Source organism: Oryctolagus cuniculus, chromosome 5, assembly GCF_964237555.1.
Source record: "Oryctolagus cuniculus chromosome 5, mOryCun1.1, whole genome shotgun sequence".
In the NCBI taxonomy this organism is placed as follows: domain Eukaryota; kingdom Metazoa; phylum Chordata; class Mammalia; order Lagomorpha; family Leporidae; genus Oryctolagus; species Oryctolagus cuniculus.
In genome coordinates, this window is record NC_091436.1 from 53,589,852 (window position 1) to 53,878,209 (window position 288,358).

At 38.7% G+C, this 288,358-nt stretch overlaps 5 protein-coding genes, 2 long non-coding RNA genes, 1 other non-coding gene and 2 pseudogenes across 25 annotated transcripts; 6 read left to right on the top strand and 4 right to left on the bottom strand.

The window, feature by feature from the left end:
• The first annotated feature begins 34,407 nt into the window (after nt 1-34,407).
• Nucleotides 34,408-42,585, top strand: FAM162B (family with sequence similarity 162 member B). 7 transcript variants are annotated; one of them, XM_051855399.2, is made up of 5 exons: nt 34,408-34,579; nt 34,710-34,821; nt 37,610-37,718; nt 38,471-38,594; nt 42,403-42,585. In XM_051855399.2, the coding sequence occupies exons 1-5, from the start codon at nt 34,408-34,410 to the stop codon at nt 42,417-42,419; spliced, it is 534 nt and encodes a 177-aa protein (XP_051711359.1). In that variant the 3' UTR covers nt 42,420-42,585. The 7 variants fall into 7 exon arrangements, with proteins under 7 accessions (XP_051711359.1, XP_069929781.1, XP_051711360.1 ...); XM_070073680.1 differs by having other exon boundaries at nt 34,710-34,816; XM_051855400.2 differs by having other exon boundaries at nt 34,713-34,821.
• KPNA5 (karyopherin subunit alpha 5) lies at nt 39,674-135,394 on the bottom strand. 5 transcript variants are annotated; one of them, XM_051855390.2, is made up of 15 exons: nt 134,331-134,606; nt 124,997-125,130; nt 120,813-120,914; nt 120,605-120,704; nt 115,326-115,420; nt 101,882-102,013; nt 99,923-100,011; nt 86,429-86,528; nt 69,814-69,977; nt 66,142-66,220; nt 63,148-63,273; nt 62,479-62,606; nt 55,483-55,661; nt 44,622-44,702; nt 39,674-39,968 (listed from the first exon to the last, which is right to left on the bottom strand). In XM_051855390.2, the coding sequence occupies exons 1-14, from the start codon at nt 134,332-134,334 to the stop codon at nt 44,626-44,628; spliced, it is 1,509 nt and encodes a 502-aa protein (XP_051711350.1). In that variant the 5' UTR covers nt 134,335-134,606; the 3' UTR covers nt 39,674-39,968; nt 44,622-44,625. The 5 variants fall into 5 exon arrangements, with proteins under 5 accessions (XP_051711350.1, XP_008261639.1, XP_051711349.1 ...); XM_008263417.4 differs by lacking the exon at nt 44,622-44,702; XM_051855389.2 differs by lacking the exons at nt 39,674-39,968; nt 44,622-44,702; nt 134,331-134,606 and adding exons at nt 49,948-53,350; nt 135,256-135,394.
• LOC127493340 (small nucleolar RNA SNORD73) lies at nt 47,663-47,729 on the top strand. Its single transcript, XR_007923394.1, has one exon. It is a non-coding gene; the product is annotated as a small nucleolar RNA SNORD73 (small nucleolar RNA).
• On the bottom strand, nt 58,754-62,426 carry LOC138849602 (uncharacterized). Its single transcript, XR_011388561.1, has 2 exons — nt 61,139-62,426; nt 58,754-60,771 (listed from the first exon to the last, which is right to left on the bottom strand). It is a non-coding gene; the product is annotated as an uncharacterized lncRNA (long non-coding RNA).
• LOC138849754 (non-histone chromosomal protein HMG-14 pseudogene) lies at nt 78,533-78,823 on the top strand (annotated as a pseudogene).
• On the top strand, nt 130,474-131,209 carry LOC100343062 (zinc finger CCHC-type and RNA-binding motif-containing protein 1-like; annotated as a pseudogene).
• ZUP1 (zinc finger containing ubiquitin peptidase 1) lies at nt 134,013-168,848 on the top strand. Of its 5 annotated transcripts, XM_008263412.4 has the most exons (11): nt 134,013-134,150; nt 134,862-140,354; nt 141,896-142,468; nt 149,067-149,177; nt 151,552-151,673; nt 155,162-155,330; nt 160,054-160,242; nt 160,530-160,695; nt 162,955-163,106; nt 164,492-164,712; nt 168,602-168,848. In XM_008263412.4, the coding sequence occupies exons 3-11, from the start codon at nt 141,910-141,912 to the stop codon at nt 168,647-168,649; spliced, it is 1,737 nt and encodes a 578-aa protein (XP_008261634.1). In that variant the 5' UTR covers nt 134,013-134,150; nt 134,862-140,354; nt 141,896-141,909; the 3' UTR covers nt 168,650-168,848. The 5 variants fall into 5 exon arrangements, 4 of the variants coding, with proteins under 4 accessions (XP_008261634.1, XP_008261635.1, XP_008261633.1 ...); XM_008263413.4 differs by lacking the exon at nt 134,013-134,150 and having other exon boundaries at nt 139,885-140,354; nt 141,900-142,468; XM_008263411.4 differs by lacking the exon at nt 134,013-134,150 and having other exon boundaries at nt 140,095-140,704.
• RSPH4A (radial spoke head component 4A) lies at nt 167,480-187,268 on the bottom strand. Of its 2 annotated transcripts, XM_002714760.5 has the most exons (6): nt 186,468-187,268; nt 180,556-180,790; nt 178,916-179,656; nt 177,546-177,693; nt 175,710-175,827; nt 167,480-170,186 (listed from the first exon to the last, which is right to left on the bottom strand). In XM_002714760.5, exons 1-6 carry the CDS (start codon nt 187,139-187,141, stop codon nt 169,949-169,951), a joined length of 2,154 nt encoding a protein of 717 aa, XP_002714806.2. In that variant the 5' UTR covers nt 187,142-187,268; the 3' UTR covers nt 167,480-169,948. The 2 variants fall into 2 exon arrangements, with proteins under 2 accessions (XP_002714806.2, XP_008261632.2); XM_008263410.4 differs by lacking the exon at nt 177,546-177,693 and having other exon boundaries at nt 170,021-170,186.
• Nucleotides 187,269-187,312: 44 nt separating this feature from the next.
• LOC127493159 (uncharacterized) lies at nt 187,313-221,701 on the top strand. Its single transcript, XR_007923203.2, has 4 exons — nt 187,313-187,434; nt 205,567-205,653; nt 218,575-218,678; nt 220,791-221,701. It is a non-coding gene; the product is annotated as an uncharacterized lncRNA (long non-coding RNA).
• Nucleotides 196,029-222,471, bottom strand: LOC100341014 (amine sulfotransferase). 3 transcript variants are annotated; one of them, XM_051855391.2, is made up of 8 exons: nt 222,323-222,471; nt 220,421-220,569; nt 214,877-215,085; nt 210,549-210,675; nt 209,622-209,716; nt 199,593-199,779; nt 198,700-198,825; nt 196,029-196,573 (listed from the first exon to the last, which is right to left on the bottom strand). In XM_051855391.2, the coding sequence occupies exons 2-8, from the start codon at nt 220,557-220,559 to the stop codon at nt 196,464-196,466; spliced, it is 993 nt and encodes a 330-aa protein (XP_051711351.2). In that variant the 5' UTR covers nt 220,560-220,569; nt 222,323-222,471; the 3' UTR covers nt 196,029-196,463. The 3 variants fall into 3 exon arrangements, with proteins under 3 accessions (XP_051711351.2, XP_002714803.1, XP_051711353.2); XM_002714757.5 differs by lacking the exon at nt 198,700-198,825 and having other exon boundaries at nt 222,323-222,470; XM_051855393.2 differs by lacking the exon at nt 220,421-220,569 and having other exon boundaries at nt 222,323-222,458.
• Between the last annotated feature and the right edge of the window lie 65,887 nt (nt 222,472-288,358).

A 288,358-nucleotide genomic window follows, 5' to 3' on the forward strand; every position in this document is an offset into this window, starting at 1 on the left:
TTTTTGAAAAAGGCAACAATCAACAAGGTATTATTAATCCTCATATCCTGCTTAGCCTAAACTTATTCATATGCAATATATTGATAATATCTCATAAAAGTTTTGAGGGGAAATATTTTGATCTATATGAAAATACTAAGAAATGACTATTCTGTTTGTTATTTCACTGACTCCTTGCTCTGTTGACACAAAAACAGTTCCTCCAATTTATATGACAGCAAAGCTGCAAGAGAGTATCCAGATTCCTGAGTGTGGTCACACAAAACAAAAACCCAGCCCTGTTGTGCAAATAGAACACAAAGGAAATACTGTTTCATACAAGTTGTGGGTTTTACTACAGTTACATATCTTTCAATAAATATTTCAGAGCAATACATGCCATTCAAGGTAAGAAATGAAGTTCTGAATTCACTGAAGCCAAACTATCCATGCCATCATGTAAAAAAAGAGCAATGATTTTAATTTTCATTTTTCTTATAACTTCTGTGGCTCCTAAATTCAACAGCTTATGTTAGATTGTTTTTATTTTTTATTCTCAAATTTTATTTATTTACTTAAATACATTTTAGAGAAGTAATAGGTTCACAGAAAAACTGAAAGTACAGATAATTCTCATAATCCCCACCCAAACACAGGCACAACCTCCTGTATTATCAACATTAATTTTTTCAGGACCGATGTTGTGGCATAGCGGGTAAAGCTGCCACCTGCAATGCCAGCTTCCGATATGGACACAAGTTCAAGTCTTGGCTGCTCCACTTCCGATCCAGCTTTCTGCTATGGCTTGAAAAAGCAGTAGAAGATGGCCCAAGTCCTTGGGCCTCTTCACCCACGTGGGAGACCTACAAGAAGCTCTTGGCTCCTGGTTTCAGATCAGCCCAGCTCCTGCCATTGTGGCCATTTGGGGAGTGAACCAGTGGATGAAGTCCTCTCTCTCTCTCTCTCCACCTCTGTCTCTCTGTAACTCTGCCTTTCAAATAATAAATAAATAAATCTTTTAAAAAACAGACACATCACTAGATCTTAAAAATAAACATTAATCATTAAATAATTTTCCCCTTAGATTTTAAAAAATTTTTAGACCACGAATTTTAACATTTTGCCATATTCATTTCCTCTGTAGGTATTATATATGTACACAAATATGCTATTTTTCTTGAAAACATGGATATTATCATATAATGTGGAATTCAGAATAAGGATCACAAAGTGAAGAATGAAGGGTATATTATTATGTAGATAGTATAATGCAGTTAATACATTTATAACTATATACCAAACAATATGAAATCATACATTTTATCTCTCTATATATATATGTCATATTTATATACCTCTTATATATATATATATATATATATATATATATAAATGTTCACATGTAAGAGAAAACATGGAATTTGTCTTTGGCTTATTTCATTTAGGATAATGATCTCGAGTTTCATCCATTATGTTGCAAATGTCAGCATTTCATTCTTTTTTATGGCTAAGTAATATTCCATCATGTATATATACACTTTCTTTATCTAGCCATCAGTTGATGGATATCAAGAATGATTCCATATCTTTGGTATTGTGAATTGCCCTGCTATATATGTGGGAGTACAGGTATCTCTTTCATAAGCTGATTTGAATTCCTTTGAATGTATTCCAAGAAATAGAAGAACTAGGTCCTATGGTAAATTCATTTTTCATTTTCAGAGTGATCTCCATTCCATCTTCCACAATGCCTATACTACTTTGCATTCCCATCAACAGGATATTGGCGTTCTCTTTCCTCCATGATCTCACCAGCATTTGTTATTTTTTGACTTCTGGATAACAGCCATTCTAAGTGAAGTGAGATGATAGCTCACCTCACTTCACTGTGATTTTTACTCACATTTGTAATAAAGGATCTCTTCCTTTTTTATTCTGGTAACACCTAAATATTATTTTAAAGTAAGAAAATAAAAATAAGAAAAAAAGAAAATGCAAAAAAGAACCCATAATTCCAACCAATCAACAATTCTTCATTGTGCAAGGGAACATCAAAATGTTCGTGGAAAAAATGAATTAAAAGATAAGATTATTTTGGTCCTAAAAAAAAAAACTTCAAAATTCATGTTTAGCTTTTTTTTTTTCATTGAATGCATTTTCCATGAACTTTTTGAATACCCCTCTAGGCGTTAATTAAGATAAATTGATCTGGGGCAGGGGAAGTATATAATGTCTTCAGTACCAGACTAATTCATATAGTTATCCTCTTACTCTACCCACAGAGACTCACATAATAGAATATTTCATTGCTGAAATGGAGAGCTGGATGGCTGATACACATGGATCTACAGGTTTTATTGGCAGAATGAGATTAGAAACCTGTCAGTTCAGGTGGTAAGCAGAGTAAGAGCAAGGTTTAAATATAATGATTACCTGAATGCTCTGGTTTATGTACAAAACCATCTCAAAATTGGGGTTCAATAAATGTAGAGTGTGTAAATAACATTTTCACAAATATTATTTCAATCCTGGCCAACATAGTAATTCAATGATTCTCTTTTATTTCAGAGTCTCCATACCTCCTTAACTGTCTTTAAACAGACCCTTCAGATAAGCTGCTACTGTCACTATCAGTGAAACAAGACTCCCAGAAAGATAGAGTAGAAAGCAATTAATAGCAAAATGCTCAGACGTTGGGTGAAAGGAAGATGAAGAATAAACATGAAAGCAATTAATCAAGGAAGTGTAAAATGGAGCTTCCATTGTGACATTAAAAGGAAAGGTGTATTTCCTATTTTTTTTATTCCTTTTCTTCCTCCCTGCATTTTTACCTCCCTACTTTTTAACATCCTTCTTGATGGTTGCTCTGAAGAAACAGAGTGATCATCAGGGATCATGAAATTGAATCTGAAAGTTGAAGATGGCAAATCGGTAAGATTGAAGAAGGCTTGATCCCAGGCATTCTGGAGCTGCTTTTTCAGGCCTGGATTCCTTATACTGCAAGCATATGCAGTAAGAACAAGCAGTTTTGTAAAATGCAACTGTGGAATTCCTAGCTGAATCAACCAATTGACCAAGTACAGAAACAATATGAAGATATTAAGATAGAACATAGTAAACAGGTGCACTCATATACAGGAATTTCTTGTATAAAAATCTCAGGTGAATGAAATTTCCTACATTTCATAATGTCTCTCAGTTTTTCTGGTAGGATAGTGCTACATTTCCAGCCAGAATCAGATTATTAGAAAATGAAATTTTAAGACCTAAAAAACAAGTTAATCAAATACCTTCTCACTTTCACAGGTAGCCATTTTCTTCCACTTCTGTAAATATGTGGACTTGATCTGTTTCTTGCTTGTTAGACGTAGAAAGGCATGTCTAAAAAATGTATAGGTGGGTGCTGGCGCTATGGCATACCAGGCAAAGCCGCTGCCTGCATTGCTGGCATCCAATATGGGTGCCAATTCGAGACCCGGCTGCTCCACTTCCAATCCAGCTCTCTGCTATGGCCTGGGAAAGCAGTAGATGATTTCTTGGGCCCCTGCACCCATGTGGGAGACCTGAAGAAGCTCCTGGCTCCTGGCTCCTGGCTTCAGATTGGTGCAGCTCCAGCCACTGCAGCCAACTGAGAAGTGAACCAGAGGATGGAAGACCTCTCTCTCTCTGACTCTCATTCTCTCTCTGTAACTCTGACTTTCAAATAAATAAATATTTTTTTTAAATGTATAGGTGTTAAACCCAATATAACAATTTGATAATTTAATTTTTAATTGGAAAAATCATAATTACATATATTTATAGGTTGTAATGTATTATTTTGGCATATGTTTAGAATATCAAATGATTAAATCAGACTAGATAATAACTCCAACACCTCCTATACATTTTTGGGGTGAAAACTTTTAGAACCTACTCTCTTGTATTTCAGGCATGGAAAGCCAAGACACTGTGGCAAAAAATGACCTAAATCAAAGAACTCTGTGAGTGATATCCTGGTGGAAAGAAGGGGCCATCAAAGAAGGAGGTACCTTTCTCTGAAGGGTGGAGAGAACTTCCACTTTGATTATGGCCTTGTCTAAATAAGGTCTAAGGAATCTCCAGACTGACTTCCATAGTGGCTTAACCAGTTTGCATTCCCACCAACAGTGGGTTAGTGTCCCTTTTTCCCCACATCCTCTCCAGCATCTATTGTTGGTAGATTTCTGAATGTGAGCCATTCTAACTGGGGTGAGGTGGAACCTCATTGTGGTTTTGATTTGCATTTCCCTGATTGCTAGTGATCTTGAACATTTTTTCATGTGCCTGTTGGCCATTTGGATTTCCTCTTTTGAAAAAGGTCTATTGAGGTCCTTGGCCCATCTCTTAATTGGGTTGTTTGTTTTGATCTTGTGGAGTTTCTTGATTTCTTTGTAGATTCTGGTTATCAACCCTTTATCAGTTGCATAGTTTGCAAATATGTTTTCCCATTCTGTCAGTTGTCTCTTCACTTTCCTGACTGTTTCTTTTGCAGTACAGAAACTTCTCAATTTTATGCAATCCCAAATACCACTTGTTCTCCTTGATAGGTGACAACTAACTGAGCCCTCACCCTGACTGTTGATGAGCAGCTTAATATGTTATCCCTCTTAGTATTTTTTTTGTTTGTTCTACTTAATACTTTTGGTTGAATACTGTAATCAATACACAATTCTTCTTAAGTGCTGAAACTTAACTGAAAAGTGATCGCTGTAAAATATAAGAGTGGGAATAAGAGAGGGAAGAGATGTGCAATTCGGGACATACTCAAGCTGACTTACCTCAAACAGTAGAGTTAGAAACATACCAGGGGATTCCAATTCAATCCCATCGAGGTGGCATGTACCAATGCCATCTCACTAGTCCCAGTGATCAATTTCTGTTCACAATTGATCATAATGATAGGACCAAGAACCAAAGGGATCACATAAAGAAGAATAGTGTCTGCAAATACTAGCTGATAGAATCAAAAAGGGAGAGAATGATCCAACATGGGAAGTGAGATACACAGCAGACCCACAGAATGGCAAATGTCCTAACAGCACTCTGGCCTCATAATCAGCCCTTAAGGCATGCGGATCTGGCTGAAATGCCCATGAGAGTATTTCAGGCATGGAAAGCCAAGACACTCTGGGGGAAAAAAAAAACCTAATTGAAAGATCTCCACGAGTGAGATCCCAGTGGAAAGAATGGGTCATCAAAGAAGGAGGTACCTTTCTCTGAAGGGAGGAAAGAACTTCCACTTTGACCATGGCCTTGTCTAAAAATTATCAGAGTCAGTGAACTCAGGGGGCTTCCATAGCCTTGGCAGCTCATGACAAGAGCCTAGGGTGATTACTGATGCCATAAACAAGAGTGTCAATTTGTTAAGTCAACAACAGGAGTCACTGTGCACTTACTCCTCATGTAGGATCTTTGTCCTTAGTGTGCTGTGCATTGAGATTTAATGCTATAACTAGTACTCAAACAGTATTTTTCACTTTATGTTTCTGTGTGGGAGCAAACTGTTGAAATCTTTACTTAATGTATGCTAAATTGATCTTCTGTATAGAAAGAGAATCGAAAATGAATCTTGATGTGAATGGAAGGGGAGAGGGAGTGTTTAAGGGGAGGGTTGCAGGATGGAGGGACGTTATGGGGGAGAAGCCATTGTAATCCATATTCTGCATTTTGGAAATTTATATTCATTAAATAAAAGTTAAAAAAAAAAGAATAAAAAAAAATAAGGTTTGAGTTTGTGAACTCAAGAAGCTTCCGTAGCCTTGGCAGCTCATGACAAGAGCCTCGGGTGATTTCTGAAGCCATAAACAAGAGTGTCAATTATTAAATCAACAACAGGAGTCACTGGGCACTTGCTCCCCATATAGGACCTCTGTCCTTGGTGTGTTGTACTATGAGAATAAACTAGTAAAGCTAGTAAATGTATAGGTGGGTGCCGGCGCTGTGGCATACCAGTTGCTGTCGCCTGCATTGCTGGCATCCTATATGGGTGCCAGTTCGAGTAAAACTAGTCTTCAAACAGTACTTTATGCTTTGTGTGTCTGTGTGGATGTAAACTGTTGAAATCTTTACTTAGTATAGAGTTGATATTCTGTATATAAAGATATTAAAAATGAATCTTAATGAAGAATGGAATGGGAAAGGGAGTAGGAGATGGGATGGTTTGCAGGTGGGAGGGTTGTACTTTGGAAATTTATATTTATTAAATAAAAGTGTGCTATAAAAAAGAATCTAGACTTAATGATTTTGAAACATACAATGTATTGTTACTTATCATAGTCGCTATTCTGTGCATAGATCACTAACACAATCCTCCTGTTAAACTAAAAATGTGTAAACTTTGATAAATATTCCCCTTTAACTAGTGTCTGATAACTCTGATTCTGTCAACTTCTATGAGTTCAGGTTTTTTTAGATTCCACATACAAATGAGATTATGCAGTAGTTAGTTGTCTTTCTGTGCCTGGCTTATTTCACTTAGCATAATGTCCTTTGGGTTCATCATGTTGCCCACTTGACACAATTGCCTACCTTTTAAAGACTGAAGAGTATTTCTCCACTGCAATTAACCAGTTGGCTTGTGTTGGAACATTTTTCACCAAAAGAGATACCTGTTGTAAATACTCAAGATAAACAGAGGCCATAGGAGCCAAATTCTGGAAGTTGCCAGTGTAAAGCAAGAGAATCCAGCATATTAGAAAAATTGCTATATCCTGGATTCGCCGGCAAGATGGCGGAATAGGAAGGGAGCACACTGATAGTCTGGGGAGAGATAGTTTAATAAAAGTGGAGATACTGCAGGTTCAAGGAAGAGTAGGGGAGGAAACAGCAGAAGAAACTCTTCCGGAACGCGTGACTCACAGCGGACCTGCGTGGAGAGCGTGGGAGCCCACAGTTCGGGACATCAGCGGCAGACTCAACACACCAGCGCTGGAACGCGAGGTGAGCCGAACCTCAATAGCCCGAGACACCGGCAGGCAAGCGGAGAGAGGAGACTAGAGGGAACGACCCCCGGGGGGGGGGGGAAGCTCACAAGGCTAACTGGAAGAGAGAGAGAGAGAGAAAAAAGGGTGACTAGTACGGACACGGGTTTCTCTCTCTCCGCTCACCTCTCAAGGGCGAGCAAGACAAAGAGCAGGCGCCATCTTGGACATACGTCATAAGCAGAGCGACCTCAGGTCTGCACCGGCCCTGAGCCTAGCAGAAAAACCTGACTCTGGGCGGGGCGAATTAACAGGAGATTAGGAGCTAGTAAATTTGTGGTGCTACTGAACTGAGACTGTGAAAAAAGAGACGGTGGGGGAGAGAACTCACGGAATTCACGTGAGCACTCTCCAGAGACACTACAATTCCGTAACTTTGGCAACCCAGTGGGAGGCTGAAGGAGAATTTGAGCCCACTCTGAGGGCCGAACAGATTCCCTGTGGGGATCTTGGGAAAGAGCTTCCGATCTCTGGCTCCTGTGGGTATATCATTTGCCTGCTAACTACCTCCAACTTCGTTCAGCTGTGCGGAATTACTTCCCTTTTGAATCAAAAAAAAAAAAAAAAAAGAGAGAGAGAGAGAGATTTACCACGCCTAACCTGGGAGTGTCACCTTTGGCACACCAAACAGAGCTCTCAGGCCACACCCATCTCAAGCCCTAAGGCTCCATCAAAAACAGATAGTCCACTTAATCTAGAGTCATAGTATAACAAGAAAAAGCACCACAGTGAAGAAACCAAATATCTCCAATATGCCAAATAACAAACGCAAAAACCGAGGTAATAAAAACAAGGAAGTCACCATGACGCCCTCAAATGAAAAAGACACCCCAATTCAAGATTATGAAGATGATGACATAGAAGAAATGCAAGAAGCAGATCTCAAAAAATTGATAAGAACATTAAGAAGTTCTCAAAAACAAATTCTTGAACTACACAAATCCTTAATGGACAAGATAGAAAATCTCTCTCGTGAAAATGAAATATTAAGGAGGAATCAAAATGAAACGAAACAACTAGTACAACAGGAAACTGTGATAGTGACTGAAGTGAAGAATTCAATAGATCAAATGAAAAACACAATAGAGAGCCTTACAAACAGAATGGGTGAAGCAGAAGAGAGAATATCGGACTTAGAAGACAGAGAACAGGAAAGGATACAGTCAGACCAAAGAAAAGAAGAGGAAATTAGAAATCTAAAACATATTGTCAGGAATCTTCAGGATACTATTAAAAAACCCAACATTCGGGTTCTAGGAGTTCCTGAAGGCATGGAGAGGGAGAAAGGATTAGAAGGCCTTTTTAGTGAGATATTAGCAGAAAATTTCCCAGGTTTGGAGAAGGACAGAGACATCCTAGTACAGGAAGCTCACAGAACCCCTAATAAACACGACCAAAAGAGATCCTCACCACGACACGTTGTAATTAAACTCTCCACAGTGAAACATAAAGAAAAGATCCTAAAATGTGCAAGAGAGAAACGTCAGATTACTCTCAGAGGATCTCCAATCAGACTCACAGCTGACTTCTCATCAGAAACTCTAAAAGCTAGGAGGGAATGGCGAGATATAACCCAGGTACTAAGAGAGAACAACTGCCAGCCCAGAATATTATATCCTGCAAAGCTATCATTTGTGAATGAAGGTGAAATAAAGACTTTTCATTGCAAACAGAAATTGAAAGAATTTGTTGCCACTCGTACAGCCCTGCAAAAGATGCTTAAAGATGTGTTACACACAGAAACACAGAAACACGGTCATCAATATGAAAGAAGGTAAAGGAAGGAAACCAAGGAAGGAAACCTCACAGCAAAAGATCACAGGGAATTCAAAGCATATATTAGAACTTATCTTTGGCAAATGGCAGGGCAAAGTTACCACTTATCATTAGTCACTTTGAACGTGAATGGCCTGAACTGTCCAGTTAAAAGACACCGATTGGCTGATTGGGTTAAGGAACAAAACCCATCTATTTGCTGCTTACAAGAAACACATCTTTCCAACAAAGATCCATACAGACTGAAAGTGAAAGGCTGGAAAAAGATATACCATGCCAACAGAAATGAAAAAAGAGCGGGCGTAGCCATCTTAATATCGGACAACATAAACTTTACCACAAAAACTGTTAAGAGAGACAAAGAGGGACACTATATCATGATTAAGGGATCAATTCAACAGGAAGATATAACAATTATCAATGTATATGCACCTAACTACAGGGCACCAGTTTATCTAAAAGATTTATTAACGGACTTAAAGGGAGACTTAGACCCCAATACAGTAGTACTGGGGGACTTCAATACTCCACTCTCAGAAATAGACAGATCAATAGGACAGAAGATCAACAAGGATACAGTAGATTTAAACGACACTATAGCCCAAATGGATCTAACAGATATATACAGAACTTTCAATCCTACAGCTAAAGATTTTACATTCTTCTCAGCAGTACATGGAAGCTTCTCTAGGATTGACCACATACTAGGCCATAAAGCGAGTCTCAGCAAATTCAAAAGAATTAGAATCATACCATGCAGCTTCTCAGACCATAAAGGAATGAAGTTGGAAATTACCAACTCAGGAATCCCTAGAGCATACGCAAACACATGGAGATTGAACAACATGCTCCTGAATGAACAATGGGTCATAGAAGAAATCAAAAGAGAAATCAAAAATTTTCTGGAAGTAAATGAGGATAACAGCACAACATACCAAAACTTATGGGACACAGCAAAAGCAGTGTTAAGAGGAAAGTTTGTATCAATAGGTGCCTACATCAAGAAATTGGAAAGTCACCAAATAGATGAGCTTTCAATTCACCTCAAGGATCTAGAAAACCTACAGCAAATCAGACCCAAATCTAGTAGGAGAAGAGAAATAATTAAAATCAGAGAAGAAATCAACAGGATTGAATCAAGAAAAACATTACAAAAAATCAGCCAAACGAAGAGCTGGTTTTTTGAAAAAATAAACAAAATTGACACCCCATTGGCCCAACTAACTAAAAAAAGAAGAGAAAAGACCCAAATCAATAAAATCAGAGATGAAAAAGGAAATGTAACAACAGACACCACAGAAATAAAAAGAATCATCAGAAATTACTACAAGGACTTGTATGCCAGCAAACAGGGAAACCTATCAGAAATGGATAGATTCCTGGACACATGCAACCTGCCTAAATTGAACCAGGAAGACATCGAAAACCTAAACAGACCCATAACTGAGACAGAAATTGAAACAGTAATAAAGGCCCTCCCAACAAAGAAAAGCCCAGGACCAGATGGATTCACTGCTGAATTCTACCAGACATTTAAAGAAGAACTAACTCCAATTCTTCTCAAACTATTCAGAACAATCGAAGAAGAGGGAGTCCTCCCAAATTCTTTCTATGAAGCCAGCATCACCTTAATTCCTAAGCCGGAAAAAGATGCAGCACTGAAAGAGAATTACAGACCAATATCCCTGATGAACATAGATGCAAAAATCCTCAATAAAATTCTCGCCAATAGAATGCAACAACACATCAGAAAGATCATCCACCCAGACCAAGTGGGATTTATCCCTGGTATGCAGGGATGGTTTAATGTGCGCAAGACAATCAATGTGATACACCACATTAACAGACTGCAGAAGAAAAACCATATGATTATCTCAATAGATGCCGAGAAAGCATTTGATAAAATACAACACCCGTTCATGATGAAAACTCTAAGCAAACTGGGTTTGGAAGGAACATTCCTCAATACAATCAAAGCAATCTATGAAAAACCCACGGCCAACATCCTATTGAATGGGGAAAAGTTGGAAGCATTTCCACTGAGATCTGGAACCAGACAGGGATGCCCACTCTCACCACTGCTATTCAATATAGTTCTGGAGGTTCTAGCCAGAGCTATTAGGCAAGAAAAAGAAATTAAAGGGATACAAATTGGGAAGGAAGAGCTCAAACTATCCCTCTTTGCAGATGACATGATTCTGTATTTAGGGGACCCAAAGAACTCTACTAAGAGACTATTGGAACTCATAGAAGAGTTTGGCAAAGTAGCAGGGTATAAAATCAATGCACAAAAATCAACAGCCTTTGTATACACAGACAATGCCATGGCTGAGGAAGAACTTCTAAGATCAATCCCATTCACAATAGCTACAAAAACAATCAAATACCTTGGAATAAACTTAACCAAAGACGTTAAAGATCTCTACGATGAAAATTACAAAACCTTAAAGAAAGAAATAGAAGAGGATACCAAGAAATGGAAAAATCTTCCATGCGCATGGATTGGAAGAATCAATATCATCAAAATGTCCATTCTCCCAAAAGCAATTTACAGATTCAATGCAATACCAATCAAGATACCGAAGACCTTCTTCTCAGATCTGGAAAAAATGGTGCTGAAATTTATATGGAGGCACAAGAGACCTCGAATAGCTAAAGCAATCTTGTACAACAAAAACAAAGCCGGAGGCATCACAATACCAGATTTCAGGACATACTACAGGGCAGTTGTAATTAAAACAGCATGGTACTGGTACAGAAACAGATGGATAGACCAATGGAACAGAATTGAAACACCAGAAATCAACCCAAACATCTACAGCCAACTTATATTTGATCAAGGATCTAAAACTAATTCCTGGAGCAAGGACAGTCTATTCAATAAATGGTGCTGGGAAAATTGGATTTCCACGTGCAGAATCATGAAGCAAGACCCCTACCTTACACCTTACACAAAAATCCACTCCACATGGATTAAAGACCTAAATCTACGACCTGACACCATCAAGTTACTAGAGAACATTGGAGAAACCCTTCAAGATATTGGCACAGGCAAAGAATTTCTGGAAAAGACCCGGGAGGCACAGGCAGTCAAAGCCAAAATCAACTATTGGGATTGCATCAAATTGAGAAGTTTCTGTACTGCAAAAGAAACAGTCAGGAGAGTGAAGAGACAACCGACAGAATGGGAAAAAATATTTGCAAACTATGCAACAGACAAAGGGTTAATAACCAGAATCTACAAAGAGATCAAGAAACTCCACAAAAACAAAACCAACAACCCACTTAAGAGATGGGCCAAGGACCTCAATAGACATTTTTCAAAAGAGGAAATCCAAATGGCCAACAGGCACATGAAAAAATGTTCAAGGTCATTAGCAATCAGGGAAATGCAAATCAAAACCACAATGAGGTTTCACCTCACCCCGGTTAGTATGGCTCACATGCAGAAATCTACCAACAACAGATGCTGGCGAGGATGTGGGGAAAAAGGGACACTAACCCACTGTTGGTGGGAATGCAAACTGGTTAAGCCACTATGGAAGTCAGTCTGGAGATTCCTCAGAAACCTGAAGATAACCCTACCATTCGACCCAGCCATCCCACTCCTTGGAATTTACCCAAAGGAATTTAAATTGGCAAACAAAAAAGAGGTCTGCACCCTAATGTTTATTGCAGCACAATTCACAATAGCGAAGACCTGGAACCAACCTAAATGCCCATCAACGATAGACTGGATAAAGAAATTATGGGATATGTACTCTTTAGAATACTATACCGCAGTAAGAAACAACGAAATCCAGTCATTTGCAACAAAATGGAGGAATCTGGAACACATCATGCTGAGTGAAATAAGCCAGTCCCAAAGGGACAAATACCATATGTTCTCCCTGATCGGTGACGACTGACTGAACACCAAGAGGGAAACCTGTTGGAGTGAGGTGGACACTATGGGAAACGGTGGCTTGATCAGCATAGCCCTGACTGTTAATGAACAACTAAATACATTATCCCTCTTAGTAGTTTTTTTTATCTGTTCTACTTAATATGACTGGTTTAGATCTGTAATTGATGCACAGTTATTCTTAAGTGTTGAAAATTAACTGAAATGTGATCCCTGTTGAACATGGTGGTGGGAATGGGAGAGGGAAGAGATGTATAATTTGGGACATGCTCAGGCTGACTTGCCCCAAGTGGTGGAGTTGGAAGCATACCAGGGGATTCCAATTCAATCCCATCGAGGTGGCATGTACCAATGCCATCTCACTGTTCCAGGTGATCAGTTTCAGTTCACAGTTGGTCATGGTGAAGGGACTGGGAGTCAAAGGGAGCACATAGACAAGTCTAGTACCTGCTAACGCTAACTGATGGAGTAAATAAAGGGGAGAGTGATCCAACATGGGAAGTGAGATACTCAGCAGACTCATAGAATGGCAGATGTCCTAAATAGAACTCTGGCCTCAGAATCAGCCCTAAAGGCATTCGGAGCTGGCTGAAAAGCTCATGAGAGTATTTCAGGCATGGAAAGCCAAGACACTCTGGCAAAAGATCTCTGCGAGTGAGATCCCAGTGGAAAGAACAGGCCATCAAAGAAGGAGGTACCTTTCTCTGAAGGGAGGAGAGAACCTCCACTTTGACTATGAGCTTGTCTAAACAAGGTAAGAATCGGAGAACTCAGAGGGCTTCCATAGCCTTGGAAACTCATGACTGGAGCATAGGGAGATTACTGATGCCATAGACAGGAGTGTCAATTGGTAAAGTCAACAACAGGAGTCACTGTGCACTTACTCCTCATGTAGGATCTCTATCCTTAATGTGCTGTACATTGAGATTTAATGCTATAACGAGTACTCAAACAATATATTTCACTTTGTGTTTCTATGGGGGTGCAAACTGTTGAAATCTTTACTTAATGCATACTAAACGGATCCTCTGTAAAAAAAAAAAAAAAAAATTATCAATTCCCAACTTGACTCTCACTGGGATTAAACATGACAATAGGTCTGCTCTGATTTCATCATCATTTTAAAAAATCATCTATTATTTTTCACTTTATGTTTCTGTGTGGGAGCAAACTGTTGAAATCCATACTTAATGTATACTAAGCTGATCTTCTGTATATTAAGATAATCGAAAATGAATCTTGATGTGAATGGAAGGGGAGAGGGAGTGGGAAAGGGGAGGGTTGTGGGTGGGAGGGACGGTATGGGGGGAAAGCCATTGTAATCCATAAGTCGTACTTTGGAAATTTATATGCATTAAATAAAAGTTAAAAAAAAAAAAAAAGAAAAATTGCTATATCCTTTATGAGACTAAATTGAAGTGAAACAGCCAGTAAGGAAGAGAGCACATGCTGCTAAACAGGAAAGAAGCTGAAATGGTAACGGGTATAGCTTATTTATTATATTTGCAACTAGCTATTTTCAAAATACATCTGGCATGAATTCTATAAAAATAAAATACACTTAATAAAACTCTCAAAAATATTTTAAAACAAATATAAAATGAAATAAGATGAAATTCTGGGCTGGCACAGCGGCTCAATAGGCTAATCCTCTGCCTGCAGCGCCAGCACCCCAGGTTCTAGTCCCGGTCAGGGTGCTGGATTCTGTCCTGGTTGCCCCTCTTCCAGGCCAGCTCTCTGCTGTGGCCCAGGAGTGCAGTGGAGGATGGCCCAAGTGCTTGGGCCCTGCACCTGCATGGGAGACCAGGATAAGCACCTGGCTCCTGCCATCTTATCAGCGCGGTGCACCGGCCGCAGCGCACCAGCCGTGGTGGCCATTGGAGGGTGAACCAACGGCAAAGGAAGACCTTTCTCTCTGTCTCTCTCTCTCACTATCCACTCTGCCTTTCAAAAAAAAAATAATAAATTTTTGAAATCTAGGCTAGGAATAGTGATTGCTCTACTATCAAATTTATCTGTAGGTGGGCATCAGGACAGACAAAAGAAGTGGACATCATAGCCCTCAACTAGCACTGCCTGCTCTGTTGCTGAGAATTTTATATTCTAGGAGGTTTGTTTACTGGTTTCTACTCCTTGCGTTATTTGCTGTGTAACCTCGCGGGTTCCCACAATTCTGACAAACCTGTCTATTCCCTGTGGCACTGGACAGGTTGCTAAATCAGAGTGATGAAGTAGCCAAGATCAAGTTCTAAGAATCCTCTGGTCCTTCAAACCATTGGAGGGAAGCAGAAAAAAAATCCCCAATTTTGATTTGTGAAAAATAGGACTTCTGACCATTCTCACCATTGTCTTTCCTGTAGGTGGAGGAAAATTGTTTGAGGCAGGAGATAATGAGGTCAAAATGAAACATGAAGAGCTGAGAGAAAGAGAGAGAGACAAAGGGAAGGGGTGGCAGAGAGAAAGAGAGAGAGACAATCCAGTATATGACCCATTCCAAAGTGGGTCTTTCAAGGCTTTAAAACAGTGCTTATAATTAAATTCTAGCATAAGCTTGGAAAACTGTGGTTCAGTTCCAGTGATTATAGAAGGAAAAAAATTTGACTATTCTAGTGTCAGTGGGCCTGGGTGGGATGAATCACTATATAAAAGCAACGATCATTCTATAATTCTCAGTATTTATATAACAGACACACATATAAGTCATATACTCAAACTTCTACTCTTTGATGGTTAAACTTTTCTCCATCACCATATACAAAACATTTCAGTGAGGAAAGCAAAGAGAGAAAGTTGATCAAAGGGTAAATATCCTTAGGAAAGTTGAAATGGTAATGCCACACACAAATAGCATTTTCGGGAGTTCCTTGCAAGAAAAAGTATGTATTTCTTTGTCATTGGTATTACATTTCTGTAGAACTTTAAACTTGTCAAGACAACTTTGCTTGATATTGTTAACAAACCTTAACAGTGTGTCCTAATTTTTTAGAAGCAAAATGGTGATAAAATTCTTGTCTGCCCTATGATATGAGTTTTTGAAAATGTCACAATAGATTATGCACATTAAAATACTTTGAAAGCTGTAAGTCACTATTCAAAATATTATTACCAGGGCCTGCTCTGTGGTGTAGCGGGTAAAGCTGCCACCTGCAATGCCAGCATCCCATGTGGATGCTGGTTTGAGTCCTAGCTGCTCCACTTCTGATCCAGCTCTCTGCTATGGCCTGGGAAAGCAGTAGAAGATGGCCCAAGTCATTGGGCCCCTATACCCACATGGGAGACCCAGAAGAAGCTCCTGGCTCCTGGCTTCAGATCGACTCAGCTCCAGCTGTTTTAGTCATTTGGAGAGTGAACCAACGATGGAAAACCTTTCTCTCTGCCTCTGCCTCTCGGTAGCTCTGCCTTTCAAATTAATAAATAAATATTTTAAAATATATATTATTACCATCCTCATCATTGTTAGCATTGTTTTCACAATAATCTTGTGAGGTGGGTAACTATTAAGGAACATTATAATTTTGTTTTTAAATTTCAAATCCTAGCTCTTACCCATACATGGAACAACAATGAAATTGTACATGTAATTCGCCACTTTGCTACACTAACATTGTTCCAGGGGTACTTATGATGTACTTTTGAATTTTCTATACATGCAATAATGACATTTGCTAGCAGTTTTATGTCTTCCTTCCCAATATGTATGCATTTTGTATCCTTTCTTTGTGTTACTGCACTGTCTAGTAATTCCACCATAATACTGAAAAGTAGTGGTGAGAAAAAGACACTTCCCCCTTTCTCCAACTTAAGGGAAAACTGTCCAATTTCACTATTAAAGCTGGTTTTGGTAGATATTCTTTATCTAGATGAGGAATTTCTCTTCTGTTCCTTGTTTGCTCAGTTTTTTTATGCCAAATATCTTCTACAAAAGTTGATGTAATCATTTAACATTTTTGCAGTTTGTGTAGTATGTCCAATTTATTGATTTTTTTAAATGCTGACAGCCTTGCTTACGTGGGATAAATACCACTTGCTTGTACTACATAAAATTGTTGGATTTTACCTATTATTATTTTGCTTTCTATTTTTATTTGGCATCTTTGTTCATGTGAAATGTTTTTCTATAGTTTTCCTTTCTTAGAAGTTTAACAAGTTTTTTATTAAGGTAATGCTGATTTCACCAATTGAGTTATAGATTATTATCTACACTTCAGATCTCAAGAGGAAATGGCAGAGAGTTGTCCTTTTTTGTACTTGGAATGTATGGTAGAATTCAACTATGAGTTACCCTTGCCCGATATTTTCATTCCTTTTTTTTTGGTGGTGGTGGGAAGAAGTATGCATCTTTGATTCAATTATTTTAAAGGAAATGGGCCTTGACTGATTATATTTCTTTTTGTGTAAGTATTGGCAATTTGTGTTTCAAGCAATTGTTCTGTTCATTTAAGTTATCAAATTTTTGTGCATAGTGATTTTAGTAGCCCCTTATTATCCTTAAGTTTCCATGGAACATTAATGTTCATTTCCAATGATGGCCACTCTTTGATTTCTGATACTGGTAATTTCTGTCTTTCTCTTTTCTTAATGAGCATGGAGAGAGGTTTATGAATTTGTTATTTCACTGAAGTATCTTTTGGTTTTGCTGATTTTCATGTATTATTTTCCTATTTTTCAATATTATTCATTTATACTTCAATTTTCATTCCTTTTCTTTTTCATGCTTCAATTGTTCTTCTTGCTACAGTTTCTTAAAATTTATTATCTGGGAACATTCTTCATGTGTTTTGTGAACATTCACAGTTTCAGGTGTATTTTGTTGTCCAGACTGTGGTCCATCCATGGAAGCTTGATCTTGTTGGACAAAGAATTCTGTAAATATTATTAGACCAAAGTAATTGATAAGGCTATTAAAGCCAAATTTATGCTTCTGGTTTTTTGCATTTTTGAACAGCCAATTAATGGAAGATTGATGTTCCCAAATATAATAGTGGAACTTTCTCTCTCTCCTTGAAATTTTTTCAATTTTTAAAAAATATTTATTTATTTGAAAGTTAGGGTGTCTGGGTAGAGCAGGAGTGGGGAGAGACAGAGAGAGCACACGCGCGCGCGCAAGAGAGAGAGAGAGAAAGAGAGAAGCAGAAAGAGAGAGATCTTCCATTCACTGTTTCACACTTGAAATGGCTGCAATACCTGGAGCTGGGCAGGCTTAAGCCAGGAATTCCATCCTGGTCAACCATGCAGCAGAAAGACAGAGAGATGGATTGAGAGGGGAGCATCTAGAATTCCAAACAGCACTCCAAAATGGAATACAGGTGTCCCTGCTTTGCCAGAATGCCCACCCTCATTCTGTAGGTTTTTGAAGTGTATTTTGCAGTTCTGAATTTAGGTGTATACACAAATTTGCTAGGTTTTAAAGCAATGGCTGCCTAATCATTAAGTAATCTTCCTGTTTGTCTCTGATAATTTTCCTTGTTCTGAATTCCATTTATCTGAAATTAGTGTAGTACCTCCAGCTTTCTTTCAATTAGTTTTAACATATCTTTTGCTATTGCTTTATTTGAACTTGTCTGAATCAGTATATTTAGTGAATGTCCAAAAAAGATGTAGCCGAATATTGTTATTATACTCACTTTGTCAATCTTTAAAAAAAAAAAAAGGAACATTCAATCACATTAAGTATCTTTCTTAAAGTTGTACATTTATTCAGTAGCCCAATAAAAATTAATTCAGATACTACGACTTGCAACTACAGCATCATTTAGTATACAATGAAAATCAGAAAGATTTCCAGTATTGTATATGAGCAATTTTTATAATTTCTTGACCTACATTTTTCAAATATGAGAGGGCAAGACAAAGACAGAAATGGAGAGGGATTAAATAACTTCACAAACATCTAAGACAAAACGTCACGTTAGAATCATAAATTGGTTTCTCCAGTAAATCAGTCACAACCAGATGTGGAACAGGAGGAAGGGATGGGCTCCACAGGGTGTTTACCCAACTAAAAAGAGATAGATAATCTCAGACCTTCAAAATATGCTAAATGTGCTTGTTTGCATGTGGGAATTATTACCAACCTGAGCTGGAAAGATGCTCCAGAACAACTTTTAGAGAACAGTTTGTAAATACCTATCAGAAATAAATGAACATATTGTCTCTGATCTAACAATCCACTGCTAGGAATTTAGATATCGGAAATAAATCTTCATCTGCCCATAGAGATATTTATTTACAAAATGATCTTTGCAATAATCTTTAAAATACTGAAAGAAATTTGAAAGTTCAAAAAATGTAAAGGTCCACAAAGAAACAATTACATAAATTGTGGTACATGTTTTCAATGAATAATGGTCACCCATTTTAAAAAGTGAGGTAATTTATACCAATAGATACCAAAAGACCTGGGCATGCAATGTGAATGAAGGATGCTAGTTGCAGAGTAGCATAATTTTGCACATGTTATATATATGAAGATTGTAGAGACCCATACTGCGGTGATAACAATGATCTCTCCTAAACAGTGAATGCATAAGGAGATGTTCACTTCATGCACTACAATACTGTTTCAGTTTTCCTTAAAATGAGACCTGTTACTTCAGAATAGAACCTTAAATAAAAATATCACTTCTTAACATATTTACCTGTCAAGCTAATCACAATGAAAATCATAAAAATGTCTTATATAATAAAAATTTTATAAATAAACATTAGAGAATATTCTAAAAAAATAATGGAGATGGAAGAAATAAAAGATGGTTCTAGTTCTTCCAAAGTAACAATCATTAAGTGATGCAATACCAATGCAAAAGTAAGCATTAGTAAAATGGAATTTTAAAAACTAAATAAACTTTTTTATATATTATAGTTAGATGTTTGGTGATATAAGAATGACATAATTCCAGGTGACTGAATATTATTTAATGGAGAAAAATAATTATAGTGTAGCATAGAGAAAACTAAATTAGATCTCACATTATACAACAGATTAATAGCATGGCAATTATTTGGATATAGAGATGCTAAAAGTACAAATACAAAGCTTTAGTTACAAAAAATAAAGATATGCTAACATTTCCAGAATTTAAATAAAGTATGACAAAATACTCCATTATTCAGACACTTTTTTTTAACTATGTCCTTAAGTCAATTTCCAGAGTGAAATTGCTGACATACATACTCTTACATATTCTTGGCAGGTTTTAGGAATCAGATTCAGGATGTGCACATTTTTGAAAAATGGAATGAAAAGATAATGCCCATTAATATGAGTATTTACAGTTAGCATTCAAAAGTATATAAATTCAAGCCCATCTAAACATCCTATAATTAATTAAACACAATTTAATTGTCCACAGTCGATTAAATAAATCATGATACATTGGAAAAAACTAAGAAAAGGAATAAATTATTACTTTATAACAATATCAAGATGCTACATAAAAAGGTAAAAATAAAGGTTACATTGCAAAATGGAAATGGCTTATGAACTTGAAAAATTTTAAATGATATTAATGCTTGATTAGAGCTCAGAATAAATTTGGATAAAGATTCTAAAAAAGCATAGAGAGAGAGAGAAACTATTTTGTGTTCAGGATGTAGGAACAGGAGGTAACTATCTTCAATGTTACATATTTTAACAATATGCAATATATTTCAGTAACATAATAGATCATATTCAAATGTGTGAATAACAAGCACAAGATTCTCCCATCAACTTGAAGCTTTCTTGTCACTAATTAGAGAGAAAGTAGATTATAATGTGAATGTGATAAATATGAACCAGATGCCTTAAAAGCACAATTACTTTCTAATAAATAAGCGGAGAAAAATGATGAAGCAACACGTGCCTGAAACTGCATGTTTTATTGGAAAAGTTATCACAAAATATCTATTAGATTGACTGTTTAAGGGTGTGGGGTTCACATGACAGTTATTTCACTTTCTTCTGACACTTCATAATATTCTGTATCTAGATTTTTGTCACTAATGAAAGGAAAAAAGCACAGAAAGAAAATAAATATATTCAACCTACAGAATACAGGCGGAAAATTTGTTGAGATGAGACAGAACTTACCCTGCTTACCATATTTGAGAAATTTAGTAAAGTGGTCCTAGTCAGTGGGTTTGTAGAACAATTTGAAGATATTGCTGCCACCTGGTGGGCAATTCTATTTTTACTTTTTATAGAAAGTGTAACAATTTCATTATAAACCCTAATATTGGTGTATCCATTTAGCTCAATGCTAATGAATACAAGCGCTAATGTAGAACACGTATCTTATTGCTTTACTGAGCGTGAATAACTAAGAAATGGTGACATAAAGATATGTTTTTAGGGAGGGCGTTTAGCCTGGCAGTTGAGATGCCCACATCCCAAACACCAGGGTTTGATGCCTAGCCCTGACTCTTGACTCCAGCTTCCTGATGACGTGGCTTCTGAGAGGCAAGAGCGTTGGCTCAAATGATTGAGCTCCTACCACCTCGTGGGAGACCTGCATTGGAGCACTGGCCCCCAACTTCCGCCCAGCCAGCTCCAGTCTGCTTTGTACATTTGGGAAGTGAACCAGCAGATAGGAGTGTGCTTTGTCTCTCTCTGTCTCTCTCCACTACTCCACAAAAAACAAATTAGAAGAAAATAATATGCTTTCAAATTGATTCTTAGGAAAACCCACAACTTTTAATTTTGACAATCATCCCTAACTTTGAATTTTCACAAAATTTACTCCCTTAGGGAAAAGTAATTGATAGAATTGTCTCTTCTTTCCAATCTTCCAATTAAAATGCTTCTTAACAAAACTTTCATTAACTATTTTAAATATTTCATCAGTTATTCCTTCATTCCAACATTTTTCAGTGTTAAAATATTCACTCCCTGGTCCAAGCAATGAGAAAACCTTGTTTCAAAGTTTTTAACTTTTTAATTTGTGCCATTGCTCAACAATGGGTGCAGTAAACCTTAAACATAATCTGATGTTCTTAACTTAATTTTTGTGCTAATTTAGTAGTAAATCTAGTTTGTTTGTTTGTTTGTTTGTTTGTTTGATGCTGAAGGAATTCTTATGTGGTCAACATCTAAATGAAACAAAAACAAAGTTTTTTAAAGCAAAATCTTTTAAAATGTTCACTGGAAATGCATCCATCATATAAACTGGTATCCCGGGACAAAGCCTCAGTTACCCACTGCTGGTCATGGCTATGGCTCTCATGATTTCTGAGAAATTTTGTGAAGTCCTGGTTTAAGAGACAAATCATACCTGATCTTCACCTAGGAAAAGTCTAACAAGAAACACGAGTTTATGTAACAATTGGGCCAAAACATGCTGCAGAAGCTATGCTGTTGGATCCAGGGTGGTTTTACTCTTAGCTTTGAGCAGGCGACCTGAGGGGTTTGGATTTCCCCAGATGCAAATTCTGCTTCCTTAATTAATAAAGGTGAGAAGGATATGTAGGTAGGGCACAATCAAATGGAAGAAGAACGGTGTCTGAAGTACATATGGAGTGATTTGTAGCTGGGCCTTTGATGCTCAAGTAATTATGCTTTAATGTTTGCCTCAGATGAAAGAATAAAAAGGAGAAAGCTGCTAACTGGGCATCCACTTATCATTAAGCACAAAAATTAACAGCGGTTTATTTAGTGTTTAAAGAGTCTTCTGCTTTGTAGTCTGTATTCCAAATTTCCTTTAAAAAGGTATTTACTGATCTGTAAATTTCCCTCCTCTGGGTTGAACATATATTTTGTCATCCAAACAGGACACTTTGGAGAGCACTAACAGTTTTGCCCGTTTCACTCTTCTCTAATGGTTCTTCCTCTAATCTTTGATCTCTTAATGTTGGAGGTTCCAGGGCTTGGCTTTGGACCTCTTCTCTATCCACACTCCCTTGGTGATCTCAGCCTCTAATTATTTTTTAATATTTATTTATTTATTTGAGAGGTTGAGTTACAGACAGAGAGAGGGAGAGACATAGGAAAAGGTCTTCCATCTGCTGGTTCACTCCCCAAATGGCTGTAATGACTGGAGCTGAGCCAGTCTGAAACCAGCAGCCAAGAGCTTCTTCCAGGACTCTCACATGGGTGCAGGGGCCCAAGTAATTGGGCCATCTTCCACTGCTTTCCCAGGCCATGGCAGAGAGCTAGTTTGGAAGAGGAGCAGCCGGGACTAGAACCAGCACCACAGGCGGAGGCTTTAGCACACTACGCCACAGCACCTCAGCCTCTGACTATTAGTATCATAATATTGTACTCATGTCCTCTAAATTTTAGGCTTCACATTTCCACATGGAGGGCTAATACATAACCTGTGATCATTACTTTTTGTGTCAACTTGGGGCTATGGATAACATTATGGGTACCCAAAATTCACAGATGAATTCCCAGCCAACAATATTTGTACTGACTTCTTTTGTAGATAATTAAGGTCAAGCTAGGTTGTAAAGTTTCCCTCATAAGATGAGGAGATAACAGAGGTCTCTCTGCACTATGTGATGATATAGCAAACAGGTAGCCATTCGCAAGACAGGAAGAGAGAGCTCACCAGCAATCAAATCAGCCAGCACCTTGACCTTGGACTTCCTAGCCTCCAGAGCTATGAGAAATAAATTTACATTGCATTTTATTACAGACACAAAGGCATACTAGGACACTTGGCTAGGCCACGGTGCCCAGATATTTAATCAAACACCAGTCTGGATGCCTCTGTGGAAGAATTTTTGAAAGATGAGATTATCATTTAAACCTGTAGACTCTGAGTTGAAACAGATTGTCCTCCAGAAAATGGGTGGGCCTCATCCATTGGCTGAAGATTTTAAGAGAAGAAGATTGAGTTCTCCTGATAAAGAAGAAATTCATTTTCCAGACTACCTTTGGACTCCAGCGGCAACATGAGTTCTGGTCTCTAGCCCGTTGTTCTGCCCTGCACATTTCCAACTGTAGAGTTTGTCAGTCCCTACGATCACATGAATTGTGAGCAAATTTTTTAAATCTCACTTTCTACTTCTGAACCTTTTTTCTCCTTCTCTCTCTTTCCTTCTCTTTCTTTCTCTCCTTCCCTCTTTCTCCCCTTCTGTCTTCTCTTTCTCTCCCCATCTCTCTCATTCTCGCTCCACCATCGAGTACCTAAAAATATCTCAAAATCAAGATATCCAAAAGTGAACTACAGTTAGATCTTGCTTCCGAATCCTTTTCAAACTACATTCTTCCCTATTTTTTGACAGCAATGACATCCTCCAGATTTCTTGATTCTTGGATCTTCTCTTTATTTCATTCCTTACAGTCATTCTGGCAAGGAATTTTGTTCACTGAACACTCAAAATACACTTGGAATCTGACCATTCCTCTCCACTTCCACTGCTGCCTTTCCTGACCCAAGCTCCTGTAAACATTCATCTGGACTATGTGCCATGACCTCCTGACTCCTTGCCTCAGGAGTCACAATCTGTTCTGAATAGAGTATCTGTATTCTAGCATGTCGCTCATTAAAATTGTCCAGTGACTTCCAATTTCATTTAGTGTAAACTCAAAAATGATCTGTAAGTAACCTGTGTGATCTGCCTCCTCCCGCCCCAACTCTCACTCACTCTGCTCCAGCCACACTATCTTCCTTGCCATAACACCGTAAGTGTATTCCCTTCTTTGCACTAGCTCTTCCTTCTACATAAAGCATTCTTTCTCCAGACAGCCTCTTGGCTAACTCCTTCACTTCATGTCTTTGTTGTTTTTTAATGTTTATTTACTTATTTTCATGTACTTGGAATTCAGAAAGAGCGAGAGCAAGAGCCAGAGAGAGAGAGAGGGAGAGAAACGAAAAATCAGCTGGTTTACTCTCTAAATGTCTGCAATATCCAAGGAGGGGCCAGGCCAAAGAAAGGAGCCTGGAACTTCACTCAGGTCTCTGGTGTGGGTGGCAGGGGCCAAAGCACTAAAGCCATCATCCACTGTCTTCTAGGACACATTAGCATACTAGATTAGGTATGAAGAGTAGCTGGAATTCAACCAGCTTTCCAATATGCCATGTGGGCATCCCAGGTATTGGCTTAAACCACTGTTACACAATGACCAACCTCAAATTTTTACTCTAATGTCATCTCTGCAATGATTTCTATCTCGATCATTCTATGTAAAATTGTACCCTATCTCCTGTCTAACCATTTTCAACTCCCATTATCAGTTAAATGTGAGATTTAACTCCCATTAAAGCTCTATATTTAAATAAAGATTTTAGCACTAATTTTCCTATTTATAGTGTTTCTTTTTAAATTATCTGTCTCATCCAAATTGACTGAACTTCAAGAGAACAGAGATCTTTGTTACATTCACTGATATTATCACAAGTGCCTGGAATTATTGTCCCTAGTGGATACTCAATATATATTTAAATATAAATAGTAGGGTTGGAAATAAAATTAAGTAAATTTCCAAAAACTAAGATAAAAAACACAGACACGGAAGGTATACCAAAGAAAATTAGAAAACCTAAAAGATGTAAATAAACTGTCCAGAAAAGGAGCACAGAGAAGATGGTGGAATGGAATCTATCAGAGAAATATTTCAAGAAATTCCCTATTATTTCATTAATAAATGATGAGTTTGAAAAAACAGCACACAGTCTCAAGTGCTTGGGATGAGCACATAATCATGCTAAAACATCCTATTTTGAAATTTCATATTACTAGAATGCCAAAGAGAAAAGTCTAAAAGATTCTTAGAGGAAAAAAAATCCTTTTTACTTCTAAGGATTAAGAATCAAAATAATACAAAACCTCCCAACAGAAACACTGGATGCTAGAGTTCAACAGAAAAATCTTTGAAATTGTGAGCATGCATTTTTTTTCTCAGAATTTTGTGCTCAAAGAAGTTTTTGTTTTAAAGATAAGGCCCTATTCAGAAATGGATTGGTTGGGGCTGGCGCCATGGCTCACTTGGTTAATCCTCCACCTGTGGCAACGGCATCCCATATGGACCCTGGGTTCTAGTCCAAGTTGCTCCTCTTCCAGTCCAGCTCTCTGCTGTGGCCTGGGAAGGCAGTGGAGGATGGTCCAAGTGCTTGGGCCCTTGAACATACGTGGGAGACCAGGAAGAAGCACCTGGCTCCTGGTTTCCGATCGGCACAGCGCCGGCTGTTGCAGCCATTTGGGGAGTGAACCAACAGAAGGAAGACCTTTCTTTCTGTCTCTCCCTCTCACTGTCTATAACTCTACCTGTCAAATTTAAAAAAAAAAAAAAAAAGAAATGGATTGGTTAAATGAAACTTATCATCACATTAAACATAATATAATGTGACAAGTAGCTTTAATCTAAGCATCTTAGATCATTTAACAGATCTCAAAAAAAGAACTTATAATAAGTTAATATTTATTATCTTAAAAAGTTCATTGAAGCCTAACAATAGAAGAATCATCCTACAAAAATCAACTCTATCTACTCTACCTGTACACTGAATTGCATAGTCCTTCAAAATTCATGTGTACCTGAAAAGTGACCTTATTTGGGAATAAGTTGTTTGCTTATATAATGTAATTAATACACAGTCACAGCAGATTGGGCTGGGCCCTAAATTCAATATGACTGATATATTTATAAAAAAGTGGAAAGGCTGGGGCTGGCACTTGTGGTGTAGTAGGTAAAGCCACCGCCTGCAAAGGCAGTATCCCATACAGATGCCAGTTCAAGTCCAGGCTGCTCTAGTTCTGATCCAGCTCCCTGCTGATGCTCCTGGGAAATCAGCAAATGATGGCCCAAGTCCTTGGGCCCTTGCACCCATGTGCAAATAAATGCTAAAACTAAAAAACAAAAAAATAGTATATAGCAGATTTAATTCTTAGAATTCTAAAATTCTAACTTCAGCACATGAATTTGTTAGTAACAGCTTTGTGGTTTCCAATTTGATCACCGGGCAAACTGCTTTGCAATGAGATGACTCATGATTGCATACACTGTGACATACACAATCATTGACTTAGACTACAAATGTAATTTTTTATCTAAACAATGTAAGTGGTGTGGCCATTACAAAGGGACATACACCTCTTCACTGTCTGGGGGACAGTTTGCATTGATTATTCTTCATAAATATGCATGCATTACAGATTTGCTATTTCCAAAACAAAGAAAAATGTGTATTAAGAAGTGTAAAAGGTTTGGAAGAAATTATTTTCTGCACGAGCAATTAGTGCAATCTGTTTTCCTCTTGTGAATTTCTCAAACTAATACTTAGAATAATGTGATATGAAACAACTCAATCAACTTAGCCAGGCCCTGATGAACACTGGTCACACACACACAGGACTGACCATCACCCTCCAAGTCAGAACTAAACTGTGATGTTAATTGATAGCTTTGGTGGATCACTATCAATGAAGAATAATTAAATGTATGTACTGGGGCTACTGTCACTTTATTTCTAGGAATATGATAAGAACAGAAAATTTGAATCAGACCACGCAAAATATCAAAGCAGGAGAGACTGAAAAAGTCCTCCTATCTCATTATGATTTTTTCATGGCTTTATTTATTTATTTATTTATTTATGGTAGTTGATGGATAGGGATGTGGGGTACAGGGTTAGAGAAAGACTAAGAAAGAGGTTGGCCACATAAAATTTTACAGGTTTATACATCCATGCTTCAGAAAGCCATTTCTGGAGGCTATACAGAGAAAGGATTGGAAAAAGAAATTAATCAAAGACAAGAGAAATACTTTGGAGGTCATTATATGATGGTCATTATATATGGATGGCTGAGGGATAAGGGTGACAAAAACATCCCACAGAATGGGAGAAAATACTTTTAAGCTGCTTAGCCAACAAAGGATTAATATCCAGAATATATCAGGCATTAAATTAAAAAAAAAACAACTTAACAACAATAACGACAAAAAAACCACCCAGTACAGTTAATAAATAGGCAATAAAGCTGAATATATGGCTCAAAAGAAGAAATGCAAAGGACAAATACATGAAAAAAATGCTCAATACTACCAGCCATCAGGATCACCTCTGCCTTGTTACAATGGCTTTTATTAAAGAAGAAGAGGAGGAGGATAAAGTAAAATAATGCTGGCAAAGATACGGAGAAAGGGAAAATCTTAGACACTGTTGGTGGGAATGTAAATCAAAATGGCCACTATAGGAAACAGTATGGAGATTTCTTTTTTAAAAAAATCTAGAAATAGAACTGCCATATAATCCAGCAATCCCACCTCCGTGTATATCCAAAAGCCATGAAATCATTTTATCAGATACTTGCTCTGCCATGTTCATCACAGCACTATTCACAGTTGACAAGATATGGAATCAACCAAGTTGTTCATCATCAGATGAATAGAAAAAGTAAATGTGGTTTGTATATAACAATGAAATACTATTCAGTAATAAAAAAAGAGCAAAATTGTGTCATTTGCAGTAAAATGAATGGAACTGGAAAACATCATGTTAAGTAAAATAAGCCAAACATAGAAAGGCAAATACCATGTTCTCCCTTGTATGTAGGAGCTAAAAAATTAAAAATTAAAAAGCCCTCAATCTGAACACGGAATAGTGATACTAAGGCTAGCGAGGCAGAGAGAGTAGAGGGAGTTTGGACAAAAAACAAAAATAGGGGAAGCGGAATGTGGTTTATTAATTGTGACAAATACAACTTACTAATACAAAATGTTAATAGGAGAAGCTGGGGGTGGAGTATATGGGAACTATTTGTTCTACTTCATAATTTTTGCTCTCTAAATTTAAAATTAGTAATCAACAAGACACTTTTTTTAAAGAAAAAGACTGTACAATAGTGAATGTAGGAATCAAGAAAAGTGGCATAAAGATCTGTCAGTAGGATCTCCTTGCTATGAGCAGACTATAAGGTAAAAGGCATGAATATGAAAACACAAAATGCAGGTAGTTGTGTTTTTTTTCTTATTGAGAATATTCTTGGAATGAGATTAGGCAATATCTATCATTTACTCGTTTATTCACTTATCATTTTATCCAAAATATATTTGAGAACTTGCAAATGTGCTAGGCATTGTGCTACATCCTGACCATACAGTGCTGCTCCCAAATAGGCAGGTTCCACCCGGCCGTGTAAATCACATTCCCGGTCAGGGACATATCATACACACAAACACAGAAAGGAAACTGCCAAGGAAAAAACAGGAAAATGAAACAGAAGATGACAACCATAGCTGCGAATGGAGGGTGGGGTAAGGTGGGGCTGATCTTGCTCACCAAAATCCTACACTGAGAGCAAGAAATGAGAAGGAGATGAATATATGAGACAAGAGTAAAAACAGACCCTGAGAAGAAAGCAAGCAAAGTCCTGTTTAAGAAGCTCAAAAGAGACAAGGTGACTGGCCTATATGGAAAAAGGAGAGAGTCTGCTTGGACAGGAAAGCAGTCCCAAGCCACCAAGCACCCTATAGATCTTGGTAAAGAGTTAATTTTTGGAGGGCTAGTGCTGCGGCATAGCAGGTAAAGCCACCGCCTGCAGTGCGTGCATCCCATATGGGCACCAATTCAAGTCCCAGCTGTTCCACTTCCGATCCAGCTCTCTGCTATGGCCTGGGAAAACAGTAGAAGATGACCCAGGTCCTTAGGCCCCTGCACCTGAGTGAGAAACTCAGAAGAAGCTCCTGGCTCCTAGCTTTGGATCAGCGTGGCTCAGGCCATTGCAGCCAATTGGGGAGTGAACCAGTGCATGGAAGACCTCTCTCTCTCTCTCTCTCTCTCTCTGTGTGTGTGTGTGTGTGTGTGTCTCCTCTGTGTAATTATTTCAAATAAATAAATAAATCTTTTTTAAAAAGTTTTAATTTTTAATTTACAAAATATATTCATAAAAGGTGAACAAATTTCATATATAGATTTAAGAGCGTAGTAAAACTTACCACGCTCCCTCCTCCTTCCTTTCTTACTTTTTCTCTTAATTTTTACAAAATACTTTTTTTATTTTATAATCACAAGCTTATGCCTCCCACTAGATAAAGAATTCAACAAGTAGCAAGTAGAAAAACTACTGATCTCCAAGAGTATAGACAAGGGCTGCAAACAATAATCAAATCTCAAAATGTCAGTTTTGCTCATATGCATTCCATTTTTTGTACTCTGCAAGAGTTTTCATTTTATTCTAAGTGCCGTGTGAAACCATGGGAAGGTTTTACCAGGATAGGGAACTTATCTGACTCTTGTTTTTAAAAGATCACAATTAGATCAAGTTTGGATGTTATTATCAACTTTGGCTATGAGAACCTAGGCCAAATTAAGACTTCTGACTTCCTCAAGTGCTGAATATAGAACAGATTTCCTCAACCCACATACCAATACATATTCAAGAAAGAAATATAAGGACATTCAACACACTTCTGATATGCCTATGACATTTTTTTAAAGTTTCAAGGGCCACAATAATTTTGAAATGCTCCCTCATTTTTTTGGTGCCTCTTCTGCTGGTGTCCTGTCGCTCCCCCTCTTCGTGGAGGAACGACACAGGACCCTGCGCTGTTCTTTTGTCTGCTCGGCCCTTCCCGGGTTTGCTGCTGGTTCTTCCTGGGTTGGCTACCGACCCTTCCACCTCCGTGGAAGGGCGGTTCCCCCTGCCACTTTCCCCACTTCCGTGGGGGAGCGGCACACCGCCGGCCGGCTCTCTCGGGGGCTGCACAGGTGTTCCTTCAGATAGATGTTCCTGGTGCATGTTGTCTCTCTCCTCCTTTATAGTCCTCTTCCACCAATCCCAACTCTGCTACCCACACGCCGAGTACGCTGCTCTCCTCCAATCAGGAGCAGGATCAGCTCCTGCAGGTCATCACTCAAGTTGGCGAGAGGCAGCTGCGTAGAAGTTGTTACTCCCTTCTCAGCGCCATATTGTGGGAGAGCAGATGCATAGAATAAGTCTTAATTCCAGTAACAGTCTAGTCCGAGTTGCTCCCCACAGTGTCCTATGTGCACGCTTAATACGTAGTGAGTGATCAAGCCCTCACCCAGACTAGCTACATGGTAAGGTTGCCCAAAGTACTGAAGACCGTTGTGAGCTGGCTCTGGAGGGAAACTGTCACTTTAGAACTTTTCCTACAGAAAGATTAGAAGATGGCTGGAAAAGCTAGTCAGTTGAGGTCCCTCTCTGTCCCTCCAGGGGGAGCAGGGTGTTTCCTGACTAGGGAAAATCCCGGTCAGACTGGGAGCTCCACAGGGGCAGCTGGGTTCTAGAAATGTCTGTGCATCCCTTGCCTTTGCCCAGCATTCAGCACATAGATTTCTATAAACAAATAAGTAAATAATACACAAGCTCTTTACTCAGTCTTTATGGTTACCTTACTTAAAATCTGTTCTTAATTATAATAGCATGTCTTAAGAAATAACTAGTTTTAGAAAAAGGAAAGGTAATCCATACTAATCAAAAATGGTCTTGAAGAAACCACACTGGAAACAGTAGATTCAATAAAGTACATGAGCCTTTGAATTGACAAGCTGCATGGAATGGAACGAATAAACTGAAACCACCATGGAGTAAAACAAAAGCTCTGTGTCCTCGGGCAGAGATCTCACAGGAACATGAGACGTTCACGGGGTATAACCTCAGAGCTTAGACTGGCGTCCAGCACATGGGAAACACTCAATAAGTCATTTGTGTAATAAATAAGTGTGCAGTTGCAATTCAAAAAAAAGGAATATAATTAGTTTTTTCTTCTATTCAAAGCTGACTCAAGTCTTGTTTTTTAACTTGATCTAAATTTAGAACCAAAGAAAACATTTTTATACAGCTGTAATTTATTTTATAGACTATTGCCAAGTAGTGATATTTTAATCTGATCAGGGATGGAGAATCAGAGAGTAAATTGTCCTTTCTCTCATGACTTGAGCTCTTTTCCTCTTGCCACATAGTTCTGCAATACTAGAGAAGCTCCAGACAGAAACTCATATGCCTTTGCATGACATTCAGTTATCCAAGGAAATTAACTTATTCAGCTAATTTAATATTCTTTAATGAATTATATTTTTTTAAATTTTTATTTTAAATTTACTCACAGGTACAGTTATACACATTGAGAGAGAGAGAGACAGAAAGAGAGAGAGAGAGAGAGAAAGGTCTTCCTTCCTTTGGTTCACTCCCCAAATGGCTGCAACAGCCAGTGCTGCGCTGATAAGAAGCCAGGAGCCAGGTGCTTCTTCCTGGTCTCCCACGTGGGTGCAGGGGCCCAAGCACTTGGGCCATCCTCCACTGCCCTCCCAGGCTACAGCAGAGAGCTTGACTGGAAGAGGAGTAACTGGAACTAGAACCCTACGCCCATATGGGATTCTGGCACCGCAGGTGGAGGATTAACCAAGTGAGCCACAGAGCCGACTCCTAATGGAACTATCTTTTAAATATTTATTTATTTATTTATTGGAGAGGCAGAGTTACAGAGAAAGGGGGAGAGACAGAGAAAGAAGCTTTCCATCTGCTGGTGCACTCCCCACATGGCTGCAAAGGCTTGAGCTGGGCCAGTCTGAAGCTAGGAGCCAGTAACTTCTTCCAAGTCTCCCACATGGATGCAGGGCCCCAAGCATTTATTCCATCTTCCACTGCTTTCCCAGGCTATCAGTGGAGAGCTGGATTGGAAGTGGAGGAACAGGGACTGAAACCAGAGCCCATAAGGGATGCCAACGCTGCAGGTGGAGGCTTAAACTACTACATCATAGTGTTGGCCCCCCTTAGTGAACTATTAATGATTGGTATGTTCTAAGCTGGTTTTTCTCCAGCTCTATAGATTTTCCCTTTCAGTAATGTGAAGAGCACATATCAAAAGGTGGGGGGCATGTTTAAACAATGGGAAAATTTTTAAGTAGCATAATACTGGAACAATCAGATATTTTCTCTGACAATGTACTTTCGCAGGCAGGAATTCACTCAGTTCTGTTCCATAAATATTTATTTGGAGATTGCTATGTGCTAGGCAACATGATAGAGAAGATACAAAGTTGAAAGGGACATAGATTCTCATCAAGTATTTAAGTCTGAAACAAGCCCAGAAGGAGCCTATTCTGCTTAAAAAACAAACAAACAAACAAACAAAAAAAAAACTTGCGTTCAGCTACTCATTTATTCAATAAATACTTATGAAATATCTATTAAGTGACAAGTTTTCAGCTATGTTAGGGAATATAATAGTAAATCTTTCTGATCAAAGAGCTCACATGAAATCCCAAGAGATTTCATGAATGAAAATGCTCTATTTGGGAACTATTTAAAGACTGTGAAGGGAAATAAACCAGGTCTTTCTGAAGGTTATGTTCCAGGCACATTTAAAGGGGCATCCCTGGCCATCCTTTCTAAATGCATTTCACCCCACCCATGACTACTTTTTTCACTTTGCTATATGTTTGTTTATCCACTAATCCCCATCAGATATTGTTGCTGATATATCCCTAGCTCTGAGAACAGCTGACACACAGTAGGTTTTTGATCATCACTGGATGAATGAACCTAAAAGGTATTTGCTCGTGATCGTTCAACACTTTTGTTAACCAAGATGTAAAAGAAAAACCCATGTTCTTTCCACAAGCACGTCTGTAAATGCATACAAGTGTCACCCCCTTAGCCTCAGGAGATCCAGTTCAAACCCCTAGCAGATGCCGGAAACCATGGGCAATATTGAACCCTATACTCAAATATACTGTGTTTCCTCCTATTCATACATACTTATGATAAAGTTTAATTAAAAGTCAGACACAGTAAGAGATTAACAATAATAACTAATAATAAAATAGAATAACTATTGCAGTGCACTATGGTGAGTTATTAAAAACATTATTTTTTCCTGAACCTTTCCATTTAATAATTTCCACCCCAGTTGAGTGCAGTTAGAGAAACTATGGATAAAGGGAGACTATTGTATTGTACTTCTATATGGAGAGCTATTAATCTGCCTTCTTCTTAAACACTGTTCTGTGAAAGGAACCCAGCTGGGAATTACAGAGAAATTCATGCATTCAGGAGTCTAACAGTCTACTCAGGAAGAAAAGTCACTGTAAATCCTACTCTAAGTGGGAAGCACTTAGTATGGAAGAAACCCCAGGACCAGGAGAGGGGTTCACACCCATGAGCATTGTCATAAATGAATTCCTTCCAAGTAGAGGAAGGAATTTGTGCAAACCCTGACTCTCCAACCATTGAATCTGAGTTCTTGTTTTCAGGGCTAGAGAACAGGAGCTTCTTGCCTTTTAGCAGAGGGGTGGTGGAAGGTGACAGAGGAAACACAGTTTGAAGGGAGTTTGCAAGGTCTGTGGAGTTACTACAATAGGAAGAGGTAGAGAAAAACAGTTGTAACTTAAGTGGTTTTGCATAGAAATAGAAACAGTCTGAGTGGGAGTAGGGTGAGGAGCAAATGTCAAACCATCTCCCCATGGGGAAATCAGAATTTTGTGGAACGCACTTCCAAGGGTAAATATTTGAATTGAAGTTCCCTGCACTTGGTGGACTGTTTGTTTCCGCAGAAGTTTAGATTTATTCTCCAGGGCATTCACGGCGGAATCAAAGGCTGAAAGCCTGATGGAAACACTCAACACAAAGAAATGCGTTTAAAATGAGTTATCTCTGGGGACATGAGCCAGTGTTTTCACACAGGCAAAGCTGCTCCCTGGGGAATCAGCCGGACCGGTCCGGGGTCGCTGGCGGGGGTGGGGACTGGGAGCTGACAGTGGGCGGGCCGGCGGCTCCAGATGCGCATTTGGGCTCCCCTGGCCTGCAAGAGAGCTCTCTCTGGGCGGGTGCTGCGCTGGCTCCGGAGAAGAGAGCAGCATGCTCAGGGCAGTGGGCAGCCTCGTGCGCCTCGGCCTGGGCCGCGCTGTCCGCTGCGGCCCGGGAGCGCGTCTAGAAGCAGCGCGTCGGCTCTCACCGGCCCTCCCTGTCCACGGGCTTGCCTACTACTCCAGCGGCGGAGTCCCCAGCGGTTCTGAGCAGCAAGGTCAAGGTGAGCCAGGAACGTCCTGGAGCCAGGGGTGAGGGAACGAGGGCCAAGGATGGAGGCGGGAGCGCGCCCTTAGCCACCGTGCGGTCGGTAGGTCTGTGGGTAGCGCAGTCCATCTCTATCGCTTTCCCAGCAGGGAAGGTTCACAGGGTCCCCGCTCAGCACAAGCCTTCGCAATTCGACAAGAAAATCCTACTGTGGACCGGGCGATTCAAATCCATGGAGGAGATCCCCACGGAGGTGCCGTAAGTGTGGCGGGTGTCACGGCCCGGGTTTACGCGCGAGGGAGTGTCGGCCCCAGACACTAGGGATGAGGTGCCTATCCGCCGTCCGCCGCACTCTAAGGAGTTTATCTACATTCTCCCAGTGAGGTTAAATGTCAAGTTCCTTACAAGGTCACTGCGTGAGAACCCTGAAATTCAGGGAGCACCCCCACCATTGTCCAGATCCCGGCTCCCTGCGATCTCCAACAGCTGCCCCGCACTTGACCAAGAACAAGGCAAGGGCTGCGGGGTGGCTGCTGGCGGCTCTCTACTCCACCGGAGGACAGGGTCCGATAATCAGGGTTCCCGGGGGCAGATGGAAGGTCTCTGGAAAGGTGCATCCACTTTGCTTCCTCTTCTGGGGCAGGAGAGGCTGGCGTGGTCATGCAGATCTCTGCCCGGTTCACTCAGGCTGGGATGTGCCTAGGTTTGATTGGTCTCCAACTTCTGAACACTCCAAGACAGAGGTCCGCTAAGTGATTAAACTCAAGCTAACAGCTTCACATGTAGGGTAATGTAACTTGTAAGAAAATGATAATAGCAATAAAATAAAAAGCAGTCTTTCTACAGTTTCAGTTGATGCCAGGTACAAAAACCTTTGCAGCCCTTCTACAAAAGAAAGGCTAAAAAGGGAAGGGAACAGAGAAAGAAATCAACCCTTTTTTAAACTAACATTATTTTAAAAAAATAAATAGTTAAGAAGGCTAAAAGTGTAACGTTGAGTAAGGAATTCCAATGTTCAAAGTTATGCTTGTACATCGTCTAATGCCTGTTAGAAGGAATAATGAAAACTGGCCATGCAGCTTTTTTTTTTCATCTATTGCCTGACGCTTATTAGTTGACAAAAGCATCTCAAATAAATGGAGGGAAAACATGTGGTTACAAATTATACTCAATGATGAATTTGAGGCATTTTTATTCCTTTCTTGGAGTTATTTGATGAGGCATGGACATGGAATTGGAGATGGCATGAAACTTGAAACCTGTTTTCATCATTTATTTAACTACAGAAACATTTTCTGATAACATAAAGCAAATTCTGTTTTCCATGAGACCTACAGAATCCAAACTACAGACTTAGCCCAAGCTGAAAATGGCCAAAAGAAGTCTTTTTATCATCACGAGCTCAACTTATCAAAGTTTAGTTGATGTCTGAAAATCTAATACTTTAAATGAAAGAAAAAGAGAATGAACAAAATGAAAAATAAACTACCACTCTCAATTTGGATTTTGATTTCTAGTGCCATAGGAGAGTAACCAGGAATATAAGGAACCAGCATTATAATACATTAATATTTGTCAAAAGAAATTACAGCCAGTATTGCACTATTATACTTGTGTATGTGAAGATAACCATTTTTACAGAAATAATTTTTTCCTCAGGGTAAAAGTCAAAAGAAATATAAGCAGAAGCATTTAAGTATGACCAAGATGCCTATAAAAATTATTTGAGTTGGAAACATGACAGTACTTGAATTTTCTTTATTATTTTTCTATTTGGCATTGCTATTTAGCAGGATATTCTTGTTAAGCTGTTAGATTTAAAAAGCAAACAACTTTCACTTTCTATGCTTTTATTGGGGGTATAATTAGCATGTGACCTACAATTTTTGTACCATACAATTATAACTGAATTTTTTTTGTTTTTGTTTTTCAGTGCTAAACTAATTAATTATAACAAATCAGAGCCAGATGCATGGACAAAAAGACCAGATCCTTAGGTCGCATCTGGAACAAAAAGCTAGCAACGCATATAATCTAATAATGTCTCCATAGTCACTACCTGAAACTGTTTGCAACTAACATTTAAAACCTAAGTGTATTCTGCCTAAAATTTAATGAAAGTAGGACAGATATTATTTGTGATCTTTCAATTAGTGGAGAAGTACAAAAGCCTCTCATTTTTAAGAGAAATTGTAACTTGTATTTTTGGGATTATCTTTATGTAACTGTACTCTATTTAAGTTTGACATTATATGGGAAAGAATGCCACTAAATACATTCTCAAGACTCAAGTGCCTTAATTATGCATATTAATAAACTGCCACTTCATATTACTGTATATTATTAAAGATGATTTCAACATGAAAACCCCGAAAGGCATGATTCCTTTGTAACACTGCTTTGTAAGTAGTACTGCTAAAACTGTGTACCACTTGCATATATCATTAAACAAACAAGTACACAGTACTCAAGCATATCAAATTTCAAAATAATAACCTCAAAAAGTGTCTTTTGTCTTTTTCTTTGACAAAGTACTGTGATTTTGAGAACTTCTTCTGAAAAAAAAATAACAGTGTTTCCCAAGAGTCATTTCCACAAATCTATAATACTCTCTCTTAGGGATAATATGGGAGGGGGCAAGCAGAGACTGGAAGGCCAGTAAACTAAGAGATGAAAATGAGTTTTAAAGAATAACCTATCCAAAATGGAAGACAAACTCTAACAGAAACTAAAGGAATACAAACCATGCATATATATGGGTTTTAACTCAGTTTTATCTTTAGAAAATAAAACTGATGGAGTGTCAGGCCATAATCTCTCGTAGTCATATTTTGAACAATTGGAAACTAATAATATTAGTTTAATATCTGAATAAATACCAGTTAAGTTGAAACCGGTAAGATAATGGAATAGTATTTGGAAGTCTTTTACAATTGCAGTTTGCATTTGGGAAAATTTTTGGAATAGCTGCATTACAAATCATGTTTTATCATGACTGTCAAAAAACCATATAACTTTGTTTAACAAAATACAAATCTTGCTTTAGGCCAGAAATGATAGATGCTGCAAGAAACAAAGCTCGAGTGAAAGCTTGTTACATAATGATTGGACTTACAATTATTGCCTGCTTTGCAGTGATAGCATCAGCCAAAAGGGTGCGTACCTCCTTAAATATGGACTTGTGAATTAAGAAATGTTAAGGACTTTGTTCTCAATTCAGAGACTCTTTCTCCTTTTCTTTTTCCTTCTTTTCTCCTTTCCTTTCCTTTCCTTATCTTTCTTTCTTTGTTTCTGCTGTTCTTTCCAGATTTTACTTATTTATTTGAAAAAGTTATAGAGAGAGGAGAGACATCTTCCATCTGCTCATTCACTCCCAAATGGCTGCGATGGCTTTGGCTGAGCCAGGTCAAGGTCAGGAGCCAAGAATTCCATCCAGGTCTCCCATGTAGGTGGCAGAGGCTCTAGCCATCCTCCTCTGCCTTCCCAGGCACATTAGCAGAGAACTGGATCAGAAGTGGGGAACCTGGGACAGCGGTGCCCATATTGGGTGCTGGTGTCGCAGGTGGCTTAATCTACTAAGCCACAACACCAATGCTGGGGAATGTTTCTTTAATGTAAGAATAATGTTGCCATTGAGACCTGGGTCCACATACATAAATCTATCATATTGGAAACAAATTTGTTCATGAAATTTTAAATTAACAAATTAACAGGTCATGAGAGATTAATTATAAATTATGTGGTCGGGAGGGACAAAAGCTTATTTCTATTATAAGATATATAGAACTAAAAGCAGGGCAATTTACAACCTGGTTAAAATCTGCACGTGGAGAAAGTTGTTGTATGAAAATTATCCAGATTAGAATATTTTTTTTTTTTTTTTTTTTTTTTTTTTTTTTTTTGACAGGCAGAGCGGACAGTGAGAGAGACAGAGAGAAAGGTCTTCCTTGTCTGTTGGTTCACCCCCCAGTGGCCGCTGTGGCCAGTGCACTGCGACCTGCGCACCACACTGATCCGAAGCCAGGAGTCAGGTACTTCTCCTGGTCTCCCATGCAGGTGCAGGGCCCAAGCACTTGGGCCATCCTCCACTGCACTCCCGGGCCACAGCAGAAAGCTGGACAGGAAGAGGAGCGACTAGGACAGAATCCGGCGCCCCGACCGGGACTAGAACCCGGTGTGCCGGTGCCGCAGGCAGAGGATTAGCCTATTGAGCCGCAGCGCCGGCCAGAACATTTCTTAATTCATGAACTCAACTAGTTATTGAATAGAATTATGAATGTTATAAAAGTCGGAAATGAACACCAAGACCATCTAGTTTGTGGTATCCTGTATATGAGCCTTTACCTTGCTATCCTAATGTATGGTTTCTATTGATAACTCTAGGGATAAATTTAGAGTTAAAAGCTTTCTAATTAATTTTGAGTTGTTTTTCCAAATCCTTCCACCAACTGGTCACTTTTTACCCTAAAGAACAGCCCCACAAATACTGGGAGACCTCTGTAACACACTCCTGTGGATCATGTCTATTTCAATCTTCACATCTTTTTGTCCCTAAAAATTTCCTTCTATCTTTGAGCTCTCATCTAGATACACTCTAGTTTACTAAGTTTCCTCTTCTGTGGTAACTGAACCATTATAGCCAGATTATAACTTCCTTAGCTATGAACACTGCATTTCAATAGTGCAGCCACATCACTCAACAATAGTTTACACAGCTATCCATCCTCACTGTATGGACATATTTAGCTAATTATCATTCTGCTTAATTCTATGATCCTATTCTTGTTTACACCTCAAATTCTCAAGTACATATGAGCCCACTCACTTCATGCAGGGACTAGGACCAATATATATACTTACTAATGTTATATTGATGTGCATTTATTCTATTAAATTAGAAAAGAGACTTTGCTTTGAAATTATTCTAATGAAAAGGAAAATTTTAAAAATGGTTACTGGGTTGAACACTCAAACATGTAAATAAATTCACTCATCTCATTTTCAATCTACCCTAGACAAATATATGTCTACCAAATTGACAATTCTCTAGTGTATAGGAATAGTTAAATGGTTAATATATTGCCTCTTCTATAACAAAAAAGACAAAATATGTTTTTAAAGATTTATTTGAAAAATTGGGTGATAGAGAAAGGGAGGGAGGGAGAGAAAGAGAGAAGAGAGGTCTTTCATCTACTGGTTTATTCTGCAAATGCCTGCAACAGCTGGAACTGGATCAAGCCAGAATCCCCAAACCCAACCTGGGTCTCCCATGTGGGTAGCAGGAACCCAAGCATATAGACGATCATTGCTGCCTTTCACGTGCAACGGCTCAACTGGAAGCTGAGAAGCCAGAACTTGAACTGGCACTCTTTGAGGGGATACAGACATCCAAGCAGCGACTTAACCTGTTGTACACCAAAGATGAATATTAATTAAATCATTTGCTTGTTTGGGATAGCATTCTAATGGCTTATTTAAGAGTATAAAAACACTTTAACGTTTTCTATTTTGGGAATCACAAATTCTCCAAATGGAGTAAGAATACTAATTACTCTTGATATATCCATTTTATCAGAAAATTCATATATTAGAGATCTACTTATGTCACTTTTTGTACATACAACTCAACTTGCAGAAAAGTTCCCTCATAATTGTATTATGAGTCAATAGCCAGGATTTTTCTCTTTGTAAAGCTAACGCAAATAACTGGTTAAAATGGCAATTAATAGTTAAGCCCTGTTTATAGTTACTATAGTTATTATACTGTTTCTTCCCCAAAAGTGTGATAGCAGATACATTGCTTTTTCAATCATCAGTACAATAAATATTTTTAACCACGTGCCATATGCCTGCCATGCTTGTTGTAGGATACAGTAGGGAAAATAACATAAGTATCTTCTAGTGGTAAAAATGGAGAGTGATCCAGTAAACATATACATGAAAAAAGATAATCAGGAACTACCAGTGCATTGAAAGAATTGCTCAGAGTGATAAAATAATCTGGCAGAAGTATTTAAGCTAGGGTGACCAGAAAGGCCCCCAACAGAGGATGACAGTAAGTTAGCCATGGCTAGACAGGAGAAGAAAGGAACAGCATATAGAAGCCTAGAGATGAGAAAGGTTTTGCTATGTCAAAAACTAAAAGTGGGCTCATGTGGCTGGAGCACAATGACCAAAGTATGAAACTGGGAGGGTCTAGATAATATCAGGCTCTATAGGTAATGAAAATAGTTCCGATTTTATTTAATACCATGGCACTAGTACTTGGGAACCCTGCTGCTAAATGTGGGAGACATAGATGGAGTTCCAAGCTCCAAGCTCCATTTTGGCCATCTGGGGAGTGAAACCAGTGAATGGAAAATCTCTCTCTCTCTCTCTCCCTCTCCCTCTCTCCCTCCCTCCCTCCCTCTCTGTAACTCAACCTTCCAAATATTTTAAGCAACATAGTGATGAGATTTAAAAATGTCACTCTCCTTATTCAATGATCAAGAAAAGTTTAAAAACCCTAATTAAAATAACAAAAAATATAACGTACTTAATAATAAACTTTAATATCTATCTGATGACAACTTTGAAAGACTACCAGTGGCCACAAAAAAAAAAAAAAAAAAAAAAGACTAGACTCAAGAAATTTCATGATCTTGAAAAGAAAGATCTGACATCTCTGATTGCATTAAAAATAGCAATAGAGGGGCCGGCGCTGTGGTGTAGTGGGTAAAGCCTCTGCCTGCAGTGCCGGCATCCCATATGGGTGCCATTTCAAGTCCCGGCTGCTCCACTTCCAATCCAGCCCTCTGCTATGGCCTGGCAAAGATGGCCCACGCGGGAGGCCAGAAGAAGCTCCTGGCTCCTGGCTTCGGATTGGCGCAGCTCCGGCCATTGCGGCCATTTGGGGAGTGAACCATTGGATGGAAGACCTCTCTTTCTCTCTCTCTTTTCCTTTGCCTCTCCTTTCTCTGTGTAACTCTTTTGAATAAATAAATAAATCTTTTTTAAAAAAGCAATAGATTTGTTTTGGAAGTAGACAAACTAATTACAAAATTCATATAAAAATAAACAAGATATACAAGTAAATGCTAAAAATATACAGTACTAAAGGATAACTAGCTCTAAATGTATTAAAACAATAATAATTATTAAAACTGTAGTACTTCCATTTCTGACACATGAAAACTTCCCTTTCTTAATTTTGGGATTTTTTTACTGAAAAATATGTTTGTTATATTTAATCCAACAGCCATATCTGTGTGCACCAAGAGAGGATGAGGGCAGATTTCTGACATCAGCTGTCCTATCCACTGGAAGACTAGCAACTTGTGCAACTTTTTCCCATGCCAAAGAATGGTTTTTCTTGGATAGCATTTATGATAGATTTTTTAAAAAAATTATATATCTTATTTACATGAAAAGCAGGAAGGGATATAGATACAGGAAGATAGACAGTTAAAGGTTTACCATTCACTGGTTCACTCTCCCAATACTTGGGGAGAGTGTAGGTTGGGTCAGGACAAAGCCAGGAGCCAAGAACTGAATCTGGGTCTCCAACAAGGGTGGCAGGGACCCAAGGACTTGAGCCATTATCTGCTGCCTCTCAGGATGCATATTAATAGGAAGCTGGACTTGGGAGAAGAGCTGGACTTGAACCCAGGCTCTCTGATATGGGATGCAGGTGTCCCAAGCAGCACCTTAATGACTATGGTAAACACCTGGCCTTATGATGCTATTGTAAGTTTTTTTTTCTTTTTTATAATGAAGTCTCCCATATGTATGTCTGTGAAATACAAGTTCTTCCAGAGATTCACAGTATTCTACTGGGTTTTGTGTTTGTTTGTTTTGCAGGCTGCAGAACGACATGAATCTTTAACAAGCTGGAACCTGGCAAAGAAAGCTAAGTGGCGTGAAGAAGCTGCATTGGCTGCACAGGCTAAGACTAAATGATATTCTGTAATAAAATATTAAGCTGAATACCATCACTAATAACAGCAACAATAAAAGATATGTAAAATAAAATATTTAACAAAATATTGTCATGCTTTCTTAGTAACAAGAAACACTAGATCTTTTTAAAGTTTTTTTGAATTTTTAAAGATTATTTATTTGAAAGGCAGAGAGAGAGATCGATCCTCAATCTACTGATTCATTCCCCAAATGGCAGCAACGGCCAGAGCAGGACCAGTTCAAAGCCAGGATCCTGTAGCTTCTTCTGGGTCTACCACACGGGTGCAGGGGCTCAAGGACTTGAGTTATCCACTGCTTTCCCAAATGCATTAGCAAGGATTGGGAGTGGAGCAGCCAGGACTTGGAAATGGCACTCATATGCAATGCAGGCATCACAGGCAGTGGCTTAACCCACTGTGCCACAATGCCAGCCCCCTTTGAAAATTTTTTAGTTCTTCATAAACTCTTACTGAAGAAAACCATATGTTCAAAAAGTGCACCAATAGTACATGCAGCTTGATAGATTTTTACATGGTGAACATCCGCTTGTAACCACTGTCTTTATCAAAATGCAGAATATCAATAGCACTTCAAGAAGCTTCTGTTTTGCCGTCATTAACCCCAAAAGGTAACCATTGTCTTGAGTACAAAAGTAAATACACTAGTTTTGCCTGTTTTTGAACTTTATATAAATGGAACCACGCAGCATGCGTATGTACATGTGTGTATGTGTGTGTTTACTTTTTACTTAACACTGTTCTGAGAGATTCATTAACAAGTAGTTTGTAGCATTAGCTCATTCATTTTTGTTGCTGTATAGTATTCTGTTGTATGAATATGCTGTGGTTTATCTGGATATTTTGTCCATTTTCTGGTGACTAGAGATAATGCTAAGATGAGCACCTTTTGAATATCATTAAACTAAATCATTAATCATTAAGAGGACAGCATTATGGTGGAGCCATTCAAGCATTGGGCACTGGTTTGAGTCCCAGCTAATCCACTTCCAATCCAGCTCCCTACTATTTTGCCTGGGAAAGTAGTGGAAGATGACCAAAGTCCCTGGACCCCTGCACTTGGGTGGGAGACTTAGAAGGAGCTCCTACTTCCTGGCTTTGGATCAGCGCATCTGTTGCAGTCATTTGGGCAGTGAATCAACAGACAGACGCCCCAGAAACTCTGCCTTTTTTTTTTTTTTATAAATTTTCATTTATATAAGGTGAACAAATTTCATATATACAGATTTAGGAGCATAGTGATACTTCTCACCCTACCTTCCCTCCTCCTTTCTTATTCTTTAAATTTTACAATGACATACTTTTGGTTTATTTTATAATCATCAGCTTAACCCTCCACTAAGTAGAGAAGTTAACAAGTAGTAAGTAGAAAAACTACTGTTCCTTAACAGTAGAGACAAGAGCTGAAAATAATAAATCTCAAAATGTCAATTTTGCTCATATACATTACATTTTTTTCTACTCTATTAGTTACCACGAATCAGGGAAAACAGATGATTTTTGTCTTTTGTGGACTGGCTTACTTCACCAAGTATATTTGTTTCAAATTGCATCCACTTTGTTGCAAAAGACAGGATTTCATTCTTTCTTTTATGTTTTCTAAAATAAATATATCTTTAAAAAATTAATGCACATCAAAATCAATTTTCAACAAAGCTCTACTGTATTTGGTAACTTTATTGTCCCTCAGGATATTCCTTTCATAATTTATAACTAAGTGAAATGGGTTTGAAAGGTATTACAAACTAAGAACTATTAATGTCAAAATCATTTACTAAAATAAAGTACTATCGTAGTTTTAAAAGCAATTTAAAAATGATAAAAGTATCAAAGAAAAACAGTATGTATTAATGGTCTTAAAACTTGTTTCAGTAAGCCCTACTTACTTTTCAACTTTTACATCTTATCCTCACGCATTTTAAATTAGATTGGATGTAACTTTTTGAATTAGAAATCTAAGAGACATAATTTCTGGTATATTTTGCAACATAACCTTAAAGCTGCACAGTTAAGCCATTCAATTTATGAAGACGGTCTGCCTTTCAATTTTAAGGTTGAAGCCAGTTCTATCAAACTAATGTGCCAAACTGAACTTATACTTACATTGTTAGAAAAAGTCTTCCTCTGATTTGAAAATGAAAATGTTCACACACATTCCTGTGACAATAATTTCAGTTTTGACTTCTAAGAATAGAGAAATTTGAAGCATTTTGAGCAATCTGTTCCCTGGATGAACCAAGGTAATGTCTGCTTTAGAATTTTTCACAGCCTGATGCTTTCATTTGTTCTCATGGAGCTCCAGAAGGGTTTGTTTGAACAATTTCTTAGATTTTTCTTATCCACTTCACATATACACCTCATCTATATGCACATGTGTACTTCTCTTTAAAACAGGGGTAGTTACATTAATATAACATGGGATTCATAATAAAATACTACAATGAAGAAAGAAGAGTATATTATTACATAACAGGTATCATTCAGTGAAGACAACAATTACAACTATCTAGATACCAAATAATATTGTGTCCCATAAGGTTTCTGTACCATTCAGCTACTAACAAGTAACATTCAGGATGAAAAAGAAATATCTTTTAATTTGTGTATTTACTTTTGTAAAGTAACACAAAGTTAACTATGAGGAGAGCTGAGAAAAATGAAAAAAAAAAAAAAAAACAGACCACATTCTTGGGCATAGCAACTTTAGGAAAGAGTACATATATGTATCTAAAGATTGAGAAACCAATTCTCTAAAGAATATACTAGTACTTAAAGTTTTCTTGTGTACCCAGCTTGATGACTCCTGGAATACTCTAAATGTTATTGAAAATCTCAAATAAAATGTTTATAAGGATAAATGTTAATATTTCCATTTTAGGCTACATGAAAGACTAAATATTTGGAGAATGTCTTTAGTATTAAACTAAAATTCTGAGTAAAACGTTTGCTAAAATAAAATCCTTGGCTAAACTATTGCAAAAATAAGGAAAAGCCTTGTTATAGATAATAAGAAAGTAAATACCCAGAAAGTTAAGCAAATCTGGGACTTTTTTTGCCATGAGGGTATCTAGCTATCAAGGTGGTCATATACTGGAGAGTATAGAAAAACTATAAAGCTTCTAAAAGGTGACAGAGTGGACTGGAAAACACCCCCATTAAGCCACAATCACAAAAGGATTAAACTGTCAGATGGTTGAACTGAGTTTGGTGATGATGTGGTGCCTGTATCAGGATTCAGACCAGAGAAATGGAATCAATAAGAGTGTACACACACATACACACATGTGTGTACATGTATATGCATGTATAAACACGTGCACACATAGGCATATGTACATGCATGTATACACAAATATATACATACAATATACACACACATGCATCCCACAGTAGCCATGGGGAATTGTTCCCAGGACTGCTGGTGAATACCATCCAGGTGATCAAGTCCTTTATATAATATGGCATACCATTAGGTATATATCCAAGGAAAATGAAATTAGTCTATCAAAGAGACATTTGCTCTCCCATGTTTACTGCAGCAGTACTGACAATACCAAAGAAATGGAAAAAAATGTGAGTCCAACTACTGATGAAAAATGAATAAATGAAGCATATATGTAATGGAATACTACTCAGTCATAAAAAAGATTCAGTTTTGTTATCCACAGCATGAACAGAAGTGAAGCATAAAATATTAAGTAAAATAAGCCAAGTAGAGAAAGACAAATATTGCATGATCTCACTCATATATGGCATCTAAACAAAAGATGATCTCACAGAAGCTAGAAGTATAATGGTGGTTACAAGTGGCTGGGGATGGAAGGCAGAGATAGGGATAGGGAAAGATTACTAAGTCATTGCTGTACTGGAGTACGAAGTTCCGGAGTTGTCTTGCACAGTAGGGTGATTATAGGTAATGTTAAAAAATTGTATATTTTTCTATTTACAAAATCTTAGAAGATAGGATTTTGGATGTCTTTCACCATAATTACACTGACTGGATACAATTAATGTCTGTCTGTATCAAAACACCACATGGCATCCCTTAAAGGCACAGAACTTTCACATAACCTTTGTATATCTTCCCATGTACTGTAAGTCATCTCCAGATTACTTACACCAAAGTCAATATAAATGCTGCATACATAGTTGTTATACTGTATTAGAGAATAGTGATAAGAAAAACAATTTGTACATGTTCAGTTTAGACACAGTTGTTTTTTGTAAATATGTTTCATCTGTGTTTTATCAAATCCATGGATACAGAAGCAGACAGATATACAGAGACAACTATATTTGTATATGTTAAAGTACATATGTTTATGAGTGTACTTCATGAAGGTTGTGGGAAAAAATAGAATTAAATTATATATATTTTTGGTACAAAAATTTTGAAATCCATAGTTTTTTCATAGTAGGCATTTTCATGAACATTTTCAATAACCTAATATGCATAGATTTTCATTCTTTTTCCCACCAAAATATCTTTCAATTCCATTTTCTGTGAACTTTTTAAAGTAAACTCGTATAAACATATAAAGAGATTTATTTATAGGAATTGGCTTACATGATTGTGGAAGTTAGCAAACAAGAAATCTACACAGTAGGCCAGCAGTCTGACAAATCTATGGAGTGAGCTGAAGAGATGACACAGAACACAGAATTTATAGACAAGGATATCATGATCAAGCTATTATACTCACAACTGAACTTGATGTATTCAAGACAGCAGAATGTTTTAACATGATTAAGAAAGATGAAAGGTTTGGTGTTGTAGCATGATGTAGTAGTGCGGTGTGGAGTGTTGTAGTGTAGTTGTTGGGTTATGTGATCACTTGCCACATGAGCAGCCCCTTTCCAAATACTGGTGCAAGTTCTGGCAGCTCTGCTTTTGATACAGTTACCTGCTAATGTGTACCTGGGAAAGCATGGGAAGATAGGCTGATTGTTTGGGCCCCCACAACCCAAGTGGGATACCTGGATGGAGTTCTAGGCTCCTGGCTCCCGTCTGGCCCAGGCCTGGTTTTTGAAGCCATTTGGAGAGTGAACCACTTGATGGGAGCTGTTTCTCCCTGTCACTCTGCCCTTTAAATAAATAATCTTTTTAAAAAGAAGAAACATGGAACATATAAAAATCCAAATACAATGAGTGATGAAAAATGTTTTGGTCCCAGATGATGTCCAATGATGATGTTACATTTTTTGGATGTTCCCATGGGGGGAGAAATCCAAATATAACTTCTAGAAATGAAATATACAAAGTCTGATATAAAACTACATTAATGGAATTATGATATTAGACAACAAAAAACAAAGACATGAAAACAATCCAAAATGAAACAAAGAAAAAAATGAGCAAAGCATTAATAAGCTGCATGACTATTTCAAGCAGACTAATTTAAGTAGAATTAGTAAAGTATTTGAAGAAATCATGGTTGATATGTTTGCAAAATTGATAGGAACTTTAAACTTACAGATCCAAGGAAGTTCATCTAACTTCAAGAACAGTAATTGTTTGCTTCAGTGTTTAAAATACACTGATAAAAGCCTAACAAAATATTTTTTATTTTTCATTTGACAGGCAGTGAAAAAGAGCTAGCGAGCTCTCATTTACTTCTTCACTCCTCAAATGCCCACAATGACCCAGAGCCAAGAACTCAATGCAGGTCTCCCACACTGGTGTCAGGAACCCAATTACTTGAGCCATCACTGCTGTCTCCCAAGGTCTGCATTGATGGTGTCAGTAGCAAATGCCAGGAATCGAACCCAGACACCCCAATATGGATACAAGTGTCTTAACCAATAGATTAAATGCCTGCTCCTAAAATATACATTTTTAACTTAGTCTACTCACAATTGATTAAAAAAAAAAATAAGAGGCCTGATGTTGGAGTGCAGCAAGTTAAACCACCACGTGCAATGCCAGCATTTCCATTGGAGCACCAGTTGGAGTCATGGCTTTCTCCATTTCAGATCCAGTTTCCCCCTAATACTCCAAGGAAGGCATCAGAAGATGGCTCAAATACTTAGGCCTCTGTCACCTGTGTGGGAGATATGGATTGAGTTCCTGGCTCCTGGCTTCACCCAGGGTCAAGCCCTACCCATCATGGTCATTTAGGGTAATGGACCAGCAGATTCTGTGTCTCCCTCCCTTTCTGTCATTCTTCCATCCAAATAAATAAGTAAATAAATTATACATAGCACTGCACTTTCCTACTGATTTCTGAAATGTAGGTAATGTCATCAAGAACCCAAATTTTGATTGTGATGATAGTTGTACATTTTTGTGATCATACTAAGAAATCACATTTCATTAACTCAAGAAGGAATTGTGTGCCCAGTCACTCCTTTGTTCCTCCAACTCTTCCTCAGTCTAGACATCACTCATCTTTTTCTTTCTGTAGACTTTCCTAAACATTTCATTTAAATGGAATCATACAATATTTTTTATTTTGTGAATGGTTCTTTCACTTAGCATGTTTCCAATATTCATCTGTGTGGTAGCATGTATCAGTGTTTCATTCCATTTTATTACTGAATAATGTTACATTATATGGATATAACACATTTTTTAATCCATTTACCGGCTAATGGACATTTGCATACTTTCCACATTATTACAAATTAATCCCTTTATCATATGATCCTCTTTATCTTTGGTAATATCCTCCACTCAGAAATCTGTCTTGATATATTAATATGGTCACTCTGTCTTCTGATTTGTGATAAAATAGCATATCTTTTCTCCATCCCATACTTCTATCTATTCTGCTTTTTTATTTTTTTGAAGGCTGTATATGGGTGTTTTTTTAATTCTGCATTTCACATTATAGTATTTAAACAATTAATTATAGTGATTACTGGTATCAATGAGTTTATACCTGCAATCTGGCTATTTGTTTGCTCAGTCTTTTTTGTCTTCCCTTTTTCTGCCTAGTCTTACATTAAATATAGTTTTTATGATTCAATTTTGTTTTCTTTGCTGGTTTTTATAAAGTAGACAGGATGTCAGATAGTGATCACATCTGTTTTGCTCTGATAGGAATACACAATCTTTTTTTTTTTTTTTTTTTTTGACAGGCAGAGTTAGAGACAGAGACAAAGAGAAAGGTCTTCCTTCCCTTGGTTCATCCCCTAAATGGCTGCTGTGGCTGGCACGCTGTGGCAATCCGAAGCCAGGAGCCAAGTGCTTCTTCCTGGTCTCCCATACAGGTGCAGGGCCCAAGGACTTGGGCCATCCTCCACTCCTTCCTGGGCCACAGCAGAGAGCTGGACTGGAAGAGGAGCAACCGGGACAGAATCTGGCACCCCAACCAGGATTAGAACCGGGGGTGCCGGGGCCACAGGCGGAGGATTAGCCAAGTGAGCCGCGGTGCCAGTCAGGAATACACAATCTTTAGTGAGAACAAATAAAATAGCAACATTTATATAAGTGCAATTGTAAAATAGTATTTTATTATTTTTAGTATAGTGTTATAACATTTCATAATATTGCATACTGCTTAAATGTTGTTTTTATTTAATTAGGTAAGAATATCCTCCCCTCATTTCCCAGTCAGAGTTTAGGGACACAATATCCACGGACAGCCCTATAATTGAGCCTACTAAAACATCCTATTTCATAAAACAGCAATGCTATAAACATGAATAAACTACCAGCAATTTGATTTCACAGTTTCACAACTAAGCAGCCTGCAGACTGCTGAAGTTAGAACAGCAACAGATATCTAAGACATTTTTATATTTACTTTTTCTGTAATGCTCCTTCTTAAGAGAAAAAAAATATAAAGGCAAAGGTAATAAGTGCTTTGTTTAGTCCTTGATCCAACAAATTTAACTGTAAACAGGTTTTAACAGTCACCACATGATATGTTATTCTGTACCAGCAGATTTCCATTTTTTGTATTTTTGGCTTTCTTGTTCTGGTGCTGCCAGTAAGTGAACAAATGATACTAAAGCCTGATGACACTAAAAATTAAGTTAGAATAACCTTCCAAAAACTACTTACAGAAAAAAAAGGCCAGGCCAGTGAGTCAAATACTTATAAATATAAAACAAGGAAGCAAAATTGCATAGATTAACTTGTAGAAATTACAATTTGAACAAAATAAAATACTAAATTTAAATATTTTCAAGTATCTTCTTAATTTTTGCATTAATGTTGCATGCATTTTCTTTTTATAACACATTTTAATTTTTTGGCACAGTTTCTTTCAGATTTACATATAATAAATCTTAGAACAGCAAGTCAAAAAAAGAAAAAAATTTCACAAAACTCAGTGAAGATCAATGAAGACTCATTTTTGGAGCATTTTAAATGTTACAATTACAAAGAATTGTCACTTTTTTTAATTAATAAAACATGTTAGTCTTGATTCAAAGAATTCAGCCCTAGAAATAGGGCTGATCCCAACTAGCATACTATACTTTGTATTCAAATCTAATCAAATTAACTACCCAAGTAACAGATCCAAGAAATTAAATATAACTTTGCATTAAAATGTTTAACATATGGTCATTAGCACTACTCAGACATATGTCTGTTCTACTGGCGAATGTTTTAAAATCTTCTTTCATAGGTCACAATATGTATATATGCAGGGTACACACACATTATCTTTCCTTTCTATAAGAACTATTTTATTACAAAGATTTGGCTTAGTAACTTATTAAGTTACTAAGTTATTAACTTACGGACTAAGGAGTTCTCAAAATAAAAGCAGGCACAATTGGTTAGTTTATGAATTTTATGCTGTACTATCAAGTTCAATTCACTGGAAAGAGTAGAATACCCTGTCACCTAACACTTAGAAGAACCATCTGCACCACAAACACAGTGTTTATCTGATAAATTCATCATCAGTTTAGTAATCTGTAACATAACTACCCTATTTCTTTACATATATATAATGCAAAAGAAAAAAAACATTTTATACTCAACTATAGAATTACTTTCACAACAATTAAAAGGGTACAGATACAATCTTTTACTTAATATAAAAGAGGTTTGGCAGGTGCAGTCAGCATTATGGACACTATGTAAATCGGTACTTTGTAGCTATAGGTTTTAAGTGTCTTGCCAAAAGATACTTTCATAATATATTATTTCCCAAGTGTCATACTATTTAAAAGTATTCCTATATACATTTTCCTTCTGTAATATGCCTCTGATTTTCAGCAGAAACATTATAAATGCTATCAAAGATGAAATCTTTCTTCACAGAATAGACTAGAAATCATATCAAAACTGTTTTAGTTACCATCTTAAAAAGTTGAAACTAAGTTTTAAATAACTGGAAATGAATACAGCTTGCATATAACTATAAATTAAAAGATTGAGTTCAACAGTACCATATCAACATAGAAAATTCTATCAACCATCGTACTGTGAGATTAATACATACATACACACACATCTACCTATCTATAAATAAATATGTAATTTTTTATTGAAACATTTACACTGTCATAGTTTGAAGAGGTTTCAAAATACACGCATTAAACTGACCAACCTGATAAAATGTAAAGATTCATAACAAGCAGCAACAGGCCCCTCCATGTATTACCAAAAGACAAAATTGCCAATATAAGTTTCAACCATATTAAAGAATCCTTAGAAATTTTCATTAATATTATCAATTAATATCTAAACACCAACTGCATTTAATATGATTTAATAGATAACAAGATCTCTTCAGGAAAATTTTGCCCGTCAAGTACCTAAGTTCATTATGACACAGAGAATGAAACCTTTCAATTATTGCTCTGAGAAACCCAGAGAAATAATTACAGGATTATTTTAGATATGCAGCACTACTTTAGATTCATGATGGCATCCTTATCATGATGCTCTTTAATATGAAGAATGAAAAAATAATAAAATACTATTTGAAAAATGGTAGCATATTTGGTTGAAATACAAAATATACAAATATAACAGCATTTGTATGCTAAAAACACAAGTACTTCAATGCTTTGTAATCCTTTTAATGTGTTCAAAATGAAGAACAGCTTTTCTCTTCACAATTACCACATTTTAATTGATTATCAATACAATATTTCTTCTATATTAATACATTTTATAGGCTTTCTGTTGCAATTTTTATGCAAAGTATAACCAACAGCACAGTGATTTATAATTTAAGGTAATAAATATTTTCACATTCTAATTTAACTTTTACACTTATTTTATGTCTCTGAAGCTTTTGCTTTTATTTTTGCTTCAAAATAGAGGTAGATTTGGTGGAAATTGGGCATGTCAGACTTAATGTCAAAATGTAGTTATCAATAGCTATTCTGCTAATGTACAGTTTCCAAGATGCTTGAAAATTTTCAGAACCATTATGTAATACTTTGTTAAAGTTCTTCTTTTCAAGCTTAGTTATCAAATAATTGCATAACATACTTATTTGTTCATAAATACAAAGTCCAAACAATAACAGACATAAATATAGGCACACCAAAAAAATCTATAAGAGAAGCTTGCATCTGAATGGAAATTTTGTTTCTTATTATGTTTTTAAAGTGCAAACTGTTTCTTTTCTGTTCTATGTGAAAAACATCAAACATCTCTACAGAAACTGGCAATGAAAAGAAGATATCTGAAGCTATCCTTTTAGCCAAAAAATTTTTTCCCTCATCAAGTCAAAGTTGAAACCCTTCCATTGGTGCTTCTTGCTGTTGAAATACAAACTGTTGTTGGTTTTCATCCACCTGAGGTGCAATGCTGGGATCATCTTCTTCTGCACCAAAGTAATGTTCAATAAGATCAAAAGCCTTCTGGTAAATTTCCTGATTTTCATGACTTTGAAGAAATTCAATTTTATCCAGACCTATTATACAAAGCATGTATATTTAATCCAAATAATAATAAATCAAGAGCATCTCTCACTCCACTGGCCATGAGCCTGCTATTTTTTTCTACTTTTATATATATGGATAACCAACACTTATTCCTTTATACTTCAAAAGAATGAGAGAATGGGGAAGTGTGATAAGGACTACAGGCCTGGGAATAAGATTATAGAGACTACCCTTGTAGCTGGGTGGTCTGGGGCAAGAAAGCTTAGTTTCTCAACTGGAAAATGCCAGTTTTTAAAAAGATTTATTTATTTACTTGAAAGGCAGAGTTACAGAGAGGCAGAGGCAGAGAGAAAAAGAGGTATTCCATCCACTGGTTCACTCCCCAAATGGCCGCAATAACCAGAGCTGGGCCAATCCAAAGCCAGGAGCCTGGAGCTTCCTCTGGGTCTGCCATGTGGTTTGCAGGGGCCCAAGGGCTTAGGCCATCTTCTACTGCTTTCCCAGGCCATAGCAGAGAGCTGGATCAGAAGTGGAGCAGCCATGACTTGAACTGGCACCCATATGGGATGCCAGCACTGTAGGCAGTGGCTTTACCCACTACACCACAGCACCAGCCCCAGAAAATGATAATTTTAGATTAAGTAACTTCGTAGTTTCTTTCCAGAGTAATGATGCTAAATAACAAAGGATATAAAGGAAAGCCATAAAATAGTTTAACTGAACAAACTGAAACACGCTGAGGTAGAGAGTATTAGTATGGAATAAATTAAAAGGAAAAAATAATTTAGATCCACGCCTTATCGTAAAGTAAATTCCATATAAGTTAAATGTTTCAAAAATTCAATCAGAAAAATTTAACTAGGGGCCGGTGTTGTGGCACAGTAGGTTAATCCTTTGCCTATAGTACCGGCACTCCATATGGGCACTGGTTCTAGTCCTGGATGCTCCTCTTCTGATCCAGCTCTCTGCTATGGCCTGAGAAAGCAGTGGAAGATGGCCCAAGTGCTTGGGCCCCTGCACCTATGTGGAAGACCTGGAAGAAGATCTTGGCTCCTGGCCTCAGATCAGCCCAGCCCCAGCTATTGCAGCCATTTGGGGAGTGAACCAGCAGCAGATGGAAAACCTCTTTCTCTCTGTCTCTCCCTCTGTCTATCTGTAACTCTACCTGCTAAATAAATAAATAAAATCTTAAAAAAAATTTTGACAAAAACTGATTTCATCATGTGAATCTCTATGAGGGCAATGACTTAGTAAACTTTGAAGAAATAAGATATTAATCATGTTAGTGTCATATTAACTATGTCTACTCAATATAGACAAACATGACTCACTTCATGAAAATTAAAAAATAAGATTTTGGGGAAAATCATATCAAAGTAAATGACTATGAAAATTAATTTAAAGTCGTATAAAAAAGAGACAAATAGGTAACAGTAAATGTGCAATTTGGATGAGGAAATACACTAAGGCATGGAAAACACATACTATCCTCTATATGAAACAAATCTAGAAATACACATAAAAACAACTTTGTGACACCACTTTATATCTGCTAAATCAGCAAAAAACAATGAATCAAAATCAAATATGAGGTATTTGAGTAGATTTACACAATTCCAATGACACATCAAGTAACAGACCTTGGGAACACAAAAACAGGGCTTAAATTTTGTGACTAATTCTCAGCAACTGTATTCTCGAATGTTTATCTGAAGATATTAATTCAAAAGAAGCAAATTACATGTCAAAAGACATCTATTTTGCTACATATAAAGCAGTAAATAAACTAGAAACAAACTAATGGCCAAATATGGGTATGTGGCTAAAACTACACTCAATGTTCACTCAATATAACATCATGTGGCTACTACAATCATTAAAGTTATAGAAAAACATAGAATTCCTTCAAAATGTTAAGATTTAGAACAAAAAACTATATATACACTGCAATTAAATCCATGCAAAGTATTTGTTCATAAGGATAATATAAAAAGAATTCTCAAAAATTAAAGTAAATCATTGAGGTAATTATGAGTAATATTAATTTTTTAAAATATCATAAGGTTTACATTGCACATTTTTTATGAAACTAGAAGTGGGAAAGGTCTATGATAGGTAATTGGAATTGACTGTACTTATAAATTTTTAACTGATTACTTACCATATGCTTCTTCAATGAGAGCACAGTAGGGATTAACACCTATTTCATTCTGTTTGGATTCTTGTTCTCCAAGACGTAAGATATTTTCAAGTCCATTTAAAGCCACTTGTACTATTTTGGAATCCATAACAGTCAAAAGGTCACAAAGTGGTTTAATGCAGCCTAAGGCTACCAAATACCTTCGCAATAATGGAAAAAAAGAGAAGAGAGAAAGAAATGGATTGTAGGGTGATATTTTTAAAGACTTAAATACTATTTATAATAATGATGTAAAGATAGTCTTCAGTGTTATATGAGCAATTCTTGAAAAGTAATACTAGTAGAAATTCATGTATTACAAACATTTTAGTTTTCAATTAGGTAGGAACATGAAATTACTCTCCTATTCTCTAACATAACTAGTATAAACAGTACCGCAAATACTACAGAATATACACACAACCAAACTGGTACTTGGATCTGTTTCTGCATGGCATATGAGCACTAATAGTAATGAGATCCTCAGATATCTTTCTATAGGTACCTATACAGGTCACATAAGGTATAAGTACAAATTGTGAAGGAGGAAGGACATTTCATCTTCAAGAGGTTCCTCACAAAAACAATCACAGCTAATTTTTTTAAACACATGCTATGTTTTAAAACTACACAAGCCCTCTGAGAATAAAATAGGCCATTTTATAAATAATTTTCATAAATGATGTTAAAAAATACTCCATTTCCTAACACTTTGTCATCTTTTTCCAGATGTTACTGGCTGCTTTTCCATTCTCTGTAATACATTGCTTTGTAATTGATTTGTTCACTTGTCAAAAGTTAATATCAAACACAAAGGATAAAAACAAGCTGTGAAGCCAGACTGCCAGGCTTTACGATCCAATCCCATTTTTTTTTTAGGCTTAGCAATTTTTTAACATTTTGCAGTATTTGCTTCATATAAAGACATATATGTTTTTCTTCAAAGCAGGGGTGGGGGCCGGCACTGTGGCATGGTGGATAAAGCTGCTGCCTGCAGTGCTGACATCCCATATGGACACCGGTTCGAGTCCCGGCTGCTCCACTTCCCATCCAGCTTTGTGCAGTAGCCTGGAAAAGCAGTGGAAGATGGCCCAAGTCCTTGGGCCCCTGGCACCCACGTGGGAGACCTAGAGGAAGCTCCTGGCTACTGGCTTCGGATCAGCGCAGCTCCAGCCGTTGAGGCCATTTGGGGAGTGAAGCTTGGATGGAAGACCCCCTTCCCCGCCTGTCCTCTCTCTGTGTAACTCTGACTTTCAAGTAAATAAATAAATCTTTAAAAAAAAAAGCAGGGGTGGATATATTAATATCATATAACGTAGAATTCATGACAAAGATCATTAAGTGAGCAAAGAAACTATTATGTAAGGCATATAATAAATAATATGACATCTAGACACTTTTATACTATATATATATAGTAATTTCTATATATGAGAGAAGACATAATATTTGTCTTTCTGTGGCTGGCTTATTTCACTAATCACAATAATCTCCAATTCCATCTCTTTTGCTGCAGATGTCAGGATTTCATTTTTTTTTTTTTTTTATGACTGAGTAATGTTTCAATACAAACAATTCTTTATTGTGTGACCATGAGCAACAGCTGCATGCCTCAGTTTTCACTTTTTTTTTTTTTTCTGCTTTTATTGTTCTGAAAGGCAGAGTTACAGAGAGAGGAGGAGAGACACAGAGATTTTCCATCTGCTGGTTCATTCCTCAGGTCTGGTTCATTCCTCAGGGTGAGGCCTCTTCCAGCCCTCTCATATAGGTGCAGGGGCCCAAGCACTTAGGCCATCCTCCACCACTTTGCCAGGAGCATCAGCAGGAAGCTAGATCAGAAGTGGTGCAGCCAGAACTCGAGCCAGTGCCCATATGGGATGCTGGCACCACAGATGGCAGCTGAACCCACTGCATCATAGTGCTGGCCCCTAGTTTCCACATTTTCAAATGGGAATAATAGCAGCACCAACCTCAGAGGATTGTTATGGAACTATGATAAGCATTTAACTAAAGTTAGTTTCTATCCCCTTTTAAAAAATGTACATACAGTGGCTGGCATTGTGGCATAGAGGGAAATGCTGCCTCCTGAAATGCCAGCATCCCATCTGGGTGCTGATTCATGTCCTGGCTGCTCTATTTCTGATTCAGATCTCTGCTAATGGCCTGGGAAAAGCAGCAGGAGATGGCCCTACCACCCATGTGGGAGACCTGGAAGAAGCTCCGGGCTCCTAGGTTCAGAATAGCCCAGCCTTGGCCAATGTAGCCATCTGAGGAGTGAACTAGCAGATAGAAGACCTCTTTTGATCTCTCTCTTTCTCTGTCTCTATGACTTTCAAATACATAAATACATCTTTTAAAAAAGTATATACATTCACCATAGCATTGACTGTCATATATGGTACTGAAATTGATCCGAAGTATTTTTGAATGAATAACTTCCTCACAAAATTATGAGGTAAAAGGAAATAAATACATGAAAGGACTTGAGACACTGGTGATGGTGCTCAACAACTGAAATGACTTATTTACCACAAATAGCAATAATAGGCACTCAACAAATCTTAGAGGTGCATGCTGAACCTAACCCAAAATCAAGAAGTTCTCTACCTGTGTATCTTGAGGTCAGAAAAATATTTAGTTTGTTCACTTGACCCAAACTAAGAAATTGAAGGGTTACTGATCCTTCATTCATGAATTGATATATTCATGAAAATAATAGAAAAAAAAAGACTTTGAAGATGAGCAAACTTTATGAAAAGCAGATAAAAATAGCATTTTTAAAAAATACAAGATAAAATAAAGATTTTATTACTGCTTGTATTCATGACACAAGTGAAGTGGGAATATTGAATAAAGCATAACAGAATGAAAAATAAAAGTATAGACATATATTATCACCATAGAAATATGAATCTGGGACAGTAATATAAGAAAAGAAGGCAATAATGACAATGATATCTGGGGTCGATGCTGTGATGTAGTCAGCTGAGGCTACGCCTGTGGTGACAGCATCCCATATGGGTACCAGTTTGTGTCCTGGCTGCTCCTCTTCCAGTCCAACCCTCTACTATGGGCTGGGATAGTGTAGGACAGCCCAAATGCTTGGGCCGCTGCACCTGCATCAGAGATCTGGAGGAAGCACGTAGCTCAGATCCTGGCTTTGGATCAGCTTAGCTCTAGCTGTTGCAGCCATTTGGGGAGTTAACCAGAGGATGAAATAACTTTCTTTGTCTCTCCCTTTCTCTTTCTTTAATTCTAACTCTCAAAGAAATAAAATCTTTTAAAAAGGACAATTATCTCACGATTTCTATATTTTCATATTCTAGTTGCAAAATACTATTATAATTTGGCTTTTGTTTTATGAGTTAAAACACAACTCAAATATTTATTAGAAAATATTTCCTAAATAGTCACGTCAACAAACAAAAATTCTTGAAGTTCACTGAGTGCTCCTTAAAATAAAAGGATGCTGTAGTAAGTCAAGCTTTTACAGAGTTGCAGAAAAGATAAAAGGATTGAAAGCATCCGATAAAAAGAGGCTTAGGAGGGGCTGGCACTGTGGCACAGAGGGTTAATACCCTGGCCTAAAGCGCCGGCATCCCTTATGGGCGCCAGTTCAAGACCTGGTTGCTCCACTTCCAATCCAGCTCTGTTATGGCCTGGGAAAGCAGTGGAAAATGGCCCAAGTCCTTGAGCCCCTGCACCCACATGGGAGACACAGAAGAACCTCCTGGCTCCTGGCTTCAAATCGGCACAGCTCCAGCTGTTGTGGCCAACTAGGAAGTGAACCACTGGATGGAAGACCTCTCTCTCTCTCTCTCTCTCTGCCTCTCCTCTCAGTGTAACTCTGTCAAATAAATAAATAAATAAATCTTTTTTTAAAAAAAGAGATTAGTAATCAATACTGATCAAAATGATGATTACAGTAACAGTGATAATAAGAGCAGCAAAACATAGGAGAGAACTGAATATGTTTAGGCTCTAGTACTGTTATTGAATTCATTTTTAAAAATGAAGAAAGTGGGGGCCAGCGCAGTGGCACAGCAGGTAAAGTTGCCACCTGTAGTGTTGGCATCTCATATGGGTGCTGATTCAAGTGCCGGCTGCTCAATTTCTGACCCAGCTCTCTGCTATAGCCTGGGAAAGCAGTGGAAGATGGCCCAAGTGTTGGGCCCCTGCACCCGCATGGGAGACCCAGAAGAAGCTCCTGGCTCCTGGCTTTGGATCAGCGTAGCTATGGCCGTTGCAGAAACTGGGGAGTGAACCACTGGATGGAAGACCTCTCTCTCTCTCTCTCCCCCTGCCCTCGTGCTTCTGCCTCTCTGTAACTCTGCCTTTCAAATAAGTCAATAAATCTTAAACAAAAAAACCCATGGCCAGCATCCTATTGAATGGGGAAAACTTGGAAGCATTTCCACTGAGATCTGGTACCACACAGGGATGCCCACTCTCACCACTGCTATTCAATATAGTACTGGAAGTTTTAGCCACAGCCATTAGGTTAGAAAAAGAAATTAAAGGGATACAAATTGGGAAGGAAGAAGTCAAACTATCCCTCTTTGCAAATGATATGATTCTTTACTTAGGGGATCCAAAGAATTTCTACTAAGAGACTATTGGAACTCATAGAAGAGTTTGGAAAAGTAGCAGGATATAAAATCAATGCAAAAAATCAACAGCCTTTGTTTACACAGGCAATGCCAGGCTGAGAAAGAACTGCTAAGATCAATCCCATTCACAATAGCCACAAAAACAAGCAAATACCTTGGTATAAACTTAAACAAGGACGTTAAAGATCTCTACGATGAAAATTACAAAAAAGAAATAGAAGAGGATACCAAAAAATGGAAAAATCTTCCATGCTCATGGATTGGAAGAATCAATATCATCAAAATGTCCATTCTCCCAAAAGCAATTTATAGATTCAATGCGATACCAATCAAGATACCAAAGACATTCTTCTCAGATCTGGAAAAAATGAGGCTGAAATTCATATGGAGGCACAGGAGACCTTGAATAGCTAAAGCAATCTTGTACAACAGAAACAAAGCTGGAGGCATCACAATACCAAATTCCAGGAAACACTACAGGGCAGTTATAATTAAAACAGCATGGTACTGGTACAGAAACAGATGGACAGACCAATGGAACAGAATAGAAACACCAGAAATCAACCCAAACATCTACAGCCAACTTATATTCGATCAAAGATCTAAAACCAAGTCCTGGAGCAAGGACAGTCTATTCATTCAACAAATGGTGCTAGGAAAACTGGATTTCGCCAGCGCCGTGGCTCAATAGGCTAATCCTCCACCTTGCGGCGCCGGCACACCGGGTTCTAGTCCCGGTCGGGGCACTGGATTCTGTCCCAGTTGCCCCTCTTCCAGGCCAGCTCTCTGCTATGGCCAGGGAGTGCAGTGGAGGATGGCCCAGGTGCTTGGGCCCTGCACCCCATGGGAGACCAGGAAAAGCACCTGGATCCTGGCTCCTGCCATCAGATCAGCGCGGTGCGCCGGCTGCAGCGGCGGCCATTGGAGGGTGAACCAATGGCAAAGGAAGACCTTTCTCTCTCTGTCTCTCTCTCTCACTGTCCACTCTGCCTATCAAAAAAAAAACAAACAAACAAACAAAAAAAAACCTGGATTTCCATGTGCAGAAGCATGAAGCAAGACCCCTACCTTATACCTTACACAAAAATCCACTCAACATGGATTAAAGATCTAAATCTTGGGCTGGCGCCGTGGCTCAATAGGCTAATCCTCTGCCTTGTGGCGCCGGCACACTGGGTTCTAGTCCTGGTCGGGGTGCCGGATTCTGTCCTGGTTGCCCCTCTTCCAGGCCAGCTCTCTGGTATGGCCCACGAGTGCAGTGGAGGATGGTCCAAGTGCCTGGGCCCTGCAACCGCATGGGAGACTAGGAAAAGCACCTGGCTCCTGGCTTCGGATCAGTGCGGTGCGCCAGCCGCAGCGCGCCAGCCGCAGCAGCCATTGTGGGGTAAACCAACGGAAAAGGAAGACCTTTCTCTCTGTCTCTCTCTCTCACTGTCCACTCTGCCTGTCAAAAAAAATATAAATAAATAAAATAAAAAATAAAAATAAAAAAAGATCTAAATCTATGACCTGACATCATCAAATTATTAGAGAACAGTGGAGAAGCCCTGCAAGATATAGGCACAGGCAAAGACTTCTTGGAAAAGACCCCAGAGGCACAGGCAGTCGAAGCTATGGCCTTGTCTAAATAAGATTGGAATTGGCGAACTCAAGAGGCTTCAATAGCCTTGGCAGCTCATGACAAGAGCCTTGGGTGATTACTGACATCATAAATAAGAGTGATAATTGTTAAATCAACAACAGGAGTCACTGTGCACTTACTCCCCATGTAGGAGCTCTGTCCTTAATGTGTTGTACTATGTGAATTAACGGTATAACTAGTACCCAAACAGTACTTTACACTTTGTGTTTCTGTGTGGGTGCAAACTGTTGAAATCTTTACTTAGTGTATACTAAATTGTTCTTCTATAAATAAAGATAATTGAAAATGAATATTGATGTGAATGTGATGGGAGAGGGAGTGGGAGATGAGATGGTTGTGGGTGGGAGGAAGGTTATGGGGAGAAAAAGCCGCTATAAAGTTGTATTTTGGAAATTTATATTTATTAAATAAAAGTTAAAAAAATAAATAAAAATCATTTAAAATCCATGATAGTGTTTTACAAATTATATAGATTCTGTACAGATTTTTAATCTCTGCCAATAAAAATCTTCTGCCAATAAAAATGATGTTGATTATAGCTTAAATTATTTAATTATAATTTGCATAAAACTATGAATAACTGATATAACAAAAACTGTCACTTCATATTAAAAATGCTTATCGAACCAATGTAGATATTCTCTTTTAGTTGCATCAATAAACATTATTTTATCTAATTTTATCTCCTTTACATTAAAAAAAGGTTTTTAAAGATCTGCATCATACCTTATTTGCTCCGGAGTGCCTCCTGATGTTGCATTAGTTATAGCCCAAGCTGCTTCTTTCCTAGTGCGAAACTCTGCTTTTTGAAGAATCTCAATCAAAACAGGAAAAATATTTGCATCTATAACAGCCTGAGAGGAAGAAAAAAGGCAAATATATTTTTAGAAATATTACCAAGTAGGTGAGTCTTAGAATTCAAGGACTTTAAAACATCAGTGATTTGGAAATAGTTTATTTAGGTCAACAAACTTTCACATGCCTACCTTTTTAAAAAGAAAATTAGTTCCTTAAAGTCTGAAGAGGATAATTACCACACTATTATTCGAAATGGACAAGTAATCACTGGTTAAAAGAGACTAACAAGACCTTAAGAACTCACTCAAGGTTTAAAGGAAAATCATTATCTAAAACTCACAGAAAACAATCTCTTTTTAAAGAATTATCATTAAATGTTGAGCACTATTCTAGGCATTTTTATGTATATAATTGCTATTCCTCACTAAAATACTACAAATAAATATTATTTTAGAAGAGGGAAGGCGTGTTCCTTAATATACTTTTCCAGGAATCCTTTTTTAAAAGAATCTTTTTAGTAACTCACTAAAAAATTACTGATAAATACTTTACTTCTTAGACTTTCCTATATTATTCTTAGATCTGAAAGGTATTTACCTGAATCTGAGCTCTATTTCCAGCAGTGATGTTAGAAACAGTCCAGCAAGCTTCTTTTCTTATTGATTCCTTTGGGCTACTCAGTAAGTGTAAGAGACAGGGCAATGCAGAACAGTTCAAAATTACCTAAAACAAGTTACAAATGGAAGTGAAGTTTTATAGTATACAATTTACACAAAATCTACCAACAAGTCATGTATAAGTAAAAAGAAACCAAACATTCTAAAAAATGAATTTAAGAAAAATCTCTCTTGAAGTAAAACTTAGACACTTGGTTCTTTTCCCTTTCTGCTGTTGCAAAACTTGTTGAATGCCAACGTTGTGATGGGCCCTGTTCTCAGTCCACTAAAAAGCAAATCAGAGTTGTGTCCTTCAGGATTACAAATGCTCTGCAAGTCCAAATTATGTAACTATGTGAAGAAAGGGTAAGTAACTAAGGTCAGGATCCAATCTCTAGTTTTATAAAAGAATTAATGAAAGCACATACACACATACACACAACAATCTCAAAGTAAATCTATAACTGTGAAAGAAATCTCAATGTGTACAGTAAGCCTCTTTCATTAAAATTTTTACTGTTCCACTTTTTTTTTTTTTTGGACAGGCAGAGTTAGACAGTGAGAGAGAGAGAGACAGAGAGAAAGGTCTTCCTTTTTCTGTTGGTTCACCCCCCAAATGGCCGCCACGGCCAGCGCGCTGTGCTGATCTGAAGCCAGGAGCCAGGTGCTTCCTCCCAGTCTCCCATGTGGGTGCAGGGCCCAAGCACTTGGGCATCCTCCACTGCCTTCCCAGGCCACAGCAGAGAGCTGGACTGGAAGAGGAGCAACTGGGACAGAATCCAGCGCCCCAACCAGGACTAGAACCCGGGTGCCAGCGCCGCAGGAGGAGGATTAGCCAAGTGAGCCGTGGCACTGGCACTGTTCCACTTTTCTTCTGAAAGAAGTACACTCTGTGGGCAAGCATTATTGCTAGTGGTTAAGACACAAGTTAAAAAGCCTGTGCTGCACATTGGTGTACCTGGGTTAGATACCAAGCTCTGATTCCTGTCTCCAACTTCCTGCTAATGAAGACCCTGGAAGACAGATGTGACAGCTCAAGTTATAGGGCTCTTGTCATTCAAATGATAGACCTGGATTAAATTCCATGTTCCCAGCTTCAGCTGTTGCCTGGAGCTGACGGCATTTAGGCAGTGAATCCATGAACAGGAGCCCTCTCTCTCTCTCTGCCTCTCAAATAAATAAATAAAAATTTTAAAAAGTAAACTCTACTTAGTCCCTTTACATTATTTAATCCATGGAAAGTTAAGAGTGTTCCTATATTCAAAATATTCCAAAGTCTGTTCACTTTTCTTGGCAAAGAATATATCGAACAGTCCATGGGAAACTCAGCTGAAAATTGGGTTTTCAGAATATTTTCATCTAAAGAATTATTTCAACTGAATAATAATTAGTAAGCATCAAATGCTTAATAACTTTGGTAATTATATATATCTTTAAAAGATTAAAGCTGAAATAAAATATGCAGGTTAGAATAAAAAGTATGTATGTTTATTTTAGCAATATTCACAACAGCCAAATATGGAATCAAAGTGTTCATCAACAGAAGAATGAACATACACAATGGTGCTCATGTACATAATTTATGTGTGTATGTGTGTGTGTGTGTGTGTGTGTGTGTAGTATTATTCAGCCATAAAAAGAGATGAAATCCTGCCATTTGCAACAGGATGGGACTGGAGCACATTAAATTATATAAGCCTGGCACAAAAAACAAATACCACAGGATCTCAAATATATATGGAAACCAAAAGGCTATTCTTATAGAAGTAGAGAAAAGACCAGAGCTTACTAAAGACTAGGGAAGGCAGGGGAAAGAGGGAGAAGAAGAGATATTAGTCAATGGGTACAAAGTTACAATTAGGAAGAGTAAGTTTTGAGGTTTTGTCATGCAGTAAGGTAACTACAGTTAATAGTAGTACCAAAATAGATAGAATAGGGAATTTCAAATATTCTCAATACAAAGCAAAAATGAATATTTGCAGTATATACTAATTACCCTTATTTGATCACTGCATGATATATACATGTATCAAAGTAACACAGTGTACTCTGCAATTGTATATAATTATGTGTCATTAGACATGAACAAAACAAATAAACATATACTTTAAAGTGGTAAAGGAGAGTTTAATGTATTACAGAGGTTTTGATTTTCCAGAACAACTGTACCCCAAATCTGGAGCCAATGTGGGCAGCACACCTTGTTTGACACTTCACCATCCTCCAAAAGACAGATACACACACACACACACTATATATATATATATATATGATATATAACATATATATGTATGTATATAATTAATTGCCAATCTTGGATTCTTCTCTTGCCATATTTCCTTCCATTATCATAATCTGTGTCTTCAATCTAGTATAAAAAGCCCTCTCATTTTCAACCCACTTGTAGCTTAATTATGATCAATTACCCTGTCACTAGTGTTTCTATTCCAGTCAGGTTTAATGTCTCTTAAACATAACTCACACATATGACTGGTCTACTTAAGTAATTTTTTGCTTTTAAGATCTAGCTTTGGTTTTAACTTGTTTATGGAAGCGCCATAGATTTCTCAGGACACTGATCTCTTTTTTTAAACTTCTATAGCATTCACTGACTAACCAGTGTTATAGAAAACACAAAGTATCTTGAATAATTTTCATTGTTTTAATACATAAATTCTCCCTAATTAGATGCTTCAAAAGCAGAACACATATCTTTCATTTCTTTGCATTGATACAGGTATAGGATAGTGCTTTTCTGTAGAGGTATTTGAGGTTGATCAATTGTTTCCAAGAATGTGCTTACTGGCACATTATAGGTTACTGTGTAGTTATGACAATGCTAGGGCCTTGGCTAATATGTAATCAGGTGATATGAAATACAGTAAACTTCCTAAAGTTTATTATATTAGTCTGTCATATTGAAGTGTGAACTCACCTGTGTCTGAATATCATCACCAGTCACAATGTTACCAACTGCTCTTAGTGCAGGTGATATAACTTTATAATCATTGTGCCTAAAAAAATAAAAATATTAACTTGCATACTCTTAAGAATTTAAAATTTACAAAAGAGTTGAAGAAGAGTACAAAGAAAGTTTTTCATACCCTTTTTTCAAAGATCTCCTTCAATTTTCACTAATTATACCGGTAATATCTTTAAACTCAGTTGGCATATCACTCCTGTCTATTTAAATCCAGAAAAGTTCTTCAACCTTCTCTTGATTTTCATGATTTTAACATTTTTTAAATCACAAACCAACATTTAGACTTATTCAGTTTCTTCGTAATTATGACACAGGTTATATATTTTTGGCAGGGACATCACAAAAGCTGTAGTCCTTTCATTATATCCTAATAGGTGGGAATAGTGTCTTATTTTATCACAACAGAGTGGTGTTGAACTCATCAGTAATGAAAATGGGGTCTGGCATGTTTCTGTACTTTACCATCACTGTTTTCTCCTTTATAAGTAGTGTTCTTTTTAAAAGATTTATTTATCTGAAAGAGGGAGAGAGGAAGAGACAGAGAAAAAGAGAGGTCTTCCATCCCCTGGTTCACTCCCTAAATGGCTACAATGGCTGGAGTTGGGCTGATGTGAAGCCAGGAGCCTGGAGCTTCTTTTGAGTCTCCTATGAGGTGCAGGGGCCCAAGGACTTGGGCCATCTTCTACTGCTTTCCCAGGCCATAGCAGATAGCTCGATCAGAAGTGGAGCAGTCGAGACTTGAACTGGTGCCTATATGGGATGTCAGCGCTGCAGGCTGGGTTGTTTAACCTGCTATGCCACAGTACCGGTTCCTATAATTAGTATTTTATGGGGTTGACATTGCGGTGCAGTGAAATAAGCCGCAACCTATGATGCCACCAGCTTCCCATATTAGAGTGCCAATTCAAGACCCAGTTGCTCTATTTCTGATACAGCTTCTTGCTAATGCACCTGGGAAAGCAGCCAAAGATGGCCATGTGGGAGACCTTGATGCAGTTCTGGACTCCTTGCTTTGGACTTGACCACCTTTGGATATCGCAGCCACTTGAGGAGTAAATCAGCAGATGGAAGCTCTCTCTCTCTCTCTGTCTCAATATCTATCAGACTGACTTTCAAATAAATATCTTTTTTAAAATTTATTTTTATTTATTTGAAAAGATGAGTTACAGAGAGGGGGAGGAGAGATCTTCGATCCATTGGTTCATTCCTCAAATAGTGGCAACTGCTGGGGTGGACCAGGCCCAAGCCAGGAGTTTCACCCAGGTTTCCCACATGGTTGGCAGGATTCCAAATACTTGGGCCATCCTCCACCGCTTTCCCAGGCACATAAGCAAGGAGCTGGATCAGAAGCAGAGCAGCCAGGATTTAAACCGGTGCCCATATGGGAGGCCAGCATCACAGGTAGTAGGTTAACCTAGTGTGGCACAGTGATAGCCCCAAATCAATCTTACATAACATGAAATACTTTGAAACTATATAAATTGCATTCCTTCACCTACCTGTATCACTAGTTTCAGCCCCTCCGGATGCTACTATCTTAAGTTATTAATAATTGTTAGTATTATTATCAATGATGATTTTCTAATACTATCATTCCAACAACATACATGCCTTTCCAGTCTACTGAATTATTGATTTCAGTGTGAACTCATGAGTTTCCTATTTTTATTTATTTACTTAAATTTATTTGAAAGAGATGACAAAGAGAGAAGGAGAGACAGAAAGAGATCTTCCAGCTGTTGGTTCATCCCCCAGATGGTCACAACAGCCTAGGCTGGACTGAAGCCTGGAACTCCATCCAGGTCTCATACATGGGTGGCAGAGGCTCAAGCACTTGGGCTGTTTGCTGCTGCTTTCCCAGACATAATAGCAGGGAGCTGGATTGGAAGCAGAGTAGCCAGGACTCAAACTGGCACAATGATACGGGATGACAGCACTGCAGGCAGTGGCTTAACCTGCTGTACCACAATGTTGGCCCCTCCTATTTTGTCTAATATTATATAACTATAACTTATTTCAAAGCTAAAATTATACAAAGGTTTCAACAGTGGAAGTCCTTCAAAGTAGGTTTCCATGTCCTTCTGTCATTTCTCCATTCTCTGAGTACTCATTACTTTCTGTGTTCAATCTTTTTTTTTTTTTTAATCAATCTCATCTTTGGAATTAGTCATTTCTCTGAGAACTCTGGGGAATGGACAGTGGTGTTTAAAAACCCAGATATGTCATTCAGTGTGCTCATCTTACTAATACAAGGTGTCACTACTCCTAGGTTCTCTATGAACATATTTATATTCATTCCTACACCTATCTCTTTATGTGGAGAGTTATGAGTTCACACTGATATATCTACTTCTAATTCAACAGCACAAGGTAATTTAGGCTTTCTCTTCTATATTTATATTTCTATTCTCTGAAGAAATAAATCTATTTCTACTACCTTGATCTTACTAAATATGGCCAACCTTTTGATCCAGTTCTGCTCTACCCTATGATGTGTTGTCTCCAAGAATTACTCCAGCCTGTGTGTCTGCTCACCCTAGTATGTGACATTCTCAGGCTTGAGGACTGATCCCTGAATGGACCTACCTGCACATCCTCCTCTGATATTGTCCTCACACTGAGGCCCCCAAAACTTATCAGGCCTTTGTTACGTCTGCCTTGTCTGACCTTTCCTAATAGATTTTTTAATTTTTTATTTATTTTATTTTATTTTTTGACAGGCAGAGACAGTGAGAGAATGAGACAGAGAGGTCTTCCTTTTTCCGTTGGTTCACCCCCCAAATGGCTGCTACCGCTGGCGCACTGCGCCGATCCAAAGCCAGGAGCCAGGTGTCTCCTCCAGGTCTCTCATGCGGGTGCAGGACCCAAGCACTTGGGCCATCCTCCACTGCCTTCCCAGGCCACAGCAGAGAGCTAGACTGGAAGAGGAGCAACCGGGACAGAATCCGGTGCCCCAACCAGGACTAGAACCCGGGGTGCCAGTGCCGCAGGCGGAGGATTGCCAAGTGAGCCATGGCACTGGCCTCCTAATAGCTTTTTGACAAAAGAAGAAAAAAAATAACAAAAATTTTAAAGAAAATAACAAGATGAAGAAGGTATAAAATCCTGTATAACAAGTATTCTTAAAAGTTTTAAACTTCTTCGGGCAGAAAAACCTGTACTTTCAAAAGAAGGTCACTGTAACAGCCCAGCAAAGAGAAATATTAACTTAATATAATTGAAACACTAAATGGGTTTTCACTACATGGTCTTTATACCGATTAATAATTATAATAATAAATTCGATTACTGGTTCTAAGAGGGCAAGAACTACATATATACCTCATTAACAGTATCTCATACATTAGCCCATAACAGGCATTCCATAAATACTTGTTGAATTATGTCTTTCATACTTGTAAACAGATCACATGAAAGAAAAGAAATTAATTTAAAAAATAACTGTTCCCAACTATATGACATAAGACACAAGTTTAAAGGTCAACTTTTAAGGTTTATAGCTGCTCATTAAAATGTGGAGGCAGTGGTATTTTAAGTATTCCTGAATACAGTGACTCATTAGATGTTTACAAGGCTATTGTTTAATATACAATCATAAAATAATTAAGCAAAAATTATAGTTACATCAAAAGCTCCACCAATCTTCGACAGACTCCTGAATCAATGACAGCTTGAATTTTATCATTGGGTCCATCAGAGAGATAAGAAAGGGCCCAACACACATCTGCTAACACATCTGGGTCACTGCTAAACAATAATCGTGATAGTACACTTAAGCAAGGTGAAACCTGGAAGAGATGAAAGAATAAGTGTTTAATTTTTTTTCTCTATCTGAAATCAAGTCCCCTTAGAAAAATACAGAAACTCATTTTAAGATAAAAATTTAATGCCATAAAAATGTCAGAGAAATTATTTTGTTGCTTTAAAATGATCAAATAAACATTAAATTGACTATGATTCCTATTAAAATCTTATGTTAACATAAGTGGTAATTTAAAATTTTTTTTAAAGAAATGTGTATTTGGGACCACCATACACACCATACACACGCACACCTTGAAAAGTTTACCAAAACTGAAATAAGTTTAAATGCTTAAGTGTTTAATATAATGAACATAAAACATGATTTAACTTAAATCTTACTTTACTCATTACATGAAGTTTATTGGAAATACATCTAATAATCATTCAAGGAGCAAACATATAAAACATTTCTGAAGGATCTTCAAATGGAAATCACTAGTAAACTGTGTATCTTAATGTAACAAAACCCTAAGTCTTCATTTAAAAAACCAAAACACATGCCGATAGAGATTTTTTTAAATCCCTATAGCAATAATATTATAACCAATTAGTTGTGGAGGTGTGTAAACCATTTTACCTCTTTGAGACTTGGTTTTCAAACCTGTAAAACAAGGGTTAGGTTACATAAATTGCATATTTTCTGTCTTCCTGTCAGATGGATCCCTAAGTTCAAACATTGCTTGAGCTCTGTGACAAAGGAAATTATCTAACATTTTTAAGCCTCTATATGCAGTAAGCACTCAAATGTTGGTTCTTTTTATTCCCATAATCAATTGAACAAATTTTTTCTTCTAAGATCTTTATTTTATATTCTTTATAACTGACTTTTTAAAAATCAGCAACCTAGGCGGAGCCAAGATGGCGGAATAGTGAGGGCGCGCACCGATAGTCCGGGAAAATTTAGTTTAATAAAAGGGGAGTTACGGTAGCCGCAGAAAAAAGAACCAGGAAAAAATTGCACGGGAATCGTGTATCAGAGGACCTACTGGGAGAACAAGGTCGCCCACCGCGCGGAAGCCAAGTCGCGGGAGCCGCAGAAGCCCCAGTGCTCCAAGGGGAGTGCATGCCACACAGACAACAGCGGGGAGACTTGGGACGCTCAGGGCTCCGAGTCCACACATCGGCGCTGGAAGGGGAGGTGAGCTCAATAACCCGAGACATTGGTGGGGAAATGGGGGTCAGAATCTAGAGGGGGGCCGGAAAGTGCAGCAAACTCACTACCGGAAAGAAGGAAAAAAAAAAAGCTTCGGGGTTTCTCTTCCCCCTAACCTTGCAAAGGTTACAAGGCTGCAAGGCTAGAATTCCCAAGAGACAAAGAGCAGGCCTGCTCTCTGGATTTACATATCAATGGGGGAGAGCTAAGGAACTGAGTCACTACAATTCAGTAGCCTAGGCAACCCAGTGGGAGTCCAGAGGAGCCAAAGACTGGAAGCTAAATACCATCAATTCTGCACAGCCGTGCCCTGCGGTGTTACTTACCCCCTGAATAAATAAAATAAATAAATAAATAAAAAGAGAGAGATTTACCACGCATAACCTGAGGGTGTCACCTTTGCACACCCTTAACCTGGAAGAACCAGGCAGAGCTCTCAGGCCGCACCCATCTCAAGCCTCCAAGGCTCCTCCAACAGCAGGCAGTCCACTTAACACGGACACAGTATAAAAAAAAAAAAAAAGAAAAAAAAGAAAAAAAAAAAAAAAAACGCACAGTGACGCAAGAAGAATTAACTATGCCGAGTAACAAACACAGAAATAGAGGGAGCAAGATCAACGATGACACTATGATGCCTCCAAATAAGCAAAACACCCCAAGCCAAGAGTATGAAGATGATGAGATAGAAGAAATGCAAGATACGGATTTCAAAAAATTTATGATAAGAACATTTAGAAGTTTTCAAAAGCAAATCCTTGAACTACAGAAATCCTTAATGGACAAGATTGAAAATCTCTCTCGTGAAAACGAAATTTTAAGGAAGAGTCAAAATGAAACTCAGAAACTAGTAGAACAGGAAAGTGTTATAGTGAAGAGAAATCAAAATGAAATGAAGAGCTCAATAGATCAAATGACAAACACATTAGAAAGCCTTAAAAACAGAATGGGTGAAGCAGAAGAGAGAATATCGGACTTAGAAGATAGAGCACAGGAAAACATACAGTCAAACCAAAGAAAAGAAGAGGAAATTAGAAACCTAAAAAATATTGTTGGGAATCTACAGGATACTATTAAAAAAACCAACATTCGAGTTCTAGGAGTTCCTGAAGGCATGGAGAGAGAGAAAGGATTGGAAGGCCTTTTTAGTGAGATACTAGCAGAGAACTTTCCAGGTTTGGAGAAGGACAGAGATATCCTAGTACAGGAAGCTCATAGAACCCCCAATAAACATGACCAAAAGAGATCCTCACCACGACACGTGGTAATTAAACTTACCACAGTGAAACATAAAGAAAAGATCCTAAAATGTGCAAGAGAGAAACGTCAGATTACTCTCAGAGGATCTCCAATCAGACTCACAGCTGACTTCTCATCAGAAACCCTACAAGCTAGGAGGGAATGGCGAGACATAGCACAGGTGCTAAGAGAGAAAAATTGCCAGCCCAGAATATTATATCCTGCCAAGCTCTCATTTGTGAATGAAGGTGAAATAAAGACCTTTCATAGCAAACAGAAATTGAAAGACTTTGTGGCCACTCGTCCGGCCCTGCAAAAGATACTTAAAGATGTGCTACACTCAGAAACACAGAAACACGGCCACCAATATGAAAGAAGGGAAAGGAAGAACACCTACCAGTAAAAGAGCATGGGAAGCTCAAAGCATATACTAGAAAATATTTCCGGGAAAATGGCAGGGCAAAGTCACTACGTATCAATAGTCACATTGAACATTAATGGTCTGAATTCTTCAGTTAAAAGACACCGTTTAGCTGACTGGCTCACAGAACACAACCCAACTATTTGTTGCCTACAAGAAACACATCTCTCTAACAAAGAGGCATGCAGACTGAAAGTGAAAGGTTGGAAAAAGATACTCCATGCCAACAGAAACCAAAAAAAAGCAGGTGTAGCCATATTAATATCAGACAAAATAAACTTTAATACAAAAACTGTTAAGAGAGACAAAGAGGGACACTATATAATGATTAAGGGTTCAATTCAACAGGAAGATGTAACTATTATAAATGTATATGCACCTAATTACAGGGCACCGGTCTATTTAAAAGATATGTTAAGGGACTTAAAGGGAGATTTAGATTCCAATACAATAGTACTGGGGGACTTCAATACTCCACTCTCAGAAATAGACAGATCAACAGGACAGAAGATCAACAAGGAAACAGCAGATTTAATTGACACTATTGCCCAAATGGATCTAACAGATATCTACAGAACTTTCAACCCTACATCTACAGACTTCACATTCTCCTTAGCAGCGCATGGAACCTTCTCTAGGATTGACCACATACTAGGCCATAAAGCAAGTCTCAGTAAATTTAAAAGAATTAGAATCATACCATGCAGCTTCTCAGACCACAGCGGGATGAAGCTGGAAATTAGCAACTCAGGAAACCCCAGAAAGTATGCAAACACATGGAGACTGAACAACATGCTCCTGAATGCACACTGGGTCATTCAAGAAATCAAAAGAGAAATCAAAAACTTTCTGGAAGTAAATGAAGACAACAACACAACATATCAAAACTTATGGGATACAGCAAAAGCAGTATTGAGAGGCAAATTTATAGCAATAGGTGCCTATACCAAGAAATTGGAAAGGTACCAAATAAATGAGCTTTCAGCGCACCTCAAGGACCTAGAAAAACTGCAACAAACCAAACCCAAATCTAGTAGGAGAAGAGAAATAATTAAAACCAGAGAAGAAATTAACAGGATTGAATCCAAAAAAACATTACAAAAAATCAGCCAAGCGAGAAGCTGGTTTTTTGAAAAAATAAACAAAATTGACACCCCATTGGCCCAACTAACTAAAAAAAGAAAAGACCCAAATCAATAAAATCAGAGATGAAAAAGGAAACGTAACAACAGACACCACAGAAATAAAAAGAATCATCAGAAATTACTACAAGGACCTGTATGCCAGCAAACAGGAAAACCTATCAGAAATGGATAGATTCCTGGACACATGCAATCTACCAAAATTGAACCAGGAAGACATCGAAAACCTAAATAGACCCATAACTGAAACAGAAATTGAAACAGTAATAAAGGCCCTCCCAACAAAGAAAAGCCCAGGACCAGATGGATTCACTGCTGAATTCTACCAGACATTTAAAGAAGAACTAATCCCATTTCTTCTCAAACTATTCAGAACAATCGAAAAAGAGGGAATCCTCCCAAATTCTTTCTATGAAGCCAGCATCACCTTAATCCCTAAGCCAGAGAAAGATGCAGCACTGAAAGAAAATTACAGACCAATATCCCTGATGAACATAGACGCAAAAATCCTCAATAAAATTCTGGCCAATAGAATACAACAACACATCAGGAAAATCATCCACCCAGACCAAGTGGGATTCATCCCTGGTATGCAGGGATGGTTCAACATTCGCAAATCAATCAATGTGATTCACCACATTAACAGACTGCAGAAGAAAAACCATATGATTATCTCAATTGATGCAGAGAAAGCATTTGATAAAATTCAACACCCTTTCATGATGAAAACTCTAAGCAAATTGGGTATAGAAGGAACATTCCTCAATATAATCAAAGCAATTTATAAAAAACCCACAGCCAGCATCCTATTGAATGGGGAAAAGTTGGAAGCATTTCCACTGAAATCTGGCACCAGGCAGGGATGCCCACTCTCACCACTGCTATTTAACATAGTTCTGGAAGTTTTAGCCAGAGCCATCAGACAAGAAAAAGAAATCAAAGGAATACAAATCAAGAAGGAAGAAGTCAAACTATCCCTCTTTGCAGACGATATGATTCTGTACTTAGAGGATCCAAAGAACTCTACTAAGAGACTATTGGAACTCATAGAGGAGTTTGGCAAAGTGGCAGGATATAAAATCAATGCACAAAAATCAACAGCCTTTGTATACACAAGCAATGCCATGACTGAGAAAGAGCTGCTAAGATCAATCCCATTCACAATAGCTACAAAAACAATCAAATACCTTGGAATAAACTTAACCAAGGACGTTAAAGATCTCTACGATGAAAATTACAAAACCTTAAAGAAAGAAATAGAAGAGGATACCAAAAAATGGAAAAATCTTCCATGCGCATGGATTGGAAGAATCAACATCATCAAAATGTCCATTCTCCCAAAAGCAATTTATAGATTCAATGCAATCCCAATCAAGATACCAAAGACATTCTTCGCAGATCTAGAAAAAATGATGCTGAAATTCATATGGAGGCACAAGAGACCTCGAATAGCTAAAGCAATCTTGTACAACAAAAACAAAGCCGGAGGCATCACAATACCAGACTTCAGGACATACTACAGGGCAGTTGTAATCAAAACAGCATGGTACTGGTACAGAAACAGATGGACAGACCAATGGAACAGAATTGAAACACCAGAAATCAACCCAAACATCTACAGCCAACTTATATTTGATCAAGGATCTAAAACTAATTCCTGGAGCAAGGACAGTCTATTCAATAAATGGTGCTGGGAAAATTGGATTTCCACGTGCAGAATCATGAAGCAAGACCCCTACCTTACACCTTACACAAAAATCCACTCAACGTGGATTAAAGACCTAAATCTACGTCCTGACACCATTAAGTTATTAGAGAACATTGGAGAAACCCTTCAAGATATTGGCACAGGCAAAGAATTTCTGGAAAAGACCCGGGAGGCACAGACAGTCAAAGCCAAAATCAACTATTGGGATTGCATCAAATTGAGAAGTTTCTGTACTGCAAAAGAAACAGTCAGGAGAGTGAAGAGACAACCGACAGAATGGGAAAAAATATTTGCAAACTATGCAACAGATAAAGGGTTAATAACCAGAATCTACAAAGAGATCAAGAAACTCCACAAAAACAAAACCAACAACCCACTTAAGAGATGGGCCAAGGACCTCAATAGACATTTTTCAAAAGAGGAAATCCAAATGGCCAACAGGCACATGAAAAAATGTTCAAGGTCACTAGCAATCAGGGAAATGCAAATCAAAACCACAATGAGGTTTCACCTCACCCCGGTTAGAATGGCTCACATTCAGAAATCTACCAACAACAGATGCTGGCGAGAATGTGGGGAAAAAGGGACACTAACCCACTGTTGGTGGGAATGCAAACTGGTCAAGCCACTATGGAAATCAGTCTGGAGATTCCTCAGAAACCTGAATATAACCCTACCATTCGACCCAGCCATCCCACTCCTTGGAATTTACCCAAAGGAGTTTAAATTGATAAACAAAAAAGCGGTCTGCACCCTAATGTTTATTGCAGCACAATTCACAATAGCCAAGACCTGGAACCAACCTAAATGCCCATCAACGGTAGACTGGATAAAGAAATTATGGGATATGTATTCTTTAGAGTACTATACCGCAGTAAGAAACAACGAAATCCAGTCATTTGCAACAAAATGGAGGAATCTGGAACACATCATGCTGAGTGAAGTAAGCCAGTCCCAAAGGGACAAATACCATATGTTCTCCCTGATCGGTGACAACTGACTGAACACCAAAAAGGAAACCTCCTGAAGTGAAATGGACACTATGAGAAATGGTGACTTGAGCCGGCGCCGTGGCTCAATAGGCTAATCCTCCACCTTGCGGCGCCGGCAAACCGGGTTCTAGTCCCGGTTGGGGCGCCGGATTCTGTCCCGGTTGCCCCTCTTCCAGGCCAGCTCTCTGCTATGGCCAGGGAGTGCAGTGGAGGATGGCCCAGGTGCTTGGGCCCTGCACCCCATGGGAGACCAGGAAAAGCACCTGGCTCCTGGCTCCTGCCAGGATCAGCGCGGTGCGCCGGCTGCAGCGGCGGCCATTGGAGGGTGAACCAGCGGCAAAGGAAGACCTTTCTCTCTCTGTCTCTCTCTCTCACTGTCCACTCTGCCTGTCAAAAAAAAAAAAAAAAAAAAAAAAAAAAAAAAAAAAAAAAAAGAAAGAAATGGTGACTTGATCAGCATAGCCCTGACTGCTAATGGACAACTTAATACATTATCCCTCATAGTATTTTTTTTGTCTGTTCTACTTAATATGACTGGTTTAATTCTGTAATTATCACACAGTTATTCTTAAGTGTTGAAAATTAACTGAAATGTGATCCCTGTTAAACATAAGAGTGGGAATAAGAGAGGGAAGAGATGTATAATTTGGGGCATGCTCGGGCTGACTTGCCCCAATTGGTAGAGTTGGAAACATACCAGGGGATTCCAATTCAATCCCATCAAGGTGGCATGTGCCAATGCCATCTCACTACTGCAAGTGATCAATTTCAGTTCACAATTGATCATAATGAAAGGACTAAGAGTCAAAGGGAGCACAAAAACAAGTCTAGTATCTGCTAACACCAACCGATAGAATAAATAAAGGGGAGAGTGATTCAACATGGGAAGTGAGATACTCAGCAGACTCATAGAATGGCAGATGTCCTAAATAGCACTCTGGCCTCAGAATCAGCCCTAAAGGCACTCGGATCTGGCTGAAAAGCCCATGAGAGTATTTCAGGCATGGAAAGCCAAGACACTCTGGCAAAAAGATCTCTGTGAGTGAGATCCCAGTGGAAAGAACAGGTCTTCAAAGAGGGAGGTGCCTTTCTCTGAAGGGAGGAGAGAACCTCCACTTTGACTATGACCGTGTCTAAACAAGATAAGAGTCGGAGAACTCAAGGGGCTTCCATAGCCTTGGAAACTCATAACTGGTGCATAGGGAGATTACTGATGCCATAAACAGGAGTGTCAATTGGTAAAGTCAACAACAGGAGTCACTGTGCACTTACTCCTCATGTAGGATCTCTGTCCTTAACGTGCTGTACACTGAGGCTTAATGCTATAACGAGTACTCAAACAGTATATTTCACTTTGTGTTTCTATGGGGGTGCAAACGACTGAAATCTTTACTTAATGTACACTAAACTGATCTTCTGTAAAAAAAAAAAAAAAGAAAAGAAAGAAATTATCAATTCCCAACTTGACTCTCACTGGGATTAAACATGACAATAGGTCAGATCTGATTTCATCATCATTTAAAAAAAATCATCTATTATTTTTCACTTTATGTTTCTGTGTGGGAGCAAACTGTTGAAATACTTACTTAAGGTATACTAAGCTGATCTTCTGTATATTAAGATAATCGAAAATGAATCTTGATGTGAATGGAAGGGGAGAGGGAGTGGGAAAGGGGAGGGTTGTGGGTGGGAGGGACGGTATGGGGGGGGAAGCCATTGTAACACATGAGTCGTACTTTGGAAATTTATATTCATTAAATAAAAGATAAAAAAAAAAATCAGCAACCTAACAACCTCAGATAATACACATGCTGGGCAGGAGGAGCCGCAGCAGCCAGGCATCCCAGCTTTCACAAAGGTCTCCTCACCTCCCACTCCCAGGCCAAGATGCCCACAAAGAAGGTCAGCTGTGCTGTAGGGGCACTGAAGGAAGAGCCCAACAGGAGTTCGGCCAGATTATCAGCTAAGCCTCCTCCTGCCAAAGTGGAAAGGAAGCCCAGGAAGGCAGCCAGGAAGAGAAAAAAGTACAAGCAAAGGGGAAGAGAGGGACAAAGGGAAAACAGGCTAAGGTAAGCTAACCAAAAAACAAAAGATTTGCCTGCAGAAAACAGAGAAACTAAAACTGAGGCAAGTCCAGCCTCTGATGAAGCAGAAGAGAGAGAAGTCAAGTCTGGTTAATATCATACACCATGTATTACAATCCAGAGAGAGAACTTTTATCAACAATTTTGTAAGTGCAAGATTTTTAGTAGCTCTAGAAACACTTTTAAGAAAGAGGGAAGCCCACCTCATCCCATTTTACAAGGGTGGATAATTTTTTTTTTTTTTTTTTTTTTTTTTTTTTTTTTTTGGACAGGCAGTCTTAGACAGTGAGAGAGAGAGAAAGACAGAGAGAAAGGTCTTCCTTCCGTAGGTTCACCTCCCAAATGGCCGCTATGGCCAGCACGCTGCGCCAATCCAAAGCCAGGAGCCAGGTGTCTCCTCCAGGTCTCTCATGCGGGTGCAGGGCCCAAGCACTTGGGCCATCCTCTACCGCCTTCCTGGGCCACAGCAGAGAGCTGGACTGGAAGAGCAGTAACTGGGACAGAATCCGGTGCCCCAACCGGGACTAGAACCCGGAGTACTGGTGCCTCAGGCAGAGGATTAACCTAGTGAGCTGGGGTGCAGCCAATAATTTTTTAAGAGGTGAAATCATTTGCTGGTTGTTTACATTTTGGTACAACCAGCAAATAGTGGGATATTGAATTATGGGAGACTTTGATTGTCTTGAGTGTCTGAGTGTCAGCTTAACATTCCATAGGTGGGAGAAGGATTTGTCTATCAATACAATGCATACTAATTGACAATCTGGGGTCATAATTATGCATTTAATCTATCTTGAACATTTCCAATTGCTTCTCCCATTGTTGTGTAGAAAAATTGTTTCCTACAGAAGATCACTCATTGTTGCTGTCAGAACCATGTGAGCTCTGTAACATCTTTGCCTGTAATAGTCCAGTTTTCCTAATAATTTTGCTAATGTGTTGTGAAAGATTGAAAATTTGAGTATGTTGTATATGAAATGTTAAGTTGTGAATGGGTGGAATTTATGTGACTGCAACCTCTGAAGTTACTGGTCTTGATAGCCTCTTAAGGAAGAGTTGCCTCCAGCTTTGAAGCTGGAGAGGCACTGGAATAACTTTAAAAAACAAAGACAACTCATGGTTTTTTAATTTCCATTATGCATGTTAAGAATTGTGCACAAATTGAAATGTCTGTGTGCTGATTCTCAATACCAATAAAATCTCAAGAATGTATATAAAAAAAGCATCAACCATAAGCTAAATGTTGGATATGTCACAAATAAAAAGAAGTGACAGCTTTTATATATTCTAATATGGTATACTGGTTTTCCTTTTACCTCCATGTTCTGAAATCAGCTATTATTATCTGATAGGCCCTTTCTCCAGGACCCAGATGCAGAAATCAGTTTAAAAAATAAATGTATCCATCTGTACATTACTAAATAGAATCTGCACAACTGTATCCTTCCATGACAATCATGCTTTCACCCTTGCCAACTCCTGTTCTGAGATTAGAGAAATGTCTGAATACATTTTTTTTTGGAGGGGGGGATTTTTTTTATTTGAGAGAGTTCAGAGAGAGGAGACGCACACACACACACACACACACACATACACACACATACACACACAGAGGGAGGGAAGGAGGGAAGGAGGGAAGGAGAGAAGGAGAGAGAATCTTCTGAAATCTGCTGGTTTACTCCCCAGATGGATGCAATGGCCAGGGTTGGACCTGGAGCTTCTTCTGCATATCTACTATGGGTGGCAGGGTGCCAAGTACTTGGGCCATATTCTGCTGCTTTTCCCAGGCCAACAGGAGGGAGTTGGATTGGAAGTGGAGCAGCCGAGATCAAACTGCTGCCCATATGGGATGCCAGCATTACAAGTGGTAGTTTTTGAAGCTATGCCACAACACTGGCCCCCGGGAATAAGTTATATAAAGACAACATAAAGCTTCCAGTTAAAAAAAATCATTATAATTGATACATAACTTTTTCTGAATTTAAAATAAATAAAGTCCTATAGATCTGTAGTTTTAAGACAGCAAAACAGTAAACACTTCTGCTCCACTGTGTTGTCAGAAACAAGAAAAGAAATATAAATTCCATCTCTTTGAATAAACCAGTAGACATTTACTACCCACAAAATACAAAGATGCCAAGTGAATAAAGGAACAACTTGCACTGGTGCTGTGATGCAACAGGTCAAGCTACTGCCTAATGCCAGCATTTCATATGAGAGCCGAAAGTCTGAGCTGCTCCACTTGCAACCCAGCTCCCTGCTAATGCACCTGAGAAGGTAACAGAAGATGGCCCAAGTGCTTGGGCCCAGCCACCCACATGCAAGACCAGCATAAAGCTCCTGGCTCCTGAAGCCAGTGGGTGGGTACAGCCATCCAGTGGGTATGGCTATTTGGGGAGTTAGCTAGTAGAGGAAGCTCACTCGCTCTCTCGCTCTCTCTCTCTCTCTCTCCCCCTCTCTCATTCTATAACTCTGCCTTTTAAATAAACTAATTAATTAATTAAAATAAAATAACATAACATAAAATAAAAGGAACAACTGATTTAGAAGGAGAGGAAAAAGCACAACTTCAGTACCTGGAGAGGCAGCTACCAATAAGAAGAAAGCTAAAAAGAAAGCTAATATATGCCATTGTTTCACACTCTATCATCACCTCCACAAGGCCTTACCAATCAGAGATACCAAGTATCTCAAAAAAATGTGGAATATAGTGCTAAAATAGAGGAAAGGAATAAAAATCTGAGATGAGGCAAATTAACTGTGGGTCCCCACTACAAAAGTAGGTAACTAGTTCATGGTGATTGGAGATTTAAAGAAAAACTGAACAACAAATTGTGAACAACAGAAACTGAACTTTGAGATCAGGCATTGTGGAGGCTGAAATGAAGCACTGGATAGAAATCTAGGGAAAATAAATAAAAGTGTATATATTAATCAGTAAAAATGTCTGGCTGTCTTTCCCAATATCTAGTTTTTAGGTCTTCAGTCTTCAATAGCTATGGTATATTACCTACTGAAGATTCCAAACTAATCTACCCATTTTTTAGCAAGGGAATTAAAAGGGAAAAAAAAAAATCTGTCTCTAGAAAAACAGAATGGTCACAGAAAAAAAAAAAAAAACAAAACAAAAACCCTGAAATCTGAAGTCCCTTCAAGAAAATGTGGTTCTGCTACCTGAGGATCATGAGAGGATAAACCTTACCCATCTTTTGATCACCTTTTTTAGTACCTCCCACCTAAATATGTTCAAAGAGCAAAGACAATAGCAGATGAATAGTAGGAAAGTGACCAAGACAGACAATAAACAGTAATTAAAAGAAAAAAAAAAGATGCCAGAAAAAAGAGAACTTCAAAAAAATCTGTAAATCCTCAGAAAAGATAAAATAATAGAATTCTGTATAAAGATGAGCCACCAGAGAATCAGAAAACTAATTTTGAAAAAACAAAATATGACTGTAGAAACAAAGTTTTTTAAAAGTAAATGATAACAATTTTCATAGAAAAATCACAGAAAGTTTACTTAACAACAAAGTCTTAAGCTCAATAAGGTGATAATATCTATAAATTTGAAATATATAAGTAAACAAAAGAGATAAAACTCTAAGGGGTTTACATTCTAGTGGAAGAGAGATTTACCTTAAATTAATGTATATATATAACATAAAATAAAAATATATATTATGTTAAAAGGTAATTTGGAAAAATAAATATAAAATGAGGAGGTCAGGAATACTGATGGATTGGGGCTGGTGAAAGATGACATTATTCACTACAGCAGTCAGGGCAAAGCTCATGGAAAAGGGGACTTCTAACACTTAAAAGAGGTGAAGGAATCAAACAAGTAGCTGCAATAATGTCATTGGTCAGTGGCTCTCACAGTAGGGTCCAAGGGCCCCTAAGGTATTCCTGAAATGCTTTTAGAGGATTATATAATGTCAAAACTATTTTTGTAATAACACTAAGACACGATTTTAAAAATTTATCGACACTGGACCTAAAGAAAAAAAAAGAATGGTGGACAAAACTGTTGACTCATAGCAAAAATCAAAGCAGTAGTACCAAACTATATCATAGATCTTCATCTTCTTTACATACACTTAAAAGGGAAGAGGGGACAGTTTTATTTAAGAATTACAATGAATAAGCAGCAAAAATGACTAATTTTATTAAATATCAATTCTTGAGTTCATTTTTTTTTATTTATTTATTTGACAGGTAAGAGTTATAGACAGTGAGAGACAGAGAGAATGGCCTTCCTTCCATTGGTTCACTCCCTAAATGGCCGCCACGGCCAGCGCTCGACCCAAAGCCAGGAGCCAGGCGCTTCCTCCTGGTCTCCCATGTGGGTGCAGGGCCCAAGCATGTGGGCCATCCTCCACTGCCTTCCCAGGCCACAACAGAGAGCTGGACTGGAAGAGGAGCAACCGAGACTAGATCCCCGCGCCCATATGGGATGCCAGCGCCACAAGGTGGAGGATTAACCAAGTGAGCCACAGCGCCAGCCGAGTTCATAATTTTGAAAAAATATTTTGTGAGATGAAGTAGGAAATATACACAAAGCAGAAAAGTGGTCTCCATTAAAAACACTCTTGTGATAGCACTGCAAACTGAATTAGCCACTCTATTCTACAGAACACCATTTTTACTTGAAAGTCTGTTTATCTAGTCATGGGTATTTGGAGGACATTTAAAAAAAATAAAGTAAATATCTCATTTCTTTGTTTCTTCTTAAATTTTATTTATTTGAAAGGCAGATAGACAGAGACAGAGACAGATACCTCTACTCTTTACTCCCCAAATGCCTTCAACGGTCAGGAGTGGGCCAGGTTGAAGCTAGGTACTAGTAAACCAATTTGGGTTTCCCATGTGAGTGACAGGGAATCAACTACTTGAACCATCACCTGCTGCCTTCTCTGGATACTGGAACAGGACACTAATTCAGGTTATGGGCATCCCAAGAAGTGGCTTAATTGCTGCACCAAATGCCTGCCTTGGGTCATTTGGGGAAATAATTATCACTATTTGCTGACAACGATAAATTTTGAGATTTCAAGTATTAGAATTATAGAAAATGTGTGTATCTGTCACCATTAAGTTTAACTGTTTCCCAAACTGGTGGAGTTACTGTAATTTTTTTTAAAAATTGCATAATTAAGTATGTCAATATTTGGTAGATCTACATAATTCAATGAACCAAGTATTTCCCAAATGATCAACGTATGATGTTATAAAATCGAGTGAGAAAAAGAACCACTCAGAATGCAAGGCCAATGGATTTTAAAGTAATGGAATACAAAAATTTAAATTTGTGGATTCTTCTATAAAACTAACCTTTAAGAAACTACCACTCAAATTTGGGGGATAACAAAGAATATCTGAAAAGATTTCATATACTTTAACTAAAACAACATATCAAGAAGACAATGTGGATGTATAAATGAGAATCACAGTTGTCTACAAGATACTAAACACATCTGTAAAAATGTAAATCAAAACTACTCATCTTACCAAATTTCTCCTTTTGAAAACTATTTTTCATATTGAATATTTAATGATTTTATTTTTAAATGAATTAACAAATATTTTTTTCTTAGTTTTTTGTTTTTAATATTGTGTCACTAGCTATAAATCACACAAACAAGAGGTTTGAGTCCTTAATAATTTTTTAAGAATGGATCATTTTCCAGATGGAGAGAACAGTTAAGAACAAAGTTAAGATATGCTTTGTGAGTCTGAGAAACAGCAAGTCAGCCACTGTGGCTACAGTAAAATGAAAAGAATAGTAGGAGATGAGGCAGAGAGATAGCAGAAGAGTTAAGTGATGAAAATTCTTAAGACACATTTAACAAAGTTATCTTTTAAACTGAATAAAATATAGGGTTCTGAAAAAGAATATGAAATGCAGAGTTCTGAAAAAGGATATGGAATAAATGACATTTTAAAAGAACTAGTTTGGTTTTCTTGGGTACAGAAAATGATGGGTGGACAACGACAAAGTAAAGTATATTAGGAGGCTACTGCAATAATCCAGGCGACAGTTACCAACTATGTACTCGTTGGTCTCATGGGAGGTGGTATGCTTCCTCCTCAATATATTGTTTTGAAAATTCCAAACCTAAAGATTTGTAAAAATAGTATACACCCATGTGCTACTCACCTAAATTCCTTATTTATTAAAATTTGGCTATATTTACTTTCTCTCCATATATATATATATATATATATAAATTTTTTTACTGGCTCATTTGAGAACCAATTTCAGACATCATCATGAAACTTCATTCACTAAACACTTAGCAAAGAAAACGGGTACTCTATATTCTATTATAAGAATCATATCCAGGGAATATAACAATGACACAAAACTATTACCTAAGGTATGAATCATATTCAAAATTTAAAGCTAAAAATTTAGTCTGATCCATGATCTAATTAGGGATGAAACATTTCATTTATTAATTTTATTTTTAGTGTCTTAAAAAATACTAGGTTCATTGAGGTGTGAGTTACATGAAGTAATATTATATTTTTAGGTATGTATTCTACTTGGAATTTTGATAAACACATACAGTTTTATAACCACCACTTGATAAAAATAGAAAACATATCTATCATCCCAGAAAAGTTTCTTTTTATCATTTTATAGTCAATTCTCTCTCCTCAATTTCCAATCTAATTTTTGTTTCTACAGTTTTGCCTTTTTCCAAAACATTCTATATAAAATCATGCAAAATGTAGCAATTTTGTTTTTTTCCATTTGCTTAAACTTTTGAAATACAATCACATTATTGCATTTATAAGTAGTTTGTTGTTATATTCCATCTTATGAATACACCATAATCTGTTCATATATACTGATTTATATTTGGACTGTTTCCAGATTTTTGGTGCTTGTGAATGAAGCTGCAATAAATATTTGGCACAGATAATTTTTATAGGGAATACTATTTTTTTTAGAATTATTTTATTTGAAAGACAGAGTTACAGAGAGAGGTAAAGCCAGAGAGAGAGAAAGAGTCTTCTATCCCACTGGTTCACTCCCCAAATGACCGCAATAGCCAGAGCTGAGCTGATCTGAAGCCAAGAGCCAGGAGCCTCCCCTTGGTCTCCCAAACAGGTACAGGGGTCCCAGGACTTGTTTCATCTTCCACTGCTTTCCCAGGCCATAGCAGAGAGCTGGATCAGAAGAGGAGCAGCTGGGATTCAAACTGGCGCCCATATGGGATGCCAGGGCTACAGGCTAAGGCTTTAACCTGCTGCACCGCCAGTCCCCTAGATAATACTATTTCATATGTCTTAGATAAGTAACATATACTGAAAATGTTAGATGGTTTATACAAGGTATCTGTACCATTTTCCATTCTAGACTTTCTACCAAGATATGAATGAATTATTTTAATTTGAGGGGGAGGGAGGTCTTCAAGTTTCAAGTTCCATAAACAAAAAGAACTAGATTAGCGTCCCTGCAAGACATATAAAAACATCTAGTGAGCTGCTATTGTGTGGCAGAATTTGAGTGGTAGAGGAAAGAGTAGAAGAGAAACTTCCTTTCCACCTTAAATCTAAATTTCATATATATGCAAAATTATCTAATCGGTAAAGAAAATAATAAAAAGAAATAGAATCCCTTCGACTTGAACAAATCTATTATAAAGAAACTGATTAAGTACATCCCTTAATTTGTATATTTTAATCATACCTTACTAAAGTTTGGAGGAGGGTTTTTGCCTCTACATAAATTTGAGAGGGCCCATACAGCATTTCTGGTTGTTGTAAGTCTGTTTGAATTTGTTAATAACCTGTCAAGAAAAAGAAAAAAGTATCGTCACTTCGCATTCATTTTTCTTCTTCAGCTATTTTTTCTCATAGTATAAAAAAATCTCTTCAATATATTTTATGAGATATTCAAAATGGTAAAATAGGAAGAGAGAATCTTTAAAGGGAATTTTTGAAAATAAATAACCTTTTTAAATATATGTTTTCTAAAATATGAATCTATAATGTGAATTGATTCTCTAAAAACTGTCATCAAACATTCTGAAAATAAAGGGTATATAGGAAATTTTATTATTTCTACATACTTTTAAAAAGAATACTAGATTATTTGGCTTTAATCATGAATACATTATACTAATTCAGAAAGCAAAAAAAAATTAAGTGAAATTGATAGACTGACAGGAAATTTTTGTGCTTTGTTTTTAACAGATTACATGTCAGTATTTTTTAATCTGGTTTGCAGCAAATATTGGCATCAGCTAAGAAACTAAGTATCTATCTGAAACAAGGTTTTTTTCCTCATAACATAATAAGTAATGTTTTGTTCTTTATGTTGAAATAGATCCTCTAAGGTAGTAATACTTGAAATTTTTAGGGGGTTATAGGCCCCATTGAGACTATAATGTAACCTCACTTCAGAAAAAAGGCAAATCATACAATTTCTGGAGTTTGTTAACTCTCTAAGGACCTCCATAAACCAGAAAGAAGTATATATAGACTTCCTGTTTTGGAACAAGATCAGCAAAAATGGTAAAGAAGGTAACTCCAAAGAGCCTGTCCCTCCCAAGAAGCACAAAAAAACTTGAAAACCCATACATTTTTACTGGAACTCTGCAAGACAGTCAGAAGCTTACAGAAACAGAGGAAGTGTTTAACCAGGAAAGGACTGAAACATAGCAGGGGAGCTTTCTGACATTCCAGCTTATCTTTGCCCAAACCCCTCACCACCCTGGCAGCAGCCTTTAAGATGGAGTCCGTATTCCCTCTATGGGTTCCTGGTCCCAGGGGGAGCAGAACAGGTATTGTTTCCAAGAAGCATGTTTCTATGTTTTGACATGTGTGGGGGCACCCTGAAAAACTGATGTTCCTGAGTGCTCCTCTGTTTTACCTAACTTGGAATTCTCTCAGCATGAAACAGTAACTTCGAAAAAATTTCCTAAAAAAAAAATTAAAGGCAAATGAACAAGGTGCTTATATCTGAGGGGAAGAATGTAGGTAAGGCTAATAAGAAACACACTGAGAACCTAGAGAGAAAAGGTGGTAAGGTACCTCGTTTAATAAGGGATTTAAGGCTGGTGCTGCGGCTCAATAGGCTACTCCTCTGCCTTGCGGCGCCGGCACACCGGGTTCTAGTCCCGGTCGGGGCGCCGGATTCTGTCCTGGTTGCCCCTCTTCCAGGCCAGCTCTCTGCTGTGGCCAGGGAGTGCAGTGGAGGATGGCCCAAGTGCTTGGGCCCTGCACCCCATGGGAGACCAGGAGAAGCACCTGGCTCCTGCCTTCGGATCAGCACAGTGTGCCGGCCGCAACGTGCCGGCCGCGGCGGCCATTGGAGGGTGAACCAACGGCAAAAGGAAGCCCTTTCTTTCTGTCTCTCTCACTGTCCACTCTGCCTGTCAAAAATAAAATAAAATAAATTTTTTAAAAAAATAAGGGATTTAAAAAGATCCTGCAACATCAGACAATCTAGAAAGCTTTGCACATGCCTAGGTCATAGTGAATGCAAAGAAAAACCCTGAGAAGACCTCAGGTTTTCCATTCTGGTGGACCTTTAAGGTTTAGCATAAGCAAGAAGTGAATGCTCAGGCGAGGGAAAAAGGCCTGGCTAAGCTTGAAGCTAAGCTTGGCAGCTTGAAGCAGTGAACCAACACAGAGCCAATCTGTGAAAAACTTGAGAATTTTTATTCTTCTTTCTTTGCCCTAGTCATTTAAGGTATTCTCTGCTATCAATGCTCTGGCTAACAACTAAACTGAAGTAACAGAGATTAGAGACTTAACAGACTACACATGACAAAGATTACCAAATTGATTTTTAAAAATATCTAAAGAAACAATTACAGCAAGTGGTAATAGTTGTACCAGCCTGAGTTAATGTGCCCAGGGACTAGCTGAGCAGAGAAGCCTGAGTGTGGCTGGGAGAACTGACAGGGGGCTGGGTCATGAGCATGACTGTGGGAGGTCTGGAGCCAGGGCTGTGAAAATACTGTGGCTGCATGGCAGAGCTCAGGCTATGGCTGGGACTTTGTGCAGTCACTGTGGGAAACTCCACATGCTCGGGGCTCCCTGATTCCCTGGTGAGGGTCATTGCTGTAGAATCCATGGTTACATCAAGGACTGTACAGATCCTTTGTGTGGTTGTTGTGACAGTGTGGATGTGCATTATACCCACTGGGGTTTGTGCCCAGGCATTGGTCTCCTTTGAAAAGAAGAGGTAAGCATGAGACTATGCCAAAAGAGCAGAAAAACCTCCCCTCTGATTAAAAAAAAAAAGAAAAAAAAAAAAGATTTACCACACCCAACCTCAACCTGGGTGTTACCTTGGACACTGCCTTCACCCTGGAGCACTGAACAGAGCTCCCAGGCCACACCCACCTCGTGCCTCTAGGTATTCACTGAAAGAGCAGATACTGCACTAAACCACATAGGCATAGTCTGAAAATAAAAGCCATCAGAGAGAAAAAACAAATCAAAACAAAAAAGAAACTAATGAGTACCTCCATAATGCCAAATAACAAATGTAAAAGCCAAGAAAGAAGAATAAGGAAGACAACATCATGCCCCCAAAAGAACATAACACTTAAATACTAGAATGTGGAGATGAAGAGATTGAAGAAATAGAGAAATGGAATTCAAAAAATTGATTATAGTATTATTTAGAATTAATCACAAGCAAATCTGTACATGACATGAAAGAAAATTTTCTCCATGAAATTGAGATGTTAAACAGAAATCAAAACAAAATCTTAGAAATAAAGAATTCAATAGAATGATTAAAAATGCGGTAGAAAGCATTAACAACAGACTTGGTGAAGCAGAAGAAAGAATATCCAAGTTAAAAGACAAATCTCTGGAAATTTTACAGTCAGATAAAAAAGAGAAGAAATTAGGAAACTAAAAAACACTACTAGAAATCTATGGGATACTATCAAATGACCAAACACATGGGTCTTAGGACTTCCTAAAGGCATGGAAAAAAGAGAATGAGTTAGAAGGCTTTTTGGTGAAATAATTACAGAAAACTTCCCTAATTTGGAGAAAGAAAGGGATGTTTAAGTACAGGAAGCACATAGAACTCCTAAGAGGAAATCCAAGTGGCCAAAAATCACATGAAAAAATGCTCAGGATCACTAGCTGTCAGGGAAATGCCAATGAAAACCACAATGTTTCACCTCATGCCAGTTAAAATGGCTTTCACAGAAATCAACAAATTCTGGTGAGGATATGGGGAAAAGGTACCCTAATTCACTGTTGGTAGAAATGTAAAATCTAAAGACAGTATGGAGATACCTCAGAAATAAGAATACAGATCTACCATATGACCCAGCCATCCCACTCCTGGGAATTTACCCAAGGGAAATGAAATCATCATATGAAAGAGTTATCTGTATCCCCATGTTTACTGCAGCTCAATTCACAATAGCTAAGATGTGGAATCAACCCAAATGCCCTCCAACTGAAGAACAGATAATGAAATAATGGGATATTTACACAATGGAATACTACACAGCCATAAACAAAAACTAATGAAATCCAGTCATTTGCAACAAAATGGATGAAGCTGCAAAAGATTATACTTAGTGAAATAAGCCAGTCTCGAAAGGACAAATACCATATGTTCTCCCTGACCTCTCATACTAAAAGGCAATCTGCAGAAGTGAAATTGACATTTTGAAAAGCAATGACTTTGAACAGCCCTTGTCTTGACTGTTGAGGAACAGTTCCTTTTTTTCATACTACTTGTTGAACTCTTTACTTAACATAGAGTTAATCATATGTGTACAAAGTTAACTGAAAATAGTTTTCAGTAAAAATAAAATAAGTGTGGGAATAGGAAAGGGAGGCAGGAGAGTGGTGGGAGAATGGGTGGAGGGCGGGTAGAGCAGGAAGAATCACCATGTTCCTAGAGTTGTAATTATGAAATGTATGAAGCTTGTATTTCTTAAATAAAAGGTTTCTGGTGGTGGGAAGGAACCAAAGGAGAAAAGATAATCTGATTTTCACAGTTGCCATATTGTAATGACAAAAATGTTCAGTTTTCAACAAGAAAGTATGAAATATGCAAATAAACAAACTGTGACCCATTAATACTAAAATATATAAATTAAAAGAAATTTTCCCCCAGGGAACATTTGGATTTGCTATGCAAATATTTTAAATCTATTGTCTTAAATATTTTCAAAAAAGTTAATGGGAGGATTCCAAGATGGCTGAATAGGGAAAAGACCTACTACTATAGGTGAGGTGGAAATAGCAGAAAAAAGTGGCGAAGTGCATTCCCAAGGGAGACTGGAGAGACCTCTTCAGTGGAAATTCTACAGAAAGAAGAAGGATGCCGCAGATCAGCATGTAAGGTACAGATATGCAGCAAGAAACACATTCCTGGCAGCCAAGACCTAGAGGACATGCTAACTTTGGAAAGCAAGGTGAGAGCAAACTGCAGCAGCCCATTACTGGTGATACTGCCCAGAGGGAAAGCCTTGCAAACCACAGTGTTTTGAATCCAGCCTGGAGCCCTAACATGGGCAGGGTACCCACCTGACGCAGTGAGGAAAAAAAAGCACATTTCTCTCCATCCCCTGACAAGGGGCCCCTGCAACCAGCAGGTAGAAAATGCTATTTTGACACCAGTAGCGGCTATATCAGCTCTTGTGTGCACGTGTGATCTGAGGATTTAACCAGAGGAAAAAATCTTCATTCCCCACTGACTTTGAGTCTGGCTGGGAGAGTTGATAGAGGGCTGGGCACCCACATAGGACTGGGAGGTGCCCACAGCCTCTCATCATGTCAAGGCTCTGGGGTTGAAATCATCAAGGTGGATCACATACAGACAGCTGGCTCTGAGAACATATCTGCTCTCTCTGTGGACAGGACAGGCTGGCGGGGCCGACCAGATCTCTGCACCCTGTGACTGTGGGAACTCTGTGACTGCATGATAGGGTGCAGGGTGTAACTGAGTCTCAGGACAATCACTGTGTCTGGCGCCAGAGGCTCAGAGCTCTCTGATTACCCAGGGTGGATCACTGCAGTGGGATCAGTGCTAACACTGAGGACTGCATAGATCCTTTCTGCAATTCATATGACAGAATGGGTGAGTGTTGCAACCACTGCCAGCTAATCCTGGGCATTGATCATCCTGAAGAGAGGAAGTGAAGGTGTGATTACATCAACAGAGGTAATCACACCCTCCCCATGCTAACAGAGATCTATGACACCCATGGCCATACCCACCACAAAGCTGAGTATTCACTGAAAGAGCAGACACTCTATTAAGCTACAGAGGCATAGTTCAAAGATAAAAGCCATCAGAGGAGAAAACCAATAAGTACTTCACAAATGCCTAAAAATAAATGCAGAAATTTGATAAACAAGAATAAGGAATACAACATGACTCCCTCAAAGGAAAAAAACAATTCAACATTAGAATGTAAAGAGAAAGAAATTGATGAAATTTCCTGAAAAGGAACTCAAAGATTGATCAGAAGATTACTCAGAAGCAATGAGGAGCAAATCCATTAGTTAAAGAAATCCACACATGATATGAAGGAAAAATTTTCCCATGAAAATGGAGGTTTTGGAGAGAAATCAAAATGAAATATTAGAAATGAAGAATTCAGTATGTCAAATAAAATACAGTGGAAACACTTAACAACAGACTTGGTGAGGCAGAAGAAAGAATATTCAAGCAAGAATAAAACCTTTGGAAATATTTCAGTCAGACAAAAAAAGAATGAATTAGAAAAATTAAAAACAGTAATGAAGATTTATGGGATACAATCAAATGACCTAACATATGGGTCTTAGGAATTGGTTTGTAATTTCTTTTTTATTATTTAAAAGACAAATGCATAAAATAATAATTATAAATTTATTGTAACAGCACAATTCTAAAGCTACATTGGTTGTAATTTAAACAAGGTTATTATGTATTTAGGATGTTAATTGTCATAAGAAAGTAACTTTAAAAATATACAGGAAAGGAAATGTGTAAAGAATTAATGGAGTCCCTTACAAAGAAATCAAACAATGTCAATTAGAGAGGAAGGGGGAGACTGCTCTCCCTTCCTCTGAGCCTTTCAAATAAATAAACAAATCTAAAATAGATAGCACAATTTTCCCCACTTAAGAAACTAGAAAAATTACAGTAAATGAAACCTAAAGCTAACAGAAGGAAAGAATGAGTAGAAATATACTAATGAATAAAAAATTACAATCAACTAAGTCAAAGGTGGCTCTTTGAAAAAAAATCAACAAATTAACAAATCCTCATCTAGATCAACAAAGGAAAACAGACTCAAATCATTAAAACTAGCAATGAAAGTGAGACTTTTATCACTGCCCTTTCAGAAATAAAAAATATTATGAACAATAAAAAAACTCATTAGATAACCCATAGAGAATGAAATTAATCTTAAAACACAGAAATAGCCAAAACACCTCAAGAAAAAATAGGACATCTGACCATAACAAGTGAAGATACTGAGTCACCTACCAAAAACTTCTCAGTAAACAAAAGCTCAGCGTTAGATTGCTTCACTGATGAATTTCACCAACAATAAAGAATTAAATCCTTCTCAAAATCTTTCAAAATATTGTGGCACAGCAGGTTACACTGCCACCTGCAGCACTGGTATCCCATATGGGCACCAGTTTTAGTCCCTCCAGTTCCACTTCCAATCCAGCTCCCTGCTAACATGCCTGGAAGGCAGCAGAGGACAGCCCAACTGCTTGGGCCCCTGCATCCACGTGGAAGACCCAAAAGAAGCTTCTGGCTTCAGATCAGCCCAGCTCCAGCTATTGCAACCATTTGGGGAATGAACAAGCATCTCTCCCTCTCTCAGTCTCTGTAACTCTGCCTTTCAAATAATAATAAAAGCTTCTAAAATGTAGAAGAGAACACTACAATTACAGTAAACTGAACCCAGTAGTATATTCAAAGTATTATATACTAAGACAAAATGAGATTTATTCCAGGAATGAAATCACGGTTCAATATACAAATATCAATATAATAAACCACATTAATAGAATGAAGAGAAAAAATATGATCACATCATCTGATGTAGAAAAGGCATTTCAAAGAATTCAGCACCATTTCACAACCACCCCCCCCCCAAAAAAAAAAAAAACTACCTCAACAAATCAGAAGGAAACTATCTGAACACAATAAAGGACATTTACCCAAAACAAACAAACAAACAAACAAAAAAACCCTAGCAACAACAAAAGAAACCCATGGCTACCATATCCAACTGTGAAAGAATGAAAGCTTTAACTCCAAAATAAGAAACAGTAAAAAGTTACTTACTTTCCCCACTTCTTTGCAACACAGTACTAAAACTTCTTGTCAGTACAATGGAAGTTCAAGCAATTACAAACAGAAATAGAAATGAACTGGAAGGCAAGAAGGGGAAGTATATTCACAGAGGAAAAGTTCTTACATAAAGAATTCCAAAAGAACCAACAAAATAACTATTAGTGCTAATAAATAAATTCAACAAAGTACAAGCTAGAAGATCAATACACAAAACTCAGCTGTATTGGCTACAAGATCACTGAACAGGAACCAACATTGAGGCACAATGAATTAAGAACCACCAATGCTGGCATCGCTTATGAACCCTGATCAGAGTCCCAACTGCTCCACTAGCACTCTAGTTTCTACTAATACACCTGCAAAATAGCAAAAGATCCTGGGCCCCTGGCAGCTACACACAGGAAATCCAGATAGAGTTACAGGCTCCTGGCTGAGGTTCTCTGTGGCCATTTGGAAAGTGAATGAGCAGATGAAAAATCTCTGATTCTTTGTCTCTTCTTCTGTCTCAGTTACTCTGTTTTTCAATAATATTTCTTTAAAAATAGATCAATGATCCAAGTTCCTGCTGTGGTCTGGGAAAGCGGTCGAAGATGGCCCAAGGCCTTGGGCCCTTGAACCTATGTGGGAGACCTGGAAGGAGCTCTTGGCTCCTGGCTTCAGAATGGTGCGGCTCCAGCCGTTGTGCCATCTGGGGAGTGAACCAGTCGATAAAGACCTCTCTCTCTCTCTCTCTCTTTCTCCTCCTCTCCGTAGCTCTGCCTTTCAAATAAATAAATAAATCTTTAAAAAAAAAATCAGTGAAAAAGTAAAAAAAAAATGCTAAGTACAATAGCATTAAAAAGAGTAAAACACAAATGTTCCTCAATGAATGATGGTGTTACATCCCAATAAGCTTATTGCAAAATAAAAATATTTTAAGTCAAAAGTGAATTTAGTGGGTCTGGCTAATGGTGCAGCGGGTTAAAGCCCTGTGCTAGCATCCCATATGAAGCCAGTTTGAGTCCCAGCTGCTCCACTTCCAATCAAGCTCTCTGCTATGGCCTAGGAAAGCAGTTAAAGACTGCCCAAGTCCTTGGGCCCCTGCACCCATTTGGGCGACCTGGAAGAAGCTCCTGGCTCTTGGCTTCAGATCAGCTCAGCTATGGCCTTTGTGGTCATTTTGGGAGTGAACCAGTGGATGGAAGACCCCCCTCTCTCTCTCTCTCTCTCTCTCTAACTCTTTCAAATAAAATAAATCTCTTTTTAAAAAAGTTAATACATCTGAACATCATAACTTAACAATAGTATACTACAGAGTATCAGCTGTTTACCTCATATTAACATGACTGCCAGGAACTGTGGCTCCCTGCTGCTGCCCAGCATCATGAGAGAGTAACATACCATATATCATTAGCCCAGGAAAAGGTCAAAATTCAAATTTCCAAGTACAGTTTCTCCTGAATTGTATCACTTTCATACCAATAAAAACTCCAAAAAATTGAAAGCTAAATAAATCATGCTATGTCAGAGACTATCTATACTTTGAAAAAGAAAAAAATAACCAAGAAGGTATAAGTCTTGTACACTGAAAACTACAAAATGTTGTTAAAATGAAATATCTAAACAAAATAAATAATATCTCATGTGCATGGAACGGAAGACAATATTGTTAAGACAGTATTTTCCAAGGAAATCTACACACCTGATAGAATCTCTATCAAAAAGATATGGCCCAGGGCTGGCATTATGGTAAAGTGGGTTAAGCTGCCACCTGTGAAGTCAGCATCACGTGTGGGTACCAGTTCAAGTCCTGGCTGCTCAACTTCCAATCCAGCTCCCTAACGGCCTGAGAAATGTAGCAGATGGCCCAAGTACTTAGTCCTTGTACTTCCACAAAAGACCTGTATGAAGCTCCTGGTTTGGCCAGGCCCAGCCTTGGCCCTGGCGGCTATTTGGGATATGAGCCAGTGTATGGAAGTTCTCTTTCTTTCTCCTTTTCTCTCTGTAACTTTTTTTTTTTTAATTAATTTATTTGAAGACAGTGGCTCTCAAGTGTCTGTAACTGTCAATCTTGAAGAGTAAGTTGGATGCGGGGCGGGGTGGGGGGCTGCAATCGGAAAGGAAACAAAGTTGCTAAGCCTTCACTCAACAAGGTCGCTAAGCCTTTGCTCAAGTTTGCTGCACTTCTACATCCCAGTGACTCAGCGTTTCCAACAATCCAAGATGGCCCCGGGGGAGGTACCTAGCCTGACAGGAGACTTTCGTATTCGTGGACAGTATGTGTCCTCGGCTGTGATAGGCCCTTGAGGGTGTGCCCGGCTCGTGTCCTGCCTTACCTTTCAGCTGGTTGGCTCGGTTCCCTTGTACCCTGGACAGCCCCCTTTCTGTGTCTATAAAAGCTCTTCCCCTCCCAATAAAGTCGAGAACCCTGCTGCACCCTGGGCGTTGACTGATCTCCCAGCTCTGGTGTGGTTCCTCTGCCTCCAACACTCATCCCACTTGGCCCCTGAGCTCCCCAGGCTGGCCCTGAGGAGCTCTATCAGACCTGCTGCCCCGTGACGAGCAGCAATTGGAAAACTCACATCTCTTTTGATAGTTATGGCTATCAAAATAGTTTGGTACTGGTACAAATATAAATCAATAGAATAGAATTAAAAATCTAGAAATAAACTCACACATCTACAATCAAATAATTTTCAACAAGGTACCAAGACCATTCAATTGGGAAAGAAGACTCTCCCCAACAAATCATGCTGGGACAGGTGGATGTCTATGTGCACCTTGATATTTTTTAGTACTTAAGGATTTGATAGACATTTCTCCAAAAGAGATATACAAATGGCCAACACTCACATGAAATGATGTTCACTGTCACTGGAGAAAAGCATTTGAAAGCAGAATGAGACACTACCTTATACCTTCTAGGATGATTTAAATCAAAATAATAGTTGATATGAATTCTTGGTGAGGATGTAAAGATGGGAATTGAAGATGGCAGAGTTGCTTAGGAAAATAGTTTGGTAGTTACAAAAATGTCAAAGATAACAGATAAACATGCAAATTCTTCTTCTAGGTGTACTACATACCCACAAGACTTGAAAACCCGTGTTCAAAAAAAACTGTAGGCTGGCGCCGCGGCTCACTAGGCTAATCCTCCGCCTAGCGGCGCCGGCACACTGGGTTCTAGTCCCGGTTGGGGCGCCGGATTCTGTCCCGGTTGCCCCTCTTCCAGGCCAGCTCTCTGCTGTGGCCCGGGAGTGCAGTGGAGGATAGCCCAGGTGCTTGGGCCCTGCACCCCATGGGAGACCAGGAAAAGCACCTGGCTCCTGGCTCCTGCCATCGGATCAGCGCGGTGCGCCGGCCGCAGCGCGCCGGCCGTGGCGGCCATTGGAGGGTGAACCAACGGCAAAGGAAGACCTTTCTCTCTGTCTCTCTCTCTCACTGTCCACTCTGCCTGTCAAAAAAAAAAAAAAAACTGTACACAAATGCTCAATGGCACAATTATTTATAGTGGTCAATAATCAAATGATCAAAATGCCCATCAACTAACAAATGGGTAAACAAAATACATGCTCATATAATGGAATATTAATCTTCCATAAAAATAAAGTACAAACACATGTAACAATATGGAAACAATACACTAACAGGAACAAGTCAGTACAAAAGGTCATCATATATTATATGATTCCATTTATATGTCAAATCCAGTACAGGAAAATCCACAGAAACAGAAAGCATACTTGTGGTTTCCAAAACTAAGACAATGGGGAAATGGGATATGACTGCTTAATGGGTAATGGGTTTCTATTTGTGGTTGTAAAAAGGTTCTGGAACTAGAGAATACTGATACTTGTACAACACTACAAATGTACTGAATGCCACTGACCTATACAATTGGTTAGTTTTATGTTATTTATATTTCACCACATTGAAAAAAAAGTCTGTCCTAAAAGTATCACTATAAATAGATTTGAGTTCTCCTAAAAATACAATTCATTTAGAAATAAGAGTTAGACTAATTGTGTGTATTGGGGTTGACAATTTTTTTTCAATAAATATTTCATGTCTTGCAGGCACTCTTTTTCTGTTGCAACTGAACTCTGCTGATGTAACAGGAAAGCAACCAAGACATTAAGTGATCGAATCTGGCTCTGTTCAAAAAAACTTAATTTACAAAAGTAGAAAGCAAGCCAGATTTAGCCTGAAGGCTTAAAGCTGGCCAACTATTAATATACATTGTTCTTTTTCTGTATCAATATCGTTATTATGAGAAAGTAAATCTCTTCTTGTGTAGGTATGCTATATTATATGTTAAAGTTGAATTAAATTAAAATAATAAAGTTTCAGCATGAAATCTATAAAACTTAAAGATTCACATTTACTGAGAATAAAATGAATTACTAATAAAATTCATTCAACAGAATTAATCAAATGACAGGTACATAAAAAGGTTTTATATTTACTTACACATTAGCTAAATGTAAATTTCAATGTCAGAGTACATAATTCATAATAATTTTTAAGCTAACAAATCTTCATTTTGTCCAACTAAATAAGGTTATCTGGTAGTTGACTTATTTCCATTTTTATTACTTCTCTCAATTTTTAAACAAATCTTTCTAATATCAAATTTTATAAAAATGAAACTCTGAAACTAGCTTCTCACAGTCTTTTCTGAAATTTAGTGTAACTAGTACTTCTAATTATACTGTTTATTTACTATTAAGACTTACTTTTTTGTTGGGTTTCTTAAGTTATTATTTAAAAGTCCCTTAAATATTCAAAGGGATTATACATAAGAAATGCTTACTATTTCATAAACAGTTATCAACCAGAGATATTAACAAATAATAAAATGACCTAGAGCTAGAGAACCAGGAGTTAAAAGAGAAATAAAGTGCTGAATATGGAAACCATAAAATCAGGTCAGTAAAATCTCAGAAATTTTAAGAGATGTTTTCAATAGTACAGACTTCAAAATGACTTTGATATTGAACTCTAAATTAGTATTTTCTTTTATAATCCAGATAAATTCTCAAAGACAATGGAACATCAACTTTGGGTAAGCCCACAGTAAATGAAATTTGCAGTGAATGGTTCAATGGCATGTGTAAAGTAGGTGCCCAATTAATGTTAGTTTAATGAAGTCATGCCAAGATATCACTTCTGTCCACAGAAAGCTAGTTGCTCTAAAGGAGAAAAATGTCTTTCGTAAACTACTATCTAAAAATTGATTCTATTTAATTCTTCAGCTGGCGAGGATGCAGAATGGAATAGAAATTATAAAGGGTAAAAGCTTTCCTTCTAACCACCTGGTATGTAAATTTCTTTCTTATTACTTGCCATTGGCATTTAGTCTAAACAAAGATCATTTTAGTGAATGACAAATTACACATATAAAGACACTTACCTTTCAAACTATTTTATTATTTCAGTAAAATATTTTTTATGATTGGTAACTGATTTTAAGTAAAATTCTAATCTAAAGAAACGTCTCTTTCATCTTTCTTCTCTAAACCTTTGAAAATAAAAAAGAAAAACCTACTGACACCCTAAATATCTCATCATTCAAGTATTAAATATTTGCTGTGTTATATTATAAACAACAACATATCCTTGTTCTGTAGAACAATTATTTTAACACAGCAAATAAACATGAAGGAACTAAAAACCACTCGTGAGTACGTTTTAAGAGACCATGAAAAATGTAGTTATGACATATTTTGAAATTGTTTCCTGTTTTTGCCTTCTTTTAGGCTACTGCATACAGGGCTAACCAGAAGCAAAATTTTAAAATATTACTGAAGAACTTAATTGTAAATGAAGAACCACAATGAAGTATATAGCTTTCTTTTCCAAAAGGAGTCATAATTTAGTTATAATAAATTTAAATAAAGTACTTACTCTAAAAGAGGTGGAAGTATTTCACAGTTCAAAACAAAATCTCTGCATTCTGCATTATCACCAGCAATATTACCAAGTGCCCAAACAGCCTTAGCAATACAAGAAAAAAGTGTTATTTTAAAATAGTACCTTAAATAAAATGCTTTCTCTAAGAAGGGAATTTTAATACAAAATGAACAAAGCAATAGTTTTCAACAATATATGAAATTAAAAGCCAGGGCAATAAGAAAAGAAAATCTACAAAATTTAATTTAATATTATTTCTAATGAAATTGGAAGTGAGAGTATTTTTAAAGTTTTCTTCCAAAGCAGTGGAATGTCAGTACTATTCAACAAAGTAAATTTGTCAACTCTGAATCCACATAGAGAGACAAAAACCATCTATCTGGTCAATTTTCCAATTACTTATACTAGAAATTTGCCAAGAACTTCTCTTATTAGAAGAGACTGTTTCGGGGCCAGCACTGTGGCACAGAGGATAAAGACACTGCCTGCAGTGCCAGCATCCCATCTGGGTGCCCACTCGAGACTCAGCTGCTCTGCTTCCAATCCAGCTCTCTCCTATGGCCTGGGAAAGCAGAAGATGGCCCAAGTCCTTGGGCCCTGCACTCGCGTGGGAGACCCAGAAGAAGCTCCTGGCTCCTGGCTTCAAAACGGTGCAGCTCTGGCCATTGCAACCAATTGGGGAATGAACCAGCAGATGGAAGATGTCTCTCTCTCTCTTTCTGCCTCACCTTCTCTCTCTGTGTAACTCTGACTTTTAAATAACTAAATCTTAAAAAAAAAAAAAAAGAAAAAAAAAGGGACTGTTTTGTAAAATAACAAAAGTAAATAAAGACAAAGAAAAATGAGGCAATAGCTTAGATTGATCCTGAAAATAAATTTAGGATTAAGATTTCACTATATGTTTTAAAACGAATGACAGCAAAATGTCAAATTATTCACTTAAATAAGAAATTTTGCAAATTATCATTTTAATATATTTTCACTTAAATATTTTATATAAATACAAAAATACATGTTATTTCTTCAACTGAGAAACTTTAATTTTAACATTTAAAACATGAGTTAATATTTTTAACATCTACTCTAGTAGAACTAAGCTTGTCTTTAAAGTAAACATACTATCTACCCCATGAAGTATAATAGATTGCTGATGGAACATTACTTAGAATAATATTGTTGGTCAACTTTGGAGGCTACTAAGAGTCTTAAGAAATTTCTATCTTTTGACAGAGTAGTCATTTTCCCTAATGAACCAATATAAAGGCACATTAAGAAAGATAAATAATGATGGATAAATAATGATGTTCATCACTTTTCCTTAAGAATATGACGTTAAAAATAACTCAAATGTACAACAATTGAGGACTAGATAGAATATGGTACATATCTAAGTGGATTTATTAATTAATCAGTAAAATTTTCTTGGAAGAATAACACCAGAAGAAAGGCTTCCAAAACAAAAGAAAGGCTTAAAACAAAAATGCCAATACTTGATTTTCTTAGAAGAGTACAATTATATAATACTAAATTTTCCCTCGTAACAAATTTATTCATGAATTTTATGAAAATGGTTCTATTAAAAGTAAAATGATATTTTAAAAGTAACAACAAAATAATCCACATACATGCAAAGAATAAGGAGTCAGTTTAGCCCCGGTTTAAAACCTGGTTCAGCCATTCCCTATGATGGATATGTTACTAACTTTTCTGTGGCTCAGTACTGTGCTTTATAAATAGGAATAGTAATTCCTGTGCTAGATGAGATCACTTACAGGGAATCCAGGATTATGCCTCAGACAATTCATTGCTCTTACAATTATGCACTACAAAGAAACTACTATATTTTAATAAATGCACAGTACAGGCAATTAGATACAAAAGTGGAATATAATCATAAATGGTACTTTGAAAATTTAAATATAGCTCATAAAACAGTATAAATTAGAAACTTACTTGTTCCTGAACATCTTCATGTTCTGAATTAAGAAGTTTGATAAAAATTGGAACAGCCCCTGTTTCAATCACTACTTTGGTATGTAGAAAAGTTCCGGATGCTATGTTAGTTAATGCCCATGCAGCTTCAAACTAAAGAGACAAAAAGTGAAATAAATGAAAACACCAAAGAAATATCAGAATGGAAAAGACTAAAGATTTAGTTAGACAAATCTAAAAGAAAGACTGATTTTGATTATTCAGATTCACTGTGAAGTTGGATTTCCTATATAGAAACTCTTAATTAAGAAGTGTTTTTTCCGCCGGCGCCGCGGCTCAATAGGCTAATCCTCCACCTAGCGGCGCCGGCACACCGGGCTCTAGTTCCGGTAGGGGCGCTGGATTCTTTCCTGGTTGCCCCTCTTCCAGGCCAGCTCTCTGCTGTGGCCCGGGAAGGCAGTGGAGGATGGCCCAAGTCCTAGGGCCCTGCACCCCATGGGAGACCAGGAGAAGCACCTGGCTCCTGCCTTCGGATCAGTGCGGTGCGCCGGCTGCAGTGCACCAGCCGTGGTGGCCATTGGAGGGTGAACCAACGGCAAAGGAAGACCTTTCTCTCTGTCTCTCTCTCTCACTATCCACTCTGCCTGTCAAAAAAAAAAAAAAAAAAAAAAGTGTTTTTTCACTCTGGAAAAAAAAGAACTCAGAATATAAGGAAAATATAAACACATTTGAATTTATACTTCAGAAAACTGCTTATTATTGAGAATCAAGTGTTCTCCAGCAAGTAGTTTATATAAATAAGATATATTACTTTTTTATAGAAAGCTTTTATTTAATAAATATAAATTTCAAAAGTACAAATTTTGGATTATAGTGGATCTTCCCCCTATACCCAGCCTCCCACCCCCAAAGCATCTCACCTCCTACTCCCTCTCCTATCTCATTCTTCATTAAGATTCATTTTAATTATGTTTATACACAGAAGATTGACTCTGTATTCAGTAAAGAGTTCAACAGTTTGCACACACAGACACAGAAAATATAAAGTACTGTTTGAAGATTAGTTTTACTGTCAATTCTTATAGTACAACACATTAAGGACAGAGGTCCTAAATGGGGAGTGAGTGCACAGTGACTAATGTTGATTTAACAATTGACAGTCCTATTTATGACGTCAGTGATCACCCAAGGCTCTTGTCATGAGCTGCCAAGGCTATGGAAGCATCTTGAGGCCACAGACCCCGACATTATTTAGAACTTAAACTGATCACTTTAGAAGCCGGCGCCGTGGCTCAATAGGCTAATCCTCCACCTTGCGGCGCCGGCACACCGGGTTCTAGTCCCGGTTGGGGCGCCGGATTCTGTCCCGGTTGCCCCTCTTCCAGGCCAGCTCTCTGCTATGGCCAGGGAGTGCAGTGGAGGATGGCCCAGGTGCTTGGGCCCTGCACCCCATGGGAGACCAGGAAAAGCACCTGGCTCCTGGCTCCTGCCAGGATCAGCGCGGTGCGCCGGCTGCAGCGGCGGCCATTGGAGGGTGAACCAGCGGCAAAAGGAAGACCTTTCTCTCTCTGTCTCTCTCTCTCACTGTCCACTCTGCCTGTCAAAAAAAAAAAAAAAAAAAAAAAAAAAAAAAAAAAAAAAAAAAAAGAACTTAAACTGATCACTTTAGTAAGATGGCATTGGTACCCGCCAACTTAATAGGATTTGGAGTACCATGGCAAGTTTTTAGCTTTACCCTCAGGGTTAAGTCCAAGGGAACATGTGCCAAACTGTACAGCTCCTCCCTTCTTATACTCGCTTTTATTTTGAACAGGGATCAATTTCAACCAGATTTAAACACCTAAGAATACTTCCGTGTTAAGTATTTCTTTCTAAGTGCTCAGTTAGTTGTCATAGATCAGGGAGAACATATGATATTTGTCCTTTTGGGACTGGCTAATTCCACTCAGCGTGCTGCGCTGTTTTTCCAGATTCCTCCATTTTGTTGCAATTGACCAGATTTCATTTTTTTTTTTACTGCTGTGTAGTGTTCCATAGAGTACATATCCCATAATTTCTTTATCTAGTCTTCCATTGATAAGCACTTAGGATGATTCCATGTCTTAGCTATTGCAAATTGAGTTGCAATAAACATTGAGGTGCAGATAGATATTTTATTTGCCAGTTTAATCTCCCTTGGATAAATTCCAGAGTGGGATGGCTGGGTCGTATGGTAGGGCTATATTCAGATTTCTGTGGTGTCTCCAAACTGTCTTCCATAGTGGCTTTGCCAGTTTGCATTCTGACCAACAGTGAATTAGTGTGCCTTTTTCCTAACATTCTCACCAGTATCTGTTGTTTGTTGATTTTTATATAAAAGCCATTCTAAACAGGGTGAGGTGAAACCTCAACATAGTTTTGATTTGCATTTTTCTGATGGCTAGTCTTCCTGAACATTTTTTCATATGTTTATTGGCCATTTGGTTTTCCTCTCAGAAAAATGTCTGTTTAGGTCGTTGGCTCATCTCTTAAGTGAGTTGTTTGTTTTGTTGCTGTGGAGTTTCTTGATCTTTTTGTAGATTTTGGTTATTAATCATTTATCAGTTGGGGTACTTGCTAATATTTTCTCCCATTCTGCTGGTTGCATCTTCACTTTGCTGTTTCTTTTGCAGTACAGAAACCTCTCAATGTGATGTTATCCCAACTGTTAATTTTGCCTTTGGCTGCCTGTTCCTCTGGGGCCTTTTCCAAGAGGTCTTTACCTGTGTCAATATCTTGCAGGGTTTCTCCAGATGTTCTCTAATAATTTGATGGTGTCAGGTGGCAGATTTAGATCTTTAATCCATGTTGAGTAGATTATTATGTAAGGTATAAGGGAGGGGTCTTGGTTCATATTTCTGCATATGGAAATCCAGTTTTCCCAGCACCATTTGTTGATAAGACTGTCCTTGCTCTAGAAATTGATTTTAGCTACTTTGTCAAAGTTAAGCTGATTGTAGATGCTTGTATCGATTTCTGGTGTTTCTATTCTTTTCCATTGGCCTATCCATCTGTTTTTATACCAGTACCAAGCTGTTTTGATTACAACTACCCTGTAGTTTGTCTTGAAATCTGTATTATGATGCCTCCGGCTTTGTTTTTGTTGTATAAGGTTGCTGTAGTTATTCAGTGTCTCCTGTTTTCCATATGAATTTCAGCATCATTTTATCTAGATCTGAGAAGAACGGCTTTGGTTTTTTTGATTGGTATTTCATTGAATCTGTAAATTGCTTTTGGAAGAATGGACATTTTGATGATACTGATTTTTCCAATCGATGAGCATGTTTGATTTTTCCATTTATTGTTCTCTTCCCCTATTTCTTTAAGTTTTGTAATTCTCATCAGAGAGATCACTGACATCCTTGGTTAAGTTTATTCTAAGGTAATCAATTTTTTTTGTATCTATTATGAATGGGATTGATCTTAGAAGTTCTTTCTTGATATGTTATCCCTCTTAGTATTTTTTTTTGTTTGTTCTACTTAATACTTTTGGTTGAATACTGTAATCAATACACAATTCTTCTTAAGTGCTGAAATTTAACTGAAAAGTGATCACTGTTAAATATAAGAGTGGGAATAAGAGAGGGAAGAGATGTACAATTCGGGACATGCTCAAGCTGACTTAGCTCAAACGGTAGAGTTAGAAACATACCAGGGGATTCCAATTCAATCCCATCAAGGTGGCATGTACCAATGCCATCTTACTAGTCCCAGTGATCTATTTCTGTTCACAATTGATCATAATGATAGGACTAAGAACCAAAGGGACCACATAAACAAGAATAGTGTCTGCAAATACTAGCTGATAGAATCAAAAAGGGAGAGAATGATCCAACATGGGAAGTGAGATACACAGAAGACCCATAGAATGGCAGATGTCCTGAACAGCACTCTGGCCTCATAATCAGCCCTTAAGTCACGCGGATCCGGCTGAAAAGCCCATGAGAGTATTTCAGGCATGGAAAGCCAAGACACTCTGGGGGAACAAAAAAACCTAAATGAAAGATCTCCACGAGTGAGATCCCAGTGGAAAGAATGGGTCATCAAAGAAGGAGGTAGCTTTCTCTGAAGGGAGGAAAGAACTTCCACTTTGACCATGGCCTTGTCTAAAAATTATCATAGTCAGTGAATTCAGGGGGCTTCCATAGCCTTGGCAGCTCATGACAAGAGCCTAGGGTGATTACTGATGCCATCAACAAGAGTGTCAATTTGTTAAGTCAACAACAGGAGTCACTGTGCACTTACTCCTCATGTAGGATCTCTGTCCTTAGTGTGCTGTACATTGAGATTTAATGCTATAACCAGTACTCAAACAGTATTTTTCACTTTATGTTTCTGTGTGGGAGCAAACTGTTGAAATCTTTACTTAATGTATGCTAAACTGATCTTCTGTATAGAAAGAGAAACGAAAATGAATCTTGATGTGAATGGAAGGGGAGAGGGAGTGGGAAAGGGGAGGGTTGCGGGTGGGAGGCACGTTATGGGGGGGAAGCCATTGTAATCCATAAGCTGTACTTTGGAAATTTATATTCATTAAATAAAAGTTTAAAAAAAAATAAAATGTTATTAGTAAAAAAAAAAAAAAAGAAGTTCTTTCTCAGTTGTGGGTTGTGGCATTGTCTATGTATATAAAGGCTGTTGAATTTTGTGTATTGATTTTATATCTTGCTACTTTACCAATCTCTCCTATGATTTCCAATAGTCTCTTAGTGGAGCTCTTTGGATCCCCTAAATAAGGAATCATCTAATCTGCACATAAGAATAATTTGATTTCTTCTTTCCCAATTTGTATCCCTTTAATTTCTTTTTCTTGCCTAATGACTCTGGCTAGTATTTCCAGTACTATACTGAATAGCAATGGTGAGAGGGGGCATCCTTGTCTGGTACCAGATCTCATTGGGAATGCTTCCAACTTTTCTCCATTCAATATGATGCTGTCCATGGGTTTGTCATAAATTGCCTTGATTGCATTGAGTAATGTTCCTTCTATTCCCAATTTGCTTAGAGTTTTCATCATGAAAAGGTGTTGTATTTTGTAAAATGCTTTCTCTGCATCTACTGAGACAATCATATGGTTTTTCTCCTGCAGCTTGTTAATGTGTTGTATCACATTGATTAATTGGTGAATGCAGAACTATCCCTGCATACCAGAGATAAATCCCACTTGGTCTGGGTGGATGATCTTTCTGATGTGCTGTTGGATTCTATTGGCTAGAATTTGAGGATTCTTGTGTCTAAGTTCATCAGGGAAACTGGTCTGTAATTCACTTTCTTTGCTGCATCTTTTTCGGTTTTAGGAATTAAAGTGATGCTGGCTTTGTAGAAAGAATTTGGGAGAATTCCCTCCCTATCAATTATTTTGTATAGATTGAGAGAATATAGTTAGTTCTTCTTTCAATGTCTGGTAGAGGGGCTGGCGCTGTGGCACAGTGGGTTAATGCCCTGGCCTGAGGCACTGGCATTCCGTATGGGTGCGGTTTCGAGACCCAGCTGCTCCACTTCCAATCCAGCTCTCTGCTATGGCCTGGGATAGCAGTAAAAGATGGCCCAAGTCCTTGGGTCCCTGCACCCACGTGGGAGACCTGGAACAAGCTCCTGGTTCCTGGCTCCGGATGGGCACAGCTTTGGCCACTGTGGCCATCTGGGGAGTGAACCAGCATATGGAAGACCTCTTTCTCTGTCTCTAACTCTCTAACTCTTTCAAATATATAAAAATAAAACTTAAAAAAAAATGTCTGGTAGAATTCAGCAGTGAATCCATCCATTCCTAGGCTTTTCTTTTTTGGGAGAGCCTTTATTACTGATTCAAGTTTTGTCTTGGTTATGGGTCTATTTAGGTTTTCTATGTCTTCATGGTTCAATATAGGTAGGTTGTATGTGTCCAGGAATCTATCCATTTCTGATAGATTTCCCAGTGTGTTTCTTTGTAATAATTTCTGATGACTCATTTTATTTCTGAGCTGTCTATTGTTATATTCGCTTTTTCATCTCTAATATTATTGATTTGTGTCTTTACTCACCTTTTTTTTTTGGTTAGTTGGGCCAATGATGTGTCAATTTTATTTTTTCAAAAAACCAGCTCTTCATTTTGCTGATCTCTTGTAATATTTATTAGATTCAATTCAATTTTGTTGATTTCTTCTCTAATTTTAATTATTTTTTCCTCCTACTAGTTTTGGGTTTGGTTTGCTATAATTTTTATAGCTCCTTGAGATGCATTGATAGCTCATTTATTGGTGCCTTTCCAATTTCTTGATGTAGGTACCTATTGCTATAAACTTCCTCTTAATACTGCTTTTGCTGTATCCCATAAGTTTTGAGATGTTGTGTTGTTATCCTCATTTACTTCCAGAAAGTTTTTTATTTCTCTTTTGATTTCTTCAAAACCCACTCTTCATTCAGGAGCATATTATTCAGTCTCCACTTGTCTGCATAATCTCTAAAGATTCCTGAGTTGCTGATTTCCACTTCATTCCGTTATGGTCCAATAAGATCCATGGTATGATTTTGATTTTTTTTTTTTTTTAATTTACTGAGACTTTATGGCCTAGTATGCGGTTAATCCTAAAGAAAGTTCCATGCGCTGCTGAAAAGAATGTGTATTCTGCAACTGTAAGATGAAAAGTTCTGTAAATATCTGTTTGTTCCATTTGGTCTACAGTGTCAATTAAATCTGCTGTTTCCTTGTTGATTTTCTGTCAGGCTGATCTGTCCATTGCTGAACGTGGAGTACTGAAGTCCCCCAGTACTACTGTATGGAGTCTAAGTCTCCCTTTAAATCCCTTACCATTTCTTTTAAATAGCCAGGTGCCCTGTAATTAGGTGCATATACAGTCATAATAGTTACATCTTCCTGTTGAATTGATCCTTTAATCTTTATATAGTGCCCTCCTTTGTCTCTTTTAAAAGTTTTTCTGTTAAAATCTATTTTGTCTGATATTAAGATGGCTATACCAGCTCTTTTTTGGTTTCTGCTGGCATGGAATATCTTTTTCCAACCTTTCACTTTCAGTCTGCTTGCACCTTTGTTGGAAAGATGTGTTTCTTTTAAGCAGCAAAGAGATGGGTTCTGTGTTTTAATCCACTTAGCCAGTCTGTGCCTTTTAACTGGAGAGATGAGGCCATTTACATTCAATGTGATTACTGATTAGTAATGACTTTGCCCTGCCATTTTTCCAAAGATACTTAAACTTTGAAATTCCTTTGATCTTTTACTGATTTTCTTCCTTTACCTTCTTTCAGATTGATGACCATGTTTCTGTGTGTAACACATCTTTAAGCATCTTGTGCAAGGCTGAATGAGTGGTGACAAATTCTTCTAATTTCTGTTTGCTATGAAAGATCTTTATTTCTCCTTCATTCACACATGAGAGCTTTGCAGGGTATAATATTCTGGGATGACAGTTTTTTTCTCTTAGTACCTGGGCTATATCTCGCCATTCCCTCCTAGCCTATAGTGTTTCTGATGAGAAATCTATTGTGAGTCTAATTGGAGATCCTCTGAAGATAATCTGGCATTTCTTTTTTGCACATTTTAGAATCTTTTCTTTATGTTTCACTGTGGTTAGTTTGATTACAATGTGTCGTAGAGAGGGTCTTTTTTGGTCTTGTCTATTGGGTGTTCTGGATGTGTACTTGGATATCTCTTTTTCCAAACCTAGCAAGTTTTCTGCTAGTATTTCACTAAAAAGGCCTTTTAATCATTTGTCTCTCTTCATGCCTTCAGGAACTCCTAGAACCCAAATGTTTGATTTATTATAGTATCCTATAGATTCCCAACAATGTTTGTTAGATTTCTAATCTCTTCTTCTTGCCTTTAGTTTGACTGTATGCTTTCCTGTGCTCTATCTTTTTAGCCCGATATTCTCTCTTCTGCCTCACTGATTCTGTTTTTAAGGCTCTCCACTGCATTTTTTATTTGTTCTATTGAATTCTTCATTTCATTTTGACTTCTAATATCTCAATTTCATGTTACCTTGAATTTTTCAATTCATTTTGATTCCTCCTTAAGATTTCAATTTCATAAGAAAGATTTTCTTTCTGCATGGATTTCAGTAGTTTGTGTGTTTGCTTTTGATTACCTCTATGTAATCTTATGGTCAATTTTTTGAGTTCCATTTCTTGCATTTCTCTATCTCATCGTCATCATAATCTTGTATTGAAGTGTCATATTCTTTAGGGAGTGTCATATTGTCTTCCTTATTCTTGTTTCTTGGATTGTTGTGTTTGTTGTTCGGTATTTGTGGAGATATGACTCTGAAGACAAGTGGATTGTCTGCTTTCAGTGAATCTCTAGAGGCTTGTAGTGGATATGGTCAGAGAGCTCTGTTCAGTTCTCCAGGGTTAAGGGTGTGCCTAAGGTGACACACCCAGATTTGGTGTGGTAAATCTCTTTTTTTTTAATCCAAAGGGAAGTAATTCTGCTCAACTGAGTTCTTCTCCTTGATGGAGACCAGTGCCTGAGTGCTAGCCCCAGTGGGTATAATATTTGTCATCCCTGTCCCAAGGAACACATGGAAGGTCTGTGTAGTCCTCCATATAAGTTCAGATTCCCCAGTGATGTCTCTTACCAGGTAACCAGGAACCCCCAAGCTCGTGGTGTCTCCCACTGAGACTGCTTAAAGTTCCAGCCATACGATGAGTTCTCCCACACACCCTGTTTTTGTTTTTGTTTTTGTCTGTTTTTCACAGTCCCAGTTCAAAAGCTTCACACAGTCACAAGCTCCTAGCTCCCTGTTATTTTTCCCCATCAGAGACAGGAGTTTTTGCTCAGCTGACTGCCAGGCACAGACACAAGCTGGTACAGCTGTTACTTATATGCAAAATGGCACCTGCTCCATCAGCTTGTCCATTTTTGTAAGGTGATTAGAAAGAGAGAAACATGTCCATACCATCCTTTTTTTATTTTTTTTTTCTCTTCTCTAGTTTGGCTGGTACATTTTCACCCACAGGGCTTCAAGGCTTCAAGCCTCATTCCCTCTAGGTTCTTCCTGCCAGTTTTTGTCTAGTGGCTTGGGCTATTGCAGTCTCATTTCACCTCACTTTCCAGCACTTGTGCGTAAGCTCTTAGCTCATGGAGTCCCGAGCCATGGGCCACCCACATCCTCCTTGTAGGTCCACTGTATCTCTCCAATTCAGTAGAGTTTCCTCTGCCATTTTTCCCTAACTCTTCCCTGAGACTGCACTGTCTCCACTTTTTTTAAACTATCTTCTCCTGGGCTAGAGCAGTAAGCTCCCTCCCTACTCTGCCATCTTGGCAGATCCAAGATACATTACTTTTTTAAAATTATATTCTATTTAGGGAACTCAGAATTATAAAAGGTACTACTGTTTCCTTACGGATCATGTATCCCTATTTGGCTAATTTCAGAAACAAGGATGTTTGAAATTGAAAGATTTATGTGTTTGCTCAACATTAAGAGGTCATTATTAATTAAGCACAGTCAGGACAGGGACATCTGCTATTCTTTTAAATGTCAAAACTTTTCAGAATTTATTCATATCAACTCAATCAGGATTCAGATATACTTATAAACAATAGATTTTTTTTTTTGACAGGCAGAATTAGACAGTGAGAGAGAAAGAGAGAGAAAGGTCTTCCTTTTTCCATTGGTTCACCCCCCAAATGGCCGCTACAGCCAGTGGGCAGCGCTGAACCGAAACCAGGAGCCAGGAACTTCCTCCTGGTCTCCCATGTGGGTGCAGGGCCCAAGCACTTGGGCCATCCTCCACTGTCTTCCCGGGCCACAGCAGAGAGCTGGAATAGAAGAGGAGCAACGGGGACAGAATCCAGCGCCCCAACCGGGACTAGAACCCAGGATGCCAGCATTGCAGGTGGAGGATTAGCCTAGTGAGCCACGGCGGCGGCCCAAACAATAGATTTTTAATTGAAGCAAATAAGAGAAAAGTCAAGCCTATGCTCCATCATAATGTTAGTGAATAACTGAAAGCAACCTACAAATCCACAGGCAGATTAATCAGTAACTATAACTGACACATCACTGAAACATAGTAAAGTAGTTACTATTATATGTGATACTAAGAAAAAAATCTAAGGGATTTATATAAAAGAATATAGAGGCGGGCACTGTGGCATAGTGGATAGGGCTGCAACCTGCAGTGACGGAATCCCATATGGGTGCCAGTTCAAGTCCCAGCTGCTCCACTTCTGATTCAGCTCTCTGCTGTGGCATGGGAAAGAAGTGGAAGATGGCCCAAGTCTTTGGGCCCCTGTGCCCATATAGGAGACCAGAAAGATGCTCCTAGCTCCTGGCTTTGGATCAGCATAGCTCCCGCCATTGCAGCCATCTGGGGAGTGAATCAGCAGATGGAAGACCTACCTACCTTCCTCTCTCTCTCTCTCTCTCTCTGCCTATCTGTTGCTCTGCCTTTCAAATAAATAAATAAATTTTGAAAAACAAAATGAAGAACATAGTCCTAATCAATTGTAGATTTTTTTTTTTTTATTTGACAGGTAGAGTTACAGACAGTGAGAGAGAGAGACAGGGAGAAAGGTCTTCCTTCAGTTGGTTCACTCCCCAAATGGCCGCTACACCGATCTGAAGCCAGGAGCCAGGTGCTTCTTCCTGGTCTCCCATGTGGGTACAGGGGCCCAAGCACTTGGGCCATCCTCCACTGCCATCCTGGGCCACAGCAGAGAGCTGGACTGGAAGAGGAGCAACCAGGACTAGAACCTGGCACCAATATGGGATGCCAGTGTTGCAGGCGAAGGATTAACCAAGTGAGCCATGGAGCCCACCCCTTAATTGTCAATATTTTACAAAGGACACCTAAAAGCTTACTTCATAAAATTCTCCCAGGAAAAAGCCTTACTGATGATTGACAAACTCATAAATAAAAGGAGACAATTAATATAAAATGAACCATGAGCAAGTGAGAATTGAGAAAAAACTGAAGTACATGGCAATGATTAAAAAAGAGAGAGAGAGAGAGAGAGACCATGGGGCAGGTGTTGTGGCATTGTGCTTTAAGCCACTACTTAGAAAGCTGGCATCACTCTCACTCTCTTTGTCATATTGCCTTTCAAGTTGATGAAAATAAACATGTGAAAAAAAAAGAACATTCTAATAACTAAAAAAAAAAAAAAAAGACATTCAGCTCTATTTCATCATGATTATGTAGCAACAATGTCAAATCTTGTGATCTGTCAAAAGAGGCCATCCATAAGTCTGCATGTTCAAATGAAATGCCCTGAATTTTTAAATTCCTCTAATTAACATTTTAAAACATATACAGACCAACCTGTTTATAGGGCCAACCTGGCCTGTAGACCCCCAATCTGAGGTCTTTCTGTTAGTAAGACTGACTTTTAGTCTGACTTAGCAGATTTCATACACCCTTGCATAACATAGTAGGGACATAGCCACACCAAAACCTTACTCTTGGATTTTATTATGTTTTCATTATATTGACTAAAAATGCTAAAGTTTCCTACATACTTGAATACATGCTCTCTGTATATGCAAACTTTTACTCCTAAAATTAATTTTTCTCTTTTCAGTTAATCAAAGGTTATTTCATAAAGACTCATTCTGTAGAGGCTGGCACTATAATGTAACAGGCCAGCAACACCAGCATCCTATGTAAGTGCTGGTTCAAGTTCTAGCAGCTTCACTTCTGATCCAGCTCTCTGCTGGTGTACCTGAGAAAGCATTCAAGGATGGCCCAAGTATTTGGGCCCCTGCACCCTTAACAGAGAAGGAATCTCCAGGCTCCTGGCTTCCTTGCGACCATTTGGGGGAGTAAACCAGTGGATATAAGATCTCTCTCTGAGCATTTCAAGCATGGAAAGCCAAGACACTGTGGCAAAAAAAGATCTATACGAAGAATCTCTGTGAGTGAAATCCCAGTGGTAAGAAGGGGCCATCAAAGAAGGATGTACTTTTCTTTGAAGAGAGGAGAGAACTTCTACTTTGATCGTGGCCCTGTCTAAATACTGACAGAGTTGTGGACTCAAAAGGCTTCCATAGCCTTGCCAGCTCATAACAAGAGCCTTGGGTGATCACTAACGTCATAAATAAGAGTGTCAATTGTTAAATCAACAATAGGAGTCATTGTGCTCTTGCTCCTCATGCAGGACCTCTGTCCTTAATGTGTTGTACTAAGAATTAACGGGAAAACTAATCTTCAAATAGTACTTTACACTTTGTGTGTCTGTATAGGTGCAAACTGTTGAAATCTTTACTTAGTATAAAGTTGATCTTCTGTATACAAAGCTAATTAAAAATGAATCTTAATGAAGAATGGGAAGAGAGAGGGAGTAGGAGGTATGACAGGAGTTGCTGTGGGTGGGCGGGTATGGGGGTAAGAACCACCATATTCCAAAAGCTGTACCTATGAAATTTATATTTATTAAATAAAAGCTTTCAGAACAAAAGATCTCTCTGTCTCTCCTTCTCTCTCTGTAAACTCTGCCTTTCAAATACATAAATCTTTTTTTAATAAAGAAAAGCAAAAAAGCATTGATAAGTAAGCGGTACATCTTGTGTAATTCCTGGAATGAATAAAATTCTATTCTGTATTATGACTACATAATAAAATATAGCAATCAAAGGAAAAGCAATCGTTTTTACCAGTAAAATATTTGCAAACTTTAGCAATTCAAATCTTAGCGAGAAATTATTTGGAAGATATCTTAAAACTGTGTCACGGTAGGAAAGCAATGCTCTTTAGACAAACCTAACTTGGATCACATTTCCAGTAGATCATACTAATTTATTCTTTTTCCTAAAAATAATTAGTCAGTTAAAAATGTTTAAAGAGGTGAAAGTTACATCACTGGGAAGCTAAGAACAGAAAGAAATTTAACCATTAACATCCTAATTTAAGGTTTTCTAAGATAGAAAGCTACTAAAGGTAACTTTTTTTAGGAATGATTTTATTTACTTTATCTAAAATTGCTCAAGAAAATAAAAAGTGGGGTGGGAGTTGTGGCCCAGCAGGTTAACCTGCTGTCTGCCATGCCAGCATCCCGTGTAAGTACCAGTTCAAGTTCTGGTTGCTCCACTTCCTATCTATCTCCCTGCTAATGCACATAGAAAAGCAGAGGAAGATGGACCAAGTACTTGGCCCCTGCTACCCATGTGGGAAACGGCCCAGATGGAGCTCCTGGCTTACGGATTTGGCCTGGCCCAGCCGCAGTCATTGCGGACACTTGGGAAGTGAACCAGCAGATAGAAGACCTCTCTCTGTCTATTCCTCTGTACGTAATTCTGCCTTTCAAATAAATAAATAAATCTTAAAAAAAAAATCCTGAAGAAACTAGCATTGCAACTATATCAAAGTTAAGACAGGTAAATGGCAAAATATTTTCCTTTAACTGACAAGTATTACGGAATGCCCACAATACAGTCAATATTGCAAAAGTTGCTTTCACTAGAAATTAATAGGTCATCTCCAGAAATAAAGAATGAAAATTTAGACTCACTTGTAAAGTACAATTTTCGTTTCTTTCAAGAAATTTCACAAATCTCTGTACAACTCCTGGCTTTTGTATAACTTGGTCTATTGGTGGATTAGGTTCTAAAAATTGAAAAAAATTAAGTTACTACATAGTTACAAAAAGATAATGATACTGTTGCTGTGTCAATTAACAGAGTACATAGAATAAATTTTCAAGAGTTCCCTGGCCCAAATTTAAAGCGCTTGAGCTACAAGTAACTGAAGACAAATGTTTTCATAATTAAAATATTTTGGGGGAAGCAAACTATACTTACTAACTATAATGATAAGAACTTTTTAAAAAAATATTTCCTGGAGTGGGCATTGTAGCATAATAGGTTGAACTGATGATAGAGATGCTTGCATCCCATATCTCAGTGCCTATTTGAGTCTTGGTTACTCAGCTTCTGATACAGTTTCATGCTAATGCTCCTGGAAAGGCAGCAAATGATGGCCAAGTATTTGGATCCTTACCACCAACGTGGGAGACCTTGAAGGATTTTCAAGCTCCTGGCTTCACCCTGGCCCAGCCATGCCTGTTTTGGGCATTTAGGGGGTAAAACAGCAGGTGGAAGATCTCTTGGTCTGCTATCAGTCTTTCCTTGTTTTTGTGTCACTCTGCCATTCGAATAAATATAAAAACAATTCCTATATAAATATTTAAACTTCCTAAATCTCTGCTTGGGATGCCTATATACCATATTACAGTGCCATGTTTGCGTCCTGATTCTTCTACCTAGCTACCTGCTAATATATACCCTGGGAGGCAGAAGATGTCTCTAGTATTTGGGTCCCTGCCACTCACATGGGAGACTAGGACAGAGATCCATGCTCATTGCTTTGATCTGCCCCAGGCTGGCTGTTGTGGCCATTGGGGAATGAACCTGTGGATGAAAGACCTCTCTGTCTCTCTCAGCCTTTCAAACAAAACATGAAAATAGGGGCTGGCGCTGTGGTGTAGTGGGTAAAGCCACCGCCTTCGGTGCCAGCATCCCATAAGGGCACCAGTTTGAGTCCAGCTACTCCACTTCCAATCCAGCTCTCTGCTATGGCTTGGGAAAGCAGAAGATGGCCCAAGTCCCTGGGCCCCTGCACCCGAATGGGGACCTGGAGGAAGCTCCTGGCTCCTGGCTTCAGATTGGCGCAGTTCCAGCCATTGCACCCAATTGGGGAGTGAACCAGGGATGGAAGACCCCTCCCTCTCTCTCTCTCTCCTTCTCTCTGTGTGTAACTCTTTCAAATAAATAAAAATCTTTAAAAGAAACTCATAAAAATAAATACATAAAAACTAGGTTTCTCCATCATAAACGTTTTCAGTGTTTTAAACAAAAAGTCTACCTTCTTCAAAATGTCAATTTCAGGCCCTAGAATCAATTAAAATCTTACAGTACTAAAACATCAACATAATAAAGCAATACACATATATTTTTAATCCTTTTACCCGGGCCGGCGCCACGGCTCACTAGGTTAATCCTCTGCCTGTGGCGCCAGCACCCCGAGTTGTAGTCCCGGTTGGGGCACTAGATTCTGTCCCGGTTGCTGCTCTTCCAGTCCAGCTCTCTGCTGTGGCCCGGGACTGGGAAGGCAGTGGAGGACGGTCCAAGTGCTTGGGCTCTGCACCCACATGGGAGACCAGGAGGAAGCACCTGGCTCTTGGCTTCAAATTAGCGCAGCGCGTCGGCTATAGCGGCCATTTGGGGGGTAAACCAACCAAAGGAAGACCTTTCTCTCTGTCTCTCTCACTGTCTAACTCTGCCTGTCAAAAAAAAATTAAATAAATAAAAATAAAAAATATAATCCTTTTACCCTCACCTTAAAAAAACTCAAAGCGAAATCATACAATTGTAGTTACCACCTTTCTTCTTTTCTTCTTTTTCTACAATGAAATTCTAAATTTACAACCTTTTCTTTATTTTTAAATTAAGGGAGAGACATTTTGTCTTGCTCTTTTTAAATGGAGAAGATGAGGTTGTGAGAAAGATAAAAAAATTAGAGTTTTCTGGGTAAAGGGTAAGGTGATGCAGGCACTGAGACTGTCACTTATATCTGAATATGAAGGTAAATATTAACAAAGATATAAGAATTCCCCTAGATATAAGAATTCAAAAATTCATTCCTCCTGGAGAATTAAAAGCAACACTGTTCTGGTTACCTTCACCTAAAAGAAAACAATTAAAGTTTAGTTGGATAATTAGTAACTATAACAGGCTTCATGAACTGTTATTAGTGTTATAGTAATTGATACACTAATAGTCTATATAATATTATACAGGCGATAAACTATTATGGAGAAGACTCAATTGTCACTACAGTAATGTAAACACAGCAAAATAAAGGCATATCTGTTTCAAGCAAGAAAAACTAAGCAAGATTTATACAAAACAATAAAGCTTTGGAGAACTTGATACAAAAGGAAGACTGACTGAGGTAAAAGGATGACTTGTGATTTACATTCAGAAAAGTAGCCGTGATATGGAAATAAAAAGATTTTAGCAAAAGTCACTATCATTACTTAAATCAGAATAAATGCTGAAACTGAGGGTAGCTGGTAGCTGTAGAGTAGCCACGAGCATACAGTAAGAGCCAACAGTAAGAATACTAGTAAACTTTTTCAAAAGGGGTAAATTTTCTTGCTGTTTTGGTTTTCAGTTCTAGTTCTAGCTGTTCTCCTACATTTCCTACACTAACAGATTAAGTAAAGGTATAGTGAGTCTGGTACTTTTCTAGGTCTAATAGATTTGGCAGCAACTCACACCATTGTACTTAAAACTTACACAAAATTGTAAAGGAAAACATTTGTACCTGCTGCTGTATGCCAAACCTGGCTAAGCATAATATTACTACAAAGAAGAAACAAAGAAAAACAACTAGTAGTAAGAAAAGATGGTTTAACAAAAACAGAATACCTCAAAGAATTACAGCGAGTATACAATTTTCGGATCAAAGAATTCTAAACCTAAACAATTTGCTCAAAGACATAAGGTATTATTTAGATATATAAATTTTTCTGGGGAACAGGAGAAAAGAAAATCCTTCAAGCAAAGCACAAATCATAATAAGGGATTCAATAACAGGGAAGTTGTAGTTGTTATTACAACATGGGTAGCAAATTCTAAAACTCTTAAACATAATTACATGAATCCTTCTAATCAGTTATAACACATATATCAAAAAGAACTTTTGAAACAGAACACAGCAATTCAAAAAAAATTAAAAATATGCATCTAGACCCTGCAAAAAATCTCAACTACCAAAACAGAAACTGAAGTTTGGTGAGGAAGGATGAAGAAACTATTCTTGATTGCATAAGTATTTCTTAACATTGCTATGTTCTTTCAGCTTGGGAGATAAGTAATGAAAAACAAAAGTTAAAAGTATTTAAGAATACATACTATAATAACAAAGCAAAGGCTGAGGCTGGCACTGTGGTACAGTAGGTTAAGCTACCCTTTGGCAGCACCAGTATCCCAAATGGGTGCCAGTTCTAATCTGGCTGCTCCACTTCTAATCCAGCTCCCTGCTAACACACCTGAGAAAGCAGTGGAGGTTGGCCCAAGTGCTTGGGCTCCTGCACCCAAGTGGGAGACCCAGATAAAGCACCTGGCTCCTGGCTTCATCATGGCCCAGCCATGGCCATTGCAGCCATTTAGGTAGTGAACTAGAGGATGGATGATCGCTCTCCTCTCTCACTATAACTCTTTCAAATAAAAATAATCATTAAAAAGAAAAAAAAGAAAGCAAAGGCAAAAGCCTTGTAATCTATGCTGACCTGACAAGAAAGATTTTTCCCTCATTTATCATGTGCTACCAAATTCTATCTCCCTTAGGCAGACAAGGTAAGTGACTCAAAAGATTTTCAAAAACCTTTTCAGCTCATGTATGTAACTGTGCATATTAGAATTACTAATTTTAAATATGAAATATAAGACAAAGGTTTAAATTTTTAATAATGAAATCTTATAAACAGTATAAAATGGGACAAATAACATAAAGAGGTAATTATGAATTATCAAGGTCAATAAGGAAAAATATTCAATCTAATCACCAAAAATGTCATACAATGAACTACTATCGCATAAACTTTTTTTTTTTTTTTTGATAGGTAGAGTTATAGACAGTGAGAGAGAGAGACAGGGAGAAAGGTCTTCCCTTCCGTTAGTTCACTCCCAAAATGGCAGCTACGGCTGGCGCTGCACCAATCCGAAGGCAGGAGCCAGGTGCTTCTTCCTGGTCTCCCATGTGGGTACAGGGGCCCAAGCACTTGGGCCATCCTCCACTGCCATCCTGGGCCACAGCAGAGAGCTGGACTGGAAGAGGAGCAACCAGGACTAGAACCCAGTGCCCAAATGGGATGCTGGTGCTGCAGGCGGAGGATTAACCAAGTGAGCCACGACGCCAGCCCCTGCATAAGCTTTTTTAAAAAAAGATAACTGTGAATGTTAGTAAAAATACAGTGAAATAAATAAAACATGTATAAACTGAAGATAGCAATATAAGTTAATACAATTTATTCCTTTCAACTATTTGTATTTATGACTTGATAGTAAGGAAGTTTTAGATAAATTGTTTTCGTAGCACTGTTTATGATCATCAAAAATTAGGAAGAAATTTAATGATTATTTTGTATTCATACTCAATAATGCAATATTGTCATTAAAAAAAAATCATGTCTGGGTTAAATGTTTAGCCTACTAGCTAACACACATGCTTTCCACATTAGAGAACCTGGATTTAATCCCTCCTTCTGGCTCCTGACTCCAACTTTCTGCTTACACAGCACAGTAAAGCAGTGGTGCTGACTCAGTACTTGTGTTTCTGTCCTTAACATGGGAGACTTGGATTGTTTCCCCAGCTCCCAGTTTCAGCCCTAACCCCAGCCTAGCCCTTAATGTTGTGGGCATTTGGGGCATGAACCATTGGATGAGAACTCTGTATGTTTCTGTCTCTGAATAAATAAATAACATTTAAAAAAATCATGTCTAAAAACTACTTCTACAAGAATTTAAAAACATGTATCTCTAACCTTGCTTTTTGGTACCAGGATTAATGATTTTTCTATTTGTATCTTTAAAATTTTGTATTTTGCAATTTTTCTATGATTAATATAAGTTGCTTTCATAGTATGTTTAAAAATAGATGCTATTTTAAAGAGAAACTAGAACCTACTTTGTCAGAGAACTGTGTCTCAAAATGAAAATATAATGAAATAAAATCCTAATACAAAATCCAGTAATATCAAATGAGTATAAGGAAAATAATCCTTGCCTTTAGAAAGCAACTTTCTAAATTTCTGTGTTGCTGTTAGCTGCTGATCAGCATTATTAGAAAAAATCATCTGAACCATATCACTGGTAATAACTTCTTCCTAAAACAGAAAAAAGAAAATTTAATTAATATTTAAATATTTCTTTAAGTATTTGCTGCATATACTACCTCTGAAATATGGTAGAGATATGTATTTTAAAAATTATACCTCTGGAATGGGTACAGTGGAAGTGATATCTGGATCCTGGATAGGACTTTCTAGCATAGATTCATCATTTCTGGGCAAGGAGACATTTCTGCGTTTGAACAACTGCAATAAAGAGAAATCACTTTCTATATTGAGCTTTCCATAAAACATTCAACCAATACACAATTCCATTCATCATTTGAGTGAAGGAAACAAATTAATAATATAATTATTAAAAATATTGTAAAAATTTAGTATTTCCAAAGTCATCAAGAATATTTGGGGGCTTGTGTTGCAATGTAGCAGATAAAGTTGCTCGCTGCCTGCAATGCTGGCATCCCATATCAGTGCCAGTTCATGTTCCTGCTGTTCCACTTATTATCCAGCTCCCTACTAATGGCCTGGGAAAAGTAGTGGAATATGACTCATACGTTTGGGCACCTGACACCCATGAGGGAGGATGGGATGAAGCTCCTAGTACCTGGTTCTGCTTGCCCAGTTGTGGCTGTTGCAGACATCTGCAGAGTGATCCAGAGGATAAAAGACCTCTCTCGCGCGCTTTCCCTTTCTCTCTGTACCTCTTTATAATAAATAAATTTTAAAAAAAGGTCTAAAATAGTTAAGAGAAGTCAAGCTTTCTGGGACTTTGCACTCACAGACTGTTTTGAGTCATTTTTCAATTTCAGTTCTTTTTTTTTTTTTTTTTTTTGGAAAGGCAGAGTGGACAGTGAGAGAGAGACACAGTGAGAGAAAGGTCTTCCTTTGCCATTGGTTCACCCTCCAATGGCCGCGGTGGCCGGCGCGCTGCGGCCGGTGCACCGCGCTGATCCAATGGCAGGAGCCAGGTACTTCTCCTGGTCTCCCATGGGGTGCAGGGCCCAAGCACTTGGGCCATCCTCCACTGCACTCCCTGGCCACAGCAGAGAGCTGGCCTGGAAGAGGGGCAACCGGGACAGAATCCGGCGCCCCGACCAGGACTAGAACCCAGTGTGCCGGTGCCACAAGGCGGAGGATTAGCCTAGTGAGCTGCGGCGCCAGCCAATCTCAGTTCTTTCACTAATGGTCCACCATAAGCAAAGCATATTTCACAGAATTTTGAAGGCATGTATTTCCATAGTGGATTATGAGGTACCTAAAAATCTTCAAAGAAAATCATAATTAGAAAGAATATAATGGGCAGTGTTTAAGATATTGCTTGGGATTCTCATATTCCATAATAGAATACCTGCGTTTGAGTCTTGGCTGTGTGCCAAGTCCCTCTACTCCTGATATGTACCCTACAAGGCAGCAGGTGGTTTAAGTGCTTGGGTCCCTGCCACCCACATGGGAGGCTGGGATTTGAGATCTGGGCCTGGCCCAGTTCTAATTTTTGATATTTCTCTCTCTTTCTCTCTCTCTCTCATTTTTCTCTCTGACCTTCAAATAAATAAAATTTAAGAATTTCTATTTTAAAAAAGCAAACTTTGGCCGGCGCCGCGGCTCAATAGGCTAATCCTCCACCTAGTGGCGCCGGCACACCGCGTTCTAGTCCCGGTCGCGGCGCTGGATTCTGTCCCAGTTGCCCCTCTTCCAGGCCAGCTCTCTGCTGTGGCCCGGGAAGGCAGTGGAGGATGGCCCAAGTGCTTGGGCACTACACCCCATGGGAGACCAGGAGAAGTACCTGGCTCCTGCCTTCAGATCAGCGCGGTACGCCGGCCACAGCGCTCCAGCCATGGCGGCCATTGGAGGGTGAACCAACGGCAAAAGGAAGACCTTTCTCTCTGTCTCTCTCTCTCACTATCCACTCTGCCTGTCAAAAAAAAATTAAATTAAAAAAAAAAAAGCAAAAAAAAAGCAAACCTGTTGGAGAATAACATGATATATTAATAGACTTAGTATATCTGATTAACAAGGAATAGAAAACAATTCTCAGGAAAAAATTTTATTAATTCAATGGATAAAAATGAAAAAAAAATGTGTGTGTGTGAGGCGGGTAGGGAGTAAAGTGACATAGTAGTATCACTAAGGAAGATTTGTAAGTACATTTCTTAACTCAAAACTCAAGAAAAAAACTCTGGTTATGTATTTTTTAGTAGCTAAACAAGTAGTGCTCTTCAATCTGTACATAGATCTCCAACAAATCAATCATTTAACCACACTGTTTTGAGTCCTGACTATAATATACTAAGGGCTGTGCTACGTCCTACAGATAGGGAGAGGTAACCATAGTTCTTTTTTTTTTTTTTTTTTTTTTTTTTTACAGGCAGAGTGGACAGTGAGAGAGCGAGACAGAGAGAAAGGTCTTCCTTTGCCGTTGGTTCACCCTCCAATAGTCGCCGCAGCCGGCGCGCTGCGGCTGGCACACCGCGCTGATCTGATGGCAGGAGCCAGGTACTTCTCCTGGTCTCCCATGGGGTGAAGGGCCCAAGCACTTGGGCCATCCTCCACTGCCTTCCCTGGCCGCAGCAGAGAGCTGGCCTGGAAGAGGGGCAACTGGGACAGAATCCGGCACCCCGACCGGGACTAGAACCCAGTGTGCCGGCGCCACTAGGCGGAGGATTAGCCTACTGAGCTGCGGCGCCGGCCAGTAACCATAGTTCTAAAACATGTATTTTTCTGCTTCCTTCATCAGTTTTAATTCATGTACATGTGGAGCATATCCTCTCACTTATAAATATTTATCAATTTAAGTGTATCATGAGATACACTCTCTCAAATGATTTTCTGGTCTCATATACAAAGAATAAACAGAGAAATTAAGACATATGGCTGAGGAGACTACAAGAGGAATAGTATGGGTAGTAAACAAAAATGACTAGGGAGCCAGCATCATGGTATAGCAGGTTGGCCCACTGCTTGTAATTGTCTTTATCCCATAAGGGTGCCAATTTGAGTCCTGGCCGCTCCACTTGCAATCCAGCTCCCTGCTAATGGCCTGGGAAAAGCCACAAAAGATGGCCCAAGTGTTTGGGCCCCTACCGCCTATGTGGGAGACTGGAAGAAGCCCCTGGCTCCTGGGTTCAGCCTGGCCCTGCCCTGGCCCTTGCTGCCATCTGGGGAGTAAACCAGCAGATGGAAGAACTCTCTCTGATGGAAGATATCTCTATCTTTCTCCCCATCTGTCCCTCTCTGTGTAACTCTGAGGTTCAAATAAATAAATAAATAAATATTTTTTTAAAAAAATGACTATAAGTGACTTCAGGGCAAGAGCTATGAAAAACACAAAACAGCAAATAAATATAATTAACATATTTTGGGGAACAAATTTTATGATAAACAGAAATGACTAAATAGACTCAAAAGTAAAAATTTCTTACCAGTGATCACATAAAGGTTTATCAATAACAGAGAAAAGTCATTCCTCTCAGTGACTAAAAGCAATAAAAGATTTTTTTAAAAGAATTTATTTATTAATTTGAGAGGTAGATTTACAGACAGAGAGAGGGAGAGACACAGAGAGAAAGGTCTTCCATCACTGTTTCACTCCCCAAATGGCAGCAACGGCCGGAGCTGTGTTCATCCAAAGCCAGGAGCCAGAAGGGTCTCTCACCTGGGTACAGGGGCCCAAGGACTTGGGCAATCTTCCACTGTTTTCCCAGGCCATAGCAGACAGTTGGATTAGAAGAGGAGCAGCCAAGACACAAACTGGTGCCCATGTGGGATGCTGGCACCAAGGCGGAGGCTTAGCCTAGTAAGCTACAACATCAGCCCCCATAGTAGAGGAATTTGAATGTATTATTCCTGGAGTCTAAAAAACTAAAAATACATTGGCTACATTCAATTTCCTAAGATACTTTTTAATTTAAAATTGTCTAACATTCAGCAATACTAATTAAACTTTTAAAACCTCTGAAAAACTGTATTGCTAAATACAACTAATTATTTTTTAAGAGTTAATTTATTTTATTTGAAAGGTAGAATTACAGAGACAAAGAGAGATCTTCCACCTGCTCATTTACTCTCCAAATGGCCACAACATCCAGGTCTGGGCCAGGCCAAAGCCTCAAGTCAGTAGCTCTATCTGGGTCTCCCACATGGGTGCAGGGGCCCAACGACTTGGGTCATCTTCTGGTGCTTTCCTAGGCATATTAGCAGGGAGCTGGATTGGAAGTGGGGCAGCCAAGACTTGAACAGGCACCAACATGAGATACCAGCATCACACACTGTGGCTTAACCAGCTAAGCCACAATGCCAGCCCCCACAATTAAATATTTAAATACACCTACCTGTTCTTCCCTCTTTTGTTTTCGAAGCTGTATTCCTTCTTCTTCTCTTCTTCTCCTCATCTCTTGAGGATTTAGCGCTTTATTCTTGTAACTTTTCATTCTATAGTTATCTTTCCCTGGACTAGCCATGGCATCTTAAGTGGAGAGAAGAAAACAGATACTGATAATTCTCTAAATAACACAGATGCTTACTCCAGGGGAATTAAATTCAAGCCTACTGATTGAATACACCAACAAAACCCATCCTGAAAACATAAACGATGAACACACTCTCACAGTCCCACAAGATTGTCATAAAATATTTTAGAAGTAACATATTTATCTTTATCTATTTTCTGCTGTTATATCAGACAGTTAAGACTGGGCATTTATAAAGGAAAGAAGTTTATTTTCAATCACAATCATAAAGGCTGGAAGGCTTTCAGGGAGGGCCACTAGCTACTGCACACATAACAGAAAAGGAGACAGGAAAGTGGGCAAGTGTAGAAGACAGACGATGACAAGGGTGTTGGCCTGCTTTATGACAATCCTCTTTCCCTGAGAACTAATCCAGTCTTATCAGAAAGATAATAATCCCTTTTAAAAGACTCACCACCCAACAGCTTACTATTTTATTCTTTTTAGTATTTTCTTTTTCTACTTAATACCATTGGTTGAACGCTTAACACAGAATTATTCTTAGGTGTTGAAATACAATTGAAAATTGATCCCTGTTAAAAATAAAAGTGGGAATAAGAGAAAAGGAAATGTAAATTTGGCAGACTCACAGAATGACAAATGCCCTAAACAGCACTCTGGCCTCAGAATCAGCCCTTAAGGCATTTGGATCAGGCTAAAAGGCCCATGAGAGCATTTCAGGCATGGAAAGCTAAGACACTGTGGCAAAAAATGACCTACACGAAAGATCTCTGTGAGTGGCATCCTGGTGGAAAGAAGGGGCCATCAAAGAAGGAGGTACCTTCCTCTGAAGGGATGAGAGAATCTCCACTTTGATTATGGCCTTGTCTAAATAATGTCAGTTTGTGGACTCAAAAGGCTTCCTTCCATAGCCTTGACAGCTCATGACAAGAGCCTTGGGTGATCACTGACATCATAAAGAAGAGTGTCAATTGTTAAATCCAGAATAGGAGTCACTGTGCACTTGCTCCCTATGTAGGATCTCTGTTCTTAAGGTGTTGTACTATGAGAATTAACAGTACAACTAGTCTTCAAATGGTGCTTTATACTTTGTGTGTCTGTGTGGGTGCAAACTATTGAAATCTTTACTTAGTATATAGTTGATCTTCTGTATATAAAGATAATTAACAGTGAATCTTAATGAAGAATGGGATGGGAGAGGGAGTAGGAAGTGGGATGGTTTGGGGGAGGGAGGGTGGGTATGGGGCAAGAACCTCTATAATCCAAAAGTTGTACTTATGAAATTTATATTTATTAAATAAAAGTTGAAAAAATAAAAAAGACTCACCTCCCAATACCAATATACTGACAAACAAATCTCAGTTTCACTGGGGACAAACTACACTCAAACCATAGAACCTGGGCCTGGCCCATGAAAATTGATATCCTTCACACATACAAAATACAATTCCATTCCCAAAATCTCAAACATGTTAATTCATCCTGGCAACAATGTAGATGTCCAAAGTTCAAGGTCTCTTCTGAGATTTAAGGCAAACTCCTTCCAGCTATGAGCATATAAGATCAAAACAAGTTACCTACTGCTGATGTACAACAGTGGAATAGGGATAAGATAGACGTTACCATTCCAAAATGGAAACACTGGCCAAAAAAGCAGTAACTGGCCTAAAGCAAGTATATTACTAGGAGAGTAGACATTAAACCTCAAAACTGCAAATACATTTTCATACCATCTGTTACCTCCTGGACAACTTGGGTGGAGACACCCAATACCTTAGAAAACCTTGAGCACACACTCAGCTTTTCTGGTCTTGGCTCATGTGGCTGATGTCTAGAGCTGGAGTCAGTTGACTGTATCTTTTCTAGGTAGGTGCTGTACACCACTGTGGGCTCAATAGTCTATAGTTCACAGAGTGATCCCAATTCCCTGGCTCCACTGGGCAATGCCCTAGTACAGATGTTCTGTGGTGACTTCAGCTCAGCAGTGGGTTTGTGCCTGGACTCCCAGGCAATTTAATACATCCTTTGAAATCTAGGGGAAGGCTATTATACCTCCACAGCTCTTGAATACTTGTACCTGCAGAAGTAGCACCACCTGCATATGAATGCTACCAAGGCTTACTGGTTGTGCCTTCTGAGAGGCAGTTCAAAACATGGCACTGTTTAGTGTACCTCTGGGCAGCACTGAATAGTCTGAGCCTATGATGTAGGTGGGAAAACTTGGAAGATCTCTGAAATTCCTTCACGTCTTCTTTCCCTTTATCCTGATGAATACAGTGTGCAACTCCCTTCAATCTGAACAAATATCCTTGCTTTATTCTCCCAAACAAGTTTTTTCCTTCACATCAGGTGGCTGTGTATGTTCCAAATCTTTCCACTCTGCTTCTCTTTTAATTCCAAACTCTGTCTTTAAACCACTCCTTTGTTTCTGAATCTCAGCATGGGAAGTTAAAAGTAACCACGTGCCCCCTCTATATTTTGCCTAGAAAATTCCCCCACTAGATCTTCTGAACTCTTAAATTTGCCCTTCCATAAAGCCAAGAGCATGGACAAAATGCCATCAATGTCTTTCTAAAAATGATAGCCTGCAGTTCCATTTCCAATATGATACTCCTAATTTCCATCTGAGATCTCAATAGCATGGCCTTTAATGTCCACATTTCTAGCAACATTCTGGTCACTACCATTTAAGCAGTCTATAAAAGGTTCCAGAATCTCTCTAGTCTTTTTGTGTTCTGAGCTCTCATCAGAATCACCCATAATCATCTTGTTCCTCTAAACTCTTTCAACCTCTGCCCATTACTCAGTTCCCAAGCCACTTTCACACTTTCGAGTATTTAGTCTTAGCAAAAGCTCCATTTCCTAGTGCTAATTTTCTCAGTGCATATCTGTTGCTTTAGCAGAACATCCAAGACTGGGTGATTTATAAAGAAAAGTGAGGTTTATTTAATTCACAGTTCTAGGACTTAAGAAGACACCAATATCTCCTTAGCTTTCAGGAGAGATTCATGCTTCTCCATGTGTGATGAAAAGCAGAAGGGCATGTAGGTATGTGCAATGAAGAGAAGACAAAGGAGTTGACCCATTTTATAATAACCCACTCTTGAGAATCAATCCATTCCTGCAAAACACATTACTTCCTCTTAAAGGCCCTAACTCCCAAAGCCCCTCCATTGGCAACTAAATTTCAATATTGGTTTTGGTGGGGACAAATTATATGCATATCACAGCAATTTATTTTTATTTTTATTTTTGACAGGCAGAGTGGACAGTGAGAGAGAGAGACAGAGAGAAAGGTCTTCCCTTGCCGTTGGTTTACCCTCCAATGGCCGCCGCAGCCGGCGCGCTGCGGCCAGCGCACCACGCTGATCCGATGGCAGGAGCCAGGTGCTTCTCCTGGTCTCCCATGGGGTGCAGGGCCCAAGGACTTGGGCCATCCTCCACTGCCTTCCCGGGCCACAGCAGAGAGCTGGCCTGGAAGAGGGGCAACTGGGACAGAATCTGGCACCCCGACCGGGACTAGAACCCGGTGTGCCGGCACCACAAGGTAGAGGATTAGCCTAGTGAGCCGTGGCACCGGCCATATCATAGCAATATTAAACAAATAAGAGATTCTGGTCTAAACACAAAGTCCCCTTATTTCACTGATTGTAAGATGCAACATCCTTCATCTCTCCCCCTCCCCCCAATTTTAACCTTTCTTAAGTAGGTTGCATTGTACATTCACTGTGAGTCAGGATATAATCATCAACTAATAGTGCTTAAAACAAAACAAAACAAAAAAACCTTCTAAATTATAGCTTCTGGCAAAAATCGAAAACCAGCCAGCACTGAAGTGTCTTCTTTTCAATTAAAAGTATTAGGATTGAGTAAGCACATCTCAACCATTTATTGGAGCCTGGTTTCTTTCACTAAAACACGGCCTTAAGAACTAAAGCCACAAGGGCCATGACTTGTGTTATGACTGCAATACCAGTTTTTTAGTACTTTAGTATAATTAGCTCTTTTGAAATACTGAAATATTTATGCATTTCATTTTTAGTTTTATTTCAACATATCTTAAAATATGAACATTAATACAAATATTTTATTATACATATTATAATATAAAATTTTACATCTGAAACATGTACTAGTTTTACTTCTAAAGAATGAATTATAAACTTCCATATAATCTAACAGAATTACCTTATATTTAGACATAAGATATGAATATCAAAATGCTCATATTATAACCTATGCTACATTTACACACAAAGAAAATAATCAGTCTACTTAAGATTAACGTGAGAGATCATTAGTGACTAGTTAATATGTTATTCTGAAAAATTCAGAGGATATACTCATGTCCAACCAGATAGAACACTGTGATTAATCAGCTTATTAAGTAAACACAGGAAATGAAGAGGCTGGCATCCAGCTTCCATCTGTGAAGTAGATGAAACACACCAAAAAAATTGGCAATTTTTTTTTAATTTACTTATTGAAAGGCAAGGAGATACAGAGATTCAGGCAGGCAGAGATCTCTCATCCACTAGTTCACTCCACAAATGCCCACAACAGCCAGGGTAGAACCAAGCCACAGCCAGCAGCCAAAACTCAATTCAGGTCTCCCACATGGGTGACAGGGCCAAAACCACTCGAGCCATCATCAGCTGCCTTCCAAAGTGTTCATTAGCAGAAAGCTGGAATTGGGAGTGGAGCTGAGACTCAAACCCAAACATCCCAACATTGGATGCAGGTGTCCCAAGTGGACTCTAAACTGCTATGCTAACCACCTGCCCTAGTGAATCTCATTGTGAGTAGTACATTAACACATACACATTAACTTCAGTGAGAGCACTGAAGATATAGCAACAAGCTGTATACCTTAGGATTCTCTGAAAGGCTTCATGGTTACCCTATCTTAAAGGATAAACAGAAATTTGCCAGGGAAGAGGATGGAAAGTGAGAAGGGAGAAAATATTCATTTCTTTTTTTTTTATAAAGTATTACTTTACATGTGTGAGAAAATATTCATTTCAAGCAAAGAGGATGGAAGACAAAGCAAAGTGTTTGAAGAAGCCTAGCACAGCCACAGAACTGTAAGAAATCTAGTGTACCTGAGCAAGAAATGCTTGTGAGAAGCCTTAAAGAGAGGATACACGATTTTGCAATTCAGTTGAAAAATGTGGACTTTCAGTGTGCCGCCACCGGGGCCCACGGCCGCCCAGGTCTGTTTCTTGGTGCCTGCTCTTATCCAGCACCCGCAAACCCAGGCTACAGCAAGGGTGCACCAGGAGTCAGGAGTGAGCCTGCTTGGCAGAAGGCTCCCACACCACCAACCCCCATTTGAAGAAATGAGTGGTGGATTGGTCCCAAGTAAAAGCACCATGTGTGTTTCCAACTTACCCTTTTCCCTGACAATGACCTATATGGGATATTTTCCAAGTATGGCAAAGTTGTAAAGGTTACTATAATGAAAGATAAAGATACCAGGAAGAGTAAAGGGGTTGCATTCATTTTGTTTTTGGATAAAGACTGAGCAAAACTGCATCAGAGCTCTATCTCTCCCTCTCACTGTCTATAACTCTACCTCTCAAATAAATAAATAAAATCTTTAAAAAATAAAAAACTGCACCAGAGCGATAAACAACAGTTCTTTGGTAGAGTGATTAAAGCAAGCATTGCTACCGACAAGGAAAGAGCAGCTGAATTCATCCTAAGATGAAACTACTTTGATAAATCCGAATGCTATGAATGTGGAGAAAGTGGACATTTAAGTCATGCCTGTCCTAAAATTATGCTTGGAGAATGTGACCTTCCAAAGAAGAAAGTAAAAAAGAATAAAAAAGAAAAAAAGAAAGTTCTTGAACTAGAAGAAGAAATCAAGGAAGTAGAAGAAAGTGAAGATGAAGGGGACGAACCTGCTCTGGACAGCCTCAGCCAGGCCATTGCCTTCCAGCAAGCCAAACCTGAAGACGAATAAAGAAAAGGGAAACCCAGTTCAGGGGGTCCCTCAACATCAGATGAACAAGATGAATAAGGATAAAGAAAAACTCATATTTCAGTGATGAGGAAGAGCACAGTGACTGAAATTACATTTACTGTGTAAATATCCCTAAAACATGAAAGTCTTAGAGCAAAAAGTGCAGCTGAGGACTATGGTTACTTTTAGAATTTGAGCATAAAACACTTAATACCAAACAGCTTTTAACTAGAAAACAGTTCATAAGAAATTTAAAAATAAATAGAAAGTATTATGTTTCTATCTTGCCTAAGCACAGTATAGTTTGCACATGCCTAATCTGAAAACCTAAACCCTGCAAAATCTGAAGTCTTTTCAGTGCCAACACAGTCTCAAGTAGCACATCGTGACAATGTTGTTACACGTCCTGTGTAAAATTCCTTTCAGACTGTGTACATAAAGTTTATATAAAACATAAATGAGGTTCATATTTAGACTTAGTTCCTATCCCTGTGGTATCTCATTACGTTTGTGCAACTACAAAATCCAGAAAAACCTGGAATCCAAATACTTCCGGTCCCAAATATTTCAGATAAGGGATACACAACCTGTACTAAAAATCAGAATTTGTTAGTAATAATCTGGAAAGAGCTACTTTTAATAAAAATAAGAAAGTATTATAATAAGACTGCTATCATCCCATGAGAAAAAGGTATTAAAGTGATTTGAGATGTTCATTTCAAAACTTGTGTCTGGTTTACATAGCTTTCAAAATTTAATCTTCAAAACAAATACTTTATAAAACGTTAAACTTTTTCGAAAGAATTTTGTCTTTAAAAAAAAAGTCTGGACTTGATTCTAAGGAATAGAATTAGATTCCATGATTATTAGCTTGAGCCATGTCAGATAATATTATGACAAAATAACTCAATACAAGGAATACAAGTGGGAGATCACTGAAATGGTTATTTTGTTTACTTCCCTACTTGTTTCTGAAACAAGAATAATGAATTCAGTTAGTATTTCATTTTATATTTTCATACAGTAGAAATCATTTTTAGGATATGGTTCTATGAATTTAATAAATGCACAGGAATATAACTATCATTATCAAGACACAGAACAGTTCTTTCACACCCAAAACTCCTTCATGCTGCTCCTATTACTCCTTCTTCCACAATTTATACCTGGCAATGACTGACTTATTCTCCATCCCTATAGTTCTGTCTGCCTTTTCTTGAACTTCACATAAATGGAATCATTTCACTGTAGTCTTTTGAAACCAGCTTCTTTTCGTTTATAATAGTATTTGAGAGTAATATACATCACTGGCATATATCAATTGCTTACTGTATTATAGTTTATTCATTTACAAGTTGAATGACATGTGAGTAGTTTCCCAGTTTTGGTAGTTATGAATAAATTTTCTACATTCATGTACAGGTGTTTATGTAAATCTAAATCTGGGTTTTCATTTATCTTGGGTAAATATCTAGGAATAGGATTCGTGGAAAATATGTTAAATTTTGTTTCACTTTTTCAAAAATCACCAAACTGTTTTCCAAAGTGACTATACCATCTTGGCATTCCCATCAGAGTTCAGAACAGGGTAAGTTGGGCCAAAATGTTAGCTGTTTAATTATGCTCAGTATATATAAAATATTTGAGTAAAATAAAATGTTCATGAAAAGAAGTCTCTTAAAATATTTCATATTTGATCATATACTCTTATACATATAAAATATATGTGTATAAATTCTCAATCTGTAAGTATTAACAATCTAATATATCACCCCATTGTAAAATTCACACACAAAAAAGAAACTTTTAAAGAAGGAGTAGTTTCAAAAGGTAAATAATCAGAACTTTTAATATTTTCTACCCCCATCTGATTGAATTACTGCGGACCTCACTCCTCACTCCACAGGCACACACCAATTAGTTCCCAGACTCTTAATCTGGGCAGTAAAACCTTTCAGTATAAATCTGCTAACCAAATAAAAGGCAGTCCCTGCAATCATATATCACTTGTTCCTTTTTCGTCTATTGTACAACTTCTTGCTTCCTTTTTAACTGTGGATCCTCGCTGTACTGCTTTAACAGGGACAAATTAGGGCCAAGGAACAGTATTCCTAAAGTTGCCCCACTCAATGGAAGTCTTCGTTCATTGGAAAAAAAAAAAGTTTAAAGACTGTAAGCTGGAGTCTCATCAAAGTTATTTTAAATGTAAGAAATGCTATTTAGATATTTTTAAAGTTCTGCAACGGAGGCATTATTTCTTTCACTCATAAGCTTATTTTTTATCCAGCTCCTGAGAAAACCATGTTGAAGGTGGGTAAATAACTGGAACCTGAACTTACAAGTTGTTTTGCTAATTTCTATCAACAGAAATCCTTATGCCAGTAAAGCTTTATTTCTACGCGTCTGGGTTCCTCGTGGGTAAAAATTACAGGACTGTACATGGGAGAAGTGTCGACTGGAGCCCGTGCAAGCAAACAAGCAGCACCTAGGTCTATAAAGACACAAGTCCTAGAAAACTTGAGTCATTACTAGTGCCATAATTAAGAGACAAGTCTGAAGTCTTTGTGTTGCTTTTTGGTTGTTCCAAAAGCTCAAGAGTAAACGCCAGTGTCACATTCTTCTGAAGTTTTCAGTACGCCCTTTCCAATGCTTTGATCTCTCAAGCATTACCTGTGAACACCGTTAAGTTTTCATCCTGGAATGGAGCTGACAGGCTCTCAGAGAGAGTCTGCAGAAGCCGGGCGGAGCTCGTGCAGCCTCCCAGGTGGGAAGAGAGCGGCTGGAGGGAGTGGGTGCGGCACCTAAGCTCTGGGACTGGGACCGGCCTCTTCCCCCGACACTGTGGCACCCCCACGAGCTGCCGGACCTGGCCGCTCGGAAGCAGAAACCGGCGGCAACGTTTGGCGAGATCGCGGATCGAGAACTAGCGAGAAACGGCGTGGCCAGGCAGCGACAGCAGACGACCGGCAGCCCACGGCTCCCGCGGAGGACCAACCGGGCCGGGCAGCGAATCTGGAATCGCCTCGCCTTCGCGTCTGAAAGCGAAAGGTGTGGCTGCCACGCCCCCCGCGACCACTGTCGCCTCGGCGAAACCTGAGACACTCCGGCAAAGCCAGGTCCCGAACCGTTCGCGAGGCAAGGGGCACATAAAAAGTAGCCCAGGCGCTGGCAGCACCCAAAGGGACAAGCCCAACACTCCCCCAACCTGGTCGTGTCACTCCCACTTACCCATTAACGTGCTACTCTCCTGTGCCCTGACTTCCCACCTCCCGGCGGTGACGGCTGCTGCGAGTGACAGACGGACGGCCACTCCGCCCCTACTGCGGAGGGCAGCGCGCCTGTTCGAAATCCAAGATGGCGGTCACCTGCGCCCCTTCCCCGAGACCCCGAGTCTCGGTTCCCAGAAGCCCTTGCAGGCGGCGGCGGCGGCGGCGGCGGCGGCGGCGAGCGGAGGAGGAGGCGTGTCCGCCCAGATCAGCCGACCGTGCTCCCAGTCCCCAGCCGCGGTCGGGCGCGTGGGCGCCTGCGCCAACCCCTGGATTTTAGTGGCCGCTGACTGTGGGGGAGGGACGGTTATAACGTGTTTGCCAGGGCTAGTAGTTGAAAAATAAACAGAGGGGAGGTATGTGTGACCAAGAAAGGAAGGAAATCTTGACACAGGAAACCTAGACAAAACTTTATGAAATATTAACAGGATTTTATCCGCCTTAAACACTTGGCCACCCTGACATTCATATTTCCCTCTTCCTCTCCTTCCAGAGAAGAAGAAACAATGGCCAACCTGTATACAAAAACAGAACACTAACCTATAACCTGAAGCAAGGAATCCAGCAAGACAACCTGCTATGCACAAGAACAAATCAGACCACTGCATGTAGCAACCAGTCGGCAAAGCCAAACAGTGGCCAGGACTTCACAGTTAACTGACAGCCTCCCTAATTTTTGTCTCCACTCCCAATTAAAGACAAACTATAGAGAGCCAAATGTGCCTTCACTCCTATATTACTACATTCAACACCCCGCTTCTACTGGTCCACCAATCAGGACGGATCTGAGTCAGAGAGTGGTGGCTGACTCCCTCACTATTGTCAGTGCTGAACAAATTTGTTGTTCCTTGTTCTCATTTAGGTGGTCTCCATTTGTTTCCACATACCTGAAGATGACTCTAAAGTATGTCTCCCTTCTGAGTAGACTTGGAATGGGTGTCTTTTCAGCAAGATCTGGGGTTTCTCAACCCCACTGAGCCTTTACATCCCTAAACCAATTAGTCATTAGATGTCATGGAATCAAGCCCAAGGAAGGTACCCACTCTTGAGTGAGACAGCTCCTTTAACCGGAGGACAATTTCTGGAATGCAACCTGACCTAGAACCCTTAGCAATATGGGAATAAGTGCGTTAGTCCTAAGGATTTGAGCAGTGTACCATAGATAACCACCACACACTTGTTCAGTTTTCCATGGAAAAACCATAACCTTCTTTCACTTCATGTCCACTCTTTCTCATCCCCTTTCCTGAGCCCTCTTCCCCTACCAGTCTCTAAATCTTGGTTTCCCAGTCCTTTTGTATTCACTCACTGCAGTGTCATGAAAGTGTACTTACCTACAACTTCTTTCTGCCAAATTAAAACCTCAGCCCTTGAGGTCCAAACTCATACATGCAACTTCCATTTGGATGACTGATGGCATCTCATATTTGATAACTCAAAACATATTTATTGATCCCTTTCCACTCTTACCCACCTCATTTTTTCTTTTTTTCTATTTCTGTAATGATGCCACCATGAAGCCAAACGCTTCATTTATAAAACCTAGAAATTATCATCTATCTTTTCCTTTCTTTAGGATCTATTTACAAAACCACCTTCATCTGCCTACTCTGTCTGCTGACATCTGCTCCAGTGTTTCATCATCTCTTTCATAAACTCACTGTCCTGACTAAGCAGTCTCTGCCCATCGTGACTCCTTTACAATTTATTCCCTAACCACAAGGCAGAGTAATTTAAAATTAATATTTTATTTATTTTAACAAAATATAATTAAATATCTCTTAAACTCCAATATTACAAAGTTTTTTGTGTGAAGGTTAGCACTTCTCTCCCTGACCTTCCCAAATTGCCACTCTCCAGGAACTACCATTTTAAATTTGCTTATTGCATTCATATTTTGAAATCATATATTTATATTGATATTTCTTTTATATTTTTAGAAAATTTTAAAACTTTCATACATAATATATTGCTAATCTTTTATATGAGATGCTGATTTATCATTCACAGCTATACTGGCTTTCCAACATGTGTGTACAAACACACACACCCACACAACTTCCTCATCTCACATCCTCTTATATATAATTCTATCAAAGTTATTTTGGTTAATGTATATGTAAACCATTTATATTAATAGTGATAAAAGCTGTACTCATGTTATACTGTAATTAATTTTATTTTCTTCTTTACATAGCATTTTCATTGTTCTAAATTTAATGACCACTTGTTTTCTGTCATCATTTGCTCAGTTTTCTATATGTTCATCATTAATTCATAATCAAACACACCACTAAATGTACGCATTAGTTTCCTATTGGTGTTATAGTAAATAGCCACAAATTTATTAGTTTAAAGCAACAGAGATTTTATTGTCTTATACTTTTAGAGGCCATAAGTCCAAAACAGGTATTACTGAGCCAAAATAAAGGTTCTAGCAAAGCTATGTTCTTTCTGAACACTGTTGGGAAAATCTATTTCCTTGTCTTTTCCAGTCCTTGTTTCCTGAATTCCTTGACTTATATATCCTTTCATTAATCACATCACTCTGGCCTCTGCTTTTGTTGTTGGGACTCCTTTGAAACTGGCCCTCATATTACCTTTGTATAAGCACAACTGTGACTATTTTGTGCCCACTGGATAATCTCCCCATCCCAGGATCCTTAGCTTAATCATATCACAGGCAGTTTTTGTTGTGTAAGGGTAACATACTCACAATTCCTGAGGATTAGAATTAGAATATGGACATCTTAGAGGGCCACTACTCTGTTGCCCACAGGGCATAATTCTTTTTCTCAATGTAGTCATGAGCTTGAGGTGATCTGCAAGTTGCTTCTTCCCTCTCTCTGTTTATCCTTCCTCCACTTCCTTCCTCCCTTCCTCCCTTCTTCCTCTCTTCCTTCCCTCCCTCCCTCCCATTCTTCTCATTTTTATGTAGCTTCTTTTCAAATTCTACATCTTTGCTTTTTGCTTCCTTCCTTATTTTTGTGGAATCTTCCTGGGAAAGAATGAATAAAGAATAACGTTTTGGGGGCCAGTGCTGTGGCACAAAAGGTTAAAGCCCTGGCCTGGAGCGCCAGCATCCCATATAGGCGTCGGTTCAAGTCTGGGCTGCTCCTCTTCCAATCCAGCTCTCTGCTATGGCCTGGGAAAGCAGTAGAAGATGGCCCAAGTCCTTGGGCACCTGCACCAGTGTGGGAGACCTGGGGGAAATGCCTGTCTCCTGGCTTCGGATGGGTGCAGCTCCAGCCATTGCAGCCATCTGGGGAGTGAACCAGCAAATGGAAGACCTCTCTTTCTCTTTCTGTCTCTGCCTCTCTCTGTAACTCTTTCAAATAAATAAAATAAATTGTTAAAAAATAAAATCTTTTTTTTAAAAAAAAGAATAATATTTTGAGAGGCATGCACTGTGGTGTAGCAGGTAAAGCTGCCACTTGCAGTACTGACATCCTATATGGATGCCAGTTCAAGCCTGGCTGATCCTGGCTTCTGATGCAGCTCCCAGCTGATACACCTGGGAATTCAGTAAAAAATGGCCCAAGCCCTTGGGTGCCTGCATCCACGTGGGAGCCCTGGAAGAAGCTCCTGGATCCCGGATCAGCTCAGCTCTGGCCATTGTGGCCATCTGGGGAGTGAACCAGAAGATGGAAGACATCTCTCTCTCTCTCTGCCTCTGACTCTCTGTAACTCAGCTTTTCAAATAAATGAATAAATCTTTTTTAAACATTTAAAAATAAAAAAGAATAATGTTTTGAAACATTACCTTCAATTTCATTTCTTCGATCATTAATTTCCAAATTTATTTTCCTGATACTCCTTTCCATATCTCTTTTTGCTCAATGTGGGACCCAACTTATCATTTGACATTTTTTCTTCTATTTTCTAGCCATTATTCTGATAAATTTCTTTAGATTTATCTCTTAGGCTTATATTTAGGTATGTATTTTAAACCTATAACTGTAGTTTATTTACAATAATAATTTCCTATTTTTGATTCAGAACGTAATAATATCTTCTTAAACTCTCTGGGGATATTATTTTTTTGATATTTCATTTTTTCTTCCTTCTTTGAGTTTTTTCAGAATTCACTTTCATTTTTTAATTGTTTTGTTTTCCATCTTTCCTGTCATTGGTTGTACTCAAATGCCTGATGATTCATGAGTATCTATTCATTTTGAAGAATAATGCACTAAAGAAAATTATTTCGAGCTATACATCCATGGTGCTTGCTTATTCACCAATCTATGGCCCTATAACAGAGTGTTGAAATGGGACCTGGCTATTCCACTGGAGAACTTCCTAAAAGTCCATGTATCTAAATATTTGCTCTTGGGAAATCTATTTCTCTGGGGGGAAGCTTTCCAATTTCCTGCCTTGGAAGCACAAATCAGATATCAGAATATGAAGCAAGGAGGGGGATTCATAATTTAGTAATTTACTTTTCCATACTTCTTCCCTCCAACCATTTTCAGTCCAGAGGCTTTATTCATCTCTGCACTTCCGGGTTTATAGATTTTCTGGTGTGTGACTATTTTCTTCATGGAGTAAGCTTGTAGCCTTCTGCCTGGAGAGGAAAGATGAGTCACTTGGCAGCTGCTTTTGGAAGAAATCTGGAGGTGGGTTTCTAACTGCTCCTTATTTAGACTTTTAGCAAAATGTTACTTTTTTTTTCTCAGTCTCAAATTTCAACATCTTTCATCTGGCCTTGAATTTACAAACATTTCCAGATTTCTGAGGTTACGAACTAACTTGTTTTTTGTTGACTTCTCATCTTAGCTAAGGTAATTGTTGTTTTATGGAAACCTCATTAGCTTGTTTTTATTTTTTTACTCCTCTATTGTCATTTTAATATATTTTAAAGGAAAAGGAAATATAAATGTACATATCCAGTCTGCTATGTTTCACCACAACTACCTAGAATAAATTTTAAAAATATACAAGTTAACATTAGACATCACCTTCTTATTTAAATCCAATAGCTTTCAACAAGATCCTACATAATTTTGCCCCTGCATATAACTTTGACTTCCTCTTGTAATAACTCTCTCCCCTTCTATATTATGTTCTGAACACAATATATTCTTTTTGCTCTCACTTTATGCTTTCATTCTTATTTTATCTGCCAGAAATGCTCTTCATCCTGTTGATGCAAGATTTGTTCTTCAACACGCTCATCTGAGGGACCTTTTCTAACAGTATTCATATTTATGAACTCGATTTTTATTCGTAGCACTGTTTGTGATCCCTTTATTTATTGATTTTCTTTGCCTCATTGGAATGTCACCTTTGAATGTCCTGGATTTTTTATGTTCTGATTGCTGCTGTAGCTCCTGTTCTAAGCAGAATGCCTTTCCAGTCTGTAACTGTTGAATTAAATAACGACTAATGACAAAAATAAGGTACTTGTGATCTTCTAACCTTGAGTTTAAAAACCTTAGTTATCTCCACCTGTGGAGCTAGTGTGGCGCTTGGCACCTAATGCTAATATTAGAACTGAGTGCTAGCCAGCCAGGCCCTAGGCAATTAAGTAATGTCGACTCCTGCTTGCCCTAGGACTCTTCCTATGAATTCACTCAGATTGACTCTGAAAGACCTCACAGCCAAATGATTCTTCTAAGAAATCAGGACTTAGGACCCCTATGGGAGAATGAAAGAAACGATGGTGCAGTGACTACGACTACCAGAAGGCACCACAACCCAGGCTGACCGGAGCGGGGCATCCTGGGATTCCCTCCCTTCCTGCAGATAGAGGAAGTGCTGTTTTGAACGCGGAACTGGGGATTAAGGTTTCTTGGAGCTGCTCATTCTTTTCTAGTTAATTGTGAATCTCTGGCTCTGGGAGTGCTTGAGTTTAGACTTTCAATACAGGAGCGGTATTGGACGCCGCACACGCTCTCTTCTGCCAGCGGGACCCTGCTGCTGTAGCCGCGGGCTCGAAGAGGAAGCAGTGGGGTGCCTGGTGTTGCAGCTGCCGATCTCTGGGCGGGTAAGAACTGGCAATGCCAGCCCTCACTCCCCCAGCCTGGGCTGGTTTCGTGTCCTCGCTCCGGACGTTGGTCTGGAACTTTGCTCAGACTTGGACATTCCCGCCCTTACTGCGTCTTCCTCATACCGAGTCCTGCAACTGCCGTGGCCTTCGTGTGTGGCTCACTCACTTCTGAGGGCAAGTCCAGGTGCACCCTGTATCTGAGCTCACCCCAGCCATTGGACTCGATGAAACCCAGAGTGTGATGTTCATCTCCCTGGGGTGGGGGCCAGGGCGAGGGCAGGTGCTGCTCAGGGGGGTCTTCCTTCTAAAATCAAAGGCTGCTTTCACTTGGCAGAGAAATGAGAAAGGTGAGGACCACGTGCTAAATCTGTTAAATGAAGGGATCACTGCCCTTAGACTTTTATTTTGGTTGTCTATAAATAGTCTCTAGTGGGAAGGTGGTGGAGGTAATTGCTTTTTAAAAATTGTCATCACCTTGATATAGGAGCCAGTTCTTTATTAATCCATGTAATCCAAGAGTGACTACTGATCTAATTCAGCTCATTTTACCAACCGAACCTCAGTGAGATGAAATGTCTTACTAGAGTAATGAAACCTGAAATTTTAAAACTGTTCTTGCACCTGCGGACGAAGCTCTCTTCCACTTTACCCCCTCAACTTTTCTCCTTTTGGTTGACATACAGCTGTGGAATTTTTGCTCCCATTGTTTTCTGGCTGTGGTGAACTGAGTCAAAATTCCCATATGTGTAGATTGGTAATAACAGTACTTAGGATAGTTACATAAACCTAAAGCTGCCTAAATGGTACCTGCAATTAAGATGTGTTTATTTTCCCTCCCCATTATAATTAACTTGAAAAGTTCTGTATTTAGATACATTAGTAGTTAAATAGGATTCTTCTCTTTGTTTTCTCTTATCTGACATCTTACCTGGAACACAGATATATATATATATTTTTAAGATTTATTTATTTGAAAGAGTTACGCAGAGAGAGAAGGAGAGGCAGAGAGCGCATGTGAGAGAGGTTTTCTATCCACTGGTTCACCCCCAATTGGCCGCAACGCCCAGAACTATGCTGATCCGAAGCCAGGAGCCAGAAGTTTCTTCTGGGTCTCCCAAATGAGTGCAGAGGCCCAAAGACTTGGGCCATCTTCTACTGCTTTCCCAGGTCATAGCAGAGAGCTAGATTAGAAGTGGAGCAGCCGGGACTCGAACCAGTGCCGATACGGGATGCCGGCACTGCAGGCAGCGGTTTCACCTGCTATGCCACAGCACTGGCCCCTGAAACATATTTTAAAATACTTTATTTTTGGAATTATTATTTTTATTATTGCCTTTGTTTTCTTGAAAGCTAAAGCTGAAATGCAGTAGTGGAAATTTATAAATAAATATGAATGTTAAGGAACAATTAAAATACATAGAAAATTTTATCATCAAAGTAATCCAGCAGTAAATATGAAATTATTGTCCCAAATCATTTTATGAATTACCTTTTCCTTCAACTCTTACTCTGAAACTTAAAAATGTTTTCTTTTCCAGCTAGCTGTCATACCATGCTTTCTTGTGATATTTGTGGTGAAACAGTAAGCTCAGAGCCAGACATGAAGACTCATCTCCTGATCGTTCACATGGAAAATGAAGTTATATGTCCATTTTGCAAGTTGTCTGGTGTGAATTATGATGAAATGTGCTTTCATATTGAAACTGCTCATTTTGAACATAGCACACAAGAAAGAAACTTTGAGAGAATAAATACAGTACCTTATGGAAGTTCAGATAACAAGAAGGATAACACCTTGCAGGGTAGAACAGAAGTTAATTCGAGTATTCATTCAGCTTGTGCATCTAATCATCCAAAAAAATCAGCTCAAAACCTGCCTGAGGATGGTGCTTTAAAACATGACTTGTATTCGGAGAACTTAACTGAGTCAAGAAAATTCATGAAAGGTAGAGAAAAACAGCCTTGCTTAACAGAAATAAAAGGATCAATTTATGAAACCACATATAGTCTTCCTGAATGTCCATTCTGTGGAAAAATAGAGGATCATAGTCAAGATATGGAAACTCATGTGAAAACCAACCATGCTGATCTTTTAGATACTCCCTTAGAAGGTAAAGTATTCATTTTGATATAAATTATAAGTAACAGTAGTCTGTTTAATATTTGTGGTTTCCTGAAAATTGGTTTGTGAATCAGATTACTACAAATGTGTTTTTAAATTCAGTTTATGTGTATAGTAATATTGTTCATTTGCATTATTGCAACCTAAAAGTACAATGTATAAATGAAAAGAAATACAATGTTTCAGCTACACTGAGAGTAGTTTAAGAACCTTTGTGTCTAGTTTCCAGCAGGTAGACTTTTATTTCAAACAATCCAGCAGTGTTTGGACTGTTGTGGACTCCAACTTTGTGTTGTTGAATTCTAATTTGACTCTATTATGATCGGATATGATGTAATATCAGCTTTTAAAAATGTGTTGAGGCTTGTTTTATGGTTCAAGATTTGGTCCATCATCATACATGTTCCATGACTACCTAAAAAGAATCCTGTGCATCATTGGGTGGAGAATTCTATATATGTCAGTTAGATTGTGTTTGTACTCAGATTATCTCTATATTTGGTTATTTCCTTATAGTACTCTCTAACAGTAGTATCAGTTTTGAGAATGGGTTGTTGAAATCCACAATTGTGAATTTGTCTGTTTTTCCTTCTAGCTCTCAGGTTTTGCCTCATGTATTTTGAGGATCTGTTGTTCATGAGATCTCATTCAGGATCTCATGTGTTTTCCTTATTGTTGAGCTTTAAGAGTTCCTTTATATTTTTGATCCAAGTGTTTTATCCAATACATATATTCCAAATATTTATTTATTTATTATTATTTTTTTGGACAGGCAGAGTGGACAGTGAGAGAGAGAGACAGAGAGAAAGGTCTTCCTTTGCCATTGGTTCACCCTCCAATGACCGCCACGGCCGGCGCGCTGTGGCCGGCGGCTGTGGCCGGCGCACCGCGCTGATCCGATGGCAGGAGCCAGGTACTTCTCCTGGTCTCCCATGGGGTGCAGGGCCCAAGCACTTGGGCCATCCTCCACTGCACTCCCAGGCCACAGCAGAGAGCTGGCCTGGAAGAGGGGCATCCGGGAAAGAATCCTGCGCCCCGACTGGGACTAGAACCCGGTGTGCTGGCGCCGCAAGGTGGAGGATTAGCCTAGTGAGCCGCGGCGCCGGCCATATTCCAAATATTTAAACCCAGTCTGTACTTGCCCATTTCTGTGTCTTTTTACAGAGCTGAAGTTTTTAATTTTAATGAAGTACAACTTGATAATGTCCACTTTCATGTTTCATACTTTTGCTTTGTATCTAAAAACTCACAACTCTTAAGAATTTTATAGTTATGAGTTTTACACTTAGATCTAATATCCATTTTGACTTAGCTTTTGTAAAAGATATAAAGTTCATGTCTAGATACTTCTTGAAATGCATTTCCCTGATAATGAAATTAATTTCTTGCACAGTTATTTTAATTTCCTTTGTTGAAAAGTGCATATTAATTTTTATGTCTACTTTTCCAATTGCCTTTATATTCTTGTCCTATTTGGTATTGAGTTTTCACTTTCAATTATCTTAAATTTATTTTCAGTTCTAATACTTGACTTCAACTATATGCCATAGGCTTAATGCTTATCCTTTAAATTTCTATGGGATTTAAATATTCTTTGAAGTTTCCTTCTGCATGGTATCTAAAAAAGTGTCTTTATCCTGAGGTCATAAAGATAGTCTCATATGTTTTCTTTTATGAATTTAACTGCTTTCTGTTTTTTTTACACCATCTGGATCTTTTGTGTATGTAGGTATTGTGTGTATTGTGTAAATTTGGGATCTAATTTTTAATTTTTTTCTGTATGAAAACCAGATTTACCACTGACTCATCGTAATTTTTGTGTATTTTAAGTTTTATGTCTGTGGGTTAAATTCTTTTTTTTTTTTTTTTTTTTTTTTTTAAGATTTATGTGTTTATTTGAGAAGCGGAGTTATAGACAAAGAGAGGGAGAGACAGAGAGAGAGAGGTCTTCCACCACTGGTCCACTCCCTAAATGGCCACAGTAGCAGAAACTGGACTGATTTGAAACCAGGAGCCAGGAGCTTCCTCTGGCTATCCCATGTGGATGCAGGGGCCCAAGGACTTGGGCCATCTTCCACTGCTTTCCCAGGCCATAGAACAGAGCTGGATTGGAAGAGGAGCAGCTGGAACATGAACCAGCACCCATATGGGATACTGGCGCTGCTGGCAGAGGCTTAACCTACTATGCCACAGCGCTGGCCATTAATTTCTGTTTTTTTTTTTTTTTTTTTTTTTTTTTTTTTTTTTTTTTTAGTTCTGTTTTATTTGTGTACTTGGCTATTGTTTCTTCAGTATAATGCTTTAAATAACTATAATTTTATAAAATGTAAGAACAGTTCTTCCCTCTTTATTTTCTTTTTTATAAATTAACACCTTCTATGTTATTTCCTTATGCTTTTTTTTTTTTTTAAAGATTTATCTTATTTATTTTGAAAGAGTTAACAGAGAGAAGTAGAGACAGAGAGAGAGGTCTTCTATCCACTGGTTCACTCCCCAGATGGCCACAACGGCTGGAGGTGAGCTGATTCAAAGCCAGGAGTCAGGAACTTCCTCTGGGTCTCCCATGTGGGTGCAGTTGCACAAGAATCTGGGCCATCCTCTGCTGCTCTCCCAGGCGCATCAGCTGGGAGCTGGATTGGAAGTGGAGTAGTCTGGACTTGAACTGGTGGCCATATGGGATGCCAGCACTGCAAACCGAGGCAGTAACTCTCTGTACCATAGTGTTGTTCCCTCTTTGTTTTCATTATCAATTAGACCTTCTCATTTTTAAAATTTTTGTTTGTTAGAACCAGTTTGTCAAGTTTTATAAAAATTTTGTTGGGCTGGCGCCGTGGCACAGTAGGGTATTCCTCCGCCTGAGGCACCTGCATCCTATATGGGTGCTGATTCTAGTCCCAGCTGTTCCTCTTCCAATCCAGCTCTCTGCTGTGGCCTGGGAAAGCAGTGGAAGATGGCCCAAGTGGGAGACCAGGAGGAAGCACCTGGCTCCTGGCTTCGGATCAGCACAGCTCCTGCTGTTGAGGCCATATGGGGAGTGAACCAATGGAAGGAAGACCTTTCTCTCTGTCTCTCCCTCTCACTGTCTGTAACACTATCTCTCAAATAAATAAATAAATCTTTAAAAAAATTTTGTTTAAAATGAGATCAAAGTACATCATAATTCAGGTCATCTTTTGCATCCCTCAATAAAACTTTGTCTTTTTGATTTCATTACACAATTGTTAAGCAGTAGTTTCTATTGCTTTTGTAAATTAGGTTTTTTTTCCTTATGTAGTTAGCTTTTACAGGTTTATAGAAACAGCATCAATTTATATATATAATTAAGGTATCTAGTCGTCTTTAACTCTTACTAAGTTCGATAGTTGTCTGTTGATTCCCTGCATGTTATCTAAGTAGATGATTTTATCATTTGCTAATATCAAAAATTTTGTGGGCTTCTCCTTTAATAAGAAATACTTGCCACTGCTGTGTACACTGTTTTACTGTATGTTTCTCATTAAACTACTGTAGGTGTTGTATATGGTAGTCATATGAGTCTAAATGTTTCATTGAGTAAAAAATGACCTGGTTTTCATTAGAGGTACAGAAGTGGGATAGACAGATAGCTGGCTTTAACCAACATTCAGTCACAGTACAGAAACAAGGGAGTTCAGTGATAGCTTAAGAGTATAATTATCACAAAGAAGATATGTGGAATTTAGACTGGAAAGCAAAAAAAAAAAAAAAAAGAGGGAAGTAATGAATAATGAAAATATAAGCTGTGTATATAGGAGGCTTTGATTAGGTCAAAGACTTCAGAGTAGTAAGAAAGAAGTAAGGTAGAAGGATAAGTAGTTAGAAGAGATATGTTTGGATTGAACATTTCAGAGGTGGTTCTGTTACTGATGATCACAGAGGGCATAATTATGTCATTCATTTGCTAAATTGGGGAGAAGGAAAAGACTGTTGGAAGTGAAGACAAAGTACTTTCCCTATGGATATGGAAGTTGCCAAGAAAGATGGTAGCAGAAGGATTATGAAAAGAAGATTTTGATCCAGGCACTGAAATCTTCATGAAATGAAAAGCAATGTCTAGCCCCTAAGAAGGATACAGAATGTTATATTGTGGTGACATGGACTAGTAAGAAGGTAGACTGTTGATGAAGGAAGAAAATGTGTTTGAAAGTGATGGAATGGAGAAAGAGAAATTTATTTTCTACTTCTAGGATCCTGAATTATGAAAAAAAAATTGTGTTAGGAGGCTGTCGAGGAAATTGGTGTCTCATGGGCTGAGCAGATTTCAATTAAACCAAGTACATGAAATTATACTTGGAGAATGATTTTGATAAGTGGAGTCAGATTAGTGGATATACTGTAAATACTTAAAAACTCTTCAGACCAATTAGAAGTCAAAGCTGGCCGGCGCCGCGGCTCACTAGGCTAATCCTCCGCCTAGTGACGCCGGCACACCCGGTTCTAGTCCCGGTTGGGGCGCCGGATTCTGTCCCGGTTGCCCCTCTTCCAGGCCAGCTCTCTGCTGTGGCCTGGGAGTGCAGTGGAGGATGGCCCAGGTGCTTGGGCCCTGCACCCCATGGGAGACCAGGAAAAGCACCTGGCTCCTGGCTCCTGCCATCGGATCAGTGCGGTGCGCCGGCCGCAGCGCGCCGGCCGTGGCGGCCATTGGAGGGTGAACCAACGGCAAAAGGAAGACCTTTCTCTCTGTCTCTCTCTCTCACTGTCCACTCTGCCTGTCAAAAAAAAAAAAAAAAAAAAGTCAAAGCTGTGTTGATGATTATGTTATCCCTAGATGATTCCCTTGGATAATGATGGCTAAACTGTGTGATTGAGGCTTTAGACGTCTGGTTATAAGGAAAGTATGTGGGCAGCAATGGGCATTTGGCTCAACAGTTAGGTCACTGCTTGGGATGCCAGCATCCCATAGTAGACTGCCAGGTTCGGGTCATGGCTACTTGCTTCTGACCCAGTATTCCTGCTAGTGCCCAACCCAGGAGGCACCAGGTAATGACTCAAGTACTTTGTCCCCTACCATCCACACGAGAGACACAGAATGAGTTCCAAGCTCTCTGGTTGGCCTGGCCCAACCCTGGCTGCTGAAGAGTGAACCAGTGGATGGAAGTTCTCCCATCATCTGTGTAAAAAGAGTTCATTTTAAAAAAGTATAAAATTACATAGTGATGTTAGGTGCAGTTGCTTAATGCTGAGGAAGGTTGGAGATCAGTTTAAACTAGAAGGAATGGAAGGGTTGGCTTGCAGTGGTGAGATGATCAAAGGGATGATCTCTGGGTATTGGCTCTGAGACATTTTATGGTAGAGAACTGGCTGAAAGATTTCTTTTATATCTTAACAACCTTACACATGGAAACCATATTTACATTTATCTCTTAGTGCTGCTGTAGGAAATATTTTTTCAGTGCTTGTAAATACTTCACTATTCTCTTGAGCTTTGCCATTACACTTTTACTTCAGTAATTATTTTCTCTAATATTTAGATTTCTTTCATTTCTGTTTTCATTTCATAACTTTTTGCCCTGGTTTCTTACTTTTTTTCCCTTTTTTCTTAGATTTATTTATTTATTTCTAAGGCAGAGTTAAAGAGTGGGGCCGGGAACAGAAATCTTCCAGCCATTGGTTCATGCCCCAGATAGCTGCAATGGCCTGGGTTGGGCCAGGCCAAAGCCAGGAGCCTGGAATTCCATCTGAGTTTTCCATGGGGTTGGCAGGGACCCAGGCACTTGGACCAACCTCTGCTGCTTTCCAAGGTGCAGTAGCAGGGAGCTAGATCATTAGGGGAATAGCCAGTACTGAAAAACTCATTCTTTGGGTGGCTTAACTCACTGCCATAATCCCTGTCATGGTTTCAAAGATTCAGTTCCTTCTTTTATTTCAGTGAGGATTTTGAACATTTCTATTTTGTACTGTGATAGATTTACTCATAGCTCCATTTTTTTAGAGGTAGTTTTTTCATTTGGTGAGTTTCTGAACTGCTTCTCATGGCTCTGGATCTCCTAATGTGTTTTGCAATTCACATTTTCATATTCATCTGTTTTAGTATTGATCTATTATGGGGGTGAAACAGATTTGTGGTGTCTTTACCTTGGCAATTCACAATCTCCAATTTCAGACCAGGCCTTACCTGTATGGATTAATCAGTACTTTCACTTAGTGAAAATGCACAATTCTGGATTCCTCTTCTGTGCCCATTATAATCTAAGTCTTGGTCTTGCAGAAGATATCACTTCTGTTGTAGGCAAGCTGGACCACTCAATTTCATGTGTGCTGAGAATTTAGCACCAAAAACCCATATCTGTACTTGCCTCTGGTTACCACTTGAATTTTCTTCCTACTTTTCTTGTTCTGATTACAGATCTTAATGTTTATTCTTAGAATTTTCTTTTTTGGAGTGGTAAGAGAGGTGTTTACTTTGCTCAGACTTCCATCTTCATGCTAGATAAAGAAAAATAGTTTTTAAAGTCAACTATAAAAAGCTTTTATTTCTCTAATAAAGTTAGTAGGTGTTAGTTTTTGGCATGGGGTGAAAAATCTAAGAATTTCAAAATAAAATCAGTTCAATTGTGTCTCTCATACAGAATGTGATCGACCACTCTACGATTGTCCTATGTGTGGGCTCATCTGTACAGATTACCGTATTCTGCAGGAGCATGTTGACTTGCATTTAGAAGAAAGCAGTTTTCAACAAGGTATGATTATATGTTTAAACATAGAAAGTCTTCGTTTAATTTCTACTTCCTAAGACAAACCTAATTTCTAGATAAATTACAGACAGAAATCTTCATATTTAAAAATAAATCTGTTCCTTTACAGACTTCTTGTCTTGTACCCTTTGCTTTAGTTGTTCTACAGAAAAGTAAAGGGTGAATTATGGTGACTGACATCCAAACTGGGCTATGTGTCTTGAGTTTTGTCCCAGAGCACCAATATTTGGAGGGTGTACATGTTGAAGAAAATGATTTTTTAGTGTTATGCAATATAAGAAGTATTTTACTTATAAGTTGAGGCCATTCCTTCAGCAGCTAGAAGTATCTGAACACACTGTACCACTGATCAGCAAAAATCATTGAACTAGGAAGCTGCCATGTGGCACTTATAATTTAAAAATGTCCCAAAGTTTTTCAGTGCATTTCCAGCTGCTTGCCTTAGCTTCTGAAATTACATGTCGATTTTATAATAACCCTGTAAAAACTCTATCTCCTGTTTTTTTTTTAAAGATTTTATTTATTTATTTTAGAGGTAGCATTAGACAGTGTGGGAGAGAAGAGAGAAAGGTCTTCCATACGCTGGTTCACTCCCCAAATGGCCACAATGGCTGGAGCTGAGCCAATCCAAAGCCAAGAGCCAAGAGCTTCTTCTGGGTTTACCATGTGGATGCAGGGGCCCAAGCATCTGTGCCATCTTCTGCTTTCCCAGGCCATGGCAGAGAGCTGGATTGAAAGAGGAGCAGCTGGGACTAGAACTGGTACCCATGGGATGCAGGTGCCACAGGCAGAGGATTATCCTACTGAGCCACAACGCCCTATCTTTTTTAATGGCATTAGGTAATCATTATAGTGCCTTGAAAGTAGAACAATCCTATGTGGGTTTTACAACTCAACTGAAAGAAAATATAAAGTAGACCCTAAGAGAAACCAGTTGTGTTCTCCCCTATTTCAGGTTCTTAAGGTAGATAGATAACTTCTATTAATGCAGGTACTCAGTATTGAGTATCATAGTACCAGTATCAGTGACTTCCCTGGACAGCATTATCTGCTCATTTAGGCTAATCCTAAAATAAGAATTTCTGGAGCAAAAATGGAATAGTCCTGTGGTCGTTACTACTGCAGCTGGTGTGCTGTCTTTTGACAAAATTGCAAAGAAATTACTGTAGAAGAATAACCCTATTGGAGCTGAATTCTGATAATTCTAATTCAGTTTGTGATAGGTTTTGCATGGGTGCATCTATTATTCTGTAAGCCTGTAGAGGGTAATGAGAGAAAAATGTGATCTGAGTAAATCCCTGTAGGTGGCATCAGGGTTGATTAAGAAAAAATTCAGTTTAGAATTGCACATCCCCAAGGATGGAAAGAGGACCAAATAGGAAGTTGCAGGAATTACTGAGCATTGTGAAAAGAAAGAAAGCATATTCGTATTCAACTCATAATTACATCATGAGGTTAGGGGGCCAAGGAGAAAAGGTACTAACCAGAAGCCACTGATTAAAGCATCTGGAGAACACTGGGAGAGAAGACTTAGGGCAACATATATCAAAGTTGGATCACTTGTATAGGAGCAAGCTGTAATTACTACGTAACACCTGTACTATGCAACTGTTTATTATTATGTTCTTTATTACTCTTTGCCCCTCCTCCAATATTACTTTGAAAAATCAATCTAACTAGTGTTAAAGAAGCATCATTGAAAATTGTTACGCCGGCGCCGCGGCTCACTAGGCTAATCCTCTGCCCAGCGGCACTGGCACACCGGGTTCTAGTCCCGGTTGGGGTGCCGGATTCTGCCCCGGTTGCCCCTCTTCCAGGCCAGCTCTCTGCTGTGGGCAGGGAGTGCAGTGGAGGATGGCCCAAGTGCTTGGGCCCTGCACCCCATGGGAGACCAGGAGAAGTACCTGGCTCCTGCCTGCGGATAGGCGCGGTGCGCCGGTCGCAGCGCAGCGGCCATTGGAGGGTGAACCTGTGGCAAAGGAAGACCTTTCTCTCTGTCTCTCTCTCTCACTGTCCACTCTGCCTGTCAAAAAAAAAAAAAAAGAAAATTGTTACTTAACTCTTTAAGTTATTGTTTCCTCATTGGATAATAATACCTACTTCATAATGTTGTCTGTCACTTAAACACTTAATGAATATTAGTTATTATTTAAATGGATCTTATTTCCTTACATAGGCTGTTTTAAGTTCTGCTAGATTTGCACTCAGTGGTTCCATGACATCATAGCAAAGATTAGAATTCACAGTCATGATTAAATAGCAAAGATTAGAAATTGCTGTTTTTAAAAGATGTAGTAACTGATAGGTAAGCTTTGGTTTTATTGCATTTTTTTAATATAAACATCAAAAAATCTATTAGGCATGGACAGAGTCCAGTGTTCCAATGATTTAGAATTGGCTCACAAACTTCAACAAGAAGAAGACAGAAGGAGAAGATCTGAAGAATCAAGACAAGAAGTGGAAGAATTTCAGAAGCTACAGGTACAAAGATTAATAACAATTTGATCTGGTAGAGTTCTGGTTTTACAAATATGCGTTCAAGAGTTCATCCTATTTTTGTCATTGTTATTAAAATATTTTTTAAGATTGATTGATTGATTTGAAGAGCAGGACAATACAGAGAGGAAGGGAGATAGAGAGATGTTCCATCCGCTGGTTCAATCCCCAAAATGCCTGTAACAGCAGCTTTGGGCCAGGCTAAAGCTAGGAACCATGGCTCTATCCATGTAGGTGGGTGGACCAAGTATTTGGGCCATCTTCCACTGTCATCCCAACACATTAGCAGGAAGCTAGATCAGTAGTGGAGCAGTTGAAACTTAAACTGGGACTCCAATGTGAGATGTCCACATTGCAAGCAGCAGCTTAACCCACTGTACCACAATGCCCCTATAACAGTCACCATTTCTAAGTTTTCATTCTGGTCAGATAAGGGGTAATCACATCATATGATATCTCGAAATCTCCACAACAGATCCACAGAGAAATTATTTAGCCCTATGCCCATCCTATTTGTTGTCAAGATGAAGAAATGGAGACATGGAATAGCCAGGTAACTTATTTGCTCAGAGATAGGCAGCTATTGATTGGTGAATCTTGGATTCAAACCTTTGCAAGTTGAGGCAAATTAGGAAACAGAGTGAGAATTTTTAAGTTTTTATATTTGTTCAGTTCTTAGAAGTGAAACGTGTGCTTAGAATTAGTATCTACTGAATCTTAAATTCCTTATAGATTCCAATTTCAGGTATTTAAAAAGAACAATTTTGAATGGAAAATCCTTCTTGATGATATTTGAGACTTCATTTATGTCGCTCCCCCTCTTCATGGAGGAACGACACAGGACCCTGCGCTGTTCTTTCGTCTGCTTGGCCCTTCCCGGGTTTGCTGCTGGTTCTTCCCGGGTTGGCTACCGACCCTTCCACCTCCGTGGAAGGGCGGTTCCCCCTAGCCACTTTCCCCACTTCCGCGGGGGAGCGGCACACCGCCGGCCGGCTCTCTCGGGGGCTGCACAGGTGTTCCTTCAGATAGATGTTCCCCTTAGATGTTCCTGGTGCATGTTGTCTCTCTCCTCCCTTATAGTCCTCTTCCACCAATCCCAACTCTGCTACCCACACGCCGAGTACGCTGCTCTCCTCCAATCAGGAGCAGGTCCTACAGTTTATTGGTTGAACTGGAGGCAGCTGTGTAGAAGCTGTTTCTCCCTTCTCAGCGCCATATTGTGGGAGAGCAGATGCATAGAATAAGTCTTAATTCCAGTAACTTAGTCTAGTCCGAGTTGCTCCCAGTTGCTCCCCACAATTTATCCCAGGTGCATGATAGTTAACTGTTGGACTAAACTGATAGCATCTATTATATTTTTGATATATTTAAATTTTTAATAAATATTTCTCTTTTTTCAGTCATAATTTGAACATTATAGAGTCATCTCTGCTAGTCATTCCCATGGTTTTTAGTTTTAAGATTTATTTCTTTATGTGAAAGAATGATAGAGAGGAGAGACAGAGTGAGAGAGAAAGAGAGATCTATCTGCTGGTTCCCTCCCCACATGACCACAGTGGGTGGGAATGGAGCTAGTTCAGTATGAAATGAGGAGCCCAGAACTCCATCCGAGTCTCGCATGTTGGTGGCAAGGGCCCAAGTCCTTAGGCCATCCTGTACTGCCTTCCTAGGTACGTTAGCAGGGAGCTTGAGTGGGACCGGAGTTCCTGGGACTCAAACCAGAACTATATGGGATGCCAGCATGGCAAGCAAGCAGTGGTTTAACCTGCTGCACCACATGGCTTGCCCTTCCAATAAAGCTTTTAAATGTTTTTCTGTGTATTACTGGGGTAGCGTATGAGAGTGCTTCAAAAAATTTATGAAAAAATGAAAAGATTTCTCTTGGTTCAAGAAGTATTTGACATCTGTATAGTTTTTCATAATATGCGTCTTCTACGAACTTTTTGAAAACCTCATGTATAAGTAAAAAGGGCTTATGATTCAATAGGTGTGAGAGTGTTCAGATAAACAGGTTTGTGTACTTCGTGACTTCAGAAACCTTTAATATATTAACGTGGATTATACATATAATTTTCCCATTTAATTTGTCTGCCTTTTTTTCCCAGACATCTCACATATGGTTATTGTTCCTTAGAAATGTGCTTTGAAAAATATACTTTAGGATTTTTTTCTCACTAGTGATTTATTTACTTGCAAAATATTTTCCCACCAGAACTCTGAAGAGGAAAGACAGTTGACTATGCCTAATTTTTTTTTTTTTTTTCCCTATATAGTTTTAGAAATAATCAGTATAGAAAGTTTCATCTTATTGGATTAGGTCTTGGGAAGCTTTTTTTTTTTTTTTTTTTTTTTAATTTATTTGAAAGGCAGAGTAACAGACAAAGGGGAGATACAGAGAAAGAGAGAGCTCTTCAGTCCACTGGTTCACCCTCCAAAAGGCCGCAACAGCTGGGACTAGGCCAAGCTAAAGCCAGGAACCTGGAGCTTCTTCCAGGTCTCCCACATGGGTGCAGTGGTCGTCTGCTGTTTCAGGTGCACCAGCAGGGAACAGGATCAGAAGTGTAGCATCCGGGTTTTGAACCAGTGCCCATATGGGATGCCAGCATCACAAGCAGAGGCTTAACCTTCTATGCCACAGTGTCAGCCCCTTGGAAAGTTTTTTTAGAGAAGATTTTATATATATTAGTTGAGATTCTCAGTCCGGAACAATATTGTTTATTTACTGTGTAGCATGACTGAATGAATGAATTATGGATGGGGTAGGCCTTTGTAGACTAGTTGGGAACCAAGCAATCAGGACTAACAAGTTTACTTTAAAAATTAGCAATATGGCTGGCACTGCGGCTCACTAGGCTAATCCTCCTCCTGCGGCACCGGCACCCCAGGTTCTAGTGCCAGTTGGGGTGCCAGTTCTGTCCCGGTTACTCCTCTGCCAGTCCAGCTCTCTGCTGTGGCCCGGGAGTGCAGTGAAGGATGGCCCAGGTCCTAGGGCCCTGCACCTGCGTGGGAGACCAGGAAGAAGCACCTGGCTCCTGGCTTCGGATTGACACAATGCGCCAGCCGTAGCGGCCACTTGGGGGGGTGAACCAACGGAAAAAAGGAAGACCTTTCTCTCTGTCTCTCTCTGGCTCTGTCTAACTCTGCCTGTCAAAAAAAAATTTTAAAAATTAGCAATATGTTCAAAACTTCTCTGCTTCCATAACACCTTTAGTAGCAAAATAGGATCTTCTCTTCTCTCTGCTATAAGGAAAGCAAGTATCTGGTCCACAGTGGTTGTTTAGAGAAGCCCTTGTTAATTAAGTCAGAGATTTGTATTATGTTTGTGGGAGATTTTATTTTCATAAAAGTATTTATGTTGACTTGTGAACCATGATATTTCATCCTACCTTTCCAAATAAATAAAACTAGTAAATTTCTACCCTGTTTGAATTAAAGTTACATTAAGATTTATCATTTCTTTTTATATTCAACAGAGACAGTATGGTTTAGATAATTCTGGGGGATACAAAGAACAGCAACTACGAAATATGGAGATAGAAGTAAACAGGGGAAGGATGCATCCATCTGAATTTCATAGGAGAAAAGCTGATATGATGGAATCATTGGCTGTTGGTGTTGATGATGGAAAAACAAAAACTTCTGGTGAGTACTTAAACATCCACATAGTTTAAAATTCCATATATTTCTGTAGTGATGATCAGAATCATTTGAATTTTGTCTTTTTCAAAGCTCATGCTTTATATGGTTTTAGGTGATACATGTAAACATTTCAAATACTTTTTTTTTTTTTTTTGACAGAGTGGACAGTGAGAGAGAGAGACAGAGAGAAAGGTCTTCCTTTGCCATTGGTTCACCCTCCAATGGCTGCTGCGGCCGGCGCACCGCGCTGATCCAATGGCGGGAGCCAGGTACTTCTCCTGGTCTCCTATGGGGTGCAGGGCCCAAGTACTTGGGCCATCCTCCACTGCACTCCTGGGCCACAGCAGAGAGCTGGCCTGGAAGAGGGGCCACCGGGACAGAATCTGGTGCCCCGACCGGGACTAGAACCCGGTGTGCTGGCACCGCAAGGTGGAGGATTAGCCTAGTGAGCCGGCCTCAAATGCTTTTTTTTACAGTAAATAGTTCACTTGAAAATAATTTACTTACATTTAGTATTAACATTTGAAAGTAAACCTTTTTTAAGTTTTTATTAATGTAAAGAGAACATATTTCATAGATAAAAATTCTTCCCTTTCTTTTTTTCCTTTAAATTTTGCAATAACTTTTTTTTGTATTTCTTACATATAGTTTTAAGAGGATAATGATACTTTTCACTATACCCTTGTTCCCTCCCTCACTCCCAAGTTTTTATTGGATGCTTACCTTGTTTTGGACCAGTGTGGTCTACTGGAAAGAAAAATAATGTGAGACTAGAGAATACAGACTTTTTAAAAAAAAATCATTTATTTGAAAGACAGAGTTGCAGGGAGAGAGAGGAAAAGACACAAGGAGAGAAACAGATACTCCATTTCCTGGTTCACTCCCCAAATGGTCACAACAGTTGGGACTGGGCCATATAAAGGCCAGGAGCTTAGAACTCCATCCATGTCTCCTATGTGAGTGGCAGAGGAAAAACATTCAGGCCATCTTTTGCCACTTTCCCAGGAGCACTAACAGGGACCTGGATTGGAAGTGGAATAGCCAGGACTTGATCCGGCACTAATATGGCATGCTGGCATTGCAAGCAGCTTAACCCACTATGTTACAGTATCAGGTCTTGGAATAGAGAATTTTAAATATCCAAGAGTGACATTAAATGAAAGTAAAAGAAATAGATAAAATTACAGATGATTTTCAATTTATGAAGTTACAACCTGATAAACATGATAAATTGAAAATATTGTAAGTTGGAAATGTGTTTAATATACCTAAATATCATAATTTAGCAAATGGTCCATTGTGGAGTATTGGTTGTTTATTTTTGTGGTGACATGGCTACCTATGAATATAGTTCATAGCTCCTGCATGACACTATCACCCTATATATATGGCTAGCCCAGGAGAAAAATCAAAACCCAAAATTTGAAATAAAGTTTCTGCTGAGTTTTTATCACTTTTGTACCACCATAAAATAGAAAAATTGTAAGTCAGCCATTTTAAGTCAGGGACCATCTGTACTGGAATTTTAAGTCAATCTCATACACGTCTTAATACTCTGAAAACGTTTTTTTTAAAGATTTATTTATTTATTTGAAAGGCAGAGTTACAGAGAGGCAGAGGCAGAGGCAGAGGCAGAGAGAGAGAGAGAGAGAGAGGTAGAGGTAGAGGTAGAGGTAGAGGTAGGTCTTCCATCCACTGGTTCAATAGCCAGAGCTGCGCTGATCTGAAGCCAGGAGCCAGGTGGTTCTTCCACATCTCCCATGTGGATGCACGGGCCCAAGGACTTGGGCCATCTTCCACTGCTTTCCCAGACCATAGCGGAGAGCTGGATCAGAAGTGGAACAGCCAGACTCGAACCTGTGCCCATATTGGATGCTGGCACTGCAGGTGTTGGCTTAACCTGCTGTGCCACAGTGCTAGTCCCTGAACATTTTTAAAGATTTTTTATTTGTTTATTTAAAAGGCAGAGTGACAGTGAGAGAAAAGAAACAAAAACCATAAATATATAAATATATTCCTGTATATTTTCTTTAAATATTTATATTTTTGAATTTTATGTTTTGATCTTTAGTCCACCTAGAATTTGAGGAAGTATATGTATTGTTTGGAGGTGGAAGGGCAGAGAGAAAGTAGAGATCTGATTTTTTTCCCCTTATTTATAACAATATTTATTAAAAATATTTGTTATGCTTCTCTCACTACCATTTATTAAGTCTGTATTTTCCCCACTTATTGTAGTACCACATATTACATATTTTTGTATATTTGTGAGTATATTTTGTAAGGGTATCTTTATACTTCTTCAGGGATCTTCAATTTCAAAAGGTTTGTTTATGGCATAGGACATTCCAGTGAATATATAATAATGATTCATTAGGGTACAGGAAGAAAATATTACAACTTTCTTTGTATTTAATTTAGGCCATCTTTTAATTTCATTTTGTGCATCTATTTTAGTTATAGGACATAGACATTTATCTATAGCTTAAATATACCTTTAAAAATAAATTGTACAGCCCTGTAATATGCCATGTCTTTTTTTATAAGCTGCTTGAATTTACAAGTGATTTAGTGGCAAGGATTTTTGTTTTTGAGAATTTTAAAAAGAGATTTATTTTGAACATCAAAGTTAACAGAGAGAGAGTGAAATATCAACCTTCCATCTGCTGTTTCACTCGCCAGATGGCAGCAGCAGCCAGCAGTGGGATGGGCCAAAGCCAGGAGCCAGGAACTTCAACTGTCTCCTGTATGGGTAGCAGGGGCTCAAACACTTGAGCCATTTTCTGCTGCTTTCCCCAGGCCATTAGCAGGGGCCTGGATTGGAAGTAGAGCAATCAGGACACAAACTGGCATCTCAGGCAGCAGCTTTATGTGTAGTGCCGCCACACGGGCCTCTTTTGATAACTTTATAAAAGTTGAAGTGACTTTTTTATTTAAAGTGAGTTTTTAATTTACTTATATACTGCAGTTTTGTTATAAATTTAATAGTATCTAATTTAAGAAAAAAATAATTTCATCTTGGAAAATAACCAAGAGATTTAGGTGCTAAGGAATAAAGATACTTAATTGTAAGGAAATAAAGCAGTTATATGATGTTATGGTTGCTAACACAGGGTTACTTACACAATGAGATATCCTGTCTTATATGTAGTAAGTACGCCAAAGTGTACTAGAGTATATGTTACTTTATTCGCTATTTTTCTGCCCTCCCTACTCATAAATATGTCTGAAATCTTGATCTCTTGATCAAAGTGTTTGGTACTGAAATTCATATTTATATTTTTTTCTCTGAATTCCTGGAGCACGCATTCCATGCTACAACAATAAATTCTCAAGTTATATACCATTTCAATTGTTCTTTTCCATGAACATGAGTCTTCTTTGGAAATGCTGGTAGGCACAACTGCAACTATTGGCTTGTTTGATTGTTTTGATTTATTGACCTTTACCTTGGTAAAAACAAAAGCCCAAAGACATCCTTGCCAATGAACTTCCCAGAGTTTGTAGAGTATGTAAAATATGCACAAGGAACTAGAATATTCTGCTGTGGCAGAATGTGAGTGTTACCTAGGTTACACAAAATATTAATTTATTGAGTGTTTAGAAAAATAGTCATAAGAAGTGTCATAATCAGAAAACAAGTTTGTGGAGACATTAGCATTTGATTCTTTTTTTTTTTTTTTTTTAAGATTTATTTGAAAGGCAGAGTTAGAGAGAGCAGAGGCAGAGCGAGAGAGACACAGGTTTTCCATCCGCTGGTTCACTCCCTAGATAACTGCGCCAAGCCAAAGCCAGGAGGAGGACTTTTCACCAGGTTCTCCGTCACGGGTGCAGGGGTCCACGGACTCAGGCCATCCTCCACTGCTTTCCCAGGCCCTAGCAGAGAGCTGGATCAGAAGTGGAGCAGCCAGGACTCGAACCAGCTTCCATATAGGATGGCAACACTGCAGGCGGTGACTTTACTTGCTACGCCACAGAACCAGCTCCGTGATTCTTGACCTTATAAGATTTTGAAACACAAGAAAATACTGAAAAGATAGGTACTAGGTATTATCCTAATACCTAATTTATTCATATTATAACACAATATTCTAGGTGTTTAGGATTTCAAGGGATATTATTATATTCATCTTTTTATCCTCAGCATTTACTGTAGCAATAGATACATAAAAAGTACTTAGCAAATGCTGAGATTGAATTAGAATTCCATGAGTGAAGTTATGTTCAGTATGTGTAGTTACACCACAGACTTCAAACCATGGCCAGAAGAATAGTATGAAATATAGGTAAGTTTGAAAATAACTTGATGTGTGCTTCACACACCACAGAGGAAAACCATTCTATGGGTAATAGGGAGCTATTGATGTTTTTTTGAATGAGATCAAATTAATTAGGACTGAGTGATCAACAGCAGTGTTTATATGACAATGAAGAGGCAGGAGGAACATTCATTCAGTAGTTGTACAGATGGCAGAGATAATGAGAAGAAAAAGATGAAGACCATTTCTGTTCCACGTGATGAGTAGTACACTAGCGTTAGGAAACCTGGATTGTAATGACAATAAAATATATGGGAAAATGTTGTAACGGTAAGAAGATAAGAAGATGGAGCTGACAAGGTTACGATAAGGGTTGACAGAAAGCTTGATAACAGAAATGTGTAAGACCATCATATAAAGATGATAACAAATCCCTCTAAATCTCCAACATGTGTTTTCTGCTTTAGGAATTATGGAAGCACTTCAGAGATATTATCAGAATGCTGCCACAGAAGTGAGGCACGTGTGGCTTTCTACAATGGTGGATCACTTTCATTCATCTTTGGGCGACAAAGGTTGGGGTTGTGGTTACAGAAATTTCCAAATGCTACTTTCATCGTTATTACAAAATGATGCTTACGATGACTGCTTGAAAGGTACGTGAGTTACAGTACTCAAACTTGTCATCTGGTAAATACATTTGATGTAGAATGATTTAATACATAGAAAGCATAATGAATAGTCTAAATGAAGTATTGTGGTGGGTCTGTACATAAGAAAATAAATTCTGGTTAGATGAAGAGGGGATGATATAATTGATGATATTTGAGTAGTAACTATCTTTAACTGCCATAGGTTCAGGATAGCATGTGATACACTACTAAATGATAATGCTAACTACTTTAGTAGCTGTTATATATTAAGTTTGCTTATATAATTTTAGGTATGTCAGTTCCTTGTATCCCCAAAATTCAGTCTATGATTGAAGATGCCTGGAAGGAAGGTTTTGATCCTCAGGGGGCTTCTCAACTTAACAACAAGTTACAAGGAACAAAAGCCTGGATTGGAGCATGTGAAATTTATACACTCCTCACCTCCCTTAGGGTAAAGTATGTACCTATAATCCCAAATAAATGTTATTGCCATATCTGGGAGCTTTTTTTTTGTTAATCAAAGAAATAGTTAAAATATAAAATTAAGAAGCATTAAGAAGCTTGCAGCATGTTACTCCCTATCTCATGCTTGTTTCTGTTCTTAATCCTTGTTCGTTGGAGGCAGCTGTCACTTCCATCTCCTCCATTGTTTTTAATTTTTATTGATCTGAAAGGCAGAATGACCTCTCATCTGCTGGTTCATTGCCCAAATGTCCACAATAGCCAGAGTCAGGCCAGGCCAAAGCCAGGAGCTGGAAACTAAGTCTAGGTCTCCAAAGTGGGTGGCAGAGAATGCGTTAGCTGTAAGCTAGAATCAAAAGCACAGCCAGAGGACTGGTGGTGTGGTGCAGTGGGTTAAGCCACTGCTTGTGACACTGGCATCCCACATCACAGTGAAAGCAGCAGAAGATGGCTTAGGTACTTGGGCCCCTGCCACCCACATGGGAGATCAATGTAGTTCTCGGCTCCTAGTTTTAGTCTGGCCCAGCCCTGACCACTGGCATCTTTTGGGGTATGAACAACTGGGTTGGAGATCTCTCTATCTCTCTTTCTCTCTCTGTCATGCTGCCTTAAAATACATCTTTAAAAAAAAAGCAGTAGCAGCAGAACCAAGACTTGCGCCTGGATAATCTACAGTGAAATGCAGGTTTCCCAAACTGCATCTTAACTGCTATGCCAAACAACCACCCCCACTATATTTAAATAATATGCCTTTATAGCCAAAAATTTTTGGTTATCAATTTTAGATGTTTTCTTTCTTTTTTTCATTTTTGACAGGCAGAGTTAGTGAGAGAGAGAGAGACATAGACAGAGAGAAAGGTCTTCATCTTTCCAGTGGTTCACCCTCCAAGTGGCTGCTATGGGCGGTGCGCTGCGCTGATCCAAAGCCAGGAGCCAGGTGCTTCCTCCTGATCTCCCACGTGGGTGCAGGGCCCAAGGACTTGGGCCATCCTCCACTGCCTTCCCAGGCCACAGCAGAGAGCTGGACTGGAAGAGGAGCAACCGGGACAGAATCCGGCGCCCCAATAGACGTTTTCTGTTGTATTTTTTATATCTTCCATCTGCTCATCCTCAATCCTAGTTAATTTTTTCATCTCAGCGTCTATCAGAGTTTACGTTATGATTGTGTGAATATTGCTCATTGCTTATTTTATCTCCCTTCCTGAAAGGCTTATTAAAATTTTCCTTAACTTAATTGCCTTTCCTTTTCTGTTTATTATTTGACTTAAATGTTCCTTCTAAATTATTCTTAAGGAAAGTTTTCCTCTAAAATGCCTGATACATCCACCAGCTTTCTTGATACATTGAATACTTTTATAAAAGTTTTCATTACTATTTCTTTTGCTCTCGCTGAGTTTTACTCTGTAAGGTACTATTCAGTATTCTAAATCTAAACATGCTGTCCAACTACTAACCCAAAAACTCTGTTCTACTTCTAAACAATTTATCCAGAAGTTCATTTGAGCACCTGGAACTCAGTAATCAGTTGCAAGTTGTCAGCATCAAATCTATAGGGTGTAAGGTTAGCAGTCATTATAATTTTGTTGTTATGGAGATTTTATTGCCAACAGAGACAAGGACAGGATCTCTGTGCAGTACTTTCAAGTGTTCCCAGTGCTATTAAGTAGCTTAGTTATACCTGACTTTTTACTGTAGTTGCTGAGGTGTAAAAACAATGCCTCTGATTAAAAAAATTCATGTTTTTCCAAGGGTGCCTCCCTCACATCACCCTAGTCTGTAGCCAAGTAGGAGAAAGATATTTACCAGTATTATTATCTGTTATTGGCATTTGAGAGAAATGATAACTCTTGATATATATAAGTGGCTATTGAGGAACTAAAATCAGAACTCGGCTTCTAACTGATCATCAGGGTTGTAGACTTTAGAAGAAAAGCTGTATTCCAGATTATGTTTCGGTGACTTTTTAAAAAATCAAATGTGGTTCTCATATGCTATTCAGGGAGTGTTTCTTTTTTTTTTTTTTACATCAGCAAATATTTGTAACTTTGCATCAATCACCAGCTTTATTGTGAATAATAATAGTAACCTCTTCTACAAAAATGAGTTTTTCCGATAAGAAATTAGATTTAATCTTTTTTCCTTCATAGGAAAGTAATGTTTAGATAAAATTAATTCTAAAAAATAATGTTTGGTTTTGACACCTCCAATGATGTGAAATATTTTAAAAATATTCTCTAAATCCATTTTTTATAGGTGCCGTATTATTGATTTTCACAAGTCAACTGGTCCTTTAGGCACACACCCTCGCTTATTTGAGTGGATATTGAATTATTATTCTTCAGAGAGGGAAAGGAGTCAAAAGGTAGTGTGTACATGTAAACCTCCTATCTATCTTCAGCACCAAGGTTAGTATAAATCATAGTTAACCGTGTTACTTATAAGACAAAAAAAGTTATCTACTGCTTTAGGATGGGTTAGTATTCTAAAAAGTGGGGCTGGTATTGTGGCCAAGCAGGTTAAGCAGCCGCCGGCGTGACACTGGCTTCCCATATGAGCATCAGTTCTTTACCAGCTGCTCCACTTCCAACCCAGCTCCCTGTTAATGTGCCTGGGAAAGCAGCTGACTTGAGAGCTTGCCACCAATATGAGAGACTCAGGTGATATTGGTCCCTGACTTCAGCCTGCCCCACCCCAGCCATTGTGGCCATTTGGGGAGTGAAACAGCAGATGGAATACTAACACACACACACACACACACACACACACACACACTTTCCCCACCCACCCCTTGTCTCTCCTTCTCTCTCAGTAACTCTATCTCTTAAATAAATAAATATATCTTCAAAAAAAAGAGAAAAGATTTCTTATGGAGAGAAAGAAGAAGGGTTGGAACATTAGTCTGATTTTCTGAGATGCTTCGTCATTACAGTGCATTCTTGCATAATGAATTCTGATGTGTTGGCGTCTTCAGGGCCTTTGGCACTTGCTCTTTTCTTTGCTTCATTCTTCTTGGTTCATCCCTTATTTTCTTCGGTTATTACCCATACATCACTTAAGTATGCCTTATTTAAAAGGCAGCCTGTGTTTCCAAGCTCCCATTACTGGCATTTCCTTCATTGATTTAAGTTGTTTAAAGAGTGACTTTTTTTATTAGGATATGAACTGCATGAAGGTGGGCACATGTGTGTGTTTGCTGGTATACCTTATGGCTGGAATCATGGCTGGCACATAGATACTTGATAAATTTTGTTATATGAATGATTTGGACTGAGAGGAGTAAAAAGAAGTTAAACATTTAAGATTTTTTCATTGTTTAGGAAAAACTACAGGAATTAAGTCTTCCCTGTTGGTATTTTAGAATACATAATTTTACTTTTGTTTACCTTTTAGAGCCCTAAGACTTTTGTTCTAAGGTAAATTTCAAATCATTTAATTTGAAAATAATTTGAATAAGGGATTGGGAATAGAAAAGGGATCAAGAGAATGGGAAAGAAAAAGTAAAATATGTGGCAAAGGAGAAGCAGAATGTTTTGTAATGAAGCTTTTAATAAACTAAAATTGAACAAAAGTAAACTGCAGTTAAGAAATAGAACTACTTTTGTGTGTCTTGGGAAAGAGCTCAGATACAGACATGTCCAGGAGACACAGTATATATTCATTCTAAACTCACAATACATGGCTGTACACTGTGTATACAGAGAGAGAGCATGTGAATGTGTGTCATAGTGCATCTGTGTATATGTTGTTTAGTTACAGATGGATCTGACTTAGATCTGTTACTTCCTGATAGGTCACAGTCGTATAGTTGTTGGAATCGAAGAGAGAAAAAACCGTACATTATGTTTACTGATATTTGATCCTGGATGTCCTTCTCGAGAAATGCAGAAATTATTAAAGCAAGACATAGAAGCTAGCAGTTTCAAGCAACTTCGGAAATCTGTGGGAAATTTAAAACATAAGCAATACCAGATCGTGGCAGTAGAGGGTACTCTTTCCCCAGAAGAGAAAGCTGTAAGTATTGAAATATGGGAAGCTTGCATGTGTTGAATCTAAAACTTAACATTTTTAATTGAAATCAATGTTATCACCTTGTATCTCCTCACACCTCACTCTTTTTCATTATTTTTGCAAAGATGTTTGTTTTTATGTCATTTAATTTCTAGAATGGTTTGCTTTCATATATATATATGTATATTATATATACTGTTCTTTAAATAGTACTTTATATATTGAAGGAATTCAGTAAATATTAATGTAAAAATTGACTTTCAGGTCATCAGATGGAAATTTAAAGCTTTAAATAAGAAAAAATGATTTTACATTTATTTTATTGAATGTTTATTTTCTTCTAAGCAATAAATGCAGTTTAATTATAGGATTCCAAAACAAATTCAATGTTTTACAGTATCCCAAAATATATATGTTTAAAATTGCATCTAATGTTGTGTTCTTCCTATGTGGACTTACGATTAGTTCTGATATTTTAAAAATAGCTGATTTTAAAAATCATGCAACGTTTTTTTGGCTGGCGCCGCGGCTCACTAGGCTAATCCTCCACCTTGCGGTGCCAGCACACTGGGTTCTAGTCCCGGTCAGGGCGTCGGATTCTGTCCCGGTTGCCCCTCTTCCAGGCCAGCTCTCTGCTACGGCCCAGGAGTGCAGTGGAGAATGGCCCAAGTCCTTGGACCCTGCACCTATGTGGGAGACTAGGAGAATCACCTGGCTCCGGATCAGCGCGATGCGCTGGCTGCAGCATGCTGGCTGCGGCGGTCATTGAAGGGTGAACCAATGGCAAAGGAAGACCTTTCTCTCTGTCTCTCACTCTCTCACTGTCCACTCTGCCTCTCTACCTGTCAAAAAAAAAAAAAAAAACAAAAACATGCAACTTTTTTTCAATAATAGATTTTTAAAAGATTATACATATTTATGGGATACTATGTGTTGTTTCATTGCATGTATACATGTGCATTGTTTTTTTTTGTGTGTGTGTGTTTTTTGTTTTTTGTTTTTTTTTTTTTGACAGGCAGAGTGGGTAGTGAGAGAGAGAGACAGAGAGAAAGGTCTTCCTTTTGTTTGCCATTGGTTCACCCTCCAATGGCCACCACGGGTGGAGCGCTGCGGCTGGCGCACTGCGCTGATCCAAAGGCAGGAGCCAGGTGCTTTTCCTGGTCTCCCATGGGGTGCAGGGCCCAAGCACGTGGGCCATCCTTCACTGCCTTCCCGGGCCACAGCAGAGAGCTGGCCTGGAAGAGGGGCAACCGGGACAGAATCTGACGCCCCGACCGGGACTAGAACCTGGTGTGCCGGCACCGCTAGGTGGAGGATTAGCCTATTGAGCCGCGGCACCGGCCAACATGTGCATTGTTCAATCAGGTAAATACATCTTTCAAGCACTTAATATTTTTATAGTGAAAAAAAGTGACAGTGAAAGAGGGAGAGACAGAGTGAGAAAAAACTCTTTCATTTTCTGGTCTACTCCCCAAATGATCACAACAGCCTAGGTTGGAGCCTGAAATTCTATCCCAATGGCTTGGGCCTTCTTCCGCTGCTTTCCCAGCAGCGTTGGCAGGGATCTGAGTCAGAAGTGGAGCCCCAGGGACTGGAACTGGCACTCCATTGTGGGATTCCAGCATTACAAGAGGCAGCTTAACTTGGCTGCACCACAATACCATCCCTAATACCATTACATTTTTTAATTTCTATGAGATCACCTATATTCTGGATTCCACATGTGAGATCATGTGGTTGGCTTATTTCACTTAATATAATGACCTCCATTTCCAGCCATGTTGAATGCAATAATTTTTAAAGAGAATGGTTGCGGCTGGCTCTATGGCTCAGTGGGTTAAAGCCGTGGCCTGCAGTGCCGACAATCCCACGTGGGTGCTGGTTCGAGTCTCAGCTGCTCCACCTCCAATCCAGCTCCCTGCTAATGTACCTGGGAAAGCAGGAGAGGATGGCCTGAGTCCTTGGGCCCCTGCACCCACATGGGAGACCCAGAGGAAGTTCCTGTCCCTGGTTTTGGCCTGACCCAGCCTTAGCTGTTGGCTGACATTGGGGAGTGAACTGACGGATGGAAAATCTCTGGGTTTCTTTCTGTAACTCTGCTGCTCAAATAAATAAATAAATCTTTAAAGAGAGAGAGGTTGATTTTCAAAGATAAAAAAGCTTATCCTGACAGTTGTCTTTTAATTGCCATATGACAATTCTGTCATAAATATATTTTGAGTTTCTACCAATTCCAGACCCTAGTCTAGATGTTGGAGGACCTGTTTTGGTGAAGGGGTTTGTTTTAAACATTATATCCTAATGTACTTCAATTAAATAATAAATACAAGTCTGTGTTATACCCATGCCCTGAATTTGTTTTCCTGTTATGACTGGCCATGGTTAAACTACCTGACCCATTCTTAGTTTTCCATTCTGCTGTTTATGCTTTCAACTTGATTTAACTTACCTTGTTTTAACTTAGTTTGACTTGCCTTGATTTGCAACTCAGGTTGCAAAAAAAAAAGCACAGCATTAAAAACTTTTTTGAAGTGACATTTTCAGACTGTAATGAGGCAGCTAATTTTTTTTTTTTAAGATTTATTTATTTTTTTTTTTAACTTTTATTTAATGAATATAAATTTCCAAAGTACAGCTTATGGATTACAATGGCTTGCCCCCCATAACGTCCCTCCCACCCGCAACCCTCCCCTTTCCCACTCCCTTTCCCCTTCCATTCACATCAAGATTCATTTTCGATTCTCTTTATATACAGAAGATCAGTTTAGCATTTAGATTTATTTATTTATTTGAAAGAATTACACAGAGAGAGAAAGAGAGGCGCAGAGAGAGAGAGAGATGTCTTCCATCCACTGGTTCACTCCCCAATGGGCTGCAACGGCTGGAGTTATGCCAATCCGAAGGCAGGAGCTTCTGGGTCTCCCACGGGGTGTAGGGGCCCAACCACTTGGGCCATCTTCTACTGCTTTCCCAGGCCATAGCAGAGAGCTGGATTGGAAGTGGAGCAGCTGGGTCTCGAAACCGCACCCATATGGAATGCCAGTGCCTCAGGCCAGGGCATTAACCCACTGCGCCACAGCGCCAGCCCCTCTACCAGACATTGAAAGAAGAACTAACTATATTCTCTCAATCTATACAAAATAATTGATAGGGAGGGAATTCTCCCAAATTCTTTCTACAAAGCCAGCATCACTTTAATTCCTAAAACCGAAAAAGATGCAGCAAAGAAAGTGAATTACAGACCAGTTTCCCTGATGAACTTAGACACAAGAATCCTCAAATTCTAGCCAATAGAATCCAACAGCACATCAGAAAGATCATCCACCCAGACCAAGTGGGATTTATCTCTGGTATGCAGGGATGGTTTAATGTGTGCAAAACAATCAATGTGATACACCACATTAACAGATTGCATAAATTTCAGAAAAAGACAACAGGATTAAATTAAAAAGGGAAATTTCACTTTTTAATGAAATAATGAGCCAAGGTAAAGAATCCTGGCTCAAAGTCAGAGGGAGATAGATAAAAATATAGAGGGACTGAGTGAGACAAGGCTATAAGCACAGAACCTTCAAGCAAATTAGCTGGGGCTGGCAATGTGGTGTAGAAAGTAAAGCTGCCGCCTACGGTGTCAGCATCCCATACAGGCACCAGATTGAGTCCCGGCTGCTCCACTTCCAAAATTTTGTTTAATTTCTTTATGACTCACTTTAAGGATGTTTATTCCTAATTTTATAAGTGTTTGAAGCTATAATTTTCCTTTAAGATTTTCATTATTTTGAAATAGTTCCAGATTTTATATTTTATATGAGAATGGTAATGTTAGGATGGTAACGTTCTAACTAATTGACTTCTAGATGACAATTAATGTTTTTTGAAATTCCTTTTCAAGGCCAGGAGACAAGCTTCTCAAGTCTTTACAGCAGAGAAGATTCCTTGAAGAATTAAGCATTTTAGCAACTGTGGAATTATACCGTGTTCTTCAAATTCAAATATTGAACTCCTTAATATAACTATTAAATCTATGAATTCTCCAAGGATTTAAATATAATTTAATTTCTAAATTGCCTAGATTAATTAAAATATATCTTTAATACTTCACTGTTTAGTAATTCCTTCAATAAAATCTCTTGTTTGCATTGTGGGTTTGTTTTTTATTCCATGTTTCATAAACTGGTTTTGTATTATAGTTATAAGCTAATTATGTACCAGGCCTTTACTGATGGGAGGTACTCTTAGTATTTTATGTGTATTAATTAGCTTAATCTTCAAAATAGTTCTGTGAGACAAGCACTGTTATTAGCCCCAGTAGGCAGCAGAAGCTCTGAAAGGTTAGTTACTGCTCCCTCCCAGTGAATGTGAGCCAGGATGGGAAACTAAGCTGTCTCACTTCCAAGCTCTTACCACTCTAATATTTGGCTGTTTCTGTTAGAGAACATATTTTTAAAAATTCCCTCCTCACTACTTAGAAATTACCTTTATATTTATTTAGCAGGCATATTTCTAAAAAGCAAGGATTTGTTTTTGTTAAATGTTTATACTAACTATGCAACTGTGATTTAGTCTCTTGTGTTTAATATGTCCTGCAGGAAGGAGTCTAGATTCTAATTGACAATGCTGTGCATTGTTGCAAGCAGGAATTATACTTGGGCCAATGTAAGGAGAAGGGAGTTCATTAAAATATTATCAGAAGTTCTCAGAACCTGTGGGTAACTAGAGAACTGGGCTTGAACCAAGGCAATTCTGGAGTCTAGAGATGGTCTGACTTATGGCAGGAACATTGTGATAAGTAGCCATGGTAGAATGTCCAAAATTCAGATGCTGGAGAAGGCATTTCTTCCTCCTTCCCACCCTCCCTCCCTCTCTCCCTGTCTTCTATCCTTTTTAAAATTTATTTATTTGAAAATCAGGTTACAGAGACAGAGAGGGGGTTTCTTTCATCTTCTGGCTCACTCCTCAACTGGCCACAATGCCAGTGCTGTGCCAGGCTGAAGACAGGAGCCAGGAGCTTCATCTGGGTCTCCCACATAGGTGCTGGGGCCCAAACACTTCGGCCATTTTCTACTGCTTTTCCCAGGCCACTAGGGGGAGCTGGATCAGAAGTGGAGCAGCCAGGATAGGAACTGGTGCCTGTAATGTCTGGGATACTGACATGGCAGTAACAAAAAAGGAAGTGCCTATTAGACCGTGAGAAAATTAGCAAGAACCCGCACAGTTTGCAGTCAGGCCAGTTCTATTCTTAGTCATAGTCATCTTCCTCATCCTCATCTTCCTCAGTTTCTTCGTTCTCTTCAGATGCAAGTGCAGCTGCTTCTTGTGCAGCTTTGAAAGCCTGCTCCTGTTCCACGCTGGGATCATCCATTTCTGTAATTTCTGGGCCACTGGAGTACTCTAGATGAACTGGCGGTGGAACTGGGGGTGTATAATTGTCTACACTATACTTATGGCCCCAGCCTATGTAGAAATTTTCAAACTTCCTATAAGAAAAAAAATCATTTAATTTTCAGTGAGAAATATTGACCATTCTGTAATTACAAAGTGCTTATGACATTTTTTTTAACTTTTTTTTTTAACTTTTATTTAATGAATATAAATTTCCAAAGTATGGCTTATGGATTACAATGGCTTCCCCCCCATAACGTCCCTCCCACCCACAACCCTCCCCTTTCCCACTCCCTCTCCTCTTCCATTCACATCAAGATTCATTTTCTATTCTCTTTATATACAGAAGATCAGTTTAGCATACATTAAGTAAAGATTTCAACAGTTTGCTCCCACACAGAAACATAAAGTGAAAAATAATAGATGATTTTTTAAATGATGATGAAATCAGATCAGACCTATTGTCATGTTTAATCCCAGTGAGAGTCAAGTTGGGAATTTATAATTTCTTTTTTTTTTTTACAGAAGATCAGTTTAGTATACATTAAGTAAAGATTTCAACAGTTTGCACCCCCATAGAAACACAAAGTGAAATATACTGTTTGAGTACTCGTTATAGCATTAAATCTCAATGTACAGCACATTAAGGACAGAGATCCTACATGAGGAGTAAGTGCACAGTGACTCCTGTTGTAGACTTTACAAATTGACACTCCTGTTTATGGCATCAGTTTAGGTATGTTGTGCTGTTTTCCTCATTTACTTCCAGAAAATTTTTGATTTCTCTTTTAAGTTCTTCTATGACCCATTGTTCATTCAGGAGCGTGTTGTTCAATCTCCATGTTTTTGTGTATGCTCTAGGGATTCCTGAGTTGCTAATTTCCAACTTCATTCCTTTATGGTCTGAGAAGCTGCATGGTATGATTCAAATTCTTTTGAATTTGCTGAGACTTGCTTTATGGCCTAGTATGTGGTCAATCCTAGAGAAGGTTCCATGTACTGCTGAGAAGAATGTAAAATCTTTAGCTGTAGGATTGAAAGTTCTGTATATATCTGTTAGATCCATTTGGGCTATAGTGTCGTTTAAATCTACTGTATCCTTGTTGATCTTCTGTCCTATTGATCTGTCTATTTCTGAGAGTGGAGTATTGAAGTCCCCCAGTACTACTGTATTGGGGTCTAAGTCTCCCTTTAAGTCCGTTAATAAACCTTTTAGATAAACTGGTGCCCTGTAGTTAGGTGCATATACATTGATAATTGTTATATCTTCCTGTTGAATTGATCCCTTAATCATGATATAGTGTCCCTCTTTGTCTCTCTTAACAGTTTTTGTGGTAAAGTTTATGTTGTCCGATATTAAGATGGCTACGCCCGCTCTTTTTTCATTTCTGTTGGCATGGTATATCTTTTTCCAGCCTTTCACTTTCAGTCTGTATGCATCTTTGTTGGAAAGATGTGTTTCTTGTAAGCAGCAAATAGATGGGTTTTGTTCCTTAAGCCAATCAGCCAATCGGTGTCTTTTAACTGGACAGTTCAGGCCATTAACGTTCAATGTGACTAATGATAAGTGGTAACTTTGCCCTGCCATTTGCCAAAGATAAGTTCTAATATATGCTTTGAATTCCCTGTGATCTTTTGCTGTGAGGTTTCCTTCCTTTACCTTCTTTCATATTGATGACCGTGTTTCTGTGTTTCTGTGTGCAACACATCTTTAAGCATCTTTTGCAGGGATGGACAAGTGGCAACAAATTCTTTCAATTGCTGTTTGCTATGAAAGTTCTTTATTTCACCTTCATTCACAAATGATAGCTTTGCAGGATATAATATTCTGGGCTGGCAGTTGTTCTCTCTTAGTACCTGGGCTATATCTCGCCATTCCCTCCTAGCTTGTAGGGTTTCTGATGAGAAGTCAGCTGTGAGTCTGATTGGAGATCCTCTGAGAGTAATCTGACATTTCTCTCTTGCACATTTTAGGATCTTTTCTTTATGTTTCACTGTGGTAAGTTTAATTACAACGTGTCGTGGTGAGGATCTCTTTTGGTCGTGTTTATTAGGGGTTCTGTGAGCTTCCTGTACTAGGATGTCTCTGTCCTTCTCCAAACCTGGGAAATTTTCTGCTAATATCTCACTAAAAAGGCCTTCTAATCCTTTCTCCCTCTCCATGCCTTCAGGAACTCCTCGAACCCGAATGTTGGGTTTTTTAATAGTATCCTGCAGATTCCTGACAATATGTTTTAGATTTCTAATTTCCTCTTCTTTTCTTTGGTCTGACTGTATCCTTTCCTGTTCTCTGTCTTCTAAGTCCGATATTCTCTCTTCTGCTTCACCCATTCTGATTGTAAGGCTCTCTATTGTGTTTTTCATTTGATCTATTGAATTCTTCACTTCATTATGATTTCTCGTCACTATCACAGTTTCCTGTTGTACTAGTTGTTTCGTTTCATTTTGATTCCTCCTTAATATTTCATTTTCACGAGAGAGATTTTCTATCTTGTCCATTAAGGATTTCTGTAGTTCAAGAATTTGTTTTTGAGAATTTGTTAATGTTCTTATCAATTTTTTGAGATCGGCTTCTTGCATTTCTTCTATCTCATCATCTTCATAATCTTGAATTGGGGTGTCTATTTCATTTGGGGGCGTCATTGTGACTTCCTTGTTTCTATTATCTCAGTTTTTGCGTTTGTTGTTTGGCATATTGGAGATATTTGGTTTCTTCACTGTGGTGCTTTTTCTTGTTATACTATGACTCTAGATTAAGTGGACTGTCTGTTTTTGATGGAGCCTTAGAGGCTTGAGATGGGTGTGGCTTGAGAGCTCTGTTTAGTGTGCCAAAGGTGACACTCCCAGGTTAGGCGTGGTAGATCTCTCTCTCTCTCTCTCTCTTTTTGTTTCAAAAGGGAAGCAATTCTGCACAGCTGAACAAAGTTGGAGGTAGTTAGCAGGCAAATGATATACCCACAGGAGCCAGAGATCAGAAGCTCTTTACCAAGGACCACACAGGGAGTCTGTTCTGCCCTCAGAGTGGGCTCAAATTCTCCTTCAGTCTCCCACTGGGTTGCCAAAGTTATGGAATTGTAGCGTCTCTGAAGAGTACTCACGTGAATTCTGTGAGTTCTCTCCCCCACCGTCTCTTTTTTTCACAGTCTCAGTTCAGTAGCACCACAAATTTACTAGGTCCTAATCTGTTAATTCGCCCCACCCAGAGTCAGGTTTTTCTGCTAGGCTCAGGGCCGGTGCAGACCTGAGGTTGCTCTGCTTATGACGTATGTCCAAGATGGCGCCTGCTCTTTGTCTTGCTCGCCCTTGAGAGGTGAGCGGAGAGAAACCCATGTCCGTACCAGTCACCTTTTTTTTTTCTCTCTCTCTCTTCCAGTTAGCCTGGTGAACTTTTCCCCCCCCGGGGGTCGTTCCCTCTAGTCTCCTCTCTCCGCTTGCCTGCCGGTGTCTCGGGCTATTTAGGTTCGGCTCACCTCGCGTTCCAGCGCTGGTGTGTTGAGTCTGCCACTGGTGTCCCGAACTGTGGGCTCCCATCCTCTCCACGCAGGTCCACTGTGAATCACGCGTTCCAGAAGAGTTTCTTCTGCTGTTTCCTGCCCTACTCTTCCTTGAACCTGCAGTATCTCCACTTTTATTAAACTGTCTCTTCCCGGACTATCAGTGTGCTCCCTTCCTATTCCGCCATCTTGCCTCCTCCCATGCTTATGATATTATAACACCATAATTAAAAAAAAATACATTTAAAATTTGGATTTGAAGTATTCCTCAATTATTTAGGTGTTTATTTGAAAGCAGAGAAATAGATCCAGAGAACGAGCTCCCATCCGTTAGTTCACTCCCGAGATCCCTGCAATCCAGAGTGAAAGCCAAGTGTCTCAGTGGGTGGCCATCTCCCCTGCCTCCCAGGAACTGTATTAGCTGGAAGCTGGATCCAGAGCCAAGAATCGGAACTGAGGTACTTAATGTGGTACATGGGATTCTCAGTGTATTAACTGTTAGGCTAACAACCTGCCTCTCCCTCTGGGATTCTTCTACCATGGAAATATTTTTGATTCAACCTGCTTACACTGAGAAAAGAAAAGAAAGATCAAACCCCTTCAAAATGTACCCTACACCTAGAACCCAAGTTAAGGCTTTGACCATTTAACCATTTTTAAGGAGGAAAAAAGTTGCTACTTTCCACAGTTAGAAAGATTTAAGAGTTACTAGTGCAGCAATCATTTCCTGGGTGAGGAGTTGGGCTTGTGGTTAAAAACCTATGTGTTAGGCTGTAGCACCAAGGAGTAGTAGGCTAAGCCTCTGCCTGTAATGCTGGCATCCCGTATGGGTGCCAGTTTCAGTCCTAGCTGCTCTACTTCCAATCCAGCTCTCTGCCATGGCCCGGGAATGCGGTAGAAGATGGCCCATGTGCCTGGGCCCCTATACCCACATCAGAGACTCAGAAGAAGCTCCTGGTTTCTGGCTTTGGATCAGCCCAACTCCAGCTGTTGTGGCCATTTGGGGAATGAGCCAACAGATGGAAGAGCTCTCTCTGTCTCTTCCTCTCTTTCTAACTCTGTATCTTAAATAAATAAATAAATCTTAAAAATTAAAAAAAAAAAAAACCTTTGTGTTAGTTTTCAGCCTTACCATAAGTTTGGCCTGGTAGGCCTCCCCAGGGAACCCTGCCTTTCTCACACCATTGATGAAGTCAATGGATTGCCATCTCCAAGATCTCTAAGAGGAGTTTCTGTCAAGGACTTTGGCTGGTCAGGCTCTTTGTCTATTTGCATTCTTAGCCCAGATGCTTCATTTCTGCGTCTCTTCACCTGATGCTTCAGCAGAGGCCTTCAGGCATCTCTTCCCCACAGACTCAAGTACTTTCAACTTCGAGTCCTTCTACCCTTCCCTGCCTCCAGGTCCTTAAAACTCCATGAGCCTCACATCAGTGACACCTACGCCTGTGCTGGTTGAACTGACCCTCTGGTGGCCCATTCCATGGGGGAGAATGGAATGGGGCAAAGTTGGTGCTTTTTCTTGCATAAACAATCATAGGAAATGATTGGAGGATAATGCATTTTTGGCTTGTAGTTGCTTTAATGGCTACTCTGACACCCAGCAGGCCAGCTGTCTCCAGCTCAGTTGAGCTTCTGACACTGGGTTATTAGGAAAGAAATGGGAGCAGAAGACAAAGAAAATACATGTTCCAGGGGAGGAATATAAGGATGTAGTATGCTCTTGATCTTCATTCCCTTCAAAGTGATAGCTCAAAGAGGCCATATTGTAAATTATTTTATCAAGATGTCCAACAAAAGTGATCTAAGATTTAAACACTTCTTAGAATTGCTTCCATTAATCTACCAAGTAAGTAAATAAACCAATTGCACAAATAATTATAGATGAAAAGCCATATTTATCCCAGTTAATTGGATAATGAAGATAAAACAGGTCAAGTCTGAATCACTCTCATGTCCTGAATTTGTTGCTTTACTGTATAATAGATGTTTTAAGAAATCTTAAGCCACACATACCTAATATGCCAAAGGTCAATTATAATAATAGCTTAAAAGTCTGGTGATAGCTTAGAATTTCCGGAGCTTGAATAGTCAATATAATTGCTTTATAAGTGATCAAATACTTACTTTCCATTGGAAAAAGCATATGCTCCAGGCCAAAGGTTGGATCGAAGGACTGCAATAGCATATTGTGGGATGAGATTTGAGGACAGCCGTGTAGTCCAAGGAGGTATAGTTTGAATCTCTGGAAACCAAAGAGAAATTCAAAAGTGCAAATCCTAAATAGACACTAATTCACTATATAACAAAAAAACTTTTAATAAAACACATTTGATACAGAAAGAAAAGATGGAGAGTATATTTAGCCTAGTGATTTACACACTCCCATCCCACATCAGAATGTAAGTTTGAGTTCTAGCTCTGGCTCCTGACTAAAGCCACTTGCTGCTGCTGTCCTTGGGAAGCCGCAGATGATAGCACAAGTACCTGGGTTCCTGCTACCCACATGGGAGACTGAGTTTCCACCTCTTGGCTTCAGCCTGGCTAGTCCTGGCTGCTGCAGGCATTTAGAGAGTGAATCAAGAGGATGGGAAATCTCTCTCTGCCTCTCAAATAATTGTTTTTAGAAAAAGGAAAGTTAAAATGGCAGCTTAGCACAAAGGCAGAAGAGTATCAATGTTTTGACACCATGAAATATACGAGTATCCATTTTTGCAACAGAGAAAAGTTTTATTAAGAGAAAAAGGGGTTTTGGTGTAGGGGATGTAATATTCAAATAGATAAAGGTCAAGTCATTATTAAAGAGATTGAAAGTTACAGGCACAATTTTCCCTCTAAAACAGACTAGGAAGAGACAAAAATATGGGGACAAGACTAGGTTTAACAAAAAGCAAAACCCAATATCACGTGATTTTTAACTATCACTATGCCATGTGAGCTGCACCATTCAAGATACAAATAACGTATAACTGTCAGCATTTGCAGTAAGAGTAATAACCATATTATCTCCCTGTATTGTTCTTCAGCCTCTGTCAGATAATGCTGTGATGGCTAGCCACATTTTTTATTGCCCACCATCACCATGCCAGAACAGATGAAGGGGAATTGAGATGAAACTGTGGCTCCTATTCACTTTTTTTTTTTTTTTTTTTTGGACAGGCAGAGTGGACAGTGAGAGAGAGAGACAGAGAGAAAGGTCTTCCTTTGCCATTGGTTCACCCTCCAATGGCCACCACGGGTGGAGCGCTGTGGCCGGCGCACCGTGCTGATCCGAAGGCAGGAGCCAGGTGCTTCTCCTGGTCTCCCCTGGGGTGCAGGGCCCAAGCACTTGGGCCATCCTCCACTGCCTTCCCAGGCCACAGCAGAGAGCTGGCCTGGAAGAGGGGCAACTGGGACAGAATCCAGCGCCCCGACCGGGACTAGAACCCGGTGTGCCGGCGCCGCTAGGTGGAGGATTAGCCTATTGAGCTGCGGCACCGGCCTCTTATTCACTTTTAAGATATGTCTTTTCAGAATTTAAAAAATATTATTTCATCTATTTGAGAGAAAGAGAAACAGAGATTGAGGGAGGGAGGGAGAGAGAAAGAGAAATTCCATCCACAGAGAGAGAGAGAGAGAGATCGACTTTCCATCCAGTGGTTCACTCCCTAAATGGTCACATTGCTGGGTCTAGACCATGCCAAAGTCAGGAGCCTGGAACTCAATCTGGGACTCCCCTCTTGAGAGTCAGGGACCCAAATACTTGAGCGATCACTACTGTTCCCCAGGGTGAACAGAGGAAGCTAGACCAGAAGCAAAGCTGAAACTTGAACCCAGGGACTCCAGTATGGATGCCAGGCTTCCAGCGTCTTAACTACTTCCTCAAAACCCAGTCCTAGAGGTTCCTAACTCCCATGTTTTTACCATATAATGCACATAGGATGTTACATAGTATATTGTATGTCCAAAGTTATGTAAAATTACCTGTATCTTCAGAGATTGGTGTCAAAAGCGGAGGTCCCACCTCTTGTTCTATAAAATCAGACTCTTCTCCTTTTTCTTCTTCTTTTCCTTCATCTTCCTCCTCTTCCTCCTCATTCTTTTGTACAGGGTTGAACCAATTACAGCGACCCTGGGAATGAATGGTGCAACATTTACAAATCTCACAAGGACTTTAAAAATCTCAGAATGTTCATTTGGATTGAAGCAGTTATCAGGATGAAATTTCATTGTGTGGGAATTTAACCAATCTTCATTAATTCAACATATACTTACCAAGTACTATATTGATCCAGGTTATTTCAAGCAAAATGTTGTGTTGTACTATTTATTTTAAGAATTTGCCAATTTTTGAAGTCACAGAACTTGAAGTCTCACTATGTTTTAAAATGCACAAAACCTTACTAGAAATGGTTAAATGCATTTTATTGGTTTGTAATAAATAGATGAAACAGGTAAAGCCATTATGATGATGATGATGACAAAGACAACAACAAAATTTAAAATGAAGTAAAAAGGTAACTTGTGGAGGTTTTAAGTCCATGACTGTCTATTTAGTTCCTATCTAGAGATATCTAAGAGTATCTCTTATTTAGATGAAAGTAAAACAATGATTTTCTCCTTGCAGATTGAATAATAGAGTGGTTAGGCAGATGGATTATGGGTCTACACAGCCGCACAAATGACTCTCTTACTGAGATATATTTCCTTTTTCATGTGGCCTAAAGTTCCCTCCTCAATTTTCTTCATCTATAAAACAAGGGAAATAAAATTTTTTACAGAGTTGTAGATATATGGATAAATATTACTGAATATGAGGATATATATTTACTATATATGGATAATAGCAATTGGCACAATAGGACTGTTTGCTTTTTTATTATAATTATAGTTTTTATTATATTACTTTATTATAATCAATGCAAAAATGTTCCTTGTGTTATAGAGATATAATAAAATTGTCTTTATAATTAATGCATCTACCTATATTTATAAAATTAAAATATATAAAATTTTTATAAATATATAAATATTTAAAATTAATACACCTATTTACAGTCTATATTAAAAATAGAAAAATTTCAGAATATGCATTCATCTAGATCTATGTATCAGCTATCAAATAGTCCATAAACCTATTATTTTATTTACCATTTGAAAATTTAAACTATGTTTGAATATCCTTGGCATTTGGCAATATATACAATACTCTGTGGTTTTACTTTGTCCTTAATTATCTCTCTCTGTCTAGAATCTGAAGGCCTGTCTTTTATATATCTTTGTGCATTATAGGGACAATTTAATAATAAATATTTGCTGACTGGATGAGAGATCGAGAAATGGAAAGCCTATACCTGAGGGAGAATATGCTGTACATGGTGAACCCAATTGGATAGAGATTCCACTAGATCAGTCACTTGGATGCCTTCAAAGTCAGGGTTTTCCTCAAAGCTATCTCGCCCACCTTCCGGCTCTTCCTCTTCCTCTCCTTCCTCTTCATTAAATTGGTAGAATCCTAGAGGACTGACATGAGTCCCTGCTGAAATTCGGGCAATCTGTGCTCGTAAGTAATTGCTCTCATTTCCTGGGAAAGGTGGGTAGCTTATGATAGGAGCATCCAATCGCCCAGTGAAAAATTTCTTAATTTTTCTTGCAACAACAATTTGCGCAGGTGTAACTGATGGTAACTTCACCCATGGTCTTCCTGGTTCATTGCAAACAAAATAGACATATTTATTGGCTCCTGTTCTACTTTCTTCTTTTGGTATGACTGGTGGGGCCTTGTAAAAAGACTTTGGTAATTCGTCCTCCTCATCTTCATCAGTTTCGCTTTCTCCGTTGTCCCTCTCTTCAGCCATATCTTCCTCTTCCACCTCCTCTTCATCTTCCCCCTCACGAAGTTCCACTTCAGCTACAATATAATTCATTTCTACACCCAAGATTTTCCCCCAGAAACGGCATCTTTGGATTGGGTGGGTGTCAGTGAGTTGCTTGAAAGCAAGAAATATGCGGTAAGTCTCATCAGTGCCCAAACCAATTCCAGCTTGTTCAAAATAAAAAGCTGACTCCATTATATTTGGAAGAGAGTTTTCTACCTGTGAAAACAAATACTGCAGTTAAATGTTTTTCTTACAAAGGGAATACTTGCTTCTCCCTTGTTTTGTATACATCTCATTACTTACTTTCTATCTCACCACTTTTTGCCATTTCTTTCAGCATTTAGATCAAATTATAATTCCTGAATTTCAGTTTATTTTCAATAAATGTAGTTTCAATAAATTTACCTTTTACCATTGAGTCTTATACTCAATATAATTTAATAGCTAGAATTTGATAACTATTTTCAGTAATCAAAGTTTGACACCTTTGTTTTACAAAAAATGTTTGACTCCTTTACATCCTAAAATAAGATGTAAATCAAGATTAAAATAAGTATTTTTATTCCTCCTTTTGTATTATGTATCACTGACATGATACATAATATCAAGAAATTATTTAAGGGGTTGCATTAGTAGAGAATACAAGTAACATTGTAGGCACTTTTACATTTTCTAATAAATTGAAGGGAAAACAGATAAATAGATTTAAAATCTAATTTAAAATTATTGGATATTTATTCATTGTTGAACAAATATTTAACAAGAAATAGTTACACGTTCAGACTTCACCAATTATCTTGGAAGATATAAAAATGAAGAAGCCATTTTCCCTGAAATCAAGGATAAACCTAGAACAAACTTCTAAGGCCTGTAAGGTGCTAACACATAATGTGAAAAAATTAAAACACTAAGCAAAAAGTTGAGTGGTGTGAAATGAGGTTTATTGGAGGGACCTTGAAGAGATTTAAGAAACATAAGATGCACATACTATTTAGGGAACTCTGAAAGATAGTTGGTATGAATGTAAGGCCACACTTACTTATCCCAACATCTAACAATTTTAATCTAATAATTAAATTTTAATGTAACAATTAAAATTTATAGTAGTGACTCACTATTTCCTCTTCTAGTTCTTGGTCAGCTCCTTCCAAATGTCCGTGGAGAAAAAGAACCTTTTGTTTTTCTGCTATTTCATATGTTGGAAGCATTTCATTCTCATTTTGGAGTGTATCTAATTTTTTATTAAAATGTTCCATTTTCACATCTTGGCTTATGTTTTCAATGATGTCAACAGCATCTTCAGGACGCTCATCTAATATCTTGGTCAGCACATTAGAAAGATGATCATATCTACCCAAATAGAGAACATTTCAAGTAACATACATGGCAAGAGCTTCTAAAAAACATTTCATCCAGACTCAGCTGAATTTTAGTGAACTTCAACAACTTGAAGTCTTCAGAGATTTTCAGTGTATAAACGCTTATGGTGGTTTCTACCATGCCATTTCCTTAGGAAATGTCTCTAATATTATGTAAATGTTTAAGTTATTAAAGAAAAATATGTTGCAACAGGAAATATTCCAAATCAGATATATTTCAGATTTTATATCTAAAACTGAAATCTCTTGGGTATATGTTTAGAACTCATTATTGTTAAATTCTCACCCTTTGACCTTAACCTCTTTTCCATTCATCTTTCCCTGCCCTTACTAAAATCAACTTGACTTCTAAACTGTTGGTTTTGTCTTAAGATCTATTCTTTTCCTTTCCATTTTATTTTTTAGCCCAGTTATTTAGTTCAGTTTTATTTTTTAGACCTATAAGGTTTCATAAAAACCAAATTTAGAATGTGAATTTACTTTTAAGAAGTCAAGGTGCTCTCATGTTGAAAACAAATTATTCTATTCCATGTGAAAATGCATAAATTGCCTCTCTGGTGGGTATGTATTTTATCTCAACAAACTTCATTTCTGATAATTATATCTATTTAATTACATTTCCTATCCCAGAGAAGTAAATCTAATAAATTACTTTAATAAATTTTTAAAGTCCCACATGAAAGCCTTTGTTTGTTATGTCCCATTTATGTCTGGAAAAAATAAAAACAAAACTTAAAACACCCTTCATCTTCAAAGACTAACCACCCAAATCATTCACCCAAACCATTGCTCCTCACTTTAGAGTAATCATTCTGAAAACACTGGCATACTACTATGATGTCGTGTACACGTTATATATTTCCTACTCAGCAATTGCATTGAGTTCTACTGTGGCCAAAATTAGAGTAGTTATACATCTCCTCAACTACTATAAATTCCTGGTATATACAACAAACCAAGCTTAAACGAACAAGATATAGAAAATATCAATGGACCAATAACAAGAAATGAGATTGAAGGAGTAACTAAAAGCTTTCCATCAGAGAAATGCATGGGACTTGATGGTTTTGCTACTAAAATCTACAAAACACTTAAAGGGAAACTAACTCCAGTACTTCTCAAACTAGTCCAAAATTTTGAATAAGATCGACTTTTGTTAAACTCTTTTTATGAGGCTGACATTACTCTGATAACACAACCAAAGACACATACAAAAAATAAAGCTATGAGGGTCAGCATTGTGGCATAACAGGTGAAACTACTACCTACAATGCTGACATCTCATATGAGTGCCAGTTTGAGTCCTAGCTGCTCCACTTCTGATCCACTTCCCTGCTAATGTGCCTGGGAATGCAATAGAATATGGCCCAAATGTTTGAGCCCTTGCCACCCGCATGGGAGACCTGGATGGAATTCCAGGCTCTTGGCTTCAGCCTGAACCAGCCTAGGACTGTTGCAGCTATTTGGAGAGTGGACCAGGAGATGAAAATCTCTCTGTGTCTCTCCCTTTATCTTTGTAACTCTGCCTTTCAAATAAATCAATAAATCTTAAAGTAGGAAGAAAGAGAGTGAGAGTGAGAGTGAGAGTGAGAGAGAGAGAGAGAGAGAAAGAGAGAGAAAGTAAGTTACAGGCTGATATCCTTAATGAACAAACACAAAAATTCTCAAAAAAGTATTAGCAAACTGAATGCAGCATTACATCAAAAAGATCATATATTACATTCAAGTGTGATTTATCCTAGGGAGGCAAGGGATGGTTCAACATTTGTAAATCAATAAATGTAATAAATTATGAAGAACAAAATCACATAATCATATAAATAAATGCTTAAAGAGAATTTGATGAGTCAACAACTCTTCATGATAAAAAGTCAACATATTGGCTATAGAAAGAGCATATAAAAATAATAAAGTGAAACAGAATAAATATGTGTAATAATCACCTACTTTATTAACTGATCTGAGTTTTTTTTTGTCCCTTTAGTTTCTGTATTTATCTAGTGGGCATTAGGAATGTTACAGAAAACACAGAAAAACATAAGTAGATTACATGGTCAACACAAGTGAAGAACAGTTAAAAATATTATATTTGATGGATATATCACACTTTTTCCAAATATTGTTATTCTTAAGAATAAACAGAATTGTTTTGAATGGCAGTTTCTTAAAAATTTTACCATGCTTTCACTTTTTTTAAAGATTCATTTATTTATTGGAAAGTGAGAGTTACACAAAGAGAGAAGGAGAGGCAGAGAGAGAGGGAGAGAAGTGTCTTCCATCTGCTGGTTAACTCCCCAACTGGCCGCAATGGCCAGAGCTTCGCTGATCCGAAACTAGGAGCCAGGAACTTCTTCCAGGTCTCCCACGTGGTGCAGGGGCCCAAGAACTCGGGCCATTTTTCACTGCTTTCCCAGACAATAGCAGAGAGCTGGATTGGAAGTGGAGCAGCCGAGACTCGAACTGGCGCCCATATGGGATGCTGGCACTGCAGGCAGCAGCTTTACCTGCTACGACAAAGCACTGGCCCTCATGCTTTCTTAATATTTACTCAGTGCTGAAACTAATGGAGAAGGTTCCAGACTGAAAATATCAAGCAATAGTTGAGTTTATAATTAAAGGATTTGATTCCAATAGTGGCCATGTTTGACATTATTTTTATAACGTATATTATGTGGTTATTCATAAATTTCCATTCTAGATATTTTATAAATGTCTTAAGTTCACATATGAAAATGCCTTTTTGTCAAATATTGAATATGTTTATTAGATTTAATTCAGGATTACAATTTTTATTATACAGGATTAATAAATTGTTTTGATAGAATGGTATTAAAAGATATAGAAGGAAGAAGAAATTATTTCCTGTATGTTTTTTTGTAAAAAACCATTATCAGATTCTGTATGTTGGTCAAAAATTGTTTCAATAGCCACGAAAAATAGCTTTTAGAGATGTCAAATTAGAGCTGCATTGAAGAGATGCAGTTAAAGTCATCTTGTACTAAGCAGTTTTTAACTGAAGGCTTTAAAATATTTAAAACATAGCAGTGTACATTATAAAATAGTTTATTATCTCAGATACAGCATTTGAAAATAAAATTATGTTTAGATATTTGAACAAAGCCAATAATAACTCAGTAATTTTCTGTTTTTGTTTAAATTGTTAATGAACTCACAAGTATTTACATGAGCTATTTTGCAATTTAAACAAAGTTTATAAATCTATTCTTGTTATTTAATCAAAAGCATTATGAAAAGAAGTTTATATCAGAACTTCAAGTAGAATCCACAAATAGCACATTCTTAATGTTTAAGTAAATAGTAATTTAAAATAATATCACATAAAACATTTTAAATCATCCAATTTCATATTTAGTGAGTGACTTCTCTTGTCAAATATTGTTTTTTCATTCATTACACCTTACATTTGTATCTCATATTTATTAAGGACTAGTTATAGCTTCAAACATTTGTCATTGTGTGTATTCTGTGGGCATCAATTAGTATTTACTGTTTTATCAGGCTTATCAGCAGATATGGTGATAACTGAAGTAGAATCAGAGGTGTGGATTGTAGCTCCTGTGCTGCCCTTCATTTATTCATACATCCATTCATGATTATTCAACAAAGAGTTTATAACACTTTGTTAGGCACTAAATGTGTAGTAGTGTACAAAATCTAAATGGTCTCTGTGCTCTTAGGGCCTGTTGTCTAGTAAGAGAGTCTGACCATAAAATATGTCTGTAAATATAGCTACATAAAAAATGCTGAGTGCTATCAGAGTGAAGCACAGGCTGTTATAATAGAGTTTCATGGAAGCTGAGCCAGTCAGGCAAAGACTTGAGAAAGAAGCCCACTGGGCAGAGAAAACAGCTCGTGTACTGCCTAGGCCATGTCACTGGAGCACAGTCATAGAGGGAGAGGTGCAAGCCAGTGAGTACTGGGAGCCCAGGATTTGAGCAAAGTAAATTCTCCATGATTCAGTCTACTGATTATAAAAAAAACAACTACTTGATTTGATGTTTTCTAAAGTCCCTTCTAACCCTAAAAATCTGTTGACTCCTTGACTGTGTAACCCTGAAAGCAAGAATCTCTAAAAATCTATATTGTCATGAGTTTTGAAAGTAAAGCTGTAATTGGATAGCTAGGACATACCTGAACCATTGCTCACCACAGTTTAAGAGAAATCTGTATAAAATGTCATATGTTCTGAGTTGCCTGAATAATGACTAAATTTCATAGTTTGTGCAGGACTGAGGGGTTTCTTTTTTAAAAGTTTTTATTTAATGAATATATTTTTTCATAGATACAACTTTAGGAATACAGTGGTTATTTCCCCCACACCTACCCTCTCCCCCTCAACTCCCATCACACCTCCCTCTCCCTCTCCCATCACCTTCTTCATTATGGTTAATTTTTAGTTTGACTTTATATATATACAGAGGACCAACTCCACGTTAGGCATAGATTTCAACAATTTGCATCCCCCCCCCCCCGCCAACACATGCTACATATAAAGTTTGAGAACAAGATTTGCAGTCGATTCTCATAGTATAACTCATTAAGGACCGGGGTCCAATATGGGGAGGAAGTGCACAGTGACTTCTGTTGTTCCTTTAACAATTAACACTCTTATTTATGACATCAGTGATCTCCTGAGGCTCTTGCCATGGGCTGCCAAGGCTATGGCAGCTTTTTGTGACCATAGACTCCATTGTATTTGGACACAGCCATAAGCAAAGTGGATGTTCTCTCCTCCATTCAGAGAAGAGTACCTCCTTCTCTGATGGCCCTTTCTTTCCACTGAGGTTTCACAGAGATCCTGAGGGGTTTCTAGGATACACAACTTTCAGTATTCAAATCAGGATAGTCCAGGTAAACTGAGATGTTTGGTCATTCCAGCACCAGCCTGGATGGAAAAAGATCTAGCCATGCAAATTACAGAATGCTCAAACTCCCTGCCAGTGGTAGATAATTATTCTTTTCAAGCATCCCTTCAGTATGCTTGAACTCCATTATCTTTATGATCTCTTTGAAGTCTGAGATTCCATAATTACTAAGTTTTATTTCTGTGTGCTTAGAGTCTTTGAGGAACCAAAAGAATCCCCACCAGTGACTTGTTTTGGGTCTTGGGTGGCAGAGTTGTCAGTAATTCTCCCTTTGTCCCAAGATTTATTTACTTATTTGAAAGGCAGAGAGACAGAGACAGAGACAGAGGGAGAGGGAGAGGGAGAGAGAGAGAGAGGGAGAGAGAGAGAGAGAGAGAGAGAGACTGAGACCTTTCATCTGCTGGTTCCCTCCTCAGATGGCCACAACAGTGGGGGCTGGGCTGGGCTTCAGCCAGGAGCCCCTGAACTCCATCAGGACCTCCCATGTGGGTGGTAGAGACCCAAGCACTTGGGCCATAATCTACTGCCTTCCTATGCACGTTAGGAGGAAGATGGATCAGAAGCAAAGGACCTGGGACTCTATTGACACTCTATGGTATTCAGCTGTCCCAAGCCTTGGCTTAACCCAACTGCACTACAATGCCCACCCCTACTCTCTTTTACTAATGCAATCTTTTCAGATGCATTTTTGTTTACCCACAGGACCACACTCATACACACAGAAAGACACACCATATCTTTGTTTATTTGTTGGAAACTCACACATTGAAGCCGGACCTGCTGCTCGTCTTCAGTAGGTAAGCCTTTGCATTCCGAATGGCAGTTTCCAGCATGCTGGGGGCCGCTTCGGAGGCTCCTGGCTCAGTCTGATCTAGACCATAATTACTGTTAGAATCTTCCTCCTGAAATACATCAAATCTCTGCCCTTTTGGTTTGTCATTATGGCTCACATTCCTCATTCTCTGCAGGAGAGGTTTGGGTTGCTGGGGCAACTGACAGGTGTTTCCCTCTGGTTGGCTTGAGTGATGTTGAGTTGGTTCTTTCTTATCAGATGGTTGTTCCAGCAGATCAGGATGAAGTTTCCCAGCTTCAGGAATCTCATTAGTGGTCCTGTCTGAGGGAGATGGTATAGCAAGATTCTGTTTTGCCAGAGCCAAGACAGAAGGAATAAAAGAAAGTTCCCGAGGAGAGGAATGGGAAGGTGACGCAGGTGTTCTGAGGTCATCCAGATATGTGCTGTCTTTAGACTGGGGGCTTCTAGGAGGGCTATTCTTGGGAGGAGGTCCAATTTCCCGCCCCTGTTCCACTTCCCAGGGATCAGATGATGCAGGCTCAGAATCTTGGGAAGAAGATGGTATCTTTCTTTCCCATGGCTTCTCTGCTTCCTCCTGTTCTTTATTTTCTTTTTCTTGCTCCAGAGAGGTCGTGTCTTCCATGGAAGAAGTCAAGGGGAAAAGTCTTCTGGATGAAGATGTGGTAGAAGGCAATGCAGAGCAGAAGCTTTGCTGGGATCCCCTGAGTGATTTCTGGATCCTGACTACTTTGCAAGTTGCAGCGTCCTATCTCCATAGCAACGCCAGGCAGGGCCCTTCGGTGAAAAACAATACACTCACGTTGCCAGGATGCTACTAGGGAGGAGACGGTGATGCAAATCCTAGATTTGTGATTTGATGGCTCCCCTGCTCCTCTTGCTGGCTCAGCCAATCATTTCTGAACTCCACCAAACTGGGTTGGTAATCTGAGAACTGCGAGTTAGAGCCTTGAGCACAAAGTGGGAGGACCGGTGGTTCTATGTGGAGAATTTTAAGGGTCTATTGGCTTGATACAAGTTGTACAGTGAGGAAGCAGTAGTGCATTAGTGAACTGAGGATGTATTTACGCTGTGTGTGGAGGTGGGGAGGGCAGAGAGGGGGGAGGGGGAGAGAAAGAGAAAGGGCAGGGGCCGGAGCTTGGAAATCTTGTTCATGCCGGCGACAATGGGATCCCAGGGTGCCAGCCTAGAGAGCCCAAATTTCAGACTTAGAGTGCCCTGAAGATGTCTCATTTGCATCAACCAAACAAGTCCAAAAGAAAAACTAAGTCCTGAGTTTTTGCACTTCTCCCTTTATATGGACCCTGCTCTATGAGTATTCAGAATATTATCTTCAGGAAGACAATGCAGAGTTACCTTATATAAATAGATAGTTAACAGGTTACTTGTTTTCTAATAATTTAAATCCAAATTAACTCTAAAATTATGTTGATATAAAGTATTACTTTACATGTGTGAATTCACAATTTTGCAATGACTTTGCAATGATTTTGAATCTTAATTTCTGGTATGCAATCTCCAACATGAGGAAAATGGAGGATTTCCTCATATTTGTCTTTTACTATAAATATAAACCATAATTTAAAATCTTTAGGATTAATTTGTTACATATTTCTCTTCCCTTTTAAGTAAAACAACAAATACTTGGAATTTGACACTTTCCATTGATTTAGCAAGATGTAGATTATGAATTCTAATTACATGGAAGAACAAAATACTACCTTAACCCTAGTTTGGTGGTGGTGGTGGTGGGGACCACAGAACCCTTCAATAATTAGGTAAAAGCCCAGGATCTTTATCCTTCCCCAAATACAGATGTGTGCATACTCACAAAATATTTCTCATAATTTGTGCTAGTTCAGGGCTCCTTAAAGTCGGGTCTTAGGATTTATGATTTTTGGAATTCTAAAAGCAAACAAAAGCTTAAGATTAGGGAGAAAAAAATTTACGTGTAAGTTTTGATCCATCACCTGCTGCCTCCAGAGTTTGCCTTAGTGGGAGTGTTGAATCTGAAACAGAGCAGGGACTTGAACTCAAGCACTCAGATATAGGATGTAGGCATCTGAAGGGACTTCTTAACTGCTGCACCTAACACCCATCCCTCTTTTCTTACCTAATGCAAGCATCTGGTATTTTACATGTAAACACTCTTTCTAGTTGATATCCACATATCTGATATGTTTTATTCCTTTTTCACTCAGTTCAGTATATATTTGAAAATCATCCTTGAAGCATTCTCTTTGATCCATCAATTATTTATATGTGTATTTTAATTTCCAAGTGTTTAGAGATTTTATTTTTTTTAAACTTTTATTTAGTAAATATAATCCATATAGTTTATGGATTACAATGGCTTTTTCCCCCCATAACTTCCCTCCCACCCGCACCCCTCCCATCTCCCGCTCCCTCTCCCATTCCATTCACTTCAAGATTCATTTTCAATTATCTTTATATACAAAAGATCAATTTAGCATATATTAAGTAAAGATTTCATCAGTTTGCACCCACACAGAACATAAAGTGTAAAATACTGTTTGAGTACTAGTTATAGCATTAATTCACATTGGACAGCACATTAAGGACAGAGATCCCACATGAGAAGTATGTACACAGTGACTCCTGTTGTTGACTTAACAATTTGGCACTCTTGTTTATGGAGCCAGTAATCTCTCTAGGCTCTAGTCATGAGTTTCCAAGGCTATGGAAGCCTCTTGAATTTGCTGACTTCGATCTTATTTAGACAAGGTCATAGTCAAAGTGGAAGTTAGAGATTTTATTTTTCAGTAGTGAATTTATATATAATTCCTTTACTATCAGAGAATATACTTTGTATGCTGTTATATCAGGGTAAATTTCTGAATTTGAACTTACTCTCTTTGGAGTTCTCACAACTTTTTAAATATATATATTATATATATATATTTCAACAAATTGAGGAACTTTTCATCCATTATTTCTTCAAGAAATTTTTGTCTCACACACATACTCTTTTTCTGCAACTCCAGTGTCACAAATGTTAGATCTTTGTTATGCCCTGTGACACCTGAAGTTCTAGTCATTTTCTTCACCACTAAATTGGATAACTTCTATTGATCTATCTTCAAATCACTGTTTATTCCTCTGTCCTTTACATTATGCATGAGCCCATCCAGGGAGTTCTTTATTTCAGTTATTTTATTTTTCACTTCTATTTTTTTTAAAGATTTTATTTATTTATTTGAAAGTCAGTTACAGAGAGAGGAAAGGCAGAAATAAAGAGAGAAGTCTTCCATCCAATGGTTCACTCCTCAGTTGGCTGCAAATTAATCCTAAATCCAGTGCTGCACTGATCTGAAGCCAGGAGCCAAGAGCTTCTTCTGGGTCTCCCATGTGGGTGCAGGGGCCCAAGGACTAGGGCCATCTTCTACTGCTTTCCCAGGCCATAGCAGAGAGCTGGATTGAAAGAGGAGCAGCCAGGTCTTGAACCTGCGCCCATATGGGATGCTGGCGCTTCAGGCCAGGGCATTAACCCACTTCTCCACAGTGCCGGCCCCTTACGTTTCACTTCTAAATGATCCATTTGTTTTCTTTGTATCTTCTTTTGTTTTGCTGATATTTTCTATTTTAGAATTTATTTAAAATAATTTTAACATCTGTGCCAAATTGGTGTCCGTATCTGTTTTTTTTTTTTTTTTCATTCAGTTTGAGGATTTTTGAATCATGGCATGACAAATAATTTTGAATGCAACTTAGATATTTTGAGACTCTGGTTCCTATACAAATTTTCTATTTCAGTAGGCAGTCAACTTTCTTAGCTTCATAAAACAAGCTCAGACTCAAATTTGTGAGCTGTAATTTAAAAGTCAATTTGCTTTTCAAAACCTGTGCAATAAAATTTTGATCTGCCTCTCTGCTTGCTACCCAGAGGTAAGTTGAAATGAGAGAAGTATTTGCACAATAGTTCAGTGCTCACAACTTTGTTGTATTGATTCTTATTTGTTTTAATCATTGGGCCATTTGAGATATTGCTAGGAATTTACACACAGACTTAAAACCTGCCACCTTGACTTTTTATTTATTTATTTATTTTTCTGACAGGCAGCGTTAGTGAGAGAGGAAGACAGAGAGAAAGGTCTTCCTTCTGTTGGTTCACTCCCCAAAAGGCTGCTGCGGTTGGCGCGCTGCGGCCCACGCACTACGCTGATCTGAAGCCAAGAGCCAGGTACTTCCTTCTGGTTTCTCATGAGGGTGCAGGGCCCAAGCACTTGGGCCATCCTCCACTGCACTCCCAGGCCACAGCAGAGAGCTGGACTGGAAGAGCAGAACCAGGACAAAATCCGGTGCCCCAACCCGGACTAGAAGCCTGGGTGCCGGCGCCGCAGGCGGAGGACTAGCCAAGTGAGCCGCAGCACCTGCCCACCTTGACTTTTAGTCTCCTCTTCACTCTTTTTAACCCCATTTTGTTATTGGGAGGAGGTAACGTGCCCCATCTTTGTCATTGTTCACTTATTACACCATAGGATTAACTGACAAAGCTCTACTCTATTCTCTGCACCTCCCAGAGGGGAAGGAATGAGGCACTATCTCCAGCGCTTGCTCTCTTTTTGGTACCATATGATACATTATTTTTTTCATGCCAATGCGATATTAATACAAAGAGTTTCAGTGTAGTTCATAGATACAATTCTAACAATATAGTGATATTCCCTTCTTCCATCCCTTTCTCTTCTTTCTTCCTCCCTCTCTTCCTTTCTTTTCTTTTTTTCCTTTCCTTTATTTTCTTTTCTCTCTCCCTCATTCTCTACCTCTTCCTTCTCTTCCTCTCTCTCCCTCCCTCCCTCCCCTTCCTCCACCTCCCTCCTTTCCTCCCTTCCTCCCTTCCTTCCTTCCTTCCTTCCTTCCTTCCTTCCTTCCTTCCTTCCTTCCTTCCTTCCTTCCTGTTTTTGAGACAGCATATGTTATATTTACATTATGGTCAAGGGGTTAATATTCCACTAAATAATCAACAAAATAAAAGACTCTAGTTCAGTGGGGATATAGGCAAGGATTGTAAACAATAATCAAATGAAGAGATGACTACTTCACCCATATACAATACATTTTACAATAATCACAGATCATTATCCCATAGTAGTATAGCATTCTTTTTTTCATCTTATTTCAGTTATACAAGTTTCATATATTCATATATACAGATTTAGAAACATAGTAGCAGTTTCCTCTTCTCTCTCCCCCACCTATGCTCCAACTCTTCTTTCCCCTCCCTCTCAGATTCCCACTCTTAATTTTTACAATAATCTATTTTCAGTAAACTTAATGATCATACAGTTTACCCTACTCTAAGTAAAATAATTCAAAAAATAGTATGAAGAGAAACAAAGTAAAACAAATCACTGCTCCTCAGTGGAAGACAAGGGCTATAAGCAATCATCGATTCTCAAAATGTCTATTTCACTCCAATACATTACATTTCACGTACTCTATTAGTTACCTTGGATCAAGGAAAACATGATAGCTATTCTTTTGGGATTAGCTTATTTCACTAAGTATAATGGTTTCTAGTTGCGACCATCTTATTGCAAAAGGCAAGATTTCACTTTTCTTTCCTTACAACTGAGCAGTACTCCATAGTGCATATATACCATAATTTCTTTATTCAATAAAAGATATAAAACAGATATAAAATAAAATTTGGCAAAACTATATTTGAAGCAATATTGATGAACACTGGCCTTTTATGCTTTTTGACTTTTTCCTATTTGAATTTTAGCTCCCATTTTTATAAGGGAGAAAAGGTTTTTGTTTATCTGTGTCTGACTTATTTCATTCAACACGATGTCCTCCAGTTGCACCTATTTTGCTGCAAAACATTGCATTTCATTCTTTACTGTGGAGTAATATTCCATTATATGTTTATATACCTCATTTTCTTCATTCATCTGATGATGGACCCTTGGTTGATTCCATATTTTGGTGATTATGAGCAGTGCTGTTATGAACATGGTGGTACAAATATCTTTTTGACAACATGTGTACATGTTTTTGGTATATACCCAGTCATGGGATTGCTAAACCATATGGCAATATGGCCAGTAACTTTACAGTTTTTTTTTAAATCTCCATACTGTTTTCCACAATGGTTGCACTAATTTACTTTTCAAACTACAACGTATAACTGTTCCTTTTCTTCATATCCTCACCAGCATTTGTTACTCTGTCTTTTGGATAATAGAAAGAGAGAGAGAAAACTCAACACTGGATTGTCCCTGAAGTCCTGTGATCTCTGTCAAGTTTCTCTTCTTTCTTCCACTTTCTAAAATTTTCAGATATTTGCATTAAATATTTTATTCAGGATTTTCAGGAGTGCTTAGTGAAAGTAATAGTGTAGAATATGCTGACTTTATTTTTCAGTGGTCAAAGAACTAAATCTTGAAGGAATGAGAGACTATCCTGGAAGTTGATTGATAATGTGAATAATGATAGATCATAGATGCTATGAGTAAATAACATGACACTTGAAACTGTGTTTTTATGGAGTGGGAAGGGTAATAGTGTGATGGTAGAAATAAGAAGGAAGGAGGACAAAACTCAATTATGAGAGACAAAACAGACACTGATAAAGTTACAAAGGAAGCATTATTTTCATGGGTAGAATGTGGGATCATAGCAAGAAGGTGAGGGACAAGTTATCAGGAAATGCATAGATTTTAATGTTTCACTCTCCAAAAGCCTGCAATGACCAGAACTGGGCCAGGCTTGGTGAGGTCAAAGCAACTTCAACTGGCTGATAAGGTCACAGCAGAAAGTTTGTCTAAGCAAGGCGTTAACAGTCCTTTTGTTGCAGAATGTTGTGGGGTCATTACCCAGATCCCCCAAGGTAGGAGCGGAATTTTTATGGGTTTCTTCTGGTGTTAGCCCCCAGAAGCTAAGATGAATCTCCCTGGTTCACATAGGGAGCTAATGCCCAAAAGCTCACACAGTAGCCATATGTAGGAGATCTGTCCTTTGCTCTACACATTGCCCTGCCTTTGACTCTGATTCTGGTAGGAGCAGAATATTGGCGAGCTGTGTAACTTCACATCTCTGAGTGTGGCACTCTGTGGGGGTAGGGGAGGGGAGGGACCAATTCAGCTTCCCTTCTCATAGCCTGGTAGTTGCTTCAGCTCCCCAGGCTGAAGTCATTGGTTGACTGTGGACTCCCTTCCCAGCTAAAACTGCCAGTGGTGGGATACATAGTAATTTCTTCCTACTTTGATGTAATGAGATGGTGGCTCACAGCCAGCAGCTGGCTGCACCCTTTGACTGGCTGCAGTGGTGTCAATGTCTTGTGTCCTCTTGTCCCATGGAGTCTTTGTTTCTTTTTTACACTTTTTTACTGAAATTTTTGTCAGTCAGACCCTTAGAGACATCATCCTTCCTTTTTTTTTTTTTTTTTTTTTTACTTTTAAGAAATGCAAACTTCATGCATTTCATACATACAAATTTAGGAACCCAGAGAAGTGGAAGTTAGTGTGGCTATACCCTATTCAGTCATCTTGGATCAACCCTGAGTTTCCCTTCTATCCTACTTTGCTGAAGTTTTTTATCTGAGTAGTTTTTCTCAAATGTGTTGTGTGCGTTCATTGATAGAACTATGTGATCAGTATTCTTAGTTTGTTGACATGATGGATTTCATTAATTGGTTTTCAAATGTCGAGCAGTCCTGTCTACTTGGACTACATAATTCCTTTTGTGAATTATTGGATTAAATGTGATAATATTTTGCTGAGAATTTGTGCATCTATGTTCACATTTTGTAGCATTTCTTGTAATTTACTAGTTTTTTAGTACTACCATTGATTTGGATTCATAGCATGTGTTTTGAAGTCCTTCTGCTTCTTTTGTTATAAAGAATTTGTATTGCTCGTTTTTCTAATATTTGACAGAATATGCTAGTGAACCTCTATCAGAAAAAAATTTTTTTTTTTTAATTTGACAGTTAGAGTTATAGACAGTGAGAGAAAGAGACAGAGAGAAAGGTCTTCCTTCTGCTGGTTCATTCCCCAAATGGCCGCTATGGATGGCACCGCACCGATCCGAAGCCAGGAGCCAGGTGCTTCTTGTTCTCCCGTCTGGGTACAGGGGCCCAAGCTCTTGGGCATCCTCCAGTGCCCTCCTGAGACACAGCAGAGAGCTGGACTGGAAGAGGAGCAGCCAGGACTAGAACCCAGCACCCATCAGAAAAATGTTTTTTATTGATGTATATCTTTAATTGCTCTGCATCTAGCCAGATGAGCTATGTCCCTTTGTGTGAGATTGGATAAATCATGTCTTTCTAGGTATTGTCCCATTTCATCTTCTTATCACAGTTTTCGACATAGAGCTATTCATGGTCCTTTATTATTCATTTAGTATCCATGAAATTTACAATGGCAATCTCTTTTATGTTTCTGTGTTATTAATTTGTGTCTTTCTTTTTTCTTCTAAGCCCTTATACTTGTTTACCATTTTTATACATTCTTTCAAAGAACCAGCTTTTTGTTTCACTGATTTTGACTATTAATATCCAAGTTCCAGTTCAATTTTGTGCTCTAAGTTCTATTATTTCTTCACTTCTTTTTGCTTTGTAGTTAATCACTTATTTGTTTTTATTTTCCTAAGGTGGAAACTCAAGGACTTTCAATATTTTTTCTGTTTTATTTTTACTTTTCTTTACTGTGCTATTTAGTGTTTCAACATATTAACTATCATAATTTACATATTTACATTAATATGCATGAAAATAAATTTGGCTTATTCCATTTGAAGACCATTATAAATTATACTGGTAGAGAGATATTCCTCCCTGTGTTTCAGTCCCCAAGTGGCTGTAACAGCTGGAAATGGCTCAGATTAAAGCCAGGAACTGGGAATTTCAGCCTATTTTGCTATATGGGTGACAAGGGCCCATTTGTTTTGATTATCATGCACTGCTTTCCCAGGCACAATAGCAAGGACTTAGACTGGAAGCAGAGTAACTGGGACTTATGCTGTTATTCAATATGGATGCTGGCATCATAAGTGCTGACCATTCACTATACCTTAATGCAAGCCTCAATTTATTAAACTTTGTAAGTTTCTTCCACCACTTTCATGCTGCACTTTTTCTTTCATTTGAGAATTATATACAATTTCACCTGTATTTTCTTAGTTAATTAAAATGACTAGATATTTAAAGATTAAATGTATGCAAAATTAGTTTAGTTGGTGATTTTGATGGGTAAAACTATTTTTAATAAAGTTATTTAATTATTTTAAAGATTCATTTTGTTTTTTATTTATATAAAGGGAACTAATTTTCTGTATTCATATATATAGTTTTAAGAGCATAATGAATCTTTCCACCCTCTTATACCATAGCTAATTATTCCTTCTTTGATGTCTGGTATTTAGTGCAAACTGTGAAATTGAGTTATTAAAAAGGTATAAGTTTATATATTATTTATTTCTTACACAAGTCATATTTCTACTTTAGATTTATTCTGAAACCAGAGATTAAAGTTGAGTTACAAGAATAAAGGAATTTTTATGTTTTATTGATTCTTACTTTAATATAGATAAAAAAGAAAAATATGCATCACAGAACACTTTCTGCAGACATTTACAATTATTGAATTATGATTTGCACTTACTGCATTATTATGCAGAATGACAATGTTATGCTTTTTATTTTACCCATTATTATGCAGAGCAATAATGCTATCTCTGAAATCAATTTAATTTTTTAATTTTGAAAATTTTCATGACTGATTTATTCTGAGTTTAAATTCTCAGTTTCAGTAATTAAATATGAGTCAATTTTTTTTCAATTATTTTCCCGTGGAACTCATGACAATTACTACTACTAAGAACTTTTTATTCATTATATTTATTAATACATTGGTATAATTAATAATTGAATGAAAGTGACAAGTTAGATTAATTTTCAATGTGATTACAGTTCTATTCATTCAATCCCAGATAAATTCCAAGGGAATATCTTTCATCTTTGTCTGGAATATTTTGTCAAATCTTTCATTCTGCTCCACAGTCAAATGATGTTTCCAATCTCCAATTTTACCTAATGGGATAAGCACAGAAAAGTGGTAACATTGTCAGTGTGAAAGTTACCCCAACCTATTATAATCTTTTCTTTAAACTACACTAAATCGAATGAGCTAAAACCACATAATGAGATGACCTAAGAAAGGCTCATAGGAATGCAGCAGCAGTAACTAGGAAGAATCTTTAAAAAGCTCTTGGAAAATACATTTCATGGAAGAATTATTCAGGGAACTCCAAAAATACTTGCCACAAAGTAAAAATATTATTGAATTAAACTTTATGTGAATTTTAGCAGTTTATTTATATGAGAGTGAGGAGAGAAAAAGAGAGAGAGGGAGAGAAAGAGAGGGAAAGACAGGCACAGAGTTGGAGAGAGAATAGGCGTCCAGCTACTCTTTCACTCCCAAATGCTCTCTATGTCAAGGAAGTCTAACACTAGAGAAAGGAACAGAATCCAGGTCTGCCATGTGGTTGACAGAGCTCAATTACTTGAGCCACCATTGCTGCCAGGTCTGCATTAACAAGTGGGAATCAGGAGCTGGTGCCTAAAATTGAACCCAGGTTCTCCACTGTGGAACATTTTCATCTTGGCCACTCGAGTAAATGCCTGCTCCTATGTGAGCATTTTAGCAATTTATTTTCTATGTGAAAGGCATCATACTAAGTGAACTACTTATATCATATAATAAAGTTCACAGTGCAGCTTTACATATGGGCATTTCTTCCATTTTAAATGGAAAAGTTAAGACTACTAAAGTTTTCAACTAATGAAGATAAGGTGACATTATAATGAAGCTTAAAAAAGGAAATCATAACAATTTGACACCTTACATTCTTTTTTTTTTTTTAATCTTTTATTTAATGAATATAAATTTCCAAAGTACGTCTCATGGGTTACAATGGCTTTCCCCCCCATACCGTCCCTCCCACCCACCACCCTCCCCTTTCCCACTCCCTCTCCCCTTCCATTCACATCAAGATTCATTTTCGATTATCTTAGTATACAAAAGATCAGCTTAGTATACCTTAAGTAAGGATTTCAACAGTTTGTTCCCACACAGAAACATAAAGTGAAAAATAATAGATGATTTTTTTTTAAATGATGATGAAATCAGATCAGACCTATTGTCATGTTTAATCCCAGTGAGAGTCAAGTTGGGAATTGATAGTTTCTTTTTTTTTTTTCTTTTTTTTTAACAGAAGATCAGTTTAGTGTACATTAAGTAAAGATTTCAATCGTTTGCACCCCCATAGAAACACAAAGTGAAATATACTGTTTGAGTACTCGTTATAGCATTAAGCCTCAGTGTACAGCACATTAAGGACAGAGATCCTACATGAGGAGTAAGTGCACAGTGACTCCTGTTGTTGACTTTACAAATTGACACTCCTGTTTATGGCATCAGTAATCTCCCTATGCACCAGTCATGAGTTTCCAAGGCTATGGAAGCCCCTTGAGTTCTCCGACTCTTATCTTGTTTAGACACGGTCATAGTCAAAGTGGAGGTTCTCTCCTCCCTTCAGAGAAAGGCACCTCCCTCTTTGAAGACCTGTTCTTTCCACTGGGATCTCACTCACAGAGATCTTTTTGCCAGAGTGTCTTGGCTTTCCATGCCTGAAATACTCTCATGACACCTTACATTCTTATATTCTTGTGTTAACATTAGCATTCACATTAGGAACAGATATCAAGCTATTATGGATATGAGAATTGGATTACATCTGATCTAGTTGAGGAATGACAGGAAGAAGTTGATAATAAATGGGACTAAAAAAGACATAGATGGGAGCTGGCATTATGGCACAGCGGGTAAAGCTGCTGCCTGGGATGCCAGCATCCCATATGAGCATGGGTTCAAGTCCCAGCTGCTCCAGTTCCCTACTAATGTCTCTCCTCTAACTCTACATTTCAAATAAATAAAAAAAAAGAAGGCATAGAAATGTTTTGGCCGGCACCGCGGCTCACTAGACTAATCCTCCGCTTTGCGGTGCCAGCACACCAGGTTCTAGTCCCGGTCGGTGCGCCGGATTCTGTCCTGGTGGCCCCTCTTCCAGGCCAGCTCTCTGCTGTGGCCAGGGAGTGCAGTGGAGGATGGCCCGAGTCCTTGGGCCCTGCACCCCATGGGAGACCAGGAGAAGTACCTGGCTCCTGCCATCGGATCAGCGCGGTGCGCCGGCTGCAGAGCGCCAGCCGCGGCGGCCATTGGAGCATGAACAAACAGCAAAGGAAGACCTTTCTCTCTCTCTCTCTCTCACTGTCCATTCTGCCTGTCAAAAAATTAAAAAAAAAAAGAAATGTTTTAAGTATGAATATCAAGGAAAGTTTCAATAATAAATTACATATTTTCTTATAAAGTAAGATCCATCATAATAATAGCAAGTTCATATTAAATTAGAGAATAAAATATTACTGATAATTTCCAATTACATTTTAGATTTCTATACATTAAATTCTTAAATATTAAAATTTGGAACTTATGGGATATTGCTGAGTAAGAAAGTCTATTCATCTTAACAATAACTACTGGTTCATAATAGAAGCAGAATTAAATTAATATACTCTTGGAATAATTGAATTCAAAGAAAATTGCTCTTTTAATCTCATTCTAAATTTTATGGAGAAGAAATCTTCCACCTAAAGATGCACTAATCAAAATTTTTCTCCCACATAAAAAATGTTTGCATCCTAGAATGTTTCATGATAAATAAAGAAAAACAGAGAAAGAAAATATCCTAGTAAAAAAAAAATCTGCCTCCTTCAGACAGTATTTGGCAAGTAATTTTCAAGAGAAGGAACATGTGGCCTAGAATGAAGGAATATAATATTTATTAAGCAAAGGTCAATGGTCATGGTGTGTAGTAAAACACTTTTAATTTTCCAAAGAAACTGTCCTGAGCTGTTTTTGGTTAGGAGCCTTGCTACCTGTTCAGTCCTCAGTGGCAGTATAACTTGGAGAGACATATGGAAAACCCTGATGAGTTCTCCCAGGGGCCAAATTACAGCATTTTTGCATCGATACACAACTTAACATCACCTTTGCGCATGAAATGTCCATCCTGGTGTCTCATCTCAATCCGACTTTTCATAATATTAGTATAGTTTGCTTGTGGAAGAGACTTCATCTTCTCAAATGTAGCCTGATTCACAACAGCATCCACATCTTCTTCACTCAGTTCTTTCTGAAGAAATGAGCAGATTTTAAGCACTGAGCTTCTGAGATCCTGAAAGATAATGGGTGTGAAGAATTATTTAGGTTATGAAGAAAGCATGAGTTACAGCCTAACATACACTGTGCTCTAATGTATTTTTCCATTGAATTCTAAATTGATTTAAAATATGAAAACTCTAATCAATACATCACATGTATAGAATGAAGGAAAAAATATGAATATCTCCATTGATGCAGGAAAAACATTTCAGAGTATCTAATTATATATTATGAAAAAAGGACTCAGTAAGTTATAAACAGAAGTAATCTTCATCAACATAAAAATCCCTACAGCTAACATTATATTCAATGGAGAGACCATGGAATATTTTTGGCTAAATTCTGGAACAAGAACAATTTTATCACTTCTACTTAACATAATACTAGAAATACTAGTCCTAGCAATTGGAAATAGAAAGGCACTGGAATTGAAAAAGGAAGTAAATGTATCTCTGTTAATAGACAACAATGTTATGTGTTAAAAGAAGTTAATGATATCCCCTGAAAGAAACAGAAACATTGCAGGATTTTAAATCAACATAAAAATCAGATTAATTTCTATAAGCTAATAGTGATCAAGCAAAAAGGAAATTAATACAACATATTGAACTGAAAATAGAACACTGTAAAAATTAAAAGAAAGAATAAGAAAGGAAGGAGGAGGGAGGGTAGGAATATGGGCAAGAAGGAGGATAGGGTAAGAAGTATCAACATGTTCCTAAATGTGTATATATGAAATACATGAAATTTGTTCACCTTAAAAAATAAATATTTTTTTATTTTATTTTTTTTTTATTTTTTTTATTTTATTATTATTTTTTTTTTGGACAGGCAGAGTGGACAGTGAGAGAGAGAGACAGAGAGAAAGGTCTTCCTTTTGCCGTTGGTTCACCCTCCAGTGGCCGCCGCGGCCGGCGCGCTGCGGCCGGCGCACCGCGCTGATCCGATGGCAGGAGCCAGGAGCCAGGTGCTTTTTCCTGGTCTCCCATGGGGTGCAGGGCCCAAGCACCTGGGCCATCCTCCACTGCACTCCCTGGCCACAGCAGAGAGCTGGCCTGGAAGAGGGGCAACCGGGACAGAATCCGGCGCCCCAACCGGGACTAGAACCCGGTGTGCCGGCGCCGCTAGGCGGAGGATTAGCCTAGTGAGCCGCGGCGCCGGCCTGCAAAATAAATATTTTTTTAAAATTAAGTCAAAAGAATAAAAATTCTTAGGTACAAATTTAACAAAAAATGTGAAGGACTTATCTGTTGAAAACTACACACACTGCCACAGAAAGTGAAATACATGAAAATACATGAAACAATACTCTAAGTTCATGATTTAGAAAACAATAATTTTTTAAAAACTTTATTTAAGGTATACAAATTTAATGCATTTCATACAGATTTAGGAACATAATGATTCTTTCTACCTTACCTTCCTCCCACCCACAATCCCACCTTTCTTCCTCCTCTGTCTCCTGTTTGCACTTTTTATTTTGAAAACAATAATTTGAATATTCCAAAACTTTTCCAGTGATCCACAGATTCAATGTAATTCCTATCAATATCCCAATGCTGTATTCTATAAAGATAAAAAAATCCCTTATAAAATTCATGTTGGGTTTCAAGAGATCAGAATAGGAAACAGGCTTGAAAAGGAAATATAACTTTTAGATTTGAAAACTTGCTACAATATTACCATAATCAAAGCAGTGTACCAATGACATATGGAGCCATCTAAGAGAAGAATGGACCAATGGAATGGAACAGAAATCACAGAAGTCAACTTTCACATATATTGTCAAATGATTTTTCACACAAATACCAAAAACTCAGTGGGAATTGAACAATATTTTCTAAAGATTGTACTGGGAAAATTGGATGTCTACATGCAAAAAAATAATAGAATTATCATATGTAAAAATTTATTCAAAAATATGTGGAATAAATGTGAGAGCTAAATCTATGTACTTCTAGAGGAAGACATAGGGGAAATATTTTAAAATATTGAATTTGACAATGATTTTTTGGATGTGACACAAAAGACACATACGATGACAGAATAAAATAGATCAAATAAGCTACATTAAAATTTAATAGTTCTGTACATCGCCAGACACAACAGAGTGAAAAAGTCACATATGGAATAAAAAAAATGCTTGCAAATCATATATCTGTGCAAGAGGTTGATCTCAAAGGCATAAACATCGTAAGTTAAGAACATAAGCAATCTAATTAGAAAACTGAAAAGAACTTTATATTTCTTCAAAGAAGATATTTCTTTCTTTTTTTTAAGGTTTTATTTATTTATTTGAGAGGTAGAGTTACAGACATTGAGAGATAGAGATAGAGAGAAAGGTCTTCCTTCCGTTGGTTCACTCCCCAGACGGCCGCAACAGCCAGAGCTGCGCCAATCCAAAGCCAGGAGCCAGGTGCTTCTTCCTTGTCTCCCATGTGGCTGCAGGGGCCCAAGGACTTGAGCCATCCTACACTGCTTTCCCAGGCCATAGCAGAGAGCTGGATGGGAAGAGGGACAGCCAGGACTCAAACCAGCACCCATATGGGATGCTGACACCATAGTTGGAGGATCAACCTACTGTTCCATGGAGCTGGCCCTTCAAAGAAGATATTTCCACTAAGCACAAGAAAATATGCTTAACAGCACTAATATTAGGGAAATTCGAGTGGATCACAAAGAGATACAACATATATTTAGTAAGGCTATTATTAGAAAATAAAACCAGAAAAAAACAGAAGTTGTGGCAACCATATGAATGTTGGAATCCTTGTAAACTATTGGTAGAAACGTAGAAGGATGCTATCATAATTTAAAATGATATGGTGGTACCTTGAAAAACTCAAGACAGAGTTACCTTATAATTCATCAAATTCTTCTGGGTACATACCCAACATATTTCAGAGCAATTGTCTCAAAAAGGGGACTTCCAAAAGGACATGGAAATTATGTTCAGTGAAAAAAATATGCATGGTTTTCAAAAACTTGTTCATAAAAATAAACTACTACTAATTCCATTTTCCACAGACTTTTTGTTGTGCCCTTATGTTTGTACATCCATGTTCATAATATAACTATTCACACTCACTAATACATGGAAGCAACTCAAGTGAATAAAGATTAAAATTTAAAACCAATGGCGTATACATACAATATAATATTATTCAGGCTTTAAATGGAGGAAATTCTGATACATGTTATAACGGTGACAGACATTGCAGACTTTATACTAATGACAAAATCAGTCAATGATGAAAAATGATATATTATTACATACATATGAAGTACTACTGTTATTCAGACATAGAGAAAGAAAGTAAAATTGTGGCTCTAAGTGTTGAGGGAAAGGGACAATGAGGAGTGATATTTTAATGGGCATAGTGTTTCATGGGTATAAAGTGAGAAATGTTTTGGTGATGGACAGTAGTCATTGTTGTACAACATTATGAATATAAATAATGCCACAAAACTATAGATTAAAATGATTAATCTGGTACATTTTATATTATCCATTTTTTTATGATCAAAAAATGTAATGAGGGGAAAAACCTGAAACAGAAATGCAATGTATCTCATAGGAAAGAGAGATGAATGTTATCTCAGAGAAGATAGAACAATTTTCATGGGAGTATATATTGTATTTCAAAATGAAAGATGAGAAATGTCTGCAACATTATGGAATCCTTTCTGAGTGTAGACAAGTCCAATATTACAAAAATTTTTAAAGTCTTTTAATACTTAATGAGAATTGAAGTGCAATGTGGTTGGTACTGGATAGACATACAGGAAATGCAATTGGTTGGGAAGCCTGGGGCCGAGGATAAAAGGCTCTTCTGTTTATTGGGTGTTTTTGTTTTAATCCATGTAGCTGGGATGGGGAGAGATTGAGTGTGATGGAGTCAAAATAACAGGAGTTTAGTTCTTAAATTATTTATACAAATAATAGTTATGAAATGGTGGAATGAGAAGGCCATGCCAAGGTGGCTGCTGGTAAGCGACCATCAGTTACTCAGGAATGGCTTTGAAACCCACCTGGCAACGGAGCCTGCCTGGCAACATGCTGTGATTGGTTGGGGCATAGACCACCCCTTGACTGGATTGGCTGGTTTTTGCTATATAAGATGTTGTACCAACTGAAATAAATGAGTCTGCAGGATGTTTGCCTCAAGCCCGCTTTCACCCGACTCCCGGGGTCTGTGTGGTGACTCCGTGTCTCTTGCCACCACCATGCTCCTCCTCTCAGAAACGAATCCACTGCAACATTGTTGAGAAATCAACTGCAACAATGAAATACTACTTTCCTGTGACAATTTTTATGACTAAAATGAGAAATTGAAAGAGAGAACATGAAGGGGTAAGACAATGATACCAGAAATCATAAAAAAAAAATAGAAGTGGAACTATAGATATTACAGTTACTAGAATTATCAGAATCATTTTTAAAATGTTTAAATTATTTATTTGAAATACAGAGTTACAGAGAGAGAGAAAGAGAGAGGAAGAAGAAGAAGGAGGAGTAAGAGGAAGAGGAGGAAGAGGGAGAGAACAAGAGACAGAGATAGAAAGAGAAAGAGAGAGAGAGATATCTGTCATCTGCTGGTTCACTCCCCAAATGGCCACAACAGCAGAGTTGGGACAAACTGAAGCTAGGAGCTTCATCCTGATCTCTGACATGGGTGCAGGAGCCCAAGCATTTGGGTCATCTTCCATTGCCTTCCCAGGTGCATCAGCAGGGACTTGAATCAGAAGTGGAACAGCTGAGACAAACTAGCATCTATATGGCATGTGGTCATTGCAAGCGGCTGTCTAGCGAGATACATTACAATACCGGCTCACAGAATGATTTTTAAAATAACTACTGTCATTATACTCAAGGAGCAAAAGAAATGAAAATCAACATGAGTAAATTTTACAGCCAATTGAACACAAATGAATACAATCTAGACTGATCTTGGAACAAGGGAAAGAAAACATATTGATAATGACACATTATAGAGAGATAAAAAAGAGGTGGTTACCTGCAAACAGAATTTCTGCTTGGAAGACAATTCTTAAAACTCTTTTCTGTATCTCCTTAAATTTCTTCTCTTATGGTAATTCTTCCCTAATTCTATGTGCTACTATTACCGTTGTTAAATCTGAGTCATATTCTGGGAAATAGTAAACAGGGTTTTTGGTGGAATACACTGAACACTTATTAAAAACTTCTCTCTCTACAGTCTACTCCACCAAAACATACAATATTATGAATTATTCCAATATTATGAATTATGAATTATTCCTCTGTGAAATATTCAGCCATATGAGAGGAAATATCATGGGATAAGAAGAATGAAACTCTCCATTAGATGAAATTCTTTCTTATCTTTTGTTACATTTTAAAATGTCTTGCCTATAGAAGAGACATAAGATAAACATGCAGATTGTTGAACTGTGTAATGAGCATTCATGATTTCCACATATTCATGATTTCCACATATTTCCACATACTTCAATAAACTGACTGATATAGGTATTCCATAATTCTAACACAAACTTCTGTTCTTATCCTAAATTTGTCACTACCCTCAAAAGTTAACCCCATATTCTTTACATTAAAAATTCCCTTTTTATTATTTAGCCATATATATGAAAATTTGAATATTACACTTGTTAATGACTTAATTGCAATTACTGATTCCTGGTCACTTGAAACAGAGAAGTAGAAAATAACTCTGTACAGTCTCTGTGGTCCTTAGGCTATCACCTCCAATCAGGAGAAACCTGGAAAGTTTTCTGACAAAATTGCCTTGCTTTTCAGTGCCATGATGACTTTATCTTTGGAGAAGGAAATAAAGACAATATTAGCAAAATTACCAAGATATTTACAATGGAAGTAGCAGATAAGGTAAGATGTAAAGTTTTATGGCTACCTAATTGCTTGAGAAAATTGAGGGCATCTTTTAGAAAGAGATTTAAAAACTGAAAAACTTGAATTGAACAAGATCTCTCCCAAGATTCTCATATTATTAAACAGTATTTTTTTATTTTTTATTATTATTTTTGGACAGGCAGAGTGGATAGAGAGAGACATTGTTCACCCTCCAATGGCCGCTGCAGCTGGCGCGCTGCGGCCAGTGCACCGCACTGATCTGAAGCCAGGAGCCAGGTGCTTCCTCCTGGTCTCCCATGCCGGTGCAGGGCCCAAGCACTTGGCCATCATCCACTGCACTCCCTGGCCACAGCAGAGAGCTAGACTGGAAGACAGACATTGGGACAGAACCAGGCACCTTGACGGGGACTAGAACCTGGTGTACTGGCGCCGCAGGCAGAGGATTAGCCTACTGAGCCATGGCACCAGCCTATACAGTATTTTTTTTTGCAAGGATGGCAAAACACATTGATTGAATATACTTCAACAACAGGCTACATTGTGGAAGTTGAGAGGAAGGTAGTATCAGATGACAGTGTATTAAAGGTAGAACAGGGAGCCAGCACCGTGGCTCACTTGGCTAATCCTCCACCTGCGGTGCCAGCACCCCCGGGTTATAGTCCTGGTTGGGGCTCCGGGTACTAGTCCCAGTTGCTCCTCTTCCAATCCAGCTCTCTGCTGTGGCCCGGGAGGGCAGAGGAGGATGGCCCAAGTGCTTGGGTCCTTGCACCCGCATGGGAGACCAGGAGGAAGTACCCGGCTCCTGGCTTTGGATTGGCACAGCACCAGCTGTAGCATTATGGGAGTGAACCAACAGAAGGAAGACCTTTCTCTCTGTCTGTCTCTCACTGTCTATAGCACTCTCTCTGTCTCTCTCTCTCACTGTCTAACTCTACCTGGACCAAAAATAAGAAAGGTAGAACAGGGAGATATTCAAGAGGATTTACCTAGTTTTTACCATGTTTGCTTTGAAATTTCAGTATAACACACTTTGTATGAATGCTGTTGTTTGAGAATATGCTTCTGTATGAACTCAAAGAGTAAAATAGCAAGGAGATCAGATTTGGATTTTAAAATTATGGCTGTTGTTGAAGCATGGAGAATGAATGGAATAAAGCTGCTACTGGAGGCAGGCAGACAAATCAGGATGGATGTTATACAGACTACGCTAGAGATACTGGCAACTGTTCCACAGCAAAGGCAACATAGGTTGAGAAATGTTTGTGTCCTCCACGATTAATACAAAGACAAATGACACTGATTAATTAGTTATGTGAAGATGTGAGAGTGCAGCACATAAATACATAGTCTTGTTTCTGATTTTGGACACTTATAGTGCAATTCATAGGCAAGGCAGCTTATGTGGGAGAGGAGATAAATTCTACTTCGGACATGATTTACACGAAGTACAGTCATTTGAGATAAATAAGTATGCAGAATATAGTTATAACATGTATGTACCTGGGCTGGTGATATTTATTTGAGATTCTTTAACTTATTCCCCAGTCCACTGTAACCTGGCATATTTACTTCCAACACACTTTATATAACTGAATTCAATTGATGTTCTAAACTCTCATTTTCCTTGTTTTATTGACCATGTTAAAGGCTTTTTTTTAAAAAAAAAAAGATTGTAAAGATCTTTGATGAGCCACCTGCTTGGCTTCTGTGTCACCATCTACTCCATATATTCTATCTACTTTTTTTTTAATATATGACATTTATAATGATGATAAGTCTATCTACTTTTGATTGCTCTTGTTCTGTTTCTATGGAGGGCTCATTCTTCTTCCCCAAACTTACATCTTAACTTCACTTCTAATTGATTTTAGCTTCCCTATTCTCCTCTGTACCTCCTATTCTCCCTCCTTGCCTCCTTTTGTTTCATGCTGCTGCTTTCCTTTCTGCCTTCATCTCTTATAATTCTTCCCTCTGTCTCGCCTTTCTCTATTTTATCTATACTCATTATTTCTCTTATGTTCTTACAGTGATGATGTCCAAATTACTATCATTAGTATCTTCACCCAAATCTCTGAGTTTTTGATTTGTATTTCTCTTTATTTCTCAGTCTAATTTTAATACTTTTCAGTTACTATAAACTTTATGTGTCATACCAACATCATAAGCCATCTGTTTAACCTGATTGTGACTCAGTATTCCCTAAACACTTACTGATTGTCTTCTTTATCCAAGTAGGCATATGGATTGGGAACACAGAAAACATCTTAGATACATCTCTTTTATTTTCATGGCCTAAATCTACCTTGAAATGAAGCATTCTTGGCCGGCGCCATGGCTCAATAGGCTAATCCTCCACCTAGCGGCCGCCTGCACACCGGATTCTAGTCCCGGTCAGTGCCAGATACTTTCCCGGTTGTCCCTCTTCCAGGCCAGCTCTCTGTTGTGGCCCAGGAAGGCAGTGGAGGATGGCCCAAGTGCTTGGGCCCTGCACCCACATGGGAGACCAGGAGAAGCACCTGGCTCCTGCCTTCGGATCAGCATGGTGCGCCGGCCGCAGCGTGCCAGCCGTGGCGGCCATTGGAGGGTGAAGCAACGGCAAAAAAGGAAAAAAAAAGGAAGACCTTTCTCTATGTCTCTCTCTCTCACTATCCACTCTGCCTGTAAAAAAAAAAAAGAAAAGAAAAAAAAAGAAAAAAAAGAAGAAGAAGAAGAAGAAGAAATGAAGCATTCTTTCCTTTCCCAATGATACCAATTTATCTAAGACATGATAGTCAATGAATTATTACACTTGTCTCTAAGTCACCCACCCCACTTTAAAATCACCGTTTTCATATCATAATGCACTAATAGGAACGATATTTTGAAAATACTCATTCTGTACCATTGGCAACCTTGTGACAAGTCTGAAATGGCTCTTATTTCTTTTAGAATTAAAGATAGCACTGTCATTATCCTAGCCTACAGATCTTGCATAGTCTGACTCTTACAAGCCCCTCTGTCTTGATCTTTCATAGCTTCTACCTTGCTCATTACTTTCTTCCTTCAGTTGTTAATGGTGTCAAACACTTTACTGTTTCTAGGAATGAGTACATGTCTTCCATCTCTCTTATTTTTATTAATTTGTATTTATTCGCTTGATACTCCTATGCTATTTTTAAGAAAATGATGACAATATCCTTTGACTACATCAAATCTACATCAGATGTTAGATACCCTTCTTACATGAAAATGTTGATTTTTTTGTCGGATCTTTTCTCTTATCCACACATACCACAGTTTAAAAGTATTTATCCTTAGTTGGTGAGTACCTGCATTTTCTGATAGATTATGAGCTTCATATAAAATAAAAAACTCAAATAAAATAAAAAACTCATATAAACGCATATAATTCATATAAAATAAAAAACTCAATCCTTTTATTCTTCTCTATTCAGTGGCCACCAGGTTGACTATTTATGAGTAAATAAAAAATTTTTATGCAATGAGTTAATCAATACATCATCTTTGATAACCAGTCACCTTCAGCTGAGTTCAGTTTGCCTTACTCAGTGTTTTGAGAGCATTTTGAGTTGTCTGCCAGTATTTAGTCTTTCTGTGAACACAAGCTGTGGTTCAAGATGTCCCTAAAACACAAGGGAACTTGCATCACAAGGCACATTCATGTGTGGCAATAATTAACCGTATGTTGGTGGTAGTTTCTTGCCCAGTGCTCCTTTAACCTTTACTAACTTATACAGCTCAAGAACTTGCCTTTCTTTCTGTAGATGATTACATATGAAGTGATCAGAAAGATGACTGCACAGTGAGAACAGAGCTCCATAAAGAACCAGAAATCAAGGGAGGGGGAGGAAATTAGATACCTAGAAATAAGGATAGGCAAGAAAGTTAGATGTGATGATGTCTCCAAGAATGTAGCTTTCTGGAACTGAAAGAAAACAAATATTTGAATGAAATGATTTCAGAAAATAACCTTCTCACCTTACCTTCTTCATATCTTCATACATCATGAACAGAATATTGAAATCATGTTTGTGTTCATACCAGCCTCTGATGTGATCAAACCAGAGGCTTCCCACCACTATGAGAAAGATTGATATACAAGGTCATTAGGTTGCACTCATTTTCAGAACACTGTATTATTTCTTTATAGTTTTGGAATTTCAGAAATCAAAACTAAGCTCCTGGTACTGGTCATCTAAGTCCATAAAATGGTTAGTGCTCTGGGGAACATTTACGTGATTTTTATAGTAACTTCCCTCAGCAATGCTACTCCATATATCTGGCAAAGGATCTCTAGAAATTAGTCCAAACATCTGAGTTTGAATATAACTTTCTGATAAACCCTTATTTTCCTACCTTATCTCCCTGAAAACATACGTCTCTATTTTTCTTCTTATTTTCTGAGATCTAGGATTACAATATTTGCCATGAACATGAAGATAAACCTGAATACAATCATCTAAATTCATGAGAGTCTAATCCCACAATCCACAAATTTCTTGTGTCACTGTATCCTCCTAAGGAGTGGAATGAAATCATCCACAGAACTATATAAGGTTTAACACAGAACTGTGACAGAGCATTCAAACTCATTAGCTATTCTGGAATATTTGTCTCCAGCAATCGATCTAATTAGTGTGAGTTGCAAGAGTATCTGTGCCTCTTTAAAGGTATGGACACAAATCTTCTAAAGAATATATGTTTGCAAACTTGACAGCCCCCAAATTGTCCTGGCAAGGATAAAAAATCCCTTGGGTTGTTGTTAAATTACTGTCCAATTTTAACCATTTCTGTGGGCTCCATACTCAAGGCAAATTTCCTCTCTCTAAAATATGTTTCTTAAAGTATAGAATTTTGCTAAATGACAAGTATCAGCTCCTAAATATACTGCGTGGTAAATGATCCATTACCTTTTCCTTCTAGAAACTTTTCCATACAATGTTCTATGGTGTCTGTAGGTTCATCTATGTTTATCCAATTTGTAAAATAAAAATATGATACCAACACATCCTTAGGATTTCTGTAGATATAAATAACCTGCAGAGAGAATTATGAAAAAATTTTGAGTTCTTAATTATTCTTATAGACTTTTCCTAACCATACCATCATTATTTATTACATGAATGCATAGTAATTAATTTCATTCTGTCTATAAGTGAAGTAAAGCTATGCTGTCATCAATTTTGTTTGCCATTACAAAGAGTGTTGAAACAAATGAAGTTATTTCTATGATGTTGCACATGTGCTTAAAATTTTAAGATAAATTTCTATGTATGAAGCTGATGGTAGACTTCATAAATATTACATTTTAGATTGCATAAAAGCTCTAGTGACTACCTTTCATAGGAATCATGTTGTAGTTGATGTATAGAGAATTTAGCATTCAAGATTAGTGGCAAAATGAGCTATTTATGATGGAACAGATAATCATGTAGATGGAAAAGCAAGTTTGTTTTTTAATTCACATCATGCAAAACATTAATTACTAAATGATTTAACTATGTACTAAACCATGGCATCCACACTAATAAAAAGTTTATGGGCTTGGAACACAAAAGAATTTATTAAAGGGGAAAACACTCATTTAAAGTAAAAATTGAACATTTTCACTACATTAGGAGTGATTCTTAACAAAACAAACCATAGAGTGTGGTGGAATGAGAAGGCCATGCCAAGATGGCATGTTACTCAGGAGTTACTCAGGAGTGGCTACAGAAAACCCTCGGGAAACCACCTGGCAACAGAGCCTTCCTGGCTATGATTGGGTAGCTTTGGATACTGCCTGGCAACAGGCTGTGACTGGTTAGGGCATAAACTGCCCCTTACCGGATTGGCTGCCTTGGCTATTTAAGCCGCTGTACCAACTGATACAAACAAGTCTGTGGGCTGATAGCCTCTGGCCTGCTTTCACCCGACTTCCCCAGGTCTGTGTGGTGACTCTGTGCCTCTTGCCCCCACCATCCTCCTCCTCCCAGAACGAATCCACCGCAACAATAGAGTTTCAAAATTTGAGCGAAAAAAACAACATAAGCAGCATATCACTATCCAGAATACATATATAATGTATATGTATACATAATATATATTTATGAGAACATTAACAAGTAATAAAATGTTGGGCAAAAACACTGTCACTTCACAGAATAAAAAACAATTACAGCTGAAGAACACAGTAGGAAGTAGTACATAAAATTGATGAAGATAAGGGGGCTGGCACCGTGGCACAGTAGGTCAATCTTCAACCTGCAACACCAGTCCCGGCTACTCCTCTTCCAATTCAGCTCTCTGCTGTGGCCTGGGAAAGAAGTAGAAGATGGCCCAAGTCCTTTGGCCCCTGCACCCACATGGGAGACCAGGAAGAGGCTCTTGACTCCTGGCTTTGGATCGGTGCAGCTCTGGCCATTGCGGCCATTTGGTTATTATAGGAAAGGCAGACTGCACTAGATGCTGACAAAGTTGTGGAGATGGGGTTACTTACATACTGTTTGTGGGAATGTGAATTAGTGATGACATTATGGAAAATAGTACGAGGATTTCTTATAAAACTAGAAGTAGACTTGCCATATGAGCTAGCAATCTCATTTCTGGGTATATACCAAAATGATACATGAACATGATGTACCAAAGAGAAACCTGCACTACCATGATTATACCACCAGCACTGTTCACAATAGCCAAAATATGGACTCAACTAAAGTGTTCAATATCAGATGTATGGATAACAAAAATATGGTTATATTTGTATAACCATATATATATACATAAAAACACATATGCATGATGGAATATTAGCTATAAAAATAAAGTTCTATCATTTGCAGTAAATTGGATGCAACTGGTGTACATCATAAGAAAGACAAGTATCACGTTTGCCTTTATAAGTGGAGCTAAAATCAACAAAAAAAATCAAGAAATCTAAAAACAGAAAAAGAAGAAATACCTGTGTATGTCACTATTGTTGCAAACATAATATTGTCAACATTGTTTTATATCTTTGCCAAACCAATGGTTATGTTATACTACAATGGGTTTTTTTTAAGAATTATTTTATTTATTTGAAAGGCAGAGTTACAGAGAGAGGCAGAGCCAGAGTGAAAGAGGTCTTCCATTCCTCTGGTTCACTCCCCAAATGACTGCAATGACCAGAGCTGAGTTGGTCCGAAGTCAGGAGCCAGGAGTTTCTTCCAGGTCTCCCACATGAATGTGCAGGGTTGCAAGGAGTTGGACCATCTTCTACTGCTTTCCCAGTTCAGAGCAGAGAGCTGGATTGGAAGACGAGCAGCCAGGACTCAAACTGGCGCCCATATGGGATGCCAGCACTGCAGGCTGGGGCTTTAACCCACTACACCACAGTGCCAACCCCACTACAATGTGTTTTAATGATCTGTGATTATTTTAAATTTCACTGTTATGGGAGAAATGGTCATCTTTACATTTAATTATTGTTTGTAGCCCTTAGTTATATTAACACTGATACAGGATCTTTTTGTTTTTCACTTGTTGAAATCTTTATGTGGTGGAGCATTAGGCCCTTGACTATAAAACTAATTAAAAATTTGTTGTCACAAAGAAGAAAAAGAAAGAGAAACAAAGAGAAAGAAAGGGAGAATGAAGGGGGAGTGCGGGGAGAAGGGAATATCATTATATTCTTGGAATTGTATTTATGAACTATATATAATCTTTGCATTAATAGCACATTAATATGAAAAATAAATTTTAAAAAATGAAAAAAGAGCTGGAAGCATTTAAAGATGAACAGACTGATTGCATTAAATTAAATGCTCTTGGGGTGAGTATTGTGGCACAGAGGGTTAAGCTGCTGATTGGGATGTCTGACAGCTGTATCAGAATGTCAAGCTACTCAGCTTCTGACCCAGCTTCCTGGGAAGTTAGTGAATGATGACTCAAATAACTGGGCCTCTGCCACACATACAGAGTTCTGGGATCCTGCCTTTGGCCTCTCCCAGCACTGGTTGTGGGGATTTGTGGATTGAGTGGATACAAGAACTAACACACACACACACACTCTCTCTCTCTCTCTCTCTCTCTCTCTCTCCCCCCATCTCTTTCTTTCCTTTCCTCTCTTACTCTCAGAAACTCTGCCTTTCAAGTAAACTAGATTAAATGAATGAATATTTTTAAAAATCTTAATATTTAGGGTAAGGCTAAGATTTTCCCCATATAAATCCTTCTACAAGACTACATCAAAACACTCTAAAAATAGGCAAGAAATGGAAAGGATATCTAAAAGTTTACAAAAATATAGAAAGATAGTCAATTTTATTAATGTCAAAGGGTTGCCAATTACTTAAGACCAAGATTATTTTTATCCAGAAAATTAGGAAATATAAACATATCCCATCATTGTTGTGCATGTGAGGAAAGACACATTCTTCTACACCATATGATGAAGTGTTGGTTAAGATAGTACAGAAAACAAGTAAGCAATCTTTGCCAATAGTTACAATACTTCACAAATTTAATTGGAACAATTTATTGTAGTGAAATATTTAACCAGAGGAAAGAAGTAAAAGCATCCCAAGGAATATTTATAACATGCATACATCACAGAAACCAACTTGTCCATGAAAAACACATTGCCTATTGCACACTTACACAATAAAGTCCTTTTAAACCATAAGTGAATGAAATGCTGTGTGCTGATTTACAAGAAGTTTTTCTATGCACTGTATAATTAAATTGTAAACACCTAAGAAGATGGCTGTTTACATGCACATATCTATAATTCCACATATATTATTAGTGTGCAAAATAATATCCTAAAGATGCAATAACCACAACATTTGGAAGAATATCGAGGAATAGGCTGGGGATAGTATTTAGAGAAGGTGTACTGTGTGCACAAAGTCCATAAGGTATTTTATTTATTTATTTTTGACAGGCAGAGTTAGACAGAGAGAGAGAGACAGAGACAGAGAGAAAGGTCTTCCTTCCGTTGGTTCACCCCCTTAAATGGCCGCTATGGCCGGCGCGCCGCGCAGATCCAAAGCCAGGAGCCAGGTGCTTCTCCTGGTCTCCCATGCGGGTGCAGGGCCCAAGCATTTGGGCCATCCTCTACTGCCCTCCCAGGCCACAGCAGAGAGCTGGACTGGAAGAAGAGCAACTGGGACAGAACCCGGCGCCCCAACTGGGACTAGAACCCTGGGTGCCAGCATGCAGGTGGAGGATTAGCCTATTGAGACGCGGCGCCAGCCCATAAGATATTTTTATGACTTACTTTAGCTTTTTTGTTCTTCAGATTCTTGGGTGCCAAATAATATGGAATATGGGAACAGAAGAGGCGTGGAGATGGTCTGTTTCTCATGTCCATTACTCGTTTAGAGTATTCAAAGAAAGGGACTCTATATATTGTTTCCAAGTTTTCTGTTCCATTACGATGTTCCTCAAAATAAATCAAGCTTAGTAGTTGCTGAGCCCAGATTGTACCTGTCAAAATAGATAATCATGTTTTCATCTCTGCATAGTTTTTAATAATGCAAAAGCATTATCATGTATCAGAAGTTGATTTTCAGCTTTCTTTTAAACATTCCAAATACACTCATGATCACCTATTATTTTATGGTTTTTTTTCTGTATTTTACATTAAAATTAGTAAAGATAAAATCAAGGATTCTTCTTTGCTTTCTCATCTCAAGACTTGGGTTGCTCTGATTTCATCACTGAGGTGATTCAGATGATTTCAGCAGCTCCCTCTCTGTTTCTCACATAAGTAGGGTCACTTATTACTATCTCTTGTGTATACTTTTATTTCTCCATCCACAGACTCCTTTATTTATAATTTATCTTTTGTAAGAATTGACAAATCAAGGCTTTATGGCTTGGATTTTTTTCAAAATGAAATTAGGAAGTTTTTAGTTTTAAGGTCTCCAAATCTCTAAATTATGAAACCTTTTTTGGACAAATTGCAAGACTTAGCAATTGGGCAAAATGAGAAAGAAGAACAATTTCAGTGTTTTGGTTGAGTTTCGATTTCTTTTTTTTTATTTTTTTAAACTTTTATTTAATGCATATAATTTTCCAAAGTACGACTTATGGATTACAATGGCTTCCCCCCCATACCATCCCTCCCACCCACAACCCTCCCCTTTCCCACTCCCTCTCCCCTTCCATTCACATCAAGATTCATTTTCGATTATCTTAATATACAGAAGATCAGCTTAGTATACATTAAGTATGGATTTCAACAGTTTGCTCCCACACAGAAACATAAAGTGAAAAATAATAGATGATTTTTTTTAAATGATGATGAAATCGATTTCTTTTTTAAAATTTATTTTATTTATTTGAAAGGCAGAGAGAGAGAGAGACAGAGAGTAAAAGAGAGAGAATCTTCCATGTACTGGATCACTCCTGATATTTTTTCAGTAGCCAGGCTCAGGTGGGTTGAAGCCTGGAGACAGGAGCTGCTTCTGCATGGATTCAGGGCCCCTAGCACTTGGGCCATTTTCTGCTGTTTTTGCAGGAAAATTAGCAGGGAGCTTGATTGGAAGTGGAGCAACTGAGAGTTGAACCAGTGCCCATATGGGATGCTGGCACTGCTGGTGGTGGCTTAATGCAATATGCCACAATTCTGGCCCCAAGTCATGATTTCTTAAAGAGAAAATCCAGTCACTGGTTTTGGAAGAGTTTGAAAATTCTCCATTTTCATTTAGATGAACACTATGTGTTCAAATACAGTGACACTAAGGTTTGTCCTTATTTGTATAATGATTGTTTTGATCCTAGTACTATCATCATTCCAAGAAAAATTCAATGGTGTTTCTAATGAAGGGGAGTCTGATATTTTGTAAGAACTGGTATGCCAAGGATCTCTGGCTCCAGTGCTAGTAACACAAAGTTTCTGCTATGTACTATAACTCATTCTGAGCTTTCATCATGTCCCCAGTCTTGGCTCCAAACCTTCAAGAGTAACTGGCAATTTATTGTTGACTTCTGAGAACAGTGGTGCCTATTCCAGTTGAGTGATCACAGGAAGATGACCACTTTATATTATCCTGTCATTGGCAAGTCGTTGCTTGGAAAGATGAACTTTGGCCTGGACATCAGTGTCTGTGCACATATATTGTCAAGAAACATGATTGATTCCTTATCTCCATAAAAACAAGGACAACAAACATTGCTGTAATTATTAGGGTCTTGGTGTGTTCACATACCAGGCAGACTATAATTCATGCTGGATTAACTCTTGTCTCTGGAAATCACCAAGGGGCGCTTATTTATTTATTTTTTTGACAGGCAGAGTGGACAGTGAGAGAGAGAGACAGCGAGAAAGGTCTTCCTTTTGCCATTGGTTCACCCTCCAATGGCCACCACGGCTGGTGCGCTGCGACCGGCGCACCACACTGATCTGAAGGCAGGAGCCAGGTGCTTCTCCTGGTCTCCCATGTGGGTGCAGGGCCCAAGCACGTGGGCCATCCTCCACTGCCTTCCTGGGCCACAGCAGAGAGCTGGTCTGGAAGAGGGACAACCGGGAAAGAATCTGGCACCCCAACCGGGACTAGAACCCGGTGTGCCGGCGCCGCTAGGTGGAGGATTATCCTATTGAGCCGCGGCGCCGGCCCAAGGGGTGCTTATAATTCATTAAGAATACTGAAGAAGGGAATCAGTGTTGGATAGCATTTCTTCAAAGGAAACCCTTGCAAACATGAAGCTCATGTTGTCTTTGTGTCGTGTGTCATGAGTAATAAAATTCCTGGTTTCTGATTCAGGTGTCTTCTACCTGCCAATAGTTTTGGAACTCTTGTAGGCTAACCTGTTAGCTGCATGAAGTACAAAATCTTAGACTCCTCCAGATTTTGACACCCAAAACCTTGGTTCTAGATCTACAAAAAGACAGGGTGACTTCCTCATAATACTCTTCAATTGTTAAAATATTTTTATACTTTCCAAAAATGTATGAACATAGCAAGACCTCAAAATGAACAAAGCAATATATATGAGAATTATATTTATTTTTCTTATGAAAAACTATGTGTGTTGGATGTGTTCTGGACCAGCAATGTTATAAGCAAGCAAAAACATGTGTATGAAATTTAACAGCTTCAGCTTTACATCCAAGTGTGTTTTAACTGCTGTGAATACTCTGATTGATTAGCCTAGTGCATTAATTTGATTCCTGGCTCTGGCTCCTTATCCCAGTTTCCTGCTAATCCTTGGAAGCAGCAGCATTGGCTGGAATAATTTGGTTCCTGATATCCAATTGGGAGACCTAGACTATTTTTTTGTCTCTTGGATCTGATCAAAGACTAGGTGGTTGGTATTGGTGTTGTTAGAGTGAACCAGTATAAGAGTTTTCTCTTTTCTTCCTCCCTCACTTTCTCCCTCCCAAACTCATTTTCTTCCTTTTTATTTTTCATTTCTTTCCTAATTTCCTTCATCTCCCCTTTCTTCCTTCCCATGTTTCATCCCTTTGTTTCTCTTCTTCTTTCTTTCCTTCTCTCTCTCTCTCTCTGTATCTAAAATATGTAAAAAATTACTTTTTTAAGAAAAGTGGTATTTCTGGGACTCCTGTGTCCAAGAGGACTTTATTTCGCCACTTTATTGTACTAAATGTCTTCAGATAGAGAGATGGAGATAGAGATGGTAGATGATAGATAGACAGACAGAAAAATAGATAGATATAATCATTCCAGGAAACCCAAAGATCATAGCCTTTTAAAAAACTGAAGTGGAATCCAGCTGTCATAAGTAACTTAAGTAAACAAAACCTGTAGGAAAATTAACCTTTAGGGAAGGTAAATCCTCTAATTAGAAAGCATTGACAATTTTGAGATGGAAGATTTTATGTTGTCTCAGACCTATCGAGGTAAACAATAAGCTTTTTGGATCAGGAACAAAAAAAATCTGAGAAACTTTTTAAAAAAATATCTCTTGTTTGGAAATCTAATAAATGCCTATAGTGGTTTATGTTCACAGAATTTACTATGGACCTGTCATATTTCAAAACCATGAAGCAACCTAAAGTGATACCATCAGCAAGAAGGTCTCTTTGCATTTAATCCTGGAGCCACATGATCCAGGTCAGTGATTAAGCTCCACGTTGTCTCCTTTCACAGGAGGGCTCTCCTGCGGGTTCTGCCTGTCCATGGCATCTTTGTCCTAACTAATCAAGAAGTCTGACACATACAAAACTCTGCAGAAGCATCAGCTGTCCTTACTAAACACAACTGCTACTGAATTCTCTAATTTATTCAATGCATCCACTACAATACACATTCTTCTCCTTGAATTTTTGCTATTCATCTAAAATATCATTGTATGGTTTACTTTTAATTATAAGCAACATGTTATCTTATAAAGAAACTTCATGAAGTTGTAAAATATGCCCCCAATACAGGGAAAGGATAAAAAGAATGAAAGCCTGGTTTGCTGGTTTCATTGGTTTATGTTGTGTATATGTATTAAAGTGTGACACTGGACTCCATGAAAATGGACAAGTATTATAGGTCAATAAAAAAATTAAATAATTATTACATAATAATTTATTTGTGTTTTGAACCAGGAATAGGTATTAGTTTTAAAAAATATTAAAAACAAGACACAAAGTGTAACAAGATTTTTCTTGAAAAAAAGTTAACATTTTTAAAAAATAGAAATACCTTATCTGATGCTTAAACTTAATCCACTCTCAGATATAACTTCTCTTAACATGTTATAGGATAGTCTACTTTACTGTAGACATTATATGGAAATCATTTGTATTTGTCAAAGGAAAAATAAGCTGATAAATATAGATAGATAGATTGATAGATATAGATACAGATATGTGTGTGTGTTCTATAATTTTCCTATTTTTGGCCAAACATATAACAAAAGTCACCAGTTTTTGTCAATACATCAGATAATCTCATATTCATCAAAGAACTGCAGCTCAATTAGTGAAACAAACTTTTTTTTACTGAAATATACAAATAATTGAAAAATGTACTTTCAGATGCACCAATCTGCCTAGTGTCACAACATAGTACTCCATCCATCTTTCTGTTTATTAATCTCAATAATTGGTTGAGGTTTATATATTTTACATATAAGGTCGACCCATGTTTGCTATAGAATCATCCAGTTTCAAATATACTTGGTAAAGCACTGAAGTAAGAAATAAATTCATGGATGACAACCCCAAATTGTGAGGCACTCTATCCAGCAGTTGTAGCAAGTTCCTATGGATCTTCAGGTAAAGAATAATCTCAGGAAGAACGTAGGGAACTAAAATAATTGCCTGGAAAAAATCCTCAGGCAACAGAAGGGAATTGACAGCAACAAGATGTGCTTCATATGTTCATAATAACTGTTGTTCTCCTACTGAGAACAGTTACTATTTTGTGTTCATCCCTCATCTGTTTATAGGTTCCTTAAAGTGAAATTTCCTATTTTAATTAAAATATTTGATTATTTGTTTTCCTTTCTCACATCATTGCTGCTGAGTCTTTATATATTTAACATATACAGTTTTATTAACAATGCATAAAATTACATGTATAACATATAACTTTATTAAATTATATGTAATTTTATTTCAGACAACATGAACAGGTTAGCTATTATGCTGTACCTCTCTGCTCTAATTTTATTTCCCTATATTTTCCATCGGAAATGGAAATGGCTTTATACCATTGAGACTTCAGAGTATTTTGTTTCTGATCATAAGTAGTGATTTAAATGCAGGTTGTACTGCTGTTGATATCTGAAAAAGGCACATTAGTACATGTTCTACCACATCTAAATGAAGACTAGTATCAGATGAACCACTCCTTACACTTACCTGATTTGGGATACGTGATTATGAAAACATCATCATCTCTAATTTCAAAGTTTTCTACATTTTTTAATAGGTCCATATCAACATTAGATGAGAAATTATAGCCCTTAAAGTTGATTATAGATAATCTTGAAATCTCCATAATTTCTCACCTTAAAGTAAAAACAGATAAAAATCTCTTCAAATTTTGAGTGTTTTATAACTATGACTAATGCTTAGGGAGAATTCAATACATGCCAAGCACTATTTACATGTCTTATGTGTACCAACTCATTTGCCAAACAATATTTTTATTATATATATATATATTTATAATGTTAGTCAAACTTCAGAGTAATTCAATGTTGTTTTACTGTTTTCATCACTATTTTAGGGATGAGCAAAGTAAGATACTATGAGTTTAAACAGCTTTCTCTAAAACCCTACAAGAGATGATTATCATGATTCCAATGTGACAGATAAGGACATTGAGGCACAGAGAAGTCAAGCACATTACTCATGTTGCCCAGCTAGTTTGACCGGAGCTGTGAAGATTTGTCAGAGTCAAAGATCCCATTCTAGAGATTCTTAGTATTTTATGTATTTATTACTTATTTTTCTTATTGCTAGAGAAATAAAATTTATTATTAATGTGTTTTTATTTCTGTTTTATTACTCCTAAAGTTTAATAACTGCTGTCTATGAAAAAGGCTTCTGATACAGGTTTCGGCCACCAAGCACCCTGTGAAGTAGCAGGTGATAGCTAATGTAGCTGAGTCCCAAATGGGATATCAGGAATGAATTTCCAACTACAAATTCTCAGTATATGAGCATTTGAATAGTGAATGCATTATGATCTCTCTCGCTCTCCTCCTCCTCTGCTTCCTCCTCCTCTTCTCCTCCTCCTTCTTCTTCTTCATCTTCTTTTTGCCTCCTCCTTCCTCTTCTCCTTCTCCTTTTCTACTCCTTCCTTTTCCTCCTGCTTCTCTTCCTCTTCTTCTCCTTCTCCACTCCTCCTCCTCCTTCTTATCCTCTTCACTCCCCTCCTGTCTTCTTAACTCTCCTTTTTCCCCTACCCAACTCTGCTTCTCAAATTATCAAAGAAGAAATATTTAAGAATCATCCTACATTAGTTATTAATTCTATACATGTTTAGAAATAAGCTTAGGATTTAATAAACTTTTATAGGGACCATGTGTCTTTGTCAAGTTACCTTAAAAAAACACAAATAGATGTGGAACTTTAGTATTTCTGAAGGGTAAGAGTCTATTTACTATTATGCCAGTTGCAAAATTGTTTTTTTGAAATGTAAAGCAATACTAAACAAAATTCTAACAAGTTTCCTTATGAGAGTTTGAGGATGTATTTTAGATATTAAAATGCTATCATCTTGACAAAATAAACAGTAAGTATCAGAATCAACTTACATACAGATAATTCTTCTAAGTGTGATGAAACCTATTTTAAAGATGAAGAAAATGGACTATTTAAGCAAATGAAGTTGAAGCCTTTTACAATCTATCACCCCAACCCTCTGGATGCTGTCAGTAGAAGAGAGACTGTCATTCAGATCACACAAACTTTCCAAATGAATGTCATTATTTTTTGTTGTTTATTAAGATTAGTTACTCAACTGATCTGTCACTTACAGTCTCAGGAGAGAAAGTCAAAGCAACTGTGGTGTCACAGATATAATGGAGTAGGGGCAGAGTATGAGGAAAAACCATGTAGGTTCTCAACACTGTCAAGATATTGTTTGAAACTGATTATTTAAATATAAGGAATATATGATATTCCCTCTTTCAATGTGATCACCAAGACAGAGGGAAAAATAGAAAATTAAGGAGCAAACAATATATATATACATGTTACATAGAAGGAAAATGATATTTGCAGGATGCTTTAAGTCTATACTTTCCTACTCACCGTTGTAGATCAACTGAGCAAGTAAAATCACCTCTGGTAGGATTTTAGGGATGATTGGGACTGATGCACTGCTCAGAAATAAATATTCCCCATAGAGTTTGTTTCAGCCAATGACTGAAGTTGTAGAGAATGAGCAAGCAGCTCAGCTTGGAAAAGTTAAGTAAGATTTTGTTGACATTAGGCAAACCACATCATGTTGTTGCAGAAATGAGGAAAGACTCAGACCTTTAGAGATACTAGAGAATTGTGTTTAAACACAAATCATAAGCGCACAACTTTGACAAATATCAAATAAACACTATGTCTTGCATTCTCTAAGAACAACTTCCTCGTATATCTTTTGTGGTAAAAAAAAATTCGTGAAGACATAATTCAGGAGGTGGCTGTCCAAATCAGGTCTTTATTCCAGTCCACTTCTTTTTCTACTCTTAGTCTCATCTTATTTGTGCCCTGTATTGAAAAACTGGCTGTACCAATGTAAGGTTTCAGATCCTTGTATACGCCTATATCAGAAAAATTTGTTTTCCAATGTTATTCTTTTTAAGTAATGCTCTGTCAATTCTATAATTTTTAAAAGGCTGCTAGTATTAATGATTCAGCCTGCCTTTTAATTAAAAAATAATTTATACTTATCTGAAGTTTATCTGAATATCTGGACTTGTAACCTGTCCTTTACCCTTCTGTTGCTCAAATGTCATGCTCTTGATGATGATATTCAGGTTTCTACTAAATAGAAAATTTTTCTATGAGAGATTTTTAAAGCTTTGCAATGTATAAATCTCCACTTGTCAAGGGTTATTATTTACTGTGAAGCTAATATAAACTTATACATATTGAGAAAATCTCTTGTTTCTCACAATGTAAATTGAGACAATATTGATAAAATATTCCATATTTGTGATGGGAATATACTCTGAAGGATAAAAGTCAACTGGGGTATATTACTTATTCAAATGCATAGCTAAGCCAGATTTTCTGGTTGTTTAGCATTATTTTCTTGGGGCAAAATGCTTTAGAGTTTTCTGAGCTGTATGGGATCTTTACCCCATTCTTTTTTTTAATTTGTGACAATTGAGAATTTACCAGTATGGATTCATGGATTATATAGTAGTGATATATCTACATTCATTTTCTGCTTTTGGTAACTGTATTTACTGAATTATTCTAAGGAAATACTTTTGCAAATATTGAGTAGAGGCACTATTTCACAGCCCTAAATATTTCACATATATATGAAAGGAAAAGGAAAGCGAGAATAAAAAAGAATAATGGAGTAATTAGGTAATTTATACACAACAGCTTATTGGTGCTGATTGTACACAAGAACTCCTTGTTCCATTCATGAGACTTTGTTTACATTTGAACTGATGTAAAAACTAAAAAATTAGAAATATCGCATTAATATCCAAATGAACAAGCTAATAGAAAAACTAATAACAATGTGTGAAATTTATGAGATGCTATCAAATAACTCGACATATTGGTCTTGGGATTTCTTGAAGGTATGGAAAGAGATGATGGATTACAAATGTTATGCAGTGAAATAACAGCAGAAAACTTCCATAATTTGAAGAAAGATAGGGACATTCACGTACAGGAAATATATAGAACTTCTAATCATAACTAAAAAGATCTTCACCACAAAACATTATTGTCAAACCTCAAAGGTAAAACATGAAGAAAAAATTCTAAAGTATGTATGAAAAAAATGCCAAGTCACCTTCAGAGGATCTCCAATTAAACTGACAGCTGAATTACCAGCAGAAAACCTACAGGCTAAGAGAGAATGGAGAGATATAGTCCAAGTCTTAAAAGATAAAAAAAAAAAAGAGCTATCAACCCAAAATACTTTACCCAACAGAATGCTCATGAATGAAAGTGAAATAAAGACCTCCCATAACACACAGAAATGAACAAAAAAGTTTTCACCACTCATCCACATTACCAATGATGCTTAAGGATGTGCTTCAAAAGAAACACAGAAAGATAATCATCATTATGAAGAATGTGAGGCAGAAAACATCCTAGTAAAATTATAAAGGAAATCCAAAATAGTCAATAGGAACATTTATGGGAAAATGATAGGGTCAAGTAGTTATCTATCAATAATAACCCTGAATGTAAATGACCTACATTCTTCAAATAAAAGATACAGACTAAGGCCAGCACCGCAGCTCAATAGGCTAATCCTCTGCCTAGTGGCACTGGCACACTGGGTTCTAGTCCCAGTCGGGGTGCCAGATTCTGTCCCAGTTGCCCCTCTTCCAGGCCAGCTCTCTGCTATGGCCCAGGAATGCAGTGGAGGATGGCCCAAGTTCTTAGGCCCTGGACCCACATGGGAGACCAGGAGAAGCACCTGGCTTCTGCCTTCGGATCAGTGCGGTGCGCTGGCTGCAGCACACTGGCCGGGGTGGCATTGGAGGGTGAACCAATGGCAAAGGAAGACCTTCCTGTCTGTCTGTCTGTCTGTCTCTCTCTCTCACTGTCCACTCTGCCTGTAAAAAAAAAAAAAAAAAGATACAGACTGGCTAAATGGATTATAAAACAAGATCCATCTATTTGCTGCCAGCAAGAAACACACCTCATGAATAGAGTTGTACACAGCCTGAAAGTGACAGGATAGAGACAGATACTCCATCCTAATGGAAACCAAAATAGACTAAGAGTAGCATTACTGATATCAGACAAAACAGACTTTAACATGTCAACTGTTGAAGGAAAGAAAGAAGGGCATTACATAATGATTAAGAGATCTATTCAACAAGAAGATGTGACTATACTAAAAATATATGCACCTAGTGCTGGAGTGCACTGGTTACTAAAAAACAGTTAATGGATCTAAAGGAAGACATAGATTGCAATACAATAATAATGGGGGACTTCAAAGCCCTACTTTCATCAATAGACAGATATATTAGACAAAAAGTCAACAAAAAACAATAGACTAATCTATACTTTAGACCAAATGGATCTAATTGATTTCTACAGAACATTTCATCCCACAGTGGAAGAACACATTCATTCATCAGTGCATGGAACTTTCTATAGGATATCCATATGCTAGGCCATAAAGCAAATCTCAACAAATTAAAAAAAAAACTAAAAATATACAATATGTATTTTCTGACAACAAAGGAACGAAGCTGGGAATTAACAAGAAACTCCTGAAAAAGTGCAAACTCATGTAGACCGAACAACATGCTCCTAAATGAACACTGGGTCATAGAGGAAATCAAAAGGGAAATAAAAATATTTCTTGAAAACAAATGAAGATGACAACACAGCACCAGTGGCATCAAAAAATGCTACAGAGAAATTATTGTTACCTCAGCTTGGGCTGGGGTAGGATTTGGGGGCTGCAGGGATAGGGGAATTCCTGGAACTGGTTGAGGATTGGGAATCTGGAAAAGAATGCAGGGTGGGGTATGAAGGCAACAGGGTATGAGACCTAATTGAGTTTCAAGGGCAAGGAATACCTTCCAAAGTTTATCTCTTTTGGGCAATGAGGGAGAATGGCTAAGCTTTATGCCCTTGTGAAGTAGGCAGACATATACGTTAAAATTAGTTAGGTTTGGGCCGGCACCATGGCTCACTTGGTTAATCTTCTGCCTGTGGTGCCAGCATCCCATATGGGTGCCGGGTTCTAGTCCCAGTTGCTCTTCTTCCAATCCAGTTCTCTGTTGTGGCCCAGGAGGGCAGTGGAGGATGACCCATATACTTGGGTGGGAGGGCAGTGGAGGATGGCCCAAGTGCTTGGGCCCCTGCACCCACATGGGAGACCAGGGAGAGGCACCTGGCTCCTGGCTTCAGATTGGTGCAGGGCTGGCTATAGCGGTCATTTGGGGGGTGAACCAATAGAAGGAAGACCTTTCTGTCTTTCTTTCTCCCTGTCTTGTTGTGCCTGAGTGAGTGCTGACAGAGGAACACCACACACTGAAAAAATTTTAAAGTCCTTTATTGCTGGCGGCCAAGAGTGGGCTCATGCCCCAAAGAACTCTTGACCCTGAGGCCCAAAGCTACAGGGTTTATAAAGGCAAAACCTACAAAATTGGGAGGGGGAATACATGGTTGCTAATATCAAAAGAGAGTACATAGTTACTAGGGTCAAGATAACCTAAGACCTAAGCGAAATTAATATCCATTATAATCTTGACAATACCAGTTACAATCTTAACAATTTTTTTAAAATTTTTTTGACAGGCAGAGTGGACAGTGAGAGAGAGAGACAGAGAGATAGGTCTTCCTTTGCCGTTGGTTCACCCTCCAATGGCCGCCGCGGCCGGCGCGCTGCGGCCAGCGCACCGCGCTGATCCGATGGCAGGAGCCAGGTACTTATCCTGGTCTCCCATGGGGTGCAGGGCCCAAGCACTTGGGCCATCCTCCACTGCACTTCCCTGGCCACAGCAGAGAGCTGGCCTGGAAGAGGGGCCACCGGGACAGAATCTGGTGCCCCGACTGGGACTAGAACCTGGTGTGCCGGCGCCGCAAGGCAGAGGATTAGCCTAGTGAGCCGTGGCGCCGGCCCACAATCTTAACAATTATCAATTATAATCTTGACACTCATCCAATTATTGGTTTTAATTATATGTAAGACATAGACAAATCTCATTTTTATCATTAACCCAGGTGCAACCTTTCTACTTTCAAGCTTCAGTGATCATGCTAGGGGGTTTCTGTGCTCTGCCAAGGGTGATGTAGTGCACTGCTATTGTCTGATTATTTTAGATCAGGGTCTCGGTGGGTGGGGGGTGCTTTCCCAGAATGGAGACTCAAGTGCTCCAAAATGGAGTCCCTACTGTCAAGGTGCTACTTCAGTCTAACTCTATCAAATTATAAATTAAAAAAAAAATTAATTAGGTTTGTGAGCTGGAAAACCATGCCTTCGCCATGCCCCTGTTTGACCTCATGCCTCTACATGACCACACCTGTTTGCCCACTGGCCAATAAGGTCAATTAACCACTCCCCTTTGGAAGTGGGTTAAAAGCCTGGGACACGCTGTGTCCAGCCTCTTCTTTTCCCTGGCCTCTAGCCAGGAGGGGGCTGGCTGTAGCCTATGCCTCTAGGGCACGTGGCCTTTGGGCCACTCACCCTAGGCTTCCTGGCCTAGATGCTCTTCCACATGGCTGGTTTCTGGTACTCAGTATGAACCCAGATTTATCCCTCTCTTAAAGCGCTCACTCTCCTATGCATTTTTCTCACTAAATAAAAGCTTAAAATGTACCATGCTGCCTTGTTTATTTATGCCAGCATTTAGAATTCTTCTCTAAATATTAGGCAAGAACCCACTCAAGATTATTAATATTGGGGATTTATTAATAAGCATATGATGGTATCATATGGCACCCCAAATTCCGGTAACATATGTGGCACCCCAGACTCAATCTCAGGAGAATTTTATGGGACCACATTTTGTATTATATTTTAGTGGGTCAATTCCAATATCATTTGTTCCATCAGGTGCAAACTGGAGTGAGGCCATGGGCTCCCAGCTCCATGCCTCAGGGAATTTTTCCTTTACCCCAGAGCTCAACAGATCTCTGTCTCTCTTTCCCTACTTCTCTAAATGCTTTCTACAACTCGAGAAGTCTCCACAATTTGTACAAACTCGATTTCTTGGTCTCATTAATGGTTATTTTATAGATAATTTGTTCCTTAGTTCTGGGTTAAAGCCTAACTATCTAGTTTGCAGACAGGCAGTCTCTTGATCGAGATTCCCATTAGATGCAGTTCCCACATGGCATAGACAAGTCTCAGCATGTCCATGGTATCCCGCACCTTCATTCTCTAGTCTGATCTTTTGGGTCCCTCACGTGAGCTACCTCAGAGGAGTTTTATTGGGGAGAATTATTCTCTCACTCTGCTTCTTTGTGATTTCACCTTGTTGAGTCCGAATTTCCCAATCAATGCACAAGGCACAGTCATGGATGCAAAAGCCAAGGTTTGTTTGTTACCAGCCCGCTGGGACCTCCTAACCACACATAGCCATTCAGCAGTGCACAGACAAAAAGGCCCCCTCATTTGTGTAAGAGAGATTTTTATAGCCTTACATTAACAAGGATGCATGTCATCTTGTTATATCTTAATGTTAGCAGTCGCAAAGCGCACCGGACACTGGAGTAAGGGAAAGGGTTTATTGGGGAACACCCTACAGACCGGAGTGAAGGGGCGGCGAAGGAAAAAGAGAGGGAGACTGTTAGAGAGAAAGACAGAGGAGGGAGAAGAGAGATGAGAGGAGGAGAGAAGCCAAGAGAGGCCAAGAGAGCACAGGAGAGAAGGACCGAGAGCCAAGAGCCCAGAGGAGGAGGCTAGAGAGAGGAACCGAGAGAGAGCAGGAGAGAAGGGCCAAGAGAGCGCGTGTTCAGGAACAGGCCCTTTTAAAACTTTCACTGAGGGCGGGCAGGGAAGCAGGAGCAGCGAATCCCATTAGGATGGGGGTGGAGCCTGGCTCAGGTAGCTGGGCCATGCAGCCACCTGGCTACAACTGCGCCAGTTTCCTAACACATCTCATACGTAGATTACCTTCTTGTTCTCCATATGGCAAGGTATTAGGATCTAGCATGTTTATTGGTTCATTTAAACATAAAGGCTATACATTATGTGGCGAAAACACCACACAAAGGAGACAGCACAGGGAGGAACTGGTGGGACGCATTGGGCCATAAACTCCAGGGGAGCTGGTGGGGAGCAAAAGTTCATAAATTCCAGGAGAACTTACTCTCTTTGTTCTCAAGGACCCGACTTGCCTCCTTCCTGGTCCAGGATGAAGCCTGTCATGGCATTACAGCAGGCAAGCAAGCAAGCCAGAGTACAGATGCAAAACTGGCATTTAGCAAGCTAGGGACTCCAACTCCCATGTTCCCCCCTTTTTCTTCTGGTATATAAGAAGTCTTTCTTATAATTCTATTCTACACTTAACTATGTGTCTAATTAACTTATGTCTAATAATCTATAGCTCTATATTTAACATTAAACTATTGTACCTATTATAACATCATAATTTTAATGCCTAATCTTAATCCTATTATTAATGACTAAATATTAATGACTAATAGAATTCCACAATCCAAAAGACTCATTAATTATAGGACAGTCTATAGTCTTACTTTTGACAGTCTATGGTTTAACGATCTATGTTTTAACTTGACTATTGTATCTATTATGACAATGTAATCAGTAAACAACAGTCAATATAACCATAATCAGTGAACGACAGTCAATAATCAAACATCAATATCAAAGCAATATCACATCATTAACATCATGGTAGAAAATTTTTAAAGACAGAAATTTAACATGAGGACTCTAACTCAGTATGGGACAGTCACTCATAATCTTGTCTCAAGATCATTAATTGTACAGCACTTATCCTTTCTTTGACAAAAGTTATCAGTTTATTTAATATGTAAGGTCCGAAGGTTAGGTGCAACAGGAGGATGAGGAGATGTCCAAGCAGTGTGGATACCAGGGTAGTCATCCAGAGCAATCGACAGAACCAGGCTTTAAACCATTCTTCCAGGGATTAGCGCTCTCTTTCATGCTTCACCAGCCCTTCATGCATCTTTTCCATGTTTTCCCAGACCACTCTTGTATAGTCAGTATAAAAACAACATTTCTCCATCCTCAAAGTATATGTGGTCTTTAAGGCCTTATTAGTTATGAGGCCCAGACCTATTTATTTATTTTACATGGGGTACATTTTAAGAGAGGTGTGAAGTTCCTTGAAAAGGCATCCTGTTGACTTTCATTACCTAGCTGGCCTGAGAGGTGAGCTGGCCAGGTAAAGGCAGGTGGCATTTTTTAAACAGGAAATTTACAGGTCTGTCTGCAGTGTTGCTGACCCTACTTGGCCATCCCCTCTGCAAAAGTGGTTACTTTGGAAACCGGACCGAGTGTAGTTTTTGAGCTTAGAGCCATCAAGATCTGTGACTCTGACCTGGGCATTCTTTGACTCCAGGGCAGTTCCACTTCCAGAGATCCAACTGTTGGCCAGCAGAGGTGTCAGGGCTCTTCATAAGCTGACTTCTGCAGAAGCTCTGAATTTCCATGTCGAAAACCAATGCAGTTAACTGGCCTGTTGGGTCTCCTTGATGACAGATCACTGTACAGAGTAACCTTTAATAGGCCTGGCACCTATCTTTACATTGCTTCTGATGCCTAGCTTTCTTTTCCTCCCAGTTTTCATTATAGCAGACCAGAGGGTATAAGTCAAGGGGATGATCAAGTTCCGTCTCTAATCTTTGTGGCCTAAACTAGAAGTCTACAGTCACAGGCATGTTCTGATGGTTTTTATTCCAAGGCAGACAATGCCCATGAGGAAAGTTATCCCCTCACTTTAAACCTTTTTTTTTTCCTTGTTTGGTCTGAAAGGGAGGTTTTGCCTGTTTACTGTGCCCATAGTGAAGTAAGCCTAGCTGTCGCTCCCCGTCTTCGTGGAGGAACGACACAGGACCCTGCGCTGTTCTTTTGTCTTCTCGGCCCTTCCTGGGTTTGCTGCTGGTTCTTCCCGGGTTGGCTACCGACCCTTCCACCTCCGTGGAAGGGCGGTTCCCCCTAGCCACTTTCCCCACTTCCGCGGGGGAGCGGCACACCACCGGCCGGCTCTCTCGGGGGCTGCTCAGATGTTCCTCAGGTGTTCCTCTTAGATGTTCCTGGTGCATGTTGTCTCTCTCCTCCTTTATAGTCCTCTTCCACCAATCCCAACTCTGCTACCCACATGCCGAGTACGCTGCTCTCCTCCAATCAGGAGCAGCTCCTGCAGCTTGTCAAGTTGGTGAAAGGCAGCTGGGTAGAAGCTGTTTGCTCCTCTCCCAGCGCCATATTGTGGGAGAGCAGATGCATAGAATAAGTCTTAATTCCAGTAACTTAGTCTAGTCCGAGTTGCTCCCAGTTGCTCCCCACACCTAGCTGTGAAACTATAATTTAGACTCTATATTATTTCTGCAGAAATGTTAGCCATTTTATGAGATCTAAAAATCAAACTGTACATTTACAGAATTCTTCAGAATAGTCAGTCTCCCATCTTAAAGAGAATAGAGAAATGAGGGACCAAGTACCAGCTTGTTTGCTGACAATAGCAATATCAAATGGAAACTTAGCAAGTAATTTTAACAACTTAGGAAAACATTTACCAGAAGGTCTAACGCCTTCTATAAATTTTAAGAATACATGTATTTGGAAACATCTTTTAACTATTTAACATGGTGCAGCTAGTTTAACTAGCAAACTCAAGCACAAACATATAAAAATAATTTTAGTTTTTTAACCAACAGATTTAAACATCTGATACAGAGATTCAGGTCACATGAATCAAAATGTATCTTCGATTAATTTTGGCAGTTTAAATTTATGAGCAATCTTTTATCCATAAGCCATTTAAAATAAAGCTCTTAATAAATTTTCCTGTGTAGACATGCAATATGTATACACATATACATAACATGTATATGAACAATAAAGATGGAACAATAAAGCAGTTTTAGTATTAGCCTTTAAAATTTTTAACTCCTTTTGTAAATTATCAATTGATTTTAATTACTTACTGCTCTTAGTAACCTCAGTTAACCATACCTTTTCTCAGCTGGTACCTGTAATACATTATTGGCTCTATTTGTTTACAGAGCCATCCCCAAGTACTGAATACAATAGAAGTGGCTAGAAAAAGTCCATCGGGACCTATAGAAAACTGGAGATGACAAAAGACTTTAAATAGTTACATTCAAACTTATTATAAACTTAACAAGAGGCACTTGCTTGCTTTACAAAGCATTTTTGAAAGCACTTGTAGGATTTTAAAATGCATTTAACCCTTTTATGCCTTTAGGGGCCCTTTCTTAACCATTAAGTGTACTAATACAAGATTATTAGACTTTTTAACTTTTAGACATTTGTAGCAGTAGTATTTTATATTAAAACTTAAAATTAGCACCACTTTATATCTTGACAGTACTTCTAACATAATTTAAATTGCCTGATTGGTTGGTATCTACAAGATGAGAGACATGTGTCTTCCAGGGACCAATCTGTAAATTGTTAAATCCACATGTTTGAAATAAGATTCTTTCTTTTTTTAAAACATGATGACATAATATAGACCAAATTTGATCATTGTTACAAAGTAACTATTTAGATGTTTTAGAATAAGCATACTTAAACAAATCATAATTCTTAATAAAAAACTCAGGTGGTTTTAAACAATTACAATTTAACAGAGACATTAAGAGAATATAATAAGTTGTCTTAACATACACAAAATCTGTGTCTTTTTGGTTGTTCCAAAAATCAGAAATAAAACCTTAAATTTAAGAGCTGGTGCATTGAATCAAATCCCATAATCTGGAACAGTTTTAACAGAGTCAGAACTAGAGAGGAGAGACGAGCTTACTGGAGCTTGCTAAAAAACTGAACAGAGTCACCAATTAAAACTATCAAAAGGAGATGCTACAGGTTTTAAACAGATTTTTAAGACAATTAAAAACATTTACTAACATATGTATTGTAAAAACCTCATTGCTTTAACAGAGTATTAGATTCTATGTTAACGAGAAATAGAAAAGCTTTGGTATCCAAAAATTTCTTTCTTTCATAACTTTCTGTGACTTCCACACACCCTCTTCAACTTGAAACATTCCATAATTTCCATTCCAGTCTAGAGTAAACTAGCCATCAGGATGAAGTAATTTTTACAAACCATGTCCTTTCTTAAAAAAAATTCTTTCCTTCTTAACCTTCCTTACAAGCACACATTTCTACTTGTGATGTTTTCCATCTGCCAATTTTCTTGATTTACATTTTGAAATAACCTGTTAAAAATCTCCAAATTAAGGCAACATTTCTAAACAAGGCAACATACCAAATTTTAGCCTTAATCTTCCAATAGTGGTAGGCACCCCATACCTGGGTGAATTAATCAGCAAAACCCTGGTGCCTTTTCTGGCTTTCTCTATTCTGGTGTGGAAGGACTCCACCCAGCCTGAGTAGTAAAAACAGTAGCAACAGGTATCCTTAGCCTCAGCTGGGTAGTAGTTTAGCAAAGTTTATCTCTAGGCCTCCAAACAGACTTCGTTCTGTTCTTCATATTCTTGGTGGCTGGGAGAGACCCTGTTTGGCATTGCTGCAGCCACAAGTTTAGCATCTCCAAGTTACATTTCTGTAAAGCATGGGGAGTTCAGACATATAATAATACCAGTTGACTAGAGCTTCTAAGCTGTTTTTCCCATGTGAGTATTTTCATGAAGCTGATGAAGCAGGCCAGGTAATCTGGGGCAAAATGTATCTGTCAAGAAGAAGCCACCATCCATCCCGGCAGTGAATAACAGCAACTGCTGCTGGCTCCCAGACTGCTTCCAGGAGCCCTAGCACCCCAGTTCAGTTTTTAGTGGCCTTTTCCCCTGTCTGGTGGGGAGGGGCCTCTGGCCTCTGAGGAAGGAGATGGGGAGGTGATAGTAGTGGGGCCTCTTCTGGCTCTCCCTGAAGAATGGGTGGAGAGGCTGTGGAAGTTCTGCTGGGCCCTGGATCTTTAGACTCAGGGCTAAGTCCTGGTTACAAGAATTTTGCTCTGTTCCTGTCTATTAGCACAGGACCATGTCCAAGGAGGTTGAGTTAACTCAATTTGTAACCAAGAATTTATATAGGAACTTATCTGCCGATCTGGTTATCATCAGGTACACCTTCAGTGACCTCCGGAGCTGCTCTGCAGCCCAGCAGAGCTGCAACCTTAAGGACCTGGGCATTTCCCCTCTGCTGGGCCAGCAGGTGGCTCGGGCTCCCTGGTGAGTGGGAGGGACAGCAAGCATCCCAGGCACCATCCTGCCCTCCACAATGCCTGGCACTGAGCACATTAGGCCCCCAGGCCATCTAATTGGCTGGGCCCAGTAGCCCATGGCCACTCTTTTCTCTGTGCCTTGTACAGGTTTCCCTGAAAAGCCGCAGCCGTAGCAGTGACAGTGATGACTCTGTCCTTATTTTTAGATGGGAAGTGGCCTTTGACAGTTATTTTACATTAAAATTTGGCCCTTTACTTTATAGACTCCTTTTAAATTAAACCAAAAATTTTTTTCTCTTTAGCTTTGTAAGGTCCAACTTAGAGGCCATAATAAAGCTTTGATTACCCATTGTTACCTTGCCAGACCTGCTAAACCCAGTAACAAAACAAACCTGGAAGATTACACAGCAAAAACATTTGCTTTTTAGTGGCCCTCTTGGTTTTGAATTTAAGTTTCTTTAAACTTGATATCTAGTAACATTTTACCAAATTCTCATAACAGCCATAACTCTAGCAATTTTATGTATATGTCTCCCTAGACTATAAGTTGAATTTGAGCCTAGAATTTCACCAAACAAGTGTCCCAAGCTGTACCCAGTCAGCAGTCAGATATTTGGTACCATCTCTGAAAGTTGTTCAGGCAGCAGCAAGACAGGTCCCAAGAGTGACTGTGGGCCAGGGGCCTGGGGTGTTATGGGTTAAAAGTTCACTGGAGATTGTTACCTTGATTTAGGAGACTTTCAAGTATCACTGCCCCATGCCAACAGGTGGCTCACTTTTCATCCCCTCACTTCCAGCAAAGGGGTGGAGTTAACATACCACAAACCAAAGAGAGTTAAAAGTCCAAAATGTCCCTCTTTTACTTAGAACATAGTTTTATGCTTACAAGCCTTTTAAAGTTTTTATTATACAGATTAGAACAGTTGGTTCTAAATGGAATTTTCCCATAATGTGTCCCCCTTGGTCATGCAAAACAAGAGACAAAGATCTCTGGAACAGGCACTGATCCAGACTGTGATTGCTTCACCTGCCTGGCCACTCTCCTGGTGGAGAACACGGAGCCACAGGTTAGGGCTCATTCAGGCTTCATAGCCACAGGGGGCCATGGAGCCACAGAGGCATTCACAGCACATATGTACTCTATTCCATTACAGACACCAGACAGGTACCTTACAAGGGGGGTGGATTCTGCCCTTTGTCAAGGTCCAAGTCTATCAAATTTGGATACAAGTTTGAGTCTGGTAGGACCTCTGCTTCTCTCTTCCCTCATTCAGGCTTCTTTTCCTCTAGTGATTTTCTCTCTTCCTGTGCCACCAAAACTTTTGTTTCTCCTCCTGATAGCCCAAAGTACTTTAACCACACTGGTGGTTTTCTGCACTAGAGGCAGTCGCAAGTAGCTGACAACTGACGAGGCATCAATGGCTTAAGGTTTTTGTTTGTTTCTGAGTAAAACAAGTCTTAAACAACTTAAAACAAGTTTTGTTGTAAAACTAGTCTCAAATTCAACTAGAATCTAAAATGATGTCTGGTAAATAGAAGCTGATATAAATTGTAACTTTGACCTTAACTCAGATAGAGATATGATATAATATCAGCATCTTCAGTCATCTAGGTGTAATTGCTAAATGTAAATTGGGTAAATCAAATGAGATAAATGTGTCTAAATGTAAACTTTGGTACTCTTAGCACCTTATATACTCTGGAGAAACTATTTGGATTTGTTTGACAAATGTTTTCATAAATGTCTATGAAAAATAGTTCAACACCACTTGAAAGTAACTAAGGCTGAAATTTGATGTTACCTTATTTAAAAATGTTGTCTAAATTTGGAGATTTTTAACATTTTTCAAAATGTGGATCAAGGAAGGTTAAGAAGGAAAGAGTGTTCTTGGTAAGGAAGTTTAAGAAGGAAAGAATTTTCTTTTTGAATAAAGAAAAGGACCTGGTTTGTAAGAATTATTTATCCTGAATGCTGGTTTACTCTAGACTGGAATGGAAATGATAGGATGACTCAAGTAAGTTGAAGAGGTTGTGGAAGTCAAAGAATTAGAAACTAATCCTCTGTTAAAGCAATAAGGTTTTTGCAATGCATATATGATAGTAAGTATTCTGAAATAGTGTTAAAATCATTTTTTTAAAAAAACTACAGTATCTCTTTTTATTATTTTTGTTTAATTTGTAACTCTTTCACTAACCCCAGTAAGCTATTTTCTCTTTCCTAGTTTGACTATCGAAATTGTTCCAAGTTATGGGATAATTCAATGTGCTAATTTAAGTTTCATTTACGATCTTGGGATGACCAAAGACAGATTTTATGTTCTGTTGAAGTTATTTATTGTATTATCTTAAAGTCTCTGTTAAATTCTAAAAAAACTAAAAACAAAACAGTTGAGTGTTTTTTTTTTTATTAAGAGCTATGGGTTATTTAAATATGTGCTTATTTTCAAGCATTTGAGTAATCATTTTGTATTAATGATCAGATTTGGTCTATATCATGTCATGATGTAAGGGATTCTATTTAAATGACAATGTAAAATGCTCCTGATACAAATGTCCAAAATTCTGATGATCTTGTGTTTGTCGCTCGCTCTGCAGGCTCGCGGAGGAGCAGCAACGGATTTCTTGTTGTTTCTTTCCCTGGTCCTCCCCGGATTAGCTGCCACCTCCCCCGCCTCCACAGAGGGGTGGCACCCCCGCTGCTTCCCCCGCTTCCGCGGAGGAGCGGCACACCACTGGCCGGCTCTCTCAGGGGTTCCTCAGATGTTCCTCCTGCATCTTATCTCTCTCCTCCTTTATAGTCCTCTTCCACCAATCCCAACTCTGCTGGCGTTCTCTCCCCATGCACTGAGCATGTTGCTCTCCTCCAGTCAGGGGCAGGATCAGCTCCTGCAGCTTGTTAGTCGAATTGGTGAGGCAGCTGTGTGGAAATTGTTTACTCCCTCTCAGCGCCATATGGTGGGAGATCAGATGCATAGAATTAGTCTTAGCAGTTCCAGTAGTTTAGTCTCGGTAATTTCAGTATTTGTCCTCAGTATTTATTTGTCCACAGTCTTAGTACTTATTTGTCTCCCAGGCGACGGGCCCTGCCATGTTACGGGAGACGGGCCCTGCTCCCCACAGTGTTATTATCAGACATGATAATTATCTTAATGAAAAAGGCATAGAAGTCTAAAAGGGTTCCTACAGATACTTTCAAAAATACTGTGTGGAATAAACAAGTGCCTATTCATGTTGGTTAATGAGTTTAAAAATGCCTATTTAAAGCCTTTGTCATCCACAATTTTGTTTCTACAAACCTTAAAAATCAAATTTACTGCTCATGAAGTTAAAACATTGTTGGTTCTGTGTTTAAATGTGTCCTTTCAGATTTCAAAGGACTTCTTTTTCCCTAACCTCTATTGTATTCAATACTTGGGGACAGTTCTATAAGCAGATAAGCCAATAGTGTTCTACAGGTTCCAACTTAAAAAGGTATGGTTAATTCAGTTTACTAAGAGCAGAAAATAATTCTAATTTGTTGATGGTAATAAAAAAACAGCTAAATATCTAAGGAAACTGTTACTTAAGCTGTTTTATTGTTCCATCATGTATGTTACATTACACATGTGTACATATTGTATGTCTACATGGGAAATGGGTTCTGTTTTAGTTGGCTTATAGCTAAAATATCACTGATAAGTTCAAACTGCTAAGTTAATCAAAGATAACTTTTTGGTTTGTGTATCAGATGTTATAAATTTGTTGACATGCTTGCATTTGAGTTTGCTGGTCAAACTGAAATTGGACATGATCCCCTAAAATTTACACCAAAATATGGCCCCTTGAAGTTCCCCAGAATTGCTATCTGTGGTGCCACATGTGCTACCAGAATTTGGGGTGCCATATGATTTCAACATGGGCTTATTACTAAATCCCCAATATTAGTAAGCATGAGAGGGTTCTTGCCTAATATTTAGAGAAGAATTCTAAATACCAGCACATATAAATGAGGCAGCATGGTACGTTTTAGGCTTTATTTAGTGAAAGAGGTATCTAGGAAAGTGAGGACTTTAATTCAGATTGGAGAGAGAGGAAAGTCTGGAAACTAGGGTAGCATCCATACCACTCAGAAAGCAGGCCAAAAGCCACATGCAGCAAGTGCCTTGAGCTGCTATCCACCACTTATCACTGGCAGCAAAGCTGAGGCAGAGAGTGTTTTTGGACACTCCTTGCCTTTTTATATATTTTCTATAGGGGAGTGGCTTGTGGGCAGGTGGGCACTCAGGTATGGTCAGGTAGAACCTAATGTCATATGGGGGCATGGTGGGGGTATCAGGTAGGGTATAAGGTCACACAGGGGCATGGCAAAGGTATCAGGTAGGGCATGAAGTCACACAAGAGTGTGGTGAAGATGTGGTCTTCCAGCTCACAAATCTAATCAGTTTTAGCCTGTATGCCTGCCTACTTCATTCCCCCCTCAGATACACCACACCTTAATCTTAAGGAGATGTTGATGGGCGTCAAGTCACCATCTTCTGTAGCTACTTTCTGCTTATTAGGGATGCAGACCCTTCCTGTTCTTGGTCCAGAAGTCTCTGCCTATCTCATCTAATGAGATCGCTTCAGGAGCTGGAGCTCTTTCAGTCACCACCATCCTCTGTGTCCCCTGCATGGTAATCATTATTTTCAGAAGCTGTTGGGTTCTGAAACATATAAGTTTGTCAATCACCATGAGCAAGATTGGAATAGTCCCAAGTGCATCTGATGTGCCCCTTAAAATAGAAAAAAACATGTCTAGCCATCTCCCAGAGAGTAGATGGTGGGAGATTACCCCTATGCAAACTATAAAACCATTTAGCTTGAGCATAGAGGGTTTTGATGTCCCTTTCTGTGAACATACTATTATTTGAATAAAGGTGACAGATCCCATTGAGCACTGCACACATGAACTCTAAGGCCTGTCTATTGTCCATAATTACCCTGGACAGGGAGTCTACTGACATCAGAGCTTGCTGCAGAAGCTGTCCTGAAGTGTAGACCAGATTGCTCATAGCTAAGGTCAGGTTCTTAAAGTCGGTTTCATAAAAATCTTCTGGGCTGTCACTCTTTACTGCTGAGGAACCCACTAAGGGGTCCTTTTGCCAATAATAGCACCCGGAAAGGATCAAGAGGGGTATGTACATCAGGTGGGCACTGAATTGCAGCATTTTGACGTGGCTAGGACAAGAATTCTACTTCTCTTTCTGCCTTTTGAAGAGATATTTTAAATCTTCAATTGGCTCACAGGAATAAGCCGGTGTATCTGTTGGATCCACCTGATGACTGAGACCTCCAAGAAGTATGGAGGTGGTAAGAAATTCCTAGAGCAATGGCTACCTGCTGGGTTACTTTTGATATAAATGAAGGTCCATTGTCACTCTGGAGTGACCATGGGAGTTCAAAGCATGGCATGATGTCTTTCAATAAGGTGTTAGACACCTCACATGCTTTCTCCAGGTCAGAAAGGCTCTATCCATCCTGTAAAAGTATTAATAAATGTGGGGTGCAACCGAGACTAGACTAAATTATTGGAACTGCTAAGACTAATTCTATGCATCTGATCTCCCACCATATGGCGCTGAGAGGGAGTAAACAATTTCCACACAGCTGCCTCACCAATTCGACTAACAAGCTGCAGGAGCTGATCCTGCCCCTGACTGGAGGAGAGCAACATGCTCAGCGCGTGGGGAGAGAACGCCAGCAGAGTTGGGATTGGTGGAAGAGGACTATAAAGGAGGAGAGAGATAAGATGCAGGAGGAACATCTGAGGAACCCCTGAGAGAGCCGGCCAGTGGTGTGCCGCTCCTCCGCAGAAGCGGGGAAAGTGGCGGGGGTGCCGCCCCTCCACAGAGGTGGGGGGGTGGCAGCAAACCCGGGAAGGGCCGGGGAAAAAGAACAGCACAGGGTCCGGTGTCGTTCCTCCGCGAGTGGGGGAGCGACAAATAAAGACTAGAAGGTACCTATAATTGCTTGTTGGGGGCATATTGGTAAAATCAACCTGTCAGTCTTCACCTGGGTATGTTCCCCTCCTCTGCACAGGAGTCAACAGAGGAGATGGCCTTACATGGCCAGGGTTATTTTGTAAGCATAGTGGGCTATGCTACTGTATTTAGTCCCTTTCCTCCAAAAGCTTGGGAGACCAGTTGTGCTAAGGCATCTCTTAGCAAGTGGGTAGAGTTGTGTATCTCCTTAATGATTTTCTATTGAGTGGCCACTGGTAGCATAATTTTATGATTTAGCATCCACCATCCAATTGCATTTTTAGTATAGCCTCGCTGTTGGGCCCATTCATTCTCAGGCTCCGTATAGTGAGGTTCCTTAGCCACTTCCACAGACTGAGGTATAAGGGCCATTTCCAAACTCTCCTGTGTAGATACTGTTTTTGCTGCTCTATCTGCTAACTTGTTTCCTCAGTTAACATAATCATCTCCCTTCTGATGTCCCTTGCAGTGGCTGATGGCCACTTCTAAAGGCTCCGGTACTGCCTGAAGTAGAGCCAGTATCTCTTTTCCATATTTAACAGGGGAATTTTTTTGCAGTCAGTAGGCCCCTCTCTTTCCAGATTGCTGTGTGTGTTGTAACACAAGGAAAGCATATCTGGAATCCGTATATATATTAACTCGCTGGCCTTTATCCAGTTGTAAAGCCCTAGTCAATGCAATAAGCTCCACCTTTTGGGCTGAAGTATTGTGTGGCAGTGCTTGGGCTTCTATTGTCTGAGTAAGGTCCACTACAGTGTAGCCTGCCTTTCTAACTCCTTCCTTCATATAGCTGCTGCCATCAGTAAACCATTTGGCATCTGTATATTCTAGGGGCTCATCTCGTAGGTCTGGCCTACTAAAGTACACTTGCCTACTTCATTCCCCCCTCAGAGACTCTATCCCCTTAATCCTAAGGGGAGTTGATGGCCGTCAAATCATCTTTTCTGCAACTGCTTCCTGCTCATTAGGGATGTAGTGCAGGCCTGCCTATCCAGGGTCTGGAAGTCTCTATCCTATCTAACAAATTTGCTTTGTGAGCTGGAGCAGTCTTGGTCATTGCCAAGGTCTGTGTCCCTACATGGTCAGTTATTCCAAGAAGCTGAGTTCTGAAACATAGAAGTTGTTAATTAGTAAAGGCAAAACTGGAGCAAAACCAATTGTAGGTGGGGTGCTCCTTTAGATGAAAACAACATATCTTACAGATTCCCAGATAGTGCATACTGGTAGGCCACCCTTATGTAGATTATAAACCCATTTAGCTTGAGTATAGAGAATTATAATAGAAGAAATCATTAGTTAGCTTTATTATCAATAACAGTTCCCAGAGACAATCAAGAAAGGCAGGTACAGCATGTTTGCCTTCAGGAGAAAAAGGCAAAAGCTTTACTTATCCTTTTTGCATTGAAATACTTAAGGTTTCTTTTTTTTTTATTTTTGACAGGCAGAGTGGACAGTGAGAGAGAGAGACAGAGAGAAAGGTCTTCCTTTGCCGTTGGTTCACCTTCCAATGGCCGCTGCGGCCGGCGCGCTGCGGCCGGCGCACCGCACTGATCCGATGGCAGGAGCCAGGAGCCAGGTGCTTTTCCTGGTCTCCCATGGGGTGCAGGGCCCAAGCACCTGGGCCATCCTCCACTGCACTCCCTGGCCACAGCAGAGAGCTGGCCTGGAAGAGGGGCAACCGGGACAGAATCCGGCGCCCCAACCGGGACTAGAACCCAGTGTGCCGGCGCCGCTAGGCGGAGGATTAACCTAGTGAGCAGCGGCGCCGGCCTTAAGATTTCTTATTGGCTTATAGGAACAGTCAGGCATGTCTTTTGTATTTACCTGTGAAGACTTAAGAGGCAGAAGTTTAATCCTAATTTCATGGAGGTAGTCATGCTCAATAGCGCCTGGTAAGGTCCCTTTAGTTTATGCTGAAGCTGATCTGAAGAGGATCTCCTTTGAATGGCTTGCTCAGGAATTGCTAATGTTGGAGTTTTTGTTAAAAACTTCTTGATTCCATGGAACACCTTTTGTACCTTCCCTGTGTTATGCCCAGTTCAGTCGTCCCCAAAGACCACCAAGGAGCCGATACCGCTGCAAAGCACATGAGAGTTTTATTGCAGGTCCGGGCCTGGACTCTCAATCAACACCGATGCAGCGGGTCTAAATTGAGAGCCCCGACCCTTCAGTTAACAGGGTTTTTATAGAGTTTTCAGAGACATTCTATACATCCTGGTACCATTTAGCAAATCATCTCATCCCGCGGGAAATTCAAAGGACATCTCTTAGAATTGATTAGTGCATCCAGTGGTGGGAACGGACCTACTAAAGGTGGTTGGATGGCTTTGGGGTTGATGCCTTTTGAATTGATTGGCCGAAGCATAGGGTCCGAGCTGATGGGGTGTACTTGCTGAACTGCAGGGTCTCAGGTAGCTATCAATCACCTTATCTGCCCTGAGAAGACACCAGGAATTCTAGGTATTTCTCTGTTATCTGTTAATCGGCTGTTGCTAGGAGAGTTTATTGCAAGGGGAGTTCATTTATTTACTTTTAGGAGCTTCTGGCTCAGAGTTCAGGGCCTGGTCAGGCCCAAGTTACAAGATGGAGGCCTAATTAAAAATAGTTATACCTTGATCCAGGCTCAGATCTCACACCTGTCCAGCAGTGTCTGTGTCAGAGGCTTTTAAGCAAACACAAGGCTTAGAATCCAAATCCTGGAATCCATAACAACTTTTGTAACTACCCTTTTCAGTACAAAGTTTGTATCAGGGTCTCTTTAAAATTATATACAAAAGCTTGGAATCCAAATCTTGGAATCCAAATTCCATAGAATCCTGTCATCAGCAATTCCCAATACCAGATCTTTAGTTAGAAGCTCCTTAGTTCTCTAGAACAACTTTTGCAGCTACTCTTTTCAGTATGGAGACTGCATCAGGGCGTCTTTAAAGCTATACACAAAAGTTTGGAATCCAAAGTCCACAGAATTTTGCCATTCTCAGAAATCTCCTTGGCTGCCTTTAAATATTTGACCCTATGTTAAAACATACGAGATAGAAATTTCACAGAGACATGTACTTAAGATTTTATGTTTGAGGTACTTACTAAACCTTAAAATGAAGTAGCCCCCTGACAGTAGGGACTCCATTTTGGAGTCCTTGAGACTCCAACACCCCCCCCCCCCGTGAGACTCTGGTCTGAAACTATGGTTTCAAATAGTCAAACAATAGCAGTACACTATATCACCCTTGGCAGAGCACAAAAACCCCCTAGCATGATTGCTCAAGCTTACAAGCACAAAAAGTTGCCCCTGGGTTACCTGTGTTCATAATGAAGATGTGATTTGTCTGTGTCTTACATTAATGTCAAGTCCTAATTGCTAATTGTAAGATTGTAACTGGTATTGTCAAGATTATGATAAATATTAATTTCACTTAGGTTTTAGGTTATGTTGACCCCAGTAACCATATACTCTTTTGATTTTATGTACTCTCTTTTGATCTTAGCAACTGTGTATAGCAACTGTGCATAGCAACTGTGTATTCCCCCCTTCCCGGTTTTGCAATATTTGCCTTTATAAACCCTAACCTTTGGTTATTCGGGGCTGCTCTGTTCATGTATGATCAGACAGCCCCAGCATGCTGGATAATCGATAAAGCTTCCCCGTGCTGTTTGCATAAGAGACGTGCCTCTTGGTGATGTTTTTCGGGCGGTCGACTGTAACAGAATAAATACCTAAAAACACAGGCAATGGAGTCTAACACCTAGACATAACTAGAACATATGATGCATAATATCACACAATAGAACAAAGAAAATCTTTGGGATCAAGTGTTACCATTAATGTTAATACTGTAGCTCTTTTGAGAACAGAGGTCCTACATGGGAAGTTAGTACACAGTGACTCTTATTATTAATTTAACAATTAACACTCTTACTTGTGACGTCAGTGATCACCCGAGGCTCTTGACTTGAGCTACGTAGGCCATGGAAGCCTTCTGAGTTCCACAAACTCCATCAGTACTCAGACAAGGCCATATGCAAAGTGGAAGTTCTCTCCTCTCTCCAGAGAAAAGTAGATCCTTCCTTGATGGCCACTCTTTTCTACTGGGGTCACACCCAGGGAGGGTCTCCATGTATGGACACTTTCTGCACAAGTGTCCTGGCTTTCCACACCTGAAATGCTCTTGTGGGCTTTCTAGCCAGACCAGAATGCCTTTAGGGTTGATTTTGAGGTCACTGAATGCTACTTAAAGCCATTGCCACTCTATGAGTCTGCTGTACAGACTGCTTCCCATGTTGGAACAATTACTCCTCTTTAACTTTATCATTAGTAGTAATAACCACTTAATCCTATTAACATGATCACTCTAACACTTAATCCCGCCTATATGATCACTTTAAAACTTAAGATATTACCATTATCATCTAGCCCAAGGGGATTTGTGATCCCATATCAAGTTTTAAACTGTATCTTTAGAAGTAAGTTTGTAGGAATGCATGCAGAGCTATACAGCTTTACAGTCTCTCTGTAGGACCTGAGAAAATAAAAACAGACACAGCTCTTCATGAGCTTAATTATCCTTAAGCATTTTACATGGATACATTGTATTAGCTATAATTCCTTAGTTCCATCTAGCTGAGGGGTCTCCCAATTATTAAGTGTAGATCTTTCAGGGAGTCACCAAAGGAGCAGATGTAGAATTACCCATAGTTAAATTACTTTGTAACCTGGGGAGACGGGAGGTAGATAGGGCTAAGCTTTGGCCTAGTTATATTTCTGATCATTTACCTTAACCTGTAATCTGACATATCAGTACTACTCTTCCTGTTATGGGGTTCAGTGTATATATCGCACCAAGGAAATATAAACTACTCAGTCTGGTAAATGCCATTTCAGACTGTTATAATCCTGCCTCAGAATCAAAAATAACAAAAGCAGATGGAGAGCTGCCCTGAAGACGAAAATAAAAAGCAGATAATATGCTAATGCCACTTCAGGAACAAAAATAACAAAAACAGAAGAGTCACCCTGAACACAAAAATAAAAAACAGATGTTATGCTAATGCTGCTTCAGGGATGAAAATAACAAAAACAGATGAATAATAACATGATTTAATGCTGCCATGTAATATAATTAAAATATAATATAAATACAATACAATATATTTATTATATTATTATATATACTACATATAACATATATAGCATATTACACACATAAATATACATATATATGTATACATGGCATACTCATATATATTATATATCATATATATCTTAAGGCACATCATATTATCACATGATTTATGTTATACCATATATACACAGTATATCATGTATATATATCATACACACATATCACATCACATAGATATATCATGACATATATATATATCACACTAGTACATGATTTAGACCATACCATACATAGCATATCATATATATCATGCATATCATATACACATGATATATATTATTATATGATCTATACTATAACATACATGTACAGTATATACATATATACTACATATATGCTATATATATATATACACACTATACATACATAATACAATACAAATCATACAACAATATGATCTAAAATATATCTCTATTATCCAGGCACGTAGCATGTATATACACACATACACACTACATATATGCTACATATATACCATATATACATAATATAATACAAATCACATAGCACTATGGTTTAAAATGTCTCTATTAACCAGCATGTAGCATGTATATATACACATACACACTATACATATGCTATATATATATATACTATATATATATAAGTTATAATCATATGATCTAAAATATATAGCTCTATTAACCAGGTATTTAGCATGTATATATACACACACACCACACTTATGCTATATATATATATATATATACCATATACATACATGTAATATAATATAAATCATAACAATATGCTCTAAAATACATAGCTATATTAACCAGGCATGTAGCATATATATACACACCACAAATGCTATCTATATTATATATACATACAATACAATATAAATCACAATAATATGATCTAAAATATATATCTCCATTAACCAGGCATGTAGCATGTATATATACACTATACTTATGCTATATATATGTATATATATACCATATATATACTATAATATGAATCATAATAATATGATCTAATATATAGTTCTATTAACAAGGCATGTAGCATGTATGCATACACATACACACTACACTTATGCTATATATACCATATATACATATGTTATAATATAAATCATTATAGTTCTATTAACCAGGCATGTAGCATGTATATATACATACACACACCACACATGTGCTGTATATATATACTATATATATATACATACAATACAATAAAAATCATATAATAAAATGGCTTAAAATATACAGCTCTATTAATCAGGCAGGTAGCATGTGGTGGGCCATGGGAGCCGCCATCTTGGGGTGGAATCTGTTGCCCTACTTCCTGTGAGGGCGGAAGTTCCCATAGTGGGCCACTATCTTGGGGCAGGACTCCCACCCACTCCCACCCTCTGGCAGGAAGTAGGGCATCTGCCATGTTTAAAGCTGCTCCCCCCTGAAGCTAACACATTTCTAAGCAACCAAATCAATTCTCCAACTTGAAATTAGCAATTGAAAGCTTGTATGCTAACACCCAGGGACAAGGGGAAATGTTTTAGAACTTTGAAACACACTACAACCATTTTAGAATCCTTAGGAGTTTTTCCTCCATGTAAATCTCTCTTATTACATTGCACTAGTAACACCACCAAAGTCCTTAAAGCCAGAAACCATGAAAAAAACCAACCCATGCCTTCCTTTTTGAAAGCTACCAGTGAAACAAAAGAAAAGAGAAAGAAAGAAAAAAATCTTGTCTTTTGCTTGTCTTTTACTTTATGGCTCTTCTCCCCCAGGGCAGGGTGGCTTTGGTCCACTACTGCACTAGCTCCTCTTCCCACACCCACCTCAGCTTGAAATCTGAGAAGACCCCCTAAGATCTACACTAAAATGTGGCCCTTTAAGTTTCCCAGAAGTGCTATCTGGGGTGCCACATGTGCTACCTGAATTTGGGGTGCCATACAATTTTACCATGGGCTTATTACTAAATCCCAAACATTAATAAGCCTGAAAGGGTTCTTGCCTAATATTTAGAGAATTCTAAATACCAGCACAGATAAACAAGGCAGCATGGAACATTTTAAGCTTTTATTTAGTGAGGAAGATGTGTAGGAGAGTGACAGCATTATCTAAGAGACAGAGGTAAATCCAGGTTCATACCAAGCACCAGGAACCAGCTGCGTGGAGGAGCATCTAGGCCTATATCTGGGCCAGGAAGCCTAGAGCACAGGGCCCGAATGTCATGTGCCCTGGAGGCACAGGGCTACAGCAAGCCCCCTCCTGACAAGAGGCCAGGGAAGAAGAGCTGGCCAGGCCACAACGTGTCCCAGCTTTTAACCCACTTCCAAAGAGGAGTGGTTAATTAACTTGATTGGCTGGTGGGCACCCAGGTGTGGCCAGGTAGGGGAAGGAGGCCACACAGGGGTGTGGCAAAGGCATCAGGTAGGGACAAGAGCTCTCACAGGCGTGGTCCTCCAGTTCACAAATCCAATCAATTTTAACCTGTATGCCTGCCTAATTCAAGTTTGTTTGAGCATGTTATGGCTGCCGCCTTTACACTCCAGTGGGGGAGAGGGCTAGCTCAAGAAGCAGGTGGAAGTGCAGCTCCCTGTGGGCTGCCCTCTGGCAGACCCAAAACTGGGAGGCCAGACCCAGGAAGAAGAGGAAGCTAGGCTATAGAAGCAATATAAAAATTGGTGTCAGGGCAAATAATGGCTGTTTTACACAGTAATCTGCCATCAAAGAGACCCAATAGGCCAGTCCACTGCATTGGTTTTTGATGTGAAAATCCAGGGCTTCAGCAGAGGTCAGTTTATGAAGAGCCCTGACAGCTCTGCCAGCCAAGAGTTGGGTCACTGGAGTCCAAGTGAAATTTTAATCTATAGGCCTGCCTACTTCACAAGGGCTCCAGGTTAGGGTCACAGGCCTTGTTCTCTCTAAGCTGAAGAGCCATGCCCTTAATTCACCCCAGCTTCCAGCAGTAACCACTGCTGTCAAGGCGATGGCCAAGTGGGGTCAACAACATTGCAGGAAGAACTGTATATTAACTAATAAATGTTTTCCTTTTAGAAATGCCACCTGCCTTCTCTTTAAGCCAGCTCTCCTCCCAGGCTAGCTAGGTAATGGAAGTTAACTGGGTGCCTACCTTATGATGTACCCCATGTGAAGAGATATAGATGGGTCTGAGCCTCATAACCGACAAGGCCTTAAGCCCACCTGATTATTTTCAAGCCCTTTCTGTCACTTTGTATTTGCCTCTCAATGAAAAAAAACTTGGTCATGGCTTAGATACTTTTATTAGGGCCTCTAATAATGACTGTCCTTGTTTTTAGTGGTAGCTTTGGGATCTGCAAGGAGGGAAGGCCTACACTTCCAGGGAAGAAAGTCCTCGTCAAGGTCCCCGCGGGTGCCTATAGGTCAACCAATGAGGATCAGACCCGCCTCAACCTTTAACTCCCATGTCCTGAATCTATAAAAGGAGCTCTCCTAATCTCTGATGCGCGACTTCCCCGGCCCCCGCTCTGTTGCTCTGTTGGGACTGGGGAACCTCGCCCGGGAGTGGATCCCCAATAAAAGCCTGTGAATTAATTGATTCATCTGCCTGGGAAGATTTGTTATGTGCCGGACACCTTGCATTTAGATCCTGTGATTTTAGATTCTGTGAGTTTATACTGCTTGTTAGATTCATTTTCTCCAGACTTAAAAAAGTAAAATTCTAGGTGGCTATACACATGAAAGCTCTTATAGAAGCAGTTTTTGCAAGCTGGTTTCCCTAGAGAAGCCACCTCCTGCTGGAACCCTGTATTGACTCCCCTTTCCAAAGACGTTCCTTATCAGCATGAACTAGCCAGAGCAATCATCACCTAGTTCCCCCTAAGAGATGTTAGGGCTTCCATCTTTGGGAGAAGGGAGAAGGGAATGTGAGGAGTCAGATGGGTTAATAGATAGGGGGTCCCAGTGGAATTTGGGATGTAAAATACTTGCTTCCTTCAGCAAAACTTTATCTTTAGCAAGAACACAGGCCACACTCCTTTCAGAATCTCAGAATTTACAATAGAAATGCAAGGAACCTCCTCCAGAGCTCTCAGCTTATTGTGAAAACAAGTTATCTACTCCACCCTTAGCAGGCCAGACAGGATGGAGAATTGTAAATGAGGTCTTTGATGTTTTTTCTGTCCCTGCCTGATACCTATTTTTTTTTTTAATTCAAAATTGTACTTAAATCTGACTGCCACCAGTCCCCTTAAATTTTCCTCTCTTGGATGCCCCTCCCTCTCCATCTTGCTCTGGCTGGAGGTCCTTGATTCTAATGAATACTTTTAAATCTCTTTGCTGCCCACTTGGAAATTCTTCTTCCATGTGAGACAAAGAAACAAGGTAACAATCATTTCTCTGCTGCTATTTTCCTGTAACATGAAGACTCCAAAAGGGCAGTGGACTAGTTCCCTGCTGGAAACTGTGTTTCTCAGTGCAACACCATTCTGGCAGTCAGAACCTGGCGCCCAGCTGAAGTAGGCAGGCATACAGGTTAAAATTGATTAGGTTTGTGAGCTGGAAGACCATGCCTTTGCCACACCCCTGTGTGACCTCATGCCCCTACCTGGCCACACCTGGGTGCCCACCAGCCAATCAGGTTAATTAACCACTCCCATTTGGAAGTGGGTTAAAAGCCTGGGACATGGTGTTTCTGGCCTTCTCTTCTTCCCTGGCTTCTAGCCAGGGGGGCTGGTTGTATCCCCACGCCTCCAGAGTGTGTGGCCTTTGGGCCACGCACCCTAGGCTTCCTGGCCAAGATGCTCCTCCACGCAGCTGGTTTCTGGTGCTTGGTATGAATCCAGATTTACCTCTGTCTCTTAGTTATTGCTATCACTCTCCTATGCATCTTTCTCACTAAATAAAAGCCTAAAATGTACCATGCTGCCTTGTTTATCTGTGCTGGTATTTAGAATTCTTCTCTAAATATTAGACAAGAACCCTTTCAGGCTTATTAATGTTGGGGATTTAGGAATAAGCATATGGTGATATCGCATGGCAGCCCAAATTCCAGTAGCATATGTGGCAGATGGCACTTCTGGGGAACAGCCAGGAACTAGAACTGGCGCGCATATGGGATGCCAGCGCTTCAGGCCAGGGTGTCAACCCACTGAGACACAGCACCAACTCCCGACTGCTTCTTTTAAAATGACCTTGCTTCCCACAGCCAAAGCACTTTTATTTTTTTTTCAGGAAGGTTAGGGCAGCAGCCAGTAAAGTGGTTTTGTAAGTTTCAATCCCTATTGTTTGACATAATCTAATCATTTCTGCCTTGGTAGTTTCAGGTTTTAGAACATTTTTACAACCCTGATTTGCATTTTCATAGGCCATTTGTTTTAGCAGTATTTTTGTTGCTTCCTGATTATCTAGCTAGTGTCCAATAGCTTTTTCTAACTCCCTGGCCAGAGAACCACCAGAGGGCTAGTAACATTACTAATGGTGTCCCAGCAGAAATACCACTCATGCAAAACTGGAACAGGAGCTCAGGGCTCCTGATGTAACTTTTGACTGGTTTCTCCCAATCAGTTACTTTTAAATTGCCTTCATCAGGGTACAAAGGGCAGCAACTATTAATTTTTTGTAGCAAGAGTCCAGTTACCTTTTCTGATAAAGAATATCTCTTTCTGAAGGAGATAAAGTAGTTCAGCCTTATGTTTTCACTGCCACGGGAACAGGGAATTCTGATCTTAGTGGGACTTTCAGGATCTCGAAAACATGAACAACGTGTCTGTAACCCTTGCTGGGGATGGTGAGCTGTCCCTTACATGTTGTGCCAAGGACACCTGTTCAGGAACCCAGTTGTTGGGGTACACAAGCAAAAGGAGACAGTATGTAGGAGCTCTTCTTCCAAAAAGTGCTGCCAGGCTAACCCAGTGTGTTTTCTTTATTGATAAGGATTACAGTGCCATATTGTATAGCATATGTGAATGTTCATATAATTCTAAGGGTTCTCTTAGAAACATGTTTAGCAAGACATATTTGATAAGCATGTCTGGGAAAGCAGCTGTATGTCCTTGTGAAGCCAATGTTCCCATAATGGCTCAATGCTCTTCTTGTTAGGTCACAAACTATCCTTAATCAGTCCCTGTAGTCATACTCTGTGTTTTAGAAAGAAAATATCTTGCCAGTGCCGTGGCTCACTAGGCTAATCCTCCGCCTTGCGGTGCCGGCACACCAGGTTCTAGTCCTGGGCGGGGAGCCAGATTCTGTCCAGGTTGCCCCTTTTCCAGGCCAGCTCTCTGCTGTGGCCAGGGAGTGCAGTGGAGGATGGCCCAAGTGCTTGGGCCCTGCACCCCATGGGAGACCAGGAGAAGCACCTGGCTCCTGCCATCGGATCAGCGCGGTGCGCCGGCTGCAGCGCGCCAGCCGTGGCGGCCATTGGAGGGTGAACCAACGGCAAAGGAAGACCTTTCTCTCTGTCTCTCTCTCAGTGTCCACTCTGCCTGTCAAAAATAAAATAAAATAAAATAAAACTAAAAAAAATAAAAAAAGAAAGAAAATATCTTCACTAGGGATGCACTGGTAAAAATCTTATTCTCCACACATTTCCTCTAAGATCCAGGATGAGGGAAGGATGTTCACTTTCACCACAGCTATTCAGTATTGTTTTCAAAGTTCAACAAGAGCTGTTAGGCAAGAAAAAGAAATAAAAGGTATATCAATTGGAAGGGAGGAACTCAAATTATCCCTGTTAGCAGATGACATGTTCTCTAAAGAGAAATGAGAAGATTCCACTTAGGGACTATGGGAACTCATAAGAGAGTTTGGTAAAGTTGCAGCATATAAATTCAACACACAAAAATCAAACTTAGTTCTTCACAGTTAAGGAAACCAAAAACACAATGAAGAGACAACCTACATTATGGGAGAAATTTGCAAACTTTACCCTGACAAAGATTTGATATTCTCAATTTTAAGAGATTAAAACATCTTAACAGAAACTCCCAAATAGTCCAATTTAAAAATGAATAGTAGATATAAAAGACATTTCTCAACAAAAGATGTAAATAACTAATGAGTTTATGAGAAAATTTTTACATCTCTATTCTTCAGGAAAATGCAAATGAAAACAAATATGTGATATTATAAAACTCTCATTAAGTTAAGACAAAAAATAACAGATTTTAGGTGAGAATATCACACACTTTAGTGGGATGTAAGTTAGTACAGCCAACGTAAAAAAATAATACAGAAAATCCTCAAAAAAAAAAAAACCTCCAACTGGAAGTAAGACTACTATATGATCAAACAATCCCACTAAATGTTAACAATTAGATATATATCAAGGGAAATTGAATTGATCTGTCAAGGTGACATCTTCTTTCCCATGTTTATCATAGTACTGTGCACAATATCCGCAAAATGGAAACAAGCTATGTTCCCATCCACTAATGAATAAGTAAAGAGAATATAGTGAATGTACACAAAGGAACACTACTCAGTCCTAAAAAGAAAAAAAAAAGCACTCATGACAAGGATGAAATTGCAACAAGGATGGAGCTGATATTATTGCAAGCAAAATAAAGAAAACACAGAGGGAATCACAAGAGTTAACCCATATGTTGAGTCTAATAAAAAAGGAGCTCTCAAGAAATTAACAGTATAATGGTGGTCACCAGAAGCAGGGGAAGGGGGAACAAGAAAACTAATTAATGAGTACTAAGTTACAGCCAGATAGGAGTAAGGGTTCTGGGGTTGTGTTGCATTGTAGGAAATCCAGAAATGCCATCATGCTGTGTATTACAGCTGAAATATATAGAATATATGCAGAAATAGATAGAAAAATAAAAGAACTCAAAGATAAGATTTTGGATGTTTTCAGTATAAATAAATGTTAAATACTGAAAGATATACCCAAATGTACTCTGATTGGTTATTACACAATATATACATGTATCAAGATACCACATGATATCAATAAATACTTACAATTATTATATATCTGATAATCATTTTGTTAAAAGTAAAAGTAAATAAAATATGGAGTTAAATATCCATCAGTTATTATTTTTAATAACTTTTACCTATTAGAAAATGATAGAGTGTGAGAAAGAGAGCGAGCAAGCAAGGGATCCATTGGCTGGTTCACTGTCCAAATGCCTACCCCAGAGGTCCAAAGCCGGTAGCTGGGAACTCAATCCAGATCTTCCACTTGAGGAAAGCACCACATTTATTTGCTCCATCACTGGTGACTCCAAGCGTATTTCTTGGCAAGAAGCTGCAGTCATTAGGCAGATTTGGGAACTAAACACATGTACTCTCAGGTGAGATGTGGGAATCATAACACATTTTAACTGGTAGACTAAATACTCACACCTCATTTAACGATTCTTCTACCACCAGGAAGTCTTTGAGGTAAATTGCTTACTGTCTTTAAGCAAGCCACAGGGCTAGTATCTGTTGCATATGCAGGAAAGCTCTGTGGTGATGCAATTTTTATTTCCTGAAAGAAAATAGTTACTACTTGCCACAATGTTAGAAATATTTACAAAGTTGCTAGCCCATGAAACTCTTGGCTGGAGGAGGACTTGAGCCTGTTTAAAAACCTTTGTATTATTTTTCAAGCCTGAACCTATAATAAATGTTTTACCCAACAGTCCTTGCTGGGGAAAAGCTACACTTAGCTATACCAGACTTAGTATACAATCATGCCAGATCCCTACATTTCTGGCATGGACATTTGTGCTGATCCACTTGAAATTCACCTGATCTCCATTCTCTCAAGCAGAAAGAGGCACCAGGGAAGGAATAGGGGAAGTGAATGCTTTCTATTATTATTCTATCACAAGAAATAATAAATGCTGAACTCATTTGTGATTTGTTATTGCATCAATAGCCACTCTGAAATCTGGATTCTCACCTCTCCAGCTCAGCTGAGCTTCTGAAACTGGATTAATTGGAAATAAATGCAAACAACAACAAATATATCTTCAAAATTTTGAATAAAAGGATTTTTATCAACTTCATGATTATTATATCATCCAAAGTGGTAGCTCAATAAAAGCATATTTTTAAATTATATGTTGTTAAGATGACAATAAGATAAAACAATGTAAGAACAGGCAGTCAAAGCCAAAATTAACATTTGGGATTGCATCAAATTGAGAAGTTTCTGTACTGCAAAAGAAACAGTCAGGAAAGTGAAGAGACAACCGACAGAATGGGAAAATATATTTGTAAATATGCAACAGATAAAGGGTTGATAACCAGAATCTACAAAGAAATCAAGAAACTCTACAACATCAAAACAAACAACCCACTTATGAGATGGGCCAAGGACCTGAATAGACATTTTTCAAAAGAGGAAATCCAAATGGCCAACAGACACATGAAAAAATGTTCAAGATCACTAGCAATCAGGGAAATGCAAATCAAAACCACAATGAGGTTTCACCTCACCCCTGTTAGAATGGCTCACATGCAGAAATCTACCAACAACAGATGCTGGAGAGGATGTGGGGAAAAAGGGACACTAACCCACTGTTGGTGGGAATGCAAATTGGTTAAGCCACTATGGAAGTCAGTTTGGAGATTCCTCAGAAACCTGAATATAACCCTACCATTCAACCCAGCCATCCCACTCCTTGGAATTTACCCAAAGGAAATGAAATTGGCAAACAAAAAAGCTGTCTGCACATTAATGTTTATTGCAGCTCAATTCACAATAGCTAAGACCTGGAACCAACCCAAATGCCCATCAACAGTAGACTGGAAGAAGAAAGGATGGGACATGTACTCTATAGAATACTATACAGCAGTCAAAAACAACGGAATCTGGTCATTTGCAACAAGATGGAGGAATTTGGAAAACATCATGCTGAGTGAATTAAGCCACTCCCAAAGGGACAAATATCATATGTTCTCCCTGATTGGCGACAACTAACTGAGCACCAAAGGGGAAACTTGTTGAAATGAAATGGACTCTATGAGAAACAGTGACTTGATCAGCTCTTGTCCTGACGGTTGGTGTACAATGTAATACTTTATCCATTTTAGTATTTTTTTTGTGCTAGTAACATTGGTTGAACTCTGTAATTAACACACAATTATTCTTAGGTGTTTAAATTTTAACTGAAAAGTGATCCCTGTTAGGAATTTGGAAAACATTATGCTGAGTGAAATAAGCCAATCCCAAAGGGACAAATACCACTTGTTCTCCTTGATAGGTGACAACTAACTGAGCACCAAAAAGGAAACCTGTTAAAGTGAAATGAACACTATGAGAAGTGGTGACTTGATTAGCCCTCGCCCTGACTGTTGATGAGCAGCTTAATATGTTATCCCTCTTAGTATTTTTTTTGTTTGTTCTACTTAATACTTTTGGTTGAATACTGTAATCAATACATAATTCTTCTTAAGTGCTGAAACTTAACTGAAAAGTGATCCCTGTTAAATATAAGAGTGCGAATAGGAGAGGGAAGAGATGTGCAATTCGGGACATGCTCAAGCTGACTTACCTCAAACGGTAGAGTTAGAAACATACCAGGGGATTCCAATTCAATCCCATCAAGGTGGCATGTACCAATGCCTTCTCACTAGTCCCAGTGATCAATTTCTGTTCAAAATTGATTATAATGATAGGACTAAAAACCAAAGGGATCACATAAACAAGAATAGTGTCTGCAAATACTAGCTGATAGAATCAAAAAGGGAGAGAATGATCCAACATGGGAAGTGAGATACACAGCAGACCCATAGAATGGCAGATGTCCTAACAGCACTCTGGCCTCAGAATCAGCCCTTAAGGCATGCGGATCCGGCTGAAAAGTCCATGAGAGTATTTCAGGCATGGAAAGCCAAGAACTCTGGGGGAAAAAAAAAACAAAACCTAAATGAAAGATCTCCACGAGAGATATCCCAGTGGAAAGAACGGGTCATCAGAGAAGGAGGTACCTTTCTCTGAAGGGAGGAGAGAACTTCCACTTTGACCATGGCCTTGTCTAAATATGATCAGAGTCGGTGAACTCAGGGGGCTTCCATAGCCTTGGCAGCTCATGACAGGAGCCTAGGGTGATTACTGATGCCATAAACAAGAGTGTCAATTTATTAAGTCAACAACAGGAGTCACTGTGTGCTTACTCCTCATGTAGGATCTTTGTCCTTAGTGTGCTGTACATTGAGATTTAATGCTATAACTAGTACTCAAACAGTATTTTTCACTTTATGTTTCTGTGTGGGAGCAAACTGTTGAAATCTTTACTTAATGTATGCTAAACTGATCTTCTGTATATAAAGAGAATAGAAAATGAATCTTGATGTGACTGGAAGGGGAGAGGGTGTGGGAAAGGGGAGGGTTGTGGGTGGGAGGGATGTTATGTGGGGGAAGCCATTGTACTCCATAAGCTGTACTTTGGAATTTCATATTCATTAATAAAAGTTTAAAAAAAAGCAATGTAAGATACAATATAAGGTAACAATATAAGATAACAATACAAGATAAAAGAGCGGGCATAGCCATCTTAATATCAGACAAAATAAACTTTAACACAAAAACTGTTAAAGAGACAAAAAGGGGCACTATATAATGATTAAGGGATCAATTCATCAGGAAGATATAATGATCATCAATGTATATGCACCTAATTACAGGGCACCAGTTTATTTAAAAGATATGTTAAGGGACTTAAAGGGAGACTTAGACTCCAATAGAATAGTACTGGGGGACTTCAATATTCCACTATCAGAAATAGACAGAAGATCAACAAAAAATCAGTAGATTTAAACAAAACTATAGTCCAATGGATCTAATAGATATCTACTAAACTTTTCATCCTACACTTAAAGCATGCACATTCTTCTCAGCAGTACATGGAACCTGCTCTAGGATTGACCACATACTAGGCCATAAAGCAAGTCTCAGCAAATTCAAAAGAATTTGAATCATATGATGCAGCTTCTCAGATCATAAAGGAATGAAGTTGGAAATTAGCAACTCAGGAATCCCTAGAGTGTATGCAAACACATGGAGATTGAACAACATGCTCCTGAATGAACACTGGGTCATAGAAGAAATTAAAAGAGAAATCAAAAACTTTCTGGAAGTAAATGAGGATAACAACATAATATATCAAAACTTATGGGATACAGCAAAAGCAGAGTTAAGAGGAAAGTTTATATCAATAGGTGCCTACATCAAGAAATTGAAAAGGCACCAAATAGATGAGCTTTCAATTCATCTCAAGGATCTAGAAAATCTGCAGCAAACCAGACCCAAATCTAGTAGGAGAAGAGAAATAATTAAAATCAGAGAAGAAATCAACAGGATTGAATCAAGAAAATCATTACAAAAAATCAGCCAAATGAGAGTAGGTTTTCTGAAAAAATAAACAAAATTGACAAACCATTGGCCAACTAACTAAAACAAGAAGAGAAAAGACCCAAATCAATAAAATCAGAGATGAAAAAGGGAATGCAACAACAGACACAACGTCATCAAAATGTCCATTCTTCCAAAAGCAATTTATAGATTCAATGCGATACCAAAGACATTATTTTCTGATCTGGAAAAAATTATGCTGAAATTCACCTGGAGACACAAGAGACCTCGAATAGCTAACACAATCTTGTACAACAGAAACAAAGCCAGAAGCATCACAATAGCAGATTTCAGGACATACTACAGGGCAGTTGTAATCAAAACAGCATGGTACTGGTACAGAAACAGATGGATAGATCAATGGAACAGAATAGAAACATCAGGAATCAACCCAAACATCTACAGCTAACTTATATTTGATCAAGCATCTAAAACCAATTCCTGGAGTCAGGACAGTCTATTCAACAAGCGGTGCTGGGAAAACTGCATTTCCACATGCATAAACATGAAGCAAGACCCCTAACTTTCAGCTTACACAAAAATCCACTCAACATGGATTAAAGACCTAAATCTATGACCCGACACCATCAAAGTATTAGAGAACATTGGAGAAACCCTGCAAGATATGGGTACCGGCAAAGACTTCTTGTAAAAGACCCTGGAAGCACAGGCAGTCAAAGCCAAAATTAACAATTTGGGTTACATGAAATTGAGAAGTTTCTGTACTGCAAAAGAAACAGTCAGGAAAGTGAAGAGGCAACTGACAGAATGGGAAAAAATATTTGCAAACTATGCAGCCGATAAAGGATTAATAACCAGAATCTACAAAGAGATCAAGTAACTCCACAACAACAAAACAAACAACCCACTTATGAGATGGGCTAAGGACCTCAATAGACATTTCTCAAAATAGGAAATCCAAATGGCCAACAGACACATGAAAAAATGTTCAAGATCACTAGCCATCAGGGAAATGCAAATCAAAACCACAATGAGGTTTCACTTCACCCCGGTTAGAATGGCTCACATTCAGAAATCTACCAACAACAGATGCTGGCGAGTAATGTAATACTTTATCCATTTTAGTATTTTTTTTGTTCTAGTACTATTGGTTTAACTTTGTAATTAACACATAATTACTCTTAGGTGTTTAAATTTTAGCTGAAAGTGATTCCTGTTAAATATAAGAGTGGGATAAGAGAGGAAGGAGATGTACAATTTGGGACATGCTCAATCAGACTTGCCTCAAATGGTGGAGTTAGAAATGTGCCAGGGGATTCCAATACAGTCCCATCAAGGTTGCATGTACCAATGCCATCTCACTAGTCCAAGTGATCAATTTCAGTTCATAATTGATCACACTGATAGGTCTAAGAGTCAAAGGGATCACACAAACAAGACTAGTGTCTGTGGGGAGCAAACCGGACTAGACTGAGTTACTGGAATTAAGACTTATTCTATGCATCTGCTCTCCCACAATATGGCGCTGGGAGAGAAGTAAACAGCTTCCGCACAGCTGCCTCCAGTTCAACCAATTAACTGTAGGACTTGCTCCTGATTGGAGAGCAGCGTACTCAGCCGAGTTGGGATTGGCGGAGGAGGACTATAAAGGAGGAGAGAGACGGCATGCACCAGGAACATCTATGGGGAACATCTAAGGGAACCCGTGCAGCCCCCGAAGAAAGCCGGCCGGCGGTGTGCCGCTCCCCTGCGGAAGTGGGGAATGCGGCCAGGGGGAACTGCCCTTCCACGGAGGTGGAAGGGATAGTAGCCAACCCGGGAAGAACCAGCAGCAAACCCGGGGAGGGCCGAGCAGACGAAAGAACAGCGCAGGGTTCAGTGTTGCTCCTCCACGAAAACGGGGAGCGACAAGTGTCTGCTAATACTAACTGATAGAATTAAAAAGGGAAAGTGATCCAACATGGGAAGCGGGATACACAGCAGACTCATAGAATGGCAGCACTCTGGCTTCGGAATCAGCCCTTAATCATTTGGATCTGGCTGAAAAGCCCATGAGAGTATTTTAGGTACAGAAAGCCAAGAAGGCACTCTGGCAAAAAAACAAAAACAAAAACAAAAACAAAACACAACCTAAATGAAAGATCTCTGCGAGTGATATCCCAGTGGAAAGAGTGGGCCATCAAAGAAGGAGGTACCTTTCTCTGAAGGGAGGAGTGAACTTCCACTTTGACTAAGGCCCTGTAGGAATAAGATCGACGTCAGCGAACTCAAAAGGCTTCCATAGCCTTGGCAATTCATCAGAAGAGCCTAGAGAGATTACTGATGCCATAAATAAGAGTGTAAATTTGTTCATTCAACAACAGGAGTCACTGTGCACTTACTCCTCATGTAGGATCTCTGTTTTTAATGTGTTCTTCAATGTGAATTAATACTATAACTAGTAGTGAAACAGTATTTTACACTTCCTGTTGTGTGTGGGTCAAACTGTTGAAATCTGTACTTAATATATACTAAATTGATCTTCTGTATATAAAGAGAATTGAAAATGAATCTTGATGTGAATGGAATGGGAGAGGGGAGGGTTGTGGGTGGGAGGGAAGTTATGGGGGAAAAAGCCATTATAATCCGTAAGCTGTACTTTGGAAATTTATATTTACTAAATAAAAGTTAAAAAAAAGAAAAAGTCCAAGATGGACAGTCTTCCATGTCAGTGTGAGTTTTAGTCCTTTATATGTTATAATGATATTGTTTCTCTATGAAGCAACTGTAATTTTTGTCTCTGTCTTTGGAGTCCTGAATTTATAATATAATGTGCCTTTTTCATTCACTGGAAACTTACTGAGACTTCCATTTTGAAGACACTTGTGTTCAATTCTGGAAAATTTTCTTCCATTATGACTTGAATATTTCTTCCTTTCAACACTACAAAATCTCCTTACTGGGATAATAATTTGACAAATATTGTGAGCACTGGGGCTAACCCCTGAGCCTCTTAACTTTTTTTTGTTGGTTATTAAATCTCCTTGTTGTACTGGGTCATGTTATGGAAGGATTCCTTGTCTAATCTGGTTCATTCATATTTACTCTTCATTGCCCAGTTTGTTATTGGTTTGGCTCTTGATTTTTATTTTTACTTAAATGATCAAACTTTTAGTTTTCAAGATCTACGCTTGATTCATTTTATGGATCTCATGCTCACTTTCATGTCTTTGAGATATTATTTACACCTATCCTAAACTGTTCTTCTTGATTTCCTTGGGATGTAAGTGCCTACATGAGTGCTTTTATATCAAATGTTCGTGATCCATGGTTTTTCATTATTTTCTATATTGGAGATCCCTGTCAGTCTATGAAGCCTGCTTCTGGGAATGGATCTGTGTATGCTGTCTGATGAACTATGCTCTCAAGTGAAGGGAGGAGGGAGAGAGAGCTTATGTCTAGAGCATGCGGGAAGTTTTCTAGATATAACTGAATACCTGTTTTCTCTCATTTTTCCCAGGACTTTACTCTGTGTCTATGACCCAGGACCCTGCATTCATTGTTCTCACTGAGGGAATGCATTGTTGTTGCTTACCTACACAGCCCAGGGTGAGAAGCCCCTTAGCTGCTGCAAGGAACTCTTCTTTCCAAGTAATTGCCCTATATAGTTTTCACTGAAGCATGGGCTCCCTCCCTCTTTTCATTGATAGTTTTTCTTGGCATGTGTTTGGTTTTTGTCTTTGATCCCATTTGATTTTGTTTCAGAAGTATGCAAGTTTCTGGTCTAATGCAGGGTAGAAATCAATACTAATTTTTGTTATTGCCACTATTTCTAGGAATGGTGTCTTCCTTGTTTTTCACTGTAGAGGTGAATACTAAGGATTTTTGGTTGCTGTTATTCTAGGGGTGGTAGAGAGATGTGAGGCTGGAGCTTGTGCTCAGTTTTCCAAGCTGAATCAATGTGAATACCCCCTTCTCCCCAGCTCATAAAGGCAGTTTTCAGAGGGCCTTTTATGGCGCTATAATACAGTAAGGTTAATTAGGAACATGTTTGCTGGAGCCAAAACACTCTTCAGTTTGAATTCCTGTTCTATTAGCCAGGTAAGTGTAAGTTGCTTATTGTCTCTGTGCCTCAATTTATTTATTTAACAAATATACTTAAATAATTATAGAACCTACTTCAGATAGTTGTTATGAAGAGTCAGTGAATCCCTGGCTTTTGAATCTTCCATACATTTACCCATCATAACCTGGAAATTGCGAGGAACCAAATTGGCTCAGCTGCTCAACATTCAGTTCTCTATTAATTACTGTGAGGGATGCTCCAAGTCCTATTTCTGTTTTCTGTATTAGTTGACCAAGATCTTGGAGTTTCACTAGCAATATAGTTTTAGAGTGCTGCCACTTTCTCCACTTTTGTTTTTCTGATCATATTTGCTTTCTCTCTTTCTGGTTCCTTTGAACTTTCTGTTCTTCTGCTTGATTGCTTTCTAGCCACCATTGTTATAGGTTAATTAATGAAAAACCTAGTAATTTTTATATCATCTCAATAGGACATAAGAGGAACGAGAGTAGATGCAAGTATTTGGCCATTTATCTTAATTCTGAAAAGAAAAAAAAGATGTCCAACAAAAAATTATCTGAGATTTAAACCAATTAAAACATTGCTTAAAATTATCTCATTTATCTAAGTGAATGAATAAATAAATTCTCTAATAATTAAACACCATATTTTGTTCAAACAAATTGATAATCAAAATGAAAGGACAGAATTCTGAATTACTATAATGTCATGAATTTCATGATTTACAGTACAAGAAGATGTTATTTTAATAGACATTATGCCATGCATACCAATATTCCAAAGATGAGTTAAAACAAGATAGCTTAGTATTCCAGTGTTCAAATATAATTTCCAGGACTTCATCAAATTAATCGCATTATAAGTGGATAGATGTTTAGTTGCCTTTGGAAAAAGCATATGCTCCAGGCCAAACGTTGGATTGCGATGACATATTTTGGATTGAGATTTGAGGATAGCTGTGTTGTCCAGGTAGGTATTTTCTAAATCTCTGGAACCAAATAGAAATTCCAATGCTTAACCCATAAATAGACAAGAAACCACTGTGGAACAAAGAAACTATTTAAATAAATCATAAACACACACACAAACACACACACACATGCACACACATACATTTGATACAGAAAGAAAAACTGGAGTGTGTATTTGCCTTACTGGCTAAGCCACTTGGATTGCATGTATACGTGACTGGTTTTAAATCCAGACAACGTCTCATCACTTTAGCTTCCTGCCAATGGAAATCCTGGGAGGCAGTGGTGATGATGCAAGTAATTGGATTCCTGCCAATCATGCAGCAGCCTTGGATTCTGTTCCTAGTGTCTGGCTTCAATACCCTGCTGTGCTTTGGGAGTGAACCAGCAGATGGGATCTATCTCTGTTTCTGTGACTCTCAAATAAATTTTTTTTAAAAAAACTAAGCAAAGCAAGAAAAGTTAAAATTCATTACTTTAATGTCAAATCAGGAGAGCATCTTATGACTGTTTTGAGTGATGTAAAATATGACCAGATGCCCATTTTGCATCTGTAGCAAGATTTCCTAAGGGAGGTGATATTTATCTAGTAGATGGAGTAATATTTGATGGCCAAATAAAAGATCAAATCATTGTTATGAAAGACAGAGTCAGAAGAGCAACGGTTACTCCAAAATAAGAGAGGAACAAGAATTTGAGGTGAAGAATGCGTTTCACAGAAATCAAAACACAATACCACTTGTAATATTTCTTCTCACTACATCATGTGATCAGTTACATTTAATATGTAAAAATAGAATAATATCCAAACACACATTCATCTAAATCTGTTTATCAAATATCTGAATCTGTGTCAAATATCCCATGAAATATTTATGTTAATTTCCACTGAAAAAATAAAAATATATTTAAAGAGCCTTGGCACTTGGCAATTATACATTTTTCTGAGTTTTTACTTGGCTTTTTTTTAACTTTTATTTAGTAAATATAAATTTCCAAAGTACAGTTTATGGATTACAATGGCTTCCCCCCCATAACTTCCCTCCCACCCGCACCCCTACCATCTCCTGCTCCCTCTCCCATTCCATTCACATCAAGATTCATTTTCAGGGCCAGCGCTGCGGCTCACTAGGCTAATCCTCCGCCTAGCGGCGCCGGCACACCGGGTTCTAGTCCCGGTCGGGGCGCCGGATTCTGTCCCAGTTGCCCCTCTTCTAGGCCAGCCCTCTGCTGTGGCCCGGGAGTGCAGTGGAGGATGGCCCAGGTGCTTGGGCCCTGCACCCCATGGGAGACCAGGAAAAGCACCTGGCTCCTGGCTCCTGCCATCGGATCGGTGCGGTGCGCCGGCCGCAGCGCGCCAGCCGCGGCGGCCATTGGAGGGTGAACCAACGGCAAAAAGGAAGACCTTTCTCTCTGTCTCTCTCTCTCACTGTCCACTCTGCCTGTCAAAAAAAAAAAAAAAGATTCATTTTCAATTCTCTCTATATACAGAAAATCGATTTAGTATATATTAAGTAAAGATTTCATCAGTTTGCACCTACACAGAAACACAAAGTGTAAAATACTGTTTCAGTACTAGTTATAGCATTACTTCACATTGGACAACACATTAAGGACAGATCCCACATGAGGAGTAGGTACACAGTGACTCCTGTTGTTGACTGAACAATTTGACACTCTTGTTTATGGCGTCAGTAATCTCCCTAGGCTCCTGTCATGAGTTGCCAAGGCTATGTAAGCCTTTTGAGTTCGCCGACTTTGATCTTATTCTGACAGGGTCATAGTCAAAGTGGAAGTTCTCTCCTCCCTCCAGAGAAAGGTACCTCCTTCTTTGATGGCCCCATTCTTTCCACTGGGATCTCACTCATAGAGATCTTTCATTTAGGTCTTTTTTTTTCCCAGAGTGTCTTGGCTTTCCATGTGTAAAATACTCTCATGGGCTCTTCAGCCAGATCTAATTCCCTTAAGGGCAGATTCTGAGGCCAGAGTGCTATTTAGGACAACTGCCATTCTATGAGTCTGCTGTGTATCCCGCTTCCCATGTTGGATCGTTCTCTCCCTTTTTGATTCTATCAGTTAGTATTAGCAGACACTAGTCTTGTTTGTGTGATCCCTTTGACTCTTAGACCTATCAGTGTGATCAATTATGAACTGAAATTGATCACTTGGACTAGTGAGATGGCATTGGTACATGCAACCTTGATGGGACTGTATTGGAATCCCCTGGCACATTTCTAACTCCACCATTTGAGGCAAGTCTGATTGAGCATGTCCCAAATTGTACATCTCCTTCCTCTCTTATCCCACTCTTATATTTAACAGGAATCACTTTCAGCTAAAATTTAAACACCTAAGAGTAATTATGTGTTAATTACAAAGTTAAACCAATAGTACTAGAACAAAAAAAATACTAAAATGGATAAAGTATTACATTGTACATCAACAGTCAGGACAAGGGCTGATCAAGTCACAGTTTCTCATAGTGTCCATTTCACTTCAAAAGGTTCCCCCTTTGGTGGTTAGTTAGTTGTTAGTTGTTGCTGATCAGGGAGAACATATGATATTTGTCCCTTTGGGACTGGCTTAATTCACTCAGCATAATGTTTTCCAGATTCCTCCATCTTGTTGCAAATGACCGGATTTCATTGTTTTTGACTGCTGTATAGTATTCTATAGAGTACATGTCCCATCCTTTCTTCTTCCAGTCTACTGTTGATGGGCATTTGGGTTGGTTCCAGGTCTTAGCTATTGTGAATTGAGCTGCAATAAACATTAAGGTGCAGACAGCTTTTTTGTTTGCCAATTTAATTTCTTTTGTGTAAATTCCAAGGAGTGAGATGGCTGGGTTGTATGGTAGGGTTATATTCAGGTTTCTGAGGAATCTCCAAACTGACTTCCGTAGTGCCTTTACCAGTTTGCATTCCCACCAACAGTGGGTTAGTGTCCCTTTTTCCCCACATCCTCTCTAGCATCTATTGTTGGTAGATTTATTTTTTTTCTTTTTTTAATTTAATAAATGTGAATTTACAAAGTGCAACTTTTGTATTGTTGTGGCCCCCCCACCTCCCTCCCTCCCGCATCCCTCCCCTCTCCCACTCCCTCTCCCATCCCGCCCTTCATTGAGTTTCATTTTCAATCACTTTCATATACAGAAGATCAATTTAGTATACACTAAGCAAGGATTTCAACCGGCTGCACTCACACAACTGCACAAGGTATAGGGCATTGTTCGACTAGTAGTGTTGTTTTTAAGTTTCATAGTAAAACACATTAAGGACAGAGATCCTATGTGGGGAGCCTGTACTCAGTGACTCCTGTTGTTGATTTAACAATTGGCACTCTTATTTATGACATCAGCAATCACCCGAGACTCTTGCTATGAGCTGTCTAGGCTATGGAAGCCCCTTGAGTTCACCAACTCTGAACTTGTTTAGTCAAGGCCATATCATAGTGGAGGTTCCTTCCTCCCTTCAGAGAAAGGCACCTCCCTCCTTGATGGCCTGTTCCTTCTGCTGGGGTCTTGTTCACCAGGCTCTTTCATTTAGATTGTTTTTTGCCACCGTGTCATGGCTTCCCATGCCTGTGAGACTCTCATGGACCTTTTAGCCAGATCCGAATGTCCCAAGCATTGATTCTGAGGCAGGAGTGCTCTTTGGGGCATTTGCCATTCTATGAGTCTTCTGTGTGTCCTGCTTCCCCCGCAGGATCATACTTTCCCTTTTAATTCTATCCTTTATTGTTTGCTTACACTGATCTTATTTGTGAAATCTCTTCGACACTTACCCTATCTTTTTGATCTGTTTTGTATTTATACTTATCACTTTACCAAGTGCACTGGCATTGGTACCTGCCTCCTTGGTAAGATTGAGCTGAAATCCCCTGGCACATTACTAGTTCAACCATTGGAGGTAAGTCCGAGTGAGCACGTGCCGACCTATATATCGCCTCCCTCTCTTATTCCTACTCCTATGTTTAACAGAGATCACTTTTCTGTTAATTTTGAATACCGAAGAATGATTGTGCATTGATTCCAGAGTTCAACCAGTTGTCTTATGTAGAACAAACAGAGCAACAACAACAACAACAACAACAACAACAAAAATACTAAAAGGAATGAAATAGTAAGTTGTTACTCAACAGACTAGATAAGGGCTGATCATGTTGTTGTCTCTCATAGTGTCCATTTCACTTCAATGGGTATCATTTTAGATTCTCATTTAGTTGCCATTGATCTGAGAGAACATATGATATTTGTCCCTTTTGGACTGGCTTATTTCACTCAACATGATGTTTTCCAGCTTCTTCCATTTTATTGTAAATGCCCAGATTTCATTGTTTTTTTTTACTGCTGTATAGTGTTCCATAGAGTACATATCCCATAGTTTATTTATCCAGTCATCCGTTGATGGACATTTAGGTTGATTCCATGTCCTAGCTATTGTGAATTGAGCTGCAACAAATATTGAGGTGTAAATGGCTCTTTTTTCTCCCCTTTAATTCCATTTGGGTATATTCCAAGGAGTGGGATGGCTGGGTCCTGTGGTAGTGCTACATTCAGGTTTCTGAGGACTCTCCAGACTGTCTTCCATAGTGGCTTTACTAGTTTGCATTCCCACCAACAGTGGATTAGTGTCCCTTTTTCCCCACATCCTCGCCAGCATTTGTTGTTGGTTGATTTCTGTATGTAAGCCAATCTAACCAGAGTGAGGTGAAACCTCATTGTGGTTTTGATTTGCATTTCCCTGATGGCTAGGGATCCTGAGCACTTTTTCATGTGTCTGTTGGCCATTTGGATTTCCTCTTTTGAAAAATGTCTGTTAAGGTCCTTGGCCCATTTTCTTATTGGGTTGTTTGTTTTGATTCTGTGTTTTTTTTTTTTTTTGATCATTTTATAGATTCTAGTTGTTAATCCTTTATCTGTTGTGTAGTTTGTGAATAACGTCTCCCATTCTGTTGGTTGCCTCTTCACTTTCCTGACTGTTTCCTTTGCTGTTAAGAAATTTTTCAATTTGTTTATTTTATCTTTGATTACCCGTGCCTGTGGGGTCTTCTCCAGGAATTCTTTGCCTGTTCCAATATCTTGAAGGATTTCCCCTATGCTCTCAATTAGTTTCATGGTGTCGTGGTGCATCTCTAGTTCTTTGATCCATGTTGAGTGGATTTTTGTATAAGGTGTAAGGTAGGGGTCTTGCTTCATACTGCGACATGTGGACATCCAGTTTTCCCAGCACCATTTGTTGAAGAGGCTGTCCTTGTTCCAGGGGTTGGTTTTAGGTCCTTTGTCGAATATGAGTTGGTTATAGATGTTTGGATTGATCTCCGGTGTTTCTATTCTGTTCCATTGGTCTATCCATCTGTTTTTGTACCAGTACCAGGCTGTTTTGATTATAACTGCCCTGTAGTATGTCTTGAAGTCTGGAATTGTGATGCCCCGGCCTTGTTTTTATTGTAAAGGATTGCTTTAGCTATTCTCGGTCTCCTGTTTCTCCATATGAATTTCAGCATCATTTTTTTCTAGGTCTTTGAAGAATGACTTTGGTATTTTGATTGGTATTGCATTGAACTTGTAAATTGCTTTTGGGAGAATGGACATTTTGATGATATTGATTCTTCCAATCCATGAGCATGGCAGGTTTTTCCATTTTTTTTGTGTCGTCTTCTATTTCTTTCTTTAGTGTTTGGTAATTTTCATCAGAGAGGTCTTTGACCTCCTTGGTTAAATTTATTCCAAGGTGCTTTATTGTTTTTGTGGCTATCATAAATGGGATTGATCTTAGAAGTTCTTCCTCGGCCCTGGCATTATCTGTGTATACAAAGGCTGTTAATTTATGAGCGTTGACTTTGTATCCTGCTACTTTACCAAACTCTTTTATGAGTTCCCATAGTCTCTTATAGGAGTTCATCGGGTCCCCTATATATAATATCATGTCATCTGCAAATAGGGATAGTTTAACTTCCTCCTTTCCCATTTGTATCCCTTTAATTTCTTTTTCTTGCCTGATGGCCCTGGCTAACACTTCTAGGACTATGTTGAATAGCAATGGTGAGAGTGGGCATCCCTGTCTGGTGCCAATTTTCAATGGAAATGCCTCCAACTTTTCCCCATCCAATATGATGCTGGCCATTGGTTTATCACAGACTGCCTTAACTGTGTTGAGGAATGTTACTTCTAACCCCAATTTGCTTAGGGTTTTCATCATGAAAGGGTGTTGTATTTTGTCAAATGCTTTCTCTGCATCTATTGAGATAATCATATGATTTTTGTTTCTCAATTTATTAATGTGATGTATTACATTGATTGACTTTCGAATATTGAACCATCCCTGCATACCAGGGATAAATCCCACTTGGTCCCAGTGAATGATCTTTCTGAAGTGCAGTTAGATTAAGTTTGCCAGAATTTTGTTGAGTATTTTTGCATCTATGTTCATCAGGGAGATAGGTCTGTAGTTTTCTTTCTCTGCTGTGTCTTTTCCGGGCTTAGGAATTAAGGTGATGTTGGCTTCGTAGAAAGAATTTGGGAGGATTCCCTACTTTCAATCGTTTTGAATAATTTGAGAAGAACTGGGGTTAGTTGTTCTCTAAATGTTTGGTAAAATTTGGCAGTGAAGCCATCCGGTCCTGGGCTCTTCTTTTTCGGTAGTGCGTTTATTACTGATTCAATTTCTTCCATGGTTATGGGTCTGTTTAGATTTTATATATCTTCACAGCTCAGTTTAGGAAGGTTATATGTGTCCAGGAATCTATCCATTTCTTCCAGGTTCATTGGTAGATTTCTGAATGTGAGCCATTCTAACCGGGGTGAGGTGAAACCTCATTGTGGTTTTGATCTGCATTTCCCTGATTGCTAGTGATCTTGAACATTTTTTCATGTTTCTGTTGGCCATTTGGATTTCCTCTTTTGAAAAATGTCTATTGAGGCCCTTGGCCCATCTCTTAAGTGGGTTGTTTGTTTTGATGTTGTGGAGTTTCTTGATTTCTTTGTAGATTCTGGTTATCAACCCTTTATCAGTTGCATAGTTATTTTTTCCCATTCTGTCGGTTGTCTCTTCACTTTCCTGACTGTTTCTTTTGCAGTACAGAAACTTCTCAATTTGATGCAATCCCAAATGTTAATTTTGGTTTTGACTGCCTGTGCTTCTGGGGTCTTTTCCAAGAAGTCTTTGCTGGTACCTATATCTTGCAGGGTTTCTCCAATGTTCTCTAATAATTTGATGATGTCAGGTAGTAGATTTAGGTCTTTAATCCATGTTGAGTGAATTTTTGTGTAAGGTGTAAGGTAGGGGTCTTGCTTCATGTTTCTGCACGTGGAAATCCAGTTTCCCCAGCACCATTTATTGAATAGACTGTCCTTACTCCGGGGATTGGTTTTGGATCCTTGATCAAATATAAGTTGGCTGTAGATGTTTGGATTGATTCCTGGTGTTTCTATTCTGTTCCATTGGTCTATCCATCTGTTTCTGTGCCAGTACCATGCTGTTTTGATTACAACTGCCCTGTAGTATGTCCTGGAATCTGGTATTGTGATGCTTCTGGCTTTGTTTCTGTTGTACAAGATTGCTTTAGCTATTCGAGGTCTCCTGTGTCTCCATATGAATTTCAGCATCATTTTTCCACCTGAAGTTCTTTGTTTTGTATATCTTTTTGCATTGCAGGGCTAATTTAATAGATATTTGCTGATTGATTGATTGATTGTGAAATGTGAAGCCCCTATCTGAGGGAGAATATGCTGTATATGATGAATCCAGTTGGACAGAGATTCCACTAGATCAATCACTTGTATTGGATTTCAATAAAAATTATCTCACCTTTGTTCTATCTGTTCTTCTACCTATCCTTCCTCTTCACTAAACATGAAGATTTCTAGAGGACTGACTTAGATCCCTGTTGAAATTCAATTTGTGCATATAAGTAATCATTCTCATTTCCTGGGAAAGGTAGGTTGCTTATGATGGGAGCATCCCGCCATCCGGTGGATAATTTATTTGAAAAAAATTGGTTAAATTTATTTGAAAAACAGAATTAGAGAGAGGGAGAGAAATGGAGAGAGACAGAGATATTCTATCTGCTGGTTCTCTCCCTACATGGCTGCAAAGGAGCCAGGAGCCTGGAGCTAGTTCCAGGTGTCCCATGGGGGTGGCAGGAGCCCAAGTACTTGGGCTACCTTCACCTTGCTCTGTTTTTCTCATGTGCATTTACATGGAACTAGATTGGAATTTGAGCGGTTACAGTTAAACTTGTGCGATATGGGATTCCAGTATGGAGCTACAGCTTATCCACTATACCACAACACTAGCCCTGAACAATTTTTTTGAATTTCTTGCAATAGCATAGGTGTGACAGATGGTAACCTTACCTGTGGATTTTCTGTTCCATCACAAACAAAACAGAGATATCCCATGGTTCCTGTTTATCTTTCACTATTTGGTATAGTCCATGGAAACTTGTAAAGTACTTTGGAAACTCAGCTTCCTCATTTTCATTAAATCATTTTCTCCATTTTCTCTCTCTTCAGCTACATCTTCCTCTTCTGTATCTTCTTCATCTTTCCCCTTCATGAATTTACTTAAGCTATAACATAACACATTTTCAGACCCAAGACCATACTTCAGAGACTGTGTCTTTGGATTGCATGGGCTCAGTAAGCTGCCCGAGAATAAGAAATATGCTGTGTCTCATCCTTGCCTGAAGCAATGCCAGTTTTTTCAAAATGAAATGTTTATTTCAGTACATTTGAAGATATTTTTCTGCTGCAGTTAAATAAATTTCTGTAAAGGGAGTAGCATTCATCTGATTTTTTTTATTTATCTCGTGATTAATTCTATTTTTTTCTCTCCACTACTCATTTAATATTTTTCAATATTTAGTTGAAATTTAATTCCTGAATTATGGTTCTCTCACTACTTAGAAATAAAGCTCATAATATGTGTCTCACACTGAATGTATCATGGTAGTTACCTTGATTTATGTGTTCCTTAATCAGAGTATTTAATAAGTAAGTTAAGTAATAAAAATTCAATAGCACTTTTCTATCAATAATATCTTATTCCCTCACATTTACATTTCACTACATAAAATAATATGTAGCATAACTTACATGCACACACAAAATAAAGTAGTTTTATGTGTATGCATATGTATAGGTATATTTGTATTACCACATTTTAAAGCTAACATTCAATATTCATAGTTTTATATATTTAAATACATGGTTTTATATATACTAAATAATGCTAAATGCATTTGGTAAATAAAAAATCCTCTGCATGTGGTAAGACAAGTGATGAATGATAAAGTAAGCACTCAGGTACAACTGTATTTGAAGACAAATTGTAGTCAGATGGTTGCCCCCACTAATAAAAATTTTGAAATTCAAAATCATTCATTTTATTCAAGACTTTTGGATTCACTCAATGGAAGTAATGTCTACAATGTGCTGTCTTTATCTTTCCATGATCAAGGAGCTCAAATTTTCAAAAATGAATGAATTGACCTTGAACTTGGTTGAGAACAATAGGAAGGATGGAAAATAGATGGTGGATAACATGAAACCAAAAGTGATGTGCTTTTACAGAGGAGGATGGACTAACAGTCTTCAATGGCAATATGAAGGAAGAAGGACAAAACCTGTTTTGAAAGAGAAAACAGCCACTATAAGAAAGTTACAGGGGAAGTGTTATTTTCACAGTCAAGAGTTCAGTTTGCCAGATGAGTAAGATAAAGACCAGATTCCCAGAAGTTGAGATTATACAATATTTGGTTGATAATTGACTGGGTATTTCAAAAGACACAGAATTAGGGTTTTATTAGTAGTGAGAGGATAAATATGGACTTAGCCCAAGATTGTAAATGATTCACAGAGAATGCTTACACTTGACTTAAGAGGTAGCTGGTGTGGTGCCAGCACTATGGCACAGTGGGCTAAAATCCTGGACTGAAGCACCGACAACCCATATGGGTGCCAGTTCTAGTCTCAGCTGCTCCTCTTCTGATCCAGCTCTCTGCTATGGCCTGGGACAGCAGTGGAAGATGGCCCAAGTCCTTGGACCCCTGCACCCACATGGGAGACCTGGCAGAAGCTCCTAGCTCTTGGGTTAAGATGGGCACAGCTTCAGCCATTGCACCCATCTTGGGAATGAACTAGAGGATGGAAGACCTCTCTCCTCTCTGTCTCTACCTCTCTCTATAACTCTTAAATACATCTTAAAAAAGAAGTAGCTGATCTAAAAAGGACAAATATCACACATTTTCTCTGATCCATCTAGTTTTTATGGAATAATAAAATGAATGAGAAGAAATGAACATCTGATTTGGTTGTTGTTTGGACCCTTGTTTTTGCTCCTGTGGAAGAATGATGTTTTTACTTTTCACTTGTTGAATATTATGGGCAGTGGTGCATTAAACCCGTGATTATAGAGTGGATTGTAGGAGCTAGAAGGGGGAGGGGTGTATGTATGATTATCTTAGAATTGTACCTGTGAAATACATGAAATGTCTTCTCTATATCAATGAACATTTTTTTTTAAAGAGGTAGAGATAAAAATGAGGGTTTCAATTCCTATCTATTGGTTTATTCTCCCAATGCCAGCAGTGATCAGAACTGTGCTGAATTGAAGCTGGAAGCCTAGAACTCAGTCCAAGTCTCCCATTTCAGCTACAGGAACTGAGATACTTGAGTCATGCCCGGCTGTCTCCCACAATGCACATTAGCAGGAATGCTGGAATTGGGAGTAGCAATAAAACTGAGTTCCACACAAGTGGTATGCCATGCAGGTGTACCATGAAAAACATTAATTTCAATGCCAAAAGCTCGGAGTTGTGCACTGCCTTATGTTAACAGGATTGGGATGACTGACTGGCCTCTACCACAGTCTCACAAATGTGCTCAGTGTGGGGGGATTGAATTGAAAACCCTCCTTGTGCAAATATAATTTAAAGATTGTTAAGCAGGTTGAAACACACTAACTCTGTAGTTCCCAGTCTGGAGGAGGCAGAAGGTGGATTTTTCCCTATTTTTCTGTCTGGAACAGAGTTGTTTGAATAAAAAAAAAGTCTGTTCTGTAACTTCTTTTCTTCTAAATCTTTGGCCTTAGGACAGCATATTTAGGGCTTTTTAATCCCAATACTCAATGAAATTTCAAGGTGTAGACTATTCAAGAGCCCAGGATTGCATTTATAGGAGGAGGAGAAAAAGAGAAATCAGGATTAGATCATTCTTGAAGTCTTATAATTTCTGACCAATTGGACTTCCTTTGTATCATTACATAGCTTTTAGAAGTACTGAATGGGAATAATCATGTAGAATATGCCGACTTTATCCTTTAATGATCAAGGAGCTCACATGTTCAAAGAATGAGAAGGCTGACCTATGCTTTGGTTGAGGAGAATAATAAGGATGGTATTGATAACATGAAGCTAAAAACTAGGTGTTTTGTGGAGGAGGACAGATTTACAATCTGATGGTAAAAATTAGAAGAAAGTAGAACAAAACTCCATTTTGATAAAGAACACAGCCACTATGAGAAATTATAGGACAATGATTATATATACAGGGAACAGATGGGTTTGTTAGAACAGTAAATTGAAGATCAAGTTTGCAGATGAGGTTGAAATTACAAAATATTGGTTGATAACTACCATGTATTTTAAAGGTTGTAGAAATGCAGGCCCAGTTAGAGCAAGAAGGTGAAGAATGTGTTCCCAGAATATGTATACATTGTAATTTCTTCTTTCTTACTTTTTAATTGGAAAGGCAGTGAGACATAGAGAGACCTAGATGAGACAGAGAGTTCTCATCTGGTTTCTCCACAAATGCGTGCAATGACCAGGACTAGGCAGGACTGAAACAGAAAGTGGGAGCTCTTTGCAGTTATCCTACATTGGGGAACAGAGGTCCAACTACTGGAGACATCACCTGCTGCCTCTCACGCTTTGCAATGACAGGAATTGAAAATCAGTAGTCAGAGCTATAATTTGAACCCAGGCACTCTGAAGTGGTAAGTGAGCATCTGAACCACATTACCAAATCTCCAATCCCAAGGCTTATGTTTTAGATTTATTTAATCTGCTTTTATAATTTCAGTGTTACAAACACTTCCTTAAGTGTGCTTCAGAGGTTCTCCAGTTATCAATGTCTTGTAGAGATCATTTTTGTAAGAAAGAGGGAAAGAACAGAGGGCACAGGATAAGGATTACAGACAAAATGAATTTATTCAATGGAAAATAAGACCAGAGAGGTGGCTTACTGCTTGCATGCACACAGAGCGAGCACATGGCAGAGTGCAAGATGCAGTTACATGCTGGGTTCATACAGCACAAGCTAGGTAAGGGCCATGGTAGGCAGCGGGGGGTGGGCAGAGCTGAGCCAGCTTTTCTCAGTCTTTTCAAACTCCTAACTCCTTCCTTTCTGCAGGCAAGTTATTTGGAAAACAATTCAGAGGGTGGCATGGGGAAGTATACAGGGCATTGGACCACGCCAGCCTAGAGAAGGCAGTTGCTGTAGAGAAGGACATCTAGTCCTTGGTGTTTTAGAATAATGCAGCCATTGTCCCATAGGACAACAAATGTTTCACAAACAATGCCCTTCTTTATCCAAAAAATTCCCTGTCTTTCATAACCTTCCTCACCAAGAACACATTTGCATCTTGTGACCTTTTATTTTCCCATCTACTGACTTCCTTGATATACCTTGAAATAATCTTTTACAAATCTCCAAATTAACACAATTTTTTTTTCTAAATAAAAGAGCACATCAAATTGCAACCTTAGTTACTTTCAAGCATCTTGAGTTATGTTCACATATGGACATTTTATGAAAATATTTGTTAACCAACCCAGTTGTTTTCATATAATTTGAGATGCTAGTGCCATAAACCAGACATCTATCAAGTGGCCATTTGTCATTCAGTCTCAGGGAGAACTGAGACCAAGCAGTATTGCTGTAAAACACCATCCTTTCTCTTTTTTGTATTTAAAACAAAATTTCTAAGTTTGCAAAGTCTACCATAGGGGGCTATAACAATATAGTTAATTATCAATTCCTATTTTTGGCCAGATCTATTAAACCAAGTTATAAAACAAGTTGGGTAAGTTACAAAGCAATTTTTTCAAGGCAATGACCTTCATAGATTCAAAATGGGAAATTCTTTAAACCCAGTTTCTAGTTACAGCTGAATCAAATTAGTCTGACAGTCATTACCCTGGCATTTTCATGCATGAGATTGTTATTTACAAATATATCTCTTTAAATTTTAGGTGGAATTTGAGCCTTTTTTTTTTTTTCACTGAACAAACACCTTCAGCCAGCAATGCCTGAGACTGAAATAAAGTACATGTTCAGGCAGCTGTCAGACAGATCCAAAGAGTGACTTTTGCCAGGGGCTGGTGTGCCATGAGTGATGAGCCCATTGGAAATTGTTAGTTTATATCTAGGAGACTTCTGAGTGTCACTGCCCTTAGGATGAGAGACAACTGGCATTTCTCTTCCCGCCTCCCAGCAAAGGGTTGGTGCTAACATAAGCAGACACCAAAAAAAGCAAAAAAGTTTAAACTGCCTCTCTCCTACACTGCAGCTAAGGACAAGGGGAGTGGAACTTTCAAATAAATAATAAACCTTATTTTTTTAAATAACCAGCCACTAATTGGCCTGTCACTTGTCTTTACATTGCTACTGCTGCCTAGTTTGCTCTTCTTTTCTCCTGGTTTCTTGTAAAGGAGAGCATGAAGGCAGCTTTCAAGAGGGTGCAAGTCAAGGGAGTGCTCAGAACCACTCCTAATCTTTGGTGACCTAAGCTCGAAATCTAAAGTGACAGGCATGTTCTGAGAGTGGGTTTTCCCTTTTTTTTTTTTGACAGGCAGAGTTAGACAGTGAGAGAGAGAGAGAGAGACAGAGAGAAAGGTTTTCCTTCCATTGGTTCACCCCCACCAGGTGCTGCGCCGATCCGAAGCCAGGAGCCAGGTGCTTCCTCGTAGTCTCCCATGTGGGTGCAGGGCCCAAGCACTTGGGTCATCCTCCACTGCACTCCCAGGCCACAGCAAAGAACTGGAGTGGAAGAGGAGCAACTGGGACAGAATCCGGCGCCCCAACCGGGACTAGAACCTGGTGTGCTGGCGCCGCAGGCGGAGGATTAGCCTAGTGAGCTGCGGTGCCGGCTGAGAGTGGGTTTTCTGTGAGGAGGACAATGTCAATGAGGAAAGCTATGTCCCCACTTTAACATCAAAAAGGTAGAACACCTTATTTATAAAATTTGAAGTCATTAGTAAAACTTTCTGCATCTGGACTGAAAAGGTAGATTTTGCCTGTTTACTGTGCCCATGGCAAAGTGAATCTATCCGTAAAATCATAATTTAAGCTCTTCTTCAGGCTATGCTATGTGGTAAGGCTATTATTACTACAGAAAAATGTTATCCATCACTTTTATAAGGTCTAAAGATCAAAAAGTATATTTTTATTGAGAGTCCTTCAGAATAAAATTAGTTTCCCATCTTGAAGAGAATAGAGAAATGAGGGAACAAGTCAGACTTCCCAGATCACGTACTGTCAATAACTTAATATCAAATAAAAGCTTAGTAAGCAATTTTAACTGTCTTTTAACAACTTTTTTAACTTTAATAACAAAATTTCCAAAGTACAACTTCTGGATTATAGCGAATTTCCCCCCCCCCATAACATCCCTCCCATCTACTCCCTCTCCCATCCCATTCACATCAAGATTCATTTTCAATTATCTTTATAAACAGAAGATCAACTTAGTATATACTAAGTAAAGATTCCAAAAGTTTGCACCCACACAGAAACACAAAGTATAAAGTACTGTTTGAGTACTAGTTATACCGCTAATTCACATAGTACAACACATTAAGGACAGAGATCCTACATGGGGAGCTGGTGTACAGTGACTCCCGTTGTTGATTTAACAATTCACATTCTTAATTATTTAAGTCAGTAATCACCTGAGGCTCTTCTCATGAGTTGCCAATGCTATGGAAGCCTCTTGTGTTCACAAACTCTGACCTTATTTAGACAAGGCCATAGTCAAAGTGGTAGTTTTCTCCTCCCTTCAGAGAAAGGTACCTCCTTCTTTGATGGCCCGTTCTTTCTGCTGGGATCTCACTCACAGAGATCTTTCATTTAGGTCATTTTTTTTTTTTTTGCCAGAGTGTCTTGGCTTTCCATGCCTAAAATACTCTCATGGGCTCTTCAGCCAGATCTGAATGCCTTGAGGGCTGATTCTTAGGCCAGAGTGCTGTTTAGGGCATCTGTCATTCTGAGTCTGCTGTGTATCTCGCTTCCCATATTGGGTCATTCTCTCCTTTTTAATTCTATCAGTTAGTATTAGCAGACTCTAGTCTTGTTTATGTGATCCCTTTGACTCTTAGTCCTATCATGATCATTTATGAGCTGAAACTGATCACTTTGACTAGTGAGATGGCATTGGTACATGCCACCTTGATGGGAATCCCCTGGCATGTCTCTAACTCTACCATTAGGGGCAAGTCCAATTGAACATGTGCCGAACTGCACATCTCTTCACTCTCTTACTCCCACTCTTATATTTAAAAGGGATCACTTTTCAGTTAAATTAAAATACCTAAGAATAATTATGTGTTAGTTAAAGAGTTCAACCAATGGAATTAAGTAGAACAAAAAAAATACTAAAAGGAATGAAGTAGTGAGTTGTTCCTTGAGAGTCAGGACAAGGGCTGATCAAGCCACTGTTTCTCATAGTGTCCATTTCACTTCAACAGGTTTCCTTTTAGGTGCTCAGTTGTCACAGATCAGAGAGAACATCTGATATTTGTTCCTTTGGGACTGGCTTGGTTCACTAAGCATGATGTTTTCCAGATTCTTCCATTTTGTTGCAAATGACCAGATTTCATTGTTTTTGACTGCTGTATAGTATTCTGAGTACATATCCCATAATACTTTATCCAGTCTACTGTTGATGGGCATTTAGGTTGATTCCATTTCTTAGCTATTTTGAATTGAGTTGCAATAAACATTGAGATGCAGACAGCTCTTTTATTTGCCAATTTAGTTTCCTTTGGGTAAATAGCAAGGAGTGGGATGGCTGGGTTGTATGGTAGGGTTATATTCAGGTTTCTGAGCAATCTCCAAACTGACTTCTATAGTGGCTTTACCAGTTTGCATTCCCACCAACAGTGGGTTAGTATCCCTTTTTCCCCATATCCTCATCAGCATCTGTTGTTGCTAGTTTTCTGTAGGTGAGCCATTCTAACCATGGTGAGGTGAAACCTCCTTGTAGTTTTGATTTGCATTTCCCTGATGGCATTTTCCCTGAACATTTTTTCATGAGTCTGTTGGCCATTTGGATTTACTCTTTTTCAAAAATGTCTGTTGAGTTCCTTGGCCCATCTCTCTCTCTCTCTTTTTTTTTCCCCACAGGCAAAGTTAGACAGTGAGATAGAGAGAGACAGAGATAAAGGTCTTCCTTTTCCATTTGTTCATCCCCCAAATGGCCACTACGGCCAGTGTGGTGAGGCTGGCATGGTGAGGCCGGCGTGCTGTGCCGATCAGAAGGCAGGAGCCAGGTGCTTCCTCCTGGTCTCCCTTGTGGGTGCAGGGACAAGCAGTTGTCCATCCTCCACTGCCTTCCTGGGCCACAACAGAGAGTTGGACTGGAAAAGGAGCAACCCGGACAGAATCCAGCCCCCAACCGGGATTAGAATCTGGGGTGCCGGCATCAAAGGCAGAGGATTAGTGAAGTGAGCTGAGGCACCAACCCATCTATTAAGTGGGTTATTTGTTTTGTTGTTGTGGAGTTTCTTGATCTCTTTGTAGATTCTAGTTATGAATCCTTTATCGATTACATAGTTTGCAAATATTTTTTCCCATTCTGTTGGTTGCCTCTTCGTTTTCCTGAATGTTTCTTTTGCAGTACAGAAACTTCTCAATTTGATGTAACCCAAATTGTTAATTTTGGCTTCAACTGCCTGTGCTTCCAGGGTCTTTTTCAAGAACTCTTTGCCAGTACCTGTATCTTGCAGGGTTTCTCCAATGTTCTCTAATAATTTCATGGTGTTGGGTCATAGAATTAAGTCTTTAATCCATGTTGAGTGGATTTTGGTGTAAGTGGCTTTTGATGTAAGGTAGGGGTTTTGCTTCAAGTTTCTGCATGTGGAAATCCAATTTTCCCAGCACCATTTATTGAATAGACTGTCCTTAATCCAGGGATTGGTTTTGGATCCTTGATCAAATATAAGTTGGCTGTAGATGTTTGGATTGATTCCTGGTGTTTCTATTCTGTTCCATTGGTCTATCCATCTGTTTCTGTAGCAGTATCATGCTGTTTTGATTGCAACTGCCCTGTAGTATGTCCTGAAACCTGGTATTGTGGTGCCTCTGGCTTTGTTTCTGTTGTACAAGATTGCTTTAGCTATTCGAGGTTTCCTGTGTCTCCATATGAATTTCGCATCATTTTTTCCAGATCGGAGAAGAAATTCTTTGGTATTTTGATTGGTATCACATTGAATCTATAAATTGCTTTTTGGAGAATGGACATTTTGATGATATTGATTCTTCCAATCCATGAGCATGGAAGATTTTTCCATTTCTTGGTATCCTCTTCTATTTCTTTCTTTAAGGTTTTTAATTTACATTGTAGACATCCTTAACGTCCTTGGTTAAGTTTATTCCAAGGTATTTGATTGTTTTTGTAGCTATTGTGAATGGGATTGATCTTAGAAGTTCTTTCTCAGCCGTGGCATTATCTGTGTATACAAAGGCTGTTGATTTTTGTGCATTGATTTTATATCCTGTTACTTTGCCAAACTCTTCTATGAATTCCAATAGTCTCTTAGTAGAGTTCTTTGGATCCCCTAAGTAAAGGATCATATCGTCTACGAAGAGGGATAGTTTGAGTTCTTCCTTCCCAATTTGTATCCCTTTAATTTCTTTTTCTTGCCTGATGGCTGTGGCTAAAACTTCCAGAACTATATTGAATAGCAGTGGTGAGAGTGGGCATCCCTGTCTGGTACCAGATCTCAGTGGAAATGCTTCCAACTTTTCCTCCATTCAATAGGATGCTAGCCATGAGTTTTTCATAAATTGCTTTAATTGTATTGAGTAATGTTCCTTCTATACCCAATTTCCTTTGGGTTTTCATCATGAACGGGTGTTGTATTTTATCAAAAGATTTTTCTGCATCTATTGAGATAATCATATGGTTTTTCTTCTGCAGTTTGTTAATGCGGTGTATCACATTGATTGATATGTGAATGCTGAAGCATCCCTGCTTTCCAGGGATAAATCCCAGTTGGTCTGGTTGGATGATCTTTCTGATGTGTTGTTGCATTCTATTGGCCAGAATTTTATTGAGGATTTTTGCATCTATGTTCATCAGGGATATTGGTCTGTAATTCTCTTTCAATGCTGCATCTTTTTCAGGTTTAGGAATTAAGGTGCTGCTGGCTTCATAGAAAGAATTTGGGAGGATTCCCTCCTTTCAATTGTTCTGAATAGTTTGAGAAGAATTGGAATTAGTTCTTTAAATGTCTGGTAGAAATCAGCAGTGAATCTATCTGGTCCTGGGCTTTTTTTTGTTGGGAGGGTCTTTATTAATGATTGAATTTCTGATTTGATTATGGATCTGTTTAGGTTTTCTATGTCTTCATGGTTCCATTTAGGTAAGTTGTATGTGTCCAGGAATCTATCCATTTCTGATAGATTTCTTTGTTTGCTGACATACAACTCTTTGTAGTAATTTCTGATGGCTCTTTATTTCTGTAGTGTCTATTGTTACAATCCATTTTTCATCTCTGATTTCTTTGATTTGGGTCTTTTCTCTTCTTTTTTTAGTTAGTTGGGTCAATTGGGTTCAATTTTGTTTATTTTTTTAAAACACCAGCTCTTCGTTTTGCTGATTGTTTTGTAATTTTTTTTTGGGATTCAATCCTGTTGATTTCTTTTCTGATTTTAATTATTTCTCTTCTCCAACTAATTTTGGGTCTGTTTTCGTGCATTTTTTCTAGATTCTTGAGATGAAATGAAAGCTCATTTATTTGGTGCCTTTCCAATTTCTTGATGTAGGCACCTATTGCTATAAGCCTTCCTTTTAACTCTGCTTTTTCCATACCCTATAAGTTTTGGTATGTTGTGCTGTTATCCTCAATTACTTCCAGAAAGTTTTTGATTTTTTTTTTACTTCTTCTATGACCCACTGTTAATTCAGGAGCATTTTGTTCAGTCTCCATGTGTTTGCATATGCTCAAGGGATCCCTGAGTTGCTAATTTCCAGCTTCATTCCACTGTGGTTGAGAAACTGCATGGTATGATTCCAATTCTTTTGAATTTGCAGAGACTTGCTTTATGGCCCAGTATGTGGTCAATGCTAGAGCAGGTTCCATGTACTGCTGAGAAGCATGTGTATTCTTTAAGGGAAGGATGAAAAGTTCTGTAGATATCTGTTAGATCCATTTGGGCTATAGTGGCAATTAAATCTGCTATTTCCTTGTTGATCTTCTGTCTGGTTGATCTGTCTATTTCTGAGTGTAGAATATTGAAGTCCCCAGTACTATTGTATTGGAGTCTAAGTCTCCCTTTAAGCCCTTTAACACATCTTTTAAATAAACCAGTTCCCTGTAATTAGGTGCATATACATTTATAATAGTTACATCTTCCTGTTGAATTGATCCCTTTTTCATTATATAGTGCCCCTCTTTGTCTTTCTCAACAGTTTTAGTGTTAAAGTTTTTTTTGTCTGATATTAAGATGGCTACGCCAGCTCTTATTTGGTTTCTGTTGGCATGGAATGTCTTTTTCCAACCTTTCACTTTCAGTCTGCATGCATCTTTGTTGGCAAGATGTGTCTCTTGTAAGCAGCAAATAGATGGGTTTTGTTTTTTAATCCATTTTGCCAGTCTGTGTCTTTTAACTGGAGAGTTGCAGCCATTTAAATTCAATGTGACTATTGTCAAGTCATGAATTGCCCTGCCATTTTCCCAAATATATTTCTAATATATGCTTGGAACTTCTTGTTATTTTTTACTGGGTGATTTTCTTCTTTTACCTTCTTTCATAATGATGGCTGTGTTTCTGTGTTTCTGTGTTTTAAGCATCTTTTGCAGGGCTGGATGAGTGGGGACAAATTCTTTCAATTTCTGTTTGCTGTGAAAGATCTTTATTTCACCTTCATTCACAAATGAGAGCTTTGCAGGATATAATATCCTGGGCTGGCAGTTTTTTCCCCTTTGTACTTGGGCTATATCTTGCCATTCCCTCCTAACCTTCATGGCTTCTGATGAGAAGTCTGCTCTGAATCTGATTGGAGATACTCTGAGAGTATCTGATATTTCTCTTTTGCACATTTTAGAATCTCTTCTTTATGTTTCACTATGGTGAGTTTGATTACAACGTGTCATGGTGAGGATAATTCTTGGTCATGTTTATTGTGGTTCTATGTAATTCCTGTACTTGGATCTCTCTTTCCTTCTCCAAACCTGGGAAGTTTTCTGCTAGCATCTCACTAAAGGCCTTCTAATCCTTTCTCTCTCTCCATGCCATCTGGAACTCCTAGAACCCAAATATTGGGTTGTTTAATAGTATCCTATAGATTCCCAACAATATTTTTTAGATTTCTAATTTCCCCTTCTTTTCTTTGGTTTTACTGTATACTTTTCTATGCTCTGTCTTCTAAGTCCAATATTTTCTCTTTTACCTCACTGATTCTATTTTTAAGGCTCTCAAATGTGTTCTATTGAATGCTTCATTTCATTTATTCTATTGAGTTCCTCATTTCATTTTTTTCTCTTCAATATCTCAATTTCATGATCTACTAAATTCCTTATTTCATTTTGATTCCTCTTAAGATTTCATTTTCACGAGAGAGATTTTCTATCCTGTCCAGTATGGAATTTCTGTAGTTCATGAATTTGTTTTTGAGAACTTCTAAATGTTCTTATCATAATTTTTTGAATTCTGTATCTTGCATTTCTTCTATCTCATCATCTTCATAATCTTGTATTGGAGTGTCATGTTCATTTGGGAGCATCATAATGTCTTCCGTGTTCTTGTTTCCTTGGTTTCTGTGTTTGTTGTTTGGCATTGTAGAGATATTTGATTTCTTCTTTTTTTCTCATTGTGTGGCTTTTCTCATTATACTATGACTCTAGATTAAGTGGTCTGTCTGCTTTTGGTGAATTTCTAGAGGCTTGTGTTGAGTGTGGCCAGAGAGCTCTGTTCAGTTCTGTTCTTCAGGGTTATGGATGTGCCAAATGTGACACACCCAGGTTTGGCTTGGTAAATCTTCTCTCTCTCTCTTTATTTAGAAGGGAAGTAATTCCACTCATCTGAGCTCTTCTCCATGATGGCAATCAGTGACTGAGTGCTAGCCCCAGTGGTTATATTTGTCTGCTCTGTTCCAAGGACCACACAAAGGATCTGTGCAGTCCTCAGTGTAAGCTCAGATTACTCTGCAATATCTCTCACCGTGTAGCCAAAGCCAACTGAATTTGTGGCATCTCCCAGCGAGACCACTCACATCTCAGCCACACTGTGAGTTCTTCCACACACCCTCAGCTTTTTTATTTTTTTCACAGTCCCAGTTCATAATCTCCACACATTCACTAGGTCTTTACCTCCTGTTATTTCTCCCCACCAGAGTCAGGTTTTTCTGCTTGGCTGAGGGCCATCACAGCCCTGAGTTGGCGCATCTTTTATGTGTATCCAAAATGGTGCCTGCTCTATTGTTTTCCCCACCTTTGTAAAGTGAGCGGAGAGAGTATCATGTCTACCGGTCCCTTTTGTATTTTTTTCTCTCCTCTAGTTAAGCTTGTATACTTTCCCCCATGGGATTTCAAGCCTCAATCCCTCTAGGCTCTTCCTGCCACGTTTCCACCAGTGTCTCATGCTACTGTGGTTTTCACTCACCTCCCTTTCCAGCACTGGTGCATAGACTCAGCAGCTGAGGTCCCGAGCTGTGGGCACCCATGCCCTCCATGTAGGTCTTCCTTGTCCCACTAATTCTGGAAGAGTTTCCTCTGCAGTTTTTCCCCTAACTCTTCCCTGAGACTACAGTATCTCACATTTTATTAAACTATCTTTTCCCGAACTAACAGTGAGAGCTCTTTCTATTCTGCCATCTTGGAGCTCTAACAGCTCCTATTAACAACTTTTGAAAACACTTACCAGAAGGTCCAATGACTTCTATAAGTTTTAAGAAAAATACATATATTTGGAAACATCTCTTTAATATGTAACACAGAGCAAACTCAAGCACAAACATGTAATAACATTTTTAGTTTCTTTTAACAACAAATTTAAAACATTTGATAGAGATATTTAGCAGGGTACATGAAGCAAAGAGGAATCTTTGTTAATTTAGTATCTTAAATTTATGAGCAATCTTTTATCTATTAGCCAAAGGAAACAGAGCACTTAATAACTATCCCTGTGTATACTTAGAAAATTCACACATGTATAACCTAACATAAAAGATAAAAAAATACACAGTTTAAAAATAACAGCTTCATAAATCAATTTTAATTACTTTCTGCTCTAGTAACCTGAATTAACCATACTTTCTCTCAGTGGGAACCTGTAGTCCATTATTGGCTGCAGCTGCTTACAGAGCCATCCCAAAATACTAAATGCAATAGAAGTCACTAGAAAAATCCCTTCAGAACCTATAGGACACATTTATACTCAGAACCTACAATGTTTTAGTTTTCATGAGCAGCAAATCTGATTTTTAGTGTTTGGTGAGAATGCAAACTGTGGATGACATAAGACTTTTTTATAAAATAAGATTTATTTATTTATTTGAAAGTCAGAGCTACACAGAGAGAAGGAGAGCAGAAAGAGAGGTCATCTATCTGCTGGTTACTCCCCAGTTGGGTTTAATGGCTGGAGCTGTGCTGATATGTAGCCAGGAGCTTCCCTTGGGTCTCCCACATGGGTGCAGGGACCAAGGTGTTTGGGCCATCTTCCACTGCTTTCTGAGGCCACAGAAGAGAGCTGCATTGGAAGTGGAGCACCCAGGACACAAACTGGTGCCCATATGGGATGCCAGCAGTTCAAGCATCAGCTTTAACCTCTATATCGCAGCACTGGCCCCAACATAAGACTTTAAATGGCCATAGTAAAAAAAAATATATAAATTCATTAACTAACAGGAAGAGGCACTTCTTACTCTGCATAGTATTTTTGAAAGCACCTGTAGGATCACTAGCAATCAGGGAAATGCAATCAAAATCACAATGAGGTTTCACCTCACCCCAGTTAGTATGGCTCACATACAGAAATCTACCAACAACAGATGCTGGCGAGGATTGTGGAAAAAACTGGTAAAGCCACTATGGAAGTCAGTTTGGAGATTCCTCAGAAACCTGAATGTAACCATACCATACAAGCCAGCCATCCCACTCCTTGGAATTTACCCAAAGGAAATGAAATTGGCAAACAAAAAAGTGGTCTGCACATTAATGTTTATTGCAGCTCAATTCACAATAGCTAAGAAATGGAATCAACCTAAATGCCCATCAACAATATAAAGAAATTATGTACTGTATAGAATACTATACAGCAGTAAAAAAAAACAATTAAATCCAGTCATTTGCAACAAAATGGAAGAATCTGGAAAACATTATGCTTAGTGAACCAAGCCAGTCCCAAAGGGACAAATATCATATGTTCTCCCTAATTGGTGACAACTAAACGAGCACCTAAAAGGAAACCTGTTGAAGTGAAATGGACACTATGAGAAACAGTGACTTGATCAGCCCTTGTCCTGACTGTTGATAAACAACTTAATACTTTATCCCTCTTAGTATTTTTTTTGTTCTACTTAATATTATTGGTTGAACTCAGTAGTTAACACACAATTATTCTTAGGTGTTTAAATTTAATTGAAAAGTGATCCTTGTTAAATATAAGAGTGGGGATAAGAGAGGGAGGAGATGTACAATTTGGGACATGCTCAAACTTGCCCCAAATGGTAGAGTTAGAAACATGCCAGGGGATTCCAATTCAATCCCATCAAGGTGGCATGTACCAATGCCATGTCACCAGTCCAAGTGATCAATTTCTGTTCACAATTGATCATAATGATAGATCTAAGAGTCAAAGGGATCACATAAACAAGACTAGTGTTTGCAAATACTAACCTACTGTGCCATGGTGCTTGCTCCTGGATTGGTTCTTGTAGTATCTTCCTTGGTTGATTTTTAGATTAAGGTTTAGTGAGAAAGGAATTCCCAATTTCATAGAGGCCTGCTATGAGTGCTTTTTTCCTACTGTAAATATCACTTAAACCCTGGGCTGTGGGAGCCTCAAGGCACTCAGCTCACAGTGAGGAGGTAGGAATAGCCACTCCTATCCCGTGTCCCTCGGGTTATATATGGGTGGAAGATCTGTCTTGTCCAGGCTTGGTGGCAGAACTGCGGTCTCATTGGTGGTTCCCTTTAGTGATGGCTTTGGGTCAATTCACAAGAATGCATGCCTCAGTTTTTTTTAAAGATTTATTTATTTATTTGAAAGTCAGAGTTACACAGAGAAAGAAGGAGAGACAGAGAGAGAGAGAGAGGTTTTCCATCTGCTGGTTCACTCCCCAAATGGCCAAAAAGCCATCTTCAATTGCTTTCCCAGGCCATAACAGATAGCTGGGTTGAAGTGGAGCAGCTAGGACTCGAAGCAGCAGCCATATTGGATGCTGGCACTGCTTGCTGTGGCTTTACCCACTATGCCATATTACTGGTCCCACTGCCTCATGAATAGGAGGTGGACCATGGAGAAATTCACGGTAGTCCCAAATGTGCTACAGCACACTGCTAACCACAAGTAAACTAAGAATGGAGTTACTTATGCTAAGCTAGGAGCTGATGACATTACTTATGTTTAGTGTCTGTCAGGAAGAACAACTCATCATGTTACCAGAGGGAAGGCTGCGGAAGCCATGGGGTTCTTGTCTTCATGAAAGAAAGAATTCAGGTGTGAGACAGAGAGCAGAGTGATAAGGCATTATTGGGGATAGGGCACCCATCAGGACAGAAGGAACAGAGAGAGTGCACCCAGTCACTTGGGCTGGGGGAGAGCGAGGTTACATGGTTGAGTGGAGAGAATACACCTGGGCAAGCCAGGCGGGTGGCTCAGCAGAGAGCAGAGGGCTAAGCATGCAGTCTATTTGGACTCCCTAGGTTTTTAAGGGAGTCTGTCTATCCACCTCCCTCTCTCCTCCAGGACAAAGGATGGAGAGTCCTGGCAGAAGGGTTTTTTGGGTGAAAATTAGCAAATTCCTTCCCAGATTTGCTGGCACCCAGACAGAGTAGGGGGTCTTCCCTAAGGGCATCTGAGAAGGTCCTATTTCCCCATGTTATCAGGTCAGGTAACCCATTTGGTCCTGAGGGAAGAGAATTCTCCTGGGTGCTTTCCTTGGGGGAAGGACTGGGACCACCTGGGAGTTTATGAGGGTCTGGGCAGAACTTTGAAGTGCAAGATGCTGGGCTTCTGGAGTTTCCACAGTAGGTTCTGGTATTCAGGCCTTTCTCATACACACACAGGCTCAATTTCTGACTTCCTACCTAACATATCCCCACTCAAGAGAAAAAATACTAATAATTCTTTAGGGGGATAAATGGGCGGAGTTCCATCTTTTGTAGCTACTTCAAAAGCTGACAAATGGGCATAGAGATGGATATGGGTATTTTTCTCTTGCTATCTGTTCTATGGTGCTTGAGAGTGGTCTCAGGAAACATTGTCCTGCTTGGTCCAGAGGGTGGGTCACTTGTCTGAGGTAGGCTGGAAGCCATATCTTAGAAATACCCAGGGCCAGATGGCTTGTCTTCTGTTAGAGA

What these genes read in the sequence shown, in the direction of transcription:
- FAM162B (XM_070073680.1), top strand. Translation starts at nt 34,408, where the DNA reads ATGCTCAGGGCAGTGGGCAGCCTCGTGCGCCTCGGCCTGGGCCGCGCT. An exon ending in TGATAGCATCAGCCAAAAGG is followed by an intron (nt 37,719 to 38,470) that starts GTGCGTACCTCC and finishes TTTTTTTGACAG; the next exon opens with GCAGAGCGGACAGTGAGAGA. An exon ending in GATCCGAAGCCAGGAGTCAG is followed by an intron (nt 38,595 to 42,402) that starts GTACTTCTCCTG and finishes TTTGTTTTGCAG; the next exon opens with GCTGCAGAACGACATGAATC.
- KPNA5 (XM_002714763.5), bottom strand. An exon ending in CCACTGTACCCATTCCAGAG is followed by an intron (nt 120,705 to 120,812) that starts GTATAATTTTTA and finishes TTTCTGTTTTAG; the next exon opens with GAAGAAGTTATTACCAGTGA. An exon ending in GGCACTCCGGAGCAAATAAG is followed by an intron (nt 55,662 to 62,478) that starts GTATGATGCAGA and finishes ATTATTGCGAAG; the next exon opens with GTATTTGGTAGCCTTAGGCT.
- ZUP1 (XM_008263411.4), top strand. Translation starts at nt 140,599, where the DNA reads ATGTTCATCTCCCTGGGGTGGGGGCCAGGGCGAGGGCAGGTGCTGCTC. An exon ending in AAGAATTTCAGAAGCTACAG is followed by an intron (nt 151,674 to 155,161) that starts GTACAAAGATTA and finishes TATATTCAACAG; the next exon opens with AGACAGTATGGTTTAGATAA. An exon ending in CTCACCTCCCTTAGGGTAAA is followed by an intron (nt 160,696 to 162,954) that starts GTATGTACCTAT and finishes CATTTTTTATAG; the next exon opens with GTGCCGTATTATTGATTTTC.
- RSPH4A (XM_002714760.5), bottom strand. Translation starts at nt 187,141, where the DNA reads ATGGAAGACACGACCTCTCTGGAGCAAGAAAAAGAAAATAAAGAACAG. An exon ending in TACAGCATATTCTCCCTCAG is followed by an intron (nt 177,694 to 178,915) that starts GTATAGGCTTTC and finishes ATTCATTCCCAG; the next exon opens with GGTCGCTGTAATTGGTTCAA. An exon ending in ACCAATCTCTGAAGATACAG is followed by an intron (nt 175,828 to 177,545) that starts GTAATTTTACAT and finishes TTTGGTTTCCAG; the next exon opens with AGATTCAAACTATACCTCCT.
- LOC100341014 (XM_051855391.2), bottom strand. Translation starts at nt 220,559, where the DNA reads ATGGAGATTTCAAGATTATCTATAATCAACTTTAAGGGCTATAATTTC. An exon ending in AAAGTTTCTAGAAGGAAAAG is followed by an intron (nt 209,717 to 210,548) that starts GTAATGGATCAT and finishes TCTTTCTCATAG; the next exon opens with TGGTGGGAAGCCTCTGGTTT. An exon ending in GATCCGATGGCAGGAGCCAG is followed by an intron (nt 196,574 to 198,699) that starts GTACTTCTCCTG and finishes TTATCCCATTAG; the next exon opens with GTAAAATTGGAGATTGGAAA.